Below are 215,397 nucleotides of genomic sequence, written 5' to 3'. Positions count from 1 at the left end.
CCATGATTTTGTGACACAGGCAATGATTTTTATGTTTACGATGTTATGTATTGTTGTAAAGCTTAAATTCTGCAGTTTCTGAATATGGCAACAGTATTTCATTCACTAGCCAGTCACCTGGTGACACTAATGTGCAATGCGGTTAAAATAAACTCATCACAAAATGAAGGAACGTCCTGATTCTTATGGTACTTTGGTTGAAAGAAAAGATAAGAAAAAAGAAAATAATAATTAAAATGTATTACTGGACAAATAATATGATATGGAGTGTGTAAATGTTTTAATAGAAGAAATCTTGTCCTGCTAACTGCTAGTTTGAAGGTCCTGAATTAGCCTCGTATAAATGTTACGTTAATGTTGGAAAAAGTATATATTTTGAATTTGATGTTTTTTTTTAGAAAAAGTAAAGAAGGGATGACCAAAACCACGTACAAAAGTTTAAAGGCCCTTCCCAACGAATTTTCTCTTTGCAATGTAATGTTCTTTGACACCAAGAAAAGCAGTGTCATTCTGATGGAATTTGAGCATGCGCCTCCCATCACATGGGATGCGTATCAGCGGTATTCGTTGGGCGAGAAATAATAGAAAATAACTTCTTGATCACTGCAAATCCATAAGGTAATTTTGATCTCGCTTTCTACTATTACAGAATAAATAAAGTGGTTAAAGAGTGAAGGTTTTGGAAGCTAAACACAGTGGAGGGAGGGGGGGGGGGTGAGGTGGCATGGGTTGGTGACTTACTGTTTACACAAAAGGATATTCTCCTCTTGGTCCACATAGCAACATCTTTATGACCTACAACTAAGAAAACCATTTCTTGAACCTGGATTGTACTGCGAATTATATACGAGATATAATTATTTGTCACTTTTCTCCATCAAAAACCTAAATACTCTTAAGTCATATTACTGTGTGAGACTTATATGATATGAGCGTATGCAATGTCTACAGACCAAAACGTAAAATGGAACCCCTGGATACACATGCTGACAGACCTGCCTAACTAATTCAAAATATCGCCGGACCCTGTGGCCGAGTGGTTACCACTTCGCACTGCGACGCCAAGGGCCCCGGGTTCGAATCCTGCTCGGGCTTGGTGGTTTGTGAATGTCCATTCATCAATTTCATCACTCATCCCCATCTTCGCAAATTAGCCAAGAGGCACAAAATGTGAAGTAAAATAAACTAAATCAATCAATCAAACCAATTCAAAATATCATATCACAGTGCAACAAATACCAGTACGTAATTGTTCATTGTGGAAAAGAATAGAATATGATTGTGAAATAATAAGATACAGTAATAATATACAATCGAACATGTTAATGTGACAATAATCATAGAAACATAAATAAAATGTCCACATATATATTTCATTTTCATATATATCTATATACTAAACTAAATTTTAACGTGGAGGTGGTGACTTAAGTTTCAATTTCACTGTGTCTTTCAGTGAATGACACACATACGTACTACTACCTAGCTTCATGTGTAAGCTGCTCGTTTAACCTGGTTGAGCATGACTCGATTGTGATGTAATAGTGAGCAAAGAGCTCTCAATTATGTATGCTATCTAGCATCGTCCATGCAAACCATTGAACACTCCAGCAAAAACATCTCTCTGCAGCACACATTACACTAACCATTGCCAACAACTGCTCTAGCATTGCCATACATCATAAGGTTTCACACGATGTCACATGGGAGGAGACCATGCTGCCATCTTACATCAGGCCATGTACTACTACCAACTACACCTCAATTTCTCTGTAACCATTATGAATTAGACCCATGTTCATACAAGCTTTTTAGGGAGGGGGAGGGGCTTGCTTGGAACCATCAATACTTTCACCTACCAGAATTTGCAGATTCCTCCTGACCCTTCAATTCATTTTGTTGAGCATCAAATGTAACACCATTAAGCCTTGTTTCCATTATTATGAAAAAATATAAATATGCTGACCAAGGCAGTAATTTATTTTATTAAAAACATAAACTAAACGTAATGTTTCAACCTTCTAGCAAGGTCTTCATCAGACTCTGTATCAAGTACAAAAGTAACAAGATACCAAAAACAGGGCATTATATATACACAAAACATTACTCCCTCCAGACTATTAGAAAGTTGTTTTGGAACTTTCTAGCAGGTGGCTTTCACTATTGAACTGTACTTTCACCTAAAAGGCGAAAAATATATACTTTCATATAGAATGTGGATTGGGCTTTATATCTCACGCTCTTTTTCCTTCATTTTCTTCCTTCTTCTCTCCTCTTTCTCTCTTGTCCTTTCCACTCTTTCTAACACTTTCTTCCATTCTTTGTTTAACTTCAGTCCCCCATTCCAGTTCATTTTGTCTTCTTCACCTTTCTTCTCTATTTCCTTGGCTTCCTTCCATTTTCTCACTAGCATTCTCTTCTCCCTTCCTATCTGCTTAGCCTCATCCCACTCTATGTCATGTCTTGTTTCTCTCGTGTGTTTAAATATCGCATTTCTCTCTCTCTTAAGTCGTACATCATCCCTATGTTGTTTCAACCTATCTTTCAGTCTCTTTTTCGTTTCTCCTATGTACACACTCTGACATTCTTTACATTTTACTTCGTAGATAATCCCTTCCTCTTCCTCTTCTCTGTTTTCCTTTTTCTTGTTTGCATTCTTCGCTATTCCTAAGATGCTTCTCCCTCCCTTCCTGTAAGTTTTAATGCCCGCTTTCCTAAGCACTTTGCATATCTTTTCTGTGGTCTCCCCCATACTCCTTATTCCAAACCACCTCTCTTTTTCTTTCTCTTCATCTTTTTCTTTCTCTTCCAATTCTCCCCTTCCTCTTTTCTTCCTTCTTCTGTTTATGTCCAGTCTATCCTGCTTCTCATAGCCATTCTTTTCCAGCTGTTTCCATAGGCTATTTATTTTGCCTTCTTTTTCACATTCCTTCGTGCATATTTTCGTTATTCTGTCCTCCATATTCTTTATGAAATTTATTTTTGTCAACTCACTTACATCACTTCTTTTGTGGCAGAATACCCCTGCTGCACACTTCTTCTGATGCCAAGCGGTTTCAATTTCTTCTCCTCTCTTCCTTTTCATCAATATATCAAGGTAGCTTAACTTGCCTTCTTCTTCTATTTCAAGTTCCAATAAAATCCCTCTTTCTTCATCTTGTATTACTTTGGCAAAATGTCAAGCTGCCTCTTCGTTCCCTTCCATATGCCAAAACAATCATCCACATATCTGCAAAACAAAATTATTTTGTCACCTCCTTTTTCTATCACTTTCTTTTCCCATTCATTCATAACCAATTCAGCCAATGCTGGGCTTAGGCTAGAACCTATATTCAGTCCTTCACTCATTAACATTATTTTATCTCCCATTATACTGTAACCGTTATTCCAAATGGTTTCTAGCGCCTTCACTACCCTTTCACCATCCCATTCTCCTATAATTTCCTTTCCCATTCTCTTTTTAATAATGTCCAAAACGTGTCCCCTCTTGATGCTTGGGAACATACTTTTTACATCTAAGCTAAACATTGTCGTCTTCATCTCACTTAACTTAAGTCCTTTTATGAGGTCTACTACTTGCTCACTGTTCTTAACTGCTCTGCTTTCTTGCTGTGTTACTAACACTTCAATAACTTTCTTTAATTTCTTTTCCAAGGGTTCCAAAATATTGTTTCTGCAATTCATTACTGGTCTTAACTTTATCTCCTCTTTGTGTATCTTTGGAAAGCCCTTCAAACTTGGTAGTCTTCCTGTCTCCTTTATGCATTTCTTGAATCCACTCCTCCTACAGTCTTGTATGACCCTTTCTTTTATAGTTTGTTCTTCTTCTGTTCCACAAATCTCCTCATATCCATTTTCTTTTAGGTCTTCAAACTTCCTCTCGTACCATTCTCTTTCCATCACCACAATTGCTCCTCCTTTATCTGCCTGCTCTATCACCACATCATTTCTTTTCTTGATTTTCTTCATCCCTTCCCTTTCTTTCTGACTCAAATTATCTACTTTTCTTTGTTTTCCCATTTCTTTCTTCAGTATGACTGCTGTTCTTCTTCTAATCTTGTCTCTAGCTGGTTCTTCTTTTATATGGAGTACTGCTTCTTCAATGTCATATATAACTTCCTCATAATCTACATTTCTTTCTTTAACTTTGAAACCTCTTCCTAGTTTTAAAAAAGCTTCCTCTTCTTGTGATAGGTCTACGTTCCCTATTACCACAACTCTTCTTCTGGTATCCTCTTCTTCTTCCTCTTCTCCCCTTTCTTCTTTCCATCCTAGTCCCTCTCCTTTCTTCTTCAACTTTATTTTTATTTTCTCTCTAAATTTCTCCTGCCAGCTTTTCATTTCGTAAAATGTATATTCTCTCGTAAAAATGGTGAGACCATCTTCAATAGCTTTTTCAATTCTTTTAAGGTTCTCCTTTATTATTTTTATCTCCTTTCTTCTTGCCCTTATTTCATTCCATATCAGTTCTTTTTCCATTTTCTGAACCAATATCTTCCATCTCCTGGTATTGCAAACCACTCCCTTCTTACTTATTTTTAATCCTTTAGGCGCTGAGCCTCTCTCCAAACATTTTCTCAGAAACTTCTCTTGTTCGTCTTTGTGTAGCCTAAGCCCAGCATTGGCTGAATTGGTTATGAATGAATGGGAAAAGAAAGTGATAGAAAAAGGAGGTGACAAAAAGGAGGCCCCTTGGTTTTCTGAAGGCCCTTTGTCCTCACCATGTGGTTTGGAATTGTTCCGATTTTTCATGGATTCTGGTTCCATGCACTATAGGCCACTTTAACCCTGCAATTTGTCCATTTTGTACACTATTGGACTAGTTCTGTGCACTTAGTAGGTATTCCACACTATTGGACACAATGGCCGCTCCATTGTTCCTTTCTCCAATGGCCTACTCTTTCCCAAACTGCTGGAGCGGTGTGTACTGCTTCAGATCTAAACCACAAGTGAAGTTCAAGATGGCGTCCTCTCCTGGTAAATACTATCTCAGTTCTATTGTCTGGAAGCCCCACCCAGGAAGCCATCTGATTGGTCCACAGCACCTTGGGTTACTTGTCTTCATCAAGTACCTTAAGAACTCCACTAGATGGCAGTCTAGTCGGGGCTAGTTCCACTGGCTCTCACCAGATGGCACTGGTGCTGTGAGACCGATTGTCTTTTGTCAAAAACATCGATTTTTTGATGTTTTTGGGGTTTATTTGTGCTAATAATTGTGACTTTGGGTTATTTTCAGGGAAGGCAAGTTAATTTGTGCTTGCACAAATGTTATCCCGAAAATCTATCTATTAATAAAAAAAATTGCATGAAAAGCGACATGTGCTCATTGGATTATGCCTACACACAAAAGGTTATCATTTTGATAACCAATGAATTTTGGTCGGGGACTTATTCTTTACTTAATATTTTGATGTTTTATCATACTTTTACTACTTAGGCCTAATTCCTGCTAATCTTAATACATCTGGGAATGTCTACTCCTGTTAATTTTATATGGAGTGAATTAGCCTTGTACTTTGGTTGGAGTGGTGCCTGTATGTATTGGGGATGTATACCCAACCTTTGGTTGGTTATACATGTAACTGATTACTGTTGAAATGTAGACATGTCTTAGAAATATAGACAGTCTTACCATAAATATCCCATGGACATGTGTTACACTGATATATTGTCTACACGAAGCATCATTGTTCAAAATGACCACCTTTGGGTCGCACACATGCTCTAAGTCTCTGTGGCCACTCGTCAGTTGTATTATGTACCGAGAGGAAATCTGTCACTGCCTTCACAAGAGAGTGCTTTTGATAAATCAGGCCTTGTTTCAGCATTACGTCTAAAGGAAACAAGAAAATTTAAATATGTGTGTGTGTGTGTGTGTATATATATATATATACACACACACACACACACACACACACACACACACACTCACAGGATGTCATTTTAATGGTGCCCATGGACCACAGAAATGTATGGAGGACATCAAAACAAACAACTCTTCTCAGTAACATTTTTCTCTGTGCGTCGTTTCGAAAGGGCCCGTTTTGCCGCCTGAATGATGGCAACCAAACACAACATTTGATCTGATCTTGGACGTCATTTCCTGCGGTGAAACACCGCATGGCAGTGTTGCAAGGAACACACAAATTTTGTGAAAAATAACAAACTACCAACCATATTATGAGCTGTAAAACGAAGCGAGACCTGGAACAAACCGCTTCATGACAGGAAATGACATCACAAATGCAATCAAATGATGTGTTGGGTTGCCATCATTCAGGCAGCAAAACTGGCTTTTTTGAACGACTGTAGCACTGAGAAAAATTGTTTGTTTTGATGTCCTCTACATGGTTCTGTGGTCTGTGGGTGCAATTAAAATGACACCCTGTATATGATTTGTAGTGTGTTCTGCAGCAGCATGGTAAAATAAGAAAATTAGGTTGTTTAATTCTTTCTTTCCTGAAAAAGAAAACAGAAGTATAAGGATGTGCAGGTGTGGATATGAGTGCGTACGGAATTGACTTTTGGAGGAATGAGGACTCTAATTTTAAATTAAATGTGTGAGAGGGAGGGGGAGCTCAGTGAAGCATTCATAACTCTCCCCCAACCATACCTTGATAGAGCAAAATCTTGCCCCCTCTGGACCCTTGCAGCCTTCGCACAAGCTTCTTGTGGAGCTTGTGGAACATCCTGTCATTTAGTGATTTGAAAGCCTTCTTAACAGTAAATATATATATATATATATATATATATATATATATATATATATGTTTACCATTTCACATAATTATTCTGTGTCCATTTTCTGTGTAATGCTCCAGCTTTGCTTTTATTGGGCTCTGATGTTTAAAATCAGCTATGAGAAAGTGGCCTGTACATTGTTTCAGTCCTCGGTCACTTTGTAACACACGAGACATAAACAACTGGCCATCACTGCTTGCTTCCATACAGGATTTCTGTACATATGTGCTGCCACTGATTTCACCTGTTGCACAGTCCTTATGGTGCGTGACCATCCATTCCTGGTCCTGTCATTCAATGTTCGAGTCGATGAAACGCATAGTACAGTACATGAACCTCTTTGAAATTCGAAGCTTCTGAAGTGTGTTGAAAATTCCACATGCAGATTTCCCTCCTACCTTATTGACTGCTATAGCAGCCACAGGGTTTTCATAATCATCCCATTCCATCATGGAAACTTAATACAAACATTCCATCACTTAAGTAGCTCAACTAGCAATGACTTGTGTGTTCATTCTTGCCTGGGGAAGGTGTTGACTTTGAACACCAGGTGAGGAGCAACCTTTCAAAGTTGTAACAGTATTTTTGGTAAGATTGGGTTAAGTGAAAAGATTGTGTGTTATAGGGAATTCTTCATAACCATTTAAAATTAAACATGTCTTGCATGCCTACTCCTGTGTTTATCAGCAGATGTTTGTCAGTTTGAACTAAATTATGAATAATGCATTCCGATTTCTATGAAACTTGGCAGGTGTGTGTATAAACGGGCCCAAAGGAAGAAATACGTTTTTTTTTTTTTGTTTGAGCTAAAAAACTGTTTTACGTGGCAAAACCCTCTCAAATGTCAAGATGAGGACAAATTGAAGTGGGGATCTGACCCCTGTGTCCCCCTCCGATTTCCATGAAACTTGGCATGTGTGTGTATAAACGGACCCAAAGGAAGAAATACGTGTTTTTTTTCTGTTTCGGCTAAAAAACTGTTTTAGGGGGCAACCTTCCCTCAAATGTCAAGATGAGGACAAATTGAAGTGGGGATCTGACCCCTGTGTTCCCCTCCGATTCCATGAAACGTGGCAGGTGTATAGAGGGGCCCAAAGGAAGAAATACTTGTTTGTTTGTTTTTTTGTTTCGGTTAAAAAACTGTTTTAGGGGTCAAAACCCATCTCAAATGTCAAGATGAGGACAAATTGACATGGGAATCATCTGACCCCTGTGTCCCCCTCCGATTTCCATGAAATTTGGCAGGTGTATAGAGAGGCCCTATGCCATATTTACATGGTTTCGGGGTCAGATCCCCACTTCAATTTCTCATCATCTTGACATTTGAGGTGGGGTTGCCCCCTAAAACAGTTTTTTTTTTTTTTTAGCTGAAACATAAAAACATGTATTTCTTCCTTTGGGCCCCTCCATACACCTGCCAAGTTTCATGGAAATCGGAGGGGGAGACTTAGACCTCCCTTGTAAGTGTATTAATTAATTACAAATCGTGCGCACACACTATATATATATATATGTGTGTGTGTGTGTGTGTGTGTGTATTATATATATATGTATATTAGCAGGTAACAATATGTTATAAACACATTCTTACTTTCCAAAGAAGCACATGTGGGATGGCAAAATGGATCCGGATCCGAAAGTTTTGGATCTGGATCTGAAAATTCCGGATCCGATAAATTTTAGGATCCGGATCCAAAAGTTCTGGATCTGAAAATTCCGGATCCGGATCCTTAGGATCTGGGGATCCGGATCTGCCCATCCCTAGTCCAGATATTAGAATAATTAAATCAAGAAGACTTAGGTGGGCAGGCCATGTGGCACGAATGGGAGAGGAAAGAGGAGTTGACAGGATTCTTCTTGGGAAACCTGACGGTAATAGCTGTAGGAAGGCCAAGACGAAGATGGAGAGATAATGTTGAGATGGACCTAAAGGATGGGAAAAAGTGGTAGGGATGGAAAAAAGTGGATGGATCTTACTCAGGATAGGGACAGATGGAAGGCCTGTGTTGCTGAAGCCATGAACCTTTGGGTTTAAGAAGGTGAGAGAGTGAGTTAGTTATTGTTTGTTATGAGATCTTTCCTTAATGCAATGATGAGGATGACAAATTCCTTAATCAGAGTCTGAATGTGGGATCTCTGGATTTGTTGTGCATGATGCTGACCACTCTGCCACAGAGTTTCCGCTCCACTTCTTCATAATTTACTTCATCAAGTTCAAGCACTGACGGCAGCATGGCAATTCATTTGACAGGTGAAGATGACAGACTTCACAAAAAAGTTGCTTTTTTAAGTCTCAAGTGGATCTTTGGCAACCGTAAGGGCGATATTTTTTCAAATTTTCCTCTTCATTCGAAAAACCACTGATATTTTAAAATAGGAAAAATACATATGCTTACAATTCCTTCTTGAGCATTGATGTGAATTTTCGTGTAGTTTGCTTTCACTGTTATCTAGATATTCTCAAAAGTTTCGTGATTACGTAAGTGTATTAAACTATTGATAATATCTAGATAACAGTGAAAACAAACTACGAAAATTTACGTCAATGCTCTAGAAGTAATTCTAAGCATATGTGATTTTTCATATTATAGAATATCACAGCTGTTTTTCGAATGAAGAGGAAAATTTGAAAAAATCGCCCTTACGGCTGCCAAAGGTCCAGTCGAGCCGTAAGCGTCACTGCCTGCTGGTTTTCACCAGCGGCGTATACTCTGGGTCACCTAGGTAATCGGAGATGACCCGACTATAATTTTTTTTAAAAAGTTGTTTTTTATTTCTTCGCAATATTCTTCCGAACCAATCTTTGATTCGCATATTTCTTTACTTCCAGCGCGCGAATGTTTTTCAAACGTTTGCCGCTGAATGTCCGAGAGGCTTTCAGCCACTTTCTCCAGCTGGTGGAATCTGGTGACATCAGGGTGAGATTCCACCGGCTCCCTTTAAATCCCTTGACGGGAGGGGAAGGAAACACTGCTTCTCAGGCGCGGTTATTCCGTGGCAATGGTAAGCTCCTTCTGGAGAGAGTCCATCGGTCGCACTCTCCACCCCAGAGCCTTTGCCGTTCCCTCGGCTGGCACCCTCTTCTGCCATTCTTCCCCGATGGCCTTTGTATCGTAGGAGCTGTGTTGTTTACGACAGGGAAATTTCTTAGGAAACAGAATTCTGGGTTCGCAAATTACGTACTGAAAAGGAAAGTAGAGAAAATACATCTGAAAGTGCGCGAGAAACAGGAAAATGTGAACAACATTTGCGAACCAATTCTATGTTAATTCTCATTTTACATTTGCTTCTGTCTTCCTGATATCTGCTATTTCAACAGATATTGTCATAGGAAAAAAAAAGCTTTAATATTGAAGATGACGGTAATTAAATAAATTAAAATTTTAACTAGAGATTCAAGAAATTACACCGACCTCTGTGGCGGAGTGGTTGCCACAGCTCCCTACGAGAGCTCCAGGGTTCGAATACCGGGCTGGGCATGGGTGCTCTTTGTAAATGTCCCTTCATCAATTTCATATCATCACTCGTAGTGATTAGCCAAAAGTGGCAGAAAAGCGACGTCAAATAACAATTTAATAAATCGATTAATGAAGTAATTAAACTATTTATATGCTTACTTTTATTCATTTTTGTATTTTAAAATGCGTGATTACTTTCTTTGTAGCCTTCAAAACCAGTGAGAGTATTTCTTTCACAGAAATGAATAATTTTTAAAAGGGAAAGCTATCAGAAATAAATTATATATATACGTACACATATATTAGGTAATTTAAGTTGCTTCTCCCCCCTCTCTAGATTAATAATGATCATAATGATAAAAGATGTTTGAATGTAAAATATATAAACAAAAAACGCAATGATTCCAACTTATAGAACCTCGCGCATCGCAGGGAATATGAAGTCTGTGTCAAGCAATAAGGAACCACAGTAGAAGATTAGCGCAGGGAATTGAATGCATGTTGTAGCGATTCGAGAATTTAATATTTGTTTAGCTGTTAGTGGTTTAGTATTCGTGCTAGTGCTGTGTTTAAAGTTAAAGACAATGGATATAATATAATATTTTCGTGTGAAAATATTTGGAACGGGGTCTTTTCCGGAGAAATTGCAAATAGTTAATGCAGGTAGGCCAGTAGAATCTCTTGTACCACAGGTCTTGAACTCAAACTTCCGTGTATAAAAACAAAAATCAGGAATGCACGAGTAACTGGGTACTGGGGTAACTTGAATTTTACACTTCAATTAATATTGAGGGTTTTTATTTCACTACCGAATTCATTTCATATTCTTTGTTACATTTTTTTTATAGAATTATTATATTATCTTGTTTTATTGTTTGAAATTCTAAACGTAGATTAACTGCAAGTGCAATCACAACAATTATTCGACAGTGGTCGCAACAATAAGGTAACATTTTTCACACATACATTCGTAAATCCTGTATGAATGTTGAGGTAAATTTGCAGGGAGACTTCAGGAGTGAGTGGATGAATCTAGTGTCTGAGATTACCCACTAGTTAAAACCAGCATACGCCACTGGTTTTCACACTGTTATGTTACAGGCAAAAGAATACACATACAAAATATTATATTTGTGTTAATCTGCCACTTACATTTGACATAATAAATACTTCTTACGTTTGTTTTCATTCGTTGTATCACATCTTGATTCTGTTAGCAAGCATTAGTTTTTGGTGAGCACTAAAAGTAACCTTAACTGTGGAAACACAATAAGACCTTCATATTTTTTTCAAAGTATAAACCGTTCTAAATTTTGGTCACCATAAAACAATCTTCCAAGTTGAAATGAAAGTAGTTTACATTTTCTGAGATCTATGTTTTATTGTTACTGCAGTTGGGGAGCTATAGTGTAATATCCAGTCTCCCTCTGTTCCTGGTTACATGAGAGAGTTTACAAATATCAGTCATACTGAAGTAACAACAATATACAATAACGCAGTAATATCTTTTGAACCATAATGCATTATTATTAAAGTGAAATGTATGGTTAAGGCCAACTTAAGTGTTTTGTAATTTTTCATCATGCGTTCCTGCTCCTGTCTGAAAATGAATGTTGTAGGAAATCTATTGGCTCTACTAGGAGGCCTAATGAGATCGGCCTCATCTTGTATATTATAAACATGCCTGCTCCTGAAAAATACTTTTCTGCTTGAATAACATGGGATCTTATGGGACCATATGAGTCCTTCAAATGCATTCGAAGATAGGGTATCAAGCCGAGATGAAAATTTGCAATAATTATCGTAAGACCTAAGACTCAGTTTTCTTGCATTAAAAGTGGTTTAATGAAATTGTAAATAAGGAAGTTAATGATAGACAAATATATTAGGATAGATTCAGCCTCAAGACCCTTCGCCATTTATCAAAAATGATAATGCGTGAATTGAGAGTTTCTCTGCTTGCACGATTCCATTTGCATTGAGAATTAACGTCTTTAGTATATTATCTGATAGAACAAATTTATCAGCTATACAGGGTGAACAGAAACTATAGGGACAAACTTCAGGAGGTGATTCCTGACAGGTAAACAAACAAAAAAGTTCATACCAACATATGTCCGAAAATGGACGGTGAGCCTGCAATAAAGCAATTAGTACCAGTACACATTACATGGCATGACTTTCATCCATGTTACTTCCTTTACAACAGCTGTTCAAAGCGGCGTCCATGGGATGCAATGCAAGCATCCACACGTCGCATCATGGAGTGCCTCACTCACTCGAATGTTCCAATCTGTTCCCAAATAGCGTCACAGGTTACACGGACATGCTCTTCAAGGGTCTGCACATCAGGAACTGGCTCAGCATAAACAACACTTTTCAGATACCCCAACAAGGAAAAAAGAAGGGAGTTTAAGTCCGGTGATTGAGCGGGCCATGCCACAAGGCCTCCTCGTCTGATCCATCTCCTGGGGAAGATGATGTTGAGGTGTTGACGAAGAATAATGCGAAAGTGGGCTGGCCCTCCATCATGCATCAGCCACATTACCTGTCGTATTGCCAAAGGCACATTCTGAAGCAAAAGAGGCAGAGTGTTCTGCAGGAATTCCAGATAAGTCTGTCCATTATGGTGTTGTGGAAGAACAAATGTTCCAAGTAGGTGGTCGCCAATAATCTCTGCCCAAACATTGAAGCTGAACTGTTGCTGATGAGACGATTCAAACCATTTCTCGAGGATTGGCTGTAGCCCACAGATGACGATTGTGTGTAGGTTGACGATGCCATCTCTATCAAAGGTTGCTTCATTGGTGAAGAGGACTGACGACAGAAAACCCAATATGGTGGTGGCATATTGCAAAAACCAGCGACAAAACAGTTCCCTTGGAGGAAAATCCACTGGTAATAAATAATCCCTGGACACGTTGCAGGTGATAGGGATAGTAGCGATTTTCATGTAGGATACACAACACTGTCGCTTGGCTTACACCATTCTGAAGGCCACTTGCCTGGAGCTTGTACTGGGGTTGTTCTCAATATCGTGAAGCACATGTTCCTCCAGATCTGGTGTATGCACATGCAGCGGCCGCCCTCCATATTCACCTGTATGAAAGGCCCCTGGTGCTGTCTGTCCGGGTACGTGGCTCGATAAATCCATGCGGCCTCTTGACCATTTCCATCTACTTGACCATATATGAAAACCATCTCTGGTTGTTCCTGGTATGAATAACGGACCATGGTGCTTCGACGTAGCTCTAATCACACAATCTACAACACAAAAAAGCACACTGTGAGTGTTGTTAGGAGAGGATGATGTTGTTGTTCAGTGCCATCTACCTTGGCAAATATGCGTTTCCGGACATATGTTGATATGAACTTTTTTTGTTCCTTTTCCTGTCAGGAATCACCTCCTGAAGTTTGTCCCTATAGTTTCTGTATATACAGAAGATCAACCCTCTCAGTTAAGAATTTTTTTTGTAAAGCATCCTTCCAGGTAAAGTAATTTACATAAGCATCCCCTGGCTGCATTGCTTCCATGTTAATCCATATAAGACACCCTCGTATGTCAATACTCAACCAAGCACTCCCTAGCTAGGATATTTCCACTTCGGGCACTGCACAAGATCAAATGGTATGTTTTCTTAGGGATGGAAGCACCAAAACAAGGCCTGAACTATGAAAAATTTATGAGGAAAATTTCTTCGCCTTAATGTCTGTCCTCTACATGCAGCCAAATTTAATACCTGGTTAATGGGAAATCCTGCATGTGGAGGGTGGAGGAAGAGAGGGCTGAGTGTAGAAGTGTATGACGAATGAAATGTGTATATATTGTAACTTTTCAAAGTATTTCTAATGGCAGCCCTGTAACAGGATAACTATGAATTTCAGTAAATTCAAGCTGATATTCACTCATCTGATGTAATATCATAATAATTATAATCAGTGTGTGAATTAATGTGGATACTGAGGATTCCCCCCACGAAATGCAGGAATGTCCAAATCCTCTTCTATTTAACGATATGCCACATGCCTGTTAGACTCAACCATCTTCCTGACAACAGATGCTCTTCTCTGTGACAGATGAGGCTGGGCATCCTATCTTCTGAGAATCTTCTAGGCGGACTTTTCTCTACCGATACCACCTGAATATGGTTGCACGATGAGGACAATCATCTCCCAGCCATTTCCTCCAAACACTGCTCAACACTCAAGCCGCTTTCAATGTGTAGGGCAAAATTTCCTGGTATTCAGTTTTATTACCAAGGTGACGTTGCAAGTTCTTTTCACTGCCAAAGTTCATGAGCAAAGGTCATCCTGCCACCTCGAGTGCAGGTTTGAGCATGTCTCAACATGCTTCAAGTTGTCACCAGGGGTGATTCCTCCATGTGGGAAGTGAGGAAATTCCTACAATTCATTTATACTTGCTTCCAGTTCTCTACATTTTAGGAGTTTAAAAATAATGCACATTATAAAATTATGAATGCAATGTATGTACAATTGACTAGGTTAGCTACTGTCAAGAGTTGACAGCCCCAGCGCCAGAGACAATTGACACACATGCTTTGCTGCCCCGCCTGAGGAACCTGGCTGGTATCACTACAAACAGATGGGTGAGGAGTGGAAATGGGGCAGGGGAAGGTTGAGGTTTTAAAGCATCCAGCGAGGAAGGATCAGTGGTGCCAACCCCATCAAAATGGTACTAAATTAGCACAGTTTGATCTTCGTTAGCACCTAGACCCTAGCATCCTGTTTTTGGTATAATGGTAAAATCTAGCATAATCTGTAAACGCGAGTCCCTGGGAGATGGAAATTACGTCCAAATCTTATATATACTTCACCAGCGCACTTGTTTAAAAAAGAGTAGGTTTACACAGCAAGCTTTTTACAACCATACCACGATCCATCCTCTATCTTTTCTTTATCCCGTCGATTTTGTTCGGGAGGAGATTTTATGGCAGAAAATCGATAGAAATTTGTGAGTGAACAAACAGTTTTCTCAAACCGTTTCAAGTTCTATGCTGAACTCATTTCATTTGTTGAGCCATTCTACACAATTTTGTGCGAGAATTAACCATTAACAATATCCAGGGAAGTCGTTAGGAGGGGGGGCACTGGCCCCGGCAAACGTCCACGTGGCCCAGGATACTGTTCTGCATTTGCTGGAAATTTAATTTGAAGACAAATATTGCAAAATAATTCTTCAGTAAATTTTGCTTGCAGTTTGAAACACTTCTTCAATTTTCAGTAGCACGAACCCAAGCAAGGCATTTCTTTCCTATTTCCCTGTTTCTTGCTTGTTGAACACAAACAGCTGTATTCGGAGGGGATGCACTTAATGATTTTGTGGTCCGCTCCGGTCAGGGAAGTCTGAGACCTATTGAAAATGCAATTTTCCTCCCTGCTGCACAACAGATCCAGGATCCCCCCAAAACCCGCACTTTCTCTTCATCTGGCCCTGCACTGGCACCATGGGCGCCGAGAAGACGACACAAACATGAAGATTTAGCTACGAGTGGCTAGAACTTTCTGGGTTAATTATTTTGTAGCTCAGAAAAGATATCCCCATGCGTTTCAAATTCCAAGAACAGAATTCTATTGCTTGTCCCTTTTTCGGCGCGGGAATGAATGACATAACGGTTCTTCTCTCATGCACTCAACCCTCCTGCTAATGACCTGCTCTGCAAGGAGGGAAAGGCCACTTTCTGAAAATTCGGAGAAACATCGAAGCGGTCAGTTCATCTGTTGATTTGGTGGACAGTTGATATCTGTCAGTTTGAAGTAGGATTTGTTGTCCGAGCGGTGGTAAACTTCTGTAAACGCGAGAAGATAGCATCACGAAGTGTTTGTGATCTCGTTCCTTCATCGCGAGTAAAATGTCGAATGAGAAGTTGCCAGATTTTCTTCTTCTGGAAACAATGGATCAGGATCGAGTGATGGACCAAATATCCAACCTATTGGCATTCTAAAAGAGAGTCTGACTACCACACAAGATCCTGGGTTCGATTCCCAGGGTGGTTGATCTCATGTATAATGAAGAATAACCCACGTTTCAGTTAAGGAAGGAAACTAGGTATGTAGCAATTGTCTGTACAGCCGTCTGCATGCTCTATAAGTAGTATGTTACAAAATTTGCTTATCTTTCTGACTTTCTGTGATTTTTCTTCATTTAGCCTCCACCTGCAAATGCGGATTGTGCTGCTGCTTAGGTGGCTAGGTTGGCTAGACATTCAAATATAATTCATCCCTAGTCATACAGCGAATAATACTTATAATATGATCATGAGTTATGGAGAAGCAAATAACTTATCAAGCATTTTCTGTTTCTATTTGTTGTGCAGTGGTTAACAAGGTGCATTACGATGCCAGGGGTCCTGGGTTCGAAATCCCGGACTGGGCATTTGTGTTCTTTATGATGGTCCTCTCATCAATTTCACATCACTCATTTTCATCTTCATCTTCACGATTAACCAAAAAGTGTCAGAAAAGTGAAGTAAAATAAACCAAATCAATCATTTATATATTTCTATATTTACGTCGCTTTTCTACCTCTTGGGTTAAATGCGACGATGAGGATGAATGATGAGCCGAAGGAATGGCGATGGGACAGACATGATACAACCATACTTGTCCAATGTCCGAACCTTGGACCTCTGGTTTCGTAGCGTGTTATACTCACGTCAGTGGAATTCCTAGGAAGAAAAACTGTAAAAGTAGGGTGAAAAGAAGCAAAGTAGGCACATAGCTATGGAAGGGGCTCGGGGGTTGCAGTCCTTTCCCGAAATCCTACAAATATCTGATATTAATAATGTGTAGTAGTAATTAAATTTACTTTATTAATAGGATTAAACATCTTGTATATGGTAAATTGCCATATACCAAGAAATTCATCTTCAGCGCATTTACTCCTCCCCCCAAACTTTTCGTCTTTAGATGGCGGCTGCCGATAAGGGATAAACCCCTTCCGAAATCAAATTCTGGCTACCGGCCTGACCACCAGGGATCGAACCTTGAACCTTTGGATTGATTGATTAATTGAGTTTGTGTTTTAAGTTCACTTTATACACAGTAAGGCTAATCGGGACTGGACCTACAGTTTAAAGTGAGAACCGAACAACTATGTGCCTGCATCTGGAATCGAACCCGGGCAGGTTCTTGAACCTGCCGAACCAAATACGAGAGCGTAATCATTTGAGCGTGTGCGAACTTTGTTTTATTCAGTGCCACCATATATTCAGTTTTCCACATACAAATAAGATTAATTTTAAGAAATTAGACTTGTGCATATAATTTCTTATCGTCATCATTTCTCAAGTAATCAATCAGATGCCATAGAAGACTCGGGCCCGCCCTTTAGAATAGTGCTTAACGCGGTCGCCTTGAACTAAGAGATACCGGATTCGATTCTGGTATGAACTGTACACATGAGATGCCTAGCTTGAACTCATTACGCACACATTTCATATTTGCACTGTTGCCAATACGTGTAAACCTGGTTCCAGTACTTTATATCTAAAACCACGAAAAATGGTTTTATCTACTTCTCAATTTTCTTTCAGCAAATTTACAAATCTAAAGACTGTTCTTGGTGTATCAGCCATTAAGCTAATGAGTTCATTCTGAATTTAGTTTCCCGAATAATGACTGTGGATTTCGCGAGAGTATATCCGTAGACTGTTGGAGGCTACAGAAGAAAATGGTGTTTATTTCCAATTTTTGATTGATTGAGTTTGTGTTTTAAGTCCACTTTATACACAGTAAGGCTAATCGGGACTGGTTCTACAGTATAAAGTGGGATCCGAACCACTATGAGCATCCAGCGGCTATCGAACCCGGAACCCCTTGATTACAAGCCGACGATGCTACCATGCGCCACCGAGGAGGCCCTTGCTCCTTTTCTTTCCAAGACTATATATATATATATATAATGTATGTATACAGTATAGGCCTATATGGTGTATAAATAGTTTGTTAATTTATAATAGTTTGATAGAAAATATCTTACGTTTGCCCCCCCCCCCAAACTGATCAACCTAGCTACGTCCCTGACAATATCACATAACTGTAGTGAATAATAAGTAACGCAAGTTCGAAACTCGAAAAGTGTATGCATAACTGAACTTAAAACTGCAGTTATCCGGGGGAAAAAAATTAATAATAAATCTTAGCACAATTTAGAAGCATTTGGCATAATTTCAGAGTTTAAGCAGCACTTTTTTATTATCCTCAATCCGCACGAGAGAGAGAGGGGACAAATTGAAATTCCTGCAAAATCTAAAATATCGTCAGTGCTATTTTCGTAGGTTTTTACAGCTTCACATTAAAATATTTCATAGTTCAAGGGGGGCAAGGGCCTGCACCTAACATTCAAAATGCAATGGATAGTACAAGCGATATGTGTGACTGTAATTGAACGTATTTTCCAAACCTTCCTCGGTTTACCATAATTTATTCCTACACTCCAAAGAAGCCACGAGTCGCCACTGGTTGTCACAACGTGCGACCTTCGGTTGCGCCATATTGTAAAACTTTCCTAGCACCCTTTGTATACCATTTCTTAAGTATGTAACAAACACGATTGAAAAATCATTCATGTCCATTAAGGGTCCAATCATCAAAGATTTTCCTACTGAAAAGGATGCAGCCTTGTTTATTAAAGGACACCAATCTGCAACCGATAACAAAATCGACCCGAGACAACAGGAGGCTCTTTCCACTTATGTTTTAATGGAATAGTGCTGCTATTTTTTCATTTATTAAAGTGCTCACAAGAAACTTGTAGGTAGGTTAAATGGACGTTAAATCCGAACTTGTCAATGGAAATTTGGTGAAGTTCTTGGTGTTACTAGTTTGGTAGCTCTTTTTGTGTACGAGTTTTTTTAGAATGTAAATATACTGGTTTCTAAATTACATGTAAATGTTATCAAAAGATTTGATGACCTAGGAAAGAACCGCAAGGCAATAGTTTGGTTTATACAAATTGGACACCCCAAAAAATCCTAAACGCCACAATGAAATCACAAGTACGCCACTGAGTGGTCATCCCCCAAAGCAAAAATAGCTTAATTAATTTAATAATAATAAAAAATTGGCAACAAGATGAAATAGACTCCCTTACATAAAATTCTAGTTGATTGTAAAGGAAGAAAGGATATTATCTGTGCATTCACATTGCAATGATGGCTCAGTTGGGGTGGAGGTAGGGCCCCACCACACATTGTCTTTTTACAGCTGCAGAGGAGGCAGAATATCAGCACCAGGCTCTGCTTAACTGAAGTCATAACGAAACCATAAATTGAACGAAAATAACTCTCCTCGCCTTGCTGGACCAGGAAGTTGTTTCTGTATGTGAAGCGAAAGTGCAGTGTTTTCCTGTGAGTTTGGGTGATGACGCGGTTAGTGTTTCCATAAGTGATATCCTGCTGTTGTCATTATGGAATGTGTGTGACTACCGAGGACAACGGTGGACAACCTCGTTTTTGTAGATAGAGGGTGTAAGAACATCAATGACTGTGAATCATTTACGGACATTGTATGGAAAAGGCGATCCTAGCCGAGCAGCTGTGATTCGTTGGGTGCAAGCTTTCAAAGACCAAAGCAGGTTTCACAAGTGGAAAAGAGATTGACTCCGTATTCAATTCTGGGATGCTGATGGTATCCTGCTGCTGGAATGGCTCCCACATGGCGAAAGATCAACTGTGACCAGGGCCATCGTGTTCATCGGACAATTCAGCAAAGATGGCCGTGGAAATGACCCAAACACGTGTTTTTCTTTGTTTTTTTTTACACGATAATGCCATGCCAGGCCCCACAAGTCTACATACTAGAGTAATACTAAAGCAACGTGGGTGTACCATCCTCAAACATCATCCATACTCGCCGGACCTTGCACCTCTGGCTATGCCTTTTTTGACATGAAAGAGCAAATACGCGGTCAGAAATTCACCGATTCCGAGGCCGTACAGGAGGCTGTTCCCTTCTGGTGCCACACACTCGGAAAGACTGGTTCTGTCGAGCTTTATGATTTATGAAGCTTCGAGACAAAATTTCAGGAGGGGCTGTAAATCCCATCAGCTTACCCCTGCGTACTCCAGTGCTATTGAGGCGAGATTCAATCGTGGTGTCCGAGTGATGTGCCGTAGACTATAAGTTTACTTCTACATGCGTTGTCTACGCGTAATCTACGCGAAAATTACATTGACTTATAGCATAGCTTATACAGTAAGGTTGTTCGCTTTATATCCGACCATTTTCGATTCGGTGCTGCCACCTGGCGTATCATGCTGGAACTATGGGTCTGCTGGCGGAGCAGTGTTGTGTCTGACCTTGTAGGTGCGTGAGTGTTGGTAGTGAATGTTATCAAATGGCGACGAAAATCAACCGATATTGGGAGGGCCCTTTATCAGGCTAAGTTTTCATACGTACGCATTGTGAAACAGTGTCGGGAGAATGGGTTAACACTCGGGGTGATTACTGCGGAAGCTATTGTGGCCCGTTACACACAACAAGCTCTCCTTGCGAAACATCCACCCACGAAAACCACCAGGAGAAGGGCTGCAAGCGAAGTGTCACCCGTAGTGCTAAGGGGCGCAGCAACTTCGTTCGTCAGTGCAGGGAAAGTTTCCCTCGTGGCTTTATGGTTGTAACGGGATTCGAATATGAGGGTATGTTGATGATACGCAAGGTGGACAAAAACGTGAAGGTGAATTCCAGATACTTCCAAGACTCCATTCTGACACCTATCTATCGGAGGGACATCCCACAATTGTATGGAATGGACGCGAACCAGGTGATGATCCATATGGACAAGGCTTCGAGTTACACCGCCAGAACATCACTACGTTTTTATCAGGAAATGGCAGAGGAATTGGGAACTCGTGTCATTCCGTTTGAAGACATTCCTGTGAAAAGCCCAGATGCCAGTTTAATGGATTTTTGCGCATTTGGACTGTTGAAACGACGTCTTCAACATCGCCGCCCGCGCACCCTGGATGGTCTATGGAAAGCTTGCAGGGAGGAGTGGGACAGAATTCCCATGTCTGTCCTGCGCCGGAGCTTGCTGCAATGAAAACTGCGATGCCGGGCGATAGTCCACAATGCTGGGTTCCAATAGAACATGACCGGTGGTTAGTGTTGTCCACGGGACGAGACGGGACAGGCTTTTAAAAATTCGAGACGAGACGAGACTGACCATGTGCCCCGAGACAATATAATATTTTCGAGACGAGACAGCTTTTCCACGAGACGAGACAGGCCAAAGTCTCGTCTCGTGGACAACACTATCGGTGGTGGCGGCGCGGTATCTCTTAAGGTGAGTACCCGTCAAAAATTGTCGGATATAAAGCGAACAACCTCTGTAGTTTATATAAACTACTGTAGACAATGCAAACAACAGGCAAGAACGAATCCCAGTGCTCTTTGAAAGATAAAGTATTTTATTCTTCAAAGATGTCTATAATCTGTGTCTATAACCAACTTAAGACCATCCGACGTAATCAAAGTGATCGAATTTTCACTAACGAGAGGAAAATGGAGTATCGGAAGAAAAACAAATCACAGCCATAGTGAAAACTGACATTATCTTTTACACTGACAAAAGGGAAGGTTTAATTATTATTATTATTATTATTATTATTTTTGCGTTGTTATTGCCTAGAAAAGCATGTAACTTTAGAGCAGATTTTTCCACGTGTGAAATGGTGGAAAGAGAAGTAAATCTAAATGTTGTCACTCTACGGACATCGGATTTTTTTGGGTGTGTCGCGACAAGTTTATTTTGCAGTTCAATTAGTACCTAATGAATTGGTTGAACGTACATAACTTAAGACACTTATTTCTGGACAGTGGAATACTTCACATTTTCTATGTCCACCTGCTGATGCTGGTTGCTGTTTCTAGAAATATGCGCGTGCCTTGCACGAAGATTGATTGATTTAGTTTTTTAAGTCCACTTTATGCACAGTAAGGCTAATCGTTACTGGACCTACAGTTTAAAGTGGGATCCGAACCACTATGCTCCTCCATCGGGTATCGAACCCGGGACCCCTTGATTACAAGGCAACGACGCTACCACTGCGCCATCGGGGAGGTTCTGCCTTGCACGAAGAACGCCGAGCGCCATGTTGTCTACGTTTATTACGGGATCGACGTAGATTACATAGTTTACATTGTCTGCACGTAGAATATAGACAATCGTTATTTACGCGTCGACGCACATCACTCGTCCCTTATGCATTAGCATAACTTGAAGCCACAAAAGCTGACACAACTTGGCTGTCGAAAAATTATTCTCTAGTTTGCTTGTAAAATCTGTTGAATGCGCATCGCCGCCATATTTGGATGATATGCGCAGTGACGGCGCCAGCCTGTAAGTGGGGGGGAGGGGGGCTAAAGATTTCAGAGCCAAATTCTTGGGGGCTAACTTATTCCGGCTAAAGGGTATTTACGCAATACTTGACTAAGGTATAATTTTACCATGACATATTTTACAGTCAGATCCAAAGATAAATCACTGCATCTTGTTCCAGGCATGAATCTTTTATGTCAAATAAAATGCAATAGTTTTCTTTTCCTAAATCATTATTGAGGGGAATAATATCACAGACTTACTATTGATATGAACAATACAAAATACGCCATAAGAACGTCTACAATTATTAACTCTCTGCATACATATATAAATACTACACGTAAGAAGCTACAATAGTATACGTCTGTTTTGATAAGTAGCTGCAGCCTTGTTTAAAACCAAAGATTTTGCAAGCTCTTTCTCAAAGGACAGAATAGATAGAGAGCGCTCAACCAAGGATTGCTCAACCTCTAGTTACCGATTCGATTACGAAGGTAACACTTGATTTGCCGCAAGCAGCGGTTGATGGGGGTGTGCACATTTCAATAACCCAAACCTTATAAAGTTCGTAAAAGGTAATTTTTTTTTTCAACTATTGCAAGCATCTGCGGAAGTTCCATTCCGCCTCATAGCGTGCCATAATTCTTAACTGTCCATATCACAACAGTAGGGAGCCGCGAAAGATTGCAGCTTTTCGTGCTTCAGAAAAGTGGCACTAACTTTATAAAGTAGGCTTCAAATAAACAATACCACACTTCAATAGAAAGTGAGTTAATGTACCATTTTCTCTGTCATGATGAAATATCTTACGTTTTCTTGTTTACCGATTGGAATTCAGAACTTAGGGCTAAAATGGGGAGGATGCGAGATATACCGTCCACTTAAGAGCAGTGATGTGTCGTAGACCATAAGTTTACGTCTAAATGCGTTGTCTACACGTAATCTACGCGTAGATTACATTGGGTTGTAGTTTACATAGACTACGTAGACAATCTAAAGTGCATTAAAATTAATTTTCAAGGGTTTCATGAAAGGAAAGTGACATTTTCAACTATATTGGTTCCTAACGAAGTGAAAAGAATCCTATTTACACCAAAATTTATCTTCTCTTCTATTATCGAATATGGAAGAAATAAATAGTATGCAAAACACAACAACAGATGGCAGTCGTGAGGCAAAAGTGGTATTTTCCCCATAAAACACTAGAATATTTCTTACATTAGTTTTTTCCTAGGTGAGTAATTGTTCGAATTTGGAAGAACGAGTATGAAAAGTTCGCCTCACACATCAGCAACTGATACGGAGTATAATTTTCTTTTAATTCCACGGCGCCCTTTGCTAAGTTATCACCTTTCGCCATGTTATTTACATAGATTACGTAATCTACTTGTATAAAATAGTCTACGTGTAGAATGTAGACTATCGTTGTTTACGCGAAGACACACATCACTGCTTAAGAGGTGGCACTCTCAAGTTGCAGAAATATTTTCACTACAAATTCACCTCCACTAATTAGGAGACAAATATATTTACAAAAAGTAACGAATATAATTGCCACTCTTGCAATAGGCATTTTTATTAGTGAAAATAACTGAAGATTATAATTTTATTTCGCTTCAAAGATTGATTCTCCTGCACGGAATCAAATTTGGCACTATGACGGTAGTTACTGTAGAAATAATATTTTCTAACCTCACAAATGATAATCAATTAACATGTAGTACTAAGACTACGAGCAATAATATTACCCAAGCTAAGTATGCTGATTTTCGCACCGTATTGCAATGATTAGTTGATGGAATTTGTATAAGGTCCACTATATGCACACAGGCTAATCGGGACGGGAGCTACAGATTATAGTGGAATCCCAACCACTTAATGAAATGTTACCTCCAGCGGGGATCGAACCCGGGATCACTTGATATCAAGGCAGCAGTTTTATCGGGTCTGAGAGCCCAATTTTAATATTTCCAATTCTTTGTATTTAAGAAATAGGTAGTTTGTTTTACATCGTATTTCTCCTCTCAAATATTTGCAGCAATAAGGATAGATGAAGGGGCGATTCCTCCATGTAGGAAGTGAGTAACTTCCTACAGTTCATTTGTACTTATTTCGAGTTCTCTACTATTTAGGAGTTTAATGCGTTATAAAATTATGAGCGCAATGTACGTACAATTGACTAGATTAGCTATTGTCAAGAGTTGACTGCTTTCGCACGCACCAGAAGCAGACGAAAGACGATGGCCACAAGCTTTCTGCCGCTCGCTGAGGAACCACGGCGGTCATCCTACAGAGATATGGGTGAAGGGTGGCAGGGGCAGTGAAGGGAGGGGCGGCGAGGTTGAGAAAATCGGCGAGGACTGAGGAACCATCAAGTTGTTCCTCAATCAGCGTTGCCAATCACAGCAAAATGGTACTAAACCAAACACAGTGATATTTGTTGGCACTCAGCACCCTGCTTTTGACATAATGGTAAAATCTGCAAATGCCAGTCCCTGGGAGAGGAAAAATCGAATTCAATGGAATATGTTTTCAGGAAATAGAAATAATATTATGTCCAAATCTTATTTCTACTTCACCAGCGGACATGTTTCAAACGAAAGGGAGCATGCCGATCCAGCGGTAAGCTTTTTTACAACCATGCCACGATCCATCTTCTATATTTTCTTCATCCTGCCCGATTTAGTTCGTCAGGAGATTTCGTCTCAGGTAGGAAATCGGTGGAAATTTGGAGGTAAACAATTTTCTCAAACCTTCCTAAGTTCTATGTTGAGCCCATGTTGTTTGATGCACAATTTTAAACAATTTTGGGGAGAAATTTATACTATTACATAAATGTTAAGAATAAGTAACGCAAGTTCAAAAGTCTAGAAAAGTAGATGCAGAATTACAATTATCCGAAAAAATCAATTAAACTTTGTAATTATCCTAAATATTTCTAAATTGTGCTAGGATTTATTATTAAGGAGCATTTTTTTTATCGTGAATCCACTCGACGACAGGGAGGGTAAGAAAATCGAAATTCTTGAAGAATCTGAAATATTGTTAATGTTATTTTCGTCGGTTTTAATAGGTTCACATTTACATATTTCATAGTTCAAAGTGAGGAGCAAGGGCCCCTTGCCCTACCTTGAGCATAGGCCTGCAGCTAACATTCTAAATTCAAACGACAGTACAAGCGATAGCTACGTGTGACTGTAATTGAACGTTTCAAACCTTCCTCGGTTTACTATAAATTCTTCCTACACTCCGAAAAAGTCATGAGTCGCCACTTTGGGGGGGGGGGGGCCTCTGATCACTGAAATAAATGAATGAATGACTCACTCCCTCCCTTTTGTAAAAATATAAATTACGTCTTCGTATAGCAGTTTTTAAGCAAATGAAATGTAACATGAAAAACGTTTAGAAAATGTTTCAAAGTCTCTTTATGTCTTTTGTGTCTGCGCATTTGTTTTTTAGATAACAATTAACATTATTATTGAAAAGTATGTATTTACATTAAGAGGCCAACCTAACAGTTTTATGCCGGCCTCGGTAGCAGAGCGTGTTGGATGGTCGACTCAACCCGCTTTGATCCGGAGGTCTCAGGTTCAAGCCCCAGCGAGGGTATGGGTGTGTTTTAATGTCCGCTACAGACCTATAAAGAAAGGACATGTGACGGGCACAAATAGCCTTAGTGTTGACGTACCCATAAAAATAATGAATATTTACAATATTTAACAGTTTTATTTAATTATTTACATAAATGCTAACGCAAATCGGAGGAAAATAGTTTTACTTTTTTGTTCTTTCTACAACATTTAACTTTTTAAAATTAATACACATAGAATGTACACTAAGATATAAAGTGACATATCTACACAACAAAAACATATGAACATGACTTCAAAATAAAGCAAAAGTTGCACTACGCACTGGGTTATTTTTTATGAACTCGTGGAATGAATGGTGGAAGCGATATTATTATTATTATTGATACACTAGCTTTGCATCCTTAGGCATATTTTTTAGATTGAAACAATGAACCCTACCCCGCCTACCTAGTGTTGCGGTTCTCTGCCGATAAGCACAACAAATACCGGCAAATTGCCTTTCATTCAAATGTGTGCGCCGTGCTTTTGCAATAATGCCTTTGTTGATCATAGCCGTTCCCACTTTCGCAATACACACTTTTGATAAGCTTTCCCTGCGTAGTTTACTGCAAGCCAGTGTTAAATAAACTCAAAGACTTTAGATTTATTTTACCCTTATTCCTTGGACTAGAGGAAGAGATTTCGAGGATAACTAAATATCGTACATATCAATATTGCCTGAAAGTCGTGTTTACGACCTCAAATTGTTCAGAATTCACTAAACAACATACTGGTATAATTGTCATAACAATACTCATAATGATATACTTAGTATATATTAATACGGCATGTGTTTTGCTGTCTCCGTTCATAGCCCCTTCAAAGTTGATGATTTAGCGGTCTCAGCCCCCCAAAGTTGATGGTCTAGAACATTTCAAATGTGTATTTAAAGTTAAGTTCATGTGGCACAATGCAGAGTAAACTTTGCAAGAGAAACAAAGTAATACATTAGATTCTCTTAAGAAAAATTATTTGGGGGGCTCTGCCCCCACATCATTAACATTGGGGGCTCGAGCCCCCCAAGCCCCATGGAGTCGGCGCCTATGGACCTATTTCGAAATAGAGTTATACGTTTTGCAGAGGCTAATAATTATTACACGTGTAGTTGTGTGTATCAACAATCAAAGAACAATATCACAGCCACTGAATACGTCCACCTACCAGGCAGGCAGCAGATTTCGTAGCAAGTTTGGCCCAAATGATCAGTGGCCACTGTTATCCAGGCATATCTGCAGCTGCCCTCCCTCCTCTTGATTTTACAACACATCGTGATAAAGTAACTTTGCGATCTAACCGTACCAGAAAATGTACTTAAACATTGTGGAAATTTTATAATTGAAAATGTAAACTTCTACTTTTTAAGTTTTCAGTCGAAATGCGTCTATTCTACTACAAGAATCTAGGGGGGCTTCAGCCCCCTGTAACGCCGTTCCTGGCTATGAGTACGCAACATTCGCGATCCATCTTTTCCAGTCTTTTACGATAGATTTTGGTTAACACAATCGATAGTATACATCCGAGTGCTTGTTTCATATCGATTATACTATATCGACAGGGCCTTGATCTGCGGTGACACCACCATATCAAAATGGCGCTGTTGTGTTTGAGGATATGTGGAAACTGGAAACAAACCATGTAGACAAAACTTTTTTGTATTTTATTTTACACAACTTTGTACATACGTGGAAGCTGCATAATGTGCATACCCAGTGGAAGAGTGTGTGTTTTTATGTTATGCATAATTTGAAATTAGTGACGTTAAAGAACACAAATTTGTCCCACCTGAGGAATGCTACTATTTTAGCTTACGTGTGAACAATAAGATTACTTTTAAATGTACATTTCTATAAATCTACATTTCTTAGTCAGAAAATGAATGACTAATTGTTTCTCTAAGTTCGACCAGAATTGGACAACTTTGCGGTAGATACAGTTGGAAGTGTATGGTAGTGATTACACATGTATCGTCAATAACGAGAAGAGTTCATCTTCCGCGCTACCGACTGGGTAGCTCTGTTGGAGTAGAATTTTGTAGTTCGTCGTGTTGGAAACAGGATAGAAAATTATGGCATTTAATGAGGTATGTATATATTATTTCGGTAGTAGTGTGTAGTCTTTACTGTACTGTATTTTCTCTGCCATTACCTGCAGCTGCAGGTTAGAGTTGAAAGTGTTAAGTGTACTCTCGACCGATTCCCAATTTGTTCGGCACTTTTCGGCCCATAGTGTTAGCTGTATGGCACAAGTTATAAATTTGAACTTGAGTGATAATGATTGATGATTCTCCTTTGTGTAAAACAAAGTATTTATGCTTGTGGTAGGTATTATTATTGGGTTACTTCTGCCTATGCAAGCACCATGCCAATGTTTAACAACTACATAACTGCGATAAAATGGCTATGCATTGTTTTCTGTATTAGATAATTGTAGGTAGATATCCTCTACAGTTCTGCAACATTGTTTTCAGTTACTGTATGGAGTCTTTTGTTTCAGAGGTTGTCTTTGGCTTTGTGTGTGAAATTGGGCATTTGTTATGTTACTGGTGTTCTCTTTGCATTGTACCTTTCATTTGTCTTTACTTGTTGTCCCTCCTCCTCATCCTAATTTAGGATCTATAGTAGAGTAAGAAATGTACTGCGCAATGCATTTTTTCCTAATACAAGGGAGACAAGGACATGTGCATACGTGACACCAACTGTTAAATATCTTGTATTCTTTGTGATCGTTTTTCAACTAAAGTACTACCACATTCAACCCATTATTATTGTTAGAATCTAGCTACATTGGGCATTTTGCGGTATGGCAGCATCCTTCCTTATAGACTGCAACATTTTAAAATCCATGTTGCTTGTCATTGTGTTTGGAGCATGCTGTGGAACCATTTCAAGTTGCAAGTCCAGTCTTTGTAGTGGTAGCAGTTATTTTGAAGCCAGTTTCATTACTAGCTCAGAATTTATTATGATTGAAAGACTTGAACTTGCATCCTTGTAAATTCTCCTTGTAGTCACAAACTGAAGTGACAAGTATTATTTCATTATCCTTTATGCGTGTTTGTTGTGCATGCGGAGCGAGTGTTTCTTTGTGACTGGAGGTTGAAGTGGTGGTCAAAGTTTTGGAGGTTGTGGTGAAGCGTCTAGGGGCCGTTTACCCACTGTACCCCGAAGGGTACACTCCGGCTACCTGCCTTTTTCTATAGATTCAATTTAAGGGCATGTTAGAACCAGGTCTTCGGGCTTCCCGAATAGCAGTTTCGTAGCACTCATCGTTCGCGAAACTATTCATCAGACTAAACACAGTTGTTAAATCACATTTTGAGCCATGTTCCCTTGACCCTGGAAAAAAAATATCTGTAGCCTGGATGTTTCCTTTGGCATACAAATTTTCCGAATCCTCGATTCGATATGGGAAACTTCATCGGTGTTTTGTGGTGTGGACAAGAACGACATTTGTGCAGGAAACCATTGTCGACACACCACTGAAAAGCTGTACAGTTGTTTGAAAAAGTTTTGTGAAGCCTGTAGTGGTTCCATGTATCTCCGAACATTTTCTCTGCCAGACGAAAGTACACATTCAAACACTGCACGTAAACGACTAGAATCAGTGAACCGATGCTGAAAACCCCATCGTACCTCACGGATGTGACCCACAGAGAAGCGGAAGTTCGTCCAAAAGACAATAGTAAACAAATAGCTGTTGTCAACTGTAGGATTACATAGGAGTATGTGGAAGTGGAAAACTTGTGTCAACAAAACACCCAGTAAGTTATCGCTAAAACTCCGCAATATGTGTTAACAGAGGTAAATCAAAATCGAACCATGTAAAAATTGCATTCGTAGCATGATGAAATCGCAATAAAATGAAAGGAACTTGGGCCATGTAATTCCAGCATTAGGAAAGCACAAGTAACGGAGATGTTTGATCCCAAAGAATGGCCCACGTAAGTTGAAACCTGCAATTTCGGAGTATTTTTGCCACTTTTTGTTATTAAAACTGTAAGTACACTAAAAGAGCGAAAGAACATGCCGAAAATAACTATCAGTATCAAACCTAACAGTCTTAACTTAACTATGTAACATATTAGCTGCTTTTGTGGAAAGTCGTTTTTGGTGTTATATTCACATGTGCAAAGCCTTCGGGTTGTTCTGCTACACGCTAAGGTAACAGACATACTTTACTTCACACGAACACATTTGTGAGGGTTAAATCAACTGAAAACATTCATAAACAACAAAACCTTCATAAGCTATGCTAGATATTTCACTTTCTCTAGGGGGTACAGAGGGGCAAGGGTACCAGTGTCTGTTGCAGTTTGTTTGCCTTATCACTTCTGTGTGAAATATCTCTGTATGTATAAGAACTGTGTATTTACTAAAAGTGGCGTCCTCATGGATCAAGATCTAAACTAGGGGCGCCAACCCCAGGGGGGGGGGAGGCAGTTCTCCATTACGCACCCCTATAAGGGTCCCAATGTATAACATTTTTATTTTAACAAAATATTATTTGTGTGGTGGAAATTTCATAAATTATTTGAGGACTCTCCTCTGACATGGTCATTTTTCAAATACACAGTTAATTAAGGAAAACACATGGTTTATTATGATTAGGTACAAGATTAGAGAAAGATGCGTGGGAATACTGTAGTCCTTGTGTTCTTGAGTGAGTCAGTCCATCGAAAAATAGGTAGGTTTTCCACACGAATGTAAGCTACTTTCAACTTCCATTGTCGGTGTCTGTTGATGTATTGGTTACCTCACGTTATGAACTTCTGAGGTGCCAAAATGTGGAATGTTTTGGCTATTGCTTGCATTTGAAAGAGACAAAAGAAAGGAACGAGAAAACAAATTGATTGTCTTTTTAGTACATAGCAGTGAATTGTGGTGGGTGGATCTTGCTGAGCTCAGAGTTGAGAGAGCAGAATGGAAATAAGAAAACTGAACACTGACTATTTCAAAAATAAATCCAAAAATGTAAAGTAGTAACTTGGTTTACACTCTTACATAAAACTTAATTGCCTCATTATATCTCATCTTTGTCATTATTATCACATGTAAAACACTTGGCTGAGATCCATCCTGAAATATAGTTCTATATCCAGTATGTGCCTGTGATACAAAAGGAGTTTCTTTGTACCGGTGACAAGGAGCATGATTTTGTGCCTGCAAACGGCATTAAAGTGACGTCATCCTGTCCCTATCTCAGAGAACAAAAAGTATGTTGTGGAAATACCAATAAGAAGGTAATTTGGTGAAACATTAATTATCTAAATTGAACTATTATCAAACCAGAACCGTAAAATGAATAACAAAGGATATATTTTTTCATTTGTTATGATATTATCCTCATTTAGTTTGGAAAATCTACAAACAATATGCTATAGATTCCATGCTCCGATCACTACCCATGGTGCAGAGTTAAGAGCAACTATTCAGGGGAGGATTTGTAAAATTTAGGCCCCTAGGCTATCCTTTGTTTTGGACCCTTCCATTAATTGCATGCTCTGTATTAATAACACTTTTAAACTTTAAAATATAGACACATCAGTAAAAATTTGACTTGAGTTTAGACTTGTATGGGTTAAAATGCAATAATGAAAAATGAAGTTATTTATATGGTAGAAACCCTTCCTTCTGCCTTTTTTCATGGAAAAGCAAGTAATAATACTTGACATGTTGATTTATTTTGCTATTATTACAAATTGAAGGAATTGCAATAATCGATGGTCCTTGTCACTTCTGCCTCTTCGGCATCTCTTTTTTATGCGGTCCCGTGAACTTGTGACCCCTAGGCTATAGCCTATATTTTTCTTGTGAGGCTGAAAGTAGTTTGTTCTTTGCATCGCTTCAATAACTTTTTTACTAAGTATGATGGCCCAAAAGTGTCTTAACTTTGTGGCACTGTGTCAAGTACGCAAGAAGAAAGTGGATAATATTAATACTAAAGGGATCATGAAATATTTCATTGAATGCTGTTTCCTTTTCTTTTGCAAAATGCGACTGTTTTGTTTAATCAGGATCAGTATTTTTTTTACTTATACATTATGCCTGTAAACATACGTGTGCTACTTCATACTCAATACTGTGGCTAGTGTCACTTATACAATATGCAAATAACGCTAAAAAATGTGTTTTTGTGTATATGTGTGAACATGTTAATCTCCCATATAGAATTGTGGGGAAAATACAGTATGTTAACAGTCCTAATAATCAAATTCTCAATCGAAAGTGGCAGATAGAATATTATGTTACATAATTATGTAATCACAATGTAGAGATTTTTTTGTCCACCTCATGAAGTTTCATCTTCAAGGCAGGCCCATACCCAGGATTTTTTTGAGGGGACGCAGACCCATAGGCGAATTTTCATAAATTTTCTCTCGTATTATACACTGTGTGTGTATATATATATATGTGTGTGTGTGGGGGGGGGGTCGAGGGGGGGTAGAGAAATTTGCTTCATTTTGCTATGGAATGTTGAAGAACAGCATTTTCTAACCTATAATGTATGTAACCACGTGACAAATATTTGCAGTTGACACTGACATTTGTTTCCGTCAGAGAGCAAATAAAATATATATGATATGGGTAGACTACATGTAAGAATGCAAACAATTCAAATAGCGTACAAAAAGCAACATATGTGTATGGGGTTGATAGAGAAGGGTTCACACCCATTTTGCAAAGTCCCTGACTTTTTCAGGTATTTTACATAACTTGTAAGAGTTACACTTCAACTTTATAAGTTAATCAAATGAATCACGTTTTTTGAACATTTTTGGAAATAAATGAAAAATAAAATGAAATAACCTTTTTATAAGCAATATTACCCAAAAAGGAAGATTGTTGGGAAGATAAAACGAAACGTGTTTCCGATTACAAATTCTGTCAAGCAAAAATTATTTAATTTCCCTGACTTTTCCAGGTTTTGAAAGCTTTTTTAAAAAATAATATGTTTCTAATGACCTCAATCCTAGCCTTGTTTTCCTGACTCCTCCAGCTGTCCAGGACTTTGGAGTCAGTGCAAACCCTGTAAATAAATTATCTGAAAGGACCTGCTAAGTGACTTCACCATGGCACTGTGTCTGCTGGCATAACATTGTTTCCATGGCGTGTTTTCACTTTTAGAATCTTAAAAATAAATGTCAGTGGCAACCAAGAAGCTATTAAATGGGGATGCATACATGTGGGGTAGGAAATGCCATTTTCAATGACTCGTAGCATGGAATTTTTGGCCTTGATGGCCTCTGCACACTGTGAAAGTTGTCTGTTGTACACGGTCACACCACTGTGTATTTATGTTCAAGACAATTACAAGTAGAAAAGAAGAAAAGTTGCAGTAAAACAAATTCCGATAGACAGAATTTCGTAAATAATAATGTACTTAATTTCTTGAGTGTTTTGGACAAATAACAATATATGTTAAAAGTATTTCAGGCAATTTTTTACCCGAAAAATCTAGCAACGATTCTGCTGTGAAGTGGATTCTCCTATTTACATAATATTAATTAACCCTAAGCCATTGAGTGGCAGAATGGCCATCAGTTGCAGAAAAACCCTGATATTGCAGAAAGAAAACAAAGTTTTTTTATTCTTCTGCTCAGTGGAGGCGAAAAGGGATCACAGACCTTGCGGTGCAGTGGAGAGCTAACTGCCCCTTATATGTTTGATTTTGTATTGCAGTCATTGAGGAACCTTTGTTCCATAACATAAAGAGTATAGAAAATTACCCATTATTCTAATTATGTGCAACATTAGTGACATTGTAATAGAAGAAACCATTCAATAGTCAAGGGGTTCCTATTTGTCAAGTGTCGTCAAACAACTGTTTTTGACTAAAATATCCCAATATTGCAGACTTCTAGAGCCTACCACCTCTGTCCAGAAACAACCTATTCATTTGTGCAAGGACAAAATCGAAATTCATGCAAAATTTGAAAAGCCATCAACTTAATTTTTGTAGGTTTATATACGTTCAAATTTAAATTTTCTTGGGGTCTGGTGGGGGGGGGGGTATGGCCACCCTGGCCCTCCCTTGGGTATGGGCCTGGTTCAAGATGTTTTAATAAAATGACAACAACAAGGTGTGTTTGGGATATAGTTATCTTTTATTGAAACAACCTGCACCTTGATAGGTATAATATTGTTGCCAGAGCTAGTAATTGTAATTACAAAGTTTCAAAGGTTAACTCAAGTGTGTATATTCTTAGGTCTCTGCTACGGATTCTTGAAAAACTTGCCCTTCCCCCCCTTCCACAAATGAAAAGAAATCATTTTTTTTATTCTTTGCTTAGCTTTACCCCCACTCAAATGTCTGAAGGAATCTGTGCTTATGGTCTAAACAAAGAATTAGTCCAGGGCATGAAATTTCAAGTTTGAAGTCAGTCGCCGGACTAAAATCTTTGGTCGCCACTATTTTATATTTATAAATAATAAAAATATGAGCAATTATTAAAAAGAACATACCTTAGGAATTAATGTTTATGTAGCGCTGTCGTTCAGCACTGAAGTACTACTTAACAATCGCAACTGCTGGGTCAAACACTGACGGGGGGGGTTCATTTACGGAAACTCTGAGCAAATCATCCAGTGTCTCAGTCTTTAGAGAGTTCCTGTAAATAGTCTTGAGTCTGTTGTAACAGCTGAAACCTCTCACACTTGAAGCTGTGCTCACTGGTAAACAGCTCAAAATGTCAAAATCTCAAGCAAATTGGGGAATCTTGCTGAACACTCCTCACTGTGAATCTTCTCCAGCATCTGATTCAAAGTCAGAGAAGGAAACAAAAGTTTGTATTCTGTCCACTCCGCTAACAGAATATCCATTTTCTCATTATAAGGGCTCGGGTTCAAGTACATGTAGAGCTTCTTTATTTCTTCTATCCCAAACTGAAGAATATTTTCTTTGGGAGGCCAACCCAAGGTGTCGAAAACATGCAGAGATGCAATCACATCTGTTGATATAGATTGCAATCTTTCTGTGATGTACACCTTCTCATTGTTAATTAAGTTTCCTCTAACAGTCTGAAACTCTTGCTCTCTATTTTGAATGTTTGTGAGCTGCACATCCCTGATCTTTCCTGAAATGAATGCATGGTCCAAGAAATCTTGTTCGCTTGGTCCAACATTAGATTCCAGGTCAGCCAAAACTGAAATACAGTGTTCAATTCTTATTTTCAGAGATGAAATCAAAAGACTCTTATTTTGTAGTGCCACGCTTAAAGGGTTCAGTTTCATCTAAAAATCCAAAAGGAAGTACAGAAGCTTAACAAATTTAAATTGCTTCAAACGTTTCAGCAAACCCTTAGGTTTAGTACTTTCATTGTCTTTTCCATGGGTCACAACAGCTTTCCATGATTGCAAGAGATCTCTTACAGCACTTTCTTTGCTGGCTAACCACCTAATAGCGTGGATATCATTCAGTTTTAGAATTTCTTCTCCTATAACTTCTGCCGTTTCTCTCAAGAGGTGAAGTCTTTAGCAGAGCCATGATAAAACTGAAAAATATTCCTAATCACGGAATCAAATGCTCTAAGATATTAACTCCAACACAGCTAACTGCAACCGGTGTGCAAGGCAGTGAATATTTATAATTTTATTACAAATATTTTTCATTTGCACACCCAATCCTGATTTGTGCCCGACCATATTTGCTGCACCATCAGTACCCAAGCCTACAATGTAATACTTGTTTCTGTATTTATTTGAACCTATTGCCCAATCTAAATACTAAATAATCAGTTATGGCTGTGAAGTGACTAGCAGAAGTAGCGTTTGGGAGCTCTATTACTCCTAAAATGTCCTCTTTGATGTAACCATCAATTGCATCCACGTATCGAACATACACATTTGCATGCTCGACTGACTATTAGTGTTGCCCACGAGACGAGACTTTGGCCTGTCTCGTCTCGTGGAAATGTTGTGAAATGCTGTCTCGTCTCGAAAATATTCGTTTGTCTCGGGACACATGATCAATCTCGTCTCGTCTCTAATTTTTAAAGGCCTGTCCCGTCTCGTCCCGTGGGCAACACTACTGACTATCTATCTGTGGATCCATCAATCAGAAGGCTGATGTATGTACTTTTCTTTCTTTTCTCCACTAGATCTAACTTCAAAGTTTCAGCTATGAAATTAATAAATTCTCTGCATTGCTTTTTATTGCCATACTTAGGTAGAACACTCACACTTAATTTGCCTGCCAAACATAGCAGATCTGCAAAGTCTTTAAATGGCTTCTCATGTTTCGCTACATAGTATGCTACATTAAATAATTTGTAAGATGGGGTCGGCATTGAGTGGACACGGGGTTTTCAATCTGCTCGCTTTCCAAAACCATGTATGAATGTTGGATTGAGATGTTCGGGCATATTTGACACACATTTGAAACAACAAAATTTTAGTCGCCAGCCCCAAACTTTTGGTCGCCAATGGCGACCTGGCGACCGGAAATTTCGCGCCCTGAATTAGTCACATGTAACAACTTGTAACTGCAAGTCATCTCTTCCATGTGCCAGATACCCTCTATCCTTGTTGTTATCGGTTGCCCTCTTTTTCTGTTTTCTGGTGGAGTATAGGCTATTACTTGCATTGGCATTTTGTCTTCTATTATCCTTTTCACATGCTCGAGCTATTTCTACAGTTATGATTTGACAGAATCCATTATGAGTACTGCATTTCCACCCTTTCTTCAGTCACAATTTATTATTTTTTTATCTTCTTGAGATTCTTGCAAAGCACATTAAAAATTATGTTAACCATAATTTTCATTGGCTTACCAGTAAGTACACTAGGAACATGTTACTTCATATAGCTGCACAAAGTAGATACTGGTAACAGAAAAAAAGGTTGAAAGGATAACTGGATGATGTGAAAAATGTCAAAATGTTGCTTTGATTAGTGAAAACTTCTAAGTTGAAGAGCAAGCATTTTCATTCTCCATAAGAAATACATGTATTATGTTTTGTTTTTTCAATAAGTTTTTCAATCTTGATAACTTAGAACTACAATGTGAGGACATATTAATTACCTAGAACTCACTGTTTTCTTTCTCTTCTAATACTCAATAATAGTTTGACAGAATTGAAATAAACATGCACCTTATGTAAAACTCTACTGCATCCTCTGAACCAAATCAAATTCTGCTCAAGAGATCTATTCTCTTAACATGAAATAAATTCAAGGCTTGGACTAAATTTAAAAGAAACTTGAACACTTGATTAGTTCTGTTTGATTACTTAACATAAAATAAGAAGTACCTTGTGAGCAGTCATTGCAGTCGTAATGTCCGGTCAAGCAGTTCTTATTATATCATTTATATCTTCTGTGGTACCAGACCCCCAAGGACTCAAATGAATATTTGAACTCAAAAGATTCACCAAATATATTTATATTATCAAGGATCTTTGTTACAATTCTCCAATACAGGGTGGTGGGGGGTAATTTGTTAGAGCGCCGGACTGTTTACTTACGTGTAAGTTATATGGTTCTTTTTAAAACTGACATTTTGGGTCCATCACCGGATCCTTCTGGGTGCTCCAATAAAATCACATTAAAAATGTAAGCAAGTTAAAAGCGAAAAGAAAAAGGATAAAGTCACTTCATTAAAAACAATTGGCTTTTTAGTCATCAGCCGTCATGCATCGACAACGCACGTCACTGGCCACCGCCTGCAGCATTGGCTTTGCTCTCCATACATATGCCTGTAAAAAACTGTAAAACTAAAACACTGTATTTTACCTCTAATAATTAGCAGCTGTGGTTATGCAAACATTTAAGACATTACACCAGATTTGTGATAAAATCACAGGTTTTCTGTAGGTTTGATTTCTACCACCGGCAGTAAAGAAATTTCTTCACCTGGAGACAAGAGAAGAGTTGCTCTCTTGAAATGTAGTTTTAGAGAAGTATAAAAGAAAAAGGTACTAGACTATTTCTAATGTTCCATTAACATTGTATGCTAACATTTAACATTGTTTTTGACATTGAAGCATATGTCAATGGGGGGGGGGGGACTTGTGTACAAGCGAGAGGAGAAATCATATTACTATCCACTTTAGTTCATGAGTTTGCCATGGTTCTTCTCATCTTGCTTGACCTCTACTTGTTTTGATTTAATGTAGGTAGCAAATGGAAACATGGTAAGAGGAGGTAGCATATGACCTCCACATTATCAACACCAATCGAGGTATAACAATCAATTCAGTGTTGTTGGATTTTCTCTAACAGGGGTTAGAATCAATAGTTCATGATGCCAAGGATGGCTCAAGCTTGTTAGTGATAAATTTTTCCATCTTTTCATGGACCGATTTCTTCTTTAACATCTGTAGTGTGGGAAATATGTAAGTTGCACAGCCCTAGTTGTATGCAGCATTGGTTCTCAAACTTTTTCCTCATTGTACCCTTCAGTTGTAACCAGTGGCGAAACGTAGAGTTGCTAACAGGGTAGGCACAAAATTGCGATAATATCCATTACTTGCTTAAATCTGTAAAAAGAAAGGGAGGGGGCTATGTCATGGAGAGTGGCTCAAGGCCGCTTCTTTACTTGCCAGTGGCATGATGTTTTCAAAAGTGTTGTCACCAGCCTTCAGTACGATAATTATGTCTTAGACGTTCTCCTCCCGCCCACCAGATGTCATCGATCTAGATTTTTGTTCATTTCGGTTTTTTGTTGTTTTTGTTTGTATTTTTTCAACCCCTGATTTAGGCACGCACCTCCAGAAAGAACTACCAATCATGAGACATCGCGAAAATCCAATGAATAGTGCTTGAGCCCTGTTGTCAATTCTTCATCACTTTTTTCTAAATTTCTTTATTTATTTTGCAATGAGGTGAAAAGGGCTAGAACCCCATAATTTTCGGGTCAGTACGACGTTTGTGCCGTGAGCAGACTACAGAATTCCGCAGAATTTTAGCAAGACTTCCTCGCACCAAGGAAAACACCATTGTTATCTGTTCTCTAACTAAAGGAATGGTTGTAGTTAATTAAAGTCTTGGCTTTCTAGATAAATGAATTTTTGACACCTGTTTGTGCAAGTAAACGTAATTTAAATTTTGAATATTTTCATCTCATTTGTTCTGTTCTATGTTAATCGTGACAATGTGAATGTCGATCCTTGTTTGGGACCCTTCTATGATGGCAACACGAAAGGTTACTATGTACCATATAAACAGGTTATAATAAATGTAGTTGCTTGAGAGAATAGAATCCCAATTTTTAGGTGCAATTTAGCTCTTTTCTGCCGATCCAAATAGACAACACTGGTCTGTTCTGCCAGACCTGAAACAGACATGGTCCCCGCAATAACCCCATAACACTCTTTGTCCTAAACCCAAAAAAAGTATTCCCTTGCATTGTACTCTCGTTGCCCGCTTTCTTCTCTTATCATTTCAGGGTAAACGAAACTGCCTACCTCTTCCCTTGTGTCGGCTGCATAAAAAAATGTCTGCTTGTAATATCTATTCGACAACAGTGTTAACGCATTAAATAAATATTTTTTTAAAAAATTTGCTGTGACTTGCCACTGCTACTTGCAAAGGAAAATAGAGTTGAAAACATTTTAGAAATTATCGTTGGGAGGAAACATGAAAGACCAAAAGTGGGTCCTACCTTACCGATGATTACATCTTCACTCAATTAAGAACGCAATTGTTCTTGTTGTTCTTGCATTTTAGTCCAGCACTTTCTTGCATAAATCTGATTGCTGTACATGACACAAATCACAAACAAAGCTCTACCACCACGAACCTTGCGCTCCGTTCTAGCGCCCTGAGCAGGATGCAAGTTTTCACAGAGAGGGAACAAGTGAGGGAATCCCTGTTCACGATAAAAATAAATTATTCTATTTCCAGTGAAAGTAAAACTACTTTCTAAATATAAGGCATAACTAGCATTTTAATTTACATAATTTGGTATGAAGATTTACTGTACAAATATAAGTTCTTCAGACTTTCTGTTTACGCTAGGGTGTTGGGTGAATCGACAAGACCATCAAGACTTTGACCAGAAAACGAAGTCAGAAGTACAGTACTCCATAATTTTCAATTTCGCTTACACTTGTGGATATAAAGGAGAACCTGAAATAGAAATCTCTCTGCACGAACACAGGCTAATGTTTATAAAAAATGCTGGTACACCACAAAGTTCCAACCGTGGCAGAAATGCAGTGTTGCTGATATTCTGTTCGTCCTAGTGGGTAACGCTGCGAGGCCGGCCTCACAAGCACGTTATAAGCATACGTACAGTACTCGTAAGATTAGGCTTCCTGCATATATGACCATACGACAGAATGTGAAGAGAAGAGGCCCCAGCAAATGTGCCTCACTCCATGAGAAGTTCGTATACTGGACAGGGTTAGAATGTTTTTGTAATTATCATAAATGAAAATTCCAAACTTTTGCATTGCATTACATATGTTTTGACGAAATAAGTAACTACACCTATAAAAGAGTAATGGTGTGGGTAGGCCCGGCCTCCTGGCCTCATAGGATGCTTCGCCACTGGTTGTAACTAAACGTCTAACCATTGGTTTTCTCAGAATAGTGGGTTTGGGGAATCTTTTTGGCTGCCTGATTGGTAGGGAGTTTTTGATCTTTTGGAGGCGTGTAACTGCAATAGAGTAAAATTGTATTCTGGCTGTGTGTTTGGAAAGATGGTAAACAAATAAACATTAGGATCCTACATTTATTATTTTATTGCTTACAATCTTTATGGTTAGTTAGAAAAATTAAAATGTGCAACACACGTGTGCTAAGAAGTATATAAAAAAAAACATTAATTTTCATATATTTTTCCAGTGTTATTAAAAAACAATGTGGAGTTTTTTATTGGGATGTGCCTGCATAGTCTTGACACAGTTTCTTGAAGTCTGGCTGTCCACTTGTAACTTTCAAGCGGAGATTCAGCTCCAAACTTAGTCTATTTTGGTATTTGTTTTTTAGGTACACCATGGATTAATAAACACTATCTGAGCTAATTGCGTACCCCCTTCAAGTAGTTCATGTACCCCTGGGGATACACGTTCCACAGTTTGAGAACCACTGGTATACAGTCAACAAGAAGAAAAGTGAGGGTCAAATGTAGATTAACACTAACTATTTGTTTTTTTGACAGATATTATGTTGTGGAATGATAATTAGAAGAGCAAGGCAGGATTTGAAGTTACTTAAATTAAAAGTACTAAAGCAAATTACGTATTCAGTTTCATTATGAATTTCCAATGTAATTTCATGTATATTACACTTTCTGCTCAATTTCAGAGTGCAAGTTAAATATTATATTTACTGGCCCAAAATATTATCATGGGGTGCATCCTAGGGGCAATTATTCCCTTTTGCCCTATGGAATAGCATGCTTCTGTTGATGATCAAAATCCATGTTTCTTGTGAAATTTGGTTCATGCACTGTCAGGATGTTAGGGTGTGATGTATCATTTTATTTCTGAAAATCGAGAGAGATGGCAAAGCAAAGGTAAAGAAATATTTTCAGCAAACCCTAATTGCATCATTCCATTTACCTTTATTCCATGTTTCTAACTTCTGCAGACATGTATAGTGGTTAATAATTTTTGTTTATTATAACCTCTTCAGACCTGAAATTTTGTTTACAGTTCCAGTTGAACATATGTTCAAATTTGAAAATATTTTTAGTTTTGAATAAAGGAAGAAGGTGGTTTACATATGCGCACCTTAGGTTTCACTTAGTAGGTTTCTCATTTTCAAATTTCTTTATTAATCTAATGCCATTTTAATTCTTACAATATTGAGCTGTCAAACCATATTTTGAACTTTTGTTTCTTCAATGAACATGCACACTGCAGAATAATTAACTGATCTTGTCTTTAGTGTCAGAGGTGTCAGGTTCAATCCTAGGTGGCAGCTCCACAATTTTGGTGTTGATCCAGCATCGTGGGGGGGAATTACGATGGGGTGGGAGTTACTTGAACAATAATATCACACCTTTATCTCCAAAACTAGAAAAGCAATGGGAGTTCATGCACTGACCACCGATCACCAAATGAAAAACTGCTTAGCACTATTTGGTCTCAAAGGGCTGTTCCACCATGGAGTTAAGTATATTTCTTCACAAAAATAATTTCATTTTTATACTTAGTGTGCTGAATAAAAATATTTTTTGATAAGTATTTTGTATTTACTAATTGTTACATACAAAGACATAATTTTAAAACACAATTTACATAATTTATACTGAGAACAAATGTGATTAATTATATGCTCGGAAATGTATTACTTATTGTGACATTTGAGAAAGCAGTTATGCGAAATCATTCTGATTATTTTGCACATAACTTGTGATGTGGGCTTACAACTAGGAAACCTGCATTTGTAAGCAACTTTAGCAGGGATGAAATGTTGAAAATGCCAAAAAATAATCACCTAACTGCAGGTATAGGTTGTGTGATAATTCCTTTGTTTCCTTCTCTGACTTATTTGAATTCCAGTAGGAAGAATCAATGAGGTATCTTCTGAGGATAGTTATAATGTTATTTTGTCAAAGCATTTGCCAAATGCAGACCATATCATGGTTGGACTAAAGACTACTAACATCTGTAATTTGGTACTTCACTTACATTGCTCTGATTCACAATCTTTATAATGCCTGGATCATCAATAAAACCTGGAATGAATAAGAAGACAACATGTTATAAAGCACAACGAAATAGAAGTAGTACATAACACAACGCACAAGATAATGTCTTGCACATTTCTACATCCTCTAAGTGAGCATGACTTTCCCATGCATTATAAAACATAACCCATGGTGCAATAGCTTGTGAGGGCCAGGACCTACCTACCAACTGCTGGCATCACTCCCACCTATCGAGGTGGGAGATCATCCACATGTGGTTGGCACAATAAACCCCCAGTCATTGTTTTAGATTTCCTTGACCGGGTTAATGCTGCTCATTTGTAGCTCCTCAATTTCTTCATGATGGTGGGTGGACACTGGTCCCATACACAGGTCAACGTATCAGGAGAGAAGTTGTTACACTTCCCCCAGGAAACTCGAACCTGTATATATTCCCTGTCCGGAGCCCCAAGGATGACCCCTTAGACCACAGGTGCAGAACATGCATCATTTGGTCATGCAGGTTTAAAACCATGACTCCTCTCCCCCCTCCCACTTTTTTGTTTTCCATGTGAAATAAAGTGGTATGTTATTTGATTTCATTTTGATTTATTTTACTTCGCGTTTTGTGCCTCTTGGCTAATTTGCGAAGATGGGGATGAGTAATGAAATGATGAAATTGATGAATGGACATTCACAAACATCCAAGCCCGAGCGGGATTCGAACCCGGGACCCCTAGCATTGTAGCGCGGTGAGCTAACCACTCGGCCACGGGGTCCGGCAAGTGGTATGTTATGTTATTAAACTTTGTGTAAAGGGTGCTTCAAGTGGATCAATTCTTATGTATAATTATTTACGTATATGTGAAATACGAAATGTCCTATTAGAATTTCTGGGTGAGGGGATACAAACCCCAACCCCCCATGCTAGTTACACCTATGCATACACACACCCATTTGCAGTAAGGTGATAATTTTGTACTTACAAATGCATTTATATGGCAAAATTTTCACATTAGTATTCACCCAACGTACAGTATCTGAATACCAAGTTGCATGCATGTTCATCTCAAATTCAAATTAAATTTTCAACATTTATTTATTTTTATGATAATTCAATATCAATGGACAAATGTCATTTGAATGTCATCCACACATTATCACCTGTGTATGAAACAAAATAATACCACTTACCTGCACCCAAAGTGTTAGATGACACTATGTTGCTGGAACTATTACATTGAAAGGAACAAACAAATATCATAATGCAGCTTGCAAAATAAATTGCGGTTTCAGTGTGGAACGGGAGTTACATGAAGGTGAAACTTGGGTCAAGGAAAAAATATTTAGCTTTTTTGTTTGCCACAAACACATGAATCTTTTTTAAGAGTGCACAACATATCTTCTAGAGAAAAAATACTCCTTTCATGTCAAATCAATCAAATTAATTTTTTTTGGACATATTTGTGTCTGATATTCGAGATAATGTACAATTTGAAAGTACTCATAGGATGAAACAAAATTCTGAATTTTGGCAGCACATTAGTTTCATTGTGATTGTTGATAAATTTAAAATGGTCATATTTTTCAACATTTGGAGTAACTTGGTAACTGTGAAATGGTCATTCATTACTAAGACTGTTCTTATTTTAAAGTTTTCACTCCACACTATTATTTCATATCAAATGCGATAGTTTTTATAAATTATTATGTTTTAGAAAATCAGAAATATTTCATTAAAAATGAAAAGACACTTGAATACACCATCTCTTTCTTTCATATGTTCAATACTCATGCTCATGGCTGTAGGCAGAAAAAATTGGGGGGAAGGGGGTACACTCAATTTTTCCCATAGGCGTCGTCAGAAATTTGAATAATAGAAATAATGACAATAATAATACTTAAAATTTCCTAATAAACTAATTTATTCCAAAAGTGTCAAATTATTATATTATTATTATTGTTGTCAATATCCTTGGGGAGACTTTTCTATTCGATCCATCAGATGAGTAAATATGCAATACAACTGTGTTTATTATTATTATTATTATTTTTTACACTTCATCATACAGTGTGTACTGAAATCCACAGTTACTATATTTTGTTATTAAATTTTAGATACTTTCAAGAAAAGCTTTAAAAGTTAGAGGGAAATTTTACTCGTAAAGTTTGTGTTCTTTGACCAGACACATAAAACTTAATTTTTGGAATTTTGAAAATTGTTGAACCAGTTATTCTTGCATTAAGTGGTAGAAAAAAAAAATATATATATATATATACTGTATTGTATGCGTAACATTAATTTTTCGATGTAGCGCACTTTCTCTTTGGTTATTCTGATCGAATACTATCAAACTGAACTTCATGTTACTAACAATAAAACTAACAAACGTTCTGCTATTTTGTAACTTGCAATAAACTATGTCAATTCCAGGGAAAGGGGGCGGGGGGCTCCCATGGACTGGTTTGATTCCACTACCTGGCGCTCATATTGTTCCTATACTTAGCAAACAGCATTAGATACAACCACTATGCACTACATACAAGAATGTGTTTTATAGGACCACATATAGGTTATATGTATGAACTATATCGACCGCTGGGTGATGGATAGCATCGAAGCTGGAGATCCGAGGTTTGAACTCTTTTATCAATGGGGATTTAAACCCTTATGAAACAGGTTAATTTAAAAGTTGGAATAGGAATTTTTGGACAATCGTAAGAGAATTTTCAGTTTGACCCAGAAACAACACTGAAAAGAGGGCAGTAGAAGTGAAAATTGAGGGTCACAGGTGGGCTGCAATTCCGACAATTAAACCTGTTTCGCTCAAATTTCACAATTCCAAATGTTTGAAAATTCTAGCTTGATCATTTCAGCATTGTCTCCCTGTTGTATTTTGTGAAATTGTGAATACATTTTTGAACGCTAACCCTCCCCCCTCTCTAAATGTGGCCGTGCTCATGCTAGTGGACATTTGTACATATTTTATGTCACAAAATGTACCTTTGGATGCACGAAAATGCTTCCTAATCCACTGAAGCCTGCTAGTTTGTCAATAAATCCTCATTCTACACATATATATAACTATTTGCCTGTAATGTTTGTCCTAAGAGACACTGAGCAAGACCTATACAGAGTTGAAAAATAAAATGGGATAGGACAAAAATAACTATGACAACACATCTTCAATTTTCAAATTACTTTATTGCCAAAATCAAAATCATTTTCATTTCTTCAGTATATTCTCTCTGCAAGTGTAGTTCACGATTCTAACCGACAGTATTGTGATGCCTTGCATTGTCATGATAGAATGTTTTCATCCACCAGTAAGACAATGCTACATCTCTACATGCTTCAGACAGTGTCTAAACATTATTGCGCATTATGACCTCGCTCAGTCTAATGAAGTTTGTGTACTTTAGTACTTGCACTTTCCTTCTGTACTTGATGCAGTATGCACTACATAAGTACACCACTGTCACCACTATGTCACTTGCATATCTCTTATTTCACTACTAGGTAGCAAACACCCAAGGCAATCCAACATACAAAAGTCATGTGACAGCAATTTTTAAAATCCAATCTCTTGCTTGCTGCAAAGTATGTTTGAAAATTTGGTCCAAGTTGTTTTCAACAGGTGCTCACATTGTGATCACATTCTGCTCTTGAGAATCTGATTTTAGACTTATTTTGCATGTTTTTAGTACTTGTTTTTTATTGACAACAAGAAGATTTCAGGACTGCGGAATGCAGGAGCAGTGGGAAATGTTGGTCACTCGGTTTTCTCAAAAACTATTTAGCATGAAAATTTAATACAAATGCTGCTGAAATTGTATCAAATAGGGCAGTGTCATGTTTATAATTTAATGCCAGGGTAAAGGCAAGTTTATCCTCCGCTCACAAGTTTGTACGTAAGGAAATTCATAATGTATTGGCAGTACTTTATAAAATGAGAATTTTCAGTCAATAAGTTATGGTCCAATTTGAAGACACCTCTTGAGAGGGGCATAAACCCAATACCCTCTAAAAAAAAAAAATTGTGCGCCACAGCTTTACATTTTGTAACTGATTTACATAGGCTGGCTCAGTATATCAAAAGTTTGTTTGTAGGTTAATGGGGACTGGACCTACAGTTTAAGTGGGATCCGGACTACTGTGCCTCCATTGGGGATTTTACTGTAGACCCGTTGAATATAATGCCTCATCTTTACCACTATGCCATCGAGGATGCTGTTTTATCAGTATAGGTAATTTTATTTTGATATATCTTTTATGTGTGTGCAAGAACGAGAACTTAGTCTCCTGATAGTGTAGAGGCCAATTTTCGGCTTATAATTCCTTGTTAGTTTCTCGGTGGAGGCCGGTTACCACGGCAGTGGTTGACCAGACCCTCCTTACCCATGAAGAAGCACTAGATGTTTCTTTTTTTTAACCTAAATATGCACATGGTATTTAGTATTTAGGTGTATATTGAATGTTATTACCCCCCCCCCCCCAATTCCTCGCTACTCTTTTTTTTTGGTGCTGTCACTGATGTATGGACATTGCAAAGTGTTTTTTATTGGTTTATTTTACTTCGCTTTTCTGACACTGTTGCTGGAACGAAATGGCTAATCGCAAAGATAATGATAAATGATGATGTGATGAAATTTGATGAAGAGAGACACACATAGAATCCCCACGCTCAGGCCGGGATTCGATACCGCGACCCCTGGCGTCGTAGCGCGCTGTGCTCTAATGGTTCGGATCCAACTTTTAACACTGTTAGGTTATTGCCTTCCTGGTGGCGTCATCGCCTTGTAATCAAGGGGTCCCGGGTTCGATACCCGGTGGAGGTACATAGTGGTTCGGATCCCACTTTAAATTGTAGGCCCAGTCCCGATTAGCTTTAATGTGCATAAAGTGGACTTAAAATAACAATTCTCGAGATTCGATAAACACTGTAGGTCGAATCCAAAGGACAAGTCACACCATTCATGATTCTTCTGCCCTGTGTACACTTGTACGTATAAAGCGTCCCACGTGAATCCCATGAAGAAACTAGTTTTATAAACTGTTCCGTTAATGAATACAGTCTTTCTCATATTTTTTTTTATTTAAAAAAAAATCAAGATCCACAGACTTTATCTTCGGATGTAATGTTTGATAAACACCGACGGGCGCGAAAACGTTCTTTCTTCTCTACGAGGCATATCAGTTGCCCTGATTGTGTCTTTACGTCAGATGCAGATAAGGTGCCTTATCTACCAAGTGGTATGTTGTGTTGCAAAATCGTGGCAATAGGACGCACCGTTCCTTACCGTTTCTGGTTGAATTAATGATTTTTAGTTTGTTTTAGAAGCTGGATTTGCGTTGCATCATTTAGTTGCGAAAAACATAAACGTGGGACGTGGATGAGAAGTGCATGAATAGATACAACTTCTACAAGGGCGCGGTTTTCTTCTAGGTTTGGGAAATGATAATGTGAATGCTGACGTTGTAGATATCGGTGGGGCAGCTTCCTTGTTTACGTTTACTTGATTTCCGTTTAAAGTAGTGGGCGCGTGTGGATGTGCGTGTGAAGGTGCAATGCCTTCTTCCAGTGGTAGCAGCCGTAGCTCAACTCCAGACTCTCTAGATTCCTTGTCACGTTCTTCTACCTTGAAGTGGAGCCCTCCGGAGCAGCAACCACGAGGTTCCGACCGCCATTATGGGAGACCAAGGGAGGTTAGTAAAATTCGTTTTACGCTTTGCTACCGGAAATTGATACCCTTTTCTGGATCTCGAGATACTGAGCTTTGAAACTATCTGTGCAAAGGATTTCAGCATGCCATCGTATTTCAACATGGTGACAGGCCACGATGAGGATGCAGATTTACTGTGAAAAGTTTGGTACTTTAATCCGGTAGGCTTTTGCCTCCCTGTTACTGTAATCGCCTCGTTCTGAGACTAGATTTTTCTCGCGATCAAGCATACATTCCATTTTCGTGAATATGAAATGTCCCAGCAATACTCGGCTACTGTTGTAGCCTAGTATTGATCACACCATCAGGCACACATGAGTTATTTACTTTCCTGAAATTGATACGCCATATATACAGCATGATCTATTATTCCACGGGATTTGCCACTGATCCACCGTTATCTCCTTGAATGATATGAAGGAAAATACTTCCATCTTTAGTTTACCGCTCATTGCCAGCGCAATATCGAGGATCGTGTTTGATCCATATCTTGAAACAATCTGATCTTTTTCGCTCACAAGCAATACCAAACCAGTCCTCCCAACATATCTAGCTCTGTTAAAAAATTCAGGAGGATAGTTCTAAACTTATGGTAGTTACTTTGTTCACAACACTGAATACTGACAAGTTTTTCTGGCCTCCCTCATCGAGTGATGCCCTAATATTCCTACGAGTTTCGTTCAGTAAGCTCCAGTTTAGACATAGTTTTAAAAATGTCTAGATTTGATTTCCGACTAAGTTTCAGCATGAAGGAAAATTCAATGTATGCAGTAACAGATGTGGCAATTTTGCAAACTATTAAACCTCTTGATTGTATGACAAGTAAGTAACGTCTTACATTATTATTCCGTAACTTATCTAACTCTGGGAAAATACACCAAAAGAAATAGTACTACATATGTTTTTCTACAGGATAGAATTTGTGCAAAGGGGAATGCTTTGGAAGAAGGTATACAAGGATGTTTTATGATGCAGTCGTATACGGAACCCGGAATTATGGGCAAACTCTAAAACTTTCCAGTTCTTAAACGTGGTATATTTTTAAGATGGCCATTCTTAAAACTACCGCTATAACAAGATATAAGGTAAAGGTATGTGTGCATTGCTACTGAACTCTTAAGCATTTGTTTTCGTTTGGCTTCTACTACGTAAGAGGAAATGTTTCCTGAAATTTACAGCAGATATGACTCACTTTCCCGTTTGTAAATGATTTTGACTCAGCGTGTGGTTGGCTTATTTTATGAAATTGAAAGAACGTATTTTGCTTCCCGCAAAAATAGTCCTTGTGTACATGCCCATCCGTTTGAGATTTCTGTGATATTTCGATTTATTTTGGAAGAGTTTGCTCGAATCCAAGTTGTTTTGTGCACAATGATTTGGCTATTCCTGATCTGCCAAGTGCCTCCCCCCAATAATTCAATGATAAGGCAAATTTAAGCATGAATTTACCATTATTTGACGATGTATCTCGTAGGACAAAACAAAATCCGCATGTGTATTTGGGCTAACATGTTTCGTTCTAGCTCACTTAAACGTTTTATCACGTTTAAAAGAAGTAAAGTGCTCCCCTGTGCTTTACACCACGCCATGAAAGCGTATAGGGAATGTGGAGTTAGGACACCACGCTTTCTTGATCACGGTCGAAGGTGGGGGTGATATGATCAGCACCACGCCCCTGACCGCCTTTACCTCCCAGAGTGTCCTCCAGGTACCCACTTTATGCGACTCTGGGTGGGCGCCGGAACCGATTGAATTGGTGAAAAAAATTCCGGTTCGAGCCCTGATGGTAGTCAGACGCCCTAACGACTGAGCTACAGCGGCTATTTTATCATGTTATCCGGAGAGACTTTCCAGCGGAATTCAGCGACTGTTGCACCGTACCATATTTTTGGTACAGTGGTATCCATGAGTATTACCCTGCAAATTGTCCATCACCATGTTCGTGGACCTTATTTGACCCAATAAGAGCTTCAAGAATTAAAATAAAACTCAAAACAAGCTGTTGACTACTTCTGCACGAGCAAACATAAAAATCCATCGCTTAAGAACACGGTGTAAGAGAAAAATGAATGAAAATAGTCATGGACAATTTGCACTCATGGATCCCACTGTACCACCACCAATACAATTTAGGCCCAACTAGAAATAAAATCGTAAATACGCCACTGGTTACCATGGGCAGTGCCCAAATATACATTTCAAATTACATTGATGAAATAGTAAATATATATCGCAATTACGAAGTAATTAGTCGACAACAACTTTCCATAAGCGTCCTTGTGAAAAATTCTGTTAATTAACGCACCGAAATTCGTGCCGATTTTTTTTTTTAAGCTTCCACCACAGAGAACCTAGAAAGACTTTTACATCGACTTTGAAGCCCGCAGAACAAAGGAAGCCTCTGAAAGTGAAAGTCGTTGTCCAGAATCCTTATATTGGTGGAGGGAGACTTTCCGATTGGACAAAAAGAAATCTTCTCTAAGGCGTTTTCTAAAAGAGAACAGGCGCAGTGTTGCCGCATGGGGGAAATACAGTTGCAACATTGAAAGGGAGAAAATGTATAGGAAGGTACAACGGCGAAGGGAAACTCGATTCACCTGATATTTCGTTTTTTTCCTTCATTTTATTATTATTGATTGCCATGGTCGTGGTTCTAGACGTCAGAATCTCGTTTGTCTAATAATGCGTCGTTACGAAGCCAGGGGTGCTAATTTCGAATTGTGGTTAACATCTAGTAATCAATTCACCATTCATCCTCATCCGCAACTAACTAAAATACAGTAAAATGACCAGAGATACCAATAAATGCAATAATATAGTTTTCAGGGTGTGCTACGAGTTACGGAGATTGACGCTTCCAAAAGGATCATCCTTTACACCCCCCCCCCCCCCCCGGTTAACATCAAGTTGGAGCTTGGCGTTATTATTCCCCCTGCGTATTAATAAAGGAAACTGCGTTTTACGGCACTTTCGGAGCAGTATCAAATACACCTGGCCATTTCATATTGGTTTGTACAGTCACGGACACTTTCTGGCTTGTAACAGTTCCATTAACTTTCAATGGAATGGTTACAACCCAGAAGTGTCCGTGACTGTACCTGAGGTAGCCCGTAGCGTAGAGCATCATAATTGAATGTTCACTTGCATTGATTTTCAAGCTGTACCCAAGGGGGTACTGGATGGACCACATCCCCCCAATACCCCTAATTTTTAAAACACTTGATTGATTTTAATAATTATTAAAATATACTACTACTGTAAATTATTGCCATATACAATATTCTTTCGAACTTCCTGAGAATTTTAGTCGAACCCGCATCTGTCACTTCGCCGTCCCTTCTAAAAGTTTTCTGGCGTCCCTACTTCTCTATCTTCCAGTTTCACAGGTCCAGTTCCTGAGATCGATAGATCGCCGTTCTCGTGTATCATACTATTCGTTTCAGTAGGCTCTTATTTGCTACTTTCTCCTGCCAATCAAATTTATTCTAAGCATCCGTACTGAGCCCCCAGTGTTTACATTTGAGTTTGCTAAACTGCCACGTATTTAGATACAGGACGAATCTAAACGCGTCCGGGGGATTCGCATAAAGCAATTCCCAGCTAGAATACTTCGTATAGACATCCCCCACCTATCACCAAACTCGACGAAGCAACCCCTCCCCCCCCGCAACTAGAAATTTACACTTGGAGCACTGCTTCTCAAAAGCATGTATTTCGCCTATTAATTCTGATAATACTGCCCGCCAAGGTTCTTTATGTGGCGTGCCTTAGTACAGATAAAACCTATAATTTTTTTTTGAGGCATTATCTTTAGTGCATGAATTGGTGAAGTAGTAAGTTGGTCGTGAATAATATATATGTAAAAAAGGACATCCTGTTTGTTTCTTTGAATTGTTGTTTATGCGCATATATGCTAATCGCAGCTGGACCTACAGTTTAAAGTGAGATCCGAACCACTGTGCAATGTGCCTCCACCGGGTGTCGAACCCCGAGACTCCTTGATTACAAGTCGACGACGTCACCACTTACTATCGGGGTGGCCCAAAAGGACACCCTGTGATACAGGATTAAATCTCCATAAACTTAATTTTGTTAAGTCACCTGCCTTCTTAGTAGCATAGTAAAAAATAACCCGTGTTGATGAATCCATATTAATTTTAAACTCTAGAACTAAATTACTGGCATCCGAATTGAATCTTGAGCAATAAGCAGCCCTGTAGCCAGCCAGTTCTTTAGCTGGAAACTCATGTCAAAAACTCTTTTGACCGAGGCACTTTGCATGAGGCTTCATGGAAAGGTCTGCTAACATTTTATTCAGGAAACAGAGGCTGCTGCCTTACAAGAGTATCCTTGACCTTGAAAGAGGAGAGGAGTTGTTTGAGTAGATCTCGAGAACCGCTACATGTGTAGAAGAGTAGGAGAGATGAGTAAAAACATGGCTGCAAGGTTATTCATAAATGCGACTTGACCTACCTTTCCAAGTGTAGTGGAAAAGGTTAGGTTAAATCATTTATAAATATTAATTGGTAGGAGTGCAAGGTAACTGTGCTACCGAGTAAGTAAATATTGTTGAACTTCTGCGAGCACCACAACTCGGATAAGAGTCCAGGTATCACCAGGAAATTGACTTACGTTTGGGCGGCTCTGTTGATGTAGGTTGAGTGGTCTCAAACTCACGGCCTGCACGAATGATCACAAAATAAAAAATAAATCACTATTTGTTTCAAAAATATAGGCATATATTGTGAACATAATAATGCTTAGCATACTTGTGAGCAGTTTTCAATAATGAACCAAGTAAAATCCCCTGAAAACGTTAGGTTGACAGACTTGTGTTACATGTTCAGAGGACATGACAAGGGTCTCGGGTTCGAATCCTGGCTTGGCCATGGGTGAGTGTCCATCAGTTTTCTGATATCACTGATCCTCATCTTCGCGATTAGCGAAAAGTGGCAGAAAGAGGAAGTAAAATAAACCAAATTAATCCATCAATCAAAGGTCATGATTCCTAATATCGATAACTAAGTGACAGAAAAGCGAACCTAAGCAAATTGTAATATTTTTTGTGCCGTGCCCAGCTGGCAAAATGTGATCATTTTAAGATGTAACATATTATGTTGCGACAAACTTATAATATCCCTTGCTTCTTGGGTATGAACACTGTCATACAGAAGAATGACGACACCTTTTGCTTTTGATGGCCGTTCTCAAACGATAGTGTGTCTCACTACGTTGCTGTCGGGAGAAACCTTAGTAGTAGTGCGCCATGTTGGTCAGAGAAGAAAGTGGGCATCAAATATACCATCTCATAAGGTTTGGTTTGGAAGGAGAAATAAGACAACGATATAATATTTAAATAGGAGGAACAGGACGATGATATAATATTCAGCCGCCACTTTTTCTACGAAAGATAATTTATTCAGATAACTTGAAAACTACTCTTACGTACGTATATGTGCTTTCGTTTTCATAATTTTGTGTTTGAGAGTGTGCATAGTTGCAGTGTTATTTTACAAAATAATGTACTGATGTGTTATGTAATGAAAATGGTGAAGAAAAACAATTCAATTGTTATAATTACTTTCTATGAACGTTTCTCTTTCGATTTAGTTTTAATGGTAATGCTTATATCGCAATATAAGACTGTAAGTGTAGTTTGCTCGTCGTCATAATTGGTCAACTCACATGGAATTTTGGATGAATTTTAGTATGTTGTTCTGGTATGTCTAAAGTAGCTCTCCATTATTTACGGCTTGGCGCTGTTTATAAAATTTGAAAGCATCTGTGTTCACGGCAAGTTCCCCGTGCACTTTACACCATTGTATGAGGTATATATGCCTCTCACGTTCTTCGATCTCGGTCATTTTAGAGATGATGTGATAAGCATCACGCTCCGTTCGCTTTTACCACCCAGAGTTTCCCCAGATAACCATTTATTTGAGGCTGGGTGAGCCCCAGAGCCGCTTTATACGGGGACAAGGCCGGAAAACCACCGTTCTCAGATCACCCACCCCGAGAATCGAACCCGGGTGTCCCTCGTGGCAGTCAGACGCCCTACCGACTAGACCACCGACGCTCCGTTCAAAATCCACTGAATTTCTTCCAACAAATGGCGATGTGTGGCCAGTTTTTCCCTGATTCTCTTGTGTGTATTCCATCAACTCTACTTGGTTTGACAAATGAAAACAAAAATTAGTTAAACTTTAAAATAAATTCAGAAATGTACCATGATGTTTAAACCGAGTGTTTTTATTGCCGTTGAAACGCATAAGGCAACCGAAGCGTATACCTTAGTTTGTCGTAATTCCGTAGTTCTTTATCTTTTCTCAACATCCTTTGTCCCTTGTTCATATTGGCAGGAATTCACCTCATACTAATTGATTGAAGGTGCTGGCTTGTTATTTACTCACTTAGCACATTCGTCCGTGAAGAACGGGTCGTGAGTTAGCACATGTTTCTGTAATCAACATGTAAACGACAGCTGTAATGAATTCGCATTTTCGGGACTACGCATTGCCGCAGAACATTCGTTCGATTCGCGTGCATTGCAGGTCGATCATTGAGAGAGCGTTGCGAAGAAGAAATAATTTTAATAATTTTATCGAGATTTTTCCTTGCCTGTTATATTGCTAATTAACTAAATATCAAGATCGTTAATACTTGGCACAGTTTTATTGTATTGCACTGTTTCTATCACAGACGTATTATAATATGTCTGTCTGTGGTTTTACAGCAAAATAAGCAACTCTCAAGATTGGGACATTCTAGTTGCGAGAAATTTGTATTTTTCATTGGATGCAATATCTGTTTAATATAGGTTTAATGTCCTGCCGTTGTATCTCCCGGTGTCTAATCACAGCGCAGAACGGCTGTTTTGACAAAATCCTGTTTCCGTGCTTCGGGAAGTAGGGTTTCAAAGTTTGCCGATTGTTCCCCAAACAGGGAACCGGTGGTGGTCTAATTAGCTGTTTTACCGCAAGTTCCTTCGTAGGTAAACGCGGAAACAGAGGGTCACTGCCATAAAGACGGTTCCCGCGCGGTTCCCACTCATTTCGGAGCGAATTCAGCATGAACTGTGACGTTTTTAAAATATGTGATCACACGGTTGCAAGTGCAGAAAGTAGAAGACTCACAAAGCTTTGGCGTACGCAAAGCAATACTGAGAAGATACACGACATGCACAAGCTCCAAGTACAGACCATGAAACAGTATTAGAAATAGCTATAAAAACTGTAATAAACAGAGAAATACGTCAAGGTAGTGATTTTTATCAGCATCTGAGCTTAATTGTTTGAAATGATTGTCTAGAACTCAAAGTTTATCATGCCTAACAATGAGACAACATAATCGGGAGTTATTTTTGAATCTTGATAAAATATTTGGTGCAGTTTATAAGTTGAAGCATATTTACACGCACGCACACAAGCATGTGTGTAAATAACCAGTGTTCGAGAAAGTCGCGAACTACCACCATTGCTACCTATTGTTAACATGCATATGTAGTGGTATTGCTATCATAACATTGCGATATCTGTATATACGAGGAGGGCGTTCGTTCTATTCTTCCGTTGTGAATTTTATATTGCAGTTGCTTATTGACATTCTTATGCAGTTCCTCTTGGCCTTCCCTATGACGCAGTGGTAACGCTATCGCCTTGTGATCAAGAGGCCGTCGGCTCGATACCCAGTGGAGGTACATAGTGGCTTGGACCCCACTTTAAACTGTTGGTCAAGTCCCTATTAGCCTCTATGTGTGTAAAGTGGACTTAAAACAAACCTTTACAAACGTTTGTGATCCAGTCCCTGCCTGTTGATGTGTACACATATTTTACAAATGCATTTACATAAAAATAACCCCAAATATTGCTTTTTTCTAAGTAAAAGAATTTAATAATTACAAATTATTTTGTGCGTGTGCTTTCCTCGATTCATCCATCTTCACCATTGCCGGAGATGTTTTTTTTCCTCAGGAATTTAGCTGATAAGATGATGATGATAAACACGTTATGATTCACCGTTTACTTATCCGTAATCGTTACCTAAGACGTCACTAAAATACTTCAGGTGATTTTTTTGATATTGTGAATGATTCTGTTGTATTTTCTATATAATCCTTCATGTACTCATAATGGGAGCAGATTTAGAAATGTATAGGCTGGGGGGGGGGGGGGTAATTATGGGCGAAGAATTCCTACCCAACCACATCACTATTTGTACGATTGTAACTCACAGAGATAGTCTTTTGGCATATTTCAAAGTGCTTTTTCATATAGTAGTATGTAAAATTGCCTCCCTGATAGCATAGTTGCTAACGTCATTGTATTGAATTCAAGGTATCCTCTGTTTGGTTTAAGGTGTGGGACGACATCAGAGGTTCGGATCTAAATTAGCCTGAGAGGCCTCCCGATGGCGCAGTGGTATCGTCGTCGCCTTGTAATCAAGGGGTGTTGGGTTCGATACCCGGTGGAGGCACATAGTAGTTCGGATCCCACTTTAAACTGGAGGTCCAGTCCCGATTAGCCTTGCTGTGCATAAAGTGGACTTAAAACACCAAATCAACCAACCAACCAAATTAGCCTGATCATAAAATGGACTTGTAGGGTTTAGTGTATCACGCTGAGGAGTCATAGACCCCAAAGTTATGTTTGTTCTGAAGTCACCCGCTTTCCTTCCATTCACACAATATCGATTAACCTTTCGATGTAGAAAATCGCAAGATACGAGTATATACGGAGAATGGATCCTTATAGCACGATTTCGGTTATGTCATTTCTTTGTTTACAAGTTTCTGAGAAAATATTTTGATGTCAGCAAAATTAATTGATGTGTCTTTCTTGCCACACTAATGGATTTCTCACGGGTCAAAGTACATAACAACAACAGCCAGGAAACTTAGTTTGACGTATGTTTTTATGACGAGTTGAGCGTTTGCTGCTTCCGCTTTTTCTTGTCAGCATGTGTAGGTGGGTGTGGATTAAGGAAATGCAAATCCAAGCGCATATATTTGCATTCCTTTCCGATACTGGTGACGTAACATTTTAATTCTGGCCACTGTTTTCTGTTGCGAAATCGTGTGCGTGAATACAAGCTGCCGCTGCGTTGGAAAGATAATTTTTCCACAATTATCTATTCAGTACTGATATAGATTATTTTGCTTTTATATCGTATCTTGGACCGTTGAGGTTGCCATCATCGGTAGCTGCTAACATTGTACCGTAGAAATAAAAAGTATTACTCTAGGGATGGTACAGTCACGGATACTTGTGGGTAACTATCCCATTGAGAGGCAGTGAGATTGTTACAACCCAGAAGTGTCCGTGACTACAACCGCTATCGAAACTGTCTTTTAAGAATCGAGACGAGAACGAGACCTTGATTTGAAATACGAGGGTTGGGGATTAAGTCATGGCAACCCAGTAATAATTCGACAATCGAAGGATGTATGAAAAATTTGTTATATACAACTGAAAGAGTATCCATTATGGATATTTTGTTGGTAGGAATCATGAAAGAAAACCCAAGCAATCCTGTGACATACACATGTTCACATGTTACAAAAACTTGTCTGATTATGACAAACCTTCGAAATAATCTCCCGCATTGTCCACAGCACGCTGCGATCGATGTGGAATACCATCGGCAGCACCATCCTCTTCACCATGCCTGGAGTTTTTGTGATCTACGACGTGCCGTTAGTTAGAAGCGTCAAGATCTACTGCATAATGCAATCATACTCCACGATAATGCAAGGCCACATAAGGCAGCTTGTGTACGGGACCTACTGCGCCGATGGGGATGGAAGAGTTGGATCACCCAGCGTATTCACCGGATTTGTCACTGTGTTATTTTGACCTCATCCCCAAGGTGAAGGAACCACTGCGTGGTACACGATATGCGACCCGCATGGACATTGCAAATGCTGTGCGACAAAAGATCACCCGCTTCATGCATGGTAAGGAGGATGGTGCTGCCGATGGTATTCGACGACTTCCACATCGATGGGAGCGTGCTGTGGACAATGCGGGAGATTATTTCGAAGGTTTGTCATAATCAGACAAGTTTTTGTATGTGCATGCGCATGTGTATGTCACAGGGTCAGACAGGTTTTTGTAACTTGTACATTAATACATGTGTGTGTCACAGGATTGCTGGAGTTTTCTTTCATGATTCCTACCAACAAAATATCCATAATGGATACTCTTTCAGTTGTATATAACAAATTTTTCATACATCCTTCGATTGTCGAATTATTACTGGGTTGCCGTGACTTACTCCCCAACCCTCGTATTACTTCACTGTGCGATTTATAGGTATCCTGATTATTTATAGATGTGACATATGCAGGGTGTTCAGAATGATACGTCACATTTCTTTTAGTCATACGAACAACGTAAATTCGTACCATAGTCTCTCCAGCATGTCCGTTGTCACTGACACCACTGCAGTTACGATGCGATTTTTCAGCTGCTCCAAAGTTGTGAGCAACGAAAGCAGATGCACAGCATCTTTGGTGTATCCCCAAAAGACGGTCACTTTTGAGGCCAATTGTAGAGTACCAGCTGGATATGCTGCAGAGAGTATGCACGAATGTTGTTTGTATAACTAAAGGTCACATGGACCACTTATAAATGTTGGTGAATTGTGATGAATTTTCCTTCAGATTGATGTATCATTTAACATTCTGACCTTGTAAGCTCCAGATATACGACCATTTAAAATCGGATTAAACGTTTTGAAACACGCTGTAGTATTTCGTTTACGGTAATTGCGAACTTAATCCATTAGTAGCAAAATCGAACCCGTGCCGCGTGGTTGCATACATATGGAACTTTGGCATCGAAAGGAGCGTCAAACAGGAAATAAGTTATCAAAAAAATGTGTTTGCCGTAATAACCTCCATAAGTTGTGAAAGTTTTGCAGCGACACCCTATACTTGTTGATTATGTGTCAAGCGATGGGTGTTTATGAACCAAGAAAGACCTCGCACACGAGAAACAGAAAGGTCTTGTCTAGAAACCATCTCTCACTCACTCCTCCTTAGCAATCGCGGAAATGATTTTCTGGGAAAGTGAAAGAAGACAGCAGCTATTTAAATTCCACTTGTAATGACTGGTTTGAACGTGGTAGATTTGTCAAACCGTTAGAATGCATGATATGAAGCGTGCTGTGACGACACGGGATAGGTTCCTCATCTTTTTGTCCTGTAGGCACCTGGTATAAAAACTAGTATGCCGTGTTGCGCCAAATTATTATAAATAGCAGTGACCGAAAGTGCAGTTATGTTGTGCACACATTTATGCATATTTGGAAGGAACTTCTCTAAACGTATATGAAGGTTATCTTCTTGTGCAGAGGTTGTTGATGTGCATGTCCTGGGAGGTGGGGCTGCGAGTTGAATCGGTCAGTCGACCCCTCTGGAAGTTGGCATTGCTAATTTCAAATCAGAAACAATGCAAAAAATATGTTATTTTGGTAGTCATAGAAAATAATTACTATTTCAGCTCAGTGACCAAAGTTAAACGCAGCTCAAAACATTGTGCAGAAATCAGGCAGAACTTAATTGTTTTCATATTTTACCACTTAATACAAAATCACCGAAAATGACATTTTTGTGTCGCGCAACGTAATATTTTTCTTGAACGATGATGCAATAACAAAGTAAATAGAACTATGAATATTTTAAGTCAATGTGATGCTGTTTGTAAAGTGCTACGGTATTATTTATTTTAGCCGGCCTCCGTGGCATAGCGTGCTACGACGCCAAGGGTCCCGGGTTCGAACCCGGTCTGGGCATGGGTGTTATTTGTGAGTGTCCCTTCATCAATTTCATCATATCATCATTCATCCTCATTTAGCCAAAAGTGGCAGAAGTGCCAAGTAAAATGAACCAAAGCAATCAATCAATATTTATTTTATCACTCCACCACTGCAACTGCACGTGGCATGCCCGTGACGATCACTAAAATTTATCAATCTATGGCGTCATAAACGAGAACCTGCTCTCCGTAATCTTGATCTAAGCCTCATTCATTTTAAGCATTTATTTTCGCAATATTTTTGTGGATACATACGCCCGTTGAACGATTGCGAATGTCTAGACAACGGCAAAAGTAAGCCACACGAACGTTTAAGTGCATGCTGTAGAGGGAATTCTAAGCAGATTTAATTTTTTAGATTTTGTAATATCATAGCGTTTATTCGAAAGGAGTAGAAAAGTCGAAATCTGCTTCGATTGTGACGGCCAAAAGTTCAGCCAAGCCTTAACCTGGATATTTAGATTTTAGTTCTCAGATAGATGCGTTGATGGTAAGGGGTTTGGGCCTGTATAGTGTAAAGGGTTCAAATATTCTCAGTGCTGACGCACCTAGAATTTTATTTTCAATCAATCAGGTTAAGACATCTGACAGAAAATACTCAAACTTCTGACGCAATACTGCGTGATGATTCGTGACTGATGTCATAGCTCGGAGGAAAAAAAACTAAGCCCAAACATAATTTTGAATAATGAATCTTTCTATCAATTAACTTTCAAGTTAATGCATCTACGATATGAAATCGTGATACTCCATGGACACATTTTTTGGATGGGAAGAGAGGCATGTAATGGGCCGTTCTTAGAGAATCGAAAAAATGTAATATTTCTACAAGTTGCACTCTATCCTGAAAAACAACCTTGATTTTTGCCGTCACCTGCGAATATAAAATAAAGGAATTTTAGGCGTGTTTTAATAATTCCACAAATAACTGTAATTTTCTCTCTATCCACCACATGTTTCCGTTCTGACAAAGCCAATCAACACGTACTGTTAACTGACAGGGAGAGATAGGCACGCTATTTGAGATAATGAATATTGCAATATCTGCCAAGTGTCACCTTCCTACATATCGATAGGTCGTTCGGGATCTATTGTCTTCTCGACCAACATGAGTTCATCTTCGGTCAGCTGTCAACGAAATGAATAATCGTCAATTTCAGAGAAGGGAAGAGCAAAGGGGCGAGACAGGTCACTCAATTTTCCGCAGCTGAAGGTTGTGGGTTGGAATATAATTATCACTTTCATGGCAATTAACCTAAAGAGTAAGAATAGCAACGTTAAATACAACTATGGGCGGAGTCCGAGACAAGACGATATAGCTTATAGGTACCGAGACAGCTTTGCAAAAATCGCGAGGAGAACGAGACGAGACAGAGTCGTGAGATTGTTACGATATTTAAAAATTATCAGATATTTGAAATATCAATCAGATATTTGAAAATTGAAAACCAAATTAATTAACTTCTTTATTCACATGAAGCGAATATTAGCTGATTATGGCAAAGTTACCCTCTTCACATTGCAATATGTCGAGAAGGCATATGGGGGGTGAAATACAGGTAGAGCCTCATACAATCGCAATCTCGGCTTTAAATACCTGCAGGTGATGTAATCAGTAAGAGAACGGGTGAACCCCAGAGTCACTCAATGCAGGGACATTACAAGAAGAAGAAATCTCGCCTGAAGTCAATCACCCCGGGAATCGAACCAGGGTCTTCCGCGTGGCAGTTAGACGCCCTACCGACTGGATCACAAGGGACTCGAATTAATTATTGACAAGTCATACATTTTGTTTAGTATCTGTGCAAAGTCAATTTCATCATTATTTGCTGCCTGGATGCATATATTGAGGATAAAATGTAGTTTCTTGAGGGCTTGTAGCATCTAATGAGGCGTCAGGCAGAAAATAAACTTTATTAAGAAATGTTTTCTTTAAGGACCTCTATACTGTGTGGAAGTTTGTGCGCCGACACGCAGCATACGTTGCTTATAGCTTACTATGTATTTCGAGACGAGAACGATTTGATTGATTTGCTTTAATTTACTTCACTTTTCAGGGCCGTTTACCCACCGTACCCCCTCGAAAATTACGTTGAAATTTATATTAATCGACAGATTTATTGTTTTGGGTAATATAAAATTAGTTCCAGCGTAAGCAAAAAACCTGCCATTTCGCAGTGCTCTCGCCGCTTTTTATTATTAAAACTCTTTGTATGCACACTCAAATCGTCGATAATAACTATTGGTACCAAACCTAACAATCCTAACCTAACTACGTAAAATTATAGTTGCTGTTGTGGAATGTTCTTTTGGGTGCTAGATTTACTTGCGCGAAGCCTTCAGGCTGTCCTCCTTCACGGTAAAGTAACACGCTAAGGTAACAGACGTACTTTATTTCACAATAACAAATATCCGCGAGCTAAAATCAACTGAAAACGTTCATAAACAACAAAATATTCATGTACCATGCAAAATATTTCACTTTCTCTAGGGGGTACAGAGGATCAAGGGGTATCCGCTTTTCTGCCACCGTTGACTAACCACGAAGATAAGGATGAATGCTGATGAGATGTAGGGGGGACCATTTCAAACATATAGGGTGTATTACGTGGAAGAGAGATTGACAATTGGTTGTCTTGAGGTAAGGCCACTCCTTACACTCAGAGACGCGAACGAGACAGGCCATTACAACTCGAGACTGTAAATCCTCGTCTCTGTACCATTCCTGTTTAAAATAATGTGTTCGTCATAGGATTTCCTCAGTAAGACACCCGAGTGTGTCAGCCGTAGGCGGCATGTTCCATTGATTTCTGATATACGAGAGTCGTCTTCTCCCCCAGACCCTAGCGTAATACAGAGTTGTCGTGGCCTTGCTAGGGGCGCATGTGCCCGATCGATAGGTTGTCGTGCTTGTTGCTAGAAGTTGGCCAGTGCGGTTCGTCTAGGCTTGGGGGAAGGGCAAGCTGTTCAACGCAAGGAGGCGAAGGAAGGTCAGGGTCACCGGTGCGGGATCTTTCGGAACACATTGACCAACGCGGCTTTTCCCACGATTGTTCGGGCGTGATAGTTGGTATGTAGTTCATTATGGTTCTTGTCAAACCGTGTGTGCTTGTTCGTGCGGTCTTCGTGGGGGTAGCGGATAGGGTTAATTTCAGGATTCCCCTTGACCTGGGAATCCTGAAAAAGTCGTGGAATTTTGTGAAAATGTTCAAAAACCTGGAAAAGTAAGATAACATTGTTCTTGCTAATCATGGAAACTAAATACACATTTCACTTTTTTGCTCCCAGCTGGTTTATTTTTGGGGAATATCTAGCATAAAAATGTCCTTGTATTATATTTTTTCATCATTTCCTTTCAACAATATTGAGAGAACCTGATTCGTTAGATTAACGTGCAGAGTTGATAACAATAATTATTTGTTAGTATGTTAAATCATTATGGACTGGTGTGGAAAGTTATTCTAAAATACCTGGAAACATCCAGGAATCTGGTTTTGCATAGTGGTAATCCTGAGTTTTCTGAGAAAATATAGGGGGCTCTGTGCGATCATACATTGCACGAATGTTTCAGCCTAGCTTATTTTGCACTGTCATGTTAACCGCGACACCACGCTGAGAGAACGAAAGGTGAATCAATAATAATAACAAACCTTACGTGATCTTCGTTAAAGTGCAATCGCAGCATTCGTCTGACGTGACAGGAATCCCGCTGTGTACTGTAGTCTCGATGTCCGACCGAATATGATATCTTTCTTTTGCAGTATTTGCCACCCATGCTATTATCCTAGAAACAAATTAAAAATATGCTTTTGCAATTTTTGGATTCCTTCAACGCTTGGCTAACCGCAACGATAAGGATGGGCACGCCCAGGTCAGGTCTTGGACCGAAACATTCTGTGGTAGAACAGTTAAACAGGCATTGTTCGTGTATTGAATACATTATTTCATGCAGAACTAATGTTAATCGAATGCTTTTTACATAAAATATTTTTTAGAGTAAAATTGTTTTTCATGAGATCAGCATTAGGGTTACCTGATACAATATCCTTCTGAACACATCCACATATCCTTACATTCGACTTCTTTGTTTGAAGTATACAGGGTGACCCAAAAAGGTAACCGAAATATTGCCAATTCTTCGGTTTTTTTTTTTTTTGGGGGGGGGGGCCACCGTGTACATTATTCTTGAGATAATTTCTTAATTTCCATGACCCAAACTTTTGTGTGTGTGTATTTTGCTATGTCCGGTTTCACGTTGTTGTTTGTTCAGTGTTTTGCTTTTAGTTGACTAAAGATCGAACTGCTTTTGTTCTGAACGGTCTTGAACGGTGCCATCCTGTTCATACACACGTGAACACCAATCGTCCGTCACTATTTTCATTGAGGCCTTATGGATGGTGCAGTGGTGACGACATCATCTTGTAATCAGTGTGTCCGGTGGAGGCACATAGTGGTTCAGATCCCACTTTAAACTGTAGGTTCAGGTCCGATTATCCTATTTGTGCACAAACTGTACAAAACTCAACGCATTTTCATAGTTGTTTTTTTTTACTTATCCTTTCTCGGCAAGGTTTTGACTGATATAGTGTTGACGGTTTTTCTTCAATTTTTGAACCTCATATTGCACAAACTATTGATAATTTTAGTAAACATGTCTTTGTACGCGAGCAAACACTACTGCATGCGAATCGGAAACTTCCATCTTGGCAAGTTAAGGGCAATGGACTGGAATATATAGAATTCTAAGAATTTTGAAAGAAAAGGAGAAAAATGATTTTGAGTTGACTGTGTTACTATCTTCAAAATGGAATAACTATTGTCTGAATTAATTTTAAACTTTCCCTGCTTTTTATATCTGAAGTTTCTCGTTTTTTCCCACCCTACTCTGCATATTCTTTTTTCTCGGTGAAGAATGGTAGTAAAAAGTAGAAGCCTCTTATTTAGTCTTCCCGGTAGAGTAGTGGCTAACGCTGTGATATTGTAATTTAATGGGTCGCCGGTTTACCGGTTGAAGAAACATTGCATAGTGGTTTGGATACTAGTTTAAACTGTAGCTTCAGTTCTGATTACCCTATCTGAGCATAAAGTGACCAGGAAAACAGATTTGTGGAAACCATAAAAGAAATGGATGTTAGCTCTTCCTAGCTAAATTGACTAAATTGTTTTATAACTCAACAAATTGACCCAATTCGGTTAGGATTAATACAAAGAAGTGCTGGTGGTGAACATTCTGTAATCGTAAACAAGAATTTTCTGGACGTAAAAGTCTGAAGAGATGAACCCGCTCGGTAGTCGAGCACCTGAAGTAATGGACTTTTTCAATCTCGTCACCCAAGTATAATGGACTTTCAATCTCGTCACCCACGTTCCCAGGTTCGAGTAGCGACCTAAGCATGTCTTCTGTGAATATCAGTCATCTTTATCGTCTCGATTAGCCACAATCGGAAGAAAAGCGACGCTAAATGATAGACATACAAATAAAATACCAAATGATAGACATACAAATAAAATACCGACGAGACGATGGGGGAAACCGAAAAATAACCCAGTTAGGAGAAGGGCGTGCTCAGAATTTTGCTAGGGAAAATTGATCATTTTTTTTTTACCCTTTTTTATGTATCTGAAAGCAGAGTAGCTCATCTTGCCCTTGAGACAATAGGAGATAGAATAAAAATCCGATTCGCGTCGCTCCCCTGAAAGCACGCAGCACGCCAAACATTTCGACGCCAATGATGGTGTAACGCGAGAGAAAAGAGTAAGAATGTTACGAAGTGTTCAGGTGAGTGGGTACAAAAAAAATCTCGGGAGGAACTGAAATCGCGCTGCATTGTTGAAAAAGCAGCCATCGTGGCTGAGCTGTAGCTTTTTTTCCTCTAGTTGTTGATGCAAGTCCCAGGAAGTCTTTGTCAGTAATTCTCTTATTGTTTTCGCGGCCGTTCTCTCTCACACAGGTTGAATAGCATGTAACATACTGGGGCTAGACCGTGTAGGCCGAGCCGCGTTCGTGGGTTGTCGAACCGGCCCGCTCTCCCACACGTTTTCCCATGGTCTGACGTGTGAAAAGGGGAGAGACGTGTTGACTGTGGAGGTGCACGGTTTGATGTTTCGTGGCTGTAGCAGCTGGTTGTTCTTTTGGTGTCGGCGCGATGGTGTTCTTTGCAATACATTCTGTCAGTTTCTGTGCCGTGTGTTTAACGTGTGAGGGTGTTGTAGTGGACGAAATTTTGGTCAATACCGGATGAGATGAGAGTGTTTTGCAGAAAATGACTTCTGTGGATAGCCCCTTCTATGTCACGTGACGTCTTTCCAAAAGCCTCAGAACGAAATATTTTCATTGCGTGGGGATTTAAGCTAAGATTATGGAAGGAAGTGTTGATATAGTGTGGTTGTGAAACTTCAGATTAGTACGAAATTGGACTAACATGTACAACGTCCAGGAAAATTGTTGTACGTTCATTGAAGTCAATCACGTTTGTGTTTTAGGCTTTGTAATTCGAATTAGGACCGCAGTTCTCTCAAACTGATTATATCCCCAGAAGGAAGCAATTTGGTTTGACGTGAAGCAAGTTAAAACCCAATTGGTCAGTGTGTTTCGAACCCTCCGTAATTCGTCGCCGTGGCACCTGAACATGGTTCTTCAGAAGAACAAGCTGCGACCCAGTTGGAAGCCGCCAGCAAAACTGGTACGTATATTTCTCTGTTTCACCCTAGTTCCTTTTTTACAGCACTTTGGCTCTCAAGGAAATGATTTGAGTTTGCTGCAACTAGGCTCGAATTTGTGTAGTGGAGGTCGGGGGCCAACAGCATTGTTATTTCAGTTATAACTTTCAGGCCAATTTGTCAGAATTTTTTACGTTTCAAATAGTTCATTCTTGGTGTTGTAACCCCACCCCTTCCAAGCCGGCCCTCTAAATCCGGCCTTGGCTTCAACTGATCCATTGATAGGTACAGTCACCGGCAATAATCCTGACAGGACGCCTAGATCCTGAAATACTCGCTTCCCTGCAACTCTTTTTGTGTGTTGCCTAACTCTACGGCGGTGGTAGAAGTTGCGATCCAAAATTTGCTATTAAATCCACTTATCGCCGTAGAGTTAGGCAACACACAACACCTTGCAGGCAAGCGAGTATTTCAGGATCTTGGCGTCCCATTTTTATTGCCGGTGACTGTACTTGAATTTTTCGTGGTCTTGGGTATAAATCGGGTTATATTTTACACAAATTTCCATGCTGAGGAAGCGCCGTAAACTTCGGTAAGTTATAACCACTGATGTGGCGCATTAAGACGGTTCTAAAAGTCCACTTTCATTTACTTAGAGCCAGAATACTTTATATATTGTATTTTTTGTAGCGTTTTCTGTTTTTTTTATTACATTTATTCACTTTTTTAGGTTTTGTGATTCCGTGGTCATCCTCACATCAGTTTTGTAAATTTTAGTCCTACTTGCTTTTCACAAAATTCTACGGATTATCAATCTTTTTGTTCGGTTGAACATTTTGGCATTTGGTCACAAATTTATTTATTTATTTATTTAATTGTAGTTGTCTCCAACAGAGAAAACTACTCCAATTATGGGAGACTTGCATACAGTTTAAATATACATACATATTTAATAATATATAAAAACACACATACACACAAATAGAGAGATACTTCACACAAATAGATATTTACAAGACAAAACAATACAAAGCCATACCTACACTCATAGTAAATGGTAACAATATACCTCACCCATGATATATATATATATATATATATACATGTTTAGAAATCCCTAAATGTCTGCACTTACAAGACAATAATTTATATAATTTCTTGCGCAAACCATAATGATTGAAATTTTGTCTTGCAAACATTCAGGGAATACAAAACAATACAAAGCCCTACATACACTCATAGTAAATGATAACAAATAAATACCTCACCTATAACATATATTTATATTCAGAAATCCCAAATATTTGCACTTATAAGACAATAATTTCTATAATTTCTTGTGTAAAACATAACGATTGCAACTTTGTTCTATAAATATTCAGGGAATACGAAAAGTCTAACTCATTATCTATCATTGATAACTTATTGTACAAATCTAACATTTGCTGTAACGGAGAGTTTTGATACTTCTTAGTTTTAGCCATTTGACAATTCAGCAAATTTCTATTTCGAAGATGACAACATGTAGTATTAAAAGATATTTTGCTTAAAATTTGAGCATTATCAATAAGGCCATTAATTATTTTATACAAAAATAGCTGTTGCATAAAAATTCTCCTTGACCTTAATGATGGCATGTCGATTTCTCGTTGAAGTGTATTGGTAGATAACATTTTAACATTACAATTCTTACCATGTTTTTTGGAATACAAATAACGTTGAAAGCGTTTTTGTATTTGTTCTATTTTTCTATATATATTTTAGCTATTGGTGACTAGATTATAGATGCATATTCCAAGGTACTCCTAACCATTGCATTGTATAATAACGTGATTGCGTCCAAATCCTTTAAATATTTTGACATTTTAATTACAAAACCTAATTTTTTGTATGCAATATTTACCATTTGTATTATATGAGTTGACTACGAGAGATCCGTGTCAATTATTATACCAAGATCCTTCATAGTATTGACTCTTTCCAATTTTTCGTTGTTTATGAAATATTCACATTGCACGTTCGATTTATTTGCAGATAATACCATGTAATAACATTTTTTTATATTGAAATCAAGTTTATTTTGAATACTCCATTGATAAACACGTTTTAAATCTTCCTGCAATTGACAAGTATCTTGCAACTTTGTAATTTCTTTATATATTTTGATGTCATCTGCATACATTAGACAACTAGATTTATTAATAATAATGTGATATGAAAGAATCCAAGACATCGCGCAGGCTGCAGATAAAGAACACAATTGCACTAAATTGTTACTTTTTCCCCTAGCTTTATAGTTTAAACAGACTCCCCAAAAGATGGAAGTACTTCCCACAACATGGCGAGCTACCAAGAGTGGATTGAATTTTTTACAATTTCTTGGTTGATAAAAAATGAAGTGTAATGAACTTAACTTTAAAAATTGTAGATTTTCACTGACGGAGAGAGATGACTAGGCTTAAGGGTAATTTTTCCACTGTGCTGATAGGTACCCTAAAATTCGCTATTTTTATTGATATGGGAGTGAACTTCAATTTCAAACACTGGCCTCCGTGACGGAGTTGTTATAAAACAGCGCTACGGCGCCAGAGGTCCCGGGTTCGACTCCCGGCCTAGGCATGTATATTCTTTGTGTGTCCCTTCATCAATTTTGTATCATCAATCATCCTCATCTTCGGCATTAGCCATAAGTGCCAGAAATGGGAAGTAAAATCAACTAAATTAATCAATCAATCAATTCAGTTTCAAACTTTCATTCAAGATCGCTTCCAGCACCTACAGTGTGAAGAAAACAATCCACGAGCCACTGAAAGCGATTGACTGTTTGTCGATCTGTGGGTCAGACCAGCAAACGATGTTTCGAATCATTCAACTACTTCCACACGCCCATTTCTGAAATGTTCAATGTTATATCTGATGTAATTTTTCTGAAAGTTTGTACAAAATTAAGATAATTTTATGGGTCATATTTGAGACTTTGTTTTAGATCATCAACACCCGAGTCCCTGCAATAATAATGATTATTTTGACGTAATTATTTTACACTTTCAGATAATGGGAGATCAGAAAGTATCTAGAGTAAGATTCTTTCAGTCGCTTGTTAAAACTCAAACCCCATAAATCCTCAGTGGTCACAAGGTGTGGTATTGAGACAAGACCTTTTACTTTTCGAGGCTTTACCCGTTTCTTAAGTTTATTCATGTGAGAGCAGTTTAACGAGACCTACCTACCCCTTGTGTTTACTCAATTTATGTGCTGCAGAATATCATTGCTAGGGAAAATTACAAAAGAGAGTGACTGCTGAAGAGTCTGCCTTGTATGCACCTGTAGCAGAGTGGATAGAAATAATGATTTTTATTTAAAAAATCATTTTTGATTATTTTTTAATTTTTTTTTTTTTTTGGATTTAAATCGATTTTTTAATTTTTTAAAATACATACTTAAAATTGTTTGTGTGGGTTCTGGCACCATACATATGGATGGATGTTTTATAGAAAGGCTTTTTCAAGTAAACGGCCCTGTAAAATATTTGAACAGTTTGATGAGAGCAAATAAAAAATACATGTAAATATACGTCTCTGTTCCTGATACATGTAAATATATATATATATATATCTCTGTTCCTGATACTGTGTACATGAACCTACTGTGGAACTGTTTGTTGAGTGTGTTAAATGAAACTATAATAATTTCAGTTACTTTTCTTCCACTGAAAATAAAATCTTCAGAATGTACTCTATAATTATAACTTAAAATATTTTCATAGTCTTTGTAGCTGAATTTTAGCATTTTTTTAAAAAAAATTATAGTTTGCAGAATATCAGCTCCCATGTTTATTTACAGTTTAATGATGGCACTATTTACGGTTTAACACGATTAGTATTTTGCATATTTTTCAACACAAAATGTTTGCTATTTTTGCCTATAAGAATTATTGAATATTAAATCAAGATAAAGTTAAGTATGTTTACAGTTTACTCGTATGAGCTTCACCACAGCAGTACATACATTTTGTTCCCTTTCATTTTCTTTCTTAAACGCCATTAAATGATTAGGAGATAAATGTTCTTTCACCAAAAGTGATTCTGAAATTTACAAAATCCTCATGTACATTATTCTATAAATTATTTACTTAAATCTTGATTTAAATCGCAATTTAAATGAACCACATTTAACCGATCGATCATAACCTGTAGTAAGCTTTTTTCGTAAATAATGATTCTATTGTAATGTACACAAATAATTCTCAACATTCCCGTGTGCTGTGATTACTTAATTGACCTGTTCCGAAGTACAATATTGTAACGACTGACGAACCTTTTTGTCAATTTCATCCTCAACGCGTGAAGGTTCGGGCTCCGTGCGCGCACCTCTAAAATTCGCCGTTACTTTCAGAGAATACAATTTGCTGTTTTGTGTAAATTACTTTTCAGTTCCGAGACAATAAGATTCATGGTTCTCCACATATCGTAGATATGTTGATAATATTCACCAACAACACTCTTTACACCAATTGTCATTCAACACAAGAAACTGCTGTTCGTTGCCTTCAGTTAATCTAACTTATCGAGCAATAATGTTCCCTTTTCTTTGAAAAGAATTTGTAGAGTTGGATGCATAAGTATTGTCAAGCAAATTGTCCATCACTATGTTTGTCTTTGTTTTAAGCAATGAGAGTCTCAAAAAATTGAAACAAAACGCTGAACAAGCTGCTGACATTTGCACGAACATGCCTAAAAATCTGTTCCTTTAAATACGTCCAATGCAAGAGAAAGGTAAATGAAAGTAGTCCTGGGGAATTTGCCGAGCAATACTGAACTTTGAAAAATACTCCACTATCTGTTACTCTTAAAAGAAAAACATGGTAAACGTGCATCTTAACCTTTTCCAGCACATTTACAGGCTTTACCACGTTTTCCTCATCCTTTATCGCTAAGAATCAACAACTTCACGTCCCTACCCATTGATTAATTTGGCTAGTCTTTTCATTTCCATGTTTACATTACCAGGTGCGATGGTGGTAAGTTTGCATTAGCGAGGTAGTTCAGTCGCCTGCCAATGTGTGGCAGCAGTGTCTGCGAAATTGCAGGAAGTGTGTCGTAAGTTTCACGAAACCTTTTGTTTCTCGCCTCGTTTCGTTGCAGAAGTAGTCGTGAATTGGTTGCGACGAGAGAATGTCTCACGTGTAAGGCACGTACTGGCAAGACCTCAAGAGGAAGCATATTCAATCTGTATGGTGCGATCGGCACCATGCCCCAGTCGCCCAGGCTTTTTTTTTTTTTTTAATAGCACGGGCCATTTGTCAACAGTAAAATAGCAAAATTCACACGCTGTTTGACTTCTCTTTCCTCTGCAATGTCGGGACAGAGTATTGGTACTTTTTTATTGTTTGTTATGCCGTCTCGGTGGCCGAATGCGTTCAACGGTCAACTTTGGGACTCTCCACCGAAGTTTCCGCGTTCGAGTCTCGGCTGGGCATGGATGTTCTTTGTGAAAGTCCATTTACCAACTGCATTTATTCACCGCTCATTATCATCGTCGCGATGAACCAAAATTGGCGGTTCGACCTCCCCCCCCCCATCTTCTTCCGGACACGCCATTTTGCAGGTTTAGATTCGAAGCAACAACATTTTTTGGAAAGGCGAGATTGAAGAACATGTGCAAAGAACATTCTAAATAATTTTAAGAAGTGTAAGTGGTATATAAAAAGAGTAAAGATTCCCTTGAGAATTGTTTGGTTTGGTTTGAGTTGGTGTTTTTAAGTCCACTTTATGCACAGTAAGGCTAACCGGGACTGGACCTACGGTTTAAAGTGGGATCCGAACCACTGTGCCATGTGCCTCCACCGGGTATCGAACCCGGGACCCCTTGACTACAAGGCGACGACGCTACCACTGCGCCATCGGGGAGGCCCCCTTGAGAATTGTACAGTGCCATGAAGAGTCCCAACCAGTGGCGTATGCTGAGTCCAAGACCAGGAGTCTCACCATTCATTAGTGTTTGAATTGTAAAAGTAAAGCTGTTCGGGGATCTCTTAATGTTGAATGCGCAAATCTCTTTATATCACGGTTTATACACGATGATCCTGACAGGAAGTGGTCCGACCGGACCAAGTAAATCAGCAAATAAAGTCCCCTCAGATTAAATTTCGCAGCAAGGTGAACTAATATTTGGTCCGCCCCTAGAAAATATAGTCTCTTACGGAAATCTGACTAAACTGCAATTTGCGACGGCACAATGAGGTTTAAATATTGAACATGATAACACCAAGGCGCCATACTGAAAATTTGGCGTCCGTGTGAATGCACCGAGGAAGGTGAACGTCATTTGATTGGAATTCATATTCCGTACTAAGCTTCAAGGCTCGATGTTCGGTTTCTTACATCGTCATTCCAGGTAATCGTTCTTTCTGCAATGCACGACACTACTCGACCCGCAGGGTTCAGTTCGCCTTTCCGAAGTGACCAACCTGATCTTAGCTGCGTGTGGTGCCGTTATTCAAAGCTGTTATTAAGAGGTTGTAAGGGAAAGACAACTATGTGAAAAGGTGTTTTAGATAGACCGTACATGCCTTCTTGGCATTCAGTATGCTCAGGTCTCATTGTTGGCAAAAATCTTAGGGATGAGGAAATTTTGGCTATTCATAAATGGGTGGAACTACATTGAAATATAGACCGTCATTACATTGGCGTCGTGTGGAGGGCGGGGTTGTTGGTAATATTTTCAGTATTTTTGTATCCTTCATTGCATGTCGATTCTTCTGTGAGGCGCGTTAAATGCATTTTGTTCCTTCAGGCCTTTTTGCATTTTACTTGTATTTGTTTCTCCCAGAATTGTACAACAGGAAATCTATTATTACTTCGGTTCAAGTACGTACAAATATAGAGAGCTCATGACAATGACTTTTTGCAGAAATGTACACACAAAAGTGATGGCTTTCAGTTGGAACACCATTACAAACAGTAAATTATTCTTAACAATAAAGCCGTAAGGGCAAAATAAAAATGTACTAGTATATCGTGGTTTTCCCCCTTTACCTCAGTAGTTTACACCACTAAGCCTAAAGCACTAACGACATGGTTGTGTCAGGGGTCCCTTATTCAAGTACTTTTACGATGTAAAATAAATATACAAGGAGAAACAAAATAGAGTAAACGTTCCGCTACAGAACTTTTTCAACATGCGAAATTAGATTTCACATGTCTAAATAATGAATCGGAATGTCTTAACCTTTTTTTCTTTTCTTAATTCACCGCAGCGTTTCAAAAAATATTGAATCTTGCAGCAAAATGCTGTGCAGTATACTTTCATCAGAAGCAACCTGAAGAGTACTGAGCATGAGTATATTGTATTGTAATTACAATTAATTGGAAGGATAGTTATTTCTCTTTACAATCGCCACAAGGGTCTGCTGCTTTTCACATATCACAGAGGCAGTGAGACGTTGCATTATTGTAGCCGGGAATATTCGCATCTTTTGGATCTTTGCAAAATTTCATTTCCACTATTGGATTCCACTATAATTACACCATTAATGATTCCTTTGTGCACATGGCATGATGGCAGCAAATATTTAAATGCATTCTTTCATCTGAAACTGCTCATTATATTAAGGTGACACTGGACTTTTGAGTTGTCCCAGGAAAGTTAATTTTTGGAAAATCTCTCTCCATTCGAAAAACCGCTATGATATTCCAAATCTAGAAAAAATGCATCTGTTTAGAATTCCTACTTGAACCTACAAGTGAATATTCGTTGTTTATCATACATACGTACATAATACACTACGTATATATATGTATATGTGTGTGTGTTGTGTGGTGTTTGCGGAGACAGTCTAGAGGTAAGGCTTCACCTTAAGGATATAATACAACCCATGTATTAAATGTAATTGCTAGCTGCACTGGCAAAGTGGTTAGCACACCGTGCTTTTGAAGGCAGGGGTCCTAGTTCAAATCATGGGCAATGTAATATGTTTGTAATACAGTAATCCCCGCCATATGAGAAAAGCTCATTTATCCGCCACTGCTGTTGATTTTTTCCTATTCACAGTACTGAATTTCATTCCTCTACGACAAGTAGAGTGTCGTTAATCAAGTTTATAATGCGTGAAAATAAATTCGTGCACGTTACGCTGTATAAATTAGCAACCGTAGGTATCTTTGCGTTCGGCTGTACGAAAAGGTATTCGCCAGTGTTGCCACATCCTGAGAACACAAATTCCCTAGCAAAGTGCAAAATTTCCATCTTCGCCCAATTTTTCCCTTCAAGACATGGAATCCTGCTCGTAAAATTGCATCATTCATATTCTTTATTAAAAGAATTTACAGAATATTAGGACTGATTGAATGAATAAAAGACTTGGGCATAATTAATAATATTGGATCAAAATGTTTGTATACTTTGCGTAAAATATACAAAATCGAAAGTTTTCATGGTATAGCTGTACTAGTTGTGTTATTACAATAATTTTATTGGTATTTAGTGTTCCCAATCCAAATTTAAATGTTCAATTATTTTATTGTGTTTTTAATGGGAAAATATTTCGTGATCAAAAGAGGAAAATGTATACGGGACCGATGTCTTCAAATTTCGATCCATTTTTTATATTTTTTTTATGGATGATACCTTGGAGGCCGAGATTGGCATGTTGAAAATCGAAACGAGTAAAAATGAACGCGTACTAGTAAAAATCGTCTCATGACACACACGGTTTCGTTCGAGACTTTGGTAAAATAAATTTGCGAGTTCTTTAGATATAAAATGAAGCCAATACTTAACATGATGATTTATCGATAGGTCATACATTTCCATCATAGTAATAACTAGGGCCCGGAACTTTATGTCCTATAAAACTGTAAAATATGTATGTAATTATGTCATATAAATTGGAAAATATGTCATGAAAAATTACAAATATGTCAGAAAAATGCAGAAATATTCCCAGTAAAGTCAAAAATATGTACAACAGTAGTCTCGAATTTCTCCCATACCCGATAGAGTAGAGTAGGGGCTGTAATGTACCGAATGTTAATTTTACTTTTGACTGATTTTTTGTGAAAAGCGAAAAAGGCAAAGAAATGAGAACGAAACTTCTTTACTTCCCGTGCAACAATGAGACAGAACATTTTTCCTCAATAATGTTTGCATGGCTATCAATTGTCGGCGGGATAAAAAAAGTGGGGTATTATTGTTCTGTCAAAGAAAAGACGGCACCTTTCTTCCTCCGTAATTTCCATATCCTGCCATCGACAATATGAACTATCCGTTGTACTAAAGCAAGGAAGAAAACATGAAATAACCGATTATGTGCGAGAGAATTACGAAATTGTACAGAAATATGTCTTATTACTACAAAATTGAAGAATTCTTCTTTATAGCTAATCGGTGGTGATTTATTCATTCTAGTTTTTGGACCACTGTTATTTTTAAAACAGATTTACCTACGTTTCGGAGGCTGAATCTGCCTCCGTATTCAGGTTAGCGTGTAGTCTGTTAGATCACATAAAGGGTTGCCTTGGAGGATGCCGCGGTGGAGCCTAGGCCACCAAGAATAATCATCCAAGACAACCATTTATGTGATCTAACAGACTACACGCTACCCTGAAGACGGAGGCAGATTCAGCCCCCGAAACGTAGGTAGGTAAATGCCAGAGGTCTTCGGTCAAATACGGAAAACAAACAAACGCCGTCGGATCATTCTTCATCAAGACAATGCCAGCTGTCACACATCTCGTCTAACAACCGACTTTATGAACAGTCAAAAAATCGAATTGATGGGTCATCCGCCATACAGTCCTGATTTGGCACCCAATGACTTCTTCTTGTTCCCGAATGTCAAGAATAAATTGCGTGGACAACGGTTTTCGTCGGCGGAAGACGCCGTTGATGCGTTCAAAAACCATATTATGGAGGTGTCTCAAGAAGATTGGAAAAACTTCTTTGACAAATGGTTCGAACGAATGCAAAAGTGTATTGACCATAAAGGAGAATACTTCGAAAAACAATAAAGCAGTTTTCAAATGCCAAATTCCTGTTTTTTCATTGTTAGGCTCAAAATATAAATAATGACCCTCGTACACACATGGAGCCGACGTCCGTGGTGGACTGGTTAGCGCAGCACGCTACGGCGTCAGGGGTTCTGGGTTCGAATCTCGGCCTGGGAATGGTATTGATGTTCGTTCTGAATGTCCCTTCATCAATTTTATCATATTATCACTTATCCTCATCGTCGCGATTAGCCAAAAGTGGCAGAAAAATTACGCTAAATAACAAAAATGTAGTCAAACAAAAATAAAAAAATCAAAGAAAATCCTGTACACTGGATTCACAGAGCGGTAATGTTCCCTTCACCTCACGTTACTTTTAATCGAATCGATTAACCAATCAAGTCGACAATCCTAGTAATAACAAAAGTGTCAGTTGAGAGCCTGTGCTGCTTGGTTGCATATAGTCATAATCGCGACGATGAAGATGAGTAATGATATGACACTGATGGAGGGAAACTCACAAAAATACCACATTCCCAGGCCGGGATTCGAACCCGGGAACCCTGGCGTCGAAGCGCGCTTGATAACCACTCCGCCAAGGAGGTCGACGTAAAGAAAAGTTGTTTTTCTTGGTGACCTCTTATAGGCTGTGAACGTTTTTGCAGGGACACTTTCTGTATGTTGTTTTCTCGTCTCTATATTATACATTATATTTTTCATAGAATTTGCCTTTTCCTCGCTTCTCAAAATTTCATTCTGAGCCGAGGTGAATTTCCATCATGTGGCAACACTGGTATTCGCTCGCCGGAGGAAGTACTTGCTTTGCTCCCATGGTAATCACGGTGGCACAATGAGAAGTTATCGATTTGATTGATGCCGTCATCCTCGTTGCGTCCAGCACAATGCCAGAAGACTTTTTTGCATTCGGCTCGATGGATGGATGTCTCGCACGCCGCTTGGCTCCGAATGAGGTGTGCTCCGTCTCGTGGCCTGCATATCTGCGTGCTTTGAGACGGAAGGTCATTGACAGCGAACGTGCTTCTTTTGGGAACGTGCGGAGAGGATCCGCCGTTGGCAGCGGACACGGTGCTACAGGGTGGCGTGTATGCTTCGCAATGTGTTCATTTACGGTCTTCCAGATCTCCGTATGGAGTGGACGATCTTTGGAATGCCCTTCGCTTTTTGTGCCACTGGATCATTGTCCTGCACCAGTAAATCCCTTTTTTCTTTCTTTCCAGTATTATTCTTGCTTCCTAAAACTGGTGTAAAATTCCAAATTCTGAAAAATTACATTTGCTTATACAACGTTAATGTGGTCTCCCCGATGGCGTAGTGGTTGTGTCGTCGCCTTGTAATCAAGGATTCTCTGGTACCTACTTGAGGTACATTGCAGGAATTTATCTGCAACGATATTTTAAATTGTAAATATATATTAAAAACCGCAGATATTTCAGTTTTGAGGGATCTGTTTTCAAGTTTGAGCGAAAATTACGCATTTATTATAACGTATGATTGAAGATATTTGCAGTACTATTTACTACATATCCCAACAGGTTGTCTTTTTTTTTTTTTTTTTTTTTGGTCCAGGTTTGATTCCAAAATGGCCTAATTTGACTGTACTAAGGAGTGAACGGGAAGCGAGAGGGGAAAACAAAAAATGACTGTCGACTTTAGTAAGCGTGTTTGTGTAGGTTTTGCTTATCTTGAGCTGCACGTACATATTTATGTGCAGCTGGGATGGAGGGCGTTTGTGTCCAATGAGGATACAAGTTATTAGAATTTGTAGATGGCTGACTGTTTGGTGGATATCGAAAGCATCTGTTGTTTTGTTTTCGAACTTCCATGATTTAAGAAATAGGTTGATTGATTGATTTGCTTTCTTTCACTTTGTGCCATATTTGGCTAATTTGCAAAGATGGCTATGAGTGATGGATGACATAATGAAATTGATGAATGGACACTCACAAACATCCATGCCCAGGCCGTGATTCGAACCCAGGGCCCCTGGCGTCGTAGCGCGATGTGCTAACCACTCCGCCACGGGGGCCGGCTTAAGAAGTATGTGAAAGATGAATAGTATTGCAGGCATACAGAGGTTTGAAAGGAGGGCGTACTTTCGATTCAGAACAGAGTGACGTTATTTTTTCCTTCAAGTTTCAAGCCGTATGGGTTTCACTGCGAAGAGAGACGGAAGCTTTCACCGTGGCCGCCAGGAAAGAAAGAACAAAATTCTGTCTGGCTACCGCCGTGAGAAATTTCCGACAAAGGGACATGAAGTGCGTGAGATTCCTGGGACACAATTGTTCTGTCCCCCCACAACTTCCATTCATGCGGTTCCGATTCAAAACGTAACGGCATTGAGAAGAAATTTGTACGATGTTTTTCTCTTCAAACAATGCAACATGGCTAGTGAAATTGAGCCAAATTCTTGTGTATAGTTTTTTTCCCCTCCACTTCTCCCTTGAAGATAATTTTTCTTCCAATGCTTCCTAGCATCCGAAAGATTTGTCACTGGTTATCAGCAGGAGATAACTTGTTTTATTTACAAAACCATGTAGGTAAGTAGGGCTCTGTGGAATACTAGTAGTAATTATGATCCGGCTAAAAGGGCACTTGAATATGGCATTCCAAATCAGTTTTTCTTTTCCTCAGCAACGCAAACCTTCCACCTGTCCTTATCCCGAGGAAGGTGAATCCAATCTTTGCAAATTATCTTCAGCCCAGTCTCACCATTGTCCTTTTTCCGTCTTGGCTTTCTTACAGGTCTCTTACCACCAGGTTTCCAAACAAGGATCCTGTATCTCAGCATTCTTGTTTGAATTATTCTAACGATATCACGGGAGCTTCGAAGGATTGGGTTTACAAAATTCCTCTGTTAGTGCAAGCAGGTATGTTTCACTTTCATATAAAGCTACAGGTAAAATACTTGTTTTGTGCATTTTAATCTTTAGATCTTGTGACATTAGACGAGGGACAATAGTGCATGAATAGCCTCCCCGATGTTGTTGTAGTAGCGTCGTCGCCTTGTAAGTAAGGGCTCCCGGGTTCGATACCCGGTGGAGGCACATAGTGGTTCGGATCCCACTTCAAACTAAACTGTAAGTCCAGTTCTGAGTAGCCTTTCTGTGCATAAGGTGGACTTCAAAACAAACTCAACCAAACAAATAGTTCATGAATAGAATATGGTATTTTACCTCAATTATCAACAGTTTCTTTTGTTAATATTACTCCTAAGTAATTCAATGAGAATGTGAGTATAAAAAATAGGCAAAATAAACGAAACATTTTCTACATTAACGTTATACACATTTTATATTTCCACCTTCTAATTGTTGACTGCTTTGTACAACATCTATTTTCACATGTATACTCTACGTTTATGTTTATAATTAGGGCTGCTGGCTTTAATGATCTGAAAATTACATAATTTCCAAGGATTTTTATATTATTTTAAAGGACATTTATCATTTCATCCGAAATTATATCACAAATGGTATAAAAGAGCATTTAAACTTTAAAATTTAGTATGGGAGCTAATATAAGCAAAATAGAAAAATCCGTGACCGGCAAAAGCATAGCAAGCAAGCAGTTGTCAGGATATAGGTCTAATAAAAATACAGACACCAAACCATGCGAGAATAAGACCTAATTTACAGGCATTAATTTTCTAGGCAAATCATCACTTTATCGGAGAAAGTATATCAAGATTATAACGTGGTGACAGAAAGAGAGAGATGCAAAATTTGCAGAAAAAATATAAATTCAGACCATCAAAGGTTTCGTTAACACTAAACTTTTATCCTTTTGATTTCTATATTAATTTCAGTTTATTCCCTCATTTTAAGCTGTAATCCGGGGGTTTAGTAGGAACTTGTATAAACACTTTCACTATTATATTCGGCATAAATTATATGTCGATCAATTAATCTATATATCTGTTCAAGTGTAAATCAAACTTATCAATAAATATACTATTCGATGGGCTAATCGACGTACTCAGTTCTAGCTTAAATGTATCGAGAGAGAGAGAGAGAGAGATAGGAGTGAAGGAAACTGTACCATGGTGAGACCATCGATATTACCGTTATTGATTAGTGCCCATGGATCGTATTGCAATTACACGCTGTAAACAGTGCTCCAACTTGCTCCAGTTAACTTTCGCATTTCCTTCTCTTCGTTTTCTCCGTTCAGTACTTACTGAGGCAGCAAAGCAATAACAGAAATGATTTTATGTTCGTTCGTAAAGACGTGAGAAGTAAAAGTTCACATGCGAGAGGAAAGTTCTGCATGATTTCGGAACGGCATTTTCCTATAATTACCTTTGCGATGTACGTTGTGTTCCGTTTCATTTTCCATCCCTTCACTGCTATTGCATCTGAGGGCAGAGCGAGAAGTGTGTTTTAATAGTCGTATTAATTTTCTTTTTTCCAATGCTCTTATTTTTGCGGAATGCAAGCTTCATGAGCAAAGGTTCTCCATTCGATTTTACACTCTTCGGCCAGTCTTAGTGGAGAAATCCTGTTGCTGTTAACATTTTTGTACTTGGAAACTGTTTATTATAGCTACTTCCGCGAATTTCCTTTCAGATTTCACAGCTACTGTTTACAGCTTGTTTCCGTATTTCACAATTACCGCTGTCTCAGAAATGTGCACAAGTTATTCATATTACAGGGTTCGCACTGACCTGGAAATCCAGGAAAACCTTGGACATTCTATTCTGAATCAGGCAGGCCAGCCATATGTGTGCCCCCTTGACCATAACCGATTTCGTTGAAAAATTAATATTTGTAATGGAGTGTTCAGATACATCAATATCTTAAATATATTTTTTTCCCTTTGCGTTTTTGTTTTAAGTCCGCTGTTTATGCACAGACACGGGCTAATTGGGACTGGCGCTATATTTTAAAGTGGGATGCGAACCACTATATGCCTGCACCAGGTATCGAACCCGGGACCCCTTTATTTCAAGGCGATGATGTTACCAGTCTTTCTTGTTTACAAGGAGTTTATCTCCGCGAGATTTTTAATCGGGACATTTCTTTTAATTAATTGAATGTCAATCAATCAATCCATGGGCAATGTTCCACTGTGTTCGTTCTTTATTTATTTCATCTCTCATCATCCTCATCGAAATTAACCTACAGGAAGATAAACGAATTGAAATAGATAAAAATACAAGAAAAGACGTGTCTGCTTTCCTGGTACAGTGATTACCGTATTTTGTCTGTGGGGGACAGTTATCCTGTTCTATTGTCTGAAAATCCAGGTATTTGTCTGGACATGGGCGTCCATGGTTAGTTTTGCATTAACTGCAGCGATTTAGACGAGATTGTTAAATATACATTCCCAGAATTTAACCTGGGGTGACAGGGGAAGAGTTCAATCAGAATGGCAGACTACGGGATTTGAACGGCGACCTCCAGAAAGAGTGCGTTCTGTTGGGTTTGTTATTTCATCTAATTATCATTCATTGTCATTGCAATTAGCCCATGGAGGCAGAAAAGTTACGAAGTAACAACATATTTCACCAAGATATCTATCTGTATCATCGGAAAATATGCGGACTGTAGGAATCCCATTTCAATCGTGACGTGTATCCTGGTGGAATAGTCTTGCCTCCGCTATTAACACAGGGTTGCTAGTTATAGTACTTGTATCACTAGAAATAGTACTCCAGTAAGTTGCAATAAATCTAGAAACCGATTGTCATTATTTTCAGTAATAATAATAATGAATTTTACTGTAACGCTTCCTCATGAGCCACCTCTAAATTTGATGGCAAGGGAAATCCATGTATTTCAGTAGCCTTTTTCTCTATCTTAAACCCATTGTGTCCCCCCCTCCCATTTGTGCCACTGCTTCAAGATCAGAACTACAGACATTGTATTTTTTTCATGTCGCGTTTCTTCCACTTTTGGTCAGTTGCGACAGGACTGCAGACATTTTGGAGAGTCTATACAAATAATACTTCCCAAATAGCTTGCTCAGCACTGGTCAGTACTGCGGAGCGAAAGATTTTCGATACCGTCTTTGTTACGAGCGATCCCGGGTTCGATCGCCTGTAAAAGCTTCAGAATCTCAACGTTCACGCAACATCGTGAAGACAATGTGGGAAGTACATTGGAGTCTCTTTAATTCGAATTACTAGGTAATTCGAACACAATTTTATTCCCCTTGAAACCATCTTTAATGACGTGATATTTTGAATAATTCGAACGTTTTTCGTGTCCCTTTAGAATTCGAATGAAAAAGATTCCACTACAGTACTTGAAAGCGATAGCAGCTGACTCTAGTGTCTAAACTCATAAAAACAGCGGCCAGTGATAAGGCTCGCACACAGAAAAATTAACTTACGTTCTCTGCCTTTGCCACAGAAAATTTTGGTTAGGTTAGATTAGATTCTGTGCCTTCACCATAGGAAAAATTAGGTGATGGTAGGTTCTCTGCTGTCATAGAAAGGTTACGTTTTGTGCCTTTGCCACATGAAAGCTAGATTATGTTTTGTACCTGGCCGCAGAAAAATTAGGTTATGTTCTTGGCCAAGACAGTAGAAAGCTTAGGTTACGTCCTGTGCCTAGGCAATAGAAAGGTTGTGCCTTTGCACAGAAAAAATAGCTTGGGTTAAGTTTTCTACCTTGGCCACAGAAATGTTTGGTTGGGCTAAGTTCTGTGCCTTGTCTACATAAAATTTACGTTGGGTTTTGTGCTGTGCTTTGGTCCGCAGAAGGCGCCCCAGAGTTTATTCTATTCTGTTGTTTTCCATCTGTTGATAAGGCAGTCAATGAGGGAAAGATTACAATCAGCGGCAGGGCAGTACGGAAATGGTTCTGCCAATCCACGTTCCTTTTCTACGCCTCGTTTGCGAAGTATGCGTCGTTGATGCGAGCGTTGCGCTGGAGGGAATATTTTCGAGGAAATTGTTCCGCGATGATCGCTTGCCGGGAGAAATTGTTTGCGGTAACACCGGGTACCGCCTGCAACTTTTCAGTGTGGAACTTCGTTCCTTTCCTCCATCCTTTAGAAATATTTCCAAGCTTGGCTGCATCTCCTACCTCATGCGAACTTCTTTTCTCCGTCCGCGAATTGCATCGCACCGCACTCTCGAACTGGGTCACGCGGCAGATTGTACATTATCATACACTGTAAGGAGAAAATCGCTGTTGTTAGGAACTTATTAACTTACATCCTACCCTGAAAACCTTCAATCGTGTATTCAATTCCCTTGGGTTTTTACTAGAGCTGAACCGATGCCGACGTATCGGCATCGGAAAGTATCGGTTGGAACTCGTTAACCGATACCGACCGATACTTTTCCGACATTTTGGTCTTTCACGAGCTCCGCAAATATGCTGCACGACACTTGCCGAGTCGAATTATCCTGAAAATTAAGTAAAATTCAAAGTTTCTTTTTTACTTTGCGCCAATTTTGTGCGAAGACACTGAAGTTTTTGATAATATTAAATGTAATTGAATATTCTGGTGTAATTCTTGACTATTTTAAACCAAAACGTGTTAGTACATTGATGCATACGATAGAGCGGAATACTTAAGCACTAATAATAATCAACATTTTGATTATTACAATTTTCAAGTATCGGCATCTGTACCGGTATCTGTTCAAAATGGTATCGGCTCAGCCGTAGTTTTTACCTTATTTCCCCCGGCTTTTCTGCTAAAAGGAATATCAGGAAACTGGAACTTGACAGAGGTACCACTTGAAATTAAAGTTTAAAATTTCCTGAAAGTTCACACAGTAAAAGCTGATATATTTAAATTAACGAAGCATATTTGGTTAAGGCTTTTTGATAAGCATAAACAAGAAATTTGGCAGTTTTTACAAAATTATTTATTAACTGTATGCAAATGTGATGTACTGCTGGGAACATTTGGTTCTGGAGAACAATAATTTGTCGCCAATTTAAACAAATGTTTAGTTGCCAGAAACTCTTCTTTGATCATTCCAAACAAACGTTTATCTCTGTGAATCGCAAAATTATACCTCGATTAAAAAAGAAAGACACCAATGTGTGAAGTATAAGTATTGTGTTCCATTCTCGCAGTGGTTTAAGATTATAAAAAATCAAATTGATAACATTTTCAGTTTTTACAACACCCCTAGCAGTTGGTAAACCACTTTGCCACAAACGCTGTTAAATTTTCCTCTTTTGGTGGTCATAAAAAGGAACAATACCATATTGTTTCGTTGTTAGAAAAATTGTGGATTTGGGAACCTCTCTGTACGTCGAACGAAGCCGGTGTCTACTCGCTAAAAGCGGTGACTTGAAAGAAAAAAAATTAAAAAAAGAAAAAACTAGTCTTGTATTGAGACCACAAATTTCTAGCACTTTTTTTGTGGTTCCGTAATATCAGTAGTTTTCTTCCAACAGTGTACGTACAAGCTTCCCGCGTTTCCCCATCTTCGCAAATTAGGCAAAAGTGGCACAAAAAGCGAAGTAAAATAAAGGAAATCAATCAATCAAGCATACTGAAAGTGTCGATATACGGTACCAAAGTAATAAGAAAACCACCCATAAAGAAAATTTACAATTAAAAGTACAGGGAAAAACTAAACAATTAGTAATAATTCAAAAAGAAAAGCTGAAGCTGTGAATGAACACTGAAATTAAGGGCTTCATAGGACAGCAACAAATCCAACACTTGAAGATCGACTCTCGTATCTGATTTTATTATTAGGTATGTATTCCAATTCTATACAGCTGCCTTCTTCTTAGTCATTTACATGAAAATGGCTAACGGACGAAACAATGAACGTGCAAATTATCTGCATCTTAAATAGGATTTGAAGCTTTACTGATGCCGTAAACAGAAGAAATTATATCGTGAAATCAGTCGGGTGATTTAATCTTCTGGAATCTCCTCACCTGGTTTATTATCCGATAGAACTTCCCGATGAAGGAGTTCGTTTTCCACACAAAAATCTCCTTCCAAGTTACTGCTTCTAAGTATATATTGGATTTATACATGGTGGCACCCAGTCGACTGACACATTTCGAACGGTTATAAATAGTGGAAACCAAAAAGGAAAAATGAAACCACTTATCAGTGTTTTGAGTTATTCCATTTGTTATCCAATTTTTTTAAAAGAATTACATCGCAGAACCATGGCCAATAGCTCAGTAACTCCTTCAGAATGGCCAACTTCGTCATTAATGGCCACGTGGAATAATCGTCAGTGTTCAGGAGCTTTTATACTTAAACCCTGCGAAACTGTTCGCAGAAACAAAACACTGACAGGTGTTTACGGCAAACGCAGCAGCCCTCTCGAGAACGAGAGCCTACCAAGCAGCTTTTTCATCGGATGAAGCGTGGGCAGCGCATCGGGTTCTATCCCTCCTGTTTTCAGGCTTTCGAGACTGGAGCCCGCTATTTCTTCGTTTTCAAGTAGCTCCCCGATTATACCCTCATGATGTTGGGTCAACACCGAAATTTTGGGGGCTCCCCCGTCCCACCTGGAATCGAAGCCGGGACCTCTCGCACGAAAGGCGGGAGCACCAATCTTTCTTAATCAGCCTCCAAGACTACAGTTTCCACAACTAGTTACGTGGGAGAGAATTTAGCATTCGAGTGTATTTCGTATGAATATGTAACTAGAATAGATGGAGATCTATACAAGGATAGTCCTTTGCAGCAAGCACCTGCGCATGAAAGTGCTTTGTCTCGTGGAAGAAGAATGTCCCTCGGATCATTACGCGATAGATCGAGTGAAGAACGGCATTTTATAAAGTTGGGTTGTTCAAGATGGCTACCTCAGGCATTCAGTGAAGAAAAGAAAGAAAGCTCGGTGGCGAGTCGTGTGTGAATTGAAAACTCTCTTCCATTATGAAAAGGAGACAATGTGCTAGGACACGAAAAGACAGTATACATGCACGGCGGTTCCAGCTTTGAACCTAGTCATTTAGTTGCTCCGGCCAACTTCCTACCTCAATGAGCGGAATTCTAGACAGAAGAACCAGGGGCCTAGAGCCAACGTTTGCTTTCTATCTTTTTTTTAAATTTTCGCCGATTTTGGAAATACTGTACACCTGGAGGGGGAAATAATAAGGGATAGGGGTGTATCCTCCAACACGCTCAGCTAGCGAAATCGTGGATCGCTCAGCAAAGTAGCATAGATCCATCAACATATCTGCAGCTCTGACCTTGAAGCCGTTGAATGTACCAACCTTGCTGAAGAAGACTCGATTAGGATGGGGCAGGAGCTATTGGTCCCTTCTTGTGTTGCAAAATCTAGAATTAATAATGTGCACTGCATCGTGCGGAAACGTTACTGCAAAGTTTATAAGAGCCCAGATAATTATGCACTTAAAATACCTTGAAATGCAGCAAAAAGTGCGCTTTAGAAAAACATCTTACCTTTCTAAGTGGTTTCAGTTACAGCAAGAACCATACATGCAAACATGTCTTTGTCCTGTTTTCAGCTGATACGATTTAACACACACACACTTGTTTACTTTACCCTGTCGTTTTATAAATGAAATAAAAATTACATTCCTTACAGATCATGATTGCACTTGATTACAGCATAACTCAAATTTTCAACCTTGAATCTACTACTGTTTGCGGCAAGAATATTTTTACTCAGAAAAAACGCTCTACTTCGCAAGATATCATTGGACAATAGGCAACTGCATCTTACAAGTCAAGTTCATGATCATCTGTAGATTGCATTCCAAAAATAGTATTTGTGAGTGTTCCCGCGAGGACGACGAATGAAGTCTCTATCTTCGTGTTTTGTAAAAGAAAGTAGAGAATAAACAGCAGTGGCGGAAGGAAATAGTAAGTTCTTATATAAAGAAGACAAGACGCCCAACGCACAGACATAAATTACGTGGCTCTAAAGTATGCAAGAAGTTTACATATATGTATGACACACATGCATTTGCTTATGCATCCGGACCTTGATTGTTATTATTAGGAAATAAAGGTGTATCCGTGCCATAGATTAAATTCCTGCTTATAAGGCTTATTACTTGGAGACATTCAGACAGCATAGACGTGTGTCGGGGTAGCGTAAAAAAGGAAAACAATTGAATCAGCAATCGTATGTCAACGAAGGAGACAAGAGCATTTACCCTAATATCAGCAAGGTATTCATCGTGGTTGAAGGAATTCCAAGGCTACAGAGATCGTGGTAGCACAATAGTGTACATAATACAGCGCCACTGTGTTGATTGAACGATTTAGTTTATTTCTCGTCATCTTTCCGCCACTTGTGACTAATCGCGACGAGCTACATGTATGATGATACGGGGTCCCACAGAAGATTATACTGGCCGAGTCTAGATGTCAGAGCCTCGTTAGTCTGCAGAATGCTGTCCTGGGTATTACCATTGTGTAAATCGGCTGTCATTACCTAATGCAACAAATATATTCTTCATATTTATAATAATATGTACACCATAAAGGTACTATTCAATAAGAATGTCATGCTCAAAATAATTTGTGTGAAATCGGGCGAAAATGATGGGGAGAAAAATTTGTGTGTGTGTGTAGATAGATTTGAATTTGTATGTGGATGTTGTGTCGGTCGGTATAGAGCATCATGAGACCCAGGTTCGATTTTCGAGATGGGCGATATCTCAGGGTAGGAAATTTAAGCCGTTTGTCTCTCATCAGTGGGTACCTGAGGGCAACCCTTTAGAGGTGTTGGCGTTTGGAGCCTGGTGCTTATCACATCATCTTCACTTTGGCAGAGATCGAGGAATATGCACACATACATATGAGAGGGGGTAGATGCATACACCTACACCCAGAGGGAGACAGTACTATAGGGACCTGTTACTTTAATATAACAACAAAGTACATAAATGGAAAGAAGGAAGAAGCTTGAAGGAGAACTCGCTCAGATGAAAAATCCTAAAACTTTGAAATTAAAATGCGAGCATCTTCATTATCCATCAGAATTACATTTCTAAACACGTTTATTACTATATTTGTAATGTACTTGATCTAACCTAGTAAGCGATTATAAGGTTCTCTCAAACTGCAAAGTGAGAAAACATTCATGACGCATAACTCGACAAAACCTTTTGCCTACCTCGTCAGATTAAGTGAGGAGAATCTTATGTTATTAAATGCGCGAGAAGCCCAAGTATCGCCGAGAAATAAGTATATAAAACTTGTTCAGGGACATATCCAGGATTTCTTTTCGGCGGGGGGGGGGGGGGGGGCTTTGAGGAACAAAACGTGCGTTGAAAAGTTTTGTGAGGAAATAGTACTGAAATAACATCCTCCAACCTACTTCTCAATATGGATATTAATTATTAATTGTGATTATTCTGCCCATGGAATTCTGTTTTGTTTTTTTTTACTGAAAGAGCAGTAAATATTTTCCATTGTGTTTTTCAGATAATTTGCGTAAAATTAGTGAAAATAATGGGAAACACTAAAATCATGTACAATATGTTGTTATTGCTTCGTATACACGAGGAAGATGTTTAGCATATCATTGTATGCACTTATAAACAATTTCGGATAATGTTAACGTTTTTCGGTGTTGTCATGATTGTTTGTAGCCGGACCCTGTGGCCGAGTGGTTATCACATCGCGCTGCGACGGCAAGTGTCCCGGGTTCGAATCCCGCTCGGGCTTGGTTGTTTGTGAATGTCCATTCATCAATTTCATCACTTATCCCCATCTTCGCAAATTAGCCAAGAGGCACAAAACGCGAAGTAAAATAAACTAAATAAATAAATGATTGTTTGTAATTTGCACGTGTTTCAAATGATTGTTTGTAATTTGCACGTGTTTCAATCATATTTCCTGGTATTACATAAAATGTAACTGAAGGAAAGGGTAATGTATTTTTTTCATTCAGTAGCTTTTATGGAAAATGTCATTTTGCTTATGTGAAAATCGTATCCTAGAGCGGAGTAATTTGACAAAATCACGGGAGGTCCCCCGGCCCGGTTAGCTCATGCCTGGCTACGCCAGTGCACTTGTTAATTAATTTATTTGTATAAAGTGTGTCCACTCAACGATCGAGATATGTTACTCTGTGAGCTCCGCGGCCCTGTATACTTAACTTTCGGCCGCCCAGCTGTGTCGGCAACACGGACTTTGCCACGATGTTCTTTCCTTCACGGCTTATTAGAGGAAATAATTAAGTGCCCGGAACAATACGACAAAATGAATCATGCCGTTTACGACAATCGCATCGTCAGACGCGTGTGCGTTGCGTACGAATGATTGCCGCTCCTTGTTTCATGTTTGCCTTGAATCGGAGCATATTTATTCAAGGTAAACGCGTGTGTCTTTGTGTGCAGATTTGATCGACTTTCGAATCAACAGGTCAATTATAAAGAGGAAGAGGGCGTCACCTTGAATTGTTTTTGTAAGGATCTGCTAAGTTTCCCTTTTTAAAAATCAGAAGTGCTTCTTCTAGGGCGTGTGTACTTTTCGTTAACCAACCGGTCAAGTGTAATTTTAAGTTGCGATGTCGTACAGTTACCTAACAGTCCTCTACCTCCCCTTCTCTTTTGGACCAAGTTGACCAGCCGTTCTGCCTATCTGTCTGCCATTACGGTCCCCTCCTCTCTTCCGCCATGTTGCACGCCGTTACCCTCCACTGGCGGCAGGATTGCCAACATATCCCCAGCCGATGCACTGCGGTTTATTATTTCCTGTTTGTTATGCTGCGCCCTGCGGAGAACGTTTCCATGCAAGGAAAGAAAATGTCTTTGTCTTTGCCATAGGGGCCAGCGCAAAGGATGCCGATATTATAGACTTCGATATATCGAGGGCGATAATTTCACGATATCGCACTCGCGTTATTTTAGAAATATCGATTCGATACCGTAATACCGTACAGCTTTAGCCAATAGCGATATAATATACACTGGAACTGGAAGTTTGTAAGGTCATTTCGGAACACATCCTTACCGGATAAAAATGTATTATTTTTAAATATTTTTCTTATTTCGTACCGGTTTTAATGGGGCCCATGATATGAATTAATGTAAGGGGTGATCCAATTTAAAGACACGAAATGTCAACCTCTCTCCCACGTAACACACCTTGGACTGCATTCTTGCAGAATAACAAGGCTCTGGCGTCTGGACTTTAAGCCAGTATAATCCCCTGTGAGACTGTCCATTTGTCTTTGTGATCGTCTCTCCAGCAATTCCATCTTATTCCCTTCATTCTCATCGCAATTAGCCAAAAGTGGAAGAAGAGCAAAGTAAAAATAAATCCAATGAAACAAACCCATGATATCCAAAAAGCATGTGAAGCTCCAAAATCCAATGTCAGAAACCAGTTATATCACGATATGTCGTAGTAGATATATTTCATCGCTACTCAGCAAGATATTTTAATCGTAATAATAAAATAATAGCGTATATTACACAATTTAGCTTAATAATCCTATTATCTGTTTCTATTCTGTGATATTGGTAATGCTAAATATTAGTATACGCGATATTATTGCGGGTCTTGATTTAATGTGATGTTATATATAACTTTAATTGTATCTTTGATACTCTTAAATGCAATTCTCAGTGTTGCAGAAAGGATTAACTGTTCACGACACTTACATTAACATTTCTATTTTCTGCATCTTCATGCTAATCCCATAAACATGCATGGTAATTTAATAGAATTGATAAAATCGTGTTATTCCGGCTGCTTTCGCGTAGTTCCGGCATTCCTTGTAGAGGTAAGCAAAAAGCAAATGCTATCATTTCTCAAAACACGGCGGTTCGGGCAGGCCATCTACGAAAAATGCGTGGAATGTTTCACACGGCGGTTCGGAGAGCCGCACGGGCGACAAGCTTAAGTTTTTACGAAATTTTGCGGGGAAACATAAGCTACCATGTGTTTCATTCATACAGGTTTCCGAATAATCCTGGAGTCATGTTTCTTAATCATCAGTTTTTGTTGGTTTAAGTAATAGAACCAAGTACAGTACTCCAAGTGATAAAAGAAAGTGTGTGCAGAAAGTGGCTTCAGAAATTTCGTTTCCCGTATGCGAGATTTGTTTTTATGTAATGACCTGCCTAGTAGAGCTCAAAATGTGTCATTACGCTCACAACACACACATATATGTATTTAGTCACAAACCATTTTTATTAAGAAGTGCAGCTTTGTTTAAGTGCAACTTCACAATTCCACTTAAAATATTTTCCCATTATTTTCACAAAAAATTATATGCTTCTAGTACCGTTATCAATTTCCCACCTAGGGGTGTAAGGGGTGACCTTCCGCATAGTAGACCCAAATGTCAGCCTCACTTCCACGTTAGTACACCCTGGACTGAAGACTAACTTTGTATTGTCCTGTTCTTTTGTCCTTATGTGTGCTGAGTGTCCCTTTACAGCCTCAGCTTTTAACGAAAGTCAGAACATTTTAATATTTTATGATTTTAGTTCTGCAACGATAGAGTTGTTATTTGTAATGATAAGGGGCTGGACCCCGTATAATGTGACGGGTGCAAAATAGCCTTAGTGCTGACGCACCCAAAATTTTAAATTCAAATTTCCCACCTTGAAGTTAATTTCTAGTACTGAAAACTGATGATGAATATCTCTTTTAGTAATGTCGCCGGTCGGAAAGAAAATCCAGGGGATCCATGCTTCCCCCGTTACTTCGAACACTATTGATATCCAAATCTGTTGAGAACCGGAAACAATTTGTGTTTTTACGAAACAACAAGAGCTAATCTTCCTCCTTCCCCATTGTAAGGTCCATTACCGTCCCCTACTATAGAATGTTCCCATTATGTCGGTGGGAGTTGGAGAGACTTTTTCAATTACGAACATTCTTTCACATTTGACAGAGTATTGCACCCAATTAGGAAAATATGTATGGGAGGAAAAATGGAACACGTCAGATGGATTCGAGGGAATGTAATGCACGGTTTATCGAAGGCACCTGCATGAAGAGTGCTAACGCCTTTGGAATCTTGACAGGTGTCATTTCGAAGCTTGCTGACTGCAGATAATAAATATGTGCTGGGGAAATTAAAGTTGATGAATCCATCATCTCTCTCTCTCTCTCTCTTCTCTCTCTCTCTCTCTCTCTCTCTCTCTCTCTCTCTCTCTCTCTCTCTCTCTCTCCCTCCCCCATTCACCACCTCCGTTATCAATATTGCTAGAATTTGTATGACCTAAAGTCGCTTAAAAACATACCCTAACATTTTTTTTTCGGAGTGAAATATTTATGTAATATTTTTTTAAAACTTAAGTGAAGCAAAAAGTATTAAATTTGAAACTGCGATGTACCATTGTTACGTACTCCTTGTCATTTCACTTTATGGGCCCGGAATTGCAATGTTCAGCGACTACTTTACGAAAATTTTCAAATGTAAATGTAAATGGAAAATCGTTCTACTTTAGCTGATGAACTGACACAATAGGGGCACTTCGGATATGCCTAAGTGTAAAAGAGGGTTCTTAAACCTTGAAAAAGCGCCTAATTTAATCAGTTTTTCACAATAATTTTTCTTCATTTCATAAACATACCACCCTTCACAAAAGGTTGCCGTCATGAAATTCGTAGCTCTAATTATCATCATACTTTTCCGTAAATTTCTGAACATACACAACTCTATTTAAGTGCAACACAGGAAACGTTATGTAAATCCTGTTCAAACAGTAATTTTTGTCGATATAAAATTATCAATCTTCACTTTCGAAATGTTATATCCACACTCGCATCTAACGTAACTATTAAAACACATGTTTTTTTTTTTTGTTTTTTTTAAATCAACACGTATTAAGAAAACAGGATAATTCTGTGTACTAACTATGATAAGTAGGACCTTCGTTTGGATGAAGGGTTTCGGAACTTTATTCTACAATCCTTCATCTTATAGCAATGTAGGAAGTGACATGATACCCACTTAATTTAGTTAATTGTTGCTCACAGCGTCATGTTACGGTCTGGCGTGTGTGTATGTTCCGCGTGGCACATTATGTGCTTAATCGTGAAACTAAATCTAAGCTTTTCGTCAGCAGTGGCCCACGTTGGGTTTATTTTCAAGACGGATTATTCGCGTCGTTAGTGAAATGCTGACTTGTGCGGAGATGTCATTTTCAATGAATAGAGAAAGAATAGAAGAAGAAAAAAGAGAGTTGAAATTTACCGTACAAAGAAGATAGATAGGTAGGTTAGTTTTGTGTACGATAATTTTCGGTTATTTTTTTTCATCGGGGCACTGATTGAATAACATAGCCAGATGTCGGGCATAACTGGTACTGCCCTCTGCCACGACCAGTGTTGCCAGTACACCTCTTATTTTTTAAAACAAAACCCACTTTTTACTAATATGCCATAACTAATCCCATAAATCGTCTGTAATGCATAAAATGCGTAAAAATTATAGTTTTTTTTAATATTAGTTCGATAAATATCCACACAGACCAATTACCCACAACGAAAATTATTGCATGTGACTTGACAGCTGTCTTTTCTTACTGTTTCTGTTTACTTTGTACAAAAAACCTTTTACACGTTAGTAACGTTTTCCACAGACAGAATGTTCATGTACAGCATGGTTTTCTTGTTTAATGTTCAAAGCATATCTACATAGACAAAGTTAATATCCAGTGTACGTTTCATGTCTCTATCGCTTTTTGTAAAAAAGTTACGTACGTTCAAAGTATCGGTTGCGTGACTTTTTACACACCCTGTATTTTGGAGAATGTGTCATGATATTTTTGCGTGTTGCCTTTGATTTATTTCTCCTTTCTCGCCACCACCTTTATTTCAAGTCACCGGCAATAAATTGATTTGATTTGGTGTTTTAAGTCCACTTTATGCGCAGTAAGGCTAATCGGGACTGGACCTACAGTTTAAAGTGGAATCCGAACCACTTGTGCCTCCACCGGGTATCGAACCCGGGACCCCTTGATTACAAGGCAATGACGCTACCACTGCGCCATGGGGGAGGCCCGCACCGGCAATAAAAATGGTACACTTAATTAGATCCTGAAATACTCGTTTCCCTGCAAGACGTTGTGTGTGTTGCCTAAATCTACGGCGGTGGTAGAAGTTGCCATTGAAAATTTGCTATTAAAATCCACTTAACGCCGTAGAGGTACGCAACACACATAACGCCTTGCAGGAAAGCGAGTATTTCAGGATCTAGGTGTTATATTTTTATAGCCGGTGACTGTACCTTCTCGTCGTGCAGTTTGAGCAGCTACCCTATTTTCAATATAATAATAATAATCCAAGCTATTTTAGCCTCACAGTTGAAATCTTGAATCGTGCATATGATTTGCAATACGTTTCATCTCGGGACAGCTTCGACTACGACGAAACTGCCATGTACTTGAGAATCTTCAGCCGAGCTCCAAGGTATGGTATATCGAGGCTCTAAGAACAGTGGGTATTAAATCCCAGAATATTTCCTTTCGTTATCAGTGCTTTATCTGTTCGCGTTGTCTAGATTAACTCGCAAGTCCCACTGATCTGGGAATCCAGGAAAAATCCGGAAAATTAACCGCTGGAAAAATCGATTGTTTTTTTTTTTTTTTTTTTTGTTTTTTTGTGCATGCCAGGATTTTGGAATGAAAATTAATTTCAGATTTTTTTAAAACCAGCCTTTCATTTTTTCTATACGAATGATTTTATAGTTTATCGTTTATTGTTTTGAACAATGTTGGATAAACTCGGATTCTTTTGCTTGAATAAAAAGTGTAGTTTAACACTTAAAACACCCAACACTTATTACTATTTTAAATCATCACAAGAATGATCTGGAAGAACTTGAAATCTCGGGGGATGTTTTTGGTTTTTCAACGTATTCTAGTGTATTCGAACGTGTTACAGAATAGAGCCAGCCTCAGTGACATAGTGGTTACTGTAGCATGTTCTGATGCGAGGGATCCTAGCCTCGAATTCTTGGCAAGACATTTCCCTTTTCCATGTTTTCATTTCGAAAATCTGAAATCACAATCAGATACTAATGATATAATAATATTAGTTATTTGCATTAGTCCATAAAACATATATTTACAAAAACACTAGCATTGATGGAGTGCATGAAAATAAGGTAGCATAAGAAAAAAAAATCAAGATTAATTGGACATTTGAACAAACGAGAGAGACTAATGAAATATTTTATGTGGAGTGTAGCGTTGAATGTCGCAGAAACGAAAACGCTACGAAGAATTAAGGAAAAGCTACTAGTAGCTTAGAAATATGGCTATAGAGAAGGACGGACCGTTTGAAATGGACAAAGTAAGCAGTAAAACTTTTGGAAAGAGGTGGTGAAAGAACAAGAGTGCTGAAAGTGATCAAGAAAAGGAAAGGAAATCGGCTGGAACGTTGGCTAAGAAGAAACTGCGTGCTAAATAAAGATCCACTGGATGGAATGGTTAACGTAGAAAGTATCCGGGAAGAATAAGATATCAGCTGATATGAAACTTAAGGTGGAAGTTAGGAGAGCCGAGAGGTTTCAGTGAGAAACCTACTAATTAAGGCATAGAACGTTAGTTGAATGAAATATCAAAACCTTGTGAAAAACATACGCAATACGAAAATTTTCACGTAAGATTAACTGTGTGATATAGTAATTTTAATAGTTAACGAAAATGTATTCATTGTTCCAAAGCCAAATTTAAAATTTTAACCCATCCTGAGAAAATTGCGGGAGAAGAGAAAGGAAAATGTCTTTCACACTTGAAAAAAGCAATCTAATGTGTGACTCGAATATCTGACAATGTCTGTGCAATTCTTATATTTTCATAAAATCTATTTTACCTATTTTTTTTCTGAATCTTTTGCACAGAGGGAAACTTTTCTTCATGTGCCAACATTTCTCTGTAGCATACCCACATGTAATAATACTCATTCATCGTCTCGATTAACCTAAAAAGATACAACATGGACGAAAAAGAAATACAACCCAAATTAGACCGTTTCATGACAATTTTGAGCAGCCAGTGCGCGCGCTCGTACTCTCATGTTCCTTCAAACGCACTTTTCCAATCTAGTCCAGGAGCGCAGTTAAGCAAGCTGAAAAAGTAAGTGCATAAAAAAGGCACGAAGTAGCTGAGTGAACATGTAGTTGACGGTAAAATGACTGTATGTAAATGCTTCGACTTTTATCGTGTTTTCACGTACCGTGGCTTTCGTGTAACGTGGCTGAAGACTCCGTGTCGTTTAGGTTGGATGCCCTGGGGCCGTCAGGTGACCCAGAGAGTTGCGGAGGAAGAGTGGAGAAGGTAGCGGCAGTAGGAAGTGCGGGCATACAGCACAACCAGCTGTGCCATCCGGAACGCTGCAGGCACTGCAAAGCCTGGATTGTTTGTTGTTTTCCGCAGCATATTTGACAAACTTTCGCGACAGTGGTGGCGTTGCAAAAATGTTATGATGGTCCTTGCCGTGTGTACCCTTCTAGTTGTGCATTTGATAACCTGTTACGGATAATGAAGTGGTTCTCCCCCATCTGCGCGTCGCTTGGGTGAACTCCACTGACAATGGTAGCTGGTGTAGCAAGTGGTAAAGTGTATCGTTGTAGTCCCGCTGTGGTTTTGTATTGGCGTCCACGGAAAAGTGTTGTGTAGGTGATCAAAGTTGTGTGAATGTGATTCAAGTTTTAATTTTTTTGCTTCAGAATTGCGATGAGTGTCTCGACCGCTGCTTGCCTTGTTATGGTTAACAGGTGAACCTCTCACGAACGTTTCGGCAGCCCTTTCGTGTATTGTTTTTTGTTTGGTGTGTGTGAATAGAAAAGAGGAACCATTGCCGTGCTACCTTGTTGTTCCGATGACTGCCCCGTTATGAGGACGGGAAATGGCAGCCCAATGTTGGGCGACATGAGACCTTACCCCAGCTACACGACACGACAGCGATGGGGACAGTACACAAATCCGCATCTAATGTGGAGGACCTGGACCTTACCGAACAGGCCTGTAGGAACACTGGTAAGCTGCATGCATGAGATTCCACATTGACCGTAGCCTCTATAGTTATGCTCTGATTTTCCCATGCATTTGCAGGATTTTAAAACAATTACTTTGCTGCTGGCTATGTCTTGAGTTACGCATCCAAGATCTTGTGAGGGATTTTTTTACGCAATAACATTGTACAGAGTCAATACCACGTCGGTGGGCAGGTCATGTATAGAATGCATGGGAGGAAGAAAAGTTTCCAGGTTCTTTACTGAGAAAGCTGAAGAGCCAAGGTGAAAATGAAATGTTAAATTGGATGGACCAGAAGGAAATTTTACTACGATAGCCGAGATTAGGGTATTTTGGCTAGCATAGGTACAGATGGGAGGCGTGTGTAGCTGCGGAAATAAATCTTATAGCCTACTTTAAGGATCCCATAGAGGTAACATTGGGAGGATAGGATTCCAGACAAATGTCACGATCTATTAGTCATCATTATTAATTAAATGATTCACTATCTTGTATATTCAGAATGTATTCGAAACTTTTGCAATGTCAGAAAAGCAAACTAATTACTAATTACCTACTTCCCGCCAAAGTTAACCGCTGGCAAATTGTCAATTTATATTTTCATTCACTTTTATTTGCATCCTGTGTTTCTAAGAGAAGGAATTATACTGTTGCTGGACCTGTATCCCCTGCTTCATTGTATAAAACAATACGAATGAACAGGGCCTCCCTGATGGCGCAGTGGTAGCGTCGTCGCCTTGTAATGAAGGAAGGAGTCTTGATATGTACATATATCGATCTGCATGAATCGATTTAACGAAATTGTACCCTGGTGTGGGTGCAGACAATTTTTGTTATCGTGGATGATCAGAAATCCTTAGATATTAAGCCAAGCCAAAACGAAGTCGATAATGTACATTTTTGCAGATGTGTTTAATTAACATACTGATAGGTCTCCGAGAGGGGAATTTTTGCTCTCTTAAATGTTCAGTTCAATAAGACAGGGTTCCCACTGGCGTGGAGAACCTAGAACAATCCGGGAAAGTAAAATGTTTTTTTGTACTTATCAGGATTTGAGAATGAAGTAAATCTCACTTTTCCCCTTAACCAGCCTTTTAATATGTTTGTTGAATAAAGTTTAAAATTGATTCTCGAATAGTAAGTGCGGCTATTACCATGGGCGTTAAAATGACCGATTTTGTTGCGTCAAAATGAGATGATTGATTGAAATCGGAATTTTTTAATAGTGGCGTGCCCACGATTTTCCAGGGGAGCATATGGCCATATGTGTCACCCTATTTTAGTAGGAAGTCCTATATTTTGGCATGCTTTGTTTAGGAATAACGAGCCAAATGGCCTTATAACCTTCTCACTTTGACCCGCCACTGTTTACTAGGTGCACTACGTGCAAGAAAGGTTTCACACTTAGCAGTTCTTGCGCCCAAATTCATAAAGATGTGTGAGGAGGCTCCTCCGAAAGTATCTTCAGAAATGTACTGCTGGTTAGGAACACTCACAAATGAGTAAATAACGATATAGCGGAGTAGCACTGTTATATTTACACTAATTGTACAAAAATCAATCTCGTCAAGTGCGTTGTTGATTGAAAATATCACACTTTCTTTCACCTCCGCATCCTGAAGCTCGAATAGTGACGTGAAATTACTCCACAACCTTTGCGCCGACTCGCTCACAAGTGCGGTTTTTGTGTCGGTCAGGTCTCGTTCCCCATGAGTAGCTGTACAAATAAGCTCTTTCCAATCAAGACTAAGGCTAAAGTCAGCAGGTGAGTCATCGGGATAATTGTACTTTCTATTTTATAAATCAATGTTAGCTGTGTAGTTTCAAACGTTAGAACAAAGAAAAGTAGCTAAGCAGTCTCTTGAACTGTTGATTCATCTTTTGTTGATGAAAAACCTGGTGCCATGCGCAATTGGTAGAAAATTGAAACTTCATGATAGTTACAATGCTTTGCAAGTCTCATAATTCACTGTTTGCACAGTTGATACATCATTAAGCTTGTGTTATCTGAGACCTCAAAGCAACCATGCTCTAGCATTAGAAAAATATTAAAGATATCATGCCAATTTTTCATCTTTGTAAGAATCAGAATTTCAAATGGCGAAAAATGACGCATTTTTCTACTTATCAACTAATAACTTCGAACACTGGTCTGGTGGATTTGAAAACTAGCGGACTGCCACTAGCTTTATGCTAATTTTTTACACAAATCATTTTTGGAAAACAAAAGTTTACTGAAATTTTATTGTATTGTACTGTATTGAAGTCTTTTCTACCCACATACGCCAGTTGGACCTATAGTTTTATGTGGAATCTGAACCACGGCACTGCCCTTTCCCTCCGAACAGATTCTCCGAGTGCCAAAAAAGAGTGCGAATGGCGTTTAACATTCTTTGGCAATAGTCCTTACTATAACAGTGTATATGTTATAAGCCAACTGTGGTTGTGGAGAACATTCTGTTTAGTGAACGTATTTCACTAGTTCCGACCCAAATAAATTTCAAATTTTGTGTGTTCGATTTTTCTGAACCTAAATTGCCGAATTTAACTCCTTCCAGAATTTTGGGGGCAAGTAATTAGAATCTAATCCAGATTAATAAAATGTAATGGACACACACATACGTATCCAGTTTTTGGGACTCCAGAAAATAAAGAACAAAAATCAGCAAAGATATACAAATTTTTGAGTGAAGATAGATAGTGATAAAAGTCTCTAGGTTTTTGGCCTGTGTATAGGACCGGTGGCAACCCACCATCGTGAGGAAATTGGGGAGCTACGAGTGAGTAGCGAAACCGGTCTGGAAAATTTCCTGTAACAGCTGAGGGTTCGACATGCTGACCCCACGTCACCCCATTACCGGTTGAAGGTAGGATTGTGGGAGGGAGACTGTCAGTCGGGAGATACGCCAAGCCCCTTCCAGGGCTATAGAGCCGCGGGTTATATATTATATTGTAGACATATTCTTAATGTCATTTATAATATTATCAAGATTAAGTTATTTTTCACCTCCCTCTGCAGCTCCCCCCGTTCAAAACCAAATTTCAATATTTATGCTCCAGAGCTGATAAGTGATTCCCCAAAATGCTATTTAATAATCAAAGAATACCAAGACTAGTATACACGGGAAACATTCCTGTACGTTTCTACCGTTTTTTTTGGACCACGCAAGCAATACACATAAATAGTCTGAAGTAATATTTTAAAAGATGCCCCTCTTTGGCACCGACATCTTTGGATAGAATGGTGTGTCGAAATCCTCCAAAATTTCGCATTTCAATGTTTTAACAACCGGACCCTGTGACCGACTGGTTAGCACATCGCGCTGCGACGCCAAGGGTCCCGGGTTCGAATCCCGCTCGGGCTTGGTTGTTTGTGAATGTCCATTCATCAATTTCATCACTCATCCCCAAATTAGCCAAGAAGCACAAAACGCGAAGTAAAATAAACAATCATTTAATCAATGTTTTAACAGTGTAAAGAAAAACTGATTCGAGGTTTTGGAGATTCGAATCCGAGTTAAGAAATTATTTGTGGTTTTTATTTCATGAATGTCCTTAAGTATTCATGTACTCCCATAGACACGATGAAGCTAGAAAACAGAATTGATTGACCAAATAAATGTACAGACCATTTTCCAGTAGTCTGAAAATATCAAAATCCATGTACAGTAGTGGAAATTTAACGACCCCGTTGACCATTACAATCGAGCGACCGCAGAGTGGATCGGGGGGGGGGGGATAAGGATTAATTGCCTCCTTATTCCTCCCTTTTCTTTTTTAAATGTTAGTATCGCTTTGTTCGTGAAATCTTGCCGCCAGCATTTTTTCTACGTTTTCTCTCCCGTTTTCTTCTTTATTCTCGTTCTGTCTCGATTCTTGCTTCTCACGTTTCTTTCTCTCTGACATCATTATGATTCCTATCGTTCATTACCGTTTCGTATACATTTATTTCAAAACAATTCTTTCTTCTGATGACATATAAAGATGACGTTAGTTGATCCCACTTAAGGCGATTACTTCGATTTTTACCCTCTTGGATTTTTTTTTATTGGCGACCATGTCCGTGTATCTGCGTTTAAAATACTATAAGATAACAAGCACATTTTCCCCGACATGTTTACAAGAATCAGTGTGTGTATAATTGGCGATATGATAGATTCAGTAAGCTCTCATACTGTTTTTGACCGTCGAACTTTGCTACAACTCGTAGTATCCACTATTATTAAGTCTTTGATCTGAATTTTTTTTCCATTTCCTGAAATACACTGTAAGTGTTGGTTGGACTCTAATTAAACCGTTGTCTAACCGGGAAAGGCTTGTACTTTCCCCTCTACCTTGTGGGGGAAGTCTGTTCAAAAATACACTATTGTAAATTTTCAAATAAAACTCCAAGCCTATTCACTCGAGGTATTTCCAAGATTTCACCCCTCGAACGCCTCATGGGGAAACCCGGTGGTAATTATAAACTCATCCTACATATCCATGCGCTGGCGAATTGTGATTTTACGATCTTTATTTAAGTCGTGTGAACCGAAGCAGTACTTCCAGATAAAGCATATAATCCATTAAACTTGTCATGAAGACCTCATGTGTGACAGTGTGTCATGCCTCAAGATTCTGCTGACCACCGTCTGTACACATTCGCAAAGTTTCTTTCTTGCCCATGTTGCTTGCCTGTATAGACAGTGGAAATGTAATATTGTTTTGAAATGATTAACGATGTGCATTACGTTCTAATGTCTCCTTTTTTAGGAATGGGAGGAGGTAGAAACACGTGAGCTTAAAGGTTATTGAAGGTGGTTGACATCATCCGGCTCATAGAAGGCTTGTGGCGCCGGCATACGTTGTAATTTGGATGCCAAAGATAGTAATATTCACGTTTCAGGAACAGCGTGTTATCAGTTTTCTCCACTTGCACGGGATGACTCCCATCGACATTCGTTACTCGAGTGAAATACGTAGAGAAGTAATCGTGGACATGAGAGAAAGGCTTACAAAGTTGGAAGACGGAGAAGAATAAACAGAAGGACGCACAAACCGGTCCGACAATATGTGTACAAATTGAAGAATGGGTATGAAGGGCCGCCTATCGACTGTGGAGGATATCGAATCGAAAGTCTACATTTCTCTTGTACAGGGTAGGTTGAATTGTATATTTTGCAAACATGCTGTATGAAGAAACAAACTACCGGAGTACTAATTGAGGTGAGTGTACAACGTCCTGTGTGGAGACTTGAAAGTGCGGAGTTTTCTCCAGATGAGTGCCGCGACAACATACGAGGGTCACTATTTATATTTTGAGCCTAACAACGAAAAAACAGGAATTTGGCATTAAAAACTGCTTTATTGTTTTTCGAAGTATTCTCCTTTATGGTCAATACACTTTTGCATTCGTTCGAACCATTTGTCAAAGCAGTTTTTCCAATCTTCTTGAGACACCTCCATAATATGGTTTTTGAACGCATCAACGGCGTCTTCCGCCGACGAAAATCGTTGTCCACGTAATTTATTCTTGACATTCGGGAACAAGAAGAAGTCATTGGGTGCCAAATCAGGACTGTACAGCGGATGACCCATCAATTCGATTTTTTGACTGTTCATAAAGTCGGTTGTTAGACGAGATGTATGATAGCTGGCATTGTCTTGATGAAGAATGATCCGACGGCGTTTGTTTGTTTTCCGTATTTGACCGAAGACCTCTGGCAAACAAATTGTTGTGTACCATTCAGAGTTGACCGTTCTACGTTCCTCTAAAGGCACAGTTGTCACATGACCAGTTTTCCCGAAAAAACAGGCGACCATTTGTTTCGATGTGCTTCGAGCGCGAACAACTTTTGTTGGATTGGGTTCATCTTGAAACACCCATACAGTCAGTCGACTGCTGTTTACGTTCCGGCTCATATGCATATATCCATGATTCGTCACCTGTTACAATCTTATATACGTCTTTTGAAGCACCACGATTGTATTTATTGAGCATTAGTTTGCACCAATTGACGCGAGCGTCTTTTTGATTTTTTGTCAAATTGTGTGGGATCCAACGAGAACATACCTTTCTCACAGCTAAATGATCATGTAATATTTTATATATGCTGGTGGAACTAATGCCTATGGTTGCCTCAATCTCACAGTATGTCACATGACGATCTTGCAGTATTAGGTTTTGCACGCATCAATGTTTTCTTGAATAACAACTGATTTTGGACGACCTTCGCGAATCTCGTCGGTGAGCGAATGGCGGCCACGATTAAATTCGTTATACCAGCGTTTCACAGTGGCAAAGGATGGGGCTTCATCGCCAAATGTGGAAGTAAGTTGATCGATGCACTCTTGTCTTGATAATCCACGTCGAAAATCGTAAAAAATCATCGCACGAAAATGTTCACGAGTTAATTCCATTTTATTGTTGCGCAATCTCCAAGGCAACATAAGCAACATAAATCAAGCTATTGACAAAACATTTGAAGTACGTTATGGTCAATAATGCCAGACGATTCCGTGCAAACGTCAAATCGCGCCTAACTTCCATCAGTGTTGCCAAAGCTAAAAATATAAATAGTGACCCTCGTAAATATTACCAAATAATCTATAGGACAACTCGTATAGAGGGTTACATACAGCTATACTATGAAAGGATTTCGATAAGAATCCCTGTTTTATTGCATTTAAGTAAAAGTTCGTGCCTATAAATTATTTCCTTATTCTAAATTACGTCCAACACAACATAAAATTGCCCATATACTTTTGTGCTAAATATAGTGCATAATTTATATTTTCACACACACACACATGCACCCCCTCCTCATACACACAGTGCTTATTTTCTGGTGGTGCGCAACGGTACACCGTAACGACACCTTTTTATAGTGAGAATAAAAGTAACAATATTTTATTTTAATGAAAGAATATGTGTTTGTATGTAACTACATTGATGTACCATCATTTATTAACATCCCCAATATTTTTTGTACTTCTTAGGATGAACATAATAACAAACCAACTTAAGAAAGTACCGGTCTTCGCAGAAAAAAACACTGTCTGGTGGTTTACAGAAGAAAATTCTTTTTACGGCATTAACCTCGATGTTCAAAGAAAGCAGTAATGATATCGGAAATGAGAATAAGGGAATTATGAGCCAGACACTACACACACTCTTTTGCATGTTCATTGTTTGAAGGTACCGAAAGTTTCCATCCTTCCAGCTAGAAGAACCGAGCAATTTGTAATTGATATGCATCGTGTGCTGCGTGTGCCAGTTTGGAATGCCATGTACGTGCGCGTTCGAAGTAGTAATATGAAGTTGAGAGTGAAGCATGCTTTGTCTACTTTATAAGGACGACGCACCCTGGGAAAGAGTGTAGAATGTTTGATCACTTCCTTCTTAACAATGGCGAATGCTAAAGAGAGCAGTGCCTATTGCGATGATGTGTTGAACAACATCTAAATGGATTAATTCCAGCTATTCTCTGTTCCTGTTTGTTGTTCGAATGGCAACTGTGCAGGAATCTTGCGCGTATGCATATAGTGCATGTGATAAAGCTATATCGCTCTAATTAGCTGCTGTATTAAAATTGCTGAAACTTATAGTTCAGCTACAGCTACCAACATTTTTAAGTAACGCCAGAAGTAATGCACAGGGGAAATGAACTATTTCTCAGAACTCGCATGGTTCTGTTTACATTATCTTCGTTCTTGCAGTGGATGGAAAATAGTGCTCTTGTTAAATTCAACCCCTTTTCCGTCCCCTTTTTTTAATATAATACAGGGGTGACCCGAAAATGAGATTCGCGCACTAAGTCGAGGAAAATCTCTACAAAATGGTGAGGAGTAAAAGTTGGTAATTTCATTTTTAAGCTTTCTGAATAGCTTTTGCCACGAGGGAATCATTCTTGAGTGAACTTGTGATAAATATTAAATCAAAGGATAACGAGAGATCAGCGTTCTTCAAACTACGGCCCACCATGCAGCCCGCGTACTCGTACTTGTGAAAAGTCTGTTTTTATTTCGGGCATTATCTTTAATGTAAGTGAAATGCAATATGGCTCGCTACCAATCGCTTAAGAAGTCGTGCATAAAAATAATTTCGAGCACCCCTTGGCCTTTTAGATATCAATGTACTTTTAAATAAGAGTTATTTGTGTACTACTTTGTTGCATGAAATAATTCATCTTTTCTGTGTGGTTATTCATATTCACAACTGAGTGAAGATATTCACATGATTTTTATTAATTTATTACATTTTAGGTATTTGGCTTTCTTGCTCATAAATTTTATGAAACCAGATGGTTTGGATTAGCTGCTCTTCTGAAAGGTTTTCGATATCTTTTTTACGTAACTGTAGTCCGGATTTCAAGACGCTAAAAATGAGAAAGGTATATGATAGGCCTTCACTTTTAATATTGTAAATATTGAACTCAAACCAAGGAATCATAAGTCTGGTACAAAATTTTATGATCTCCTAACATTAATGGCTGTAACGTAAAGAAGATTGAGTAGTTTTTGCCCAAACAGAACAAACAGTATTATGACCCTGTTTTCTGGCTTTCGAGTCCGGAATCTGCTACTATTGCTTTCAAGTAGTTCCCACCAGGATCCAACTCGGAACCGCTCACACCAAAGGCAAGAACGCTAACTATCAGGCTACGTCGGAGCTCATTTATTCATTTTCAGTGCAGAAAATAAATAAATAAAAAAAAGTTATATTCTCAAATAGTAAAGTTACATGAACAATTGCTCCCAGCCAATCTGCAATCTTGGACTCTTTTTTATATATTATATATAGCGTGTTTCAAAAAGAATATACGTATTTCGCATGCATATATTTATTAAACTTTAAGACATACGAAGATGAAACTTGACACACATACTTACGAACCTCTCAATTTCAGATTACAGATGTTCAATATGTCCTCCAGCAGTGACACGAACAATCACACATCGATACTCAAATTCCTCCCATACTCGGGCAAGCATGTCCTTCGTCACTGATGTTACGGCAGTACGGATCCGGTTCTTCAACTCTTCCAGGTTCTGTGGGAGTGGTGGTACATAAACATTGTCTTTAATGAAACCCCACAGGAAGAAGTCACAGGGTGTCAAATCCGGTGACCGTGGAGCCCAGCTGATACATGCTAAGTCGCCAGCTCCTTGACGACCAATCCAACGGTTGGGTGTCAAATCCGGTGACCGTGGAGCCAAGCTGATACATGCTAAGTCGCCAGCTCCTTGACGACCAATCCAACGGTTCGGTAGAGTTTCATTCAGATAATCACGCACTTTGGCGACTCCAGTGACGGGGTGCCCCGTCTTGTTGAAAAATGAAGTTGTCTTCGTGCAGCCTCGGAAACAACCAGTTTTGTAACATAGAGAGATACTGCTGACCGTTAACCGTGTTTCCATCAAAGAAGAATGGGCCGTAAACAGATGATCGGGATATCGCGCAAAACACATTCACTTTGGGCGAATCTCGTACATGTTCAATGAATGCATGAGGGTTCTGTAGGCCCCAAATGCGAACATTATGTTTGTTTACCTGACCACTGACATGAAACGCAGCTTCATCACTAAACACGATGCGTTGTGCGAAAGTGTTGTCATTGTCAATAGCATCAAGAATCTCGTTACAAAATGCCACACGTTTGAGTTTGTCATCAGGACGCAGAGCTTGTAACAGCTGTACCTTGTACGGCTTCATAACCAGCCGACGTCTCAAAACACGCCAAATTGTTGTTGTAGGAAGTTGTAACTCCCGACTGGCACGACGAGTTGATTTTGAAGGGCTACGTTGGAAAGCAGTTTGAATTCGTGCAACATTTTCTTCAGGAACACGAGGGCGGCCAGGACTCTTTCCTTTACATACACATCCTGTATCTACAAACTGTCGATGCTATCTGCGAATGTTCCACCCATTCGGAGGATCAATTTGGTACCTCAACCTGAAACGTCTTTGCACTGTAATCACGGAATTGCACTTCGCAAACTCGAGAACACAAAATGATTTCTGCTGCGGAGTAGCCATTTCAAACAACTGACGGTTACCAAGCAAAACAGAACACAACTGACATCTAGCGGCTATTATATAAACTAGACTATGTATTCGTTTCTCTAATAGCCGAGCCGGGGCGCAGCGATCGATAGTTTGGACAAAATAATACTTTGTAATACGTATATTCTTTTTGAAACACGGTGTATACAGTAGACTTTTTTTATATGCAATAGACTCGCGATTAACCGAGGCTCCGGGTTAACCGAGGGAGTGGTTGGAAAACATCGCGCTTCGTAACGCACCCCCCTGTTTGTTTATGGAGTCAAGTCACAGTCCGCGCTGCACGTGTTCGTTACATTGTCGGTGTATCCAATTGTTACGGTGGTGTTTAAGTCTGTGTAGGCCTATTCTAAGCTGAAAAAGTAATCTTCTCATTTATGTTGTCCTAGTAATAAATAATTACTATACAGTTTTAAATGTTGTTTCGTCATTTGCGACCTATTAGCACATTATCTCCGTATTATCCGAGTTAAGAACAGCCAGATAGACACTCTCGGGGCGCGGGAGCATAATTTCTTTCTGATACAAAACAAAATGAAGATGGGCAACTGTTCTCTCCTCTTAGGCTTATTGAAGTTCTGGTCGTCTGCTCCCTTAATCTGACTGTGGGAAAAACTTTAAAAAAATCACCCTTTTTACAGTTGGAACATTATTTTGTCCTCTTTTTAGCTATCTCGGGCACTAAAAGTTGAAATGGGCAATTTTAGACACAGTGGAATTTATATATAGTCATGGTTTTCGACACAGTGGAATTTACATATAGTCATGGTTGTACCCCGAAACGAACTTCTGTACTGATAACATAGCATAACACAATTCTTAGATGAGTTTATTTAAAAATGATTATGTTGAGATGTCAGTCTGGAGATACATATTTCAACAGTCCATCGAGGCCCAAGATATATGGCAAGCAACTTTTCATCGAGTGGCGCAAGACCCATCGTTGCTGTTCCTTAACTGGCATTGTAGATCGACAGTTGCACATACAGCGCCTTGAATAACATAGTGTGGAAAACGACCCAAGAAACTGGTTCCCCGAGACGATGACAAGTAGATGGCAGTGCGATCGACCCAGGTGCTAATTTTCTTATGAAAGTAATGCGGCTTAGTTAGTTTTTGGAATATATTGTGTAGTATTGTTTCTCTAGAAAGACGGTAAGTGAATTGATGGAAACAGTTATATTTGTGAAGTGATTTGCAGTCACGAAATGGCATTAATTTGGAAAGAAAAGTAAAATAAAATTAATGAATAAATAGCATGCGTAACACAAGAAGAAACATCTCAATGTGATTCCGGACGTCAGGTCTTGGACTGTGTATTAGAGTTTATTTTTCTATGTTATTAGAATATAAATAGTATCCTGAGAGATATTTCATACCGAGGCGACAAACCACAAGTGTTGCTTGGAAGCGAGCAGTCGGAAATCAATGCAGCCTTTCGAACCGTAGGGACAAAAGCTCTTGACTGCACCGTTTCCTCAAGGAGATTTTACACCAAAACGACACGCGACAAACGATACGAGGATTTCACACCAAAGCGACACGGGTCATTCGGTCCAAGGCAACTTTCATACCGAAGTGACACATGTTATTTGGAAACGAGCCAATCAAGAGCAACGTTTCACATCGTAGCGACATGACGGGAAGCACAGGCCAGCGTTCGGTTGGTGAAATCCTCAAGCGATAAGTGGCGCGTGTCGCTTGTCGCTTTGGTGCGCAATCTCACTAAAGCAAGACACTCATTGCATCGCGTATGCGCGAACAACAAACCACGGCAACATGTTGCAAGCTATTGAGGAAATAGCCCAGTTTGAGCGACGCAGAAGCGACAACGCGACACGTATGGCTTATCGCGTCGCCTAGATCTGTTGTTGTAATGTGCGGTTTATCGTGTCGCCTATCTGTTGTTGGCAAGCAACGCTTGCTAATAGACTGAAGGCACCATGTCGCTTGTCACTTAGTTGGGAACTCCCCCTGTAGCGCGTCGCTTCGGTCTCAGCACCCTTCCTTTAAGGAGCTTTCCGACCGAAGTAACAAGTAGCACGCGAATACGCCATATAAACGTGTCGTTTGCTGTTTGGACCCTCATGTGCAATGAATGCTATTTTACAGTCTGGAAGTGTGTGTCACTAGTGTGACAGTGTGAACATCCCGTGTCGCTTGTCCCATTGGTTTGAAAGTTGCCTTACACTCATGTCGATGGCACTAAGAAAGTTTTGTGGGGTTCCCCTTGTCGTTTCATGCAATCATCATTATCATCATCGCCGCGATTAGTTTAAAGCGGAAGAAAAGAGACAGTAAATATCAAAAATACAAATGCTTCAGTGTGTATATCTTTAAAAGAAATGATGATGATGATAATAATAATGAACCTAATTCATACACAAAAATTTAGTTTCCAAGAACATTCCACGCGTATTTTTTCTCCCGTATTATTAACGAAAGTATGACGATAACAGGACGTGGTCGACTGTCTAGAATGTTCGTTAATATCTTCGCGACCACTGTACCAAATATCATAGCAATTATCACATTCATAGAAATGCTTCATGTAAAAGAATCAGACGTTGCAGCGAAAACTCCATTTACTTCCATTATAAGCAGTCGAACACCAAGCACCGGGGTCAACACCAGCGCCTCTAGCGGATCATTTTCGAGTGGAACCAGCCAGAGAGCGCAGAACCATGCCGTTTTCTACACTACGTTATTCTAGGCGCTGTAGTTGCACACACAAAAAAAAAATGTATTAGATGCTCGAGGAATGTGATGTGGGCTAAGTAAATCTTACAAATGTACTCTAAGTCTTCCGTAAAGTGATACATTGAGATAGTTACGAAATTGATATTCGTATCGGCACGAATTTTCCTCACCATTTCTCGAGGCTTTGTTTCCACGGGGTTGATTACCACCGAGACGCTCTAAATCGCAGTCTGGCTCCTCCCCTTTTGACACCGGAACCTCTGTCTTGCAATGTTGCAACATTCATCTATGAAGGAAGTAGAGGGTGACGTGACTGCACAGGGGGCGGAGATTCTGTGGATGCATACGTGCAACGGTCGAATTACAGACAAATCGTACCTTGCGAACTGCTAGCATGGATTAATGAATTTTATTTCATGAATAGAGAAAGTCAGTGTATGCCTACTTCGCGATGTATTAAAAGTCCCTTCTACGTATTGAATGGTAGTTACAGTAAAATGTAACTATTATGCAACTGTAAAAAAGAGGGCTAGCATAAATAGTAAGGCAAGATTTCGGTACAATTTGGTTCAGAAGACTCGATTTCAGCCATTCCGCCCCTAGGGATGGTGTCGAGACGTGATGGGACTTCGCTGAGTCTCGGTCTCTTCTGAGGTAATCAATGAATTTCGGTTACTATTTTGGCCCACTCTGTATGAACAATACATATGCAGGTTATTACTGCATGTTCACATCGTATAAAGCTCATTAAGACCAACAACTTTTCTCCATAAAGTTTTTATTTTGAACGCTACGAACCCTCGAAAAACGAAGCTTTATCTTGAATATGTGGAACCCCACAGCACAGACCGACAATTTCCATTAGTTTGATTTTGTAATTACTACGAATAAAATGTATCTTGTGTATAAATGTTCAGGTACATATCCGCTTGATATGTCTCTCATAGTAAATTTGACCTCGTCTCAATTTTACAAGACAGTCTCGGTACCGTTCCTAACATATCCCTTTGTTCATAGACATACATTATTTCGGGTTAGTGCTAGGACCTATAGAAGTTACATTCTTGCACTTGTATTTTCCTCGCTTTTTCAACATCGAGCTAACCGCAACCATAAGAATGATTTTATCAATCAGAGATGAAACATCCACACTACAGGGGTAGAAAATGGTCGGTAAAGTCAATATTTCTTTGTGCATGTTTTTGTTTTCATGCCTGTAGTTTGTGATATTTTGTTCTCGTTAATGTATTTGGGGGGTTGCACATGAGGGCTTCTCTGTGAAAACCAAACATTTATTAAGAAGCTGTTGAAGAGAATAGCATTATTTTCTTCAAAAACAAAGCACAAAAACGACACGATAAAACGACGCTAAAACTGGTCCTCAGTTGTCGACCCGCCGTAATTTGTGATTGCAGATAATCTGTAACATTATGGGAGTCAACATGGTACAACTTGTGTTAGAAGGAATGGCGATAAGAATGGAAGAAGATAATGAGAAAAATGCATGCGGAAGTATTGAAAATGAAAGATTTTAATAATCTTTTTGTCACAAAGAACAAAAAATTAGGACAGGTTTTGCTTACATTAATTATATTTTGGTCTCGTAAATTATTTTTGAAGCAATAATTTCACATTAAAATATATTTGAATCTTCATAAAGATGCATTAGTCTGTGTTCAATAAAAATATGTGCGAAGGTTGGCTATGGGGATGTGGAGGCCTGATAATACATTTTAAAAGGAAATCCTAGTGATTCTTTTAAAAATGCTAATTTTTGCTTGACTGTAATTTAATTGGTCAGGGTTTTTTCCTCCTTGTCTGTTAAGCCCGTAATTTTGACTCTTTGACTAGTTTCCACTCCTGATAACATGATGCTGACCGACATTTATACTTGCATGTTAAACACACAGACTGCAATGGGTCGTCTTGCAGAAGCGTAAGTTCGCATTGCATTTAATACAACTGTCTCATCCGTAATTGGTGCGTATAAAGTGTGCATTGTTTTGTAGCAGATTTTTATTTTTATAAAACGTGCTTGGTAATTACAACTGCGCAGTGTTGGATATTATTTTTTAGGCAATTAGAGTCAGCGTATGCCCCAACCTTTCCTTCAACACCTGTATCTCAGGAAAGATCTTGCAAGTAGTAATTGCAGTTTCCGCAGGTAGTTAAAGCGATGATAAACGAGTGTGATTCATCTTTTCCCATCTTTATCTCGCAGCACGGTGTCTTCTCTTTCGTGTTCACAGGCATCCCGAACTGTCAACGCGTGTTCATCTAGTTATTTCCTTCTGATACCCAATCATTACATGATATTGATTGCCGTCTGGTACCTCCTATCTAAACCTTCGACGGCGGCGATGGTGAGGTATGATGTCTCAATTGGCACATACTACATTGTGGAGATGAATGTCGACTGTCATTTGTTCGACGTAATTGGCGGATTGGTTTATTCACAGTAACGTCTCAACTAGATGTGCATGATATGAATTTATCATGGAAATATGAGGATGTGCACATACACGCGTCCATGTTTATGCATCCTTTTACGAACATAATGCGTTAGTGTTGAATTACCAGACGTTGCCTTTATTATGAAGGTTTATGTGGCGCATTTTATTTATTTATTTATTTTGACTCATTTGAACGAAAAGTCTACATCCCAAACAGGGAAGTGCGAAAACGGTTTTCAACAATACTCGATCATGAAATTATTGGTGATGGTCAATATCGTCGTTGGAATAGCCATAAGACGTATCTAAAAAATCGACGTTTTTTTACATGCTCCTTTTTGTTATCCAACGGCTTTATATGTGCGTGTGTGTATCACTGTAAATCAAAGTGTGTGTGCATGTGTGTTTGTGCACTGATATATCCGTCGTCCATGGTTTTTATAGCGATCGGTAAAGCTCGTGCATTCCTCTAATCGACAAGCATAACTCAAAATCTCATTTTTGAGGTACGTTTTTTGGTTATTCCAAGGTTTATTATACGGGGCTTTTCTAAACGTTTGGCGATATTTTGTGTTTTGTTTTTCTAAGAAGTAAGTATAATAATGTATAATTTAATGTGTATGGTTGAGTGGAAGAAAAGGCTTTGTACGGCCTTATCTCCGTCATTTAAAACATAGCGTTAATAAATAAATAAAACTATCCTTTCTTCTCCAATATATCCAAAACATGTTCACATCTTATTGTGTGATACCTCACAACCTGTAGTTTACGTTTACTCCAAGCAGGAGACAGTTTTCGCAATAAATCGGGTGGCAGTAAAAGGGAATGCTTGTGTTCTTGACTTTCACGAAACAAAGTCGGTTACAGTGGTTCGGCGACACTGAATTGTATCTCTTCACTCCCTTTCGGGAAAGAGGTTGTCTGTGTGAAGAGCAAAGCATACTTGCAGAGGTTCCCCCTCCAAGTTCAGTCGGACATATGAACTGTCAAACAACGGGCTGGCGTGTTTTAAGGATAGTCAAATGCACTCTTTCAACATTGAAATTTATGACCTAATTTTGCATGATGATATTCACCGATGACGCTACATTTCGCCTTCCAAAGTCAACATACAAAATATCCATAATGTGGATTAGAAAACCCATGCGAGAGTTTAACTTCAACAGGATTACCTTCCCAAAGTAAATGTTTTCTGCTTTGTCATGTATTCTTTTTGGAGAATACGGTTACTGGATAAACATGTCTTGATATGCTACCTAATGACTTTATGTCTCAGTTAATTGAAGACAGTGCTACTTATGTTATGCAGTCAGACAGGGTCCTGCCCATCATCTTTGTACAACTCTCCGCTGCGGTGCAACTGACGTGGAAACTGCAGACCTGAAGTTTTTTTCTGGCGGGCTCGTTCACCTCACCTCATACAATACCCCACCACCACACACACCTACCTTTCTGAGACAATGTGAAATATTCATTTTATCCCTCCTCGACAACCGTAATGTACATAGACCTCCTCGGTGGAGTGGTGAGTCACGAGCTGCGAAGTCAGAGGTCCCAGGTTCGAACCCTGGTCAAGCATCAATATAATTGTGCTTCTCTTATCATCAGTTTCCTGTATTCTTCATTCATTCGCGATTAATCCAACACTTTACTGGTACCATCCAGCCACACGATGCTAGTGACATACTCCGGCATATGTGGTAAGATTCATATCTGCAGGGTGCCAAGGTGGGGCAGGGTGGGGGTGTGTGAACTCTTTTAAGTGAGCATCAGTTTGTTGAGTTAACTACAAATAACACACTGAAAATATGGTGAATGTAGTACTGTCATCAGAAAATGCATTTTGTTTGTAAGCTAGTGATTTTTCTTAACCTTGCTAATTATTTAGAAATCTTCCTCCCCCCGCCCCACACACACACACAGACAAACAAACAACTTCCTTAATGTTAAAATTGAAATGCATTTTACAATGTTACAAGTTATATTAGTTGTAAGCCTTACTGGGGATAGTGAATTGAAAGAACACGACGCAAATCTGGCCTATCTCGAAAATTTTTGATAATTGCCGTTATCAAGGAGAATTCATTGTATCTTATCATGAACAATTCGATAATTATTAGGAAATCTGCTCCATCCCTGAAGATGAAAAGTTCCGAATTTATCGTTGTCATCGGAATTCCATCGTTAGCTATTGAAATCTCCAAGTGACGTTAAATTAGGCATAGTATCAGAAGAAACACTAATATCCCTGGCTTTTTAATTTGTAAAATAGCCAACCTCATTAAATTCAAAGAGCATTTGTGATAAGGTTTCATAATATTTGTTGAGCAACCTATCTCATTAAGTTACCGTAATCTGTGGCGGATACTACTGTAGCGATCGCTACATCCTTGATATGTAAAATTGGGTAATCGCACTCTTAATCCAAAAATTAACAATAAATTGGCATTTATAGAGGAGGTGGTGATTCCTCTTGACATCTAAAATTAAGCTACCACCCTTGCAGACAATGTCCAAAATGAACAAGAAATGGTTAGTTAACATAGAGTAAATACCGATCCTCCTTTGACGTCTTAACTTGTTCACTGCCCGGTCTCAAACTCTGAAAATAATCCTCAAGAGAGTTTTTCAAGGTACTTACCTTAATATTGAGGACGAAATATATGCTTAAACTTGCATAGAATGTTTACACCCTGAGTTCAGGAAGGCAAAAACTTGACAATGGCGACTTCAAAATCACAATATCACTTCACAGATTTAGAAGATAACTGCTGAAGAAAGGGGAAATAATGTTTTCTCCAACAAGGAATAACATTTTCACTGTTGAAAAGTGCAACTTATATAGGATATAGCACAACACCATATAAATAATAAACCAAATAAACCACAACAATATTCAACCCCCCCCCTGATGGCATAGTGGTAACGTCGTCGCCTTATAATCGAGGGGTCCCGGGTTAGATACCCCTGTGAAGGTACATAGTGGTTCGGATCCCAACTGCAGGTCCTGTCCCGATTAGCCTTTTTGTGCAGAAAGGGGACTGAAACCAAACTCAAGCAACAATATTCAAAATATGAAAACTGAGTGTTCCCATTAGGCATATCACGTTTACAGTGATGTGTGTCTGATCGTAAAATACGCGAGAGATTTGTTTCGAAAACGATGCGATATTTACAATTCGTAATTTAAAAACCATCATCATATCGTAACAACACTAGTGTTTTATTTCCTGTGCTGCTATGCACAGCAGTTCCGGGTTCGAACCCCGGCCTGGTCATGGATGTTTGTGAGTGTCCATTCATCAATTTCATAATCACTCATCCGCATCTTCGCAAATTAGCCAAATGTGGCACAAATGCGAAATAAAATAAAGCAAATCAATCAGTGCTATGCACAGCAGAGTTTATGTATTACAGCGTTACATATGTATGTTCAGTTCAAAATAAAGTGAGAATATCAATATGTTGCTAGGTTTAGAGACGTGGACTGTTTATATGAAACAATTATAGCAGAACTTTCAATAATTAAAAAACTCTTTCCCCACACTACTATCTCTACATGTTCGGGTCTGATAAAGAAGTAGCTACCAAAAATAAACAATCGTCTCAATTCTAATTAGTAGTCGAATGAACTTCATGTTGGTTTCTAAGGGCAGCTTTACTTCATCCTGTTGAGAAGGGAGTAAAATGAGAATTTTTTCCTGACTTTAGAACAAAGTAATGGGAGCTGTAGGTTTATCCTGAATCTATGACTGGGCTGAATACCATATATATGAAAGTGGCTTCGTAGTAGTAACGCTGCCGTCTAGTAATCAAAGGGTCGCGGATTCGATCCCCGTTGAAGGAACATTGATCAGTGGTTCAGATCCCACTTTAAACTGTAGTCGCAATCAGCCTATATGAGCATAAAGTTGAGTTGAAAACGGATATTGACAGTTTTTTTTCTGATGCGTCCATCTTCTAGGGAAAGTTCCTCTCCCACTTATCTTTCAATCTTCGGCAATTCTGCTGTTCCACCAAGGAACAGGACAACCGGAAGATGATAACCAGATCTCGCCTTCCACTGGAAAGCAGAGGAGCTGTTGCTTCAAGGTCTGCACTGAAGTGAATATCCGCAACAAAATATAAGACGCTTTCCATTGTGTGGTGCGGTGGGTTATGGGTTACATGTACTTGAACTTGTTGACGTGGAATCTATCTCAAAACTTTACCGTGCAATCGTTGAATGCGAAATGCCCCTTACATTTCATTGAAACCATATTTCTCGGCATTCTTTCGTTTCCAGATTCTTAATCTGCCCACCCTCTTATTTCCACACACTAATACCCACTACTATTCCTTTCTCAAGCGTGGTATTTGAAAATTTCCAGAGGGAATGGGAAATAACAATGACTTCACAGGCACACGCTTTTTGTGCCCGGGTACTTCAAAAGAAGTTTGATATTGTGTAACCGTGCTGTACAGGCATGTCAAACTCGCGGCCCTTGAAACAAACATGTAAAATAGTATCACTGACTACGAAAAACATATTTGTTTCATTTTATTGTAATAAAACACACAAGGATTATAATAAAAATATTTTTCTTACAATACACACACACCATGACACGTAATCATGTTCATTCAGTTCTCAGCATGGTGGTATGAGTGGGGGATGAGGACAATCCCCTTGTGGGTGCTAATTTATTTCACTTGCGGGGGGGGGGGGGCTTTCTATATAATTTATGTATGATACTGCAAGTTTAATTACTGGACTTCGTAGACGGAGGCGTCATTTGGCGACTACTGCATAATTAGTGGTCAGTAGCAGAAATCACATTTCCAAAACTAGTGTACGACAAACATACTGGTATATTTCCAAGTTGATACAAGGAATAAATACAATTAGAATTTATTTTAAATATTCCTTTTTTGTGTTGAAACCTGTTACAAAATAAGGTAAAAACTTTTTGTCAATAGAATCTACCAAAAGTTGCCGATATGTCGCACTTCAGTGCTTGACGTTGTAAGGTAAAAATTTGAGTCCACTTTATGATCAGATAGGCTAATCGGGACGGGATCTACGGTTGAAAGTGAGACCCGACTGTGTAAGGAAGACAGATCGGTGTGTCTTATGGAGCTAAATGTGCTGGAATCAAGCTTGTGGTGGCGTTCTTTGTAGTTGTCCTGTGGAGAATTGAACTAAGTATTAATTTACTTACAGTGAAACAGGTGATGTAATTAGCTAAAGAAATACAAATGAAATTACCCATGTCAAATCTGCAAAAAAAAAAAAAATATTTTAAAAAGATTAAAAAAATTCATGCTCCTGCATTTAGACGATCCAAGATAACTTAACAGTTTCCACCATGTTTATAAGAATCAGATATGCTCAGTCGCCAAAAATAACGACTCTAAATACCCAGTTATAGGCCCCAAGTCTCACTTCGCGAACTTGCGATAGCTAATTTTGTACACCCCGTTAAACGGGCTAGCGAACCAAATTTTCAGTGGCGCTTTATTAATTATGGCAAATGTACGTAAGAACTTTTTTTTTAATCCCTTTGACTTGTCAAGAGATTTATAGAACAAGAAGAAATTTTCACAAGCCCCGATGGTATGAAATTCTGGTCAATCAATGTAAGATTTAATGTTTTTAAAGAGGGATGACGAACTGGGCCGCATTGGGCTACTAACCAATAGGTCGGTGGAATTTGTTGATAAGGCACTTTGAGTAAAATACCGCGTTTTGCTATATAAAAAAAACCTGCAAGGTGGGGCTTAGTAGACAAAATATAGTCTGCATTGGAGTAAACTAAGCCCAGATAGAAATAGGAACATGGAACATACTCTTTTGCAAGCACAGGATCACAGCGATGCCTTTGGAACCGAAAAAGAACGAAGCATAAAGATTACTATTAGCTTTTTACTTTTATTATTATTATTAGTAGTAGTAGTAGTAGTACAAGTCCCACTAATCTGCTTACTGGCGACTTTCTTGTCTCAGAACTTGAAAGAATTCATGGAAAGTTCATTTACAGGGTGGCGCACGAAATGATCCACCATTTTGTTGTTGAATAAAAACTATATTATAAAGAATCCCTCAATGAAACATAAATGACACAAAGGTTACACTTTGGAAAACGTACTACTGAAATACATGCTCAATTTGGCCACCGTTTTGACTTTTAACCTCAGTCAAGCGAACACTAATATTTCCAATTACCCTACGGCACATGGGTTCCGTAATTTCACTCCAAGCCTGAACAATAAGTCTTTGCAGTTCCATTGAATGTTGAGGGTTTTTTCTGAAAATCTTGTCCTTCAAAACACCCCAAAGAAAATAATCACAGGGGTTGAGATCTGGGCTATATGCGGGCCAGGAAATCTGTTTAAAATTACACGAAGATTGAAAATGTCGTGCAAAAAATCCAGCACAATATTTGCTGTGTGTGGCCTTGCACCGTCTTGCATAAACCACTGCGTATTGAACAGTAAAGCTGTGGCAAGAAGCTGTGGAATAAAACTATTGCGGAGCATGGTCAAGTAACGTTCACTGTTTACTGTCTCCTCAAAGAAAAAAGGGTCCGATCAGACTCAGACCATGACTGGAGATAGCGGCCCAGACCGTAACCTTCGGTGCATGGCTAACTTTTTCATGAAGCACTCGTGGATTTTCAGCTGCCCAAAAGCGCACATTTTGTTTGTTAACCACACCATCCAAATGGAAGTGCGCCTCGTCAGAAAACCACACGTTGTACAGTGTTGCATTGTTACCCTCGGTCCAATTAGCGAAGGTCAGTCTCTTCTGTTTCTGTTCATTTGTGAGTTTTTGCACCACGGTAATCTTGTACGGATACATGTGGAGATCACTTTTAAGAATCCTTTAAACACAACGTCTTGATATCCCAAGTTGTGTTGCTGCTTTTCTGGTCGATTTGCCAGGACATCTCTGCACAGCGACGCGGACGGCTTCAATATTCTCAGGCGAACGCACAGGTTTACGACGATCACGCTTTGATCCCAGTACTGTTCCTTCCACTAGAAACTTTTCATGCAGTTTGTGTATCGTTTTACTCGAGGGGACCCACCGAGTTCGGAAATGTGCACAAAAGCGCCTCTGAGTCCCCACAATGCTCTTTGTTTCGGCGAAAAATAGCACAGTTGCTGATCGCTGTTCCGTCGTAAGTCTTCCTTTGTCCGCCATGTTGTATACTCTAGCCCCCTGGGGACAGGTGGATGCACTACGCTTCAGTTTTCATCACACGATATTTCCAATGACTACTGCAACTGCTGTTGGCACACATGACGTCATTCCTCATCTCAGATCTGAAAAAAACAAAAACAAATGGTGAATCATATCGTGCGCCACCCCTAGTAGAGTTGAATTCCCACTGAGAATTAGTATTAATAACAAGAGTGCTCGAAGTGGAAATTCCAGTTTGGGTATAGGTGGGGAGGATGCTTTACACAAATTTTCTTTCCCCCACTTCGAACACTGATTATTAAATTAATCACACATTATATTTTTATTATATATTTTAGTACTCGATTACCATGTTTTAAAAACATTTATTGTAATGATCAGCTTTCTAGTTTCTCGCGTTTCTTTGAAACCAATAAAAATTAACATTTTGTGGTGCCATCTGTGAACTCAAAACGCAAGGTGGATATTTGTAGAAAGTAATTTCATCGTTAATCGAGACTGGATTCATGAACTTACACGTGGTAGTTAACGATAGGAACTCATCTCCATCAGAGCAAGAAGGAAGGAAGTATAAACAAAAACACTTGATTTGTGAGCCTGCTCATTGGTTAGTTGTCAACTCAGTCTTTTCTATAGATTTACTGGCCGTTGATGTCGACATCAACCAATAGGATCTCTCCCATGCCACTTGGCTTCGTTTACATAAACTTCGTACTTGCTGTAGATGGAGAATAGTTGTTTTCATGGCAAGGGTGTATAGTGTTCGCATCTTTTCGGCGCCCTATTGCCGAACCAGTCTGACTCTGTGAAAAATACATTTATTACACAATTTCAAATGCATGTGATGTTGAATTAGAGGAAATTTTTTCGTAGAGACTAATCGACCCCCCCCCCCTTCTTTTTCCTTCTGTTATTTACCTTGCCTCGCCTGTTGTCATTGGGTTGCTGATTCCACTATTTTCTTTCTAGACTGTGCCAGCAAATCTCTGTTTGAATCATCGCAAATAGGCGTCGAATAAGCTGACATCTAATCCCTGACTCAGATAAAACTTTTATTTCCAAATATCAACAATACTAAACGTTGCGGCAATACTTCCTTACACACTCACTTCTAGATTTGGCAACCCAAGGGAATAAACATGTGCTCTGGAAGCCCTTTCCCCTGTCCTAAAACAATTTAGCTTTCTCCAAGTTGGACAGATCGGTATGAGGACCGGGCCTCCCGATGGCGCAGTGGTAGCGTCGTCGCCTTGTAATCAAGGGGTCCCGGGTTCGATACCCGGTGAAGGCACAAGTAGTTCGGATCCCACTTTAAACTGTAGGTTAAGTCCCGATTAGCCTTTCTGTGCATAAAGTGGACTTAAATACGTCAAATCAACCAACCAACGGTATGAGGACCACCAACCTCAGCTGAAAAATGTAAAAGTTTATATTTTAGTCGATAAGGAAGTTCCTTGTAGGGAATGTTTTAGGAGCTTCTTTCAGCGTCTAGCGTAAACGCGTGGATATCTATGTAGATAAGCGTTATTTTTCCTTCGTCGGCTTTTTCTTAAGATAAAGGCCCCATTCTTTGTAGAACAAAATATTCATATTTCAAACTAAGTTATTTTCTGAAATGCACTAAAAGAATGTTTAAAGTGTCTGTGGATAAAATTGATACGTAGCAAACTTGGTCATTGACAATAATGTTTAAGTATACAAGAACAATTTTAATATAAAAGAACGACATGTATGCATAGAAGTTCTGTGGCATGAAAACAGAGGTGTGGAGATGGCCGTATTTTAATTCTCGTTCGTTCTTTGAAGGTTTATTGTTTGTTTTAGGGATCACCTTTAGGGGTTGATCACATAACGGCAAAAATAATCAATTTACTCCATGTAATTGACGATTCACAGTTATTTCTGGAGTCTTAATATTAAATATCAAGGGGGCATTGATAGTTTATTTTTATGTTAATTGACGATTTAGTATTAGTTTTGTATTAATGGAATTCTTGAACTTGAGGCGCATATTTCTAAATCTTAATTTGATGCAACAATTATTCGTAAGACGAAAGAAATACCTAAAAGTATAGCGTTTCTTGCTTTCATATTTCCACTTAGAATATATACTGTAAAATAGAGTTCAAAGCAAGCATATATTTTCGGAATGGTCTGGAAATTTGCGTGTAAAGACCTGGTAAAGGACGGGAATTTGTTTTGGTGCAATGAGTGTGGGGAATCGCTTGACTTTTAAGTTTCAAGATTTGTGGAAGAGTGCTATCACTATCACCCGCTCTGCCCTTGTGTCGTAGGCCACCCGACTTCAGTCCAAGTATATTACAAATTTTGCCCTTAATCCATTGGGTTCCCAGAGAACCCAGACGAACGAACAGTTGAACATCGATAAGAAATATAAGGTGTAGGAACAATTGTCCAACACCATACAACACATTCGGGGTTGGAAAACAAAATTATAGTAATTTCAGTGGTATTAACTGAACACTGCCGCCGTATATAATGTAATGCGTTTAGATTGTATTGATTGCAATATAATGGAATGCAGTTAAGATTATATTGCTGTTTATATCTCTGGAAACAATTGTAAGGGAAATTTCACATCGAAGCGACACGCGACACCTGGCACTTGACGACCTACCAGTGTGAACTGCAGTCTTGTGCAGCGTATCACGAAGCTGCGGTGTGAAGCATTGCCAACTAATTGGTTCGTTCCCCAGTAACGTGTCGGTGTGAAAGTTCCTGAAGACACGTACCTAAACAACGTCAAGGGAGGAAGTTTTAATATTCTGTGGTTATTCTTACCGCAGGTTACATTATATTTCCCAGAGTTACTTGTTGTTGAGTTTGTTTCCAACTCCTCTTTATGTGCAGAAATAGTAATCGGGACTGGGCGTTCAGTTTAAAGTAGATCCGAATCACCATTTACCTCCATCGGACATCGAAGCCGGAACTCCTTGATTACAAGGCGACGACGTTACCATTACGCCTTCGGGGAAGCCCCAGCTATCACTTGGAACGAATTGATTTGATCAACAAAAACGTTTCACACCATAGCGGCATGACAATCCGCACAAGCCGGCATTCGATTGGTGAAATTCTCAAACGACAAGTTTCGCTTGTCACTCTTCAGTAGTGCGTTGCTTCGGTGTGAATGTTTTCATTTGGTCCTGTGTGTTTTGAGTGGCATGCGCCAAGCCTCCAGGAAGTAGCTACGCTACAATCTGCTAACATGGCGGTGAGCTTCCCAAGTCGAATGCTCTTTCTGCTGGACCAGCCGGTCATGATTTGTATTAAGCATTCGACTCCGCAGTAGCGTTGCAGAAAAGGCCCCCCACAATAGATTTTATGCTGATTACATGCGCCGGTAGCAGTTGTCGTGTGGACGGAATCGAGGCCAGTGAAGTGTGCACTGCATTCCATTCTTAGGTTAACAGTTATAAACGAAGAACTTCCCATACGTTGCCGGCCATATCGCCACGAACCGGTACCCTAACAGGTTCAGATCTTCACTGCAAGTGTTTCGAGTAGTTTATTACGGTGTTGGCATTCGCTTGCCAAACTGGTTACCAAGAGTCTGGACGACATTTTTGTTTCTTGACGCCTGTGATTTGTGCAAAAATAAATGGCTTTGAAGTGACACACACGCACCTTTGTTGCACAAGTTTAAAGGGGGAACGGATATTTTGCCGGCGTATGGAAAAAATGCCGCTTTTTAATACTTTTCTGTGAGGTAGGGCTTGCCGAATCCACAATATGCGACTTGTACCGTTGATAGAACTGTCCTTATTCGATGTTGTGGGGAAACAATCTACTAACTTTGTGGTTAACCAGAACTGGGAAATTCATGTAAAGTTGTAATCTTTTCGAGCCCTTGAATGGTCTCCTCGATGGCGTACTACTAACGCCGTCACCTTGTAATCAAAGGGTCCCGGGCCTAGACCCGATTAGCCAATCTGAGCACAAAGTGGACTTGTTTCTCCCAAAGTTCCACAATAGAAAATCAGTATTTTATTTTGGATCAAGTGCAAGGAGAGGCAGCATGCATCTTAGTGGTTGGTCGCAGGCAAAACCCCAAATTCTGATGGAATCGAAGAACTAAAGGTTGCGGGCTGCTGCAAATAAAAGCACAATTGCACTTACACGTTATTTTTTTTTTGTTTTTAACTTCCACTAAGCACTCGTTTGTGTGGAATTATTCAATTACTTTCACAAGTATGTGACTTATCATTCTTCAAAGTAATTTAAAGATTAAAGAATTAAAAAGTTAGTTCATTTTACATAATATTGGTCATTTTTAGACACTTAAGTCGATTAGCTGCCTAGTGATAACGTATAACTAGGATTTTCCACAAAAATATAGCTATTTAGTTATACTATAAAATATAAACTTTTACAGGACATCAAAACAGATTGTGGAATTCAGGACAACTCTATAAAAGCCGAACGTCTGGCAACCTAGAGATAAATATGTGCGACGTAAAACTTGGTTACCACTCGAGTTACAACGATGTGGTACTCGCATGTTAATTTTTCGTGGTCGTCATATATGATTAAAACGTATACCCCTCCCCTTTTCAGAAATGTTTAAAACTAATTAACAGTATTTGGGTGAAATATGTGCGTCTTGAAAGTACATTGTTAATGTTAATGCATTTTATCCCCTTTACAATAAAATGTGTTATTTCCAGTACGTCGTAGCCGCCGCGTGGAAGAGTGGGCTATAGACAACCGAGAAATTTAACCCATCCTTTCCCCCCACCGAATAGTCTCCACGTGATGGTCAAGAGATTTTTTATCAACCATTCTTGTAAAAATCAGTTTTCTTCACATGTTTTATACATAACTTTTTAGCTCAAAATTGCCGCCACTCTCTCCCTAAATCTTCGCTGAGGATTGTCGAGTTTTCTCGTAATCCGTGTTTCAGTCAGTACAGGCATATGCGTAACTTTAACGGAGCAAGGGAGACACTCGCCCCTTCCCCCCCAAAAAATGCATGTTTATCAAAAATTTGCAAGTTAAGGGCATTTTTGTTAACCTCTTCAACCCGAGAAGCAAAGTAAATAAATAGTTGTTTTTATGAATTTGGAAACAACAAACGTTTCGATTCTGCCCCCTTCCCATCCCAAGATAAAGCCCCAAGTTCCGCCCATCTTGCTGGAGCTCTTCTATCAAGTTGCAGCTGTATTTCGTAAAATCAAATTCCCAGTTAATGCTTTTCTCAGGCATTAATGAAACGTTGCAACATTGCCTGTTCATACATGACCTTGTAGTTGTGCTCAATCGGAACTGAATTGGCTTCGATAAGAATCGACCAGGGCCCGGAAGAGCTGAGCCGCGGGGTGTAGTAGCGATACCTTCGGATTTCATCCACGATAAATATGCAGTAGTTTGTGCAAGATACACTGTTAGAAATAACTTGCGCAAAAGGGGACTAAATTGATGCATTCGCCTACCATTTCGTTATGTTCGAAAGGTTTTGCCGACCTCCGTGGCGGAGTGGTTATCGCAGCGCGCTACGACGCCAGGGGTCCCGGGTTCGAATCCCGGCCTGGGTATGGGTGTTCTTTGTGTCTCTCCCCTTCATCAATTTCATCGCTCATCAAAGTAAAAGAAACCAACCAATCAATTGAAGAGAAGTATTTTTCGCAGAATCGGTTTTTCCCCCTCAGAAGTGATTGATTTACCATTTTCTTCGACCGCCTTTATTCCCGGCCTTTAATAATAGAAGTGTGCGGCCAGATTTCAAGAACATTCTAGTCTGATTGGCTGTCTCGAGCGCTTGCTGTGACGCGTTGGAAAGGTAACCCCGCAAGTGGCCAATCACGTTGCCTAATTACCCCACTGTCGCAACAGTCTTAAGTCAGTGGTCCTCAAACTTGTTTCTCATTGTACCCTTTAGTCGTAACTAAACGTCTAATGTACCCCCACCATAGGTTTAGTGCGTTTTGTGGAAATTTTTTGGCTGCCCGATGGGTGGCGCGTTTTTCATATGTTGGAGGCGTGTATCTGCAATAGAGCAAAATAGCATTCGGACTGTATGTGGTAAGATGGTAAACAAATAAACATTAGAACCCTATATTTATTATTTTATTGGGTGTTCCTACGTTTACAATCTTTATGATTAGATACAAGAATAAAAATGTCAAGCGCATGTATGCTAAAAAAGTATATAAAAACTAATTTTCATGTAATTTTTCCAGAGTTATTGAAAAAAAAAGTAAAGAACAAAGTGAAGTTTGTGAACAAACTGTCGAGCACAATTTTGGAGTTTTTATTGTAAATGCTCCGAGTTTCTAATGAGAAGGATGTGCCTGTATAGCCCGACACAGTCTCTTGATGTCTGGTTGAGCACTTGAAACTTTCGAACTTCCAAATTTAGTCTATTGTAAATTTCGAACGAGTATTTTATTTAAAACAAATGAAACAAAGATAAGTGTGTCGGTGACAAAAGAAATCAGCCTTATTTTCCTGTTGAGTGTTAAAGCTATGAGACAGTAGCGAAGCGTAGTCTTACGAAGGAGGCAAGCAATGTTTCAGTACAACAAAACATGTAGTACAATGGCACGCCAAGAGGGGGATTAAAGGTTTATATCCTCACTGGCCCGGTCACTGGATTTGTCAAAATATCATAATAAAGTGACGGTTCTAAAAATAAACCATATGATCCTCAAACGTCACATTTACTTTCGAAATTCCAGATAACGTTATTCGTATGGTAGTAAACGTCTTATATGCGAACTTTCCGCATACGACTAAAGGGGTACGTAATTTCTTATTTATTTATTAGTACTTTTATTTGTTCATTATTTTTTAATGTGGGCAAACGGTGACCAAACGGATTTAGGTAAAATAACTCATTTATTTAATTTACACTGCGTGATTGTAATTTAGGATTTGTGGCCACCCTAAAAATCGCATTCGGAGTCAAACATTAAAATAAAAAGTTAAACACAAACTTTAAAAATTTCATTTCAAACCAAAGAAACACATGCATAGACGATGTACTCACCACAATAAATTCCAAACTCCTTTGCATATATAGGAAATTTCCCGCTATCGAACAATTCAACAAATCTTAGGGCCTCAAGGTTCTCAAAACGTGAAGACACTCACATGCTCTTTCCACAACTGGAAAGCATCCACGCAAGATCACTTTGGAAATCTCTGAAACGACCGAAAGTGATACCAACCTATTTCCTTAATTTTATCCTTCATGGGAAGGAAGTGGAATCAGAATCATTACAGCAGAAAGAGTATATACATAATATTTAAGTAATAAAGTGTCACACAGAGGCGGGGCCGGGGGAGGGTTGCCCCCCCCCCCCCTTTGGCCCAGTATTCCTAAGAAAAGGAAGTCAAAGGCAGGAAACGATGACAAAATGAGGAGACTACTACAAAAAATCCTGGGAGCACCACTTGTGTCATAATAATAAAACTTAAAACATGTTCCTGTGTTCATAATGTGTACAATGTATACGATTTAATTGTGCTGTGTAAATATCAGTAGAGAGTTCTTTTTAGATAGCTTTATTTTCACCCCAAGTTTTATTCAAAAGCAGTCAATTTATTGAATGTGGTTGTAAAATTTGTGAAACAGCTCACTTGAATTAGGTGTAAATAATTTGGCAGTTGCAAACACTGGTGCGGTCAACACTTTTGACGTAATGTGAGCTGGACCGAGCTGGACACAGGGTGCAGACCAAGGTCCGTCGAATCTTCCCTCCCTCCCTGGGGAAACTCTTCACGGTGGTGCAGACATTTCACTTCCTGAAACACAAACCCCCGCCCTTTACCATCTCGCCCGGACTCCCAATATCCATTTTTTTACGCGTTTTACAATTCGCGAAATCTAAAATAAATTGTAATATAAAATGATATATATATATGGAATTTAGAACAATGATAATAACTTATTTTAGTTATTTTATGACTAAGAATTATTTTTATATTCGCGATCTTGTTTACGTGCTCATGAAGACACAAGTTCTTTACTCGTAGTTTTTGGTGGCAAAATATCCTTCTGCTTTCGGTTGAGCTCGGCTATTTTCGGGAATCACGCAAGCTCAGCAAGCAGAGCTTTTGGTATAAGCGTTGTGGACGGGTTCCACTCGAATTTCACGCTTCGCCATGTGACTCCTTCGGGTGCGTTATTTTCTCGCAGAGCAGCCGCAAGCATTGAGGCTGGTGCTTGCTACAGAGCTGCTGAGGGAGTTTGCGGCCGTAATTTTTCGCGAAATCGAGTGCGATGGAAACGAAATAAGGCTAAAACATGAAGTACATTAAATGATATTCGAATAATGCAAGCAGTGCTTGCATTGCTTGTACTATATCTTCGCCTCTGCTATGAGATCTGCTCGACACACTTGCAGCATAAATGTTGTCGTGTGGGTATTCTCGACATTTCTCTTCCGAGTTGATCGCGTACCCGCTTCAAGTCGTTCATGTACCCCTAGGGGTACGCGTACCACAGTTTGAGAACCACTGGTCTAAGTGAAAGGTAGGGTTCATGGCTCTGGTATAATTAAGTTTTCGAGTGCCAAAGAAGAACTTTGGCAAAGCAACGACGAAGTAGAACACTTGAAAAGAAGGGATATGTAACATGATGGAACGTAAATGAGACATTCCGTCCTGTATCAGTGAGCTATTCCGTCATTTCGTAGAAAAACATCATGGTAAATAGCAAGTAATGTGTGTAGAGAACATGACGACGACCTTGAAAGAATGTATATGGATGAGCTCGACCGGACCCCCACCCCCTCGGAGACCTTCGCGGATCGAATAGAATTTTGGGCATTTCGCACTGCATGCCTCAAAGGGGAATTTGCCACACTCCGTAGTATGATTGTTGCGGCGAGACAAGACTTTATTTAACAAGCGAGAAGGACGTTTTCACTTCCGGCGTATTGTCAGCGCCAGGCGAAGGCCGTATTCCGCCGTGGTGCTGCTCCCTGGCTTCAAAGAATGTACAAGAATTCACAAAAGAGACAGAAATGCACCTTTGTTCAGATGTATGAAAGTTCACGGAGCTCATTGTGGCGTTTTCTAAGTTGGTAACATGTTCTTTCGCCGCTCCCAATTTCTTGCGACATTTTTAAAAACGTAATTGAAGTAGTTACGGGATGCTCTTTACATTGTCGCAGAATCGGCTGGTACAGGGGTGCAATGTACCCCCTCAATTTTAGGGTGGGAGTACAGTACCACCTAAATCCGTCGATCCGAATGTTCTTCCTCTCAAATTTGACAGATACAAGACGCTGCCTTTCAAAGAATCGATTTTAGTAACCGCAAAAAGTTAATTTTGTATACGTAAGTGGTTCTCAACCTTCGCGAGCCCGCTGCCCGTTAAATTCGATTTTTTTTAAAGTCGAATTCCAACAATTTTGCTCGTAACTAGCTTTCTATTTTTTGAAACTGTATACGTTGATTGTATCCTTTAAATTTAATATTAATAAATAAATTATGGCATAATCATAGAGTATTAGTTCGATTATGTCTAGGTTTAAATTAGTAGACAACGATGGAGTCTCTTAGTTTCCTCCAGCTAATATCATTAAATAAATTTGGTAAGTGCTGATTTTAATTGGCATGTTTCATTTCGGACACCAAAAAATTCAAAATTATATTGTGAATTTTGTTTTTTTATTGAGAGGAGAAAGTTGCACAACGTTTATTTTAAAAATCGAACATTCTTCTTTCTTATAAGAATCACTGATCGTTAAATTTATGTATTTATACGATACTGGTCTTTATCCAAAGTACACTCCTGCTCACATAAAGTGACACATTGTATAAGGTTGGACTTGGAGTATGTGCCACTTTATCTGAACAGGAGTGTACAATATTTTTTTAAACCCTGTTAAGAGAAGACATTGAGAATTAACAATTACCCTTACACCATACATATGTTGGTAAGCAAATCTCATTGATTTTTGTGTATAAGCATAAAATCGAAATTAGTTAATTTACTTACGTAAAGTGAGTATATAGTTCTCGTAGACGACGTTTCGGTGGCAACTGCCCCCTTCTTCAGGTCATGAAGTTGGCTATTACGTGCATACGTAAAGCTTCGTCATTTAGAAAGGATCAAGGTATATGTATGGACTGGTTGAATGTTAGGATAACTAATGACTAAAACTTATATAAAAATTGTTAAAACCCGTAATGTTACTCCATTACAGTTCCATGTTGACAGGAACAAGTATGTTCCTCTCTTGATTCACTTCAAAAGTTCTTGCAGGCTGTTGGGGCTCTGGTGACTGAATCCATACCGATAATTATTTATATTTCATGTGCCTGGTGACTGGCTCTTGGTGGAAAGTAATGATCCTATTGCTTTCAGTGAGTTCATTACAACCTGGAAGTGTCCATGACTATGCAGAATTATGTAATGGCAATCGAGTAGCATTTCTTATGTATGTAGAATACTTAATTTAAAAAAAAAAAAAACATGTAATTACCAGGGGTTTTCTTTTGCGATGTGCTGGTCTCCCACCCCCCTGATTTCCCTGCTACTATCCTCCTGTGACATAGTTTTTACCATTTGGCTGGAGTTCCTTCAGATCTACAAATCTGCAAATTGATTTTATTAATGACTGGACCTGTACATTTATGAGGAATAGGATCAGGATTGTCTCAGGTTAGAACCCTGATAGGAACACATTGCATCTTTCATTGTTTTTTTTTTATTGCACAAAGACTTTTGACCCATCCACTAAGAATAAGTAGTAATTATAATGACAGTGTACTTGTAAATTGTTCATGTGCTGTTAAGATCATGAATAACGTCACAACCTACAGACAGAAGTTGTGCTGTTAAAAACAAGTTTTATGTATGTAGGGGTATGGTTCATGTAATATGCTGCTGATGTGCAAGATAGATGGATAAAGTGGTAAACTGTCAGGAGATAGCAGCTTCATTTTACACACAACTTGCTTAGTATAGCAGTAGTTTCTTCATACAACCTTTCAAGTAACGTTTGATTTGGCTTTAGTTATATTATGAATGAAGACAAAAATCTAATTAAATTTGTAATGTGTTAAAAAATAAGTGAATCATTATTATGCTGTATAAATTACATGATGCTAATGTTATTTACATGTATGGACCTCCTCCTTCCTTCTCCTCAGTCAAGTTACCAGCATATCTCTACAAAAGCCCCTTCCTTTGTTTCAGATTCTTCAACCCCCTTCTATATCATCTTGTTAACTTCTCAGAGTTTTCTTAGTTGAATGGTTTCTCTGAATATGGCTTCCTTGAGTTAAGTTTTTCTCCCCCTTTGTATTTGTCATGATTTTTCCTACTGCTAACAGTACTCTTCGAAAGCCATATGTCCGTAAGTATATGGTATGAAATTTATGTGTATTAGCAAATTAATAATTATTAATCACGATTATTATCATAGTCCATATAATGGGAAGCTGTTTGTAAAGTTTTAGTATGAGCATCATGAAGTGGGGCTGAAACTGCCAATAAACCTCCTGGAAATTGACATTGTTCATTTCAAATTAGAAAAGAAAAAAAAATGTGTAAAATGCAGGAACCAAGTTTTCATGTTCTACACTTAATTCAAGTAATAAAGAGTTCCATGAGTTTTCAAAATTCCAAAATTACATTTTTATGTAAGAGCTCACACAGCATAAACTAAAAATTTCTTGTAACGTTCGAAGATTTTTCTTGAACAAGGTGTGTAAAAGTTAAAAAATATAGTAACTATAAACTTCATTATATTAACTGTGTGAAATTTAAAAAAATAAGAACAGTAGTTGTGCTGAATATGAACTCATCTGGTATAAGGAGTAGAGTATTTACAAGGATTTAATAATAATAATAAATTTGCAATAAAAATAATAGTTGATAACTAGCTTACTTTATTATTATTTCTATGAATAAGTTGTCTTTCAACCTGCCCCTTACCTTTGATGATTTTATCATTATAATATTGTGTAATTTTACAATATTGTAATATTATGTGTGTTGTTCATCATGTTAATTGTGTTTCAAGTGTCAACCTGGTGTGACATATTTTAAATAGCCAGTATGGTTTTCTTCATATCACTTGATCCCAACGCTGGTAGCATATACAAGGCTGCCATGTCACAATTTATAACTGGTCCATCATAACATTCCAAGCATGTTATGTCCTGGCAAATATACGAGGTTTGTTCAAAAAAATATCAGACTTTTATTAATAAAAAAATTGTGTATTCTGATATCACAATCTTACATTAATCTCCTTCAAAGGGGAACCTGACGAAGCACAGGTGTGCTGTATTTGGCCAGGAAAGTCTGTATCAAATGTGAAGAATGGGTGGGTGCGTTAGCGTGATGGAGGCGCCAGTTGACCGCTGCCCACAGGTCCGGCCCAAATCATTAGTCAAAATGGAATGAGCGGATCCAATGCTGATGCCCACCTCGTCTGAAAGTTCTCTGATCGTGATTCGACGATCCTGCATCACCAGGGTCCTACTTGGTCAATGACGATCTCATTTCTGGATGTCGAGGGCCTACCAGAACAATCTTCACTCCACTGACGTGCGGCCATCTTTGAAGTGGTTGTACCGCTCCTTTATCTGTGTGGTGCCCATTGCTTCGTCCCCGAAGGCCTGTCAAATCTTGTGGATCGTTTCCACTTGGGAACTTGGTTGTTCCAAGTTTTTCAGTCATTTTGTCAAAAACGAAATTCCGACGCCGCTCATTTACACCTCCTCACTCATCGGTGGTCTGCTGGCGACTGACTGCTTCTGCAGGCTGGGAAAAAAATGCACTTTAGGATCACCTACATAGGTGCATCAAACCACGCCTCCCTAACTACATTTGTTTACGCCAAAAAAATTAGGTCTGATACTTTGTGAACAAACCTCATATCCTCCAGATATGAATTTACCAAGGTAATGCCAAAGAAATTCAAAGTTGTGAGATACCATTGCAATTATGGACATAATTTTGGAAATGCATTACTAATGCAACTGAAAGGGTAATGCATTTTAACACAAGTACCAAAATAATAATGTTATATTATTTGATCTCCAACTTTGCTTATCCCTTACCCACTTATCAGTATCAACATCAGCTCCATTCTAATCAGATTGGTACTAATCATACCCAATCTACTGTTTGTGATTTGAAATTGCATTTTTCCCTTTCTCTTTCTCTTTCCAGAAGGTGGATCCAGAGTTGATCTTCACAAAACAAGAGCGGATAGGCAAGGGCTCCTTTGGTGAGGTGTTCAAGGGGATTGACAACCGAACGCAGCAAGTTGTGGCCATTAAGATCATTGACCTGGAAGAGGCGGAGGACGAGATTGAAGATATTCAGCAGGAAATAATGGTTCTGTCCCAGTGTGATAGCCCTTTTGTCACCAAGTACTATGGTTCCTACCTCAAAGTAAGTTATAATTCTTCTCTCTAAAGTTGAAAAAAAGTATGCAAGGATATAGGTTATATGAAACCAAGCATTGTATTGCAGTGAAATATTATAAAGGGTGCCATTATACAACACGATCAACTTTTGCAGTCGGCAGGATATCAAAATGAACAATTTCACACATAAAATGTAAAGGTCTAGACACGAGATTGGATTGAAATATTCATAATAAACTGATTTCATAAAATTTGGAAGTACTTTGTGATGTCTGTTGAAAAACGTATTAAAACAGATAATACAGTTCGAAAACATTATGCCAGCAGAAACTCCAAGGTTTAAACCCTCCCCTTAAATCACACATTTATCATCAGTTTTGTACACAGAACGGTAAAGTTATACTGTGCATTAAATTTCAAGCTAGTTCACCAAAGTCACGTTTATGTTCCAGTTCTTCTATTAGCAGGTTTATTTTATTTTCTGTAAAATTAGCTTCCAAAGTTGTCGGTTTTCCCCTTGATTTATATTGAGAGTTATATTACTATGGTAGTTCTACAAATCTTTAATAACATGAAAAAATAAATATGCTGACCAAGGCAGTAATTAATTTTATTAAAAACAAACTAAACGTAACGTTTCAACCTTCTAGCAAGATCTTCTTCAGACTCTGTATCAAGTACAAAAGACCTTGCTAGAAGGTTGAAACGTTACGTTTAGTTTATGTTTTTAATAAAATAAATTACTGCCTTGGTCAGCATATTTATTTTTTTATAATCATGGAAACAAGGCTTAATGGTGCTTTAATAACATATTGAAGATGACTCTTGCATGACATTATTATCACTGGTGTTTTGTCCTAATGTAATATAGTGAGAGAGGTTGATTCTGTATCCCAGGACCAAAGTAAATAGCCCATCATTAATGGTGGCATGAGTCATTGAAATTAATCGCTGATTAGGAGTGTAATAGTTGAATTTTAACAAAGTTTGTGTCATGAACATAAATAAAATTCTTTTGGAATGTGCTCATGTTTTGCTGTTTCTAATAGTAGTTCACAAATAGAAATGAAGTAGTACATAGAGAGTAATATAATTAAGCCTTGTTTCCATATTAAAACCAATAAGTTGCTGACCAAGGCAGTTTATTAAGATAAAAACACTTAGTTTAGTTCTTCGTCTGAGGAAGACCCTGATACAGGGTCGAAACGTTACGTGTTAAGTGTTTTTATCTTAATAAACTGCCTTGGTCAGCAACTTATTGGTTTTACATAGAGAGGTTGAATTAAAACACTCGGAGTCACTGTGAAGATGAGGAACAACTACATGAGGGTAATGTAGCAATGTTGTTTATAGTAATTTGTGCAAAAATGTAATTAGGCAAAGATTACATGCACGTAACAATTAATATTGTATTATATCAAAAGTTGTCTGAACTTGATTGATTGATTGAGTTGGTGTTTTAAGTCCACTTTATGCACAGTAAAGCTAATTGGGACTGGGCTTACACTTTAAAGTGGGATCAGAACCACTATGTGCCTCCACGAGGTGCCAAACCCGGGACTTCTTGATTAAGTTGTCTGAACTGGCAACCTCTATATTCAATGCTTAGGTTGTAGGAGACTTTCTTGATCTTGCATATCCCACAGTTAACGACAAGAGTGTCTTGTACAATACGAGTAATGCATTGCTTCTCCATCCTTCAACTCTCAAACATGCCAGGCATTCCCCAGAACTGCAGGGGTACTGACATAGGCATAGCTAGTTAGGAGCTAGGGGAAGCTAAGCCCCCACCCCCAAATGTGCACGGCATATGCACAAAATAATTCATGAAAGAGTTACTGCCCAAAAAATGAGGAAATTCATAATGAAACTTTACATCTGAGAATTAACAATTTCATGTATTACTCGTGTGCGACATTAACACTTAAGGAGAGTGTTCAAATTATGTTTTGACACAGAATATAGCAGAAGGTAGGTCCAGGGTGCGATTTGTAGGGGATTCAATTTCATCGTATCATCACTCATGCTCATCGTCGCGATTAGCCAAAAGTGGCAGAAAAGTGACACTAAATAACAAAAATTAAACAAAATCAAATCAAATCGACATCAACACAATTCCTTTTCTTTTGGAAGTGATTATGTGGGATCACATATTTCCCATGGAGAATTACCGTGATGTTTTTCGTAATAGATAAAAGCATGAATAATGCTAGACTCAGTTAGCCCCCCAAGTGGACGGACAAAACTCCACCTATGGGTGGAACTGTACGCATAGATACACAGTAATAGTCAGTAGTAGAACATACAAAATCACAGATGCTACTTTTTGGTTTTTGCCACTGAACACTGCTGTAGGCTGACTGTGAAAGCAGTGACTACGGAGACAGATGAACACTGCAGCAGAACTCGGATAGATACTGTACCAAGGAGCATTTCCATATTACTGATGCTTCTATACATGGAGGGGCACTAAGATAAAGCTAGGTAGTTTGTCTGTAAAGAATAAATAAAAAATCCCAACAAAAATAAACAGACTCCATTTTGCAATTAACTCAAATTTCAATTTGTCAGCACCAACCTCCATGGCGAAGTGATTATCATAGCATGTTACGATGCCAGGGGTCTCAGGTTCAAAATCGAGGCCAGAGCATGGGCGTTCTGTGTTGAATGTCCTTAATCAATTTCATCACTCATCCTCATCTTTGCGATTAGCCAAGTGTCAGAAAAGCAAAGTAAAATAAACCAGATGAATCAATCACTTTGCCAGCACCAGTAAAGTGCAAAGAAATCATGATTTTAACAATCATAACTGTTTTTAATTTGAAGTTGGGTTTTCATTATAAAAATTGAAGGGCTCGCGTTTAGAACATGGTACGTGACATTTTGGTCATCTTGGAGTTACAATGTGCATCGTGTAGTCCATCGTAAATGAAGTTGAATCGTACTCAAAGTGTTTCGTTTCGTCAACAGATGACAAAGCTAGACATGTTGAAAGTTATGGTATCTACCAGTTGTTTCATGTAAAGTATGGTAAGTGGCAAAGATGGTGGTGAAACGGCTGTTACTGAATTGCAACGTGTCTCAGAAAGTTCGTGAGTATTAAGGTAACAGATGAGAAGAGTTAGAAAGTGTATATGATTCCCATAGTGACCCGGAATATGTACCACCGACTAAGAATGAGGAGATTGAAGAGGCTGCCAATCAAAAATGTGACTAAAACTGTGCATGGCCACGTACATTCTATTTCATGTAAAACATTGTATCTACTGTAGATACCATTGTTTACATGCAGCAGTGCTCATAATGGCAATTTAGAATTAAATTTTACTCTCGTACCTGGACATGAACTGCGATCTAGTAGAGAAGCCCATACTTTTCTTCTACTGGATATAAATAACTGTTGTCACATAGAAATTTGTTTGATTTTTAATTTGGTATGTGCATTTAAGGCTGCTTTAAGATACCATGCCTTACAAGCAACATCAAAAATGTATTACACTTAAGGAATATGTAATTTGATCTGAATCATGTCAATTATTTGGAACAGTTTAGTTTTTTTATAAAATATTTTTCATAAATCTGTAATGCGCATTTTAAAAGTTATAATATTTTTATGGTGGACCTAATAACATATTTGTAATTTAATTAACTTTCGTATTTATGATGTGTGAGACTTTGATGAAAGCAAATTATTTTATTGTTGATATTGCAAATACAGTATGTCTTCTTCTTGGTTCGAAATTATAACTATTTTAATCCATAAGAGCTAAATATCAGTGAAAACTATTAAAAACTTAATCCCTGTGTACATTTGAAATCGTTCTTTACAAACATGTCAAGTTAAAGAAAAATACAACAGAAAGTTACAAGGTCATAATTGTGTCTTCATTGATTTGTTCTATTTTACTTCGCATCTTGCGTCACTTTTGGCTTATTTGTGAAGATGGAGATGAGTGATGATATGATACAATTGATGAATAAGTACTCAAAAACGTACATGCCCAGGCCGGGATTCAAACCTTGGACCCCTGGCGTGATAGCGTGATTTCCTAACCACTCTGCCACGGGGGCTGGTAATTGTTATCTTGAAGATAGGGATGGCCTTTTCGAAAACATGTTTTTCGATTTTCGAAAGAAAAAAATCGTTTTTCGAAAAGAAAATAGTTTTTTTGAAAAAAATAGCTTTATTGAAATAAAAAAAAAATGTTTTTGCTTTTTGTTTTTGGAAAAAAAATTCATACACTATTCAATTTTTCGGAAAAAGGAGCCCATCTCTATTTTATGTATAAATTACTTGTTGAATCACAAAAACCTAATATTGCCATTGTATACAATTTGGATAGTCTACGTAACACAGCTTTGTATCAAGAGAGGCTTGTGAATCGCATTCTGCTTGGCATGCTGAGGTAATAAATAGAGCCTCTGTGTGTGAAGTAGATATGTGAAGCTGAAAAGCTACTCATATAAACATTTTTTTACGAATATTGATCTCCATAAGGAAGTTATTTTTAATCACAAGCATTCAGAATTTATTTTTTTAAATGCTAACATAACATAATAAAACAAAATCTACTTTTCTAGTGCTGTTCATTTCAGTCATAGACATAGGAAAGCAAAAACTTGTTACAAGTACTAGCTTAGGGTATTGTTTATTGAATATTATTATTATTAAAGGCTTTCATTTTTGTGTTAGTAATTGTTATGGTTGCTGTAAAAAGTCTAATGTCAAAATATTATTATTGAACTGACATGACAAGTTAGCTTGAATAAGGTGGTATCTGATCACTCATTTTGATAATATCGTTGCATGTAAAGCATGGTAACTACAACAATTCCTTGAACAACTCTCAAACAAATCTCATGTAGCACCACCGAAAAAAAATATAACTGATGAAATATCATGTTTGTATGATAGTAAACATACAAGTGAATCATATTTGCTGTAAATAATTTAGAAATTTATTTTAATTTGTAAATCAGATTTTTTTGAAACGTCAATTTCAATATCTTGAAACCTGCATTTTGTCACTTACCATGTTATACACCCGAGCCCTTCAATTGATAAAATACCACCTAAATCAGGATAATAGTACTGTTCTAGAATTTTGACCTCAATATGCTCCTTACGTTTTTTTCTTTATTGGCGAACCCCCATGTTTTGGCAGATCACAATCCCCCATGCTACATTCCAGTACTACCAACAGAGGTTTGAAGTATTATTGTTAATCTTATGCCTTGCCTTCTTCCTAGTGCATAGGTCTTATTGTAAATTTTTTATATTTTACCCTCCCTCTGTGTACAACCTTTTGAATCACTGTGGCGTAACTGTTTTCCTGGCCAAAAAATTAAATTAATAACATGGCATTGTTGACACAAACACGTTTTACATGAAAAGTGTACAGTGTAATGTGATTTCTTGTACTTTAAAAAAGCTTAAGAAGCAAATACAAAGAATGCCATTATGATTTTGTAATACACTACAAATATATTTGACTTCTCTATTGAAGCTAAGAAAGAAGAAGCAATATTTTTTTCTACAAAAAGAAGGTATGTTATTAATGTTAAGCATTGTTCCAAAATATGTGTGTGCTTAATTTCCCTTCAATTTTAGTTAAGTAAAGGTAGAGTTACCCTCTACCCATTGCAACATACTGTGAAGGCCATTTGTGGAGGTGATGTGATCAGCATCATGCTGATTCCACCTGAAATCATCCACCCCCGTGTGGCAGTCCGACAGCATACCAACTTGACCATTGAGGCTCCCTCAGTTAATTATGTCCAGAATGTATGTTTCTGTGTCTTTCTTTGATTTCCTCTAAGGCGCCGCCAGGTGCTCAGAAACACCCTATTGAAACACACACTGAGGTTTATATTTAGTTTTTGAGGTTGAGCGATCACATGTAATCTTATTGTCATGGATATATCCATTATGTACTTAAGTGTATGAATAGGTACTGTGTGTGTTGAATCTCTCAAAAGGAAATTTGTTCAGTTGTCTTGTGTATTTCAGGGCACGAAACTATGGATTATTATGGAATACCTAGGTGGCGGCTCAGCGCTAGATCTAATGAAGGCAGGAAGTTTCGAAGAGATGCATATAGCCATAATTTTGAGGGAAGTTCTTAAGGGCCTAGACTATCTGCACAGTGAAAGGAAATTACATAGGGATATTAAAGGTAATAATGTGTTTTATTAACGATTACATTTTAACAACAAAATTAGAATTTGAAAAAAAAAAACTGTCACAAAGTAGTGTTGTTGTTGTAGATTTCAAGCTGCTGAGTTGGATTTTGTCAATTATTCACGGCTTATGAAATAACCTCAATTCAAAAAAATGCTCATCATACTTACACTATAATAATAATAATAATAATAATAAAAAATATACTGCTTTGCACACATCCAGTTTCTTTCTTGCATTTTCCTTCTTTGGTCTTGAGTGTGTTGACTCACTCACTGTTCAGCAGTATTCTAAATATATACAAGCATTATATAAACCCCTAACATTTCTCCATTGTTGAAAATATGTGGTGAAAATGACTTTTGCTTGTCATCCTTGTGTCCCAGATTGTAAGGGAAGAAGTCCAGCATGAATGAAGGAAGTATGTCTCATAACAAGAGTATGATGGGCCTCCAGCAATTTGCTCACAAGATCTCGTAACTTTTTTCTCTTCTGTTTTCGAACAATTTTAAGTTCTTGAAAGAATTCAGCATTCCAGTTCAAGATGACTGGAAGCTGAATCAAAATCATGCATGGCCGACTTCCGTGGCAGAGTATTATATTTTATCTGCAGTTATTTATAAATCTGGGGGTGCTAGATAGAATCTCTCAACAGATTGAAACTCGGTGGCTTGAAATCTATAAAATTCACCTTTGGTTTACAATTGAGCAGCTTGGGAGTAAAACTTGATACCCACAAAAATATTAAACTGAGAAAAGTGAAAGTTTGTCCATTGCATTGTGGCTTATGGGATCCTGTGTGTTTCTAGCTAACAGCAGCTACTGAAGGAACTTCATTCAGTATTGTACAGCAACTTTAGACTGTATTCAATATTCTCAACAGAGTGTGGGTTATCATGTTTTACTCCCGAGCCTCTCAGTTACTCAAACTTTATTTATATTGTGGGTTTTTCGTACCATTAATTTAGAAATAGGGTGGGAAAAAGTTTATTTTGTTGTTGGTGTACTGTTGCTGTGTACTTTGATAGTTATAGTCTCCTTCTTGCAGATAACCATCTGTCAGTTTAGACCCCTTCATTCATGCCCAAGTATGTGAGTGGTTTAATCATGACCTCACCATCAAAAATTTCATCCGTTCATCGTTCACCCTCATTTTGTAATTAGCCAAAACACAGAAAAGCAACAAAATAAGAAAAATATACTTTTACATCCTGAACTACTTTTGTTGTAGCATCTTCCATGTTACACCCTTTCTTCAGTAGATGTTTAGTTAACCTAGTTCCTTCCCTCAGCTTTACCCACCTACTTTCTTGTGTCATTCATGTTTTAATTACGTTTATCATCATGAAGACCTTAGACTACAGGGTCACTTTTACGGACTTTTAACCACTGCAGCTATGTGTTGAATTAATATGGATGAGGTATTCACCAGATTCTCTCGCAGACCGAAGTATCCCCAGCATTTACATTAAATTTTCATCCATGTGTGCTTAATTTGCCCCTCCAGTGACAGTATGTACAAATATGTATTATCGGTAAATAAAGAATATTTTAAGTTGTTTGTTACTGTTTGCTAAAAGGCCAAATTAATTATGGTTGAACCAATACCACTTTAAACTAACTGATACTCATACCAATGCTGATATTCTTCCTAATTCTCATTGTTATCAAAACTGATGCTTGAAAATTGTAACAAAATTCAAAATAATTATTATTAGTAGTTTGTAAGTATTACAGTGTAAGTATTACACTGCAATTATATGCATCAATTTACAAATTTGGCTTTCAAATATTCAAGTGTTACATGAAAATATTAAAGTAGCTGTTAATTAATGACAAAATATGTGTTGTCACTCATTACTACTGCAAAACAAATGTAATTTTTGAAGTTGCATAATTTGCAGGATAATTAGACACCGAGATAGTGTAGTGTGGCATTTTGTGAAACCTGCAACATGCCCAGACTCTGGAAAAATATAAACTGGTATCAGTGAATAAATTTCCAAGTGATATTTTCTGTTAGTAATACATTGGTATGAGTATTGGCTGACCCCTAGTATTATTGATTGATTGATTTAAGTCCACTTTATGCACAGTAAGGCTAATTGGGACTGGACCTCCAGTTTAAAGTGGGATCCGAACCACTTGTGCCTCCACCAGGTATCGAACCCGCAACCCCTGTAGTATTAATTATATTAATAAATTAAATGTAGGTTATAATGTCCATAATGTGGGAATATCTACACCAATGCAGGCTTCCTCCTGTTTCGTCATTCTCATGTCAAATCATTGCACAAAGAGGCCAAATTGAACAATTTTTGGAAGTTTAAATGTAAGGATCCAATAAGGAATTTATCTCTTAATATGGCTCCTAACAATAATAAACACTTACATGTGTTATATGTCTAGGTAACATAATGTACTAAAAATGAAAAATTAGTGGAATGGTGTAAGTTGCCAAATATATTTCCATGCAGAAGGTAACTAATGATTTGTTACATAGTTCTGATATTTTTGGGAGAAGACTCCACAGTCTTGGAGCAGGTTTTTTTGAATTTTTACACTTAACTGGAGTCTGGCACCGTATTTAAATACCTTTCTGATTTGCCATGTTCTTTTAATATATTTGTGGTCATTTTGTGCAGGCCCTTTACAGTGTTGCACTTTTATCTCTCAGGAACATTTACCACCCTGGTTTTAACTTTAGGCATGGTTTTTGCAAATAGCCTCAAGTGCTGACGCACTCATTCCAAATTTTAATTAACAAATAACACAAAGGTAGTTCTGGTAGTTTTTTTTCCCCTTCTTTTCCATGGTTACTGTCACTCTCAAAGAGTGTATTTTCTCGGAGAATATGCCTTAATCCAATCCCACCAAAGGAAAAGAAAGTTTTGTGTGCTAGGGGGGGGGGGGGGGTACACAGACAATTACAAAGAATTAACATCATTTCCATATATTTGATTATTTATGTTTTTCCATGTGTATCCACAGCTGCCAATGTTTTGTTGAGCGAGATGGGTGATGTAAAGCTAGCAGATTTTGGTGTAGCTGGACAACTTACCAACACTACCAGTAAACGGAACACTTTTGTTGGGACACCATTTTGGATGGCACCTGAAGTAATAAAACAGTCAGCTTATGACTCAAAGGTAAGTGTGTTTTAAAAAAATGGGAAATTTTTGAGTCGCTCTATTGTGTTCTATCTAATGATTAGGGTGCCTGTTTGCCTTTTTCATTCCTTTGTAGTAAAATGTAGGCTTTAGTGTTTAAGGTTTACTTCATGTTGTTTCTAGGCCTGAGAGTAATCGAACAAGACTCACGTCTTTCTGTGCGTGCCTTGTATTTAGTTTTGATTAGCTTTTGTATGAATGTGTCTACTATGCATTGGGGGAAAGTAAAGAGTATGAAAGATGTAATGGGAACACAGCTTGCACTATTATAACAATTCCTGAAAATTGTAATATTTCCCTTTGCAGTACATTTTGTGGGGATTTTCGTCTGCCAACTCCCTCATCAGCTTCGTTGCTTGAGTCTGAAATTTGGTTTTATGTCCAGTTTGTGGACAGGTAGGCTAATTGGGACTGGACCTACAGTTGATAGTGGGATCCATAGGAGTATGTGCATCCACTGGGTGTCAAACCTGCAACCCCTTGATTACAGTATGATGATGTTACCACTACCAAAACTATGTAATGATTTATTATGTATTTTTAACTCAAACTTTCACGAAAAAGTAACTAAATTGTGAAAATTGTGTACACAAATACTATGCAAATTGTTTTTGTGTTCTGATATCTTCCTTTTTTGGTGGTACATTTTTTTAAAATATTTTTAGTGTTAAACCACTGATTAATTAATCTATTGTTTTCTGACATTAAAATATAAATTAAATGTATAATTTAATATTAGAACAGCACATCCAGCATTGAATGCCCCATGTATTTAAATCGAAGAACAAATGCGTGTCTGAAGTGCATGGACAAACATGCTGCCATCTGCAATTAACTTTTATGACTATATATTCAGAGATAAAAATTAGAGCAAATCCCCCAGCACTATATTCAACATTATACCCAGAAACAAGCTCAGACTCCCCCTCAGCAAAATCTAAACTAGTTCAATTTGTGTCAGCTAAACAAGAACTTAACCAACTAACTAACTAACTCTCTAGCCTTCTTAAACCCGAAGGTTCATGGCTGCAGCAACACAGGCCTTCCATCTTTCCCTATCTTGAGCAAGATCTATATACTCTTTTCCATCCCTACCGATTTCCCTTAGGTCCATCTCAACGTTGTCCCTCCATCTTCGTCTTGGCCTTCCTACAGGTCTCTTACCATCAGGTTTCCCAACAAGAATCCTGTGAACTCCTCTTTCCTCTCCCATTCGTGCCACATGGCCTTCCCACCTAAGTCTTCTTGATTTAATTATTCTAATAATATCTGGACATGAATACAAATTATGTAGTTCTAAATTATGTAACCTTCTCCACTCACCTGTCTCCTCATCCCTTTTAGGTCCAAATATTTTCCTAAGGATCTTATTTTCAAATACTCTCAATTTATGTTCCTCTTTCAATGTAAGGGACCAAGTTTCACATCCATATAATACTACAGGCAAAATTACTGTTTTGTATATTTTAACTTTTAGTTTCTTAGATATTAAACGAGAAGACAAAAGTTTATGAAGAGAGAAGTAACATGCATTTCCTGAATTAAGCCTACTTTTTATTTCCTCTTTAATATAATTTTCATTTGTTAATATTACTCCTAAATATTTGAATTTGGAAACTGGTTCAAACGAGTTGTTATCAATAATTAGATTTTGATTATTACCTAACACTTGGTTTCGGCCTGTAAGCATATATTTAGTTTTCTCTTTGTTAACTTCCAAACCTATCTCTTTAGCAGTTTTGAAAAATATTTTAGCATTATTCTTAATTGTATTTATATCATCCCCCAGTAAGTCTACATCATCTGCATATGCTAACAACTGAGTCACACCATTTAATTTTAGTCCTTCTTTAGTTTCTTTTACCTTCCTAACAGCATATTCCAAGGCAAAATTAAAGAGCAATGGAGATAATGCATCTCCTTGTTTTAACCCATCATGAATTGTAAATTTGTCAGACATATTAATACCCACACGAATTTTACTTTCTGTTTCACTGGTGCATACTTTTATCATACTAACAAGCTTCTTAGGTATTCCAAACTCTACTAATATATTATATAATTTATCTCTTTTGACAGAATCATATGCTTTTTTGAAATCAATGAATAGCTGATGGACATTTTGATTATATTCCCACTTTTTTTCAAGTGTCTGTCTGATGTGAAAAATTTGATCTGTAGTTGATCTGTTACGTTTAAATCCACATTGATAATCACCTATAATTTCATTAGCATATGGGGTTAGTCTTGTTAAAAGAATATTAGATAATATTTTATATGTTGTTGAGAGTAGAGAAATTCCACGGTAATTATTGCAGTTCATTTTATCACCTTTCTTAAACACAGGAACAATTATAGATTCTTTCCACTGTTGAGGGATTTCTTCTTTATTCCATATTAAACAAATTAATTTATGAATTTGACATATTAATGAATTTCCTCCATATTTAATTAACTCAGCTGGTATTAAATCAATGCCAGGTGCTTTGTTATTCTTTAGCCTTTTAATAGCATCTTTAACTTCAGTCAAGTTAGGTTCCGGAACTAAAGGTTCTGCTGTGTGGACTTCATTTACTTCTGATTTATCTCTTACATGAACATTTAAAAGGTCATTAAAGTAGTTCTTCCATCTATTTAGAATATGGCTTGGGTCAGCTAGAAAATCACCGTCTTTATCTTTTATCAAGTTTACTTTAGGTTGCCACCCCTTTCTAAACTCATTTACACCTTTATATAAATCTCTGATACTTTTATTTTTGCTGTTTGTTTCAATTTCGTTAATTTTGCTTTTCAAGTAATCTCTTTTTTTACTTCTAAATGTGCGGTTAACTTCTCGCTTTATTCTATTATAATTGTTTAGATTTGTATCATCAGAGTTATTTAACCACCTAAGTCTAGCCTGATTTCTTATTTCTATTAAGATTATGACATTCATTATCAAACCATGGCTTACTTTTTCTCGGTTTATGGTATCCTATACTTTCTTTAGCTGCTGATTCTATTGCATTACGTATGTGCTCCCAATTTTTATTTATGTCTGTTTCATTTATATTTTCATCATCATTTAAATCCTGCAAAACATCAAATCTATTTGACAGTTTAATTTGGTAATCTTTCTTAATTCTTTCATCAGTAAACTTTCCTGTATCAAATTTTAGAACTTTTAGATTTTGTTGCTTATGATTTATCACTGAGAGTCTTTCTCTTAATTTAGCAATTACTAAATAATGGTCACTGGCACAGTCAGCACCTCTATGTGTACGAACGTCAATTATACTAGTATGCCTTCTCTTGTCAATGAGAATATGATCTATCTGATTATGAGTTTTACCATCTGGAGAAGACCAGGTATATTTATGGATATCTTTATGTTTAAAAGTGGTACTTTTCACAATTAAATTCTTTGAGGTTGCAAAAGTAATCAATCTTATACCATTATCATTACTTAATTCATGAAGACTTTCTTTACCAATCGTGGGTTTAAATGTCTCTTCTTTGCCAATCTGTGCATTACAGTCACCTAACAGAATTTTCATATCATACTGAGAAAATTTATCAAAGACCTGTTCTAACTCTGTATAAAAATCATCTTTAGTATTATCATCTTTATCTTCCGTTGGTGCATGTATGTTTATTAAAATAATTTTACACCACCTACCCTGTAAAACTGCATATGATATCCTATCATTAATAAATTCTACCGTTTTAAGAGCCGAGATAATTCTATTATTTATGAAAAAGCCTGTTCCAAAATTATGATTTTCAGTACCACCATAGAAAAAAGTATAAGTTTTAGTTTTACAATTCCCTTCTCCTGGCCACCTAACTTCCTGGACAGCTACTACATCTAATTTATACTTAACTATCTCATTAACTGTACACTGAAATGCCCCAGGCCGGTAAAGGCCTTATATTGCTGTTTCTTGACCTTTTTTTTTTTTTTTTTTTTTTTTTTTTTACAGTGCAGAGTTGTCAGCTCTACGCCTAACCCCCAACAAGAACTTAACCAAGCCAAAGCCAATGCAAAAGCAATAGAAATAAATCACAGATGATATTGAAAAATACTAAACAAATGTAAATTATAGCCCCCGATTAAAAAAATAAGAAGACAATAAAATAAAAACTAAACTAAACTTCATAAGAAATAGTTTGAGCAATCACCCAAAGACCACCAAGTAAGGCATAATTAGAATTAGATGACCAACCGGCAAATATTACTGTATATACCCCCATTCTTATACAGCATATAAAAATAAAAAATAAAACCCTCCTAAACAAAAATTAAACATTAAAGTATGATAAGGAAAAACAACCCAAACAAGTAAAGACGAAAATAATCTAAAAATTGGAGATGTATAAGAAGGGTAATAATTTCTTAAAGTAGGCAATGTTTGTTCCCTAGTAAATAACCTTCGAATCTGAATATATCCTAAAACCCTACGCTTGAGCCTCCCCGATGGCGCAGTGGTAGCGTCGTTGCCTTGTAATCAAGGGGTCCCGGGTTCGATACCCGGTGGAGGCACAAGTGGTTCGGATCCCACTTTAAACTGTAGGTCCAGTCCCAATTAGCCTTACTGTGCATAAAGTGGACTTAAAACAACAAATCAAATCAAAACCCTACGCTCAAGCAAAGTAAAGAAACCAACTCGAACCAAAATACATACAATTAAAATAATAAAAGAAACAATTATAATAAACAAATCTAATATTATTTGCCATAAGAAAATATTAACTCCATTTTTGAATCCTAAATTCAATGCACTTTTCTGCCATTATAGTAATTATTATTAACCATCATATAATATAAACATTTTGTCCTTTCGTTCTAAAACATTTAAAATATTAAGAGAGAGAAACCAACCTGGCTCACGCCAGTTTGAACTCGGGTCATGTAAGAAATTAAATGTCGAACAGACCATCAAATTTTAAATTCTACACCCAAATGATATTGAGGTCGCAATCCCTCCTGTCGATATGATCTCTCAAGAAAGATTACGCTGTCTCTAAGGTAACTTATTCTTTCAGTCACTTATAATGGATCCAAATAACAAAAATTATTGAAATTTAACAAAAAAGAGTTAATTATTATCTTTCCATCACCCCGAACAAAATATTACCTAATAATATATACAGTTACAACACAGTCACAATATTATTAAAACAAAATAAATATCTATCGGGTCTTATCATCCCCTTACAAAAATAAAGTCTTTTCACTTTAAAGTAAAATTATATAATAATTAATCAGAGACAGTCTATTCCTTGTCCAACCATTCATACTAGCCCCCAATTAAAAGACTAATGATTATGCTACCTTTGCATGGTCAAAATACCACCATTAAACAAACGTCATTGGGCAGGTTATACTTCATATAAAATCATGAAAGGATATTTTTGATAAACAGGCAAATATAAAATTTTGCCTAATTCCTTTAATTAATTAATTAAATATACTAATAGAATCATAATTTCTATACAAAACCAATTAAGATATATAATTAGGTAAATAAATAAAACTTAACTAAATTCTTAATAAAAAACTAATTAATTATAACAAAATTACAAAAACTAGCAGTCTCCAAACCAATAAATACAATATTTTATTATAAAGTTATAATTAATATATATTAACCAGAAGCACATCCCCCAAGTCATAACTAAACACTAATATTATAATATAAATTAATATAAAAAATATTAAAATGTAAAGCTACATTAAATATATTTCTCTAATAACTAGATAAAAGATAAATCGAATAACATTTTATTACAAATAACAATTTCAACAGAAAGATATAATACTTTTACCTTACAATTAACTTTATTAATTCCTCACCTTTCAAGAAAAAAATAATATTAAATTAAGATTTAATCCTTCCTAATACAAAAGGTACGATTATTAACATATTTTATTAAAATTAATATTTCATATATTTAATATAATCAATACAAAATATAGTATAAAATTAGACTTACGTGAGTGAGTATGAAGATTTGAAAACAACGTTTCGAGGTACAACTGCCCCCTTCTTCAGGTTCTTATTTTCTCTAGATTAAAAAGGATTAGGTGAGAGGTTGGGTTATGGGACACTTAAAATAATCACTGTCAACATTCCTGTCTAAAAACCAACAGTTAAAAATCCAGTTTTAAAAAAAGTTCCCCATTTCCCTTGAGACCTCTTAAAACCGGGGTCTTAAAAATCGGTAAAACACGTTCTGTTGCACTGGCGATCAACTCCAGTTCAAGAAGTCGTGAATGTTATTTCCCCTCCTTCACTGTTCCACTTTCCCCTCCATATGTCACCATTCCAACTTGAACTCTCGTTCCACCCCGGCTGCTCGGACTACTTCCGGAGTAACATGAAATCCTATCTTTCAATCTTTTTTCATTGTTCTGTCCCATTTTTTGAAAAGTTTTACCCATCCTTCTTCTAAATTACCATCATCCCTGTTTAGTTCTATATTTCTCCCAGTGCAAATGCTTTCGGTTTCATAGAGGTTTCTATTCAATTTTTTGTCTTCTTTTCTAATAACCTCTTTCTTATTGATTTTATGTCCGCTTATGATTATATGTTTGGATAATCCAGTTTTGGGGACTCCTTGTCTAATGTCGTCCTCATGTTCCCCCCATCTTATAAGCATGCTTCTTCCTGTTTGTCCAATATACTTTTTGCCACATTCACATTTAATTCTATATATGCCTTTAGGTTCCTCGGAGTTTCCTTTTCTTCCCTTTTTATATTCGGTAAAATGTTTCTCTATATTCCGAGGGGCCTTCATCCCACACCTAATCCCATATATTCTCTTGCTGTTTTCTCAATTTTTTCGATACCCCTTTGAAGTATGGAATCCCTACATAACTAACTTTCTCCGTACTTTTTTCTTTTTCCTCCTCCCTCGTTGTTTCTTCATTCTTATCTGTTTGTCCCTCTGTTGATAACCATTTTTCCTTCCCACTTCCATTATCCATTCTTCTTCCTTTTCTCTTTCCTCCTCTCCATTACATAATCTTCCTGCCCTAATGACGAAATTAAGGAATACGTTCGTTTTAATCCTCCCTGGGTGTTCCGATTTTTTATTGATATACAGGTCCCCGGCTAACTGTGTATGATACACCCCCGTTCTTATTTTCTTAACCGTTTTGGTGATGCTAAGATCTAAGAAATTAATCTTATCGTCAACAAGGTTTTCCCTGGTGAATTTGATCCGTTCGTCTTGCTTTCCTAACCCTTCAAATACCATATTTAACCCTTCCTTCTTTTTTCCTATTATTAGAATGTCTCGACCTTAAAATTTGATATCATCTCCTACTTGCTCTATGGCCACCTTTCCTATATAATGCATAAAGATGCTGGCTATCATTCTGGATACTGTTAAGTGTTCCTTAACCCAACCTCTAACCTAATCCTTTTTAACACTTTGTGATGTGGCAAAATGATTAGTGCCTAGAGAAAATAAGAACATGAAGAAGGGGCAGTTGTACCCCGAAACTTCATACTCACTCACGTAAGCAAGTCCAATTTTATACTAATTTAGTATTGATTATATTATATAGTGAGTAACATGCAGTTCACGTAAATAAGTTATCATATACTTAATAAATTCCAATACTGTACTAATAATCTATCACAAAACAATTTATATCTACTAAAATATATAACCAAAAAATATAAAATTCCTTTTCATACACAATTCTAATTTAAAATAAAACTAGACAGGAATTAAACCCCTATCAAAATATATCTAGTTGCACGACTAACTATTTAATGTAAATAAATATCCTATCTAATAGAAATATTTTGATATTTAAGCAAACCTTCCTTGCAATACGCCTACTATGTTACGACTTATCTCACCTACACGAATGAGAGCGACGAGCGGTGTGCATGCCCTAGGGCCAAAAAATCAAAATATTTTTCTAAAACAGAATTACAATCAAATCCAATTTCAAATATATTTCTCAATATGTTATCCAAATCAACACAATGTAACCCATCTCCTCCTATTAATAAGCTGCACCTTGACCTGGAATATCCTACAAGAGAAAAAAAGAACAGTCTTATTGGCTCCATGTCCATATCCACATCTAGTCAAATAAATTGCATGGGTACTGAAATAAATATAGTGTATTGTAGTTTAAGGTACATGAAGGATTTATATATTTCAATGTGTGTTATTCACTAAAATGTGAATTTCCTTTTTTCAGGCTGATATTTGGTCCTTGGGTATTACGGCCATTGAATTAGCGAAAGGCGAACCACCCAACTCAGAACTTCACCCAATGAGAGTCCTCTTTCTTATTCCAAAAAATAATCCTCCACAACTCACAGGAAATTACAGTAAACAATTTAAGGAATTTGTAGAGGCCTGCCTAAACAAAGACCCAGAAAATGTAAGTACTCTATTGTTCTGAACATAATTTTAATGATTTATGTTAGATCAAGTATCCAAAAGAGACTGACACTAGTATGAATTTTGAAAAGTATGAAGTCTGGCCGTCCTCCTCAGTGGCCATGCGGTCTAAGGTGCTGTGCTTTGGACTCCGACTGCGGGACAGCATGGGTTTGAGTCTGCCTGGATGCAGTCTCTGGGTTCTCAGTTTGTGTATAGGGCCGGTGGCAACCAGAGACCTGCACAAGACCCGAAAAAAAAAACAATCTGCAAGGAGGCGCGCCTACAATAATATGCAACACTCACGTCAAGCCCAGGTGTTCGACATCTCGCAAGCGAGCTTTACGTCACAGCTGTGCACAGTCTCGATGCCTGCCAGGTTTTTATCTTTACCCGGGTCCTAAGAAGACATGTGAGACTCGATGTAGTTCTTGCAGGTAGACGTGAGCACTACTGTCAGTGTTGCCAACGGCCATTATATTTCTGCTAGGTACAGGAGCCTTGAGGTTGTATAACCATTAACGTACATAGCCTACCCGATTTTAATGTGTTAATGATAGAGCACCTCAAACTGCCACGGAGCAAAGTATGGGACATTTAAATGCTTCCGTTGTTTTAAACTGAAGAAGGGCATGGATAATATTAGCAGTTCTTCCGTCCTTCCTACAACTTCAGATGCAGCTATTGCCATCTGTAATGGGCACAAAGATGATTTATCTTCCGAATTTCCTGATCAAGTTCTAAGTTTCAGAAATGTGCTTAAATCTGAAATCAAGTGCTTTGGCAAAGTTTCTTCTTCTTGACTGCTCTACACTAGCTTCCAGTGTTCTCTGTATCCTGTACCGCCTTCTGTTTGTTTCCTACTCTTCAAGTAACAACCATGAAAAAAAAACTATCTTTCTCAAAATTGAAACTTAGGAAAACTTCTGGAAGGTAGTGTCGAATGGTATGATTCAGCCCAAATTTAGTGGACTCAGTAATCTCACTTTTGAACGTGAAAGGGCAAGATCTAATGATGATGTGAAGTAAAAGTGTCATTCGCTGCCCAGAAGCCAGCTTTCTGTTAAGCAAGGTGGATTTAAATTGGGGAATTCTATTTTAAAAAATCACTTATTGAAATCAATTAAAATAAAGTTACAGAATAATGTACACAAGAAATTTGTAGATATCAGAATCACTTTTTGTGAAAGTACATTAGTCTCGTAATCATTTAATGGTGTTTATTATGCTATAAGAATGGAAATAAAGGAAACAAAATATATGTACTGATGAGGTGAAACTCATACGAAAGTAAATGTAATATGTCATCTGAAAAAAAAAAATTCCCATGATTTAAAATTCAATAATTTTTATAAGCAAAATAGCACATTTTTATATAGAATAATGTACAAAATACTAATCCTGTTAAACCGTAAATAGTGTCATTTTCATTAAGCTGTAAATAAATATGGTAGCTGATATTTGGCTATCATTAAAAACACTAAAATTCGGCTACAAAGACTAGAAATATTTTAAGTTTAAATTATAAAGTACATCGAGAATATTTTATTTTCACTAAGAAAAGTTACTGAAATTATAATAGTTTCATTAACACACCCAACAAACCTTTTCATATTAGGTTCATCATGTTCAGTTCCAGAAACAGAGAAATACACATTTACATGTAATTTGTTATTTGCTTTCATCAAACTGTTCAAATATTTTATAGGACCGTTTATCAGAAAAAGCCTTTCTATATAAAAAAATATGTCTTATGTGTACGGTGCCAAAAAACATGCAAGCAATTTTAAGCATGTTTTTAAAAAAGTAAAAAAAGAGATCGATTTAAATAAAAAATATCAAAAATTGTAAATAAAAATCATTATTTTTTATCCACCCAGCTGTTAAGAGGGCAGGGGAGGGGATAAGTAAGTATTTGTACTTTCTTCTTTTGAATACATAAATGGCAAAGAAAGATATGTTGTAATATGTGAAAATTCACAGGTAGAGCATCAATTTGTATAATTATTAATGTAAGTGTAGCCACAACCAGCCATTCTAAGTACAGTAGAATGTAGTTTACGCATTAATTGGGACCGAAAGTTATGCGGAAAGCAATTTTTGTGGATAATCAAACGTGTTTATTTAACAAAGAAAGCCATGTACAGTACAGGTTTATTTTATACATACAGTACACAGTACTACATACGTATACAGTACAAGAAAACAAAAGACATGAGAAAACACTCGTAATATACGTACAGTACGTGCCTAAATTACAGTACTGTACCTGTTTTTTTTTTTGAGTGTGCAGATAACTGACGTTGCCGATAATTGACGTGCAGATAAACTATATTCTACTATAATTACATAAATTTCCTGGAAGAATCTAACTGTACTTGAGGGACCCAAATTTGTTTCTTGCGGACATCTACTTTAGGATTTTGTTACCCCACTGCGTCAAATATTTAATATTACAAGAACATTAAGACCTCCCCAATGGCACAGTGGTAGCGTCGTAGCCTTGTAATCAAGTGGTCCCGGCTTCGATACCCGGTGGAGGTACATAGTGGTTCGGATCCCACTTTAAACTGTAGGTCCAGTCCAGATTAGCCTTACTGTGCATAAAGTGGACTTAAAATACCAATTCAAACAAACAAACAATACAAGAACATTAAGATGTAACAACAAAATAAGATTCACAATTATTATTATCATCTAAGTCCTAAAATTCAAAATTAACTGGTCAATTAATGTGTAACAAAGTCAAATTAGCTGTATCAATTGATTACACCAAAGATTTAATACTTATGGGGCAAATGACTGCTGTTTTAAGATTTGTTGATGTTGAAACCGATTGTGTCGAAGAGCTTGTAGGTGGATATGTTGGGCCCCTTGACAGGATTGTGGTTTAGCGCACCTCCTTCCCCCCACTCTATCAAGCACAGACATTTTGTGTGTGTGTGCTTCAGTATTTTCTACTTATGCCATGGTTTGTGACATTTTCATTCTACAAACTTTTGTAATAAGGAAACAAAGAACAACTGATTAAATAATATATAGGTTATATTTAAAGATTCTTCGTTTGTATTTCTGATTTTTTTTTAAAAAAGTTTAACATATTTGAGATTATTTCAGTTGTCTTACTGCCTAAAATGATGAACATTTTAAGTGCTCCTTTTACCAGTTTAGAATCTAAAAGTTGGCAATGGTGACTGTGTGACTCATGTATCTGGAGACTGTGTAAAACCGGAATGAGTTTTCACTAAAGATAGGGAGCTTTGTCTTGCAAGGCCTTCCAGATACCTGTGGGCTTTCGATGCTGGACAGGTCAAAACAGGCAGGCCTAGTAAGCGATTCTGACCAATGTGCAGCTCTCTGGTGGCAACCCATCGTCATGAGGAAATTGGGGAGCTACAAGTGAGTAGTGTAACGGCTGGGGATCGACGTTCTGACCACACGTCACCCCATTACTGGTTGAAAATCTCCTCACCTCAAGATGGAGGGAGACTGGCAGTCAGGATATAGGCAAGGCCCTTCGAGGGCTGTCGAGCCATGGGTTATTATGAAGTCTGACCACAAGTAAAATATTTGACAACACAAGTTGATGATAATTTATTATTTTTTTATCCATGTTTTTTATTATTATTATTATTTTTTTATTTTAACTCTAATGTTTTGTTGGAATTAATGAATGTTCAAAAGTTGATCACAGTTTCCTTCACGGACCACAATGAGCCAAACAAAAGGGAAATGTACACAGCCTGGTTTTGGGTAGAAGCTAGAATTTTTACATGGTTGCATATTGAAGTATTATTTTTTTGAGTACACTAGAAACATGTTACTTAAGGAAATTGCACAAAGCACGTGATCAAAAAGAAGATAGGTTGAAGAAGAATTAGTCGATCAAAAAAAATACCAAAACAATGTTGGTGAAAATGTTAGAGGAAATATTTTCATTCCCCCATAAGAAATGTTGAGAGTCTTAACACATCTGTTATGATGCAGTATGTTTCAAAAGTGTGCTATTGAAAAGTGTCTGCTATTCAGAAAAATGTCTAGGATGCTAGATAAACTGAATTTGTTCAATAAAATGCTTCATGAAATGGCTAAGCACATTGGCTTTATAAATATAAAAGCTTTAAATTTCTTCTAGGCTTAATGAGAAGAAATTATGATGCTATATATATATTTCTAATGCATTGGTAATTTTACAAAATGTTCTCTTATTTAACTACTTTTGGATAGATCCAGATGGCGGGAAAAAATCAGGTATTTTCTGTAAGCACAACATAATGATTCCAAAGTTAAATTTTCAACTTTTTAGTCGGGTGTCGGAAAAAGATCTTAAAAGAGTTCTAATACTGTAAGAAGTCTGGTAGCTTCTGGGTGTGTTACACTGCTGCACTGTAAATAATGTTAGTGCCATCATTACGCTTGTCCCCTCGCACACTTCACAAGATAAAATATGGCATGCACTCACTTTTAAAACAATGAGTTGCAACTTTTAAATATTCAAGCTCAATAAATATGCAAATCATTAGACATTTTTACACAATATTGCAACATCATTCCAGATTCCAGGAATTGTCATTTTTTCCCATACTATCCATTATTTAGAATTATTAAATTTGTGCTGGGATGTACGAGGGCTATTTTGTTTTAACCTCCGATAGGGCATGAAATCAAAACCACAGTGAATAGCAAAATTGGTTTATTGATAAAAGTTACTTTACAACGTAATCACCAAGATGAGTCAGACATTTATCGTACCGATGCACCAACTTTCCAATACCCTGTGCAAAAAAAAAGGTGCTGCCTGTCTGTTGAGCCAGGTTTGCACGGTGTCCCGAAGCTCCTCAATGGTGTGGAAGCGCCGTCCTCCCAACCACTTGTTCATCACTGGCAAAAGATGGAAGTCACTCGCTTCTAGGTCTGGGCTGTAGGAAGGGTGATCAACACTTCCCAGTGGAATCGTTGATAAGAAATGCGTTCGGCCATTTGTCATGAAGCAAGACAATGCCTGAAGACAGCATGCCTCTCCGTTTCTTCTGGATGGCTCTGCGTAGGCTGTGCAATGTCTCGCAGTATGCTGCTGCATTGATTGTACCCCTCTGCCTGTAGATATTGTATCACTACGCACCTCACACTTGGTGGGAGCGTCGATTGTAGCAGACATCTCTACGTGCCCGTCGCTCAGCTTCAACTGAAGCGTTGGCCTTGGCAGTGGTGGTGGTAGTGGCAAGGAGATGCCAATCACGCTGCGTGACATCCCACTTCCTAGCACTTCATGAGCCACCTGGCAGCACCATATGAAGTTGAAAAAAAAATAGCCCTCGTGGTTTTCAGCATCCACCACATCTGATGTTAACATAACATACTACCCCCCACTTCACCATGTAATTCTGCCAGGTAAATAAGAAAAATAGCCGATCATGGCTGTAATGGGAGAATATGCATATTCTCTATTGAAGATGAATATATTTAGAGTTGTCTTATTTTGAGAAGATTTACCCTAACTTGTTTAATTTTAATTTTTAATTTTTCAGAGACCTACGGCAAAAGAACTGCTCAAGTTCCCTTTTATTAGAAAAGCCAAGAAAAATTCATATTTAATTGATTTAATAGACAGGTATAAGAAATGGAAATCACAACGGAATGAAGAGAGTGAAACAGAGTCAGAAAATTCAGATTCGTAAGTTCTTAATTTTATTATTAGACTATTTAATTGAATACGTCTTTAAAACATTACAGCAAGAATTGCTGATTTTGCTTCTTTGTGTGTAAGTAGGTTACAAAAGTAGACACAATAAATAATACATTTCCTTGTAAACATTAGTGAATACTAATGTGAAATTATCGCATTTTCAGTTTAAAAGGCATGAAATGTGAAATGAATTATTAATGAATAAATCAAAATTATGATCAGTGGTAGTAAAGCATATGTATATTTCATAATACTGACAAAATCTTAGTTATACAAGTATTTGAGTTGTTATTTTGTACTTTTGAAGACATGTATTCTTATATGTATGTTGCTCCCACTTTTTCTAAATTTTTGCCTCAAGCATTTGAGGAGGGGTTGCATGTTCTTGAACATGGCAGAATTTTTACACTAATTTGCAGGCCATTAATAGAAAATGCCTATATCTGGCAATACTAGTAGAGTATGTCTTTCCCATCCATTGTGTTCAGCATAATGTTCTTGTGTTTTTCAGGGAGGAATCTAAACCAGACAGTGACTTGGATGAACCCTGGATTATGACTGTAAAAGGACCCCACTCCATAGAACCTCCTCGAGATGATTCCATGAACCATAAAATTCCACAGAAAGTTCAGAATGGTGCTGGACCACCACAGACAAAATCTCCTCCAAAGGATTCTAATTTAAATCACTACAAAAGTGAAAAAGTGCCGGTATGATTTATTTGTTTTGTTTCTCTAAATCTGCCTCAGTGCTTATTGTGTATTATAAATTATTTTCTTAACTTTTGATGCCCAAGAACAAAAGCAAGAACACAGCATAAATAGCATTGTAATGTTTCTTGGGTTTCACACACACATTATCAAGGATTTTGAATTGTTTCAGCTTCTTGGACCCTCTTGTCTTCTTCTTCCATTTGTTCTTTGAGAATGTGGGAGAAAACTTGCAAATGTTGTAATTGTAATGTGTTATTTTATGCTGGGTTTTCAACTTTATCCCTGGACAACAGCATTCTCCATCCAGTATGTGGTTTAAGAAGACATTAAGGCTCATAAAGTTATGATGCCAGCTGAGCTCTTTTTGAAATTTCCACTTCTTTCGAAAACCTGCTACGATATTCCAAAATCTGAAAAAGTACATGTGCTTAGAATTCCTTGTAGAGCATTCATGTGAATCTCTATGTGGTTGGCTTATTGCTGTTGTAGATATTGACATTAGTTCAATAGGCTTACATAGCTACAGTTTTTCGAAAGGACAGGAAATTTGAAAAAGGCTTTGCTGGCCTTGCTCAAAGATCCAGCCGAGCCTTAAGTGAATTTATTATATTAGTAAGTAGCTTGTGAGATATAGAGAGTGATTGAAATGTCCAGCACCATAAGGCAACTCTGTTTTTAGTGCATAGAGTGAAAAATTGAAAGAGGGGAAAGTTTTTGGAAATGGGTCTTTTTCAACCAATGTGCTTGAATTTTCAACGTAGAATACACCATTGAGTCTGTTGGTCAGGGTGTCTACCAGTCAAGAAAGTCGAGAGAAAGTAAAGAAATTATGCTTGTGGTTAAGATTTTTTGCAATTTTTTTTAAAAGTATAGTGAATTTACATTGTTATATAGCTGTACTGGGATTTGATAAAATGGAATAATTGGAAATCTACATTTTTTTGTGGTTAAGATTTGTTCACTTTCTTTCTTAAGAACTACATTATTGTAATCATAATTGGGAAAAGAGAGATGCGATAGTATATAAATACGGAGAAACTAGTACCCACTTTATCCGCAAAACTGTTTTTCCTTCTTCGTTCTATTAATTTCAGTGGCCACTGCCACCATCCTTGTTGAAACTTGCTGTACTGTTGCTTGGCGTGCATCTTTTGTTTGTACTTCTCTGGCTGCCTCTAGGTGCGCTGTTGTTAACTGTACGTCTGCATCCGTGTTGTCTGCCATTTCCCGGCTTTAACTGTTGTAGTAGGGGAATCCCTGTCCACTATCGATGTGTAGTTGGTGCGGGAAGTGCATTATGGCATGTGTTTCCTTGATTTTGGTGTCTATGAGTGTGTGGGCAGTGTGTTTGACTTGTACCTTTTGAATTTTATGGCTATTGTATTTGATGTGAACAAACACAAACAGTACTTCCTCTCGCCCTTGATAAGAGTGCAAGGCATATTACATTGGCAGGTCCAACAGATCGGTAAATGAAAGAATTCAACAGCACCTAACAGATGCAAAAAAAGCCCAACCCACTAATGGTCTTGTTAAGCACATCAAATACAATAGCCATAAAATTCAAAACGTACAAGTCAAACACACTGCCCACACACTCGTAGACACCAAAATCAAGGAAACACATGCCATAATGCACTTCCCGCACAAGCTAAACATCGATAGCGGACAGGCACACCACACTTGGATTCCCCTACTACAACAGTTAAAGCTGGGAAGTAGCAGATGACATGGACGCAGACGTACAGTTAACAACAGCGCACCTAGCAGCAGCCAGCGAACTACAAACAAAAGACGCACACCAAGCAACAGTACAGCAAGTTCCAACAAGGATGGTGGCAGTGGCCACTGAAATTAATAGAGCGAAGAAGAAAAAAAAAGGAAGAGTTTCGTGGATAAAGTGAGTACTAGTTTCTCCGTATTTACATTATTGTAGAATTATTTTCCTGTAGTTTAGGGTTATTACAAGCATAAGAAAACAGTTTTTCGTTGTGACGTTCAGGAGAACACACGCTCCCTTCATCAGACATTTATTTTCATATACATACATTATTGTATGTGTAAAGTTTTGTAAATATATTAAATAAAGTAATGTGGCCATTCCCCTTCCAAAATTAAGTCTTTATTAAAGTACAGCTTCAGTTTTCATCTTAACTGGCCTTGTGGTAGTGGTTTTTCATTGAATAAAAATATCTATTTTCTGAATTTCCAACTATACCTTAAATAAATGTTAAGAAAAAGGAAAAAAAAGGTCTAGAGAAAATGAAAGAAAGGGCAAGAAAAAGTCATGAAAAGGTCAAGAATTTTGTATTTGTTATTTTGGTAGGCACCCTGTTGGTACAAGCCTCAATGATGATAGGAAATGCTTTGTTGCCACATGATTCATCCTTAAAGGGGACATTTTATGCTTTTACTTTGCCGTTAATTATCATCATCAATTCTTCATTAACCTAGTACGCTACACTTTTGGGGATAACGTGAATGCCCTCTTTATAAAGACGAAGCATGTGTTAACAAGGCATTTTTTGTTCTCATTCATTCTTGTATCAGTGTAACAGTGTAACAATTACTGGTATTCTATGTTGAAAACTCAAGCACATTTGATTGAGAACCTCATATTTTCAAGAACTTTTCTTTCCATCTGCAATAATCATGGGAGTTTACCTATAGTATCAGATATCTGAATCACTCTGTAGATATCAGTTACAATGATTCACCAATTCATTCAATCGAATAATTGCCTCTTAGTATGTGTAAATATTTTTCTGCTTCTTTTCAGTGCTTTGAAAGGAAACTCAAAATGCCAGTGAATATTTTCAAAAATATATATGTTTTAAATAATGCACAGTTATCATTAATTCTGCACCAATATTGTACAGAAGTGAATAATGTTAATAAATGACAGCAATTTTAGTATTCGAATAATCTTCTACATATACCTATGAATATTTTAAAAGAAAAAATCTGGTGGATTGATACAGTTACAATACAGTACTTACGTATTAACATTAGGGCTGAGTAGATTCCTGATGATATTGACATTTGAAAACTATAACCATTGAAAGTGGTTCAGTATATTTACTATTTTTAACCTCTTGACTACCACTACGTACGGGCCGTACGTAGACGAGCCTGCATGCTCTCTTACCACTATGTATGGCACGTCCGTAGCTTGTACTATTGGCTGACAAGAAAATATTCTTGCATGGTAATGGCCAAGAAAACGTACGAAATCCTCTGGTGGGGAAGGACTGAAGTCTACGTGTTGCTGTACGTCATTTGAGCATGTGACTATCGCAAGCAATGAGCAAAGCACGCTCGTTACGCCATCTGTTGCTGAAAGTACGTAACCGTGCTATTGAGGAAACCTGTGTGTTTTTGTTTTGTTGCATATTTTGTAAACCAAAAGCAGAAAAAAATGGAAGAGTGGGATAGTAGTTCGTCGGATTATGTTCTGGAAGAAGAGGAAAGTGACTGTACTAAGTCTGAATATAGATATATCCTATGTGGAAGACGAGGCAAAGTATGTCAGAGATTGGACATATGTGAACGATCCTTTCAGTGATGCACGTGAGAATTATGAGAATAATAGAGTTAAAAAGAAATGATTGATTGATTTAGTTTATTTTACTTGGCTTTTCTGCCATTTTTGGCCAATTGCGAAGATGAGGAGGACCGATGATATGATGATATTGACGAAGGGAAGCTCACAAAGAACACCTATGCCCAGCAGCAGTGGCCGCAATTTGGTTCCAAAACGAGGGGAGCAAGGGGCCAAAGACAGTATATTTCCCAACATTGAAAAGAAATAAATACTAAGTGACGATCATCTTATCCATTACTTTAATGTGAGAAACATTTACGAGACTGTTATTGAATTATCATGGTCGTGGGATCGTGCTCTCTATATACAGGCTGATATTCAAGGGGTTAATATGTAAATATTCCATTGGAATTATAGCAGAGGAATTTACCAGAGGTTTGTTTAAAATATTCATAATTTCATTTCAGATAATCGCAAAGTGAACTTCTCTCAACAATGTTGTTGCACAAATAATTAAATCACTTTCATGATCAAATACTGGTATAGACTTCTCAATATTGGCTCATTGTGGTATTGACTAAATGTGGCATGTGCCTTCATGGCAATGCATATGGAACATCTTTACTCCTACTGTATAAAAAAAGTTTACTTCGTGCAATGTATCATTTACATCGTAATGTTATGATGTAAACGATACTTGTTCTGGCTTTTGTAAGTTAATGTTCGTTAACTTATTAAAGTCATAAGAAGTACTCAACTTCACATTTCTAAATGCTTTTAACAACAGTGTGTAGGTATGATGCAAAAATGTTGATGAGAACTGCAAAAATACATCTTTAGTCTAAAAGGAGCATCAAAGGAGGGTTGGGAACTTAGTCATTGGTATTCAGGCACCATTTTAACAACTAATTCATACTCCTTAGTTACAACCTAGAAGCCAAAATGGAATTCAGTAGCAAATAATTTGTGCCAAAACTACAACCACACAAAAAAGAATAAACATAATACAAGCTGAACATATTTAAATATTCAATTACATTTGCATCTAAAGTATCTTGTTGAAAACTTTTGATCACCTTGCTGAGAACCCTGTCCATCTGTGGAAACTATCTTTGTAGATCTAAAAGTTTTAAAAACTGAGGGAGGTTAATATTTTAGTTGATCAAAAGTTAATTCCTGTTAGACAATGTTTAAATGCTGTAATTGAAATATGCATTCCCACTAACAAAGTAATGTTTTTATTACAGTCCCGTCCAAACACAGCCGCTCCCCCGCCTCCGGTTGACAATAGAAAGGAAGGGAGAACGTTTGAAAATAAGGAAGCTCATGCAAGGGAGATCAGGTTCAAAAGGAATTCCTGGGACTCGTCAAGGGATGAGCCGGAGCGGGAGAGAGATCGTGAGAGGGGCGAGAGAGAGGTTCGTGAAAAACGAAATACAAAAGAACTGAGTGCTATGGATCACATAGGAGACAGTGTGGAAATAAGTGAGAAGAAGCAAGCAAGAAGGGAGGTGGAGCAGAGATCGCGAGATCATTCACATATACATTCACATCAAAGTCCGACAACCAGTAAACCAAGCCATCCAAGATCACCGTGCTTATCAGGACTAATTTATCCTTTAATATCAGAGGTAATGTATTGCTTTCTTTAGTTTTAAAAAATACAGGTCTGAAAGTGTGGAAAAGTGTGTAACTACATGTAGCCATGAACTTTGTTCATCCAGTGTTTCATAACCATTTCTGGTTTCTTCGATTCTTTTGTATCTCTGTTATCTACAAAATGCAACAAGAAACTGCTTGTTCCATTGTAGAACTTTGAGAGAAGCAAATGCAACTGAAATGCATGAAACTAACGTGGAGTGGTACTTCAGGAAACCTCAAATTACTGATAAAACATGCAATAATAAACTGAAAAATGCAATAAAATCAATATTTTCTGTTTCTCACTGAAGGAAAAGGAGTACTATGGTGTTGAACATAATTTTCAGTCAGAAATAAGTAAATAAAGACTAGCTTTTCAATTTCCAAGCCATGCTCACTGTAGATTCAGGAAAGGAAATCTTAGCTTGAGCAGGGTAATTGTTCCTTCATGTTATCATCACAATGAGCCAAAAGCAGCAGAAAAGCAAAACAACTTTTGACCATATTTAACATTTTAGTTCGTGGCCTTCCTGAGGAAGCAACTTGAAACATTTTTTTTTTTTTGTACTTTTCGTACTTTGAGGTACATTTCATCCTCTTAAGCTAATTGAAATGACGAGGATGGATGATAATTAGATTAAAATTGTATAGGGACAGTTGCAAAGGAATACCCATTCCCAGTTGTGGACTTGAACCTGTAATCTTGGATGATGAAGCCGCAAGTCTACAAGTGAACATGCTCAGCCACTGAGGTGTCAGGAAAACAGCTTTGAAACGGTGGAAGAACAAAGTTCACAACCACCTGCAAGTACAAACATCTTCATTGATGGACATTTTTAATACCAGTATGTAGTTTGGTTGTTAGGCAAACACTGTGTGGGCAAAAATATTCCATGCCTTTTTCGATTGAGTTTATCGTGTTTTGCTCTTTTTTATTTAACTCATTACTGGAATAGAATCACCTTTTTGGAGTGGACATGTTTTGACCTTGTGAGCCGCTTTTACAACACACTCATGTCAAATACTATTACAATTAGCACTTTACATTGCACTTCTGAAAATCACTGTTACAGTATAAAAATGAAGATATTGAAAAAATAAAAAAAAATGTATTTACAATTCAAACAATTAGTGTACTGTACGTTGCAGGGTGAAGCTACCCCAAGATCAGTGGGGGAGGAGGCTTATTCCAATCTTTTATTGTGGTGCCTATGCAAGAATTTGCGTAGATTTATTTTCTGTATGGAAATCATGACATTTTTCACTCTCCCTAATTTGTTTTATTTCTCTGTAGTTTACGTTGTTACAAGCATATAAACACAAGTTTTGAGTTAATGTTTTGGGAGAATACATGCTCCCGAAATGTTACATCAAAAATTGTGCTTAAAAGAACTGTAAACTACAAGAGAATTGATTCTACAATGCAGGTAATATGCACATACAAGAAAAATTATAATTTTGTTGTTGTTCAGAATCCTGTAACAAGCTCAGTGGCTGATCACGTTAAGTGGTTGGCTTTTGCTCTCGCCACTGAAGTTCCTGAGCTCACGTCATGCTCTGGACAATTTCACATAATCCCACTTATCCTCATTGTCACAATTAGCCAGAAGTGGCAAGAATTGACACTAAATGACAAAAATATCCACTATCTGTAGTTAAATGTGAAGGAATTACATTGATACAAGTTCAAGTATTGTTTGTTAGGAGTGATCTTTATTTATTGTAAGCTTTGAACAAGTAATGTGTATCTTTGGGTCAGATTATACCAGAATTCTTATTTTCTTTTTTCAGCTGCAGAGAAGGCATCACTACAATGCCAGAGCTCCCGAATCATCTCATAAAACAGATGCCATTGAAGAACTGAAAAATGCCTTTGAATTAGCCGAAAGAGCGAGTCCAGGCATAAGTGACTTGTTTGTTCGCGAACTGGTTCAAAAGCTGTTGCCAAGCATCACTGATTCAAGACTAAATGTCGCATTGGACAAAATTACGAGGTAGTTCCCTTAGGACCAGTTTCTTGGTGGTGGTCTCCACATGGAGTGTGCGAGATATGAATAGTTTGTGCTCTTTTACTACTGAAAGAGGTAATTCAGTGCATATGGTTGTGTCTGTTTGTGAGGATATGTTTTGAATTTGTGCAAAGTGTAACCAGAAGAGTGCTTAGGTTATATATTATGTTCAAAATTGCCATTTGTGATTTCGATATTGTGATTATAGAGCTCTGGTCATGCTTTTGCGACCATATTTGTGACCAGAGTCAAATTTTGTGTTCTAGAAACCAGTGCCAAGGCAGAGATGCTAAGCCTCTTCCTCGCTGACAGGGGAAGGCAAAAGGTTGGAACCACTTCCAGTGAAAATTGAATATTGGCCATTTTAATTGCATCTGTACTGTACTGCATTGCTTTCAAATGTCAACTGAAACTGTGGTTTCGATGGGGAAAGAGATGAGTCGGTGACTCATAAGTTCCTCTTACCTGTACTGTAATTTGTAAGGTGTACAGAAGTTAAAATTTTGGTCATTTCTAAAGTGGAGCGGCAATAGTTTGGCAATGTCTTGAGTTCTACGAACTTTTCAGATACTGGGTACCTGTAGACAGAGGTATTGTAGAATTACTAATAATATGGTACTTCCATTTTCCATGAAGATATTACTTACATTCTTGTGATAGAAATATACACTCCATCAAATATATTAAGTAGTCTTTAGAAGTACAACATAAAATTTCTTTTGTATCTTGTTATTTCTATGTTTCACGATATTCAAACCACATCTTCGAGAAGACGTCATAAAATATGGAGGTAGAAATGTTCAGACAATCCGAGGTAAGGCAGATATTTGTTTTCATACCAGCATCCAGACTAATACCATGTATTCAGTTTATAACTTACTTGCTGACAGTATGAATAGGCTTCTTGGAAATGTTGTCAGGTTTTATTATTATTATTATTATTATTATTATTATTATTATTAAAGCACCAAGAACATGCTAAAGACTGGTCATTTTTCGCAAGCATCTCATTCATATCATCGCACAGTGGGTCAGAATTCTGAAAATGGGGACAAATTCTGAATTGGTGAATAGAGATACTTGATGCTGTCAGTATTTCTAATAGCAGAATATAACACATAAAACAGATAAAATTATTGAAATTCTGTGGTTAATCACATGATGACAGTGCAAAATAATAAATTAACTTCATGCGCACAAAGAATGCCTTTGCAGTTTGCAATATCACATAAAATTAGTTAAATCCTGTGCTTGTTGGTATGAAGACACTACCAAATAGAGCCTCGGTGGTACAGTCTGAAGGGCTGCTGACTGCCAAGCGGGGACTAGAGTTCAATTTTCGGGGTGGGTGAACTGAGGTTGGATGTTAATACTGTGACTTGATGATAGAGTTTACAAAATAACCTGTATAGTTTGATTAATACCTCATTGATGCCTATAATTTTGACTGACATTTTTAGGATCCTAGAGAATCGGCTTGCATTGGAGGTTCCACTATCATCTTGTTTAGGCTTCCCAACGACGATGCACATGCAGCGTATGTCTACTTTGCAGGCTTTCGGTTTTGTTTCGTCTTCTCCACAAGTCTGCCCGCTCTTGAATTCAAGTTGATACGACTTGAAGAAAGTACTGAAAGAATCGAATCCATGCATTCAGGACTGACAGTAAGAACTGAGTATTTGCCGTTCTTTGAGTGACCTTGTCAAAATTGTTTTCATCTCTGTTGGTGAAGCGCCACAAATGTAACATGCCTAAGTAGAAGATGTATCGCTCACTTTGTTACAAAGTAATGTGTGAAAATCTGCCAGAACTTCCCTAATGCCAGTTGAGGGGTATGTAGGACTGAGATGCTGTTACTGCTCTACATTATATTCCGATTCTGCTCGGGTTACGTTAAATACTACGTTCTAATGCAATTCTATTTCAATGCAGGATTAATAGCCAGTGTGAAGCCGTATGCAACTGACATTCTTTGTACATTTTGTAATGGAATTGGCACGAGTTGGCAGCCAGTTTTTTTTTGGGTAGCTTTTATAAGACCCGTTGAATCATTCAGCATAAATATCTTCATCCCACCCAGTGTTGTCACAATCTGAGGACCAAATTTCCCTTTCCAAGGAAAAAAAATTGCCTTTCTCGCCCAATTTTTCCCTTCATCTAAAGAAATTGTGTAATAATAATAAATACAATAACAAAAGTTATGATAATACTTGGTAGCAGTAATTGTTGTAGTATTTTTCCCGTTGACCTCTGCTTGTGTGTGTGAATTTGTTACATCACCCATTTCATAAGTTCATTACTCATCCTTATCATTGCTAGTAAGTAGAAGAGTGATGTAAAATAATACAAAATAGAAATGCAAATAATAGGCTTATATTCAAAGGAGTAGAAATAAGAAGTGACCGGAAAAAATGTGAATACGAAACTGATACCTAACATAATCTGCATTAATATTGAGCCAGGTGTCTTCAAATTCCCTAATTTTTAAAACACTTTTATCCAATTTACCTCTTCCCTTTTGGCTTAAAATTCGGTCCAATTTTCCCTGCAAAAAGGAAAATTTCCCTTCATATGGCAACACTGATCCCACCTCGTTCCACAAATTTTGAAAGTTAATGGGAGGAAACACATATCGTTGCAACTTGGCTAAAGACGACAGGCAGCGCATGAATATGCTTCTGTAACAATCCGCACAATTCAGTAAATCATTTATAACTGCAACCACGGAAAATACATACCTTGATGATATGTAGAATATGCACAACAAATGCCCACACAAATAATGATCTGAGAATTCAACACCAGTCTCAGTTGGTGAAACTGTGTGCCAGACGTCTGTGAAATGGTATTTGGCAAATGTATGGATTTTGCCCACCTTAAATCCTAATTTATGTTGACACCTGGATGGAACTATTTGTGTTTTGAGGTAGCCCCAACATCATTCTACGGGGAACTAGTGGATTAAAGGCTCCGCTTTCAAGTAGGGATTTCGATTTTTGTCCCCATTTTCAGAATTCTGGCCCACTGTGCATTGGTTTGACTTATTCCTCATTTTCTTTCCAACCATAATTAACGTAATATGGTAAAAGTTCTGGAGTACAACAGTCTTTTAAATGTCATTATCATGAACAAGGATTGTTGCAAATAGTTTCACTCCATCCAGTCTAATGATAATGAGGGTGTCAATGTACATGACTACCTTTAGTGCTGTGTGTGTACTGCTTGTGCTTTGCCAGTATTATTATTAATCAAGCATCAGGTTGTCTTAATTGCATTTTGACCTCTCCTTTGACTTTCTTTACTGGCCTTTTTACTTCCTTTTACCTTTAATCTATCTCCTTCCATACCTCGTCCACGGTGCCTTGAGAGCAGATTAATATTGCCAGAACTTTATAAAGGGGTCCATATGACATTTTTACCCATCCCTAGGTTCATACAACAATACAAAAATACAGAATATCAATGGATAGCTCGTAATTGGCAGTACCTTGCTTAGGGAATTTAGTGTGAATTAAAAACATTAACATATGGTTTATTATATTCTGTTTCTTATGTACATATTTACAATGGATCCACAGGTTGCATTACTCAAAATCAATCAAATCTCAAATTCAAATTAATTAGTTTGTCATTAATGATTTAAACTGCCCATATGAAGATCCTCCTAGTCCTCATAAAATCAGGTCTGATCTGCTCCCTCTGTTATTCAAAACCAACGCTTTTTTAGAAATCCAGTTGGCAGGGGAAGTTCCCCCTCACAGACATGGAATTTTCCATTGCAGCACCTTTTTTTACCTTTTAAATAAGAGCTCCCCCAACTGGGTAGCCTAGCATAGGGAAATTAATATTCAACGAAAGTATTATCAACGTACATATACATGTGAAATATATGAATTAACAGTGATACCTAATTCTTGGCCAGCTATTAATTGATACAGTACAACAAAATAGTAAAGCAATTCCGATCTTAACGATTTCTATAAGATTTCAGCTGAAAAGCACTTAGCATGGTCGCAGCATGTATGATTTGTCTCGATAGCTTATAAATCTATCCAATAAAACTCTTTCTCCTTTATGCAATTGCCCCAGTAGGGAATTGTGGTGCAGCCAGAGATTAGTTTGGTAACTCGGAGTACTAAAATCACAGATTCAGTGTATTTTCTGTGCCAGTAGGTAGAGTGATAGTACGTACTGTAAAAAGCAGTTTTTTCTAAGTAGGTAGCTTTTTCAACATCATGAGACATGACTAAGTCTCTGTGTTGTATGTCCAGCATTCTGTAAAACTATGTACAGTACTCTTCTTGTCAACGGACCCAAATACCACATTCAAAGTACGGCCATTGGATTTGCTCTCTGTGTTTGCAAGGTGACGTTGGCCCGACCCTGTGGCCGAGTGGTTAGCACATCGCGCTGCGACGCCAAGGGTCCCGGGTTCGAATCCCGGTCGGGCTTTGTTGTTTGTGAATGTCCATTCATCAATTTCATCATTTCATCACTCATCCCCATCTTCGCAAATTAGCCAAGAGGCACAAAACGCGAAGTAAAATAAACTAAATCAATCAATCAAGCAAGCAAGGTGACGTTGACCGAATGGGCAATTTGTACAGACTCACCTTTATGTTTTAAAAGCAGTACACACGTACATTCCCATGTTAAATGATTTCTCAGCACCTTTACAGAACAAAGTTATGTATATTTGTTTTAAAATAAAATAACAAACTTTCTTTTTCTTCTTGGAATGATCATAACCAAACATGTATTTTTTTTTACTTTCAGGGACATGGCCTAGAAAATTATGGTCACCAGTGCAACTCAGGATCTTCCCACAATCTTGTTTTTGTTGATCTTTTTAGAGAAGTTATTTTAGCACAGATGTATCTTTGAAATGTTTTTGCATGGACAAAAGAACTGTGTACAATAAGAACCTCCCTTCCCTACCCCTCTTGTAAGAGAGATAATGTACATGACAGACTATTCATGAAACCCTGCTCCACCATAGCAGAGCTTAGTCCCTCTACTAAATGTATCACAGTATTGTTCCTTTAGAAGCCAACTAATGTGAAAAAACGTTTAAGTGAAGATACAAAAGTGAGTGAAAAAAAGAGTTCTGCATTCGATTGGGATCATTTATCAATAATTTTTTTTATTCCAAACATACTCTAGTAATTTTTACCTCTCAATTTGTTAATGTTAAACACCTAGTTAAATTTATTTTTCATGTTAATATTTCATGTCCCATTATCAGTCAAGAGAAGAGATATGTATGTATGTAAATATATATATAAATATATATATATATATATATTAGCGTAAATATTTTTAGGGAAGTTTGCCCGTATTATTTCTGTATCCGAAGAATATTTTTTAATGTTTTGGGAAATAGGGATCGTTCAATAACTTGAGAATTGGTCCCAAAGTTGTGAATATCAGAGAAAACTGTTAAGTACTGGAAACTGTGTACAGAGAATATCTTGTACATCTTCTAAATGCAAAGAAGGAAAAATTTAGTTTCGTAAACGGCTTGTATTTAAGTTATTCTGTTTGTGTTAAGCAAAATTTTTGTGGTTCTGTTGTAAAGTAAAGAGTAGGTATGCTTGTGTGAAGCATGTGTAAAATCATCTGCAAGATTGTCGCTCGGTATCATTTAGTATTGTGCAATGTCACAGTATGTGAACATGAATAGTATGTATGGTAATTTAGTTGCCATGTCATTTGTATATAATGACAAAACACCACTCCTTATATTTAAGGTAAGTTTATTTCCTGTTTTTTAGAAATCTTGGAAAAGTACAAAAAAAGTTTTTTTTACATAAAAAATCTTAAATTTCAGGTCACAATCTTGAAATCAAATGTATGCATTTAACAGTTTTGTAGCACTAGTAAATTGCTACAATACAATGTAAGATGCGTACATTTTCTTAGCATATTGACTCTTACCTAGGTAATGAATTGTAAGTTATACCAGATGAATTATATAGCCAGACTCACCTAGGTATGCTTGTTTTTTTATTTCCAGAATAGAAATTATAGTTCTGGAAATCTTGACTTCTCCAGTAGTCAAAAGCCGATTTGAAATGTAAAAATAGCCATGTGCATCTCTCAGTAGAATATTTCGTTAACATTTTTTTCGTAAATCAACTTAGTTGCAAACTGAGTCATTGTTTTCACTCTTGACTCTTCATGTAAAGTGGTGATACTATAATAAACAGTCGGGCAGTGTGCTAACCTAGGATTTTTTTTTAACGTACTGTCCATGCTCAGTGTTAGCAGATCATTTTTTTTTTTTTTGGGCCATGGAGCACTCCACTTACCCTGGTCTTCAAACTTCATGATGGACAATTTCCAGTATTACTGTGTGATAATGTGATAATGCTACATTTGTGCCCAGGAAGTGCCAATTTGAATGAGCACATTGTGAAAAAAATGTGCAGCTGTTAATGTTGGAACATTTCTTGCTGTAAATATGTAAGAGCATGTTAAAGTAGTAACTTCTTCCTTATATCTATATATGAGGTTACAGAAGGTGTATTAAAAGAAAATAGATACAAGAAAAAATAGAAATGGTTGTTCATTTTATTGGATTAAAAAAATAATAAATTATGCATAAGCTGTGATAACAAATTTCAAATGAATAGGTTACTGTCTTGCTCTCTGTGTCACATAGAGTGCAATACGCTTTCACCTCCTCCCTGTACAAAAAATATAAGAAAAATACAACTTTCCAGAGTTGTCTTTGTGTAAATATACAAAGGATGCAAAGACAGCTCAATTTCCCTTTCTCCCCCATTTTCCCAGTGCGGGTATGTTGAGAACTGCAAATAGCGCAGTCTGTGGTATAAATTTGGTGTGAATATGATCGACAGATGCTTTATTATTAATGTTGAGACATTGTGAACTAATCATTGTTGAATTTTAATTGTTTAAATCAGTATCTCCAGTGGAGGTTTTGTGGTAGGATTTGTGGAGTGTTATGTAAGTTTTAACAAATGTACATAGCCATAAATTCTTGGGGTAAAGTTTTCTGCATGCTGTATGTAAGTTATATACTACATACAACTTGAAATGGATCTTTCTACAATCTGGTTGTACAGAAAGTTTAAACACACAATAAAACGAAAAATATTTAAAGACTTTGGGTTCTTTATTATGTGTAAATTTTATTCCATTGATATTATTGGTAATTGTAAACGATTCATATGTAACATGGGAGAGGTTCTGTAGAGCAGCCATGTCAAACTCACAGCCCTTGTTGGCCTTGTGTACATTTTCTTTTCTCGTGAAACAAGCCTCGACACATCCAAAGTTCACCAGATTAGCCTATTTTTCGTGCACGGTACATTCTGGATAAAAAAAACCTGATTGATAGGTTAGTTCTGAAGTAGTCTTGCATGCTGGGGGAGGGTTGAAGTGATGGGTTTGCCTTGAAGAAAAGTCAGTTTCTGAAAAGGTTTCAGATAACCATGTCACCTTACTTAACTGTTTGACATGCGCAGGAGCTGTACTACTGCCAAAACCTTGTGGGTGTAAGAAATGAACTATAAAAGAGGAATACAGAAATGTTCAAGTGAAATGGGAGATTGCCTATTTTTGTTGCGAAGTGAATAGTGAATACCATGAAAATTTTGTGTCTGATATTTAATTCATTCAGAAACATTTCTTTGTCACGGAACACTGTTTCCGACCTTCATGAAGGAGTGGTTAGAACAGCACACTACAATGTCACGTGTCCTGGGTTTGAATCCCGTCTTGGCATAGGTGTTCTTCGTGCTATTAAATTCATCATATCATCACTCATTCTCATCATCACGATTAGCCAAAAGTGGCAGAAATGCGGTGCTAAATAACAAAAATCAGAAATACAGTTGAAAAGAGGATTGATAACTTAGCAGGTGATATAAATGAAAAATTGAAAGTGAAAATTGCTGATTTTGTTGAATTTTTGCTCGGAAGAGACATCTGTGGGGTAGCGATTGGGTTCCAGAACTGGAGGTGGTTGGGGCTCAAGGTGCCAAAACTAAGGGGGCAAGGACAGTTTACTTTCTTTTGGTACATAAGGTTTAGCATAGTGCAGGGCAACTGCCCCCCTAAATGCCACCACTGGCTGTATTCATTTGTAGATGGGAGTCTCCTCTCAACGTGACAAGAACTGTTAGACATGATTCCTCTCCGTGACACAACAAGAGAATATACTTTCAAGAAAGGGGAGGCTATTTTGCAAAGATACAGTCTTTCTTTAAGTTAGTAGAGATAATTTCAGCCATTCTCCAGCTTGTCAGGAATATCACCTGTCACACTGTAAACCTGATTTAAGTCAAAACTCATCCAAAGTAAAAAAAAAAACTACTTGATGAATTTGAAAACAGGTTTCAAGAGTGCAAAGGGCAATTTTACTTGTTCATACTCCCTTTTCTTTTGGTGCTGCCTGTGCAAATTTCTACCTTCGAATGGATGTCATTGAAGCACAGTGCGATTCAGTATTGAAAGAGAAATATCACAAGGTTGGTTCCTAGATTTTTCTCATATCTCAAAGAGCAGTATCCTCGAATAAGCCATTTTTCCAATGGAATTTTAGCGATATTTGGCAGCACGTACCTTTGTTCCCCATTATGAAGATTAATAAAGCAGCCCAACGTTCAGGAATGACTGACACACATTTGTTGTGTGCATTCTTGAAAAAATTATAACCAATGCATATTTGAAACAAACATGTAAAATTGTATCACTGGCTACAAAAAGAATCTGTTATATTTTATTTCAATTAAATATAAAAGCATTATACTTCAAATGTTCTTCATTAAAATTACACACGTAATCGTGCAATCATTCCGTTCTAAGGAGGCTGTATGTGAAGGGGAAATTTCCCCAATGTTTTTTTGTATTTCCTTCCGATTGCTAATTTTGGCACTTGGGGGGGAACTCTCCATATAATTTTTATAATATATCAATGCTGCAAGAGTAATCACTGGATTCCCCCCCACCCTCGGAGGTAAACCACTTAGTTTTGGACTTCCAGGGGTTGGGTTTGGAAATGTGCGGTCCGGAGAGTTTCGACATTATCGTTATGTGGCCCTACTCACGAATTGAGGTTGACAGTCTGCTGTGGAGCTCAGTCAATACCACTTTGTAAAATGATTGACTTCTATGTTTATCAACTCGATTTAGTACTTTTTTCACTGTCAACTGGTATTGGGCCAGTATGAAGTGATATCGGCAACTAATATTCTACTGATCGGGCCGGCCCTCGTGGCTGAGTGGTTAGCACATCGCACTAAGGTGCCAGGGGTCCCAGGATCGAATCCCACCATGGGCATGGATGTTTGTGAGTGTCCATTCATCATGTCATCACTCATTCCCATCTTTGCAAATTAGCCAAAAAGTGGCACAAGAAGCGAAGAAAAATAAAGCAAAACAATCGATCAATCTACTGATCGGAAATAGAAAATGTTCCATGAAGTTAACTTGCTTCCTTAATGTACTGGATGATCAAAATGAAATTTTACCTCCTTGGAGCCCTGTAGTCCATTTGAAGCATCGGATTGCAGTGAACCATGGTATAGAGGCTGTGGAAGAAAATGCTGCTGGAACCTGGTGGTGAAAATTTGACCTATTTTGTTATTTTATCAGAATTTGCTTCCCTGTGGTCTCCATAGCTTATGTACCAAGTTTCACGACAATCTGATGCTTTGAAAGGGCTCCAGAAGGCTCTGAGCAAGTAACTTCAATTGTAGGCACCTGGTATGTATCCAGAGCAAAATTAAACATAATTTCCAGAAATTTACTTTATATAAATATTAGTGTGTGTATGAATTGTCCTTACATTAAAATAAAATAAACATTGGGAGAATTTTACACAATTTTATAGAAACAATGAATCAATAAAATTATGGTAATTGTTGTGATATACCAGTTAAGGCAATAAATTTCTAAATCCAGATGTATAATTGAGAAAATGAAGGGATCATTCAGATTTTTCACTTTTGTATTCGTACACTATAAGTATGTGTAAAAGCTTCCTATCAGTCAATTCGTAGAAATCATTTACTGGTGTGCAGGGACTTGCCATCCGGCAGATCATGGAGGCCAGTATGGAAGAGCAGCAAACAGTCATGCTCCACTGTACACAGTCGATCCTGTTGAATAATGTCATTCATTCGGTTGAGGCCATCATTTGCAACAGTGGTCCAGCTCTTCGATCATCCTGCAGTAGCATTCTTCCTTCGTGAAATCTCCCGACTCCACTTCTTCACCCACGACGGAGATAAACAATGTTGCCCATACTGCCGTCATTTGATGGTGAACGTCTCGTGTACTGGCACATTCCGCCTCCAGGAAATGCATGTTCTGTTCATGCAGAACCTGCTCCAGTTCCTGGGGACATGTGGGAGGAGATAAGAGGGCCATGTTATTTTTTTCAAAATAGATTTGTACAAAACTGTCAAGTCTGGTGACCAAGCTCATGCCAGACAAAGTATGTAACTTTATCCTCATGCTTGGATAGTCCAAGCTGACTGCCCGTTGAAATCATTTTGAATGATACATGTTTTTGTTAATTCCAATCTTTTATTCACTGTACATCCTAATCGAATATGTTAAGTTCATGTAAGTAAAAAATCTAACTCTTTCTAGTGTTCGGGAAAATGCACATACCTCACAAACAGTGAATTTCTGTTCCTTTCATTTAAGTCATGCTGAATCAATTGAAGACAATATTATAATTCTATATGGGGCATGTGTAAAGATTCCAAACAATGATGATCCAACATCTATATCATGTCTGTAAGGTAGCTATTAAAGAATAAACACAAATAACTGTCTGTTGTAAAATTTCATTTTTTGGCTTAAGGACATGAGGAACAGTTTCCGCTAAGCTCCTCCCTCTGAAATAGTGTTGCCAACTTATCTCTTTTGGAGCCAGACTTGGCTCTTTTGTGCACTCATTTAGCTGTCAACTGAGGCACCCTCCCCCATGCCCCAATATGATGCCATCACTGGCTCCGGCTCATATAGACCAACTTTTGCCATGAGTATATGAAATTCTGCATGTGACATGATATTGTTATATTAGTTGCATTGCCCAACCCCCTCCCAACCTATTTTTTTTTATAGCACCATGCAGATGACATACTATTGTTCCCGATAATGCAGTGGTAGGTAGCATCGTGGCCTTGTAATGAAGGGGTATCGGAGGCATATAATGGTTCGGATCCCACTTTAAACTGTAGATCCAGTCCCGATTAGCCTAACTGTGCATAAAGTGGACTTAAAACAAGAAATAAATTAGACATAATATTGTTATCCGAGATTCCTTTATTTTTGATTTCATACGACCATCGGTGGATTATTGAGATTGGTAATGCCACCGGAAAACTAAGAATAAATTGTCGTTACTTTAAAGTTAATGGTAATAGCAGTGCCCCAACCCTTTTGACATTAAAAATTGCCCTACGAGGCACTTTATCCAGCCTTCATAAATCTAGCTCCTTGAAAGTCAGTGTTAACTCCATTTGAACTTAAATTTTGCTCTTATGTGCATCAGGTTTGGCAACACTGCTAGGATGGCCGTAGTAGGCAAGGAAAAATGCATGGCATTTATGGGAGTATTATTTGATTTGTTCTCTTTGGAATATCAAACTTCCAATGGCATAGAAAAAGAAATCAACGGGAACAAGACAGATTGATGATGATTTTGACCAGCCGAAAAGTCAAAACTTCCATTTGATTAGCTGCAACTTGAAGTTCCAAGTTGTCAAGTTTTATTTCTCCATAAGAAATACACGGGATTCTGAAAATACTCACTCATCATATTTTTCAAGTATTGTGTCTGGCTTAATAATAGACATTAAAAATATGCTTGAACTTGCAACGTGAGGAGAAATTCATACTCTTGCCCATGCCCAGGTTTTTTTTTTGTGGGAGTGCCCATTCTGACAATATTGAAATAAATGCATACACGATGCATAACTGTAACTCTTCACCTTAATTGCTTTTTCCTGAACAGTCTATAGTCATACAAAAGCTTCTTTATAATGGACACAGATTTGGTTCATAAAAATGTCCACTATATGGAAAAAGGCTTTGGCCCCTATAAGAGCTCAATTTTTGCAATGTTTTTCCTCCTTAAACATTTTTTATTAATTAAAAATACACAGAGTAGCTAACCACTTGAATTTTACCATAAAACTTTTGAATTTCATATAAGGTAACCAACAAAATTTATCGTGCATGCACATTTTACATGTTTCTAATGTACGTACAATTTCACAAAATATTCTCTGATTCAACTATTTGTGGCTGGCCTCCGTGGCTGAGTGGTTAGCACATTTTGCTACAAAGCCAGGGGTCCCAAGTTCAAATCCCGGTCTGGGCATGGGTGTTTGTTAGTGTTCATTCATCTATTTCATCCTCATCTTTGCAATTAGCCAAAAGCGGCACAAAACCGAAGTAAAATAAACCAAATCAACTATTTGTGGAATTTAGATAGTGTGAAATAATATTATATTTTGTAAGGGGATTGAGAAGTTAAATTGTCAACTTTCAAGCCAGGTTGTTTAAACAGAAGCATTACCACCACAGTTTTATTCAGTCTACAATTTAAGGATAACATTTTAGTTTATTAAAGTGTCATTTATATATTTTTTTTTTTTAGACAGGGTATGGCTATGTTTAGAACATAAATTCCTTTCTCGCACATGCTGGCCTCCATGGTAGAGTGGTTAGCATAGCATGCTATGATGCCAGGGGTCCCAGGTTCAAATCTCAACCTGGGCATGGGTGTTCTTTGAGAGCGTCCCTTCATCAATTACATCAGATCATCATCATCTTTCTCCCACACATTGATGATTTTCACCTCTTCATTCAAAGTTGATTTAAATTTTGCTTAGTTGTGTGTGGTTATCTTGGCTTGAGAAAGTTCTTGGAACCAGGACAAAACTTCCCACGAAATAAAAACCACTTAAAATAATGGTATATTATTGTGCATCTATAAAAAGTGGTTATGTGAACTTTTAAGAAGAACTTAGTAGCAAGGAAGAGATATAAAAATATCTTGTTAGTTGTTTTGTAATCTGACTTGAAAATAATGTTTTGAGTTTGTTTACACAATATAACCATTACATAACCTCTCTTCCTCTTCAAATTTATTTGTTTTTAAATTAAAACCCTGCATTTTATTTTAACTCGATTACTTCATGTTGTGCATAACACACAATGTTTTTTGCACTCTTTGTAATTGCAGATGCTAACCTGTTAGATGAAAATTGCTGTAAGAATTTTGGATGCATTTATGTATCGTTTCTGTTAGCAAAAATGGTCATTGGAATACTTCCATTAAAGTGGGCCTTAGTAATTTTTTTCTCTTAGATATACAGTGTACATCTCTGATCAGTGGCGGTAATTATGGAGGGGGGCAAATCTCCCGCTTTTATTTGTTTTTGCCCCTGCACTTTAGCATCTTAATGCTAAGCCTTGTCTACCAAAAGAAAATAAACTGTCTTAGCCCCTGCCCCCCCTCCCCCCTAGTTTTGGCATCTAATCACGACTACTGTCTCTGACGTATTCATTCATGCATCTTTATTGGATTTAGGTGTTATACCACCAGCTCTACATCTCTGATATATTAATTACTACCTTAGAGAGTGATCACAGAGGAATGGATATATCCAAGTAACTGAACAATCACTTTCTTGACTGAATAGAAAACCATTCTTGCCCACAGTTTCCATGGTCATGGAAAATCATACTTTCACATTCAAACTGAAAGTTCCAATGAATGCAAAGCTCATCGTTGTTCTAAGCAATACCGAGTGCTAGCTCAACAGATTTCAGTTTGTTAATATTTATTCAACTTCAACCCTTACATTGCCAAAATCAAGGGATAGAGCTTATCGTCAAAAGCACCCAAGATGTCCAGATTCAAACCACCTAGTCTGTCTCCTGCCGAACTGAAACAATCTCTGCAGGATGAGTTTCGGTTCCTCCTGCGTCAGGAGAAGGCCATGGCAAATGACACTGTCGTTTACAAGCAAGAAACAAAGTCCCTCTTGTGCAAACAGGAGCAAACTATTCAACAACTTGAAAAGGAAAAGAGTGATATGGAGTTGACGATGAAGACACTCAAAACTCAAGCAAACTCAAGGAGAGACATGCAAGAAAATGAAGACATAAGACGCCTTCTTCATCTTGTAGAAGAGTACAAATCTCGCATTGCAGATGAACACTTAGAGTTGTTTTCTTTAGACACATTTCTCAACCAGTCACAGAAACAAGTGGACACTTTTTTGAAGGAGAAAAGTGGAATGAAAGGTCTTATAGAGGAGCTACCACGACTTCTGAGAACGAACAAGAAGCTAGAGGAGCGCCTGTATATGGCCACTGTGAAGTTCAACAAGATGGTGAATGACAATAAAGTGTTACGCAAAGCAACATATGACCTGTTGAAGGAGAGAGAGATGTTCAAGAAAGTCAATGATGAGCTCATTAATAGCATTGAGAGGGCAAAAATGACAATTAATGTCTACGTGGAGCACATCAAATTAAATTTCAGCTTGGTAGGTGAGAATTATGCTCGCAACAGGACTTTGCAATCACGGAATAAAAATGACTACAGGAACAACAGTGACGAAATGAAACGGCTGAATCGTTTGTTTGAAAACAGTAAAGGTTTGGCTGAATTTATGGAAGTAATGTCTAAGAAAAGAGGATTGCTTGCCCGTCAGCTGGAACTTGCCAGCAAACAAGAGCAGGCAACCATGGATATGAAAGAGCGTCTACAAAAATACAGAGATATTTTAGAAGTGCTAAGGGATATTAAACAGGAAGATAATGTGGATATAATAATGGTAAGATATGCCAAGCGAAATTATTTAAATTTTTCCTTCTTCAATTACACAAACATTCTTGAGAGTGAGATAAAGTACTGCGAGGAACAGATTCTTTATCTCCGTGAAGACATAGATAATGAAATCTCAACTATCAAGTACAGAGGAGAGAACCAAGATATAAAGCTCAACAGGCTACAGGCAGATATTATAACTCGTTTAACTGAAAGCCTTGCTGTAGAAGCAAAAGTTGAGGATATTCAACAAATGACTGATCACCTGCTTCAGGGTATAGAGGAATTGTTCATCATTCTACACTGTGATGATATGCCTCTGGCAATTATATTGGGTGAGAAAAAACATGTGAATATATACAACTATAAATTGTTTTTTGATATTATCGAAAGGCGAATACTCCAACTTCTGGCTATTGTATTATTTCCATTGTCACAGGGGAAACTTGGAGAAATTAAGAAACTTGAAAAAACTGAAGGTGTAATTGTTGAAAAGGTACCATCAGCTACATCAACTATTGATGGGTGTGAATTACCAAGAACAAGGGAAGAAATCAGAAGAGAGCTAGATATCAAGGAGGTATTTGATGCTGTAGAATTCCAATAAATGTGTGTTGACTCAAGACTTGCTATATCCACAGAATTTGTGGCTGCCTGCATCAAGATCTGTTAGGTATGATGGGAGCCGAGCACTTCTTTTTCAAGTCGTGGGAAAATTATGCCCTTGACTTCAGCACTATGGATTGTTTCAAGTCTTCACAGTTGGCAGATTAAGAATACATCCAAATAGTGAACATGATAGTCATCAATCCATTGTGATTTTCAAATTAATTTCAATCGCACACCAGAAGAAAAAAGAGACGAAATCTTCTGAAAATTATATTGTTATGTGGTGACAAACTCGGAAACGTAATGGCTAGGAGATATTCATATGCATTCTCTAACAATAAGAAAAATGTAATATGAAATGTGATGATCATTGTAATTCTTAAAAGTATGAAAATATATACATAAAAATATTTCTCAGCAAGAAGTCCTTTAAGGAATTGTGATGCTTGTGGAGCTGGTGTAAAGAAAGGTGAAATACAGAGTGATTCAAAAGTCCCTTAACACCCCTTTTAAAATGTAAAGGAGTTAGGCTGGGTACAAATAGTCATGATAGAATCAAATCAAGCCTAGGGGAAATCATATTGGTGTGCTCCAAGTGGACGTCCGCCATATTGGTGGCCTCCATATTGAATTCAATTCAAAATTATTAAATGGAATGATGTATCAAATCAGGATAGAATTTCACGAGAAATACAATGCTGAAGTTTTTTTCGACATATCTTTAACCAGTAAATAGTTATTAATGAATGCTTCTACCCATTTCCTCCTTTTTGAGGTGTCAGAAAAAATGCATTAAAATGCCTCGAACGCGTCAGTATCGCATCGAGATCATACTGATTTAGGATGAGAGATTCACCTGCCATTGCACATGATTTTAATCGGATACATTCCCAAAGGATGGAGTCCAATAGTGTGACGTCACAAGCAGACGACGAGTTGAACTGAGTCTTCACAACGAGAGTAGGAAATTGAGAAAAGCGAATGCTGCAAAAGAAATCTCAGCCAATGGGCGCAGTCGGTTCAATCGCCTGAGGTTACTGGTTTTCCATCATCCATGGCGGCAGCGTGGCCTACTTGAGCACGGCTTCGTCTGTGCTCGGAATGTTATGACAATGCATGATTTTCTTACTCCATTTATTCTTTAGATTCTCATCTGTAAGGTATATGTTATATATAGACGTATTCTCCAAAATCTCATCTTTACATTGATGTACGATACGCATCATAATTTTGTTTCATAACTGCTGTCGCAATAATTAAATCTACCCCTTCCGAAGGAAAATAACATTGAATTGAATAGGAAGAAAACACGTTCTCTCGTTGTGAAGACTCAGTTCAACTCGTCGTCTGCTTGTGACGTCACCACTAATGGACTCCATTGTTCATCAAGAATGGTTGTCTCGAACAATTACAGTGTGATGCTCCCATGGGAATAAAAAGTCCTTCACAGTAACGAAGCTAAGTGACGTACCTAGGACGTAAATTTCAGCAAAGTTTGAGGACGTATTTCTCACGAAACTAAAACAAATATCGCCACGATTTTGCACATCTCGTTCTTATCATATCGTACACCAGTGGCCAGGGATTGCGACTGAAACTAAACCGAAATAAATAAATAATAATAATGAACCTGATTCCGACGTACTTTCAGCATAGACTATGCTTTCAGTCTTCGTGAACCTGAACTAAAACGGCAGAAGCAAGTTTCTGTCTCCCGGAAGTGAGCACGGAGTTTGGTTCAATTTCGGTTCAGACTGGATTTTCCTTCTACATGATTTCAACATAGAAAAGTTAACTTTTCCATGATTTCAGTTTCGGTACCCCGAACTGGTTTACTGCGAGGCACATTAACAGTTCACTGAAATGATATTTTTGAGAAAGAATTTGGCTCTGTCCGAAAGGTACGAAGTACGTACTTGAAGCATGGTTTTGGCGGAAGTGACGTCACCTATAGTGAAGGAGGCCTTAGAAAGATCGCTTCGCGGGCTTCCAGCAGACGACAATATGGGGGTGTGTCTGCGAGAACCAATCAGGTCCGCGAATGAGCGAGCCCTGTTGCCACAGCTAGCTCGCTGCACCCTTCTGGAAGGGTGAGTGACCTCTGCCTCTTGCTACCTCGCCCGTTTTGTTAGGCTGATGGCCGAGTGCACCAACGCCGATTATTTCGAAGTTCAGATGAGCGGGATCAATTTTGATCCACTCTAAATGAACTTGGTTTAAAGATTTGCATTGCACCAACGAAAAACGACGTTCAAGAGATTCCGTTCAAATGATCCGAGATTAATTTGTAAGGCTATACCTGATTGGTTGGCTAAAACAAATGACAATCAAGAACCCCACCGAATAGTGTGATGTGTTAAAGTATCAACGTGTAGGAGAAGAAAGTAATTCGGGCTGCAAACTTATCTGAATTTGAGAAATGTACTGATCAACCTTGTCGACGAGTACAAGGATGTAGTAGGGTGTAAAGAAATAATAATCTTAAAAAAGAACTGACGGCATAAGACAAAAGAATAAGGAGAAAGCATGGAACCTTCTTCTACGGGACTTCAATGCCTTACGAAATGCATTCGCGAGAGAACAGCGTACGCTGAAACTCGCCCGCTCAATAAAGATATTTTATTATTATTATTACTGTATTGTGGTAAGTATTTGAATTTTTCATTTCTTAATTCTTATATATTTATATTGTCATGTCGTGTAGCAACACCATGTAGCAATATCGTAACATTGCTCTGTTCTAATTTACCTTGCACTTGCACATGTTTTGTGTTCTGGGATAGAAAGTACAGTATTTAGAAAAATTTCGACTTTGCACCACAGAACCACAAATTATTATTATTATTTTGGCAGTTTTTAGTTTACTTTACACAACTCTCGAATTATCAGCATTGTACATCCAACATCTCTAGCGTTTGCACGCCCTCGATATCACTTTCCGCTTTGTTTATATTCAAAAACAACTGCCTGCAGTCGAAGCGTCAGTATCGTGAACCAGGATCGGCCACCAAAACGGTCTCGAATGGCCGTTCAGAAGATAAACTCGTTTTGATGTTCCTAGATCGCGATCAAGTGTTGAACCGTCTTCGTGCAATGGAATTTTCCAGTGATCCTTTCCCGATCCGAGTTTAAAATTTGATCTTCGTTCGTGCACACGGCCATGAGGAGCAGACGACACGAGAGTATCTGCAATAGTGTGCGAGCGACGTCTGCTGTTAGCCATCGAAACGCTCTTTCTAAGGCCTCCTGCACTATAGTACAGTTCGAAAGCGCCAAGAACAGGAATACGCAAGTGCATAACTCGCAGTGCAGATGGAAGCTGACTCGGTCATGTGATTTCCACACTCGTTGTTCGTTTGTTTAAAATTGCGGAGGTGGAAAGCCAGCAACACAGGTTAAATATACGTTATGGGTCAGCAAGTTGTTGGTTAAAGTGCTTCTAATGTGTGGAAATGCATGTGTACGAACATTTGAAAATGCAACGTAATTTCTATGGTGAAAGAAAAGTATTTAAACGTGGGGGAAACAACGAATACTAAGTTTTATTTACTGACCGTATTTGGCGCTGCAGTGGAAGTGCAATTCGAAAGACTTTCACTTCCAGTCCACGACTTCAAGACCATACTCGGTGGATGCTCGCTTCAAGTACGGTCTTGCACCTTTGGGACACAGCCTCAGATCGGGAGTACCGAAAGGTTTAGGTTCAAGTTATAGTTTCAGTTTTCGTGTAATTAAAGATAGCACATTTAGTTCGGGTTTGATCGGTGTGGAATAGAACGTAAACCAGTTCAAGAAATTAGTTTTCCTGCGTGACGAGGTTGACCGTTTTCATACCTCCCCCACAGGATCGCTGTTTTGTTTCGTGATCTGTTGCTTGTAGGTTACTGACGTCAGTGCTATCGACTAGCGGATTAGTGTTGTGTGCTGCTTGCAAGAGGGAATGTGGAGGAAACTGCAGTGGAATGCTGACAATGGAGTCCATTAGCGGTGAGGTCACAAACAAGACGACGAGCTGGAACTGAGTCTACACAACGAGGGAACATGTTTTCTACGTATCCAATTCAATGCTATTTTCCTACGGAAGGGGTAGCTCTAATTATTGTGACAGCAGTTATGAAACAAAATTATGATGCGTATCGTACATCAGTGTAAAGATGAGATTTCGGAGAATACGACTATATACCACACGTACCTTACAGAGGATAAGGTAAAGAATAACCGGAGTAACACCGGCTTTAGACGAAAGCATTTCCTTTAGCATTTTCGTTAGCATACATGCTATGTAAATGATTCCAAAAATCTTATAGACCGTGTTAAAAATGTAAACATAAACATTGGTGAGGTCTTGCCCGGTCCCCCCGGAACTTCCGGTTTAGGCCAGTCCCCGGTGTTGCCAGTGCAGATTCGCCGGCATACGAAGTAAGAAATGAGCGCTTGTTTTCATCAGTTGTGCGCTGATAGTCAAGAAAGGTATTTGTTAAAGTTCTACTATGAAGGAGTGGACGTCTAGAATCCGTCGGATGATCAACTGCAGAGAAGATTATTAAAATATGACGTGTCTTTGTGACCGCCAGTTGTATAGCATACTACATACAAGTGTCTCATGTACACGCACGACGAACTCAAAACGTACAAAAGTTTAGATATATTCAATTATTTTGTAAATGGAAAACTGAGGGAAAGATAATTGCATAAAACTAGTGATATTATTATATTATAAAGTAAAGTAGAGTAAAGTAAAGTAAAGCTTAAGTGAATCTTTGCCAACAAATCTGCAGAAGTAATGACACATAACAAATACTAAAGTAAATATATGTGCTTTCAACGTCGCCTTTCCGCCTGAGGGATTTAGGGAAAACCTATGATATGGCATGCCACTTCCACTTGCACGAATATACTTCAAATAACATGGAAGTTTTCAGACTGTATCGACAAGCGATATCGGGATTTCGCACAGAAGCATTGGATCTAAAGCAAACCATTCACCAGCCACGCTTGCGCAAATAACAGGCCGGGGCAACACAATGAACGGTATTGATAAAACGGCCCAGTCCGAGCGACAAGCGACACCTGCAATTTGTCGTGTCGATTTAATTCAAAAGTTGATTTTTATTTCTGAATGTTGGTTTCCAAGAAACACGTATCGCTGCAGTCTGAAAGCTTCCTTTCGAACCAATTTATCACGAGAAAATGCACGAGCCGCTTGGACTGGGCTGTTGTTTTGTCAGCACCATGCATCGTGTCGCCTCGGTCTGTTGTACTCGTATGCAAGGTGAATTGTTTCCTTTAGAGTAAAGGGGCTGTTGCCTATTCTATGCTGTTGCTTGTCGCTTCGGTTTGTAATCTCCGTGCCACTTAAAATAAAGTGAATCCTCAGTGATCAATGAAATTTTTCGAACCGAAGCGACACAACAAGCTGCACGTGTCGCTCAGATTCCGAATGGCGTGTATTGTGCCGCCTGAGACTTGATTTCCCATGAGCGGTAAATGTTTGTTTATAGACTAAATGGGCCTGTGTCGCTTGTCACTTCGGTACGAACCACTGCTCTCGCGTGTCGCTTGGGTTTGAAACCTCACTAAGAGGTGTGCTTTTCACTACAACACAATACGCAGATAAACGATCAACATGCTTAACAAAATGCAAGTCGTACAAATACTTTCCGGGTACCAATCCTTTCTTCGTTCTACTTGTATCAACAGGTTTCGTCTCTCTACGTCCTTCGGAAACCTACGAAGTGATACTTGACTCAATAAATTTGTTCCCGATCGAACTGTGCAACCATATCCTACACAGTTGACACCCTATTTCCTTGTAAAAGAATCTCCACTTTGCTCTTTCATATTAACGCCCTTAGGGCCGGTTGCACCATCTCCACTTAACGTCTTATCCCCCACTTAACACCGTTTTGCGGTTGTTCAATGTCCGCCTAACGTTACCTAGCACTTAAAGTCCCGTGTAACCTAAGTGGCGGTCGGGGCTCCGCTTAACGCGTTAAGTGCCAGGTAAACATGGAAAAGCAGTACACTGTGCAGCACCTAGTATAATCTGTGTTTACACTTTTATAGTTGATAAAATGGCAAAGTCTCGATCAGCTGTTGCAAATTGCGAAAGTTTGCTGCATGTTTTGCATTACCAAATAACAGCAAAAAAAGGCGGATTTGTTAATTATCCCAGGAACGGCAATAAATAAAGCAACGTTTGTAAATATATGTGTAGAAATGAATATTAGATGGTCATTTTCGTGTGTGTTCCGAAAATGTTGTATATTGATATTAGCATTAGCAGTTTCACTGTAATTTCGTATGTAGGATTTGAGTGCATGAGGGTACAGAAAATAAAACCAGGTTAAAGTAATGCGTTTGATGCTTGCAAAATTGTATTAAAATGCCGTTCCAAATAAATGAATGTGTGTTTGCTGTAACCAATTTTTTTCAACCAAACGCAATACACGAAATGTACACCATGCATCAGTTGCTTTTTCGCAATCCTGGTAATTTGTAATCTTTAAGATTGAAACACGTGTAATATTATTAGAGTCACTTCCGTCGCCATTGGTGTGAATGTAACATTGCAAATAAACAAGTAATGTGTTGTTTCCGAATAACAACTGGCAAAGAATGCACGTATAATATTTAGCAGTAGCTACTCTTACCGTCCAGTTCATACATATGTACGTACAAGGAACAATTTCCGAATGGTGGTGTGTTTTTTACAAACACACACATTTACAATAATAACCTTGCAAGAAACTACATACCTAGTAGTACATAAGACGTAATACCAATGTTTTAAGAAACGTATACATTGTATATGTGGGATTTTGTATGTTAACTTCCAAAATTGGCAAAGAAAAAAAGTTTACTGTTAACAAGCATCCTTGCGATGTTGACATGCATGTACAAGGAACAATTTCCTACTGGTTTTGTACCTAACCTAACCAACCCTACCCTAATATTCATGGGACAGCATAAGACGTAAATGCCAAAGTTTTTTTCGGTATTTACTACTTAGAGGAAACGTTTTATGCGAAGTAACATATTTTTCATTACATTGTGCGAGATTTTGTACTTTAACTTTAAAACTGGCAATAATAGAGACAGGTACAGCAGTATCTTTACGGCGTTGATACGTATATACAAGGAACAATTTCCGAATGGTGTTACGTTTCGTAGATACAAAGAAAATGCACCATTGTAATAAACCTTGCACGAATCTACATGCCTGAAGATGCATAAAACGTGCACTCAAGTTGTTTTGTTTTTTTAACATTCATATGCAATACACATGATCTTGTATTTGATTTTTCAAAATAACTGGCCTAAAAAGACGAGCGGCCAGGGGCATCATTAGCACCTTGGGAAATACATGCTAACAACACCAAACCTGGCCTGCCTAACCTATCCACGTAGGCATATAATAGCATAAATAAGCATGTAAATAGGTTTGGCAAATTATAATTTGTTTATTTAAGCTATTATATACATACGTGGATAGGTTAGGCAGGCCATGTTTGGTGTTGTTAGCATGTATTACCCAAGGTATTACTGTCCCTATCCGCTCGTCTAAAAAGGACCACAGCTTGTACGTATGTATAGTGTATATTTTCCTGGTGAATATTACTGTTTTTTGTAAAGAAATATATACGTTCTTGCATTGCACTAGCATATAACGTTGCACGAAACTACCTATCTGAAAGTATATACAGCCTGGAGTTTCTTCTTTTTTCTTAATAAGAATAAAACATGCGTACATACAGTACTACGGTACTTTACATTACTATTTGATTCTTCCTTTTGTGCTAAGATGATAGTAATTCCAAAAATGTACCTTGTACATGGAACCGTTGATTAACGATTTTTTTTTGTGCTATTCGAATTTGTTTTGAATACAAAAATTTAATTTTCATCTGCATCGTTAAGCAACTTTCACAAAAGCTGCATTATAAATAAAGAAGAAACCTATAAGATGGTCAACGTTGATAATACTAATACTCGCTATTCGCTAAAGAAGGGGTTACGGATTATTAAATTATTAACAGAAACGAATGATAAATTAGTAAGAGCAGAATAGAAGATTGCTCTTCTCATTCCGTATATTTACACAAACTCAGATATGTCAGCCTTGCACTAAAAATTGAATAAATGTAACTTGCATTTGTTACGACTTCGTAAAATTTTGGTCACTGTTTAGTAGTGTTTAATATTTTTAAAAAGGTGACCGTATGTCTTACTGAAAGATAAGACGAGGAATATTCTTTTTTGCATTATGTTAATTGGAGTACGTGAAAAATAAATTGAAAATTTTGTAAGCATCCCACTACTTCGAAAGATTACGGGTTATATTGTATCATATAACATACATTTGATATTATATGAGAGTAAGACACATGCATTACCTACTTCTATCAGCTGTTTCATTTTATTGCAATAAATATTTAGTTTTTTTAAACATATTTCAGTTGAAAAAGCATGCATTTGGAATTGACAAGCAGATATTAGCACGTAATAAACAAGCAAAACACAATCGAAAACACAACTTTCTCCAGTTTCTGTTGCCAGGTCGTACGACAAGCAGGAGAAAGTTCCACCTTACAAGGCCGAGGATAAAAATGCTTGGTGCAACCCACCGCCGCCTAAATCTCCCGCCTGTCGTTATCCAGCACTTTGTAAAGTGGCAGATTAAGTGGCGATGGTGCAACCGGCCCTTAGCACCGTAAGCGTAACCGGATGTTCGAGGGGGACCAGACGAGTGCGCATGCTCCGCAGTAGCTCCGCCTTTAACACCGTCTATAGCAGATAGTACTTTTACATGCAAACATTTCATGTAACTTTTCGGCTAGCTTTTGCGATTACAATGTGTAACATGTACAGCATGAAAGGCACGTCGAGTTACACCATCTATGCTGAGTGCACTGTTTTTACATTTGAAATTACTAAAATATTCTTCCGTACATGTACAGTAAACGTTGTAAAGTATGTATTTAAGCAGCGCCATTGTTTTGTCCCTAATAACGTCTTATATGAAACATTATTCTTCTCGCTTGAATAGTTATCGACGTTTAAAAGTGTGAAGTGATACGTTGTTTACATCTCACGCGACCGCTATTACATTTTCACTAGTGACCATGAGGTCGCTTCTGATTGGTTATGCTACGGAAATAGAACCGGTTCTATCCTTGAGAAATGCCATGAAATATGCCATGACATCTGAAATGCCATAACATTTCTCATTTTACACGGTAGCTTTTTGGTCATGGCATAAATACTAAGGAAAATGCTTGCGTCTGCGGGCCTAAGAAAATCATGCATTTTCAAAACATTCCACTTCCGAGCAGAGCCGAAGCCGACCCGAAGTCGGCCACGCTGCCGCTATGGATGGTGGGAAACCGTGGGAGACCAGCAGCCTCAGGCGATTGAACCAACGACGCCCAATGGCTGAGTTGTTTTTTTGTTTTTTTTTAGCATTAGCTTTACTCGATTTTCTACTTGGGCTCTGTCCGAAAGGTACACAAAGTACAGACTTGAAGCCTAACTATTCTATGTTACTAGATAGCTGACTCGCCGCGGACGAGTGAAGCCACACAGGAGGGCTTCGTGTACGGCAAGAACCAGTTGACTGTATGCGCGGTAGCCGTAATAATGGTTATTTCTTGCAGTGCATATCACTGCATAACCCTGGAAAAGCCAGGGTCAGATGTTTCCGTTCATAGCAGAGGCGTGGCGTGCATGTAGCCGCTGTTACCGCAGGTAACACCAAAATGTAAAGAATTGAAGAACCCATCTTAAAATATTATTAGGTACATAAACTGGTAATATTGTCGTAAAGTAAACATTGCAGACTGACATTTTTTCTGACACCGGCAAAAGCGGAAGACTGATCCGGAGGACTGATCCGGTACCCTCCACAGGCAACATGGGGAAAGGACCCTGAGCCCACCCAAGGAAGACTTTCCGTCGCGGCAAAGGCTGTTACGGCGGGAGGAAGAGGCGGGTTTTTGGCATGTCTGTTTAGCCGGCGCAGTTGCCGGTGACCCTTACAGGAAACAGATCAGTGTTGCCATATTCAATTGACAGAAAAGAGCTAAGTCGCCTAATCGGGTCTATCTTACTCAGAAGGTGTCCAGTCACACTGGGGAACGATGCCGTAGTGGTAGCGTCGCCGCCTTATAATCAAGGGATCCCTGGTTCGATACCCAGTGGAGGCACAAGTGGTTCGGATCCAACTTTAAACTGTCCCAATTAGCATTACTGTGCATGAAGTGGACTTAAATCGCCAAATCAAAATTTTAAAAAAAATCATATCACACTTGGGGTAAACAAACTACCAAGTGATATTTTGTATTTACTCTAAATATCAGCGATTACGAAAGTCCTCTATGTCCTTTTTCGACATCATGAGCGAGAAGGAGAGGAGAGGGGTGGGTATGATCAAGGGGTCCGCTGTCCTTCTAAAAATGTCAACCTAAAATTTTATATTTCACACATATAATATTATTTCGGTTACAGGAATTTTTGATAATTGTTGAAAGGGCCGATTGAGATTGACGCAGGAATGCGATAATTTCGGATTGAAGCAATGTTTTTGAGGTAGCAGCACTGTTTTTGGATGAAAACATTACTTACAAGCATAATTTCAAGATTGTTATCTTAGCACGCTCTAAAGTGTCAGGTGTCGCAGGTTCGAATCCTCAGCAAGAAATGGTTATTTCAATGTTTGTTGTTATATAAAAATTAATAATTACATACACAAAATAATAATAATTTTATTTCAATAACTCGCCATGCATCCTCATCGTCACGATTACGATTATCCTATAAAGCGAAAGTCTTAAAGGTAGCAAGGAACGTAAAATATATGAAATAGTAGTGGTGTCAGAGATGAGATTTCTGTGGATTTAGCGAAACATGGGAATGGGAGTAGTTAGGAAACAAATGAAGACACCTACTCTACATACATCTTATTTGAAATGAAAAGTTTCAAGATTTAGGCAAATCTGGTTTCAAAATAACTAAGATGGCAACACTAGTAGAACTAGATTTATTGCAGTGTAAGGTTCCGAAGGAAATATTGGCTATTGGGAAAGCGCCGATGCTGAGAGGAGAGGGGGTCAAGGGAGACGGAGTGCTTCACGTGTTACAAAAGTAAACAACGGTTGGCGGGAGGGACTGTGCAGTGCGATTTTTGTGAGTGGTGTCTTTCGTCTTTGTGTTGTTTTGGGGCATTGTAAATTAATTAACAAGCGAAATGGAGCTTGCTCCGAGTTCCGAGGTGTCTGGTTCGTCCTATCTTAACAGTGTGTGTAATTGTGCGATAGAAGATATTTTGAAGAAATCTTTCGGTTCGCATTCTTTTGCAGAAAAAAACGAAATTGTGACGAAAGGAAGGCCAACGCCTATTTTGAACGATTTAAAAACAAAGTCGTCTGCTGGATATGACCGACATTTCAATGTTTCGTGGTATAACGACAATCCGTGGTTATGTGGATGTGCGCAGTTGTCGAAACTGTTTTGTTGGCCATGTACTCTATTTTCGGGTGAAAAAAACGTGTGGAATTCAGGTGTGGATAACATGGAAAACTTCAGAACCATCAGGGGACGGCACGAGATCTCGAAGCAGCATATTGCATCAATGTGTTCCCTAGCTTCATTTGGTAAAACAAGGATTGATTTTTCTTTGAGCGAAGCTTTTAAGAGATCTGTGGATAAGTACAATGACAACGTTAAAAGAAATAGATATATTTTAGAATGTCTGATTCGCGCCACTTGCTACTTAGCTACACAAGAATTACCCTTCAGAGGAAGCGACGAAACCAACGATTCCTTGAATCGAGGGAACTATGTGGAACTGCTTCATTTAATGGCCGAAACTGACGATAAACTGAATCATCACCTGCGAACCTCTACAGTTTTCTCAGGAACATCAAACGACATCCGAAATGATATTATTGAGTGCATTTCGTCTCACATGATGAACGAAATAAAGAAAGAAGTTAAGGAGAGTGCGTTTGTTGCTGTAATAATGGATGAAACGACGGATGTTTCTAACAAATCTCAGCTTTCGACCGTTTTCCGTTATGTCACTTCGAAAGGCAACGTAGAAGAAAGATTTGTAGGTTTCTTAGACGTAAGCTCTGACAGAACATCTGCTCGGTTATTTCAAGTTCTGTGTCGCTATGTGGATGACTACAATTGTGGTACAAAACTCGTCGCACAAACTTACGATGGGGCTCCAGTCATGGCCGGTGAAATTGGCGGACTACAAACTCTCGTTAAGCAGAAATATTTACAGGTAATATTCGTGCACTGTTATGCACATAGACTTAATCTAGTTTTGGAAAAATCCGTTAATTTCATAAAAGAATGTAAAGTGTTCTTTGAAACAATCTCAGGTTTATCTTCTTTTTTCTCAAAATCATCGAAAAGAACAGAAGCTCTAGACCGTGAAGTTAAAAGGCGATTGCCGTCAGTTTCTAACACAAGGTGGAATTACAGGAATAGAATAATTGAGGTGGTTTTCAATTGTAAAAATGAATTGACAAGTTTGTTTAAGTCCATGATGGAAGACACGGATGAATGGGATGGCGAAACTAGAGCTTGTGCAGCAGGATACTTTCGAGCCCTTCAAAACTTTGATTTTAACTTTATGTTGGAAGTTTTTCATGCTATATTTCCAAAAGCCGATATTTTGTTCAGTGTTCTGCAAAAGAAAATACACGATGTTGGGTATTGCAAAAAGAAAATCAGTGATTTTGTTGACAGCCTTACAAGAATGCGTGACGATTTTGACGTTTTGTGGTCGAAAATGGAAAATCTGAATGAAAGTGTGAGTGCGCAACAGTCAAAGAGACTAAAAGTTAGTGGAGTTGCTATCAGTAAGAAATACATTTGTCGGAGACTCTTCTACGAAATCACCGATACGTTGAAAGGTCAATTTATAACAAAATTTGCAGATATTGATAAATTGGAATTCTTGGCCTTGCTTGATTGTGATGGATTCATAACTTATTCAAAACACTTCCCATAAAAAGCGCTTCGCGTACTTTTGAGAAACTTTGGACAGTTTTTTAACATGATACGCCTCAAGAATGAACTTGCATACATATATGCTTCTCCTGAATTTAGAAGCAAATCAGTTCATGACATAAACATGCACTTGCATACCGTTGGACTCACTGAGGCGTTACCTGAAGTAACCAAATTGTGTTGTTTGATATTAACTATTCCTGCTACAAGTGCTTCAGCAGAACGATCCTTTTCCGCTTTGCGGCGGATACACACGTATCAGAGAAACACCCAAGGACAGAATAGATTGTCGGGTCTATCATTGATGGCAATAGAAAAAAACTCCTTCGAGATCTCAAGAAGAAAACTTCATTTTATGACAGCATCATAGAACTATTTTCAAAGAAGAGTCGTCGGATTGATCTGCTCTATAAGTAGCCTTCGATGTTTCTGTAAGTATCATATTACGTATTTCTTTATTAGGCAAATGTTTATTGTGTCAACAACCAATGTGTGTGATTTCACTTCAGTGCATATGCCAACATTTTTTCCCCCTGATTAATAACTTTACCAAAATCTGGTATTGAATTTCAATCGTACCAGAATAATATTATACGAACTACTTGGAAGACATTGAGGGGGGGCATGAGGTGGAGAGGCGTCCAAGTCTTACGGCTCCTCCCTTAAATGTCCTACTGATAACCGGCAACACTTTTAAAAATCCCACGCCACGCCACTGGTTCATAGACATGTATATTTATCAATTGTGTACCTACATTTCTGCTGTGAAATACATAACTATTTTTGTATAAATGTTACTAGAAATGTGAGAATGCGTGAAAGGAAACCAGTTCGTGTTTCGCTCTACATATTTGTATACTTTTATATTGTGGAACGAGAATAGGCGCTGACTTTCTGCCCCCTCAATTTCTCCAGAAGTATATTATGCGTAAAAAAATATTGTCAATCTTGACCCCCCCTCCCCACCTGGCTTCTGGGGACAAACCACGTACAGCCGGCAGCCGACGAGAAGATCGCTGAATGAAGGGTGACGGGGCACAGAGGGAAAGGGAGGGTCAGGTTCATTTGCAGAATTTAGGGGTGGTTGGGGGTGGTCGGGGAGAAGGAAGTCTTGTTTTCTTCTTGGCGGGTCATTGTCAAGCTGAAGACAAGAGTTCTGGCGGAAGAGCACCTCCCCCACGCAAAAGAGTGGAGTCGCCTGGCAGTACGTCACACCTCTTCTGGCAGCGCTCTTCTCGTCAGCTGCCAGCTGTACAGCCTTGGTACAGCCCACCGCTCAGGAGAAGATCCCTGCCGGAAGTCGAGTGACGTAGCGGCAGGCGACTCCACTATTAGGGTTGGGGGAGTGCACCCTGGGTCAGAAACAAGCGCTGTCGTCTCGCTGTAAGCTGTAAGGCTTGAATCTCATCTACTCTCAAGCAACGCTCAAATCACTGTCCACGCTCGGTCAGGGGGTATCCACATTAGCGGTCAAGGTATAATCATCGTCAATCTGGTGTTGATTTCTTGACAGAGTACTCTGATTTTCTAATTATTTTTTTTTTTTTTTATAAAGAGCCTGCCGATTGTACTAACTACAATATATTTAAGATATTTTCAACGACGGAATTGGCTATTACAGCACTTGCGTTCGAAGAAAATGGTAAAGAAAAAAAAAGTATTGCGAAAGCGAGAATGTTTATTTGCACTTACAATGTGCAAAGCTACAAATGCAACAATGGTAAACATTACTTTGTCGGTCTAGGTTGGCCATGAAAATTTTCGGGCTGATTGTTTCATATGGACATTGTTGATCATTTCTTTTATTCGAACGTTTCCGACACTACACGGCTGAATAATGTACAGGATAAGCAGTAAAAAAATATGCTGTACACTGAAGATAGAAAAAAAAACAACCAATGAGAAATAAACAAATTCATAACTCAAAACTTAATAAAGAAAATCAAAATTGGCCAAACTTACTGCATTTATGAAAGAGGTTGTGCCAGATCATCATCCTCCCCATCATCCTCTTCATTGCAGCTTGTGGTGCTTTCTGAAGAACTGTCGCTGTCGCTGTCCTCTGCTCCTCCAAAAGAAATAATTATTCGTTCGACCTCGTCTTCCATCAGTCCGTCCTTTTCCCAGTACTCTTTCTCAAGTTTTTCCACATGCGCGCAGTACCCCTTCCAGTCCTCTTGGTTGCAAGATGCAATTCCCTGTATATTGAGATCATGTAGTTGAGATACCGACAGCGATCCCGATATATTATGATCCCGCACATATTTTTTAACTTTCGCCCAAGGTAATTCGATGGCGTTCAAATCGCATGCATATGGTGGTAAACGGAGTACTGTATGGCCATACTGCTGCAGAGTCTTGTCCACACGGAAGGTTTTCTCTTGTGGCTTATTAGCCTGTATTACTTCGTGCAATTCTACTTTCCTTTCTTTCGAACGGGATGTTATGATTTGTCAGCCACGTTACCATGTCTGACTTAAGGCTGTAGCTCGAGGGAACCTTATCCACCTGCACAGTATGATAAGGAGCATTATCTATGATGACAACGGACCGATGGGGTATATTCGGGACCAGCTTCTCTGTCAGCCACTTCTCAAAATTTGAGCTGTTCATTTGCCCATGGTAGTCTCCTGTTGAGCAGCCTGCTTTATAGATCAGGCTTGCATTGGGAATGAACCCATTACTTCAACCTGCGTGGACAACAATGAATCGATGTGCAGAACTTGCGTTAGATATCACACCTGAAATATCATTTGACTGCCAACATTTGTTTGATATTAGATTGGTGTCCACAGCCGTTTCGTCAACATACACAAGCGTGCGATTCTCTTCCCGAAATCGTTTTATGGCACGTAAATATCTGCTCCGCCATGTCACAATGTCCGGTCTCTCCATTAAAATTGTCCCTTTGTTCCTGCAGGTCTTCCATTCAAAACCGGATCTTCTCATCAAACGACGCAAAGAATCCTCCTTCCATGGGAAATTATTTTTTTGTCGTATGACAGACAAAAGTTTACCACAGGTCGGCACACTTTTTTCACTTATGTACATGTCACGAACTGAATTCCTGATTACATTCATATCAAAATCATCGAGAGTCACATTACGGTGAGGTGGCCTTTTCCTAATCTTTCCAGGGGAGACTAGTTTTCTCATCGGTGACCGCTCATTTCATTCACGCGATTCTTTCCGAATCCTCTTGATTGTCGGCTCCGACAAACCTGTTGCTGCAGACGCACGCTTGGTGCTCTGTGTAATTGGCAGCAAATATTGCTTTTCTTCAGATTCACGATCGCAAAAGTCAATTACTTTGCTGACAATATTACGCGCTTCACTATGCACAGTAGCACCTTTCCTCCTTACACCTGCCATAACTCTTACAACACCACGAAAAATCACAATGAAACACCCACGCAAAAGCACTTCCACAACAACAATGACCGCAGCGGAAGACTTCCTGCTACCCCTAGAATCTGCAAATAGACCGGTCTTCCCCTGACCCTCCGCTCGTCCTCACCCCTCATTTAGGGATCTTATCGTGAGCGGTGAGCTGTATATAATAATAATATATCTTTACAGGCGCGTGCCCAGGATTTTCGTAAGGGGGAAGTTATGAATCCAATACATTTTCCAGTTCACATTTCAAATTTCTTGTAATAAATTAGATAATTAATATACTTGGATTTTACCCCAATGAACGCAATCAATGTATTTGCTATGGATGCTTCATGTTTTTATTGCATCATATAAAAGCACCTGCTTGAATATTTCCAAATTATTAATATTTTATATTTAATTGCTCAAATATAATTTTTAAACAAAAAATATGTACACTCAACATTGTAACAACATTAAAGAGATTAAGACTACTTGATGTCTTAAAGACAGTAATAAATAAGGTACCACAGTTCAACAATTTAAATTCTGAAATTTAGGCACCGAGATTTCTGTGCGAGTTCTGACAATATGTCGTCACAAGTAACTTTTATATCCCGGTGAATGTTCAGAGCAGCTAACCCATTTAATCTTTCTTCGCAAATGGTATGTCGAAGATAGGTCTTCAACCGCCTCAAAGTTGAGAATGATTTATCATTTGATGTTGTTGTTACCGGGATTGTACATAATATGCGCAAACGTGTTTACCCAGGGAAATATTGCTTCACTGCACATATCAATTGCTTCAAGAGCATTTACTGGACGTGTTTGCATTGCTGCAAGATGACGATACCACAGTCTCATTTCAGTGGGAGCGTCGTCGCCTTGTAATCAAGGTGTCCCGGGTTCGATACCCGGTGGAGGCACATAGTGGTTCGGATCTCACTTTAAACTTTAGGTTCAGTCCCGATTAGCCTCACTGTGCATAAAGTGGATTTAATACATCAATTTAATGAACATTGTACTTGTTGTGGAGATGATTTTGCTAAATATTGTGTACATTTTTGGCATTGTATTATTATATTATTGGTCAAAACATTTGTTTGACAGTCGACAAACAAATACGAACCCCTTCAGTAATTAACATTTTCTACTACAGTGTCATTAATGTGTCATATTCATTTTCATATTAGGTCTATGGAGAGGAATTTTGTATAATGTTAACGTTATGGAACTGCGAAACCAACTGTTGAAGGGGCCACTCCTCCCTTCCCCTCCGAAGCCCAGTACCGCACCACAGGATCTGTCACTGAGCCCGACAAAATCTTGCCACACAGTGCTCGAAATAGAAATTCGTAGCCGAAAAGGGAGGGGATATTTGATCGATTTTGGAGATACGAGGGGGTACATCCTTGTATGGATCAACATGGAGACAATACAGTAGGTGGAGGATGCTCAATATGCAAATTATTCTAATTGGGGGTATGATTTGTGAAACTTTCTTAACTGGAGGCAGCATCCCCTACTTCGACCACTGATGCCAGAAAAGATGCTTTCAGAAAATGAATTTATTACTGCACACACATATTACTTATTGTATTTGTTGCGTTTGTACAAGAGAAATATTCAGAAGATTTGTAAGGAATATTTACAGTTAATAGGATGCCTATCTAGTCTATCCCGTGTCGTAATACAAATTTTATCCCTTTCCTACAAAATAATAAAACTCTCCATGGCAACCGTGATTTTATAATGTGGTTGCATACATATACACTGTATAGTAGCACCAAGCTTTCTGGGACCTCGGAAAATACGTGCCACTGCTCCGACGCCAGGGTTTCAAATGCCTTGGTGGATCTATAAGATAGGTAATATCGTTTTTCGAGGGTTCATGAACAAAACAAAAAGTAAATGATTGTAAAGTTCATTTTATATTCAGATACGTTAATCGGGACTGGACTTAAAGTTTAAATCGGGATACGTACCACTGTGCAATGCACCTTCACAGGGGATCAAACCCAGGACCTCTTTGATTACACCACCATCGGTGAGGCCCCTGAAATCATTGAGGGAACTTGTTCATCTTCATGTTATCTCGCCCTGCGAAAGTTTATTGGTGACATCCTACACACGTCTTCCAGACATACACACGCGGGCACCCCCCCTCCCTGCACACACACGATTGTATGCTTACAGCACATGCTGTGGCCTCCCAGAAAAACAATTCTAAATCCGCCTATGGATATATCTGATATCAAATAATGAACGTCACTTACCTCGACAGTTCCTTGACATAATTTTGCAACAAGGTTTGCAATATCTTCTGTTATGCCTTCTTGTTGAATATCAAGAGTCTGAAAGTTCGCACGTTTCACTCTCGCAATTCGGATGGAATTCCTCTGAACTTAAATCGACCATTTCTGACGTTCTATTTGTGGAAGGTGAAGCTTCAACTTCCATTTTTTGTTTCTTTTGGAAATAATCTAATACGTATTTCTCCTCTTTTCTCTATCCATCTTTAGTTCCACGTCAAAAATCTATTACACACGCAGAAACGTAACACACAACACGACCACTTCGACTTGCTACCTTGCAGACTGCAACTCGCTACAACCCCAGTGAACACCAGGACTTGGGACAAAGATACCGGGCGGTCGAATGTCTGAACCATGCATCCAGCTTGGTCCAGCTCAAATTACGTCACCAGTGTTGACAGCAACCAGTAGTGTCAGTGTCAGTAGTGTTGGCAACTGCTAAATTATTTACGCACAAATTCAAGTGAGATCTTTCACACATGTTACAAGAAAATTCAATAAACTGAAGGCTGGAAATTGGTTGAGAAAAAAATATCTAATTTGTAAAGAGCACAAGAGTTACCCCCACACCCCCTATACGCCTTCATGGCGTGGTGCTAAGCACAGGGGAACACTTTACCTTTACCTTTTTACAAGAGTAAAACGTATAATATTTTGGCATATTAATTGCTTTTATTTTGTTTATGAACTGACTGGGCCAGTTGGGCTATTGTTGCATCCTTCACCCCTCCCTTCCTCCCGGCATGCTATTGTACAAAACATCGCTTGCCTCCTTCGTAAAACCATGCTTCGCTACTGCCTGCAACAATTATTATTATTATTATTATAATTATTGATATTTTGAAATAAATATGCATCCAGGTGCGAAATAAGATTTCGACTTACTTTGCCTACTAATTGTAGTGATTCAAATCTCACAGAACTTTGCTCTGCTGGCATAAATGGTATAACAAGGGGAAAAAAAGGAAAGGAAAGTTAGCAGCACTGTCGTAACAGGAAAGGGAGGGTCATTCTCCTAAGAGGGCCATCGTGGGTGAAAGAAAGGGGAGGAGGGATTCCTTCAGTTCGCATTCCAAGGGTTACGGCTCTTTTCTTGACCATACTGAGAAGGAAATTCTCCTTTCTTTTCAGTGACTAAGGAATGAATGAATGCTTGTGCATTGCTGTAACTCAACTCCAATATTATCAAAAGTAATTGAAGAAGCAAATAATTTCTCATTGCCAAATGTAAACATTTTACAATATTGGCGATTTATGAAATAAAATGTATTTCTGTTTTGAATTTTTTTAAATTACGAAACCAATGGGGGGGGGTTTTAACCCCCACCAACCCCCCCCCCTGGGCACGCCACTGTATCTTTATGTTATGGAGGTATTAATATCCCCCAACCTCCTACACTTGAGATCGAAGTTTTATTTGTGTGTAGCCTGAATGTACACTGTTTGAAAACTTCTTATAGAAAAAGGCAAGGAAGACAAGTATTTCTTTTTAATTCATGGCATGGCCTTTATTTCATGGCGACATTTTTTTTTTGGTAACTAACTGCTACGCAGTTTAATATCCCCTGGATTAGTCGGTTAACTTGTCAAACAAAATCCAACTTAGGTAATTATTTATTTTTTAGAGGAATAAATGTGGCAACATTTTTCAAAGCTTCTGCGCAGTTTGAAGAACCGCTGTAATTGTCCGTTAAAACTTCTTTAAAAGAGGCAAGGGAGGTTATTTTCTTTGGAAAATGTCCAATTAACATGGGTTTTGTGCGATTTCAATGAATTTCAGATGTACAAAACCTGTTAGCATTACAAATGTTTCTATAATTATTTACTAATAAATTAAGTACGTATCCAGAAATATATTTCAGAAGCTGAGGAACCAAATAATGACAATAATGTTTAAAATTATACGTTAATATAATTTATAGGTGTATTCATAATTATATGTAAATAAATTAATATTGTATTGTTACTATTACATGAATTGATAAAAATAACAGATTTTAGAATAGAGATATAACACGTTGTATTCATTATCTAGCTTGCGGATAGTTAAGATCGACTAAATTTATGTTAAAACACTCTTCTGTCAAGGAACAATGAAATAAAGAATGGAATATTTTTTTAAAGGATACAGAATGGGATATTTCTTGAAAAGCAAAATAAACTACGTTAGATTCACTTAACGAAAAGTAAAGTTCATGAATAATATCTTATGCACATTATTATAAATAGTAGTGTGCAGTGGCGAAGCGTAGAGTTCCTAGCAGGGTAGGCACAGAAGTGCGATAATTTCCATTAGTTGCTTAAATCTGTAAAAAGAAAGGGAGGGGGGGGCTATGTCATGGAGAGTGGTTCAATGTCTCTCCAGACCGCTTCTTTACTTGGCAGTGGCATGACGTTTTCAAAAGTGTTGTTACCGGCCATCAGCACGATAATTGTGTCTTAGACGTTCTCCCCCACCCACCAGATGTCATCGATCTAGATTTTTGTTCACTTCTGTTTTTTTTATTTGTTTGTATTTTTTCAACCCCTGATTTATGCACACACCTCCAGAAAGAACTACCAATCATGAGACATCGCGAAAATCCAACGAATAGTGCTCGAGCCCTGTTGTCAATTCTTCATCACTTTTTTCTAAATTTATTTATTTATTTTGCAATTGAGGTGAAAAGGGCTAGAAGAACCCCATAATTTTCGGGTTAGTCTGACGTTTGTGCCGTGAGCACACGACAGAATTCCGCACTTTCAGCGACTGTCAGTTTGGTATGTTCTATTGCTGCCAACTTAGTTTTTGTAGCAAGACTTCCTCGCACCGAGGAAAACACCATTGATATCTGTTGTCTAACTAAAGGAATGGTTGTAGTTAATTCCAGTCTTGGCTTTCTAGATAAATGAATTTCTGACACCTGTATGTGCAAGTAAACATAATTTAAATTTTGAATATTTTCGTCTCATTTGTTCTGATCTATGCTAATCGTGACGATGAGAATGTATGGCGAATGAATTAAAGATGACCAGGAAACATTGACATTACCACAATTAGGTCACCTGCTTCGTAACGTGTTAGGATGACGACTACGGGGCTTTCAAGAAAAAAACATAAGTAAAGGTGACCTCTCTCATTCAGTGTGTATACTTCGCATCCTAGTTTGTTCTACCCCTTGTGTTAGTAGACACCCTTACGTGATAACAGAACATAGGATCCTTGTTTGGGACCCGGCAACACGACAGGTTACTATGTAACATATAAACAGGTTATAATAAATGTAGTTGCTTGAGAGAATAGAATCCCAATCTTAGGCGCAATTTAGTTCTTTTCTGCCAATCCAATGTGACAACACTGGCATGTTCCGCCAGACCTGAAACAGACATGGCCCGCGCAATAACCCCATAACCCTCTTTGTCCTAAACCCAAAAAAAGTCTTCCCTTGCATTGTACTTTATTTGGCCGCCCTCTTCTCTTGTTATCCCTTCAGGGTAAACGAAACTGCCTACCTCTTCGCTTGTGTCGGCTGCATAAAAAAAAATATCTGCTTGTAATATTTATTCAACGTCAGTGTTAACGCATTAAATAACGTTTCAACAACTTTGAATTTTTAAAAATATTTTGGTGTCACTTGCCACTGCTACTTGCAAAGGAAAATATACTTGAAAACATTTTAGAAATGATTGTTATAAGAAGGAAACATGAAAGACCAAAAGTGGGTCCTACCTTACCGATGATTACTTCTTCACTCAATTAAGAACTCGATTGTTCTTGTTCTTGCATTTCAGTCCAGCACTTCTTGCATAAATCTGATCGCTGCACACGACACCAATCAAAAACAAAGCTCTACCGCCACGAACCTCGCGCTCCGAGCCAAGCGCCAAGCTCCCTTCTAGCGTCGTGAGCAGGAGGCAAGTTTTCCCAGAGGGTGAACGAGAGGGGAATCCCCGTTTACGATAAAAATAAATTATTCTATTCCCAGTGAAAGTAAAACTACTTTGTAAATATAAAGCGTAACTATCATTTTAATTTACATAATTTGGTATGAAGACTTACTTTACAAATATAAGTTCTTTGGACTTTCTGTTTACGCTACGGTGTTGGGTGAATCGACAAGACCATCAGCACTCTGACCAGAAAACGAAGTCAGAACTACAGTACTCCGTAATTTTCAATTTCACTTACACTTGTCGATGAAAGGAAGGAAAACCTAAGTTTCGTACAAAATATGGAGAATGTACAATGAAATAGAAGTCTCTCTGCACGAACACAGGCTAATGTTTATAAAATATGCCGGTACACCACAAATTTCCAACCCTGGCGGAAATGCAGTGTTGCTGATATGCTGTTCGTCCTAGTGGGTAACACCGGGAGGCCGGCCTCAGGAGCGCGTTATAAGCATACGTACAGTACTCGTAAGATTAGGCTTCCCGCATATACCACCGTAGGACGGAATGTGAAGAGAAGAGGCCCCAGCAAATGTGCCTCACTCCGTGGAAAGTTCGTATACTGACTGGACAGGGTTAGAATCTTTTTGTAATTATCATAAATGAAAATTCCAAACTTTTCCATTGCATTGCATGTGTTTTGACGAAATAAGTAAATACACATTTAAAAGAGTAATGGCGTGGGTAGGCCCGGCCTCCTGGCCTCATAGGACGCTTCGCCACTGGTAGTGTGCCTAAATCTTCTTTGGCACTGCCATACAAAGCCGTATGATCGCAATATAAACCTTGCCTTCCAGTAAGTTCGGTGGAAATAAATAAACAAGTGGTAAACAAGCACATTTTCATTATTTTTAGTACTTGCTAAGTCTTTCGGGGGGGGGGGTCCGGACCCCCTGGACGACCTTAAATACGTTCCTTGTTTATGTTGCATTAAGGCAGTGGTTCGTTTAGCCTACTAATTGTAATCTTTCCGATTACTTTCTGTAAAAAAAAATACACTTTACATGACAAATCGTCGCATTTTCAATCAGATCCAGTGTTGCCAATTGTATTCGAATTATGGTATACCAAGTCTGGGTATTCATTTTTAAACTTATGCTTCCTGTTCCGTTCTTTCTGTCATAACAAGAAGACTTTTAAAAATATGTGTTCTCTTACATAGATATATCCGTATTGTGCGTGCCTGTGAGCTGTGACATATGAGAATTCATAGATTTGAAAATAATAATAATACGAATGGAGAAATCATTTCGAACCACTCTCGGTTAATCTTAATTACAAAATGTCCAGAATTATTGCAAACAATATACAAGAACCAAAACTCCTTATTGCTAGTTCCATGTATCAAATACGTTGGAAGTCGTCATGGGAGGCTTACAGTCAGTGCCGGATCTACAAGCCGCAAAACCCCGCAGTGCGGGGGAGGGGGCGGGACGGAGACAATTAAGCCTTTAGGAGGCCCTCAGCCATTGACATAGTAGAGGGTTCGCGTATGTAAAAGATAAATGTAGTTACTCAGGGGTACAGAAACGAATACAATATATACAGGTTAAGATAAAGTCCTTTGTGCATATAGCACCGTGCAATGAAGGCACATTTAGGGTAGGGGAGGGAGAAGGGCCCCACATATTTTCGATGCCTAACATCTTGCATCTTGGAGCTGATGTGATCAAAACCACGCTCCGGCCGCCTTTACCCCCACCTGGTACAACTTGATTTGAGGCTGAGTGGGCCCTGGAGCCGCTTTATGTGGGGACATGGCCGAAAAAATTCCGACCTCATGTCACCCACCCCGGGTCTCCCGCATGACAATCAGACTAGAATCAAATCAGGCTAGATTTTCATGAGAAATGCAGTGTTGAAGGTTTCTTCAACCTATTTTTAATCAGGAAATCATTATGACTGCATGATTGTAACAAATGTATCATTTTCCAAGTGTGAGAAAACAGTGTCAAATATTATATATCACATCACCACGGGCGCCGGAACCGGGGGTCAGAGAGGGCCGGGCCCCTTCAGTTCTCGTTTGGTTCCCCCTTCCTATAGGGGGTCTAATATATATTTTCAACATATTGCATAACTTTGCACACAGAAACTTCGCACACGACAGGTGAGAGATTACGCAACATTCTGCTCTGAAATGGATAGAATCAATAATGTGGGACTATCACTCCGTTTGACTGTCTTTCTTGTGAGTAGTGCTAATTGAGGGTTTCAAAGTAATACTTGGTACGAGCCCTTTTTTTTTATGGATTTAACCTCAGTGGTAGCATATTTTGACGATTTTTTTGTTGATTTTATAGCGTTTGACGACTTTTCAGTGCAATTTTTACCGCATCTAATTTTTTTCCCACTCATACTTGGTACGAATGCCACGATCTTACGTGATGTAACTTAACCTATTCATTTATTACGTGCTAAACTACACGAGAGCCTCTCGTGCTTTGACAGTTCTGCAACCGAAAGTGAGGCTCGACTTAATGGTTTGCTCTTGTAAGGCATAAGCCTTATTTTCTCGTAGTGTTGCCAACACCTTACTCGAAATAAAACCTTGGTCTAACCTATGTTATTGAACTGCGTCGTCACGTCCAAACCCGCATGACTTCCGGACACTAGTGGTTCTATTCATACTTTTTCTTACGTATAGGTGTACATGATGAATCCCAAAACAGATTTTTCCTAAGTCTTGCCGTTTCCAAGATAATCCCACTTCCGGTCGCCATTTTGGATTTCCGAACATAGGTTCTATTCACATTTTTCTCACGTATAGGTGTACGTGATGAATCCGTAAACAGATTTTTCCTAAGTCTCACCGTTTCCAAGATAACCCCACTTCCGGTCGCCATTTTGGATTTCCGAACATAGGTTCTATTCACATTTTACTCACGTATAGGCGTACATGATGAATCCTCAAACAGATTTTTCCTAAGTCTTACCGTTTCCAAGATAACCCCACTTCCGGTCGCCATTTTGGATTTCCGAACATAGGTTCTATTCACATTTTTCTCACGTATAGGTGTACGTGATGAATCCGTAAACAGATTTTTCCTAAGTCTCACCGTTTCCAAGATAACCCCACTTCCGGTCGCCATTTTGGATTTCCGAACATAGGTTCTATTCATATTTTACTCACGTATAGGCGTACGTGATGAATCCGTAAACAGATTTTTCCTAAGTCTCACCGTTTCCAAGATAACCCCACTTCCGGTCGCCATTTTGGATTTCCGAACATAGGTTCTATTCATACTTTTTCTCACATATAGGCGTACGTGATGAATCCGCAAACAGCTTTCTCCTAAGTCTTACCGTTTCCAAGATAACCCCACTTCCGGTCGCCATTTTGGATTTCCGACCATAGGTTCTATTCATACTTTTTCTCACGTATAGGCGTACGTGATGAATCCGTAAACAGATTTTTCCTAAGTCTCACCGTTTTCAAGATAACTCTAGTAGTGTAATCAGCCCGGTTCAAGGCCCTCAATTGAGGATAAAAAAACCCTCAAAAACTCACTTTCTCTCCACGTTCCGCGCCTCATTTATTGCGCTGACGATGTTTCGCAGCGAAGAAAACAGCACCAAAACATCAAATACTCACTTTACTCATTTGAGGATCAGTGTTGCCAATCCACCCCAAGAAAACCAAAACCTCAAAAAAAACTCATTTTCTCTCATTTATTGCGCTGATGATGTTTTCAGAGCGTGTTTATATATCGTGACCTTTGTAAAAACCTCTCTCGGGAACGATGTGTAGTGGAGTTTAGAGAGTTCTGCTCCCTTAAGTGAGGTTCAGTGTTGCCAACCTCCCAAAGAAAAGTGGACAGAAAAAAAGCTCTGGCATCATTTTTTTTAAGCTCCTCCTGCTCTTATGCTAACTCGTCCTTTGACCTACACTTTTGAAATGACTTACGACATTTTCCTATAAGTCTGCTGTCTCCTCTTACTGTAAAAGGTCCCTCAGTGTAATCTACTACGACCTTGTGTGCTCTCAGCGTAATCTGCTACGATGTTTTTTTTTTAAACTCTTATGTGTGATCTTCTGCGGTGTGTGTGTGTGTGTGTGCGATAATCAAAATTATTTTTGTTAAGACCCTCAAAAAAAAAAAAAAAAGAATAAAAAAAATCATATCCCGCCACAGAGAGAGTGGGGGGTGGTGTGCGCGTGGTGCCCAACACCGGACGACGATCTAAACCAGGCGCGGCATTTTTGGCATACTCTGTAATTGTTCGTGGTGGGTTGCAGCGAGGAAGATTCCGTGCCTACGAGTATAACTTTCAAATCTGAAGAAATGAGCGTCGTGGGGTTGTATTGCTTAGCGTCTGCAAGAAACACATCGTGTGGCAAAATTCGCAACATGAATCAGGTACGTCGCAACAGGAGAATTCTATGCGAATGTTGTTGCCCGGGACGAAATGGAGCAAGCAGCACGCTTCGTTCTCCTGGAGGTCTATCTGGTCGAGGATCAAGCTAAATCCTAATTTCGGGGAAATGACCGCTTTAATGGTATTGTTGCTGTTTGCTTCGAATCGCCTGGCTCCAAAACTGCGATCATCTTTCATGTGAAAATAAGAAAAGAGCGTTCGCACGACGTCGACCCACGGCGAAGGGATCTTTACCCAGTTCACGCGCTCGATGCGCTCCCGAACGAACGCGGAATCCTTTTTGGGGAAGTAGCGTTCTTTGCTTGCGTCTAGGTTGAGAGAATCGATGTACGTGGCCCAAGACCACACTTGGTGGTGCTGCTGCTGCTCGCTGCCACAACCCTCAACAATCTGGTGGAAACGAAAATTATCAGGCAGGATCGTCCGTTCGAAGGTTTTGTACTGATTCGATATTCTTTTTTCAGTCCTCAGGAGGCGCAGAAATTGAGTTTTGAAGGCGTCAGTTTCGGTTACGTCCTGGTACAAATCTTTCAGGACGTTCAACTTGTTTTCCAAAACAGTATAATGCAACACCAGGTAATTGATGTTGCAGTGTATGATAAAGAACGTCGGGATGATGCAACAGAATCGATAGATCAGACCCCAGCCGAGAAAGTAATGCGTGTGGAAACGATGCTGGGTCGTCCACGTAAATTCGTTCAGAACGTGGCTGTCGCAGACGGTATTCGGAAAAATCGTTCGCAGGTACACGGCCGGATCTTTTCCGAAAAAACCTTCTCGAAAACGTGTGACGCCAAGCCAGAGCGTTGATGCAATCGCTCTTGAAACTAGCCAGCTGTGGGGGCTGAGAGATCGAGCTTCCTCCCCAGATCGAATTGAGTCGCGTGCTTTTCCACGAACTCCAGGTAAGCCTTCGCCGTGGGCCACACGATGCTCGTGACGATTTGTTCCACCGAGAAATTCTATATAAAATAACATACCTGAAATTCTATTCACAGTATAGATTGATTTTTTTTTTTGAGTTTTGTAATCACCCCAAGAAATTCTATATAAAATAACATACTTGAAAATTATATTCACAGTATAGATTGAATTTTTTTTGAGTTTTGTAATCACCCCGAGAAACTCCATATAAAATAACATACCTGGAAATTATTTTTTTTTTGGTTTGTGTGATCTGAGAAAGCATAATGGAATCCACCAGTTTGATCGAATGTGTTACTTGCGAAAAATTAATATCTAAAACTAATATTAGCAAGCACAGGGCAAGATGTAGCGAAACAGGTTCGAGAATTAATCGTTCGTTACCTTCTAAGCCTTGTGCTCGATGCGGAAAAATGATCAGCATTGCACATTTAAGTAAACACCTGAAAATTTGCAAACCATCGACCGGACAAGCATCGAAAAGGAAAATCGATGATCCAGAAACGGAAGCTTCCACTTCCAAGCAAATTAAATTATCCAATGAACGCAAACCAATTAGATCTGCATTCAACGACCAACTCCAGGATTTTTCAATTAAGTCAGAAGCAGGTCGTGACATCCTTAGTTTCTTGGATGAAACGAAAACATCTGTACTAAATATTTTGAAAGATAAACTTGAAAACAACTCTATAAAAGTATACGTTGTTCTGTTTTCCGAATACGAGAAAGTTGATGGCACAACGAGTATTTTTTATCATCGTACAAAAAACCAGACTCTTCATTTGGCGGACGTCGAAAATTTAGACAACTTCTATTATAAAGTTTCCAACGAGCTGGTTAAGAAACACGACGGTTTCGAGGCTAAAGGGTCGGGATGGTCTCTGTGTGGAAGTCCTCACACGTTAACCGTTTACGTGAACCGATTCTCGCCTCTTCGTGCATCCAGCTACGTTCCTCTTCCACCGAACATTCAACACAAGAGGGCTGTGTTAAATATACAGAACAGCGATAACAAGTGTTTTCTCTGGTGTATATTGGCTGCACTGCATCCTGTTTATTGGTCAAATAATCCAGAACGGGTTTCTAATTACAAACAATACGAGACCGACTTTCAAAGTGTAATGTCTGGCATCGAATACCCGGTGACATTGTCGGATATAACAAAGTTCGAAAATCGTGCAGGAAAACGCATCGCTATTAATGTATATTCCTTCACGTCAGATAAACATGTCGTGCATCCCGTCAGGATAAGCGATATCGACGATGACGATGCTCGTGTGATTAATCTCCTTCTAATTTCAAACGAGGATGTTCATCACTACACGCTAATTCGTTCTCTATCACGTTTGGTCAGAAGTCAATCAACCAAGCATGCAAACAACATCGAAGTTTGCCCGAGATGCCTAACCACGTTCGACGATCGAAAACAATCCAATTATCGAAATTACACCGGACGTCAGATTGCTATCGAGAAACTTGCCGAACATAAAATTTACTGCGGTGACAACAGACCGACTTGCATGTTGATGCCGAAATCAAAAGAGGTCGAAGAATTTAGGATGCATAAGGCATTGTTCGAACATCCCGCAATCATCATTGCTGATTTTGAGTCTTTTCTCAAACCGTTGTCGTACTGCGAACCAGACCCCGAACTTTCATCCACAACACCGTATCAGTTGCACGAAGCCTCGAGTTTCGGATACGTTGTCGTGCGACAGGATAGGATAGATGAACCGTACGTTTACCGAGGACCAGATGTAATCAAACATTTTTTTGAAAAGATGGTTGAAGAGGTTGAGACCATTGGCAGCCTCTTACGCGAATCGAAACCAATGCTTCCATTATCCAGCGATGAACTTCAATCTCACAATAACATTGAAACGTGTCCGGTGTGCGATCAACGTTTCACCGACGAGAACCGGAAAGTATTTCACCACAATCACTTCACCGGAAACTACATCGGTGGAATCTGTAACACGTGTAATCTAAAAATCCAAAAACCTACGTTTGTCCCCATATACCTTCATAATGGCAGCGGTTACGACTTCCATCTCTTAATTCGGAATCTTGGGTATGATAGACAAAAAATAAATATTCTAGCAGAGAATGAAGAAAGGTACATCAGTGTCAGCAAGCGAGTATTGATTCCGGGAACAAATGAAACTGTGGAGATGAGATTTTTAGATTCTTACAGATTTTTATCTGCCAGCCTGGACGCTCTTGCCAGCAAACTTTCGGCTGAACAATTTAGAATAACGAGAGCTAATTTTCCCACCGTAGACATAGAAATGATTAGACGTAAAGGGATTTATCCTTACGAATATGTTAGTGATAATTCTAAATTTAACGACGACACTCTTCCACCTCAAAAAGAATTTTACAGTCGACTCAGAGAGAAAGGAATCACGGACGATGAATACGAACACGCGCAACGGATGTGGGACAAATTAGGATGTAGGACACTCGGCGATTATCACGATGCCTACTTAAAACTGGACGTGACGATACTCGCGGATGTTTTTCAAGCATTCAGGAAAACGTCGGCGAATATTTACAAATTAGATCCTGCATATTTTTACGGTCTCTCGGGCTTAGCGTGGTCTGCCATGTTATTACAGACAAAAATAAAACTCGCATTGATACCGGACGTGGACATGTTATATTTTATCGAGAGGGGGATACGAGGTGGAATGGTGCAATGCGTACAGAGACATGCAAAAGCAAATAACGTTCACATGACAGAAGAATACGATCCTAACGAACAATCGAAATACATATTTTATGTGGATGCAAATAATTTATACGGACATGCTATGATACAAAAACTTCCTTACGGCGGGTTCGAATGGGTGGATACCACTTCCATTAACATTAATAATTTCAACGACTGTGAATTTGGCTTGTTTATAGAGGTGGACCTCGAATTCCCCGACCATCTACACGATTACTTCAAGGATCTACCTCCTGCACCTGAACTAAAATGTTCGCCTGATTCAAATCAACGTAAGCTTCTGTTAACATTGGATAGGAAAGAGAGATACGTTCTCCATTACAAAAATCTTCAATTCTTAATTGAGAAGGGAGTTCAAGTAATAAATGTGAGAAGAATAATGAAATTCAAACATTCCGAGTGGTTAAAACCTTACATTGAAAAAAATACGTATCATAGAACACGCGCCACGTCAGATTTAGATAAAGATTTTTTTAAACTCATGAATAATGCTGTTTACGGAAAAACAATGGAGAATGTCAGGAAGCACGTGGACGTGAGATTAGTTCCCGATTCAAATAAATGTAGAAAATTGATAGCATCGCCGACATTCAAATCACGAAATATATATGATGAAAACCTGGCCCTGTTTGTGATGGATAAAAAAATAATCAAGTTCAACAAACCAATCTACGTGGGGGCGACGGTTTTGGATTTATCTAAACTGCATATGTTTGAATTTCATTATAATGTCATGAAACCCTTCTATAATGAAAATATAACACTTCTGTACACGGACACGGACAGTTTTATTTATTCCGTACAGACATCTGACCTCTACAACAATTTGAAACAACCGAAAATGATTGATCATTTCGACACATCTTCCTTCCCTCAACCAAACAGATTTGATCTCCCTTCTCGCAATAAAAAAGTGCTTGGTAAAATGAAGGATGAATGCAACGGAGAAATCATTCTGGAGTTCGCCGGCTTACGTTCCAAAATGTATGTGGTGAAAACAGAAACCAGCATCACCAAAAAAGCCAAAGGTGTTGGTAAAAATACCGTGAAAAACAAGCTTGTGTTCGAGGATTACATCAATTGCCTCTATTCACAGTCGAGGATTCTACGTTTGGAGACAAGGATACAAAGCGTAGACCACGTGCTTACCACAAACAAAGTTAAGAAAATTGCGCTGGATCCGCATGACGATAAAAGATGTATTTTGTCTTGTGGAATCCACACGTTGCCTTGGGGACACTATCGTTTAGAAATTAGTAAAAATTGTAGGCAATGCAAATGAAAAAAAAAACTTTAACTGTCTCACATACACAATAAAATAAATAGCAAAGGACAATGAATCTTTTTGGTTTCCGAAAGCAAACAATGGAGACTGTACACCGCACGACGACAGATCATGAATTTCTACCTTCCATGTTATCTAAACTCAACGGTCTGTTGATCATTCACCTCAACAGCATTTGGACGAAATTGGACGAGGATGTGGGTAAAATGTTTTACGTCTTCAACAACAATTTACATTTTTACGAAATTCCGATCGACGGGAAACTTCGGATCACCGTGAATCCCGAGAACGTAGGCGAAATCAAAATATCTACCGGCAAGAACATTTTTCGAATCAAGCACGACAAGATGCTTTCCAACATTGCGTACGATGTGTCTGCAGGAGATTATCTTTACATGGAACTCCTCGGAGATTACGACAAACTCATTCCTCTCTTCGTAGAATTACGAATCACCTATCCTATTATAAATAACCGTTAACCAAAAATGCCTAACGATATTTTCGGCAACACCAAGCGTGTAGACCACGCAGAAGAGATTCTCATGTTGGATGTCCGAGTCAAAAAGTTGAGGAGCGATTTAATCGATTTACAGGAGACTCGCGCTGGTGCTTCTCTTGAAACGTAATCTTCAAAATGTCTAGGCAAGCCATCGTCGAAGAATTGCATAAACCTGCACGCCGCAACTACGAACGTTTGGCGGTGGTAACCAAGGGCATCGACGACCTCTGGCAAAGGGACCTCGTGGAGATGAGCAGCGGCAAGTTAAAAAACGTACATAAATCGAACAAGGGCAACAAGTACCTCCTCACCGTCATAGACACGTTTTCGAAATTCGCATGGGCTCTACCTTTGAAGGCGAAAACGGGAACGTGCGTCAAGGAAGCATTCAAATTAATTTTTCGCGAAAGCGGCGGCAGACGACCACGGTTTTTGCAAACGGACAACGGCAAGGAATTTTACAACGCCGTATTCCAAAAGTTTATTCAAAAACATGACATTCGACATTATTCGACTTTCAGTCACATCAAAGCCAGCATCGTGGAAAGATTTAATCGAACCTTGAAAACACATATGTGGAAACGATTCACGCTTAGGGGAAATTACAAATGGGTCGACATCCTGCCGGAACTCGTCGATACCTATAATGATACGGTACACAGAACGATAGGCATGAAGCCAGCTGACGTTACGAAATCTGACGAGCAGCGTTTAATTTCTACAGTTTACTGTCCAAAGTACACTCCCACGACTACCAAGAAATCAAAATTCAAAATTGGAGACCAGGTGAGGATCAGCAAATTCAAACGCACCTTCGAGAAGGGATTCACAAAAAATTGGAGCACGGAACTTTTTACGGTGGTTCGAGTTTTACCCGGAAACCGACACACGTATATAATAAAAGATAGTAGCGGCGAGATTTTGAAAGGTAGATTTTACGAAGAAGAACTCTCTAAAACGAAACACCCCGACACGTACCTCATCGAGAAAGTATTACGTAGGAAAGGTGACAAACTGTTTGTCAAATGGCTGGGACTTCCGGAAAAGAGTTGGATCGACGCGAACGAAGTGATCTTGTGAGTACGTGGAACGTGGTGAAGCGTCTACCGGATTCGGAAAGTCAAACGAAAAAAAAGAACAGCGAGTTGCTTCCCGACAGCATCCGCTGTCTGATCGTAGGTCCTTCGGGGTGTGGGAAAACGACACTGCTCGTGGACAATTTTCTCCTCGCACCGAATTGGTTAGATTGGAAGAACAGGCACCTGTACGTGTTCTCGAAAAGTTTGGAGCAAACCAAATACCAGCAACTGATGAAACTGTACGATGGTCTGGACATTGCAACGTTCGCTTCGGAAATAAAACCACTCGACGATTGTCTCGAGAATTCAGTCGTTGTGTTCGACGACGTCATCCTGGAAAATCAAAATGAAATTCGCAACTTTTTCACGCAAGGTCGTCACAAAGGAATGGATTGCTTTTACCTAGCTCAAACGTTTTCCAAAATTCCAAAACAGTTACTACGCGACAACGCTAATTTCATATGTTTGTTTCGTCAAGATCACACCAACCTCAAGCACGCGTACGATGACTACGTAGGCGGAGACATGAACTACAATCAATTTTCGGAACGCTGCTGCTCTACTTGCTGGAACAGTGACGATTTCGGATTCGCGACGATCGACATGACGAGGAAACCCAACGACGGAAAATACAGAAACAAAATCAACGTCTTTCTAAACGTTGCAACGTTGTGAGAAACGACGTGTATAAAATAACGTTATGACGAAACGAAAAATCGAAGACGAAAATCTTAAGCTTCGCGATTACCTCGCGAAACGCTTCAAAGGTTGGAAATCCGAGAATCGCGGATTCTACGAAGAGAAGAAACGTCAAGATCAACCTGTGATCGACGCCATCAGCGGTCTAGGTAAAGAAATTAAAAGTGTCACGGAACAAAATAAAAATTTGATCAACGAACTCGTGCCGCTCGCAGCTAAAAGTTACACTGTACCCACGCCCATTTCGAGCATTCCTTCGACGCCGTTCGAACTGCAGGAAGTACCACGACGTCGAGCCATAGGTAGCACGTCTTCGGATAAGATCGAGTTGGGACCTTTGGCACGAGACTACCTGAGCACGGGAAAATTCGACAGGATGAAGTGTTCGGATTGTATCCGAGCATGGAGAGCAACGAGGGTGGCGGTGTTGTGTGGAAGATTGGGAAATCGAAGGTGACCTTCGAAGGCAACGACATTAAAGTTAATTTAGGCGAGAAGGATAGTTGGACCAGGTATCCGGGTACGGTGGGACTGTGGGAACTCGTCGCCAAAAAGCAGCCGAAAGATTACACCGACGAAGATTACCAGAGTTACAAGGAAATTTTGATCATGACGGATGCCTTGTACCAGAACAACGATGCCTCGCAGAATAGGGTGAAATCGAGCAGCGGCGAGAAGTACAGGAATCTCATCAAACCGATTTGGAACCAGGTCAAAACAGGCAGCGGCGTCAAACGCTACAACACGTTACCCAAAGAATTCGTTTGGGTGGACGACGTTAGGAAACTCGTAGACCGATTGTTGGTGATAGCCG

At 38.5% G+C, this 215,397-nt stretch overlaps 2 protein-coding genes across 7 annotated transcripts; both read left to right on the top strand.

Annotated features, from left to right (window-relative positions):
- The first annotated feature begins 27,753 nt into the window (after window positions 1–27,753).
- Window positions 27,754–171,758, top strand: GckIII (Germinal centre kinase III). 6 transcript variants are annotated; one of them, XM_083122649.1, is made up of 11 exons: window positions 63,241–63,359; window positions 66,773–66,972; window positions 133,370–133,594; window positions 139,580–139,745; window positions 142,742–142,899; window positions 151,127–151,312; window positions 156,840–156,985; window positions 157,509–157,707; window positions 162,502–162,885; window positions 164,687–164,889; window positions 169,681–171,758. In XM_083122649.1, the coding sequence occupies exons 2-11, from the start codon at window positions 66,919–66,921 to the stop codon at window positions 169,691–169,693; spliced, it is 1,734 nt and encodes a 577-aa protein (XP_082978775.1). In that variant the 5' UTR covers window positions 63,241–63,359; window positions 66,773–66,918; the 3' UTR covers window positions 169,694–171,758. The 6 variants fall into 6 exon arrangements, 5 of the variants coding, with proteins under 5 accessions (XP_082978776.1, XP_082978772.1, XP_082978775.1 ...); XM_083122650.1 differs by lacking the exons at window positions 63,241–63,359; window positions 66,773–66,972 and adding an exon at window positions 27,754–28,254; XM_083122646.1 differs by lacking the exons at window positions 63,241–63,359; window positions 66,773–66,972 and adding an exon at window positions 48,090–48,456.
- Window positions 171,759–178,805: 7,047 nt separating this feature from the next.
- Window positions 178,806–180,341, top strand: LOC145988064 (coiled-coil domain-containing protein 63-like). Its single transcript, XM_083122900.1, has one exon. It carries the CDS (start codon window positions 178,806–178,808, stop codon window positions 180,339–180,341), a length of 1,536 nt encoding a protein of 511 aa, XP_082979026.1.
- The last annotated feature ends 35,056 nt before the right edge of the window (window positions 180,342–215,397 follow it).

The sequence above is a fragment of the Lepisma saccharinum genome, chromosome 5 (genome assembly GCF_977018435.1).
Source record: "Lepisma saccharinum chromosome 5, izLepSacc3.1, whole genome shotgun sequence".
Taxonomy (NCBI): Eukaryota; Metazoa; Arthropoda; class Insecta; order Zygentoma; family Lepismatidae; genus Lepisma; species Lepisma saccharinum.
The sequence above is the reverse complement of the archived record's forward strand: the minus strand, read 5'-3'. Positions and strand labels throughout refer to the sequence as shown.

Bases quoted from the DNA above. Each gene is read 5' to 3' on its own strand.
- GckIII (XM_083122645.1), top strand. From the start codon at position 97,686: ATGAGGACGGGAAATGGCAGCCCAATGTTGGGCGACATGAGACCTTAC. The intron at 97,830-133,369 runs GTAAGCTGCATG...TTCTCTTTCCAG, and splicing joins ACAGGCCTGTAGGAACACTG to AAGGTGGATCCAGAGTTGAT. The intron at 162,886-164,686 runs GTAATGTATTGC...TTCTTTTTTCAG, and splicing joins TTTATCCTTTAATATCAGAG to CTGCAGAGAAGGCATCACTA.
- LOC145988064 (XM_083122900.1), top strand. From the start codon at position 178,806: ATGTCCAGATTCAAACCACCTAGTCTGTCTCCTGCCGAACTGAAACAA.